We start from the raw sequence: 274,799 nt of genomic DNA on the forward strand, positions 1-274,799 counted from the left end.
TAAAAGAAAATATGACATTTGTAAAAATTAAAAAAAAAGGGTTTCACCTTTTTCTAATGTCTATAACATAAAAAACCATTAGGATAAAAATTAATAATTTTATTATGTTATTAATTTATTTAATTTCAATTTCGATTCATTATTGTAAAGAATAAAGTCATAAAGTGAGTAAGAAATAAATAAGAAAGAATAAATTCCAAAATAAAAATAAATAAAAAAAGAAAAAGAAAATCCGGAAAGTAGCTTTGTTACCACGCTGTCGTTCAGGGTGTGAGACTACATCGTCTAAAAAGACCAAAACACCCTTACACTACACGGACAATAACCGAAAGAATCGCGTATATCAGCGTCATTTTACACCTCCATACCCACTTCTTATATCTTTTCCCACCCCAATTTTAAACCTCTCTTCCAGGAGAGCGGAAAACCTAATAAACGGTGAAAAAAAACAGACCCCGAAAATTCTAAAATTAAAACAAAAGAAAAAAAGCGAAGAGATATTAGATAGAAAATCAAGTGAGCCACGGAGGATCTGAGGAAAAGATGATGAAATTTTTTGCTAGAGGAAAAGACTCCGCCGCTGATGTGTCCCCGCAATCGTTCGATCAATCGGTGTCTCCATCGTCGGCGTCGGGGCCTCCGGTGACCGGTCCCGCGAGGCCGATTAGGTTGTTGTACTGCGACGAGAAAGGTAAGTTCCGGATGGATCCGGAAGCGGTCGCGGCATTGCAGCTTGTTAAGGAACCAATTGGAGTCGTTTCGGTCTGTGGCCGGGCTCGTCAGGGCAAGAGCTTCATTTTAAATCAGGTATTTTTATTTCTTCGTTTATTTTACTTGTTTTGAAGATGAATTGGAGGAAATTTATGAATTTTTTTTTTGATGTTTTGGTAGGTGAAATAATGAATTCTAGGGTTTGTGACTTTAAGAATTGAAAATGTTGTAAATTTAGGGTTTTAGAGGGACCAAGTGTGTAAATTGTGATTAATTGGAGGGATTTTTGGTATAAATTTGCTGTTTTTAAAAGGCTTCATTTATTATAGCTGTAATCGGAAAGTAACAACATCAAATTTAAGTTTCTATAAATAAGCTCATTTGAGTTGAGATAAATAAAACTAACGAGGTTGACTAGTAATGTATGCTTTCTACAAAGAAAAACATAGGCAGAGATAATTATAGTTTTGAGTTTACGATAAGTGAGGATGAGTACAGAGAAACTTATTCATATGAAATGTGTCTAACCAGCCGTATATCCTTTTTCAGACACTGAGATTGAGCCGCATTAATTTTTCTTGTCTTCTTTTATTTTCAATCTTTGTAAAGCATCAATTATTGAGTTATTTGTGGTATCACCGTTAAATTTTATGTACTTGTAAGTGATTTTCTCCTATTGAAGCTTGTATGATATCTGTTTTTTATCAGCATTTGATATCTTTTTTTGTGCTATAGCTTCTTGGAAGGAGTAGTGGATTTCAAGTAGCGTCAACTCATCGACCATGTACAAAAGGGCTTTGGTTGTGGAGTGCACCATTGAAGAGAACTGCTCTTGATGGAACTGAGTACAATCTTTTGCTATTAGATTCTGAAGGAATAGATGCCTACGATCAAACGGTTAGTTTCCCCTTACTTTTAGTGGGAATGGATTGGTTTTTGATTGGTTTGGTTATTTTTACTTTGCTCTTATCTTGCAAACTTGACAGGGAACATACAGCACTCAGATATTTTCCTTAGCTGTCCTCTTATCTAGTATGTTCATCTACAACCAGGTTGGTACTTTTTTTTTTAATTTTTTATTGAGACTTTTATCCTTTTAATTGGCTTGTTAATAAGTTTTTTCCGCCCCACCCCCAAGTTTTGACTGTCTACTTCTGATATTTAGATGGGAGGTATAGATGAAGCTGCACTGGATCGTCTCTCTCTTGTCACTCAAATGACAAAACATATTCGAGTCAAAGCTGGAGGAAGAACAACCTCAGCTTCTGAACTTGGGCCGTTCTCCCCAATCTTTGTTTGGCTTCTTAGGGTAATATTTGATTACATACAGACACATATACAATCTGCCTAATTTTTGGTTGTCACATGTTTAGTTCTTGAATATGGATGTCATGAGCTTTCTTATGGTTGCAAAATATAAGTTTTCCTCTCTTTTGTAAATTATTCATCTTACTTGCAGGATTTTTATCTGGATTTGGTGGAGGATAATAGGAAAATCACTCCTCGTGACTACCTAGAGCTTGCTTTACGGCCAGTTCAAGGTAGTGGAAAAGATATAGCTGCCAAAAATGAGGTAATTCTTAACATGGATTTTAATTGGGGGAGTAAAAGAAATCAATAATAATTCTATGGAGGCATGACGAAAAGAAAGTGTCTTAATAATTAATATGCAAAATTTGTTGCATGGTTGTGGATGCAAGTTCTGTGATAGTCACTGATTATGCATGGTTAATTGTTGATAGATCCGGGACTCCATTCGAGCCCTATTTCCTGATAGAGAATGCTTTACCCTTGTGAGGCCTTTGAACAATGAAAATGATCTCCAAAGGCTTGATCAAATATCGGTTAGTATCTAACTGTTTCCATATATGCTATTCTTTCTCTGTTTTTCTATCATCCTTTTTGTCTCTTCTCCCTCCTCCCCTTTCTCAGTCGTGTCTGTGTCTTTTCTGTTTAGCATGCATCATATATTTTCTAAGACCTTGGTTTTTATATGTAGCTTGACAAGCTGAGACCTGAGTTTCGAGCTGGGCTTGATGCATTGACAAAGTTTGTTTTTGAGAGAACAAGGCCGAAGCAGGTTGGGGCTACTATACTGACAGGGCCTGTTCTCATTGGTATCACATCATCTTATCTGGATGCTTTGAATAATGGTGCAGTGCCCACAATATCTTCCTCGTGGCAGGTTAGTTACTATTGTCTGGAACTGCTACTGGATATATCATTAAATGGAACTAAAGAGTGTTAAATAAAAAGACCATGATGCTGAAAAAAGTTAAAGAAAGATTCCAAAGCATCAATAATGTAAGAATTTCCTCATTTTCCTTAGAAGGATTCTTATCAGTGTTATTTTCATTCAGAGTGTTGAAGAAGCTGAGTGTCGGAGGGCATATGATTCTGCTGCGGAGATTTATATGTCAAGTTTTGACCGTACAAAGCCACCTGAGGAAGTAAGTAATGCTTTTATCATAATTGTTTTGTGGTTGTTTTGATAAATCTTTCAACATTTCTAATCTTGATGGTCCTAGGTGGCATTGAGGGAAGCTCATGAAGAAGCAATTCAAAGAGCGCTGGCTGTATACAATGCTAGTGCTGTAGGGGTTGGTTCAATGAGGAAGAAATACGAGGAGCTTCTACAGAAATTCTTCAGAAAGGCGTTTGAGGTATGCAGTAAGTCAAAGGCTACATTTGTAGGTTGTTTTCTATGTTATCAAATACATGGTAAAGCTGAATTCTGGGATTGTTCATTTATGTAGGATTATAAAAGGAATGCATTTATGGAAGCAGATTTACGATGTTCAAATGCCATACAGAGCATGGAAAAGAGGTTGAGAGCAGCATGCCATGCTTCTGATGCAAGCATAGATAATGTTGTGAAGGTATGCGGTCATTATCTAGTTGCCCTTATTCTTCATGCAAATGACTTCAATCTAATTCCAGAACATTATTTCTCCTTATTAACTGCTGTCGTGCGATGATATTCCATATTTAGATTTTACATCACTAAATCTGTAAGGATGAATGCTAGTTAATCAACTAACCTGCGTGGAGTTATCTGTTTTTGACTTTCCTTTTCAGTCATAATTTATTACCTTTGTCTTGATCATATGAAAAGTTACTTTGGCAGTTTCCATAGGATGTCTTTCACTGGATTTGATTAGAATGTTATATTCAGGTTCTTGACGCTCTTCTATCTGAGTATGAAGCATCATGCCATGGCCCTGGAAAATGGCAGAAACTGGCCGTATTTTTACAGCAAAGGTTTGTATCTTTTTTTTTATTATTTTTTTCTTTAAGATGGTACTGGGGCTTTAGTCTCTACTTTAAGATGTTAACTTTCTTTGTCTATCAAATTAAACTCAGTATGGAGGGGCCAGTACTGGATTTCACCAAGAGACTCATAGATCAGATTGGATCAGAGAAGAGTTCCCTTGTTTTGAAATGCCGTTCAATTGAGGATAAAATGAAGTTACTCAACAAGCAGCTGGAAGATAGTGAGAAATATAAATCTGAATATCTGAAGCGTTATGATGATGCTATCAACGACAAGAAGAAGCTAGCTGAAGAATATGCTAACCGTATCAATAATTTGCAAGGTGATAACAGTTCACTAAAGGAGAGATGTTCTAGTTCAATGAAAGCACTGGATTCTGCCAAGCAAGAAACATTAGACTGGAGAAGAAAATATGATCAGGCGGTATCAAAGCAGAAAGCCAAAGAAGATCAGGCCACCTCAGAAATTGAAGTGCTCAAGTCCCGAAGCACTGCTGCTGAAGCAAGGTTGGCCGCTGCTAGGGAGCAATCTGAGTCTGCCCAAGAGGAGGCAGAGGAGTGGAAAAGGAAGTATGACTTTGCTGTTAGAGAGGCAAAAGCTGCTCTGGAGAAGGCAGCAATTGCGCAAGAGCGGACAAGCAAGGAAACTCAACTTAGGGAAGATACTCTAAGAGAAGAGTTTTCACATACATTGGCTGAGAAGGTGCTCTCCCTTTCTCTCCTCAAATTCACACATTCTTGTTCGCTCAATTATGTATTATGCAAATGTAAGATGCAGCCAGAAAATGTGATTCTTTTTTTTATATGCTGATGAATATTGCAGGAAGAGGAAATAAAGGAGAAGTCAGCAAAGATTGAGCATGCTGAGCAGTGCTTGAAAACTCTGAAGTTAGAGTTGAAGGTTAGCTTCTTGTAGATGTACATATATGATTACGCATTTGTGTCTATGTATTCTATTTGTAATGCATTGACATATGATTACTTGAAGAATTGTTAACTATGATTTACAATGATCATTCAATCCACCGGTGCATTTTAACATAACCCTAACTGGTTTAGTAGGCATACAATTTACATTCTTTACTGAGTGGCACAAGGTTAAATGCATTTTCAAAGGTTGCAGTATTTAACAATGGGAAATGCTATGCAGGCTGCTGAGTCAAAAATTAGGAGTTATGATGCAGAGATATCATCACTAAAGGTTGAAATCAGGGAGTTGGTTGATAAGGTAGAAAATGCTAATACCACGGCCCTGTCATATGAGAGAGAAGCTAAGATTTTGGAACAGGAGAAGATCCATTTGGAGCAGAAGTATTCATCCGAGTTCAGGAGGTTTGCAGAAGTTGAAGAAAGGTGTAGAGCAGCTGAGAAAGAAGCGAAGAAAGCAACAGAATTGGCTGATAAAGCACGAGCAGAATCAGTAGCTGCTCAAAAGGAGAAAAGTGAGATACAAAGGATGGCAATGGAAAGATTGGCTCAGATTGAGAGGGCCGAGAGACAAATTGAGAACTTGGAGAGACAGAAAACGGACTTGGAGGATGAACTACATAGAATACGTGTGTCAGAGATGGATGCGGTTTCAAAAGTTGCATTATTAGAGGGTAGAGTCGAAGAGAGAGAGAAAGAGATAGAGTCATTATTAAAAACAAACAATGAGCAGAGGGCTACTACAGTTAAAGCCCTCCAAGAACTTTTGGACTCTGAACGTGCAGCACATGCAGATGCAAGTGACAGGGCGGAAGCCCTCTCTCTTCAGCTACAAGCTGCACAGGCAAAACTTGATTCACTCCAGCAAGAGTTAACTTCCGTTCGTCTAAATGAAACAGCATTGGATAGTAAGCTCAAAACTGCTTCCCATGGAAAGCGATTGAGGGCAGATGATTATGAAATTGGGGTGGGATCTGTTCAAGATATAGACATGAGTGACAGAATTTTAAGAGCAAATAAGAAGTCCAGGAGCACAACTAGCCCCCTCAGGCATTCACAATCAGAAGATGGCGGATCAGTATTCAAAGGTGACGATGACAACCAGAACCAGCAAAACAATCAGGAGGATTATACGAAGTTCACCGTGCAAAAACTTAAGCAGGAACTCACGAAATATAACTTTGGGGCAGAGTTGCTTGCACTGAGGAATCCGAATAAGAAAGAAATCCTCGCTCTGTATGAGAAATGTGTTATGCAGAAATCATAACAGTTTTTTCTGTTGACTAACGACTTGTACATGGAGGGGCATGTATTCTAATTTTAGCTGATAGATTAATGAGTCTATGAGCCTAGGCTAGGAGAAGTTTAAAATCCTAGAAATTCTGACCAACGTTAGTCCAAAGTTTGGAATATCCCCTGGAGTGCAGCAACGATTCTTTTCTTTAATATTGATATAAACTGACATCAAGAGTTTTAGGATGAGGTTTGTTCGTCTTTCCTAAGTATGTTTATGTGAAGTTGATTGTTGTGGCCCGGTGAGCTCGGTAGAGGACTTGAATTATGTGACGGTGTGATTTTTGCAGTTCAGATTCTATCCTCGAAACCTCTTTGAAGGAACATTCAAGTTTGATTGTATTTGTCACCTGGCTAATGCTTATAGCCCGAAATATTTAAGATTGGGTATTGCTTTGCTTTTTCAGCAAGATAAGAACATTTGAGCTTATTTATTTATTTATTTATTTTTAATTTGATTTTTCAAAAAGAAAATTCTAGTTTGTACCTTTTGTTTTGGGTTGAATATATTGGGTATTTTTTATTTTTAAAAATTTAATTTAATAAATAATTATTTTTAAAATTTTAATTCGATAAATAAATTTATATCTTATGATAATAATGATAAATATTAATAATTTAATCTTGATTTTAGTATTAGTAAAATTTAATAACTTTTAATATAATTTTGATAACATTTAATATATTTTGATAATCTTTGTTAAAAATTTGATTATTTTTTTATAAAATTTTTATAAACTTCAATACAATTTTAATAACTTTTGATATTAATTTGATAATTTATGATAAGCATTAATAAAATTTGAGGTATCATATATCTAATAATAGATTTTAGTAATTTTAGTATAAGATAACTTTTTTTGTATAATAACATTATTATTTTATTTAAAATTTAAAATTCTTTTATTAATTTTTTTATTGAATAGATTTACAATACATTTTATCTTAATCTAAGTGAAAATTTTAGCTTTATTCTTACTATTAACGAAAATTAAATCCCTCAAATATATATATATATATATATATATCTATAAAGGAGATGATCTACTCCACCACTAAAAATCAGTGGAGATCTCCACTGTATTTTTTAATTATTAATCTAAGGTTAATAAGAATCCACGTCATCATTCTTAATTAAGAGCACCAAAACGCCTGGTTTTATTAAACTTAACGATGTCTACCAGCACCGTTTTCTTCAAGTTCTCTGGCCCTTTTTGCTATTTCCCTCCACTGGTAATCTTCAGAAGGCCATGTCAAGCGTTATGAACTTGAAAAAGCCATTCTAGCTTTATAATATACCATCACTTGCAGCCACTTAGTTCTATTTTGTTGCCACTTGTGGCTTGTGTTGGACTTCTCTATTTGAATTATAGTGTAATATGCTGAATGTCTGAAACTAAAAATATTAAACTCGTGTATATATGTTGCAGAGTGTTTCTTGGGCAATCCAATGTTGTATTTCCTTGTGTAAAGGATTATGACTATGTAGTGTCTGTTGAAATATCTCAATGAAATTTTAGCATAGTATTCTTATAAACTTTGTTCTATTTTGAGTTAGTTTGAGTCCTTGATCTATTTTCCTTTGCTCTACACCGTTTTAGTCTACATAATGATAAAAACATATACTGAAATTCAACTAGTTTTGTATTAAAATTTGATAATGATAATATGAAACATTTCATTCAATCTAAATTAACTTTCTTCTTCCTTTTCCACAACCCAAAATATAAAAAAGCAGTGGTTTGAAACATCTTGGCAAACTGCAACAAGCTAATGGGCATTATTCCTTTGTCTAAATTTACACACAATGACACAAATAAGGTTTAAAGTGTTTTTTTTTTTTTTTAAAGGAATTGCTGTTGTCAAAAATTTGGAAATTTTGCTCCCTTCATACAGAGTTGATATATACTCTTCTCTAGTGCTAATCCAAATAACATTTCTCCATATCCAATGCTCATAGGTATGCCTACTTATTCTTTCTTTTGTGCTTTTGCATGTCTCAATACAGGGCATCAAAATTTTGATTCTTCAATTTGCTTCTTCAACCCCACGCAATGTCAGTCTATATCAAATAGAAAACGATAAGAAAGATGGAAAGCAGGGTATAAAACGTTGTTATAAAACACAAACTGGGGTCATAGCAAATGACTCTGCAAAAATCAATATATTAAGGTAAAGGACCCTTTTGCATATTTGAATGATGATTCTCTTTCTTTTTTTTTTGAACAGAGAAATCTTGATGCTAGGTGTTTGCAAGCAAACAATACAGACTTGCTAAATAACTCCTCTCTCAACATTGAAATTGTGCCACCGAAAATGTTAAACGTCATTAAGTTTAATAAAACTATGCGTTTTGGTGCTATTAATTAAGAATGATGATGTGGATTACTATTGACCTTGGATTAATATTCAAAAAAACAGCGGAGATCTCCACTAATTTTTAGCGGTGGAGAGGATCCTCTCCCTAAAAGAAAAAAAAATATTGATAATTAAGTTATTATTGATTTCATGATATATTATTAACTTATCAATGATTTATTATTAAATTATCGATGATTTATTATGTAAGTTATAATTGATTCACTACTAATTTATTAATAATTAATTCAAACTTATTAATAATTAACTAATTTATTACTTAATTATAATTGATTTACAACTCAATTATTATTAATTTACAACAAATTATAGGTGATTTATAATTATATATTAATGACTTATTATTAAGTTATTAATAATTTATTACTAAATTATCATAAATTTATTATTAAATTATCCATTCTTGCTACCAAGTGATATATATTACTAAGATCTCACTAATTTATATTAAATTATATATGATTTTTAGTAAGTTATTACTAATTAACTATATATTAAGTTATAGATGATTTAATATATACTAAGTTATATTAATTTATTTTTAAAATTTTAATAATTAACTACTAAATTATTATTAGTTTACCTCTAAGTTATCTATTAATTACTACTAAATTTATCAATTAATTTCTATTAAATTGAAATTGATTTATTATTAAGATATCATTAATTTACTACTAAATTATCATTGATTTATTATTAAGATATCACTGATTAATTATTAAGTTATTAATTATTTTTTATTAAGCTATATTTGATTTACTAATATATTGTTATGCATTTACACTTATGAAATATGAAGTTTAAAAGTCCACTAATAATATAAGAGATATTTTTTTTATATAATATTTCATCCGTTCCCAAATAATTGTCTTTTATTGATTTTTCCTTTTTTTTTTATTTTATTTTGAAAACAACTCAACTTTCACCTCTTTTTTTTTTTTTAAATTATATTGAGTTAAAATTTTGAAAAACATGTTTTTAAATTTTTAAAACTTAAATTTCAAATCTTATTTTTTAAAAATTTTAATTCTATAATTTTATTAAAAATAATTATTAAAATTGAATTAATTTAACCAAAAAAATCAATAAGAGACAATGATTTGGGGACGGTGCAAAAACATTATTACTTCATTTGAATTTAAAATTTTTTACTAAATTTTTTTATAAAATCAATTTATGGTAGGTTTATTCTTAACTTTCAAGATGAAAGTTTTGTTTTTATTTTACTACTAATTAGGGTTCAAATCTTTGGCAGCTTTAAGAATTAAAAAGTTATATATATATATATATATAATCAACATCTTATAAAAGATGATAGTTATTGCATTGTTTGCTCTTGAGCTGCCTGACGCAAATTTCTTAACTTTGAGTCTTTCAGAGGACCACAGCAAAAAGTCTCCCTCGACGTACAATTTGATGTTGTATCTCTGGCCTCTTCTCAAGGACGGCCAGTAGGGTTTACCGTCCTATTATGCATTTGCTTCGTTTGCAAGGAAATGGAATGTTTGTGATTTTTAATCCCTAAAATCTCCTGCTTTTATACCAAAAAAATTTTAATTTAATATTTACTGGTAGAGGATTGAACATTTAATTTAAATAATTAAAATTCAATATATGATAACTTTAAATATATAAAAAAGAAATATCAACAATTAATTTCACAATTTTTTAGAATTTAAAAAAAAAAACAAAAAAAATTTAAATTAAATTAACAATTTCTTAGAAGTTTCTTCTTAAAACAAAAAAACTTGCATGATTTGAAAAGGTTTACTAACTTCCTTTGGTTACAAGTTTGGTGAATATTCTTCCATTTGTAGTGCTTCTGTGTTGAGAGCGCATTATCAATAGAATAATGGCTGCTAATGGTGGACTTTTCGACTTATTTTTAGCCTCCACGTACAGTAAAGATCCCATTTTCAAGTGGTTTCAAAGCGCTTAAAAAAAACTATAGATATTGAGATGCAAGTTGGTCATTATGCTATTCTTCTAGAACCTTCTACGGTAAATTAGTAACTATCATCGCATATTCATACAATTACGTGGTAGGGTATCCATGCCTTTCTTTGCGATTCTCCTTTTGATCAGCTCCTAATTTCATTTCCTTTGGACCACCAGAAGAACTCGCTTAAACACATTGTAGATTTCTCATTTATAAGTTAACTTCAATCTATAAAATCTCTTCCATAGTTGTATCAATGAATAATTTAAATGTTTATACCCTCGTGTAGCCTACTAATCAACAATCACTTGAACGGATGTTTAAATTAACTCAAATTTTGAATCTTGGATAAGAAAACAATGAGTTGCGTTGCAAATTAAGAAAATCATCTTCAAAACAAATGCACTTATTTTGGGTGCCAATAACACTTTTATCATATGAAGATTCTAATTATGCTATAAAACCAAAAGTTATTAAAAGAACAATATGTGGGTGTGTGTATATATATATGAGCAAGATAACCTTATATTAATATAAAATTATTTAATTATATATATTTTTTAACCGTTGATTTTAATAGATCCAAAAAATTAAAAAAAAATAAATCAATAAAAGAAAAAATGATTTACTTTTATCTCTTAGATCTATTAGTTAGAAAAATATAAAAAATTAAAAAGTTTTACAACGGTGTAATTTGGTCCATTCTCATGTATATTGTTGTATAAAATTTTTTTATATAAGTTGATCAGTTCCTTATATATATATATATATATATATATATATATATATATTCATCTAAAAAAGAAGATGTGAATAAATATATTCATCTAAAAAAGATGAGAAGAAACCTAGATGTATGATTGAAATTTACAAAAGCACAAAAGAATCCATGATAGAATTAGAAACAATTGTATTATTGCAGCCAGTAGTAATTTCTAACATGCTATATGATAAATGATAAAACTAATTAAAGCTGTAGAACTACTAGTAGAAAGTATATGGGAGTCATCTTTGTAGAATCCTACTACGAATGTCATCAAACCTTACAATAAATGGATAGAATATGGTAAAAAAAAAAAAATAGTATGTAAATATTATGCAAGTGGGTATATAGAATAGGCGGCACTAGCACCTTGTCTAGTCCTTTGCTCAAAGCATGGTCATGGGCAAATCTTCCAAAGCATCTGGCTCTTTATCTTTTAACAAAAGAAGACATTCACCTTATTTTTTTATTCCCTCCCTTAATTCCTCAGCAAAATCGCAATCTGATAATTTATTTGACTATTACGGAGCAACAGAAAGAGCAACAACACCAACCCAATAAGTCTTTGTCGTAGCTGCTCTACCAAATGCTGATCTTTCTTATTCCCTAGTTTCTTTCAAGTCTCCTTTTGCTTGTATCAGAGGCTAATCGAATAAACGAAGATCCATCACCTTGAACAACCATATTTGGAATTAGCTGAGGTGGGCTTTCCCTATTATGATGACTCCCAAGATCATATGAAACAAAAGGTGGATTGTAATACTCAACAAGAGCCGCGCTGCTAGTGCTATTTGCTATAGGACTTTGATGCCGGCTTCGTTTTTTCAACTTTCTATCAAGTGTTTCATTAACACTACTTGGACCGCATTGTCTAGGTTGAGTTTGGTAAAAAACTTTTGAAACCACTAACTCTCCATCTTTCTCTTCTTCATTGTCGCCAAGGTGATATTGGTGCATCACCCAGTTTGTCTTCTCAGGCTTCCTTTGCCTGCCATAGTTGGTGTAGAGTACTAAAATTTTTTTGAATCCCTTCACTGTCCCACCAACCGAAACAGCTCTGGTCTTGCCTGTTTTATGCCACCTTGTTTCGCTTCCATCTTCATCCGTGAGCACTTTTCTTCTCTTCCTAGTCCCAGTTGTGTATGCCTTGGAGGGCCGATGAAAGAAGTGTCGAATTTGGCCATCTTTGCTTACTCCTGCACCATTAAAATGTGAACAGATAAAAGGATTAATCAGTTCTATGCATGAAAATAATTACGTGAATAGCTTAAATGATTTAATCACTGACCACTTATTGCCTTTTAGACATGCAGTTAGGCCACTTAAAGCAACAGCTAGCAAACTTATATCTGGTGTTCATCCTAACTTTGACCATTCAGGAGTCATGAGGTTCGGCATCAGCACTACTTTCAAACTAACAACATATTATGAACATCATGAGATGATGAAAGATAATCCCTAGATCCTAGGTTAAGCTAGTTAGGGGCATATTGAAGCAATTCACATGTCTTTAATTAAGAAAATATGTTGCTTGAGTAGAACCAAAGGATCTTACGTAATTAGGCCACCCAAGAAACACTGCATACCAGCAATCCTTGGCAGTTAGTATTAGCCAACTTAGGTACTTTCCTTACAATATACTTAACTGTATTGTGAAAAATGCAGTAAGTTTTTACGTTTTCATCTAAAATTAATCTACCAACACAGATCATTGATAGTGGCGAATTGGCCATACAAAAAAAAAAACACAGATCATTGATATAGCCCTAAAAACAAAGTAGACAAATGATCAGCCAAAATTAAAAACTGATGTATTATTGAAGAGACAAGAAGTTGACGAAAACACCTAAAAGTTCAAAAAAGCTAAGTTCGGAGCTAAATTGATGGACATTCTTATAAAATTAAAGCGTCAAAGTAGTACCTGGCAGCCTCTCTGGATGAGTATAGCAAATCCCATTTTCTCCTTCGAGCGTTGGAATAAACTCATCAATCAAAGGATGAAGATTTCGCATATCAGATATTACCTTTGCCTCTAAATGCTCTAGAATTTCCTGGTCAGTTGGATCAAACTTCACTCCCGCTGGTAAACCGGGCAAATCATGAATTCCCGCCTAAATCCACATAAAAATCAATCAAACTGTATATAGAAAAGTTTCACCTAAGAATAAATTATGTTTATATATGGACCTGATCTTGGTAGGGTATGTTGTGGCCACATGAAGGGCAAATAATGGTTGGGATTTCATGGATTTTGGATTCTGAAACGGCTGCGGAGGCGGACGCGGCGACTGAGACGGTGGGATCTTCAGTAGCGGCTGCTGTAACTAATTGTAGAGCTCTATCGTCGCCAGGGTTATTGCACCATGTCATCTCTCTTGTTCTGCTGATCTTATTCCCATCACAAAGCTGAATTTTTCTTCTTCCTTCCCTCTTCCCCTACTTCTCCAACACGCAGACCAAATTCTAGCAAGATTGACACATAAAACAAAACCAAAACAAAAAATAAAAATAAAAAGAACAAGTAAAGCAAAACTTGTCTCTTTTAGAACACGTTTTCAGTTACCAACTTTTTCTTTCTTGATGTTTGGCAAAGGAATTTAATTCTTCCACGCTTTTTTATTCTTTTTTTTTTTTTTTTTGGAAAATTTTCTGCTTATGATCGAGGGTATAGCTGCTGCTGTGTGCTATATGCCCTTGCAAACACAGAGAGAATAAAAGAAAGGAAAGAATGGGATTTATTCAATTTTATTTCTTTTTTCAGAAACATTATAATATTAATAAATTTATAATAAATGTTGCTTGGACGTCAAGTTTGGCTATGTTAATGTGTATACGATTGTATGACAGAATAAATGCAGTCATTGGTCAAAAAAAGAAAACATGTATTTAAACAGAATTACTTAAAAGCTTAATGAGGAAAGTTAATCATAAATAACTGACTTTTAATAAAAAAAAAAAAAAAAGGAGTTGAGTGGAGTGGAGAGAAGGCAAACAGGTATTCTGTCCAGGACGTTTTAGTTTTACCTCTTGAGAAAAGGCTATTAGCTCCACTGTCAAACTGGAGTATTCCTAAAGCTATGAAAACAAAAATAAATAAATAATTAGTGAATTTTAGTATATTAATTCATTTCTTCACGTAGACTTCTCATGTTAAGCAAACAAATCACCAATTTTCTCTCTATCTCTTAGTTTTAGATGCGTATTTTAGGATGAATTGGCCAAAGTTTTCCATGCATTTTTGTTTTACAATTAATTTATTTGTTTGTCCTTTTAGTTTAGTGTTTCATTTATGGTTTTGACAATTCCTCCTACAGCCATAATTAAAAAAAATTTAGTATGATGTAGGGTTTTTTTTTTTTTTTTGGTGTAACATGAGCTGCACAAACTTTTTTTGACAATTAAATATTATATATATGGTATTTTATTTTGGAATTATTATGGAATAAATAAGAGAAAAGAAAGGGAAAAAAAAATTATAAAGGCCTTCAACATTTTCAACAAATTTAAAACATGGTACACCATTAAAAAACATTACAATTACTAAAGCAAATGTGCTGTTAATTATTTGGAGTTCGCAACTATGAAATTATCTACATATTTTTAATTAGAGATTATTATATTTAATAAAATTTTTTGAAATGCCAAACTTGCTTTTCATTAATTTTGGATAATGAAATCATATTAGTAGGCTGCACGTTTCTGAAAGCATATATTTTCATTAATTTCTCTCTCAAAAACAACATCACTGATCATCATCATGATTGTGTAGGTTTTGATCAAACGGCTGAGAGGAAAGCAATAGTAGGGGAGCTGAAAGGTACATGACCGTGCAAAAATCACAATCGTTCACGTAACAATTAACTTATATCATCACAGCCGGCATGACATGTTATGGATAATCTTAATGGGATTTTTTTCCTCTTCCTTGTTCTATATAGGTCTGAGAGCTTCTCTCGGAAGCCACGCAACAACGTGATCAAAACTTCTTCGTTAAGCTTTCAACTTTAACGTATGGCTAGGGTTTTTCTTTTTCTTTTTTTTTTTTTTTTGGACTTTGTCAATATGTGTGTCTTTTTGTTTCCCAGATACTGCCGCCATACAAATAATTGTCCCCCTGCTCATTTGGCATCGTCTGTCTGTTCATACAATTTCTGGCCAAAAAAAGCCCCTAATTTTCTTTTGGCTGATGAGAAATTAAATATCCAAGAAACTAAAAGATATGATGGGAAAGTACTTGAAATCAAACAAGAGAATGAATGTTTTTGTTTACCAAAGCTTAATTAGCAACCCAAGTTTGGGGTTAGGGAAGACATGGAAAATATAATTAAGATCATTTTCAAGCATTTGATCCCCACCCCGGAGTCAGGATTCACACTTTTATTTCCTGAAAGTGATAGGCCATTTCAAAGTCGTATTTTTATTGAGTCTCCAATGTCTTCTATTTTAAATGGGAATCAACGACTTCTTTGCAGCTTCTAACTTTTTCACAAATTGCATAACACTTACCATTAACACAGTTGGTAAAGGAGAGAAATTTTTTCTTCTCAATCAAATCATTGTATAATTATTTCAAAAATAAAATTTTCAACATTTCACCAATTAGATGCAAAGGAGTATATCTTTAAAATCATTTCAAAAAGATACTGTCAAACAAAATTTAAATATTTACATGATCCTTAAAAATATATTTGATAATTCGTATTATTATATTGTATAAAATATTATATTCGTATTATATTTTACATGCAATTACGGATCTAAGATTTTTAATCAATGAGAGCAAATATTTTAACTTAATTTATTAAAATTTTCATTGAAATATAAATTAATATAAAAACTTTCAAACAAAATTAACATGTATAACAAATTTTTATATCATATATAAATATAATGTTTGCATAACTAAAATTAACTATTTAATTATTGATAAATATAGCTTAAACATGGTAAACATATACAAACACATATAAATATGTATATATTAATTTAATAAAATTTTACATGCTTATAAAATTTTTAAAGATAGATGTAATATGTGAAAAAATAAAAATTAATATATCCAATTTTATCATCTATTTTCATTTCTTAATCATATGGAGAATAAAAAATACTTATATCCTTATACATAATGAAAATAATATTTTCTTAATATTCAATGAAAACAAGGAAGGCACATTAGTTCAAGATTTTTTTAAATTTTTTATTCTTATTAATTCACACTTTATATATTATCTATATGAATTCTAAAAGGTTTTTATTTGTTTTCCTACAAAATTACTATATGTTGTAATGAAAATGCTTACCACCTAAAGTATAAATGTTCAATAAAATTTTTTTAAAATAATATGTTCAATTAATAGATAAAAAATTTTCCTTTATGAGCCTCAATGTAATTGGAGCAAATATGATAGAAAAAAAAATTTAGTAGGGGCAAAGCCTAAGTTTTCTAAAATTTATAAGATTTTTTTTTATAATTAGCTTAAAAAATTTTAAGATCTTAGTGGAGGCAACTGCCCTCGCAACACCATATGTAGATTCATTTCTATTTATATGAAAATCGCATGTCACAATTCATGTTAATATAAAAATATAAAATATAATTTTTTAGTTTTGTTAAATCTATTTATGATTTTTTTAAAATTTTAAATTACGTTATCTATATACTCTTTATTCGTATCATTTTCGTGTTATGTTATTGTATCGTGTTTCAAATTATCAAGTCTCCTTAAATTCAAAATTAAGATAAATATTATCAGTTTAAAATTTTTGTTTAATGGGGGGAGCTTTGAAATGTTAAATGCCTCATTTGATTAATTACGATTGACAATAGAATGTCCCATGAATTAAACCCAATTTATTGAATGTAAAATCATGGTGAACGATGATGATGCCCTCAGGTTGATAACGATATGGTGATGACTACCTTATATATTTCAAGGGCAACACGTCTTGCCTATTTATGATATTAATATTGAAAAAAAAAATGAAATGAAGTATAATGGAAAGAGAGGTCAGCTTTTTAGATATTTCTTTCTGAAATGAGAATGTGTTTTGCATTTCCATTATGATGAAGAAATGATTTAGGAATTGAAGCAATCGAATTCAATGACAACCAAGAATCTATTCCATGATCTTTTTAATAATTCATTAATTTGAATGGAACTAATCATATGATGGATTACAACTTGTCTTTATCTGTTTTCATTAGACTTCTAATTAGATTATATAATTAATTAAAATGGCACAAATTCTTCGTAATTCAAAAACATTCAAACACTTCAGTATTTACTTTTTTTTTTTTTTTACTCTTAAATTGTAATCTTTTTTGTTATCAAAACATTATCAAAACATTATTCACAAATATCGAATTTTGGTAATTAAGGAAATTAATTCATATTCTTACGAATTGAATAATCAACATATTATATAAAATCAGGTAAATGAGTCCACTGATGCATATTCAATTAAAATATTTTACATAGAATTCAGAAGAATTCTCGTACTAAACAAATTAATGCAAAGTAAAATTAAAAATAAAAAATAAAACTTGAAAACTGAATCCGTGGAAACTATTTCAATCTCGTTGCTTATTTAAAGGGTATATGTTTTGAATAATGTAAACTAGGCATATTAGTTGGGCTGAATCTGGACCTCAATTTTCCAAACCCTTTCTGGAGACCGAAAGAGACCCAAAGTCATAGCAGCTTCGGGATTGACAAGAAATTACAACCACTATTTTTTTATTCGTCTTCAATAAAAACACACACACACACGTGTGTATATATATATATATATATATTACATTGTAAATTATTATTTAATCATTTTTTAAAAATTTAATATATTTATATTATTTTTAATATTATAAAAATCATTAAAATTTTAGGTAACCTACTAATAATTAAAATTAATTTTCATGATTTAAATGGGGTAGCTGCTTCTCATCTTGATCCATCCTTGAGCATATATATATATATATATATATATATTACATTGTAAATTATTATTATATTTAATTATTTTTTAAAATTTTAATATATTTATATTATTTTTAATATTATAAAAATCATTAAAATTTTAGGTAACCTACTAATAATTAAAATTAATTTTCATGATTTAAACGGGGTAGCTGCTTCTCATCTTGATCCATCCTTGAGCATATATATATATATATATAGTATTATATTAATAATTTAATCATAATAGTTAGATCCACTGCTTGCCATATTTTTCAACTTAAAATAGTAAGGAAATTAGGACTTAAAATGAATAATTATGACTGCCTAAACCGATTATTTTCAACGTTCAATGGCCTTATAATGTTACTATAACAGACAAAGCAAACAGAATCTAATGAAAATTAAAGATTTTTTTTTTATTTTTACATTTAAATGGGAACTAATGGATTTTTTGGACAAGAATAATTGGAGGGAGATATAATGGTCTCGATCAACATGACATGGGGTCCAAAAAAATAATTTTATAAACAAATTGTACAACTATTTTTTTTACTAAACACAAATTATTCGCTAATGATTTACAAAGTAGAACTTTTAGTCAAATGATGGAGCCATGACAAGACAAAAAGGATAACACAAAATAAGGAAGTGATTGAAAGAAAATCTACTGATAAAAGGAGGAAACGGGACCCTTTCACCACCAAAAAGATCCCCATTTCCACACGGAAACAAAGATTAACAATCACCGCCATTGAACCCCCTCGCCCCCCCCCCCCCCCATCTTTTTGATCTTTCCATTTCAATATTTCTGCACGAAGTTCTTCCTCATTGGCCAACTCTATCTTACACCCATTTTGTAGACACCCCACGTGTGTTCAATCTGATTTAGCTTTTTGATGATCAAAGTCAAAAGCTAACCCAATATTTCCAACTTAGACTCTCCCAAAAAGAACGGTAATACTTTAATGGCAGACCTCAGTTTCCAAATTATTCAAAATGGTTACCAGTTGAGAAATAGAAGGCCTGTCTTTTCTGTAATTACCAACACAAGCTGAAGCAACTTTAGCTAGTCTAACAAGAGGCTTTATGTCCGAAGGAATTACAAGTCTGGGGTCCAAAACTTGACTAAACTTTTTCTCCTTAATCAATGGCAACGCCCATCTAACAAGCAACCCTTCTTCACTTCTTCTCCCTGTCAAAATCTCTAACAAAACCACCCCAAAACCATAAACATCGTTTTCCTTGCAAGCACCGCCTCCTCTTTCGACCCAATACTCATCATCTACATACCCCACAAGCCCCCTCTTCTCTTTGGGTGCCAAAAATGATAGCCCATAATCACATAATTTAGCAACAAATTTCACATCTAATAATATGTTTGATGCCTTAATACATCCATGTATTATATTTGGTGCCAACCCTTCATGCAAATACTCGATTCCTCTAGCCACCCCTGCTGCAACCCTTAAACGCCGGTTCCAATCTAATAACGATGCACCATCGGAGTTTTCATGCAAATAAAAATCCAAATTAACCATACCAACAAACTCCATTACAATAATTCTCTCACCTGGTGCTTGTGAAAACCCTATAATGGGGACTATGTGAGGATGTTGAGCTAAAGAAAGTGTTTTGATTATTGAAGCAAATCCGAATCCAGCATTGCTTAAAACCAGCCGTGGATGTATCCTTTTCACCGCAACAAGCTCTCCTCTTGGTGATGTGGCTGCATAAACAGTACCTAAACGTCCTTTACCGATGATTCTTCTATGGTTAAAGCCATCTGTAGCGGCATCTATATCGGTTAATTGATATGAGATTGCGCAAAGCTTGATGGGAAGTTCTTGTTTTTGATCAGATTTTACTGGTTTCTTTATGCAGATGATGATCAGAACGATACCAAGAATGAAAAGAGAGATTGAGAGAAGAACCAATACCAAATCATAAGCAATATCCTCACCTTGGCTCATCTTTTTCTGTGCTAAAACTATGATCTTTAGCAAATTATGACTGATGAAATGGTTAGGAGAATTGGAGAAATTAAGAAGAAAAGGGTTTTGGCTTTGGCTGGATGGTCATACAGTACCGTGTTGATAAGGCTCACTCCTATATAAGGGATTGGACTTTGAAGTTTGAACAATTTGAAAAGCTATTCAAAGAGAAAAATGAAGGGGAAAAGGAGGGGTATCTCTGTTTGAGTAAGTGCACAGACTTGGAAAAAATGGGATACATTTGGTAAAAGAGTTGGTGTTCTACCCCCAGTCTAGTGATTTAATTGGTTCCTGGTTGGCCGCCAGTTGGACTTTTCAAATGCCAATTAAATTGTAATCAGATGAGCTCAATGGGGAAAATTCGTGAGACCCAACAAAAACATTTTTGGATAGCTTCTGAAGAAAATTGATATTGAATATTTTTCTGTCCTTTGCTTTGTCATCAGGCTCAGGTAGCAAGTTCTTAATTCATGATTTGGCCTTTCTTAAATTCTGCAAAAATAAAATTACTAATTTGTCAAGAATTGAGAATGTGAAATGGCAAAAAATACCTCATGCTGATTAAGATATATGGATAATGAAAGATTGGTAAGTTCAACGACTTCGCATCCAAGCTAAGGCATCTTCTATTAAAATTAATTGTGTTTCAAAAAACAAAATAAGGTTAAACTAATCAAAAGTTGAATGTAGCCGCAGCAACATGAAGTCGACTAATTAAATATCGGCTGTCTGCCTATCTTTAGCCTGGATTTAAGTTAAGCCAAAACACAATGATTAATCTTTTAGTAAAGCACAAGCAAACTACATTTTCTTTGTGATCATGGTATTTTCAGACTTTGTCTGGACCTCATTCTTTTCTTGATCTTAGGAACGCATCCTTCATATCACCTTAATGCATTTTCAAAATTTACTATTAAAATGTTGTTCACAAAAATCGAATCTTAATTGACAAGGAAAGACTTGTGAAATACATTTGAAATGCTGCTTTTGTAGTATCCCATATTTATAGTTACTTTTTCTTCGAACATTTAGACTTAAATATCACTCATCAAAATTTCTTTATTCTTTCCGGATTCATAAATTAATTGAAAAATTGAAGTCTCAATAATCTCAACGAAACACAGCGGTAATGTACCAATCATGTAAATCACAGTTTAGTTGCAACAAACGCAGGCACTATTTTGTCAAGCTGGAGCCTAAAAGTATGGCTGAAAGGGAGTCGTTTGAAGTTTGGTAGAAGAAGTAACTTGAGAGCATTTTGGAAACGTATAATTTAAATCAGCAATGTACCTAACATGAGATTTAAGTGCTTGTACTCATTATTTATGTAAGCAAATATTATAGATATGTGAAAATTTTGCACTCTGCTGCAGATTAATACCTATTACAAAGATTTTTATATAAAACCCGTGTATTAAATTTCGATTATTCTCCCCTTTTCAAAACAACATATAACATAACTTCAATGTTGTACATTAAATTTGTAGCTGGATTATTACAAATCGAACACTTTATCAATGAATTACATAATTATTGATTAAAATACAAAATTCAATTTTAATTAGCAAGTGTCACAAAAAATACTTTAATCTCTCTAAAGTAAAGAGATAAAATAATGATAATATATGTATTCGGATGGCTATTTTTTTCCGACTCTTTTAACATTTTCCTCTTTAAAAACAATAATAATATGGCTAAGCGTGAATTAAAAAAGATGTGTGATATTTAAAATAAATCGAGGAATAAGTTAGTAGAAATCAACAACGGGCTCTATCAAAGAGCAAGTTTATGAAACAGGCCCAATACTTTGGACAAGAATTTGGTTTCACTGTGGCCCAACAAAAAATCTTGGTTTAGCTGTTAGTAGGCCTTTGGGCTTCAATTTCTATGGGACCTAGTCCACCCATATGGGCTTAATGAGTGAGTGTTGCTTTGAGTTTTTTTTTTTTTTTTTTGTTAATTTTATGCTCGTAAAATAGGCGACTGCCGACAGCCAAGAATCAAGATAAAACTAAAACGAATTTGATTCCTCATCATAAAAAAAGGGGCTATATTCACGATAGTACTAGACCCGAAATGCTGTCATTTTTGTCCTTTCCCTGAGCATAAGGAAGCTTGATAGATAATTGGATTGAGAAGAGTTTCAAACTTAATACATTTCAATGAAAGAATTTTCTTATTAATAGACAATAGATATGGGGACCATTAAAAAAAAAAAAAAGAGGGGGAGATAGTTTTCCATAGATTTTGACGTTTCAAGTATGATGCCTCCCTTCCCAATTACCGAGGAACTGCATTCAATGTGTTTCAGTAGTGTTAGAGAGAGGGCATTTTCAGACCTTTAAGCCACTCGCGAACCGTTAACTACTTACAATTTTCCCAATTACTAAAAGGTACCTATCCATGCTTGGTATCTTTCCTCAATCCAAAAGATAAGGGTGAAACTGGAACTTAGATCTGGCTTTTATGGAAGAAAGTAAGGAGAGAACGACAAATCTGTGCTGCACTGGATCTACAAGTAGCAGCAGTTCTGGTGTTACTAACAAAAATTTTAAGCCAAGGCTAGAAGAGAGGATTTTTTTTTTTTTTGGTTTTATTGGATTAGCGTGGTTCATCTATAGCCTTTATTGCAACAAGATTTCTTTGCAGAGATGTTCCAAACCACCTTCTTGTCTTTGCTGCAGCCACACTGCTAACGGATTCCACGTACAGGAAATTTTATAACAGTAAAAATCTGTTTCCACATGACAACTAGCATATTATTTAGAAAGAGACAGTGAAACTAAAAATTATTCTTATCATGGGAATTATTCTTATCAACCCATGTTCCTTCTTTCGGTAACAAAATCATAGTGAATTAAGGAAAGAGAAGAAGAGGATGAGCTGCAAAGAAAAAGACCCAAAAATCTATCATGTCAAAGCAGTTGTTAATAGAAAGCAGAGCATATAGGACTTTCTAAATTATGTTGAAAGCAAAGCCTAGCCTAACTATGGAAGAAACAAAAAACCAGTGTATTATATAGTGGCCCATTATGTTGGAATTTTGGTTTATCTTGCTTGCAGGAAGTACACGAGTTTGGCTTTAGTGACCAGCATTTGAACTGTCGGATGCAGTGCTCGAAGCATTATGGATCACTGCAAAGCTGGCAGCAGCAGTGAAAGAAGGATGTTGGTGGTGGTTTAATGTCGTATTAAACTGTCAAATCCTCGGAAACGCTTTGTGCCTGCAATAAATTGGACGAACAGGTAAATTTAAAGAGGTTCAAACAACCAGCCAATGCAAAATGACAACCTACACACCTACGAGTCTTGTCCATCGTCACTTTCGAATTGATGTGTGGATTTTGAGTCTCGATAAGTAGAGCAATAATATGCAGCAGAAGCAAAGAGCGCCACTAGAATAAATGGCTTAGGGCCCATTGGAACCAACCTTACCTAACGACTTAACAGATTTTACGGCATATTAATGTTATTATATGCAGGTGATATGATTACCAAAGGGCTAAACCACAGTAAAATCTTGTCTCTAAGAGTAGTCAATCCTTTTTAACCTGGCAATAGCACAGGTTTAATGTGGATTTGGTGTCATGTTTTACACGGTTTATTCATTAAGGTGGTTGGTGACTCAAATGTCACTTGGCTGAGGTGCTAAACATAAAGTCTGCAAATCACTTTCATCAGTGTGAAAATCATTTTCAAGGGCCTTAAAATCTTAATGCAGTTGGTAAGTAGCCTTTTTTGTAGATAGTGGAATAAAACCTTCATTGTTAATAAATTTACAGAGTACATTAACTCCTTAATAAATCTACCTCCCACCCTTTTTCTCCCACCCTCTCTCTCTTAGTGTGATAATTTCAACCCCTACTGTCTCACCTCTCCGCTAAACCAACCTGTAAAGCAAACATCAAGTGGGTACAATGATTGAAAAGCAAAACTTGAGAGCAAGAAAAATTCACTCCTTCCAGTACCACACCCTTGTTTGTGGCCTAGTTTTTGCAACGAGCAAAATTTTTCTCAAGCTACACTTCCTTGATCAGAGGCATCTTCATAGTAATAAGGAGTCAATTTCCCATCCTTTTTAGTAGCCATCGGCTGGTTCTCAGCACCAGCTTCTTGCAACATCTTCACCACCCTTCTCATTGAAGGGCGGTTGATTGGGAGTGGACTTGTGCATTGGAGTCCAATGTTGAGGACCTTGCATATTTCTTCTTTGAAGCAAGGATCGAGTTTGGAATCAAGAACATGGTCCACTCCTTTCTGATCTAGAGTGGTGCAGACCCACTTTACCAGGTCCTTCTCCCCAAACTCCGGGTCAATTGGGAGTCTGCCTGTCACTAACTCAAGTATAACTACGCCGAAACTGTATATGTCACTCTTCTCATTCACTCTAAGAGTATATGCATACTCTGCACCAAAATTGTTCATAGAGAGATTCATTTAGATTGAGTGAAAAATAACATAAGAAGCTATTAAATATTTGCATTGAAGACAGTTAGAGAAGATTTATCAGGCAATGTATATAGAGATCAAAATTATTTGAGTATCAAAAAGCAGCAGGAGACATTAATGCAGTATCAAAGATTGCACTCTAGTTAAAAATTGTCCTAAACTCCACAAGGCTAGACATTAATACCAACTAATAAATGGACATCTATCTCTGTTGTTTGTTGCAGCTAATCTATTGTCTTGAAAATAGTTCTCTAAATATTACTGAGCATTTAAAGATATTAGTATAAACTATAGCAGCATACTACAGGAATAAATTTAAACATTCAATCACTAGCTAGAAGTCTAGAACAATGATATAAAGATTTCATCGACTAACCTGGAGCAATGTAACCACAAGACCCAGCAATAGCAGACATAGACTTAGCACCCTTTCCAGCAGCATCAACCACCTTAGCAACTCCAAAATCAGCCACTCTAGCGCCAAAATCCCCATCCAACAAGATATTATTGGACTTGACATCTCTATGCACAATTGGAGGTACACAATCATGATGCAAATAAGAAAGCCCCTCCGCTGCATCCACAATAATCTTGTACCTCGTCGGCCAATGCAGCAAACTGCCTTTACTACTATGCAACAAATCACCCAAGCTACCATTAGGCATGTATTCGTACACCAAAAGCTTGCAATCCCTGGTAGCACAAGAACACCATAACTTAACAATATTTTTGTGCCTAATCTTCCCCAAAGTCTCGACCTCAGCTTGAAACCCATTATCCAGAACCTGAGCCTGACCTTTCTCAAGATCTACACTCTCACAACCCTTTTTCACTCCTTCCCAAAGCTTCTTCACAGCAACAGCGTCTCCATTACTAAGCACAACCTTGTAAACTTTCCCTGAAGATCCTCTCCCTATCACATTATCCTCATCAAGACAATCCAATATCTCATATTCACTAAAACCCAACTTATGAAACGACATCAAAGTCCACTTAGACTTATCAATGGCCCTAGCTTTCTTATAACTCCTGTACTTGAAGTAAAACCAAACCACACCAACAACAAACACCAGAGCTGCCAAAACAAAAATGGATCTAAGCAACCAAACATAACCTTTATGCTTATCTCCATCCCTCACAACACACAAATCACTGAAATTTCCACACAAACCAGGATTTCCCAAGAAGCTGTTTTTATACATTTCTTTATCAAACAAAGGCGGTAGCTCACCGGATAACAAATTATTGGACAGGTTAAGCTGATTAAGCTTCAGATTCTGCAAACCGAACGGAATACTTCCCGTTAACTGATTATTAGACAAATCAAGGTAATTCAACACTGACAAACTCCCTATTCCATCAGGAATCTCCCCTGAAAACTTATTATTAGCTAAATTCAACTCGTTTAACTTCTTCAAAGACTCAATTCCACTAGGCAATTCCCCTTGCAATTCATTCCCATGAAGATCTAGAATCCCTAGTTCATCAAGCTTGACTATACTATTAGGCAACGACCCACTAAATTTATTGTCACTAGCAGAAAGTTGAACTAAATTATCAACTAAACCAATTTCTTCGGGCAATGATCCACTAAACTCGTTCCTAGATATAAACAAAAGCGATAAATTCGCTGCCTTTGCAATTGATTTCCCAATTGGTCCCGAGAACGAGTTATTAACAAGCTCGAGTAAATAAACGTGAGGGAGACTCCAGAACCCGGGGGGTATTTCACCGGATAATTTGTTGTAACCAAGTCGGACCCGGTACAGGCTCCCACATTCTGCTAAAGTGGACGGTATTTGACCCGTAAACGAGTTGTATATCATTAGAATCTCCTCTAGCTTCCCTTTCTCGCATAAACTCGGCGGTATAGGACCGGTAAATTGGTTGCTGGAGACGTCGAGCCATCTAAGCGCCGAGTTTTTGCCAAGGTTTTGGGGTAACTCTCCGCTGAGTTGGTTTTGAAAGATTCTGAGTTCGTATAGAGCTGGAGAGTCGGCGATACTCGGCGGTAATGTTCCTTCAAAGTTGTTCTGGTAAAGGTTGAGACTTTCGAGTGGCAGCTGAGTCAACTCGTCCGGAATATTTCCCGTTAATTGGTTCATCGACGCGTCGAGGAGTCTCAACTTGGTCAATTTCGAGAATCCGCGAGGTAACTCGCCAGTCAACGAGTTGTTGTACAGCTCAATCTGGACTACACTAACCAACTCAGTGAGCGAGCTAGGGATGTTCCCCACAAAATGATTAATGGCGAGGTCTAAATCAGTGAGTTTCTTGAGTCGACCCAGCGAGTCAGGAATCTCGCCGACTAAATTACACTCGGTGAGCCACAAAATCTCCAAGTTGGTTAAGTTGCCAAGCTCCGGTGGGATCCGACCCGGACTAAACGGGTTGTACGATAGATTAAGCATTTTTAGGGTACTAATGTTTCCCAAAAATGCGGGGATTGTACCATCTAGGAGGTTGTAAACGAGAGACAAAACCTCGAGTTTTTGGAACCGACCGAAGGACTCCGGAAAATCTCCCGATAAATTGTTACCAGTTAAATCGAGGTATTTAAGGTTAGGGAGGTCAGCCAAAGTGTGGGGGAGTTCACCGGTGATGAGGTTCTGGGAGAGATCAAGGTGGATGAGATTTTGACACGTGGAGATGTCAGTAGGGATCGTGGAATTGAAATTGTTGTAGTAGAAGTTAATGGAGGAAAGGTTTTGGAGACGGCAAAGGAGGGAAGGAAAGGGGCCGGCGAGGTTGGTGTTGGAGAGGTCAAGGGAGGTGACGGAGCCAGTGGTTGAGTCACAGGAAACGCCACGCCAGTTGCATGGGGTTGGGTCACGAGGGTTCCATGAAGAAAGGGTGGAGTCAGGGTCGTGAAGGGAGGCTTTGACTTGGAGAAGGTATAGGCCTTCTTGGTTGAGCGAAAGGGAAGGTGAAGGAAACGTTAGGAAGAGAAAGGAAAGGAAAAGGAGAAGCATTTTTGCATAAGGGGAAAGGGTGAGGAAGGAAGTGTAGAGTTTTGGTGTGAATATATTTGAGTCAGCAGAAGAAAGTTTTTGAGTAAGCTTCTACAATTAGACAGATGGTGTACTGTTTTCCCATTAGAGAGACAGGGACTGCATGAGAGAGAAGAAGAAGAGTGGGGAATGTTATGATGTGGGCATCCTTATGGTTGTCTATGGTGAGTTTTAAATAGAATCATGGAGGGAGAGAAAAACAAAATGCAATGTTATATTTTTTATTATTATTTTTGAACTTAAAACTGAAAACTGAAAAGGGTATAGTGTTAGCAAACTAAAAGCAAAGGAATTGCAGTAAAAATGGTTTTTTTTACTCAAAAGAATTTGTAATTTTGAAAGGCGAAGCAGAGAATCACCGACGTGCTTAAGACAAGGAAGAGGAAGCCAAGAAGTGCATCAAATCGGTCGCATCACTAGGAGGTGATGGGACGGAATGATCCCGATGAAGATGGAAAGCAGATAAACGGTGGACATTTTATTGTGGTTGCAAAGCCGCGGCACATAAAGAAACGGCAACCGTTTTGCATTTCCCAGTGTTGTTTTTGTATTAGCAGTCATGACTCTTGATGACGCGTGAAAGCCATTATTAGCGCGCAAGAGGAAACTGTTGCCTGACGGTTTTAATCTTTGAACAGAGTGATCAGTGAGCTCGCTTTCACGGGAAAATTCTCTTCTAAGGTCAAACAAATGCGACGTCATTTTGCAGGGTAGAGTCAAATTCCGGGACCAAAGATTGACACCTTTTCTTTGTCCCTTTGATGTTACTTTTTCTGTGGCAAAACTAGAGAAAGATTTTAAAAACGATTGGACCGTTGATCGCATGACTAACAAGTAAAAATAGAGTAAAAAAGTTTTTAAGTGTTCATTGTTACTACTTCATTAATTTGTTTCTTTAACTACTAGGGATGAGCAAATGTGAAAAATATGACGAAATAAAGAAGAATAAACAAATGGAATATGTTTTATTGAAGAGGTGAGAGTTACTAGCTAGCCCTCCAATATATATTGTAGTAGTAAATTTCATTAATAATTGGGTGTAACTTTATAGTATTAAAATTTGGAAGTTGGCATCAATAAGAATGAAAAGTTGGGGTTCCAGAAAAAAAAAAAAAAAGCCCTTGCACTTTTCATGAAATTTTTGACTCCTAAGACTGAGATGGTCAAACGGTCTATCTCCATTATTAATTGTAAGTTAAAGTTTCTAGAATGAAGATTGGAATCATAAAATCTCAAGTGGCATACATAACATTTAATAGTTTCAAATAAATTAAACATTTAAATTTATCTGATTTGAATTTAAAGCAAGTAACTATCTAATTTGTTTCAACTTCAAGTAAAAACATTTGGACTGTATATATAATTTTCAAGTTAACTTGAAGCATGAGTAAAGTAATTGAAATCTTTGACCAAATTTCATGCACTCATATATTTTACATTTTCCACCGAATTCGATGGTACAATGTAATATGCGATAGTCAACACTCTACGTGCTTAAAGTTTAAGAATAAGTAATCAATAACAGTAGCAGGGTCCCATTAATCCGCAATTATAAATAGATATTTAATTTTAAAAACCATAGATGAAAATGTAAAAACAATATATCTTAAAATTTTAATAAAACTTATATATAAATGTAATAAAAATAAAAAATATACTTTAATGTTAATTGGAATATAATATTTTTTATGTTTTACACTAAATGAACATAACACCAATACTATATTTATAAATATTTTAATTTTATTTTTATATAAAAATAATAAATACTGATTAGCATTATCCTCAATCAATAATACTGCATTTAACTTTAAGTTATTAAAAAATAAAATTGAATAAATATCCGTCAAAGTAATTGAAGGAAACGAAGAAATGATGTTGGTTATCTCTTCTCATCTACCGTCCAAGAGAATCATCAATTTTATTAATGGAAAAGAGAACGGAACATCAAAGAAGTGAAAACAAGTGGCTGTAAGCGGTCCAAGCATTTAGGTTGGGAGATGGGAACAAGCGCAGTCCATACAATTAAGAGCCAGACACCATGCCTTGGATCCAAGGGAAACTACTAAACTTTTCCATATTTCGAATTGTTACATTTACACAAAGTGGACCCAATATATTTTTTTTTTTTCTTTTCAATAACTTTACCTACCAAAAATTTAGCAAAAGTCTTTCTATTTTTATTTTAGATTAAAGGAAATGGAAATTGTATAGTAACATGAGAATCGTGATTCTATTTAATGGTTTTCTGAACTTATAACAGATCCAATTTCATCTTGGTAGACTAAATTTTTTTAATGACTAAAGTTTAGTCTTCATCAGTTGAGAATTGGGTCATTTGTTCTGAAAAAGGATTTGGAGGAATGGGCAAAAGTTTTGATATTGAAGGAAAACAGAAATATCTGGATCAGATCAATACAGTAACTGGAAAAGTCAATGAGAACAAAGATGTTGATTTGTTAGAAAATTTCTATTTTTTGACAAATTTCCTGGTTCACTATTCACACACGATTGCAGATTCTCTAGAACTCTTAACCCTAGATGGAAGGGCGAGTTTTTAAACCACAAAGCCTTGTATCGAGAGACTTGCCTTTAACCACGTGGTTAGGACACAGGATCAGGTTCTTGTTCGGTCTCAAAACTCTTTGAAAATGGACGATGGTGGGCTGTCTCTACAGTTTCTTTTGCCCCTGAAACACTATTTCTTGTCTGCTTCGTATGTGTTAAAAAGAAAAAACCTGATAAAACATCTACAGGTACACATGGTAATCCTACACCTTCATTTTTTATGTAAAAAAAAAAAAAAGAGGATTTAATCTATAAAAAAAGGTGAAAAATCAAATTTGAATGGACTTTCTCGTATGAAATGGAATAAACCGCAAATGCGCAGGTGACAATAGTACTTTCCCGTATGAAATGTCTGTTTGTGAATTATACGATCAAATATTGTATAAAAAAACAAGTAACTTGAAATGCAATTGAAAATTTTTTCATTTCCAAACTTTTAGGAAATTGCCTGAATCCCAGAAGTTAGAAGGAGGATAAAATTGATTAAAAAATTAAAAACTAAAAATTAATACTATTGAAAATAATATCTAATTTTGTTATTAATAAAACATTAAAATTTTAATTTTAATTATTAAAATTTAATTAATAATAACTTCAAATATAAAAAAAAAATTTCAATGAAAAAGGGTAGACACTGTCCAAAAGTCCTTGACGATAGTAATTTATCAAGTTGCTACAGTGCATTAAATCACTTACAAGGTAATTTTTTGTAAATTAACCTAAAAATGCAGTACAAATTAATAACATACTATAATATTAAATGTGCATTCTTTTAGTTGCTAAGATTTAAAATGACTTCCAACAACTGAATTTATGAAACCAGCTTCAAACTAGTATATATATTTATTCACCATTTCTGAGCCGAAGTTAAAATGTAAACCAGAGGTTGGTAGATTAAATAAGGATGAATATTAATCTTCGAGCTCCTCTTCTGAGTTGCATATATTGCTAGTATTATAAATGGTAGGTCCGACACATTCAAAATCATATTGACTGCTGTTACTATTGAAAGAAAATAATTTGTAGTTTTTGTACCCACATATTTTAAAAAGAAAATAATATCTGATTTTGTAAATATCTTCAAATTTATAAAATAATAAAGCTGTCATTGACTGGTTGAAGGGAATTTTCTTCTCATAGTTATCAATAAACGTTTACTTAAGTCAACAGTGCCTGGTGGATTGGGTTGGGTTGGCTACTCGAGTCACCTCGCTAGCCTGGGATTGGAGGAAAGATTTTTCTATGCTTTGTAAAAGTAACAAAACGATAACCTTTAGAGAAGAGTGGAACCCACCACGTACTGCTTAAGACATTGGGCAGGACTGTGTAAAAAAATTAAAAAGATTATGAGAATCTGACTGAATCCAAAAAACTTGTCAATGAGTCGTCGTGGTGCATATTTTTCCAGGATGGCGGCTGGCTCTGTCACTCACCTTGGCCTTGATGCATCACATAGCACATTTTCTTGTGTCTACCCACCAACACAGCTTTGGTCTTACTTGTTTGTATGCTAATTTTTCTAAGTGGCTGTGGAAGAACTTTTGAATCTAAAATATTTTGGAGATTAAAAGAAAAAAATATTTGTATGACTACTGAGAATTTGAAAGACATTTATGACCTTTGAAATAGAATATATTATTTATAATTATTATATTATAATTAAAATTTAAAATTTATTAAAATATTATGTGAAATTTATATTTATTACAGAATGAATTTTTAATTAATTCAAATGGAAAAAACGAAAAAAAAAAATTGAAATGGGGAATCCTGTTCAATTCAAATTTTACGAGTGCTGCAACAATGGGCTGCATATGCTTGAGGAAATCAAAGTGTCAAAAAAAAAAGATTAAATCAAGTGTCGGCCAAGACAGCTGCCTAAATGATTTAAACTTTTGAAACTTAGGTTTGCGGGGCGGCATTAAGTTTTGGAACAGAAATTAATTAGACAGCCTCGGGGATCCACTTCCTGTCACTTGCAAATCACATCTCTAAGAATTTCGAAAGACACTGCCATTCACTTCGTTTTGGAAAACTGTAAATATGACGAACATGTTTTTGTCAATAACTATTCTCCAACCAATAAGCAGCAGCGAAAGATTTATATGAAGAAAACGTGTAAAATTTAATAACTTTTTAATAAATTTGATATATTTTTTAGATAAATTTTTTAGGAAAAATATTTGCATAATTTTAAAATATCAATAAAATTTAAATAATTTTTTTTACTTATTATTAATTTTTACATTAAATTCTATCATTTATTTATTTGAATTTTTTGTTAAAATTTTTATTAAATTATTTTTCAAAAACCTTTTCTAAATTTCATTTAAAAAATTTTACATAAGTTTTGTCCTAAACATTTTTTTTTTCATTCTTATAATTAAAACTAAAAAAAATTATTTTTTTATATCATCCATGACGTTTTTAATTTCACAAACAACTTTAGAACATTGTTATATGTTTTTTATTTATCATATTAATATATTAGTTTTTAAATATATTTTTTAATGAGTATGAAAATTTTGCTGATGAAATTAAAAATTATTGATAATATATAAAATAATAATTTTAATTATAAATACACAACTTAATAGATATGTTAATAGAAGTAAAACTTACATTCAAATATTTTATTTAATCATTTACTTATGGAAGAATAAGATTTGAATTTATTATTTCTTTCATCCCTGAAATTTAATATGCAAATCATCAGATATCTTGATGAGGGAGAAAGAAAGGAATTAAGAGATCTACTACACGGACGAGTAGGATTGGCGTATGGTTTGAATCATGATCTGTAAGTGGGTCGAGCATGGACCTTCTAGTATCATTCAAGGGATGATCGGGGTCCCATGTGGGTGGTTCAAGGTTGTCTCATAGTTAAGATGCTACCACACATCAAGAACAAAGGGTCCCAATGCTTGGCTAGCCCACACATGCATGAAGACACCGCAAATTTTAGATCGTATTGTCCATGACTGATAGTAAATCACAATCATAAAATCAAGTCAGTATTTTTTTTCTAAACCCTTATTCTTTTGGGTCCCATTTCTAGAACAATACATTTCCTTAGAAAAATTTGGTTGGGAAATTAAGGAGAATATTAAGTAGCTTGGAGACTATTGAAAAGAAAAAGTTAGGTGGGACTATATATTAACGATGATGACAAGTCACCCCGCGTGGAAATAGGCATCAGAGTTACGGGGAAATGTGGGCTACAAAACCTTTTGCCAAAGCATGATTTTGATAACTTTGCATGCTTTTTTTTTTTTTTTTTTACCATGGGTTCTTTTAAGATAGACAATCAAATGTGTCTGCCCCGACCCTAGGCGATCATTCTTTTGTCACTCTAATGTTCGAGGATGATCCTGCAAAATCATGGCTTTGATTCTTTCAGTTATAGATTGTAGTTTCACTTAATTAAACTTAATCATCTTCTTATTTGATTTTAAGAATGAACTTTTCTGTGTCGATCTGGTATATTTAAAATGATAATGATTGATGAAAAACATCAAAATTGCAGCTATTTTGGAGCAATTTGGCAAGATCATAATTATGGCCAATTTTTAAATACTCATTTCGTTCTTTTTGCTTGAACAATGTTCAAACAAATACGCATGAGAAATGTTTGCTGAACTTTTATGAGACGATTAATTATGGTCGAATTGTACTCTAGTTTTGCTAAAAGATTTATGAACAACATCAGTGTCATTCAATGATCACTGATCATCTAGTTCATGCTCATAAATCTGCAAGTCTTTCAACAAGTTAAGACAATTTAATTTCAGTAGTTTTTGCTCAATAATGAAGTGCCTACTTTCTTACACATGAAGATCCAAATAATAATGACTTCCAATTCATTTGCTGTCACTGGTACGTGTTAGCTTTCACTTATGATATTTTAGCTACCAGATTTCTACGTTCTTCTTAAATTGCACGAGTTCTTAAATTTCACAAATGTTGAATTATTGTGTTCTTCCTGCAAATTAGTTATGTGTCAAAGTTGACATGTTCCAATAAAGGTAAAAATTTGTTCATGCTCTGTTGGAAGATAAGAGGGATAAGATCGGACATAAGCACATAACTTGTCGACAAGCCCTGTTAAATTTAGGAAAATTAGGCTTACAATAATTATGGTAAGGGAATTCTTTAGGGGAAAAAATGTGAAATTGCTATGATTCGGAAAAGGACTATCACAATTGGATTAGATCTCATATCTTATAAATCTCGTTGATTTATCTTAAAATTTAAATTCGAAACTTTCAAAATAAAATAGTAAGTTACATCCGATACGTCGTCTCTTTGATATGAATAGTGAGATTGCTATATAATTCAAGAAGGAATGGTTGTCAGGGAGACCCAAAAACAGGAGAGACAGTCCTCTTCCAAAGACTTGGCTGAATTCAATTATAAAGTACAAAGTCGTCACTTTGATGTGCTGCAACAATGAGAAAGCTGTGGTAGGAAAAGAAAGAAGCAATTGTTCCAAATGAAATGCTTGTCAACAACATTAATGGTTTTGAATGATTCATGGGCTAAAATTATTTTCTCGATTAAAGCAAATGGAAACATAGATGCCCCGGCATGTAAATTCTCAACAAAGGTTATGTCTAATCTAATGCATGTCAGCTCTCAATCAAATTCAGTGTGAAAATAGTACTATTGATATTAATTCAGAAGAATCAAAACTGGTTTATAAATTACAAGCAAAACATATTTTTCGACGGTTTTCGATTTCTCATAAGATTAAACAATATTCCATATCAATCAAGTAGCAAAAATTTTCTAGTTTTCCTATGAAACTAGAACTCCTTATAATTGAAGCAGCAAGAGAAACCTTTATAGAACCGGTGGTCCAATTAAAAACAAAATAAGCAGACTTTTAAGTCAATGAGATAATTTGAGCTTCATATTCCTGGTCTAAAAGATGAAACCATAGTGGTACAACCACGCAGTCTTGTTTGGGAATTAAAAATTATAAAAACAAAACAATTAGTGCAAAAAAGAAATACAAACCTATGCAAGAACTGTTGTAGCTAACCCCATGACAACCCACAACTGTTTTTAAAAGATTGGGGAACCATTTTCTTTTATGGAGCCATTGGCCAAGATTTGAGTGGGACCAAAGATCGAGTCCTTTTACAAACTTTGAGGGAAGTATATGCTTTGATTCATAATAATAAGGTTGATAAAAGATGCAAAAGATTAGTAAAAGGGGAATGGTGGCTCCAACCCATTTGAGTCTGTTCTTAAGCCATCATCATAATTGTCCTCTCATGCTTCAATTCTACACTTCTTCCATTCCCACCATCGCCCAACTTTTCTCACTTCCCTTTTTGTAGCAAAAAGAAGCTTTGCATCTTTTGTGCCAAAATTTTTTGCCATCTTCATTGTAACTTTCTCTTCTTTTGATACAAACTTGAAACTCCTTACTCTTATGAATGATTAGTGGGTGGTCTACTTGGAAAGATCAGAAAAAAATATTTTTTTGTTTGTTGTTCTTGTTCGTTTTTATTTCATCATAAGGGTATGGTTGAGGCATATTAGATCAATCAGTGAGGACCAAATATAAATTTTTCTTGATTCTTTTTCTTCAAAAGCAAGCTCTATTTCTGTACTGATTGGACAGAACATGTTATTTGCAACAAACTGTGTAAGCACTACTGCATATTTCTGCAAATTGTTGCCTACCCACTTTTGATTTTAATGAGAAAAAGGCTATACCCCTTTTTTTTTTCAACTGGCAAAAGAAACTTATTTAATTTTCCACTGCAGCACTGCTAATCAATCATATTCAGCACTTAAACATTTTTAGTCTGAAACCAACAGTAAATGACCAGTTTTTCTATTGCTAATGATGAATCTTGCATGTATTATTGATGAATTAAAAGTAAAAAGGTAGTCCAAACACATGATTTCTTTTGTAAATTGAATGAAAATTGGAGATCAAACTACTACAATACCTAATTAGATTGCTTGTTACTAAAGCAAGATTAACATTTGTTCAAAATCTCTCATTCAAGAAAAGAATAAATTAAGGATCATGGTTTCTAACAATCATGAACAGATCAAGTCTCTATATGAGATGTTCATGATTTCAAAACAACCAAAAGAATGGTATAATCATTCAGACGTAATCTCGCGAGGATCGATCTATTAAAGTACATAGCCTAATGTAATGAATTATAGATCTCATTCACCTATTGTTTATCACGTGAATTAGAAAAATGGAGAAACTTTTACTATTGATCTCCAGCAGAGGACCCCATGTCAACTAATTCCATTGAATTGTAAGAAAATTCCAAGAACATGGAGTCGTGTGTAAAAAGAACTTGCATTATCACCACTGCAATTTTGCTGATTATTTTATAAGCAAGCTCAACTAATCATCCAAAATCTATTCCCAATTCTGATTAAATAACACATTTTAATCCAAATTATTGTTCAAATTGAAGAGGACATCAAAATTAATTCGACTTGAGCATAACTTATTCAATTTTGCCTTATTCTTTGGTTCTTGTGAAAGCTTATAGTTAATAAAAAAGTTTAGTGGCAAAGAATTGGAGGGGGATTTTGATTTGGCCTATATATGCTTGTTTTTGTTCTTCTTTTCTTCTTTCTGAAGCAAAAGATATAGAATTTATAACAAGAGTAGTCAAAAAGAGCCAAAAGCTTTTTGTTTATAGATGGACAGTGACTAACGCATAGAAATTATTAGTATTTTCTTTTTTCTCGTTGGATTTTGTTGCTTGTGACTGCCTCTTTTCTCCTTCTTAACCGGCAACCATGTCCTGTGAAAGAATCATACAATGGAGAATATCTGCCAAAAAACAAGCCATGTTCTAGATTTGGGTGACTCAAACTCAGGGTTTTGGCCGTTTATACTACAAGCATGAAACAAAGAAGGATGGCTTTGAAAATGCAAGTCATGCACTCCTGGCCATTATTACTAATACAGTGCTTTTCCTCTTTTTGTTTCTACTTTCTGTAGTTTTCACATATGAGTATATTGCCTGGATATGATAGGCTAAAAAAACAGCTTGAAACTGTGAGCAAGAATTTAACCATACTGTTGAAATAGAGCTAGCTAGGCTGGCTAGAAAAGTAGGAATAATTGGTTTAAGATTGTACACAAGATAATACTGATACAATTGGTATGTGCAATATTGTGCAATACAATCATTCTAAGATTTTCTTATAGGAGAAATTATTTTCTAGCATTATATTTTTAGCATGTGACCCATTTTTTAAATCTATAAATTAATTACTCAAAATAATGCTATTAGATGTTGATAATTTAAAAATAAAAAAGGATTAAAAGAGTAAATCATAGTACTCAAAGAAAAGCAACTCTATTGTTGATAAGTTAGTATTTCAGCCTTTGTAAAAGTGAGGTCATGGCTAGATCATCATTGAGACTTTCCCAAGCAGATCACCTCAATTTGAGGGAAAAGTTCAGGTAGCTAATCAATTGGTATCAGAAACCGGAGAGGAAGGGGGGGAACCCAATGAAGAAAAGGTTCTAGCTTCAATTATTAGAGCCTGGTTGTTGTAAAGGAAATTCCTACACATAATTGTGAAGGGTCACACTCTTATATCACCTTGCTTGTTTGTGCCACTGGGCTACCACCATGAGCTGTTTGCAAAAGAGTGGCTCATTCTCATTTCAAATTGAGAAAGTTCATCATCAAAAATTAGCTACAGGCTTTTAAACTTTCTCCTTTCTCTCTCTCTCTCATGATTGGAGTAATTGAGAAGGAAAATATTTTGTGATGTTAGAACTTGGTTGAGCAAGAAAGAGAGATTCGAGGGTTACAATTAGACAAAATCAGTTAACTACTAATTTGTCTTTTATTTCTTTATATTTTTTGGTAGTAATGAAGTAATAATCAAGCATTATAGAGCAAAAACAACAGAACTTAGACATTGACAACTTCTCATGTAATTTCGCCCTAAAGCTTACAAGGAAACAAAGTTATAAATTTGGGTCCATTTTGATTGTGTTATTATTTGTGCATCTTGAAAACATAATTAGAAGTAACAACCAATGTTAGAAATCATGATTACTAATTTTCCCCCTCTTTAATTTCTAGATAATACTTGTTGGTGCAATAAACAGCCACATGATCAAAAGCAAAGTATAGTTGAGGTGGGCATGGAAGTTTTGCTAATTTAATGGACAATTTAAACTCAAATTTAAACTGAACTCAACATTAGAATGATTGCCTAATGGCCCTCACCAAATGACAACAGGCTTTTTCTTGATTTAATGGTAGTTATGATAGATTAATTTAATCCTGATTTCCTTGATTAAAATAGATTGTAGGCAATTACCGAGCCCTAGCTTGTAGACAGCTACCTACGCCTTTTGGACCAGATTCTGCATTCTAATTAATCTCTCAAGAATCCCCTTACTAAAAAGAATTTATTACACTGGGGAAAATGGATAAATATATATTTTTAGATAAAGAATCTTTGAACAATTTGTGATAGCCGCATTGCAGATATCCATTCCAAATTGCTTTTCTTTATCAAATTGTTTGTGTCATCTCTGGAAAGAAGTGTAATTTAAGACTTTTGATGCCACGAAACTGATCAAGTTGGCATCCTGCCTTCATCATCACTCATGGCCATGGGAAAGGCCATTCCATTGAATCTAATATACATTCATTTTAGGTTTCTTCATCTTCTTATTAATCTATTTAATGTACGGTGCTATATCCATAATAATTGAGATGACAAACCCTAAATAGTTATAAGTTATATTTTGTAGTAAGTATCAATATTAATTTGATGAAAGGTACCCAAAGCACGCAAGAAAAATGGCTTAATGGGTTTCTATCAAACACTTATATTTGCAATCATTTATGGCAGGATAATTTAAATTTCGCTGCATGGGAATGTGGACTGTTGACCATGGGGTGTGGACTACAATTAATGGTCTGCGGAAGTCGAGAATTCGCTATTTACGACAGCGTACAAAAACCCAGAAAAAAAAAAAAAAGAATTTGGTTACTTGTGCAACATCCAAGACTAAAACATCTATTAATTCGGCAACAATTTTAGCTAATATAAAATTCTTGGTAACAATCGAGGGCGGATAAATAAAATTAACCTTGTTGATGCAGCGGATCAATTGTTGATCCGTTGCATAAAAAATGAAGTCATATGTGGAAAATTATATCGTTTTTCAGCAAATGTACAATTTATAATTTTGATTTAAACGATTAGTGTTGAGAGAGAAACAATCCCACATCTAATACTAAAAAATTGGACTGTGATTTGTGGTTTTAATTATAAATAAAAGCCACCATCCCTGTATTGAAATGTCTTAGTTTAAAGAACAAAACCTTGATAACAAGGTTTTGGAAATTTTAAAGCAGATAATATCTTATAGCAAGCTCAATCCAACAACTTTTACATCAACAATGTTAACCTCTTGTCTTTGTCTACTTAATTAATTTAAGACGTATCGTTCTCAATCAATTTTTATTTTGAAAATTCAAACATGTATCTCTTTCCTATATAGTTTAACGTAATTATCACTATCCTAAAGTCCTTAAGAATTTTATAGTAATACGATTACAAATTGTGAGAATATAAAATATTAGGAATCTGTCACCTTTTTTAATTTACTAATTTGATGTTGAAATGCTTCTAGTTCTACAAGTTGGATAAACAGAATAAATTTGTAGTCAAGCTTGAGCACATCATCTAAACTTGACCTATTAGCCTACAGGTATGGTCAGTTTACTTACTAATTAATCAAATTATATAGTGTTCATTTACTTGCTTGACAACACCAATAATCTTTTCTATGCTTTTTGTCAAATAGAGGGAAATAAATCCTAGATAGATATGTAAGTTTTCACTTTTCAATTTAAAACTAGGATTATGTCTGCTCTGGTCCGAAAGACATCAATGTTGGGCTCAATGTAAACTTTTTGGTCTCAAACAGAGAAGGCCGAACCGGACAATGTCTGTTTAATTGGGCTTTCTCTTTGGACATGTTGGATCACAATAATGCCGAGCTACTAGTTGGGCTTTTTGGGTGCATGTTGCAACATGGGCTGAGTTATCGAAATTCTTAAATTATAGAATTGAAAAAAAAAAAAAAGCAAAGTGAAGCATGGCCTAAGGTAAATACGTAATATTTCATTATATTTTATAAGACTATCACAATATCCCAAGTTTTACTTAGGCTTAATATCTCTAGGGATGATTTTAAAAACACAGATTTTCATATCAGCCTGCTACGCGTTTTTGTAATTATATACTTTTTAGTCCCATTATAAACAAGTTTAATCTGACTGATAAACTAACTCTCCCTTGTATATGATTTTTGTTGTAGTAATTTTTTTTAATTAAAATGAGATTTGCTTAGTGTCGATCGTTCTCTTTCCCATGTGAACACTGAGATGGAAAATCATGTAGTTTCATTCCTGCTGGGTTGCTTCTTGTAAATGGGCCATCGGCCATCCCTTCTTCAGTTATTTTTCATTTATCTTTAGACTTCAACTGGAAGTAGATCGAGCAGGCCCTCTTTCATGTTAATCCATTAGATTGAATGAAATATTTGCTTATCGGCTAACTATTTATATATCCTTTAAAGCAATTGCTTACTTCAGAGCTTTGTTGCTTTGCTTAAAGCTTAACCAAAAAATAAAAAAGACTTAGATCTGCCTCCAATTCTCGAATACCAATCACATGAGAAAAATTGCAATAAATGGGAAGTTTCTTTTCGTTTTAAAGGCTTCTTGCAATTCAACAAAAATGTGTTTCAAAATGCCCTTGTTTTGGGAAAGAAAGGAAAAGAATTAAGGAAAAGAAGGAAAAAAAAAGGATTTGGGCCCTTGATATAAAGAAATAACAAAACATACTAGAAATGCTCTTATTTTCAGGGAATTAAGGTTGGTCAGCTGGCATCTTATAAAAGTTCTGGTGTACCCTTGGCAAACTTCATGCAGATATATCCGACCAAAACTTACTAATTATAGATAATCCTATGTTTAAGCAGAAACAATGCTGAAATATTTTCAGCTAATTATCAGATTATGTATTAGTTACACTTGCGCTAAGCAGGATTGGCGTCCACTCCAGATGGACACATCACGAATTCCCCATTGTTATGAAGTTATAACGTGCAAGCAATGGCTGTATTCATTTCCTTTTTCGCAAATAGAAGACGGAGCGGCTTGAAAGTGCAGAGAGAGTAGCCTCTAAAACAAGCATTAAAAAGAATAATTGATAAATGGGAAAATTCCCCAAATTCACATGTATCGCGTCTCATCAAAACAAATGACATATGCTGATTTACCGTAAGCACCAGATTCTCGTAGGCTGGTAACTTACTCGTTAAAGCTTTATTAATTGTAACCCCACAATCTCTCTTTTCTGGGTACAATATCTTGCAAGCTTGGTTTCGTATCGGTCATGATGAACATAGACATTAGGCACTCTTCTTTAACTTTATCCAAGTAAAATTTTGAGCTAACACATATGGAACCAAAACTCCCTTTCTGAAATGGTGCAAGATTGCTGATTTCTATATTTTGGTTTCTTTTCCTTGCAAGGCATCACTTCATTCTCTTCCCTCCCTTTACCTCCACTCAAAAATATGTCATTTCCACCTTTATAAATATAGTTGCTCAGCACAAAGCTCCGACCAAATGAGATCAACGTAAACAGGAAAAGAGAATTGAGAAGACTTCAGTTATGGAGATTAAGGTACAAGGTGAAGAATCTCATGAACATGGTGAACAAAAGGTACCCCTCCTGCAAGATTTGCCTGAATCTGAAACAGAAAAGAAAAGCCTCGCACAGAAGGCAATCAGTCAAACATTTCAAAGCACAGCACATTTGGCTAATCTATTACCCACAGGAACCGTTCTCGCTTTCCAACTTCTCTCGCCCATATTCACAAACCAAGGCAACTGTGACTCGGTCTGTCAGACCATGACAGCTGTCCTCATAGTGCTTTGTGGATTATCATGTTTCTTGACGAGCTTCACAGATAGTTTCAGAGACAAGAATGGCAACGTCTGTTATGGTTTTGCCACATTTTATGGGTTGTGGGTCATTGATGGTTCAGTCACTCCTCCACCAGAATTTGCCACAAAATACCAACTGCGTTTTATAGATTTCATGCATGCATTCATGTCAATACTAGTATTTGCAGCTGTGGCACTATTTGATCAGAATGTCGTGAGTTGCTTTTACCCAACTCCATCAGCTCAAGCTCAGGAAATCCTCACAGCACTGCCAGTTGGTATAGGCGTTTTCTGCAGTATGTTGTTTGTTGTCTTTCCTACCACACGTCATGGAATTGGCTTCCCCTTGTCTGTAAGTTAACATTTTCCCCTTTTGATATGAGATATAATAACCATATGTTTCCATAGTCAGTAAAACTCTTCTAATCCCAATGTAGCCATCATCCTTCACTCCTGATCTCTTCTAAAGTACAGATGATGAGACCACTTATTGTTATATCACTAAAATCTTAGTCACCTTTAACCTCTTCATGCACTTGAAGATCCAGTTGCTAAATAAACTAGAACTCTATGGGAATGATGCCTGTATTAGTTCCCAGTAAGGAAAGTAAGTAACAAACCATAATATATGATTCAGAATTCAGAGACATTGTCATTTGCATAAAAACTCAAAAGTAACTAAATAAGCAAGAAAACGAACGATTAAGTAAAATCCAACAGCAAACAAGAGTTGCTGAATTTTGCCATTGTAGGAAATGAGAAAAGCAGTGGTTTATTGCATAAGTAATTCAAGTGATTGAGGAGACAAATATATGTTAAAGTGCAAAGTAATCAAGCTATAGTAGAAGGTAAGGCTAAATCAGCAATACATATATAATTAGAATAATGGAAGTATAAGACCCATCCTTGCATGCCAAATCAAAAAGCTTCATCTTGAATTTCTATGTCAGGTTCAGCAAATTCACTTATCAGCTCAACCTGAAACAATTCAATAGATTCTTGGACCATTCTTTCATCCCAAAATGCACCTAGAAGCGTACTCCATGCTCCCTCTTCTGGAATACATCCATCAATCACCATTTCATCAACAACATGAACAGCTTTGTGCAGGTCTCCCTTCTTACAGAAAGATTTCATAAGAGTCTCAAAAGTCCCAGTCTCAACAGAGATGCCCCTAGTCCTCATGCTTAGATACAATTGGAAAGCTCGGCTTAAATCACACTTGGTACAAAGGCCTTGGACTACCATATTATAAATCCTAACATGAAGACTCCAAGTTAATCGGTTCACCGAGGTCCTGCCTAAGATCATCTCATCAAGGAAGTTTGCAGCCTCCTGAAACTTGTTAATATTACAGAAGCCACTTATGATCTTCCCATACAACCCTGCATCTGGTTGCAGGCCTTGCAGTTTCATCCTGTCAAGAATGTCCACAGCTTCTTGAAGCTTTCCTTCCTTACATAGTCCATGAATTAAGATACTATAAGTTATTGTGTTGGGTTTACAACTTTTGCTAACCATTGTCTCCAGTAGTTCCATGGCTTCTGAAGATCGCCCATCCTTGCAGAGACCATCCATTAAAGAACTGTAAGTGAAAACATTTGGCTCAATACCATTGCATTTCATCTCTTCAAGCAATCCTATTGCTTCATTTAGATTCTTTGACTGACATAAGCCATGTATCAAGGAAGAATATGTAACAACGGAAGGAGAACCATCTCTCATTTTCATCTCTTCAAATAACTCCTTTGCTTCAGTAATCTTTCCAAATCTACAAAACCCATTAATCAAAGTCCCATAAGTATAAGAATCCGGAGGACACCCACGATTAGGCATCTCATGAAAAATATGAAGAGCAGAATCCATGGTTCCACCATTCTTGCAGAGTGCTTTAATCAAAATATTGAGAGAGGCAACACTAGTTGGAACACCTACTTCTTTCATGTGCCTGTAAAACCTCAAAGCGATCTTTAACTGGTTCTCTTCAACCAGAATATCAAACACAGTAATATAAGATTTTTTACTTGGTTCACATTTGAATTCCCTCATCTTATCAAAGACCCTGATGGCATCAAATGGTCTATGAACCCTTCCATAGCCTCTACAAATAGAAAGGAATATATCTTCCCTTAAATCACACTTTTCTACCTTCATTCTATCAAGGAGATCTTCTGCCGGTCGAAATTTGTTCGCTGACACTAGTTTAGAGATCATAATACCAAAAGTGCTGTGATCATGACGAAAACCATTGGCGTATTCAGCTGTTGCCGAATCGAATATAGCAAGAGCCTTGTCTATATTCCTCTCTGCTTTTATTAAGTGCACCACTTGAGAAGTAGTGATTTTTTTCGACCATTTAAACACAACCTTGGTACCCATTCTAGCTAACTCTCTATGTTAACAGTACACCGCCCCAAACTCGAATAATGCCAATATCACAGGACATATTTCGATGCTAATTTGCAACTCATACACGCACCTACACGAGATTCAGATTCAGAAGTTACACAAACATCTACAAGGATAGTATATATTTATTTGAATTTAAACTAAATAAGGAATATATAACAGCAAATTTTGTCCTTAAATATAGCATCCCAATATAATCAAATGTGTCTCTAAAATTTATTGAAAACCCCAGAAAAGAGGACCAAACGATACATATGCTATATGCAATAAAGAACTGTTTATACATTGGATTGCTAGCGTGAGCATTTTATCGAACATTTGGTGGGTGGAAACTAGAAGATTGATTGGCAAAGATATTAAACTCATGAGAAACCAGATTACTAACAAATATAATAGGAAAAAAATAGAACAGTCGTCAAAAGCATATTTAAGAGAAAGAAGTAGCTTACAATTCGCTGTCGTGAAATGAAGCGAGTGATTCGAAAAGGTTTGGAAAATCGAACTGCTAGTGCGGTTCGTCATCGGTAATGAGCAAATGTTTTACGGCACTCCCACATAAACCAGGCTGATGCCATGCCGATGTGGCCCATTATTGTGGCCCATAAAGGGTTCCAAAAGGATTTGTAATAAGAAGCCCAACCGGCCAGTATTTTGGAAGCTGAAAAAGAAAAAGCCCGCTAGCTCATTGTGTCTTTGTTGGGCCTACTGCATATCCGCATAGCCAACCCAGGATGCCAAGTCTGCTTGTTAGTTGTTACCATTTATTAATTTTTTTTTTAAGTCTGAAATTCGGCTTATAATAATAAAATTAATGTTCCTCTCCAACAATGAAAGACAATATTTAGGATATTTCGGAAGAGGAGAACACCCAAAAAAAAAAAAACACGACGATGAGTTGAAAGAGGTGTCCTGTTTATTGGACAAACTTAAATGTAGTCACAAACTGTAACCCCAATTCAAAGGAAAGACACCTACATCAATCCCATTTTATGTATTATTTTATTATAGTATTTGATATTATTTTTAAGATTATTATAATAATTTAATTATTATAGTAATAAAATTATCAAGTGATTTAATTGTTAATAATTTTAGATTATTATATTTGATATGTTATTATAAATGATTTGTATTTTTAAATCAATATATTTGATATTATATGAAAAAATAAATCATAGAGTATAATATATCTAAAATAATCTTATAAAAAAGTAAAATATTTAATATTTATTAAATTAATAATTTATAAAATAATTAAATATTATTTTATAAAAACTGTAAAATATAATCAATTTTGATAAAAAAAATTAAAAAATTATTAAATAAATTTATAATTTTTTTAGTTGATATAAATTTATATCATAAAATATTTTGAAAATAAATGATTAAAAAACTGATTTTTAAAAATTTTTAGTGATTAACTTCTTGGGATAATATTAATTATATTTTTCATAAGAATAAACTAATAAAAAAATAATATTGAAATTTACTTTTTTTTATGATAAAATTTTTTTGTAATTAAGTTTGAAACTAATTTATTTTCTAAAATAGTAATTTTATCATTCTAACGAATAATCATTGTCGCATAATTTTTTAAATTATTATAATTTTTAAATGAATTATTTTGTGCCAAATATTCTCTAAACGAAATCGTTAAAATGTTAGAATTTCAATTTTAATGATCAAAACTTAATTTTAATTATAATAAAAAAGATCATTGTGAAAATTTCTACCTCGTGACAAAAGTTTTCGGTTTCACCACACAAGAAAATGGGAGATCGGAGACGATAAGGATTTTGGAAAATAGAGAGCAGAGGCCACTCACGATTGGACAAGATTTCACTTCCTTCACAAGCCTTTCACTGGCGATAAGATCTGGCCCCACCTCTCGGCTCTCTCCCCCAATATCCTCTCCCCCCTTAATTCTCAGCCACAATTAATCTCTCCACTCTATTACACCCAACTATATCCCCTCTTTTTATTCTGCACCATTAATCAGCTATCTCCCAGTTTCTGATCTTTATCCTACGTCATCAAGTCAGAGGACGCAGTATATTATCATGCATCTTGTTGCAGGGGATCAAAACGACGTAATTGTTTGAGAATCGAGAACCACTAAAATAGAAATTATTAATAATTTAAAAAAGCCAAAAAAAAAAAAAAAGAGAAAAGAAAAATCTGTTCATTCCCTCCCTCCATTAAGAGCTCACTCTAGCTACTATACACAAATTTCGTTCTCTCTTTCTCGATTTCTCGGGAGCAATGGAGTCGCGATTGTTGTCACGCGCTTCCACCATCACTGGCTTACCTCAGCTCAGGCCAAGGCTTTCGCGAGATAGCGTCAACATGTCGTTTGCTTCAGCTAAGCCGATCGGAGCCGTCGGAGAAGGGGGGAACGTGATATGGGGGAGGCAGCTAAGGCCGGCCCTGGTGCTCGAGAGCTCGCCGGTTAGTAAGCGGGACATTTTGAAGCCGGTTTTAGCCGCTTCATCGTCGCCAGCCGAGGGAGGAAGCGATTCCGCCGGGTGAGGTCCGTTTCCTCCGTTCTGACTCGGACAACTCATCCACACTTCAGTCTCTGACTGACTGACTCGGTTTTATTGCAGGGACGCAAAGATCGCTCCGGTTGGATTCTTCAAGAAGTATCCCGCTATTGTTACTGGCTTTTTCTTCTTCATGTGGTAAGTACAAAACCGGTCAACAAGTTTAACCGTCAAATGTTCGACACTTCGACGGGCCGGTCAACTGTGGTTAAGATTCGGTTTACTTCAGTTTTGTGAATTTACATGATCGTCCTTTTCTTTTCTTTTTTTTTTACAGGTACTTCTTGAATGTGATATTTAACATTCTCAACAAGAAGATTTACAATTACTTCCCTTATCCTTAGTGAGTAATTGATTTTTTATATATATATTTCTAAAGGTTTTCTCGTGATATGGTTTCATGAATGGTTAGTTTTGTTTTTAAGGTTATTTTCGTGGCATTTTGGCGCAGTTTTGTGTCGGTTATTCACTTGTTCGTTGGGGTGGTTTACTGTTTGATCAGCTGGGCCGTGGGCCTCCCTAAGCGGGCTGTAAGTGAACCTTCTAATCCCACCATCTCAATTTTACATTTTTTTATATATAAATCTTAAATTAGGTTTTTTTCGTAATTGTCGTCTTCTTTTTATAGTTTTTCATTTTAAAGCATTTGATTTTTTTTACATTGGAATTTGTGTGACTAAGCACTGCATGTGCCAACTTTATTGCCGTAGCATGAAACTTATTAAAGTGCTTATTGCGTAAGAAGCCCGTGGTTATGCTGGAAAGTGGGGTGATTCTTTTCATTGGTTATGCTTGTATACGGATGGCTAAGAAAGAGATTTACTTTGATACAATCACGTTCACTAATTGATGTCATATTAAGGTTATAATTTCAAAATGCTGTAGTAATTTACTTTCAGTAGAAAATGATACTCAGTATCTTACTAGCAATTTACATAGCATGGTGCCCTAAGATTGCAGCCTGCTTCCTCTTGAAAAAAACCAGGAGAATTTTGCAGATATTGTGCACTGATATGTAATTGTTGTATTTTTATATGTAGCCTATTGACTCTAACCTACTGAAGTTGTTGATCCCCGTTGCTGTATGCCATGCACTTGGCCATGTAACTAGCAATGTCTCCTTTGCAGCTGTTGCTGTCTCTTTCACCCACACAATCAAAGGTGATGGCATTACATGAATCTATTCTCTTGTGCACATATATATATATAGGGATGTTATTTACATATACATTCGATATTCTGTCACCAGGGTCAGTTCACTACTTCTGATCTGACTCATAAGTCATAACTTAATTATTTGTTTTTCAGCTCTTGAGCCTTTCTTCAATGCTGCTGCTTCTCAGTTTGTACTTGGACAATCCATACCACTTAATCTATGGCTGTCTCTTGCTCCTGTTGTTATTGGTAATTTCTCTGTTCTCTCTGTTTGATCACCTCACTCAAATCAGTTCAGGTGTAAAATATATTCTCCCTTAATGTGCCTTAGCTCTAATTGTGTAGATAAACTATAAACTCTCAACTATGTTGTTATATTGTCATAGTGCACTTGAATTGTTAACCTGCCAGCCACCATGTTTGGGTTTCCTTTAATTGCAAACAAAATGCAGGTGTATCCATGGCATCAATGACTGAGTTGTCATTCAATTGGACGGGTTTCATTAGCGCAATGATTTCCAACGTCTCCTTCACTTACAGGAGTATCTATTCCAAGAAAGCAATGGTGACTGTCTTTGAAACTTGAGTCTCGACCTTTCTTTTCAAAATAATGAAACAGAGCTCTTCCATCTCTTCCTCACATCCCTTTTCTTTTTCTTATCAGTTTGTGCAGAGCTCAGAATGTTTATTTGAAACCATATTTCCTAATAAACATTTTATAGTAATTGTCGTTTTATCATATGCAGACCGATATGGACAGTACAAATGTCTATGCTTATATTTCCATCATTGCTCTCTTCGTCTGTATTCCCCCAGCCATCATTGTAAGTAAAAATGTTTTTAGGGCAGCTGGACTGCTAGATATTTTTAAACAACTAAAACATTAAGCACAAAGTCCTTTAAACCTTCCATGTTTTCCCGCCTGCCTGTTGTAGTTAGAGGGTCCTCAACTAATCAAGCATGGGTTCAATGATGCTATTGCTAACGTGGGTATCACTAAATTCATCTCGGATCTCTTTTGGGTGGGAATGTTTTACCATCTCTATAATCAGGTACATTATTTTCTCCATTTTTAGTGTTTTAAGTTTGATCCTACTTGAAAGATTGACTAATGGGGCTTGACCAACAGTTGACTTATGCTTTGTCCAAGCAGGTAAGCATGGTGCCTACTCTCACCATTATATATATTGAACCTGATAAACCTTTTTTTTTTTTGTGGCATTCAGTTGGCTACCAACACTTTGGAGCGGGTGGCACCACTTACTCATGCAGTCGGGAATGTGCTGAAGCGTGTGTTTGTCATTGGCTTCACAATCCTGGTCTTTGGTAAGTTTAGAATTTTGCAGTCCATGATTTTTTTTTTCTTCATTTTATTATACAACTCTTTGGAGTACTGAATATCTAACAATCTACACTTCTTACAGGGAACAAGATTTCAACACAGACAGGTATAGGAACAGTCATAGCAATTGCTGGAGTGGCAGCCTACTCATTCATCAAGGCCAAGATGGAAGAAGAGAAACAAGTGAGTAAAACAACAATATTAGGACAAATACACGCATTATAACAAAAAATTAATTGGTTGTTCTTATAATTGGTCATTTAATTATTAATGCCACTGAAGCAGTTCTACAAATTTCTAATCACCGCATATTTTTGAATGAGGGCATTTTGAAACTGGTTAAAATGGGATAGTCTGTCTTGCGAACAAGAGATAGGCATATTATAGCTGCAATTATTGTAATAATTTTCCTGTAATCTTTCAAGAAGTGAAAAAGGGATCAATTATAATTTAAAATAATGCCAAATGGGGTTTCTTTTTGCAGCAAATGAAAGCAGCATGAGAAGAAAAAAGGCATGGAAATGGAGGAAGTCACGGGTGTAAAGTCATAATATGTCTTTCCTTATGGAGATAAAAGTTGACATTGAATTAATATCCTGCTGTTATTATTAAGTTTTTTCTTCTGTTCCATCAAAATTTCTTTAATTCAGAGCACAAACCATTGCTGATTTTCGATTTAGCCTTTGTTGACTGAAAATAATGTACTCTCACGTATTCTGTCTCTCGAATTAAGCTTTATTTCGGTAGAAGCTTTAAAAAGAGATTTGAGCAGAATAGGTGCCAAAAAATAAAAGATTGTGAATAGTCTTACATAATTCCCCCATGCACATATATACTTTGTTTTTAGAATTTGCGTATCTTACTGGCAAGGAATTAATGAGAAAGAAGACAGTATTATAATCATACAATATTGGAGGGATTTGCATAAAAAAAAATACTAAGAATATTACATGATTTAGAACATATACCCATCTATTAACAATTTTTTTGTCATTGCTGGAATCATATATATTGGTCATGGCATGCATTAGATATTGAAGGGTTTTAGGCATGAGATGTATGATAAGTATTAATTTGGAGCATGTCACACTATAAAATTTAACAATTGTGAACCTTAAAACTTATAATCTCTTCTTTTATTTTCATGCTGCCATATCATTTGTAATTGTGACAAAAATCAAAATAATTTATGAACACTTCTTATAACTTCATTTTTTTCGCCAAAACGTCCTATAACTTAATGGATTTCGTGTGCACTTGAACGTATGCATATGGTTGAATATACTTGCTACTAAATGGAAAATTGATCATAATTTTTCTTTTCACGGAAATTTAAAAGTACTTTAAGATTGCCTGTACTATTGTAATTCAAAGGCCACTGCAGCAGAAGGTGCGTTGGCATAGACTCTTCTGGTTTTCTTTTCATGTGCCAAAGTACTCTTTTCTCTCCTGGCGTGCTGTCGATTTGGAAGGCTATTCTTCAAATGTGTGAGATTTATAGACGAGTTGGGCTCATAAAATACTAGATAGGTAGCCCAAATTTTACAACCCGGTCTATCCGTCTAGCCCAATAAAGAAGGGGGGACAATAGGGCCCCACAACAACAACATAAACCAGAATACTCGGCTACATACAACTCGATTGCCTAACCGAAGAGATCCCCTCCACAGGCTCAGACCATCAACACAAAACTCAATAACCTAAAGCTACCACTTGCATCAAAATAACTCAGGGAACAGTGAATAAAGAAAAGAAAAACATCTTGTTAAAAAAGTTTCTTTCTTTTTAATTTTTTTTTTCCTTTTAAAAGCCCTCCACAATATTAACACATTGTTTTGACACGAACAACACATCAAATTCAATAAAAACAAAAGAAGAAAAAGATTAATTGGTCAGTACCAAAAAAAAAATGGAATTTGTAATTGGACTCAAGAAAAATCACTATTGTTGTTGTTTTTATTATTCTGCTCCTAATTACACTTTTTCTTTTCCCTATTTTCCTTTTGTTTTCTTTTTATTTTTATTATTCTTTCTTTTCGATCCCTTTTGAATTTTTTTTTCTTCTTTCTTCTAATTCATTGTTCTTCTTCGATAATAATTCTCATCTTTCCCTTTCTTGACTTTCACGATATTTCGTGTTTTTAGAGAGAGAGAGAAAGAGAAGCTCTTTTGGGTTTTTTTTTTTTTTTTGAAACCCTAAGGTTTCCTCTTTGATTTTGGATCTCCTTCAATGGAGCCTGGTTCGGAAGGAGAAACTAATCAGATCAAAATTCCAAATAAAAACAATAACAATTCCAATGAAGGTAACATTAAGCCTAAACGACAGATGAAGACTCCGTACCAACTCGAAGCTCTCGAGAAAGCCTATGCTTGTATGTTTGTTCATCTCTTTCTTAACTCGTTGAAAATTTTTTAATTTCATTTACTTTTTCGGAATTTCTGGTATTTTTTATTTTTTTTTTCTTAGTGGAGACGTATCCATCGGAAGCGACACGAGCGGGGTTGTCGGAGAAATTAGGATTAACAGATCGGCAGTTGCAGATGTGGTTTTGTCATCGGAGATTGAAAGAAAAGAAGGAAACTCCTTCAAAAACCCCTCGCAAAGGCGCCGCGTTACCGCCGGAATCTCCAATCGATGAGTTACGAGCCGTGCCGGAGCCGGACTACGGGTCTGGGTCTGGTTCGGGATCCAGTCCGTATATGGACTCAAGGAAGTTAGGGGGAAGCCCATCTCGGGGCATGATGGAGGATGTGCCGATGGTGATGAGGTATTATGAGTCGCAGCAGTCGATAATGGAGCTCAGAGCAATTGCTTGCGTGGAGGCACAGTTGGGGGAGCCATTGAGGGATGATGGGCCTATACTGGGAATGGAGTTTGATTCATTACCTCCCGATGCATTCGGAGGTATAAGTGACCTGATTTTGTGTTATTTGAAAGTTAGGTGGCTGTGTTGGTTTAAAGAATTTATATTTTTGCAAAATGTGAACTATATTTGTGCTGTATCATTCATGGATTTATAAATTTACATATTGTTTAGTGTAGTTTATAGTAGGCGTTGTAAGTGGAAATGCATGGATTTTATTTAATTTTTTTTCTTTCGTGAACAGCAATTCCCGAGCCAGATAAGAAGTCTGGACATCCTTATGAGAGCAAACTATATGAGCGACATGATGGCCGGTCAAGCAAAGTTGGTTTCTCAAATTTACATTTATTTTAACTGCCAGTATATTTAGAAATTAAAATGCTTTGTGTGGTTGAAGAAACGGTGATCTTGTAATGTAGTTGTGACAATTTCTGTGGTAGGTTCCATTTGGTTTTTACAATTATGTGACTTTAAATTTAGAGACCATATATATTGCCGAACACTTTCGTTTCTAGAATGCTACTTTTCCCTTCATTATGCATGTTTCTTTGGGACAGGTTAACTGGTTCTAGTATGTGGCCTCTTTGTTGCGGCAGCTGTTATGTAGTTGGTTTAGCAGTCTAGGATGTTTAAATTTATATGCTGCTGGGATTATTATCTTCTATCTTCTTTTCTTTTTTGAGTCACCAGTTATATTTTATTTAAATTTAAAATGCTTATTTGTTCTTGTTGTTTTGATGGGAATGAAAATTATATTACATAGTTTATATGGGTTGACTTATTATTATCATATGAACTATAATCCCAGGCTGCTGCAAGGACTTTTCATGAGTATCAGTTTCTTCCAGAGCATTCGAGTCTTAGATCTGATGCATATGGACAAGTTACTCAGTCTCATTTTCATGAATCCCCAGCCGATGGTGCAAGGGGTAGAGCTACATCATTTGTGCATGGAGAGGAACCATTGTCCAGGGTTCATGGTATCCAAGGTCATGGTTCTCGGGTTCGTGTGTTACCTCAACAAGACAAGACAGGAATTATTCCTTTGTCATCTCAAGTGGCTGATGATTCTCTTGCAGAAAGGGAGTCATTTACAAATGGCAGAATTAATGCTCAGTCTATTTCCCATTCAGTTTTGGGATCTGAAGATCCATATATGTTGTCTGCTGGGCAAACCTTTAATAATGATGCTGATCTACGAAACGATAGGAAGCGCAAGGTGCCTAGCTTGTTAGAGTATGTTTCATATATTCTCTATTTCCTTTCATTATTTCTAATTGTATATCATCTTTCTTGTAGAGTGATGAAAGTAGAATTGCAAGGGAAGTTGAAGCACATGAGAACAGGATTCGAAAAGAGATTGAGAAACTAGATAATAAAAGGCGAAAGGTTTTCTGATTATTAATTTTTCATCGATCATGAAATTGGCTTCTTGGGGAATCCTCTTTATTCACTCATATTATGAAAAATGTTTTTCTCAGAGTGAAGAAAGAATGAGGAAAGAAATGGAAAGACATGAACGTGAAAGAAGGAAGGAAGAAGAGAGGTTGATGCGTGAGAAGCAGCGGGAAGAAGAGAGATCGCAGCGTGAGCAAAGACGTGAAATGGAAAGAAGGCAAAAGTTTTTGCAGAAAGAATATTTAAGAGTAAGTTTGAGAACCCATTAATCTGAGTTACGTTATGGATAATGTTGTTACCTAATCATAAATGATGAGATCTCTCTCTCCTTCTAGTCATTGGTTTTAATTTGAGGTTTACCTTATAGGCTGAGAAAAAGAGACAAAAGGAAGAGCTTCGCAGAGAGAAAGAGGAAGAGAGACGTAGAGTTGCTAGGGAGAAGGCAACTGCACGAAAAATTGCTAAAGAGTCCATGGATCTTCTCGAAGATGAACAGCTAGAACTCATGGAGTTGGCTGCTGCTAGCAAGGGAATACCCTCAATTATTCATCTTGATCACGATAGTTTGCAAAATCTTGAGTTATTTAGAGGTAAATGTCATCTGAAATTTGTATTTGTCTTATTGCCTTTATTGAATTTATACTTTGATTGCTAAGCATTTTGAATAAGAGAAAAAACCCTAAAATTCTGACACAATTTTTTTTAAAAAAATAGTATGCTTTAACTGAAACTGATTTCTGATGCAATTTTTTTTTTGAAAATAATAGGCTCTAACTGAAACTGACTCACTGGTTATTGAGTGTGTTAAGTTACTTGCTTCACAGTTGAAAATAATATTTTTCAGATCCCCTTTCCCTTCAAAATTCAACCATTTGGATGAAAGTACTGAATGCCACTAACATAATGAATGTTTTCAATGTGGTTGGTTGGAATAATTTTATGGTCTCTTTAATGAATGATTAGAATTAATTCATGGTTAGGAGGATATGATGCTAGGTGTACTAATCCTATTTCTTTCACTTGGATTTGCAGAAAGATTGTTTTATATTCTCTCACTGTTTGTACTTATTTTTCAATAACCATTTAATTTTTCATTGTTTGGTGGGTCTTGTTCTTTTGCCATCTATTTTGACTCTTTAGAACCTTTGTGCTGATAATAACACTAGCATTTCTGTTTTAGATTCTTTAAGCCTGTTTCCCCCCAAGTCTGTGCAATTGAAAAGACCATTTACCATTCAACCATGGATCGATTCAGAGGAGAATGTTGGGAATCTTCTCATGGTATGACATATTTATTGCTTTGAGTCAACAAGTCTAATGATCTTTCTTATGCTTTTATATCTTTGCAGTTTGTTTACTTAGTGATTTAAGGTAGAATTATACATATAGCACCTTTAAGTTCTAAAGGTAAAAGGTCTAATGACACAGTTTCCTTTATCAGGCATGGAGATTTTTGATTACTTTTGCTGATGTTCTCAGACTATGGCCATTCACTCTTGATGAGTTTGTGCAAGGTTTTCATGACTATGTGAGTTTCTAATGGAATATTTTGTTTTCTAATATCCTTTTTTGATTTTGCTTCCTATTTGTGATATTGTTACCATTTTGCTATCAGGATTCAAGGTTGCTGGGCGAGATTCATGTTGCTCTTTTGAAATCAATAATAAAAGACATTGAAGATGTTGCTAGAACACCAGCGACTGGATTAGGGATGAATCAGTACTGTGCTGCCAACCCTGAGGGTGGACACCCTCAGATTGTTGAAGGGGTAAGTGCTGTTATAGGTTTGTCACGGTGCTTATTTTATTGTTGATGAACCCTTTTGCATTTGGTGTTTGCTAGGCATATTCTTGGGGTTTTGACATCCGCAATTGGCAGTATCACTTAAATCCATTGACATGGCCTGAAATTTTCCGGCAATTAGCAATATCTGCAGGCTTTGGACCACAGTTGAAGAAACAAACTGCTGGATGGACGTACATGGGTGATAATGATGAGGTTTAATCAACTTCTTTCTACCATAACAATATTTAGTGTGCGCATATGAGTGTGTGGATATGTTTGTTGGAACTCCCGTCTTTAGAATAAGTGTTGATGATTCCTGACAAATATCACTTCTGATAATTAGGATTGTGAAGATAAATGAGTACTAATAAGTGATACGATATGAAAGCCTCTCAGATGGCCTGTGTTATATTTGTAGCAATCATTCTTTTAGATGAAATTGAATTGCTTTTTTGCAGACCAATGGTATCTTCTACTGCTTTGTGTCAGATATATCTTAATGTACACCAATATGTTGAGACACTAATAGATTGCCTTATCATAATAGATTATAGTTCCCTGCTTATTGCTTTAAACTTGATTATGCTAGCGCATTGTCAAATGTTTAAGTTGGACAAATTTGAGGTTTTGTGTTATCATCTTTAAATAGTTATTTGCTTTAGTGATTTGTACCATCAGATGTTAAAAGGCTGATTAATATTGTCTTATTGTCTGAGTATATTATTGTTTCTGTACCTGCAGGGTAAAGGTTGTGAAGACGTAGTTTCTACTCTACGCAATGGTTCAGCAGCTGTGAATGCATTTGCAGTGATGCGAGAAAAAGGCCTGTTACTTCCAAGAAGATCGAGGCATCGTTTGACACCTGGAACTGTCAAATTTGCAGCTTTTCATGTTCTTTCACTTGAGGGAAGCAAAGGATTAACAGTGTTAGAACTTGCAGATAAGATTCAGGTGAGTTTGGATTGTGTTCCTATTAGGTGTCAAATTGGTTTGTATCTTTTACATGCCTTTTCCTAATTTATCTGTTTCCTACAAGAAATCTGGACTTCGGGATCTCACAACTAGTAAGACACCAGAGGCTTCTATTTCAGTTGCTTTGACAAGGGATGCAAAGCTTTTTGAAAGAATAGCTCCTTCAACTTATTGCGTACGACCTGCCTATAGGAAAGATCCTACTGATGCTGAGGCCATACTTGCAGTAGCAAGGAAAAAGATTCGTCAATTTGAAAATGGGTTTTTAGGTGGAGAAGATGCTGATGAGGTTGAAAGAGATGAGGTGGAAAGAGATGAGGTTGAAAGAGATGAAGACTCTGAATGTGATGTTGATGAGGATCCTGAAGTTGATGATATTGCTACTCCCTCAATTGCAAACAAAGATGCTGACTATCCTAAGGTTGAAGTAAACATTTGTTCAGGAAGTGAAAAAGTCAATGCCTCAACTGATGATGCACTAAATGTTCTGGGTGAATTTGATAAGGATTTTCCATCTTTCCCTTCAAATACTGTGAAGGATGCCAATGGTCCAAGTAACACTGGATTATATGTTGCTGGTGAGGAGAATGGAGCAGGCAGTCCTGATCAACAGAATATTGAAATCGATGAAAGTAAGTCTGGTGAGTCATGGATTCAGGGTCTTTCAGAAGGTGAATATTCTTATCTTAGCGTTGAGGAGCGCCTAAATGCCCTTGTTGCCTTAATTGGTATTGCAAATGAAGGGAACTCTATCCGCGCTGTGCTGGAGGTAATCTTTAACTACAGTTTTGTCTGATTGTGCTGTTGCTTTGATTGTAAAGGCACCTATCATTTTTCCTCTTTCTTATTGATTTATGAATTCACAGGATCGTTTGGAAGCAGCAAATGCTCTTAAAAAGCAGATGTGGGCTGAGGCTCAGCTGGATAAAAGTCGTCTGAAGGAAGAAACCATTATTAAAATGGATTTTCCATCTGTGATGGGAATCAAGGCTGAAGCTCAACTGCCTAATTCTGCCGTGGAGGGCAGCCAAAGCCCATTTCCTGCTGCCGATAATAAAAATGATGAGGCATCTCCAAGCATTCCAGAAGACCAAAAACCCTTTCTATGCTCACAAACTGTTCAGAATGACGTCAATAGTTATCCTGCTGAAAGGGCCTTGGTACTTCAAGAGGCCTCCATGGGTCCAGATAACTTCTCTGGTCAGCAGCATGGATATGCTTCCAAAAGATCACGCTCACAGTTAAAATCATACATTGCCCACAGAGCGGAAGAGATGTATGTATACAGGTCCTTACCTCTTGGCCAAGATCGTAGACGCAATAGATACTGGCAGTTTGTTGCTTCTGCTTCTAAAAATGATCCTTGTTCTGGCTGGATATTTGTTGAATTACGTGATGGAAATTGGAGGCTGATTGATTCTGAAGAGGTATGTTATACTACTTAGAAAGAGAACTTTGTAATGTATTGGGATGAATTACTAGAAATAGTGGAACAAACATGATTAACTTTTGTATCATACATCTGGTTATATTTTTCTTATGTTTTCAATCAATTTCTCTGTAGGCCTTCGATGCTCTTTTGGCATCTTTGGATGCACGAGGCATCAGGGAATCCCATTTACGGATAATGTTGCAAAAGATTGAATCTTCCTTCAAAGAAAATGTTCGCAGGAACTTGCAGTGTGCCAGAGGAAGTGGAAGCTCCACTGAAAATGAAGCTTCTGAAATAGATTCTAGCACTGACTTTCCTGCCAGTTTTGACAGTCCTTGTAATGCAAGTTGTAGATTGAACTCTGATGCATTAGAGATATTACCTTCTTTCAAAATTCAGCTTGGGATAAGCGAAAATGGGAAAAAGTCAGCCTTGAAAAGATACCAAGATTTCCAGAGGTGGATGTGGAAAGAATGTTATAATTCCTCAACTTTGTGTGCCTTGAAATATGGGAAGAAGAGATGTGTGCAGCTGTTGGTTGTTTGTGATATGTGCCTTGGCTCTCATATCCCAGAGGAGATGCACTGTGGGTACTGCCACCAGACATTTGGCTCCATTAACAATAGTTTTAATTTCTCAGAACATGAGATTCAGTGCAAAGAAAACAGGAAGTTAGACACCAAGGATACACATACTCTTGATTCTTCTCTTCCCTTGGGAATCAGTTTGCTAAAGTCCTTGTTTGCTGTAGTTGAGGTGAGCTAGCAACAACTCACAGATGAATTTCCCATATAAATTGGAATTTTTTTGGTCTTAGTTATGTCCTTATCTTTTTGTTTCAAAATTTCCCTTGGCAGGTATCTGTTCCACCAGAAGCCCTTGAATCAATTTGGACAGAAGGCCATCGAAAGATTTGGGGCAGGAAGCTGCATGCTACTTCTTCCACAGATGAACTCCTAAAGGTTGTCATTTATTTTAAGTAGGGCTAAATGCCCAAATTAGGATTGGGCATTTGCATAAATTTTCATTTGAGGGATTAACCTATTATTTTATTTTGATCACTTTGGGATCTTAACTCTTAGATTTGTTTAATAGAGGGAATTTGACAAAGAAGTTAGTGGTTATTGGTAATGGGGCTAACGACTGCCCTTAGTCTCATTAAGTAATCAGTAACTTTGTTATAACTTTTCCTTATTTAGACAAATCCAAGAAGTTAAGATTCCAAATAGATCAAAATAATTGATATATTCTCAAATGAAAATTTGTACAAAAGTTGAATCCTAACTTGAGCATTTAGTCTTTTAATAGTTTATGACATTTAGCTAACCATTCTGCCAGGTTCTTTGCTCATGTTTCTTGTTCAACGTATTTATATTATGCTGAGGTTCTCTTCTAGCAGAAGCTGTGGCCATTTTGCTTGTGCCTAATACTATGAGACATTTATTGCTGACTAATCACTGATATTACATTGCCTATCAGATGATTAAATATGTTTTATAGATACAGTTCTGATCTTGGTCTCACTAAAATGTCATTATGGTGTTGAAAAATTGTACAAACGTTGAATCCTAACTTGAGCATTTTGTCTTTTAACAGTTTATGACATTTAGCTAACCAATCTGCCAGGTTCTTTGCTCATGTTTCTTGTTCTACGTATTTGTATTATTGCTGAGGTTCTCTTCTAGCAGAAGCTTTTGCCATCTTGCATGTGCCTAATACAATGAGACATTTGTTGCTGAGTAATCACCGATATTACATTTCCTATCAAATGATTAAATATGTTTTATAGATACAGTTCTGATCTTGGTCTCACTCAAATGTCATGTTGGTGTTGCAGTTGTTGACTCACCTTGAGAGTGCCATAAAGAGAGATTATTTATCATCTAACTTTGAGACAACGAGGGAATTATTGGGTTCTAGTCTTCAGTCAGAGAGTGATTTTACTGATTCTGTGCTTCCATGGATACCCCAAACTACTGCAGCTGTAGCTTTAAGGCTTTTGGAGCTTGATACGTGCATCATGTACGTAAAGCAGGAGAAAGTTGAACCTGCTGAGAACAGGGAAGCTAGAGCATTTATAGTGAGTATTTTGATGCCTTTTATTCACCTCCTGGCTCCTTGAACCATTCATAGCATGTGGGTATATTTTAATGTGACCTATTAGTAGGCTAGTCGCTAGATGATTAAATGCTGTTGGTATTTTCTGGAGTTTGGCATTTTTTGAATGTGCCTAGAATCTAGCTAATCGGCTACTTTCTTTCAATTTTTTTCTCCAGTCATTATATCATGTTATTGCAGCTTACTGGATTTTGCCACTTTTAAAATGTAAACTAACCATTTTGTCAAATATGCAGAAGCTTCCGTCGAGAGCCTCTCTTTTCATCAAGAATAAAGAGCTTGAATTAAAAGAACTAGACCCAGATGAGCCTATGAGAGAAGAGAACTTTGCTGACCTGAGTAACACTAGGCGCAACAACTATAAACGGGGAAGAGGGGGTCGTGAACAAGGATCTGGTAGAAAATGGCAGAGGAGAGGTTCTGGTTTCAAATATGATACTGGCAAGCAAATTGCTAGAGAAACCAATAATTTAAGTCTCCACCTCAAACAACAGGTTCAAAGAACAAATGGTCGAAGTTCTGGACGTGGCCGTCGAACAGTTAGAAAGAGAGCAGAAAGGAGAGCTGCGGATAATACTCAGGCAGCTCGTATGGCTGATGTGGTTAAACCCAAGGCCAGTGCTGTATCTGTAAGAGACTTGGATGAAGATTGGAGGGCTGAGAAATTCAGGATGATGCAAATGGTAAAACCTCCTGATAGTAACAGTGTGGAAGAGGGGTCTGATGATAATGCCCAAGGTGAGGGATATGAGCAAGGTAACTGGGAGCTGGATTTTAATGGTGCCTCTAGTGGGTGGAATGGAGAACCAATGGAAGCTAGTGATGAAGATGATGATGCTTATGAAGATGATAATGGCGATGAACAGCTGGGAGAAGAAGAAGATTCGGATGGAGATTTGGAGATGAGTGATGCATCAGACGAAGTAGCGAAGAAAACTAGAAATGGCGATGGCTCGGACTCGGCAGTTTCTGAAGGTTATAGCGATTAAACTGTTGCATTCGAAAAAAAAATTCGGTGATGCATGAGCTGCGTTGTTTTTAAACTTGCAGCTTCAAAGGCGAGTGAATGAGGGCAGGGGGAACAAAATTAGCAGCTCGGCCCCTTCTCTCTAGACCGTGAGGGCTAAGTAATTATAGAAAACTAGAGATTAATGCAGATTTGAAATGCAAGTGATTACAAAAGGTTGCTGACATGAGAGCATTCTTTTCAGGAATCAATGGTTCGTCACTTCGTTGTATAGTAGGAATTTATTAATAAAGTTTTAAGTGATTTATATTTATCTACCATAAATGATTCCGCTGGTCCACATCGGAGGAAGCATAACAATTAAATGATGATTTCTAGGTTTAAGTTAGCAACTAAGATTAAGAAATTAATGGACCATCACCTTCCCCAGTTTAAACCATCTTTTGGAATTTGTGAGAATTGGATGACTTGAACAAGGATTTGCATCACTCAAAAAAATATATAGTAACAGCAAACAGTATGGTACTTGTTTATAAGGTACAAAATTGTTCTACATCACAACTTGGATTTCTCTGCAGTGCTAATAGACATTTTATTCTGGATGGCAAATGCGTTACATAACGAATAACGCAGCTTTGAACATAAGGGAAAGAGGAGAAGATATTCACAGGTTCCAACTCATGTTTTTCCTAATGATGATCAGAATCCACACCTATGGAGCCAATAACTTCTTGATTCCAGACTTCTGTTCTGCAGTTAACCTCGTTGGGAATTTAATATTGAACTTTATTCTCAGGTTACCTCTCTTCGACGGCTCTTTTGGTATTGGCATACCTTCCCTCGGGACAACCTCCTCATAGTTAGTATGAATCACATTGGTAATAGGGATAGTCAAGCTCCTTCCATCCAATGTTGTAAGACGGACAGTGTGGCCTGTTAATGCTTCAGCGAGCGATATCTTTTGCATGACAACCAGGTCATTGCCCTCGCGTGTAAATGTGCTGTGAGGTTTTTCATCAATTATGAAAACAAGATCTGCAGGGATTACATTCGGTTGTTCGTTTCCTTTCTCAGGGAAGGTAATCTTAGTTCTCTTTTTCCAACCAGGCTTGATATCAATGGTCAGGATTTCCTCCACTGGAAATGTCTTTCTGCAACAGAGTCAAATTTGTTAGGTCACCATGTTAGCAAACACAAAAAAAAAAAAAAAAAAAAAAAAAAAAAAAAAAAAAACAGCCACGAAACAGTTGGTATAATTAGTTCTGTTGGGATCTTTCCTCAGATTCGAATGTTTCTGAATAATGAGTATGATTCATTTGATTCAAAACCGATTCATTCTAGCATGCACAACATGATCAAGACAAACTCTTGCAGCTCCCCTTTACTGCTTAAGTAGACTAAAACAGATCACTTGGGAAGTTGTCCGCTCGTTTACACAAAGAAGCAAATGCATTTTCAATATTTCATTAATGTATGAATAGTTGTACCATTAATCCTGCAAACATAAAGAGTGTTCTAAACAGAGACCTTCATTTTACTTTTAAAAGATATCAACCAAATCAATTAGCTTTCAGCTAGTAAATAACAGTTATCAGCTACTAGTACAACAAAACAGACAAGCACAAGATATATATATATATATATATATATATGCAAATTAGAAGGAAAATTAAAAAAGGATACATACCCGCTAGCATCTGCTATTTCTCTTGAAATCTTCATCTTTTTTGTGGTTCCTTTATACAACTCCTCAAGGCTACAAGGCAACGTCCTTTCAATAGGAGGAGCTTTACGAGGAGCCTGATTCATTGGTACTCCTTCACCAAAGGAACTGAACATATCATCTCCAAACATGCCACCAAATGCCCTTGAACCACCTCTCATCCCACTGCCAGGACCAGCGCCCCCCATTCCCCCAAAGGGGCTAGAAAACCCAAAAAACTCAGCAAAAATGTCATTAGCATTTCTGGGGTTGAATCTAAACACATTTGGACCATCTCCGGTTTGGAAAAATGTTGCTCCACCAGGTCCACCAGCATCCGGAGGTGGCACTTGGCCTTTTAACCCTTCTTCACCATACTGATCATAGATAGCTCTCTTCTGTGGATCACTCAGAACCTGCAAACATCAAAGTTGGTCACCTTTTAGTATGAATTTAGACTTTGTATATGTAAAGATCAAATTTTGAATAGATGGACAATCTTAAGATTTGAATTCGGGAGACCCCATGATAAATATGTGATTTCAATACGAGAGTATCAGGAACCAAAGAAAAGAATTAAACATTATTGATGATCATGCTGATTCTAGACAAAGGAACCCAAATTTTTGTTATGAGTTTTAACAATCAATAAACAAAAGAGAAAAAAAAAGTAAAAGGAGATAGGCTAACCTCATAGGCTTCAGAGATTTGCTTGAATTTGGCCTCAGCTTCTTTTTTGTTATTTGGGTTCTTATCAGGGTGCCACTTCATGGCAAGCTTCCTATAAGCCTTCTTCAGATCATCATCTTTTGTATTCTTGTCAACTTGCAGAATCTTGTAATAATCTACACCCATCTTCTTTTATTCTTCTGCTTCTACTCCTTCACTTTGCTCTTATTTTTTATCTGATGCTCTTCTTTTGCCGCAAATCGTGTTTTGTCAAAGGAAATAAGATTTGGTGCGTTGCTGGAATGCAGGAAAATAAATGTCTACAAGGCAAATAAAAATGACCAGAAGCATTTAACAAAACAAGGAAAAAGGAAAAGACTAGAAGAGTGTGGAAGTTTCCAGATTGTGTGCGCAAGGACTAAGCAGCTCCACGAGTTCTCCCGATTTTTAGTTTCTAAAGCAAACATACCAGTCTCTCGTCTCGTCCGTCTAATACATAAATCCAACAATTTAATTTTGCTCATGTACATTGAAAGCCACGCGTCACCTCAGTCTTTCTTTTTTCTTTTTTTTTTTCTTTTTTAAAATTAAAAATATATTTTTTAAAATATTTTATTTTTATGTGTAAAATCCATTTATGTCCATTTTTTTTATTTTTTACCTTTTTTAAAATTTTTTAAAAAAAATATGTAACAAAGTTTTTTTTAGATTTTATTTTTTTTATACAAGATCTACTTAATACTAATGACATATCACGAGTATATTTATTTTTTTTTACTTTTTCATCATGTCTGGTGAGCGTGGATAGCCTCGCGTCGACTTCAAAATTTTCTCATCTTTTACTTTTTTAATTTGTTTTTTAACGTGTGGTGAGCATGGAAAGTCGCGTTTCAACCTAAAATCTTATGTCTTATCTCAAGTATATATATAAATTTTTTTAATTATTTATTTTATTTTATATTTATATTTAAATATTATATTAATAAAATTATTATTTAATAGTTTAATTTAATAAAATATTATATTTATATAAAATTGAGATATAACCTATTAATTTATCTATTTATTCATCTATCTAATATATAAATTTTACTTATTTTTATTTTTATTTGATTTTTATCAAAGATGTTGACATCCTTTTTTTTTTTTACTTTTTTGTCATTTTTTTGTTTTTAATTTAGATAAATTTATTAAAAAACTTCAATTGATATGTCTACACGGTACTCCAATTTAGTTTTTTTGTTTTATTTTTTATTTGTTTATTTATATAAATATTGTAATAAAAAGAACTAATATATATGGATAATAAAATAATTCATATCCGATGATTTTTAATCTAATTAAATCAAATAGGGAATAATTTTTTTTATTTTTTGCTTTTTATTTTTTTGTTTATTATTTTTTATTAGATAAATTTTATAAAAAAAAATATCAATGGAGGTGTTTACATAATACCTTCATTTTTTTTTTTTCGTTCATTTTTTACTTTTTTTTGTATATTTTAATTAAATCAATTTTATAATAAAATGAATCAATTGATAGGAATAATCAAAACAATCAATACTTCATAAATTTTTATCTATCTCTATTTGATGCTGAGTGTTTTTTATAAAAAAAAAATGCATATTGTCAAGTTCTAATCATTTTTTATAAATTAATGGAATTGATCAAAACCATATTTAAAGTGCTTTGTTCCAAGCCACCCTATGATATATATAAAAAAATATATATTATTAATTTAATTTTATATTTATATATATATATTACATTAATAAAATTATTATTTGATATATTAATTTAAAAAATTAATATTTTAAATTCAATAAGTTTGTCCACAGTTTTTGTGAGCTTTTTTATTTTTTATTTATTTTTGTTATTTTTGTCTTTTTTTATTTTTTGTTTTAGATTTTTTTTTATAAGATATATTTTGTGAGAAATAGAGATCAATTTAGGTGTTCACAAGTTATCTTCAATTTTTTCTTTTTGCCATTCAACTTTTTTACTTTTTTTAATTAAGAAAATTTTGTAAAAAAAAATGGTGAATAGGAATGGCAAATAAAAAAAAATTTAACCCTCGATAATGCATGGATATTCACCAAGTCCTAATGTAAATGCTAAAATTGCATTGCACGCTACACGTCAGCCTCCTCTTTTTGGCTTTTGCCTTCTTTTTTTTTTTTTACGTTGTTTCATTTTTTTATTTTTTAAATATTTAATAATTTCTTTTAAATTTATAAAAATATATTTTTTGAAGATTTTGCTTTGGGTGTGGAACTTATACCAACTTTTTTTGTTTTTTTACCCTTTTTAAAAATAGTTAATAAATATTTTTTTAGATTTTATATTTTTATGTACAACCCATTTAATATCAAATGTAAGCCACATGTTTTTTTTTTTTTATATTTAATAAATATTTTTTTAGATTTTAATTTTTTTGTGAGACTCGATTGACATCAAAGGAATACCATGTCAAGTCATTTGTTTCATTTTTTTCACTTTCACTTTCATTTTTATTTTTTTATTTATAAATTTTAAAATATTTAATTAATATTTTAAAAAATTTTAAATTTAAAATACGGGTTCATTTGATATTATTATTTTAAAATATTTTTTTCATTATTTTTTTTTAATTTGATAATTTTTAAAGAAATAGATATTAATAGAGGTGTCACTATCAAATCCGGACTTTTTCTCTTTTTATAGTCATTTTTTTAGTTTTTTATATCTTTTAAAATTCATATTATAAATTTTTCAAAAAAATTTAGCATTATTAATATCACATGACAACTCAACTTTTATTTTTTTTATCCCTTTTAAAATTTTTTTCTTCTTTTTTTTATTTGTTTTAAATTAGCTTATTTTAGAAAAAAAAAATGAATGTGTACATATAGCGCTTTATTTTTTTTTTATATACTTTTTTTTTACTTAAATAATTCTTGCACCAAAAGAAACTGATAAATAAAGTTTTGAATAAAAATGTCAATGAACATATGTATGCAAAATAACTCATATCTTATGGGTTTTGATTCTTCTGAATCCAATAGATGTGTTTTTTTAATTTAAGATTGGATCAAATTTTTTTTTTTTTTAAATTGAGATAAAGTTATACACAAGTTTAAGGTGTTTCATCTCACTCGAGTATATATAAATATATATTTTATTATTCATTTAAAATGAGAAATTAACTTACACAATGTAAAACTTTTTTTAGTGTTACATTTTTTTTAATTTTTGATTTTAATAAATCCACTAATCCAAATGATGAGAAAGACAGGTAAAGATATAAAAAAATGAGAATGACAAGTAAAAATATTAAAAAATGGTTTAATCTTATTCTTTTGATTTATTGAAATTAATTATTAAAAAATGTGTAAAAATATAATCTTTTACACTTAGTAAGTTAATCCATTCTCTTCATTTAATTATATATATATGTATTATATATATTAATAAAATTATTATTTGGTACTTTAATTTAATAAATTCACGTGCTATCTCCATTTGTCTTCCTTTTTTTTCAATCATTTATTTTATTTTTTTAAATCAAATTTTTAAAAATCAGATAAATTTATATATAAAAAAGCAATGGATGTAAGATGACAAAACATCTCATATCTAATAGCTTTCTATTCAGTCTTATATTCTAATATGTGTCTATTTTAAAAATATTTGGGATCGAATCAAGATTTTTTCTTTTTAAAAATTGAAATCAAGTCAGAATATGGATTTAAAGTATTTCATCTTACCCTGAATATATATACAACTATATTTTTAATTATTTATTTTATTTTATATTTGTATACTATCATATTAATAAAGTTATTATTTAATATCTTAATTTAATAAGAGTGTTTTATATACAACTATATTTTTAATTATTTATTTTATTTTATATTTATATACTATCATATTAATGAAGTTATTATTTAATATCTTAATTTAATAAAAATATTTTATTTATATATAATTAAGATGTAATTCATCCATCCGTTCATCCATCTTATTTTTTATTTTTTATTTTTTATTTTTTTGTCAAAATTTTTTGTTTTAATTTTTAATAATTTGGATAAGTTTGTTAAAAAATCCTAATGAAGTTGTTCATGTGGTAGCTCAATTTGATTTTTTTTTCTTTTTTTTTTATTTTTTTAATTACATAAATTTTGCAATGAAATAAGTCGATGAATAAAGATGATAAAATAATTGATATATGATAGATTTTAATCCAACTCGATTCAATATGAGGGGATTTTTTTCTCTTTTTTATTTTTTTGGTTTATTTTTATTAGATAAAATTTATAGGAAAATAATGTTAATGAAGGTGTCCACACATAGCATCTCATTTGTTTATCTCCTTTCATATTCTTTTTTTTTTATATATTTTTAAAATTAAATTAATATTACAACAAAATGAGTTAGCCAATAAAGATGACCAAATAATCTATATGACAAAATGAGTTGTTTTTTATATTTTTATTTTTTATTTGTCTCAATTAGATATGGATGTTTTTGTTAAAAATCAGTATTGAGTTAAGTTAGATTGATTCTTTTTTAAAAAATAAGCTTGGAAGGGTCAAAAGGAGATTTATGGTACTTTGTCTCAAGCCATCTGTAGTATATATAAAAAATATATATTTTATTATTTATTTAATTTTATATTTATATATGTATTATATTAATAAAGTTATTATTTTATAACTTAATTTAATATATTAACATTTTAAATTTGATTTTAATGTTATCATGGTGCCTCAATGATCTTAATTTTTTTTAATTTTATTGATTTTTTCTTCTTTTTTTTTTTCACTTTTGTAATTAATTAGGTTATTATTTAATACTTTAATTTAAAAATAGTACTTTAAACTCAATTATGATGTCCACATAATACTCTAATGAACTCTTTTATCCTTTTATCCTTTTTCTTTTTTGTTTTGTGTTTTTATTTTTTGTTTTTGCTTTTCTTTTTAATGGCTTTTTATTAAATTAATTTTGTTAAAAAAATGATGTTAATGGAGATTAGGAGATGTCCACGTAACATTTCCATTTGATTTTTTTCTCTTTAGCAATAGTTGGACATGTTAATAAGTTGGTTAGTAAAGGTGATATTATAGTCGAACACAAAATGATGGTTTTAAATGTATTAGTAATCTTCATCCTTTATATATGTCAATACAATATCCTTTGTTGTTTCTTTATAGGGAAGATGGTTATAGAATTGATATTGAATATAGATAAATTGGGCAATGAAAGAAAGTGAAAAAAGAATATGTTACATTGAGGGAATATTGTGCTTATTTATGTTCATCAACGTTTTTGTGAACATAACACATTGTTGAAAGGTGGTAGATTATTATTTCACCAATTTTTGTTGATGCCTTTGCTAGCATAGAAAGTGCAAGGTTGGATTTGTTATAAGGTTTGAACTTTATCAAGGAATTAGGGATGTAATGGCCAGAAGTGATATAAATGGAACTACATTGCGTAAATTTGTTATGTTGCTAGTAACTTTAACATGTGGACCGTTTTATATGTTCCAAAATTACTAGGATGTTATGGCTATTTGTGAGTATTATGGGTATCCAGATTTTTTTATTACTTTTACATGTAATCCAGGGTTGATGGAAATTGGAGAAGCATGTAACACATTACTTTGATGGATTGTGTCATGCAAGGCACGATATTATTTTTCATGTCAAGAAGGATCAAGTACAAACCATCAATAGTTTTTCAAATTTTTAATTATTTTTTAGGAAAATTCATCTATTAATTATTATTAAAAATAACACGAGGAAGATAAAAAAAAATAAAAAAAAATATAAAAGATACATAATTTACGTGGGGTTTGATAAAATACTTATATCCACTAAAAGAAATAATAAATCTACTAAATAAAATATTGAAATTACGATCTTAATATTAAAAAAAAAAAACACACACACACATATATAAAACATTATAAAGCACAAGATTATTATTCTATTTTTTATTCTTATTATATGATGATTCATTTATATAATATGTTATGTCTTGTGCGTTTATTTTGTATTGTTCATCCTATGGTAATTTATTTTATTAATTGAATTTGTATTTAACTTGAAATCTTAATTATTTCTATCATTTTATTTTTACTAATCACTAATTAAATATAATTTATCCATTAATAATTTAAATATTTAATAAGTAAATTTATTAATATAATTTTATGAGAAATTATCAAATACACTAACATTAAAATTTTTGAATTTCATAAGCGAGATTAATATAATGATACGTATTTCTTAAAGTATATTTAAAAAATAAAAAAACTAATTAAAAAATAGAACATCTATCATCTTATTAATTATGCTTGTAGAATTAAAAACTTTGCTTACATACAATGTATTAAATAAATTTTTTAATTTTATTTTATAAATTATCAATAAAATAACAAAAGTAAATATAATTTCAATGTAATATAAAAAAATAACTTAAATTTGTTAGAAGAATACAAATTCACCGATAACACTTTAATAATAATGGATAAATATGATATTATTAAATTTATATGTTATATTATATTAATTTATATATCACATGTTGATTTTAATTCTTAACGAATTATATTATATTAATTCATGTCGTATCATATATATATATATCAAAGAAAATTATATTTGTGTGTTCATTATTTTTGGTAACCGCGGGATCTATAAGCTTCGACTACCGACGGTTGCCACGTAGGTACCCACTATTTCTTCTTTGCAGAAAGAGGAAAGAAAGAGATTGTTAACAACGAGCAGCAATGGCGGCTTATCTGATTCTTCTTCCCGCCATTTTCATTTGTTTCTTCTTCTCTCTCACATCCCAAAATCAAATAACAACCACAATCTCTTGATCCCTGAATTGCATGATGGCAAGCTCAAGATCTCGCGTTTAGTTAAAATGTTCTTTCGCTTTCTTTGCTACTAATAAATAGTACATAGAATCTTGATTCCTTGCTGGCTGTAAATATGGATGCAGAAGCGGTTCTTGAGGAGACGATTCAAAACATAAATGCTAAAACCCTTTTTCTCCAGGAACGCGAGAAATTCCTGGAGGACATGGCCAACAAGGTTACTTATCTGCAGTCTGCTCTATCCAGTCTTAAGGTTCGATTCTTTACTAAGAAGCTTTGTTGATGTTTTTCACATTGTTGCATTTACTGAAATATGTTCAGGTTTATTTCGATTGAATGCTTTCTCCCAATTGATGTCTCTAGAGTAAAGTGTATTTAATTAGGGTTTATTCACCTAGGAGTCATCTTTTTGCATTATGTTAATTGCAGGATGGCTCATTACTTTCTGATGAAAGGCTTAAGGCTCTAAAAGAGGAGGTTCGTTTTAACTGCTCATATAAATGTAATCCTTATTTCCATTTTTTTCTCCTGTTGGATTCCTTCCCAGTTATTATTGGTGAGTGGCAAGAAATGTTTGCTTTGTTGCAATATCCGACTGACTTGAGCAGTAGCTTCATGTTCCTAGGTACGTCTGCTTTGGCCTCTTTCAAGAAAGAACAATTTAGAACTTCATGTTTTAGAATCAAAAGCACAGGACGCTGAGGATAGACTGGAAGTTGTTACTTCACAAGTTGAAAAGGTTAGGATTTACATTTATTAATTTTATTTGTGAAGAGACTCTGCTTGTGAATGTTGAAGGCTTCTTCTTGTTTGTTCTTCAGAGTTTGTCAAACATAGTGACCATGTAATGCTGAATGACTAAGCATTTCTACTTATTATATTCTTTAATGAACTTTAAGAATTTTCATCAATGACAGCAAAACACGCTTGAACTCTATCTTGTTGCTGTTCCAATTTTTGCAGTTTCGGTTCCCTCATATCATTTATCAGGCTTCTGCTTCATGTCACTGCTAAGCTGTTTTCTTTAAATAAACTAAAAAAGAAATATTTCCCCCTGGATATTCTTTTTAATTTGCTAATGGAAATGAACATGCTTTGTCAGAACTCATTCTTGGTTAATTTGGGCTTTCTTGTGAGAGTGATGTGCAGAAGACTAGGAAAAATGTCTATTCGCTTTGGTTTTGTTATCTCTTATATACCTGTTTTTGAAAAATGTCTATTCCCTTGCTTTTAGATGGCAGAAGTTGTTATGAAACTATGGATTCAAATTCAAAATTTTGAGCAGGCACTTCAAATTGCTTAAGTATTGTCTTCCTGAGACCCTAGTGATATTGGCTATATGTTAAATTCATAAGGAAATTTAAAAGAAAATTAAGGTTTTGCCTTTGTGACAAATCCTTTATTTGCATCATTGATTTTTGTCTTACAGATGAAGGTGTTGTAAGCTCAGAGGCAAAGGGATATGAGATGCACATTCTTGAAGGTACTATTAATAAGTTGACATAGTCTTTCAGACCTTGTTTTTCTCTTTCTCGGTCCATTTGAAATCTTTGTAAAGTTTTGATCTTTGTATATTAAAGCATCATCCTGAACTATAGCTTTAATAGATCCTTTTAATTAAAAGCAAAAATATTTTGCCATATGCTCATCTTTCATGTCAGTCTTAATAAAATCTAATCTTTTATGTGAATATAGTTCATAGGCGGCCTTTTTGGAAGGCATCTTCCAAAGATGTTTGGGGCATTGGATTCTTACTCTGTGGGTGATGGATCAACCATAAAATACTACATTTCTCAAGCTTTGTAACAATTGAGAAGATTTTGCTCGGTGATAATAAAGTATCACCATAAGGTATGTTTTGCAAATATGGGATTTTCAAGAAGTGATGTTTCTGAAGAATAATGATGTTACTCATGAAATCTTCACGTCATAGCTTACATGAAAGTTAACTTTGTAAAACTTTCCAACAATAAAAATCACTATTCCCCTTGCCTCTGTGTCAAGACCTCTTCCACCCTCCTAAGCTGTTTGAGCCAGAAGATTTTGAGATATGATGGCTGCAAGATTCCATGATCTCTTTATTCTACTAAATCAGTTGTCATTGAATCATGTATGCTGATCTATGGAAACTTTTGGTCTCTTCCACTCCAAAAATGACAACTGGTGACTTGCTCAGTTCTGCAAATAAGATTGTGGGTATTCATAGTTCTGTCAGTCTAGAAAAGTCTTTTTGGAATCATAGAGAGTGATACCTCAATGATTTAGAATTGTTATGAACCTTCATTGGCTCTTGATTAATTATCAAGGAACTGAGCCCATGTTGCCTTGAACAAGAAAAACCACATGCTAACATTAATTACCAAGGAACTGAGCTTGTTTGTGAGAAAAGGATAAAGAATTGTCTTGCACTTTCAACTTGGCGTCCTCCATGGACAACCATCTCTGTGGGATGTATGTGAACGTGGCTTGCTGAACTTCAAAATATTATTTAGTCTGTTTTTCTCCATATCATGGAACATGGCTTGCTGAACAAGTTGAGTTAAATTTACAAGGAATTTGTATTTTATCAGTCTGTCTGCTTCGTGTTTGTCACAATGATTTCTGTGGTTTATCAGAAAATACATATAAATAGATTCCAGTTTAGAAGTTAAAATGTATTTGTCCAGACAATATTGCCTAGGTCCAAAGAAGTATACCCTTTACTCGGAACCTTTGCCTTTGCAATAAATATTTTGTTTCTTGTCTGTTTGTTTGCTGTTACAAGGTTTCATCAAACAAGAAATGCGAACAAAATGAATTTACTGCTGCTTTTATCAATGATGAACTGGTATTCATTACGGTATGTTCTCGTTAACCTGCTGCCTTCTTCTGAACCTGAAGTTTTACTTGAATTGCTGGTGTAATTAATTTTGTGGTCTTTCAGGCTTCTGCTTTGATTACTTTACCGATACCGAGTGCTTGTATGGTGCTGTTATCGCAGTTCTGCTAGGTCAAGAAATCTTCCTTTCAAAAGTAGCAGCTTAAAGTGAAATATTGTCCTAGCTTCTGCAGTTTGTGTTCTCTTTTCTTTTAAATTTTGGTTTTGCAATTAAAAATTGAAAGAGAAGTTGGCACATGCGCACTCCATAGTAACCTGATCAATTGGTGTATAATCATCATGTCAGTGATTGCCAACGATGCGGATTCACATAGAAATGTTCCAGTGTCAGATCAATATATTACTATCAATGCCCCAGTGTCCAGATCAATTTCCAAATTTTGATTTGCAAGGCTTAGGCTATCGACATAAATTTGTAGCTTACTTACTGTTTGATTAGATTTTGTGTTCGGAGATAATATGGACCGATGCATGCCTTTTTGCCTTTGCACATTGGGAGTGTAGCACGCCTGTAATAGACTACTAGTTGGCATCAGCTTTGCTAGCTGGTAATTGGATTTGGTTTTACGCATTTTCATCACAATTAGTGCTACTGCAAAGTCATGATTCCAACACAATTATGCACAAATATTAGGTGTCGGACGAAGATCAAATCATGTGCGCATGCATTCCCGGCCAGCATATATCTTTGGTTGTGGCTATAGAGTATAAGTCCCCTACCAAGTTATTCTCATAATTATTACTTTGGACACTCGCCCTATCCATTTGCATGAAAATCTGACGTCTAACCATTTTGGATCAAGCAACTCCAATTTAAGAAACCAAGGAGCGCTGAAACATTCATGAATGATGATTAACTATTAAACAAAAACAAATAAGGAAAGTATAAGGTGGGATTCGCCGGTTTTGTCTGCTGTAGAAGTTCAAGAAAACGTAAATTCGTTCATCCTTTCCTTTAAAAATTTTTTCTTCTCTCTTTGGTTTTTTTTTTTGTTAATATCTATCCAAACCTAGCTTTATTCAACATGAATCACACAAAGGAAGGCAAATGGCAGAGACTGATTGGCGATAAGAAAATTTCTTGAAGGAGGATTTTCAAGCTTTCCAGTTACTTGTTGGTTGTACTAAATCCTTCGATTTTTGTCACCTTCCCAATCTAATCCATTATCCAGACTGAAAAACAATGGAAGACACGACATGGGAGCAAAAGCTCCAAGCTTTAACTCACATCCTTACAAGCCCCACAACCTCACCACCTCTCCACTCTCAATTCTTTATCTCCGCACAAATCCCATGTTACCTTAACTGGGACTACCCTCCAGTTCTCTGCAATAAACCCAACACGGACACTTTCCCTTCTCTTCACCTGAAATGGGGATTCTCAATTTTCCTCAAAAGGGTCTCAAGATTGGGTCTCCCTGAGACTTCCTGGAGGTCCAAGTGCCCTTACTATCAGCCCCCACCATTGATCCTGGCCAAGGGAGTGGAGGAGGCACAGTGGGGTGATGGGCAAAAGAGGGAGTATGCTAGGAAGAGGCTAAGAAGGAAACGCCTAGTGAGCAATGTCCATCCTTTGATTCCGGTTTTGGTTCCCGATCTTTTGTCGTTCTTTCTTCTGTTGGTCAATCCATTTCCTGTTAAAGATTCATGAGATATTTTGTTATCTCGAAATTCTTTAATAAGTACTAAATTCCTATGTATTTATCAATTCTCTTTTTAACCTCGGATTTTCTTGTTTATTTGGTCGCTTGGTGATTTCTGATATGTTTCTCAGTGACACTATTATTTGCCATATCAAATCTGAGTTAGCTTGATCAAAGCAAAAAAAAGAAAGAAGTAGAAAACAGGTGAAAAAGGGTTTAGATTGAGACCCCAAATGCCCAAATGATAATAAAAAATTCAAAACCAACAAAGGGTTCTAATTCACTTTGCTTAATCTAGAATTTACCAATGAGGGCCAATGTGAGATCATGCCTATTAAGTCCATGACCCACCTGTTTATGTTACTGCAACTACTACTTTATCCCAGCCAAATCACCATTGGTAATTTTGGTTGACGTATAAGTATGTCATTCCTTTGTTGTTTTTCAATGCTGCAATTGCAAAATTGAAATTTTAAATGGTGTTGGAGGTCTCAATTTTACTGAATCCAACAAAGGACTTTGAATTTATTTGATGTACAACTTACCCCATGAATTTTCTTGATATAAAACCCACCAAACGCCAACTGCACTAACTGAAAATCTACTTCGTAATTCAGATTAGTTGAATTCTGCAAGCAGCGACCCTTGACTTTACCACAATTTTGAGGGGCCATTGCATCAACTTCACTCAAGATGTTCAGATTTAGCATTCAAAAACAAGTGGTTTGGTTAAGATTCTTGTCTAATCTTAATCAACACCTTGTTTCTACACAGCTTCTGCTTCACTACAATCACTTTGGATACTGTCTTTTTCTTTCCTGTTCCTCTCTCTTTTTAATCTGTTTTGAGTTTGGCAAACTTTTTCAAACTTGGGTAGGAGTTGATTGCCAGATGGATACATGTTTTGTACGGTTGAAAGCTCCTCCTCCGATTATCACGCAACTAAACTTCACTTAATCCAAGGAAAAAAAAAGAAAGCAAAAGTAAAAGCCAAAACAAAAGAAAAAAAATATTTCATTTGATTGGTCAAACACTAATTCTATACCATTTTTTTAAATTCAAACCTTTCTTATTTGCAATGAATAGTCCATCAATTGTTCCCAAAACTCAAAAATGATAATGTGAAGTATGCATTCATATGTCGTGTCCAATCCTCTCATCGTGTAGTTCAAACTATGAACTTTCATGTCTTCATCAAGAGTTGGCCTAGACTAGACTTGAAGTCGTACTTTCGTGTTTTATCATGAAAAGAACTCCTAAAATTACATTTTTGTAAGAATTTAAACCAAAAATCAGGTTCCTTTTGAAAACAATCCTGTGGCAATCAGCTTTGGCTTCTTGTTTTTTTATTATATATGTTTATTTTCGTATTGGCAGAGTGATCAGCCATTGGTGCTTGAATCTTCAATGCATGAAGCACAAAGGCTAGTCAAGATGATCATTATGAAGAGAAGTTTCTTTTACTTTTACCTTCTTCCTTTTTTTTTTTTTTAAACCATTATTTTTAAAAATTTTTCTTTTGATATTTTAACCAATCATATTCCTAAAGTTCATTAAAAACATTTGGTGGCCAACATTCAATTACAATAAAGAAATATGGATGGACACATCAATATCTTCCAGCCCTCATTCATGATGATATATGTTGCAAGTTTTGCACTCTAACAATAACTATGAAGTTTTAAATTGATATATATTTATGAAAAAAAAATAGATGAAGAAGAACTACCAGTTTAGATGTATTTAAATTGGTATTTAAGGATATGTCTCTCTATTGGTTATGAAAGTCATTTAAATTGGTATTTAAGGATATGTCTCTCTATTGATTATGAAAGTTAAGTAATTTGTGTATGAAGCAAAATGAGGTAAAATCATATCATTTTTATATTTTAAATTGAAGAAATCATTAATTGATTTTTGTGTTACTAGAACGGATCTCAATATGATTCACATTATATCAATTAATCATGTAATTTTTTTTGTAAGTGTCTAATTAATGTGTCAAATGTTACATACAAAATTTTTTTTAATATAAAAAAGATTATAATTTAAAAAAAAAATTACAAGTGATGAAATTTAAGATAAATATCTATTAAATGCTATATTTTAAAAATGATTGCATAAATTAATCAAACTAAATTTCAAATTTATTTTCCTTTCTTTTCATGAATGCACCAAAATTGATTCAACTTTTTATATGAATAAATATTCATCTCAAGAAGATTTTGCAAATGTAGAAAATCATAGAAGTATACTAGTAAAGATACTTAATAAAATTCCACACAAAAAAAAAAAAAAGAGAAGTTAGCGAGGGGTATGGGTCCTTTGCAAATGAGGGTTGAAACGCTTATGGCACTTTTAGATAAGGGAAGCAGGTTGTTCAATCCACCGTGTAGAAAAAGGCTTTAGGCCTGTCCCTAATGTTAGACAAATAATAGAGGGGCAGCACATGCAGTGAGCAACTAAATGTCATTATTTTATGTCCCACCCCATTCCTCCTCAATCCTCGCATCATCAGCGGCCGCCCCCTTTCATCTCTATTTGATCCTCTTTCCCCGTACTACTTTTCACAATGCCTGTAGTTTCCATTAATACCATTTCCAGAAACATACTCTTTTCTTATAGTTAACTAAACGACTTCGAAAATACAAGGTAAGAAAAAGAACAAAAGAAAACTATGAAAGAAATTACTTTTCCTTTTGTTTTCATCTTTGATATAGAAGAGATGAAAAATGAAAGAAGAAATATAAAGTTGAAAGTAAAATTAGTAGTACTATATATTTTATACCGCCCTTATTGGCGACTATGCCTTATATTTATATTGCATTAAGGTCAATTATGCATGGTTTTGCTTAGAAGATACAAAATACTCAAGAGTTTTATACAAATTATAAGAATATATAGTACTAATAGTAAATTTAATAGGATTGTGAAGATTATGTGGGCAGGGAATCTTGAGAGAAATAGCTTAACCCATGTTTAACCTGTTTACCACAGTGGGGAAATGGGATCATAAAAAGTGCACCAAATTATAGTAACAAAGGAAATAAATATCATTAACAACTAACACAAAGGAAGGCCTCTTTTGATAAAGTTCTCCCTTGTGCAAGGGACCACAATCATTACCATCCTCCCCGTCCCATTTGCACCTAATTGAGTAGAAATTTTACAATAGAGTGAAAACAAAAGATTGGTCTTTCTATATAAAGATTTTGTATCATCACAATTTCTCATCAGTGTGTAGTACTACTACTCTCAGACACAAAGCATTTGCTACATTTGCCTTTTCCCTTGCCATGGCTTCCTCACCAAAACTCATCTCTATCCTCTTCCTCTTTGCTCTCTTCTCCATGCAAATTCATGCCAGGGAATTCTTCAGCAAAATCCCAAGTGTCAACAACAATGAGAAAGAGACAACAACCATCCCTGACACAAGAGAGCAACAGCATGAATCCTTCATACCTGCGACAACCCATAAGACTTCACTTCCCAACAGAGAGGAGCAGACTACTTTTGGGAAGCAAGAGCAAGAACCAAGGTTTATCCCCGAAACCCAAAATGGTTATGGCCTTTATGGGCACGAGTCAGGCCAGCTCCCTCCCAGCACCACCACTAAAGAAACCTATGAACCCTATGTTACCCCGGTCAGATACCACCCAGATGAACCCTACAACAGCATTCCTGCATCCAACAACAACAATAACAAAAACACTTACTATTACAACAAGAATGCCTACGAGAGCACTGAGCAGCAAAACTTGGGTGGGGCCAGGTTCACAGAGAAAGGATGGAGCACTAAGGAAAACCAGAACAACAACTACTACTACGGCAATAATGGGTACAACAATAACAAAAATACCTACTATTACAACAAGAATGCCTACGAGAGTACAGAGCAGCAAAACTTGGGTGAGGCCAGGTTCACAGAGAAAGGATGGAGCACCAAGGAAAACCAGAACAACAACTACTACTACGGCAACAATGGGTACAACAATGGTGAAAAACAAGGCATGAGCGACACTAGATACCTGGAGAATGGAAAGTACTACCATGATATTAAGAGTGAGAACAACTATTATCCAAACCAGTTTGAGAACTCCAGGGGAGGTGCTTCAAGGAACGAGTTCAACGAGAATCGTTACAATAACATGGGAAGGTACAACCAGAATCAAGAGGAGTTCGAAGAGAACGAGGAAGAGTTCGAACCATGAGCTTTGGTACCCTACAGTTGATTTGAAGAACATCAAGTAAAACAAGCACTGTTTTTAATTATTAGATGTTAAGTATGGTAATTAATTATCAAAAAGAGTAAAGAAGATAAAAATAATTTTTATTGGGTCTTTGCGGTTTATTTATCTTTGTATTTTCTGGTTTGCATAGACATAGTATCCCCTTGCTTTGAAATGCTAAAGGTATGAGAGTTATGTCTTTTTGTTTTCTTTTTTACTTATCAAACAATTTATTGAATAAAAATGTAAGTATATAGGCTTTTGTATTGAAACTGATGTTTCTTGATGCAAGGATAACATAGACAGCCTCATTAAAATTCTGACCTAAAATTTTAATATTTCATGATACAATAACAATCTGACATTATTAATGAATCTTTTGCACTTGTCTTCTAGTTGATGAACCCCACTTCACCAAACATAAAAGAGCCTAATAAATTAAAAAGTTAAATTCAAACTAGCTAGCGTCAGTGTTCGTGAAAACGTTGATCCAAGGATTGGTACATGGTTGTCTTCCGTTTTGTGCACAGCTAGCTTCAATGGATGATGAGTGGGAAATCCCCTAGTCGATCGTGATATGGATATAAACCAGTTTTCAACTCCCATTAATGAAGGAAATGTCTACCTGTGTAGCCCCTTCCATGTGATGATTTGGCCCCACGGCCTCCATCGCTATCTTTAGGGTGATAACATGCCTTTGGTCAACAGTTTAGCACTTGTAAAATTAATCACCATTTGCCAGTAGCAGTGTTTTGCGAGAGTCTTGGTAGTGCTTTCTTCGGTTCTCCACTCACTAGGGTAGATGCATGTGCCTTTAATAGGAAGGAAGCCACTTGGAACTGTTAATTTCTTTTCTCTTATCCATGCTTTCCTATTTCCACCGAAAGAAATAAATGTTGGGTCGAGGGATGGAGAGAAAGCAAACATCATCACTTTCCTTCTCAAACTCCTTCAATTTCCTTCATCATCCTTGGGCAAAGTGGTCCTAAATTAAACAATGAATTAATGAAAAAAGAGAATTTCAGGAAGCATGATGCCAAAAGGCTTTAATCACTTTTGATTATAAAAAAGTAGGAGTTTTTTTTTTTTAATTTCTCATCCATATTGAATTATTTATATGTAGTAGAATTACTAAATTTACATTTTTTTATCTTTTTTTTTTTAATATAAAGAAGATATAGTATTGAAATTTGAATTCGAAATTTATCAATTACACTTTTAAATATGATTATATGAACAAACCGAATTAATTCATTTTTGGTTGTCCTTTTAAATTCATGCTTCTCTCCCCAATCCCCATTTCGGTTTAGAGTTGTCAATTTATTATCAATATCATCACTTATCCAGGCTTGCACAATTTATGGTATTAATTAAGAAAGGTAATCCACCGAATTGACGGTCAAGAGTTAATTATGCTAGTTGGTAAACAACAAGCAAGGGAAAAATATGTAGGGTCACCTAAAATTTCATCATCATAAAAGTAAAAGTCGGAAAAAGAATAAAAGAAATATTTCATTTAAAACTCTAATTCAAAAGAGAAAAAAAAAAGAAAGAAAAATGAAAAATCATCCATTACAATTGGATTGTCTTCTCCGTGAATGACGGATAGATTGTTCTTTTTTTTCCTTTATTATTGTTCTCAAGCATTAGGGTCCTCTGTCTTTTTTGACTTCCTTATAAACTTATTGCAACCCAAAGACTAATGTTTGTCACTGTGGAATGTTTAGGGTAGTATAATTTTATAAGGGTTAGGTTCTGACCCATAATAAGATATTGATAAGAAGCACTTAAAGTCTAGGCTAACCCAAGTAATTATTTGGGACCATGGTGCCCTAGCAGAAAAGCTGTTCCTGAAATTTTTAGGTACAGTGTCTTTATGGATATGGCATCCAATTTCAACAAGGATTAATTTATTGACCTCCAGAAATAAGAGCATATAATTGTGGAACTACTCATGGTGCTGGGGATTGAATGGTTAAAATTGACAAAAGAAAAACTAAATGGGCCATTTGAAAGAGATATAATGGTAGTACTATAGTAAACAAATAATTACTCCCACCCACACATACTTTCTCAGTTCCTCTGTTCCTCCCACCATTGCTAGCTGCATCTCTATTTTTTTCATCATGCTTTTATTCCCAGAAATTTTCATCGTTTTTAATGCAATATTAACTAAGTTGTCGCTAAAAAAACAAATACTATATACATGTTGAGAAGCCCGCATTTTTTTAAGTAGGGAGGCAATAATTCAACTAGAGCAAGATATTAAATAATCAATGCAAGTTGGTGGCGCTGAAAAAAAGAACACTGCTAGTTCAGTATTTTCCTTTGCTTTTATGATGCTATTAAATGAAATTAAATTCTGATAGTTGATCTGCTTTGCTTTCATTGGAAGCTAAAGAAATTAGCTGATGAGACGGACTTAAACACAATGTGGATGTATCGGGATCAACTGTCTCTTATCTAATTCCTCGTCTTTGGGTACAAAGGGCATCAACCTGTTGCCAGGCTGGTGAGAAAGCAAGACTCTTGAGGAGAGGGACTGGATGGATCTGAGTTGGCCCGTAATGTTTGCATAAAATCAGGGTGATATTTGCAGGGTACATTGACTTATCATGCTGCATTGTTTGCATAGGTCAATATAGAAAGAAAAATCATATTCACAAGCTTAGTGATGACTAGCAATTTTCCTGAAGAAATTATTCTACAAAGCTTTTATTTCACATCAACATGTGTTTTATTTATCTAAATATGTTATATAATCAAATATAATTAAATGATAAATATTTATTTTAATAAATTAATTAATTATTTTGATAGCAAATAGTTGATTGTTTTCAATAATGCAAGTATTTATACGATTTGAATGAAATGAATGCATTCTAACATGAAATATCCATTTTATTAAATCCAGTTAAAATTTTTTTTTTACCTTTTTAGCATTGAACTTTATATTTTTAAAAATAAAAAAATAAAGGAAAAAAAAGGGAAAGAGAGTAAAGGGTAGGAAGTATGGTAAAAATGAAGGTATTTTGGAATATTAGAAGGAAAGGGTGAAAGAAAGTGCGAGTACCAATGCTCGACCCTTGCCACGTAAAGCGCATGGGGTCTCAAACTTTGAAACCACCGGACCATCGGAATGGCTGTCAACTTACGTTGGTGAAGATTCCACTTATGTGAGGTTACAGCCCTTACCACAAACGAACATGAACATGGAAAAATATTTCCTTCTTGTTGATCTTAAAGCGGTGTTTGTTTGTTTTATTACGTAAAGCAGATTCTTAATTTTAAAATATTATTATTGTAAGTTTCTCAATCTTCCATTTTCACTTAAATTTTCTTAGAATCAAGCAATTTTTCTTTGAAGAGCGTAGAATCTCAAAAAAAAAAAAAAAAAAGAAATCAAGAACCCTGGCATTTAGCATGGAGAGTGGGTTTTTTAGTATTTAACGGCGTTCATCCGAAATTAAACTGACCTTACAACTGTTAAGAGAGCGTTTTTATTTCTAAATGGCCATTACCATTTATTAATAAAATCCAAACCAATTGGATAAATACAATGAATGGCCCAAAGGGCAGCAGGGGTAAGCCTTTCCTTGGCCCATTACCCAGTAGCCTCATCCTGGGCCCTCTGGCTAGTGCATAACATTCGATACTAAAACAAACTTGTTGGGTTCTCTTCTCTCACCATTGCCAAAGACAACTATATTTCAACTTTCAAGGCTATTCCAACGATAAGTTACAACAATGTTCAAGACTTGAAAGCTATAATTAAGCACAAACGATTATTTACATATGATTTAAATGTTAAAACGACATTCAGTCGTAGAAAAACCTCTCACAGCACTATTATCAATATAAAATTAATTCAATACCTTTTTTTAATAATGAAGAGTCAAACCTCATTAGTACAAGTCAAATTCCAAGTCCAAACTAATGCAAATTTAAGTTTGGTTGATGAATGATAATCCAAAGCATATTATATTTCAAGTTGCATTGCTTTTAGGTGAAAATTAGACATTCATGATATCGGAGTTTGAATAATTTGTTCTTCCTTGATAATCTACATATCTTTTACATCATTCTAGGTAAACGAATAGCAAACCAATACTTAAGTAGAGTGCCGTGATGGCTAGGATCTGGGAAGTAAGAGCGTTTGTGGGCGTTGTTGGGGAGTTGGCCAGCTAACGACCAAAACCATATTTTTTTCAATTGTTCTAAGGAGTGCCACGTGTTTTTTTCTTGCTTTTTTATATATATAGATATATAGAAAAAGGCCCTTAAAGCTCTTCGGCGACGACCCACTTGGGCTTTCGGCTTGTTCAACCAAAACATTTCTTCTGACCTTTTCTATACGTTTTGTCTCGACGTGTCACTCTCGGATGACTCCAAGTCACCGTCTAACGACCCGCCTCGATACATTTTTTAATGACCCAAAGCCCGTCTTTGGTCAAAATGAAACTAAAATGCCTTAAATTTCTCATCCAGTTTGTTTTTTTGACTATTTTTAGGCCTCCTTTGAAAGCATTGTTCTTTCATGAACATTGAAGAAGTCTATGTTTTGATGTATTAAAATTTTCAGGATAACAAAGTAATGAAAGACAATAGACAGCCAGCTGAGTTCATTTCAGAATCAATCTTCGAACTTTTTTTTTTTTTGGGCAATCGGCTGTTGTTTTAGCAGTGCTTTTTCTATTATTAATGTCTGAAAATTCTGAGCTGAAATCTCAATAACGTGAAAGTTAAATTACAAAGAAAGAAAGTAGAGGGTGTGAAGTTAATGATTCTAACAACCCAAACATTGATTGATTTCAACTTTTTAACTCTACATTAATCCGAATAGTAATATTTTCAAGTTAGCTTAGCTAAAAAAAAATTACAATAAACTTTCCCCTGAAATATGAACCACTGCTTTTTGGTCCCGTATTCCTGTCATGACCTGCCTCTCTTTAAGTTTCACCTCACCTGTCAGCAATGCCTGCCAGTTACTTCAAATTAACAATCCGACCTGAAATTGAAGGAAATGAATCAATACCATACTTGAAAATTGGGTAAGAACTAATTATAGCTCCAAGGCTTCTTTTAGAAAATTTTGTTCTTAATGGCTTTGGCTCCTTTCAAAGTGCAGCTGTTCTTGTTTAAGGGCAAAGTTAATGCAGGTTTTATGGTGTGCAAGTGAAGTATGAATTACACGAGTCCAATTCCCTCTTCTCATTACCCCAACTTCTCAATTTTTGTAGATTATATTATACACATATACCAGTAATTGTCTTTTACCTAAAAATATTATACAAAAATTATATTGAACATTGATTTGCATCAAATAGAAAATGACTGTGATGTGAACTGACTAGCCAACAAGAAGCCTATTTTCTTTTGTTTTCCAGGCTTTTTTTTTTTTTTTGGCAATACTATTTTCAAGCCTGTTTGGATAATATGATTACTCCATTTACGTAAAACTCATGGAACATTGAAACAACCCATTTCTCTCCTCTTGAAAGAAATTAAGAAAAAAGAAAAAAAAAAAAAAGACACCATAACAAAATAGTGGGATAGGACATTAATGTTTATCTTCTTATTCTTCCTTGTTCCCTTACTAATTATGTAGGATTAACAGGAGTCCAACAGCTTTGATTTTCTTCAATACTCATTTTTTTCACTAATTACCTACCATAGCCAGGGTTCAGTTCACCTATTTCTTTAATTCCCCTGATCTTGCTATGAGGTGTCCTGTTTCTTTAATGCATGGGGAGGACTGTTGGCAAAATACTATTCACAAGACATACCATGGAGAAATTATTGAATAATTATTTTTGCTTTTTAAAATTAATTTAACAAATTAGACATATAGAATGAAATCTTAATTTAGTTAAAAAAGAGTTTAGACTTTAGATTTAAATTTTATTATATAGATTTGACTGTTTAATTATGTTATAATTTATTAACTAATTATTTAATAATTTAATTATGATACAATAATTAATTATATGAATATATTACTCAATTATAATTATAATTTTTTAAAAATTATTTAGTTAAGAAATTATTAGTATTAATATCAATTAAAAATATCCTTTTTGTGATTAATTTAAAATTTATCAGCTTGGGACGGCGGCTTGTGATCATTATCAGCCGTTGGTTTTGTCTTTCTTTGAAAGAATTTACAACCAATTCAATTAATATCTCATAGCTGGTCCAAAGGCCTAGATGAGATCTTTGAAATATGGCGTTAACCTGTTGTTTTAGTGTCTGAAAAGTAGTGATTATCTGACGTTGAGATAGTGAATGAGTGTAAAATTGAATTTATACATCTTCTCTCTCATGTGATTGACAAAGCTGAACACCCTTCCCCGGGACCCATCCCATTAATTGTTCCTTGTTTAAGGAAGAATCTCCCAGCTGACCCTCTCCATTAAACAATTTCTTATACTTAAGCAGTTTACAGGGAATTTGTTTTCCAGTGAATAACATTTTGTGATCATCATATTCATTTATTCACTGCTCATTGTAGTTCATTTGCGTCTTGCTATAGGAGCTCAAGCCATGGCTGCTGAGGTAATAATCAGTCTTGTTTTTTTCGTGCATATGGAAAGTTTCATGAATTTGTTTTCTGATTGTTTTGATCTTCTCGCAATTAGGAGTCAGTTTCTGGGTTTTTGTTACTTTAGCTTATCTGATATTCCTTTCTTTTCCTTGTTTTCTTGGTTTCTTGTATCTTTCTTTTGTGGTTGGAAATAGAAACTGAATGATTCTGGCCCCTGGTTATGCTGAATGTTACCGGTGTTGCAGTAATAGTAACTATGATAAATGGCTTAGTGGGGAGTTCAACTTTTGCTTTTTATAAAGAGAGGGACAGAAGAATTCTAACTCTGAAGCCTTTTTGAGTACTTTGTTTGGAGAGACTAAAGTGTTTTCAGGACTTTTTTCCCCATCATGATTCATGGGCGGTATTTGATTTCAATATTAGAGAAAGCCACATTTAGGCTTAAAGAGAATTTCAATCAGGACTTCATATCATTAGCTTTCTCTGGTTAGCACTAGAAAATTACTGATCTGTGATCCCACCGACAGTCTCCCAAAAGAGAAGACAAATAAATAAATAAATAAATAAATAAATAAATGAAAGTAGAGAGCTAGAAGTTTGTCATCAAAAGCAATTCATGGTTTCTGATATTCTTACACAACAGATGTAGTCTAAACAGGGAGAGTGGTGCTGTTAGATCACTCCGGACTTTGTCATTATTAGTAAGATAAAACCAGTGAGAAATCCTCATCGGATCTTAACTAGTAAGTTTCATTAGAAAGTTAAAATCCTAAGTAATGTCGATGCTTCTGTTTCATCAGAATGGATTGCAATCTCTTCTATGACATATAGGAAACGGGAAATTCACTACAGTTTTGGGCTTTTGGCTTGTGGTTGAAGTTGGAACTCACATTATTTGTGATAAGGAATTAGGCAGCAAAATGTCAAAGACTTGAGTTTTAGCTTATGCTAATGGCTTACCTGCCAATCTTGCCATCCCCACATGTTTTTGCCAAACTTCTTTATTCAATCTCTTCCTATGTTATCCACTGCCAGTAAAGGCATTTCCTCATTTTCACAAAAACTCAAATATCGCCAATGAGAATCAAAATTGCATTAAGTTCAATAACTTGTTTATTCATGTTTTCTTTTGAAATTGATTTGTTTGACTAAAGATTCTGAGCTGCTAATCAGTTACTATCAACATTAGCAAAGTTATGATTTGCTATATTTTGAGACATTTCACTGTTATATTTTTAATTGATGACTCTTCCCAGAATCATGAGACGTCCAATGGCTGGCCACTTGGGCTACAGATAATGAACATGAGACTTCGGTTGCAAGAAAGATTACAGGCTGCAGCTCCGGTGGTTGGACCATACTCTTTGCACATCCCATCAAGCAGTTTTTCCTCATTCTCCTCCTCCAACCTTGACACCGAGGTAATTCCAAGCAACCTTTTCTTTCTCCATTTTCACCAGTTACCCTTTATACATTCATGTCAATAAGTCTCATCAGCTTGTTCTCCACACTGAGCAGACAAAAGTTATAATTCATGCATCAACCAAAAGTACTTGTATTTAATATATTTTCTAAAATTGTTTCTTCCGTTGCGCGATTCGGGCAGTCCTCAGCATCATTTTTCCAAGATAACAGCGTTTCTCTAGGGAAGCTAATCGGATTTAGACAACACGACAGGGGATCAGTGTACTTGCAAAACACAATGCATACTGAGCAAAGCAATGGGCTAGCTGTATCAGGTGCCCGCAAGGATGTCTCGAGAGGACACAGCGCAGATATGACTCAGGGAATATGCATTCCTCTGATACTTGGTGCTCTAGTCAAGATCAGCAGAAACAGGAGCAAGTCAAAGACATTGGATGTTTGAGAATTGAGGGTATTGAAGAAGCCATTTAATTTTCTTCAATGGCATGTGGCCTGGCATACAAAAGAGAATAAAACTTTCGTTGACCTCTACCAAATTCTTTTCTGCTGTCCGTGTATTCAGAAATCAGCCATTAATTGTAACATTGGCAATGTTACTTTTATGGGACTTTTTTTTTATCACACAGCATTATCAACTTCCTTTTTTCCCTTTCTAGGAATTTTGATTATGGGGTTTTCATTATTCATGCCTTGGTTCTAAGGTATATTAAAGCCAAATAAATTGTTACAGTGAATTAATGGCGTTGGACTCAAGTATTCTGAAAACGAGAAAGATTATATACACATATAATTATACATATCACAATACAAGGACTAAATTGAAAAACAAAAAAAAAAAAGAAAAAAGTAGTATATGTGTACATTAACAGAATTTCCCACGATAATGGTATTACCAAAAAAATAAATAATCAACAATCAAGGGCTAAAGGCTGGAAAAATATGCCAGGTAAGATAGAGGTCCACGTGTCAGGATAGATGTCCAAGAACCAATGGCTTTACCATACGAGTATATACACAGTAAACACCACTACTAAATGCAAAACCCCCTCGAAAGCCTAAAACCCCCGCACCCAAAAACACAAAACCCTTCAAAATCTCCACCACCAAAAATGTCCGCTGCCAGATCCGTCCTCCGCTCCGCCGCTTCCCGAGTTACCGTGGCCACCAGGCTTGCCGCTGCACCCAAGCCCATGCCGCGACCGGCTTGCTCTCCCATTCGGATCTCAAAGCAAAACCCGCTCTCTTCTCGCATTTTCAGGTAAAGGATATTAATCCCTCTGTCTTAGTTGTTTAGGAGATAAACTAATGATACCAATTTATAGTTTTGAATTAATTTGAAAAAGGTCACCGGTGGAGCTGAGCTGCTGTGTGGAAACGATGCTGCCGTATCACACAGCTACGGCGTCGGCTTTGCTGACTTCGATGCTTTTCGTCTCTCACCGGAGCTTCGGTTGGAACCCTGAAGGTATTTCTATGCACTCTTTTTCCATCTTGATCTGTTTCATTTATTGGGTTTTCAAGCATTCAAAGTTTCTAACTTCTAAATGCGTAGAAAGTTTGCTTTTTTAATGATTCAATGAAAGTTGAATTAAGTGAGATATACTGAATGCTTCATCGAGGCATGGTTCCTACTGGGAAGTATTTGGGCCTGAGTTACTGAACCACAATCAAAGAAAACCATATTTGATCCTTACAATTAAAAGGGTGTCAATTCATGTGGGAAAATTCAATTTTTTTATGGTTCCTAAAACATAAACTTTATGGGTTTACCAAATGATAAGCTTATGTTCGTTCTTTATTACATGTCTTGTAACCAGAAAAGATGTTGGCAATTAAATACCAAGAAGGACAAAGATATACTCCTAAAGATGTATTAGAAGCTAGAATTTATGAGGGAAAGTAGGCTGTCTCTGCTAAGCATAACTGGCCCACAAGAAGTTTTGTAGATGAGCATCAAGCCATCAACCACTCAAAAGTAATAGCCAAGTGTTTTGTATTTTACTCCCTGTTCAAACTCCTTTTTTGGATAGGTAATCATCGCTCCTCTGTCTTGTAAATAAATGAAAGAATGTAAATTCTTTTATCCTTTTGTAGGGAAAGACAAGACTAGATGAAGGACAAGCACAAAGAGGGAGTGGCTTGTATTAGTTTTTCATTGTTAAATTTTTTGGAACTGCTACTGAATTTATCTTCAGTGCTTTAGTTGAGGAGATCATCTTTCTGACTTAATGTAAAAAGCAAGAGGTTGAATGCTATGTCTTGTAATTTCACGGTTTTAGAGATGACAGATGAAATCTTGTTCAAATATTTTTTAAATAAGTTAGCTAATTGTCCTGAAATTAGTTTTAAACTTCTGAAAAGTAGAACCAAGTTATGTAGTTTGTCGTTGTGTTTGTTTGTTTTTTGAATGTTTAGACTTGCTTAATCGTTGACATGCTTTATGGATGGGAAAGGGTAAAAGGCTCTCAATGATGCAATTTAGTTGTAATTGTAAAAAGAATAAATGCATGAAATCGACACTTTTTCTCAGTTGATAAGGGTTTTGCTTGTGCATTGAGAGGTGAGATTGTTATTTGGCTGTTAAAAAGTGTTCCAACTTAACATGAACTAAACGTTCTTTACTTTCATGTTCATGCCAATATAAGGATATAAGACCAATAATGATTTGTTGTTTCACTCAGATTGCAAAGATGATGTATGATGAATGTCGGAGAGTTCGGGCAAAGTTTTTGATAAATGCTCTCTAAGGCAAGGTGGTGGTATAAAGCTTTGTAGTAGGGTCTTTAGATGCTTTTTCCCTGTTCATAAATTTAACAAGGTGATGAGTAACATTTTATTAGTCAACAAAATGGAAGGAATTAAATAATAGACAGGTGCCCTTGAAGGTTTTGTAATTGAAACATAGGATATGATGATGATGTTTTGTTATTTTTACTAATGTTTGTTACTTTTAATTTGAACTACTCTTAAGATGCGGGGGTGTAAGGGAAGAAACAGTATTCATGGGAAATTTTGTCTCCGAAAAATTAAATTTCATGCTCATGTTGATATTTTGTAGTTTCCCGAGGAATTTTTATTTCCAGGATATTGAAGTTTTTGGAATGACATATGCTTCCACCCTTGTCCTGTTCTGAATCCTAGGTTTTGAACCTATAACCTTCCTAGTCTGCTATCTTCTGCTTCCATTGGTCATGTCCATTTTCTTATAACTTGGGCTATTTTGATTCGGGTTTATGATCAGCATACTTGTGGAGTATGCCTTAATAGGTTGTAGTTGTATTCTCTCTGTTCTAATTCTATCAATTTGTGTGTTGATAATAGATATGTGATTTGACCCTTTAACAAAATCCAGTCAAAATGAGAATAAAGCTTAATATTGTTGATGTTGTTTTGTTTGGATAAAATCGTTACGTGTTTCTAATACCATGCACCCATTTTCTTGTATTGTAGATGGATGATTGTGGTTGGGATGCGGTGAAATGTTCATCTCCATGAAAAATTCAACCGAACTTTGTAGGACTTGATGCATTTATTCTCCTTGGTTGAATGTGAAAATCCAATTTTATACAACATTTGTTCTGTGAGAATCTGGAAGTAGGTATCAGAAGGGACAGATCTTTTTTTATTCTGATAAGTCTAATACCAGTTATCACCAGGTTTAATTTCTGCTTCCTGCTTTTTCCCCTCAATAAATTGAAAAGTTCTGCATTTCCTTTGTGGCTTATCATAGTGGTTGCCATGGATAGCAAGCTTTAGACATGCATGTAATCTGGCTTTTCTCGAGTAATTGTCCCACAGGCTCTGAGCCTATTGGGTCATCTGGTATAATAAAACATTATCTTTCTCTTTTATAATGGGAGTTTCAGATTAAATTTTTTTTGGGAGTTTCAGATTAAATTTTTTTGTGGACTGCATGGGATGAAGTCGGATTGATTCAAATCTAGTGTTATTTTGCAGCTATCCGCCATTCTCAGTCCGCAGTCACTACCATGAAAAACATGACTATGTAAAAGTTCCATAACTCCGGCTGATATAGTCGTATATGTTTTCTTTTTCCTCACCAATGAAGTTTCTCTTTTCAAATAAAGTTTACTTAAAAAAGAAAAATTAGAATTCCTAATGCAACAGATCAACACTAACCAATCTGTTTTCTGAAACTGTAGTGGTAGAAATTAAAATTGTTATTTTCCTGTAAAAATTAACTTTGTCTTAAAACACAGAGGTAATGTATTATGCAGAGCATTGGGTCAGTAGTAAAGATCAATAGAGGGTGAGCTGGTAGCCTTAGGTTGTACCTTTCATACGGTCAATCTTTCTCACCGACAATATAAAAAAAATTCCATGAAACGCCTTTATCGTGTGTAATTTTTTCTAGGTTACTATAAACCTATTAAATACAATTTAGTTTTTTTTTTTATTATCACAACAAACTCATGGAATAACTTTCCTCTCATAAAACTCGTCCTCACGTTGAAGATAATCTCTCATATTTTCAATGATTTAAGAGTCACTTTATAGTTATAGAATTTTATAATTTAATCAACAAGTATTATTATTCATTAAGAACTCTTATCTATTAACTAAGCATAGTTATGCTTTAAATATACTTAACAAACAAGTACTTCTGAATCAATGGAATTTTATTGGGATCCAAAGTAGCATTGAAGTATAGAATTTATAGAGGGGACCTTAGAGTGAGAAAATCTCATTCTCAATTTAAAAGACTATAAAACTCTTTCGATTGCTTAGCAGAAAAGTTGAGACGGTAGCAATGGACTGTATACAATTCTTCTCCTTTCTCATTTCCATCCAACTATGCGCTCTCACATTTGTTCAGTCGGCAAAGCTGTTTCAGCTCTGTTCGGACAATAACACCTACGACAATAACCGCAATCATCTCTTTTCCACCATTACCACCGACACTGAAATAGAATATGGGTTTTATAACGTCTCTTATGCCAAGACTCTGATAAGGTTAATGCTATAGGTCAGTGTAGAGGAGATCTTAAGCCAGATAGTTTCCGCAATTGCATTAAGCATGCAACAAACGAGTTCACCTGCAATAACAGTAGGACAGCCATTGTTTGGTACGGTAAGTGTATGTTAAGGTACTCAGATGGTTCCATATTTGGCAAAATGGCATTCGAACCTTATTGTGCGCTGAGGGATGACAACATTGCCACCAACGTAAGTCAATTCTATCGGTTTTGTCAACCTTGTTGGATGACCTTATAACTCAAACGGCCTCTGGCGATTCCCTTCTCAAGTTTGCAACAGGAAATGCTACTGTTTCCAATTCGGAGATTATATATGCACTGGCCCAGTGCACTCCTGATTTGTCGCTGGTGGACTGTAAGGATTGCCTAAGTAATGCCACGGACGTACTCTCAAAGTTTTGTAGTGGGAGGCTAGGAGCCAGAGTTTTCACACCAAGCTGTAATGTTAGGTATGATAAAGGTATCTTTTTTGACCGTTTGCCTGTTTTGCCACTACCGCCGGTTGTTGCTGACGCGCCAGTATCACCTCCAGTTGATGCACCGTCACTATCACCTTCACCGTCAACGTCACTGTCACTTTCACCATCACCCTCACTTTCACCGTCACCGTCACCCTCACCCCCAGTGGCATTGGCTCCCCCGCAGCAACCTTATATTGAGATCGGAGAAAGTAAATCTCTCTCTTTAGATTACTTACCGAACTTTTAATGCTTTACGTTTTATTTTTCTTTGTTTATCTGTATTACTATATCAAGTCAGTAATTGAGCGAGGATTTAACAAGTTGAGAATTCAGTTACAAACTAATCTAAAAGATGAACAACCGTAGCAGTAAATTATGGCCGTAATTGATCATTTATTTTACATTTCAATTTTATTCTTATCCTCAATTTTCTCTTTCTGAAGATTGATTATTAAAATGTCATATTGTGGATTTGCCACTGATGGGGATTCTGGTTCCTACTTTCTTGACCAACCATCAATCAAATAAGTACATTTCTGGATTTTTTGCAGGGAACATGAACAGCGGATTTCAAGTTCTGGTTACAGTTGTTCCACTAATGATTTTGCAATACTTTGTATTTTGAAGTTAGTTAGCTATCAGATGTTTGATCTGATTTCTTGTTATTATGTCGCCTGTATTTTACAGTTTAGTACCACTAGTTTTTTTTTTTTTTTTTTGGAGTGGACATTTGATAAATGGAAGATTGATGATACTTTCATTTTAGGTCATTAAGTTTGACATCAATTTCAAGCAAGTACTTGAAAAACTAAAGGCATCTTATTAAGTATGTTCTTGCTCGGCAAAAAATCATCTTACACTATATTTGAATAAATATTAATAAAGGAAGAAAAAGAAAGAAAAAAAAAAAAGGAAAAGAGTTTTTTAAAGGAAAAAAAATTATATATGTAACCCTTAATTAAAATTAATAAAAAAAAATTCTAATAATCACTGTTTGGATAAAGAGTAAAAAAAAATAAAAATGATTCATTATAATAATTTTTTTTAATTATAACATTTCATTACTTGTAATTTTAAAGCATTCTTAAATCATAATATGTTTGCTATCTTGTTTGGTTTCACAATTGCTACTATATCAATAGTTTTTAATCAGAAAGATGTTTTACAAATATGCATTGATGAATTTTGAACTAACCTGACATATCATAAATCCAAAAAATATATCTATTTATATTCAACCATTTATCAAAATCAAATCATCAAAAAATTATAAAAAAAATTTATATTGGAAGATATATACCAAAAAATTATAAAAAATTTTTATATTAGAAGATATATACGAAACTTACTTGAAAAAAAAGATAACTTTGAAAAAATTATAAGATGATTGTGATCTGCTTAAGTTTTTTTATTTAGTTTTTAGTAAGTTTTTTTTATTTGATTTTTAGTATTAATAAAAAGATAAACATAATAATCTTTAGAAGATATATACGAAACTTACTTGAAAAAAAAGATGATTTTAAAAAAATTATAAGATGATTGTAATCTGCTTAGGTTTTTTTATTTAGTTTTTAGTAAGTTGTTTTTATTTGATTTTAGTATTAATAAAAAGATAAACATAATAATCTTTTTATAAAAAAAAAATTTTCAACTTTCTTTTCCATTGCTTTTCCTTCAAATTAGAGTATTAAAAAAATTAAATTTATAAAAAAAAATCAAAAAGTATTTAATTTTTCACCTTTTTTTATTTAAATTAAATATTTATCCAAACAAAAAAAAGATGAATTTTGTTTTTTTTATTTTCCTTTACTTTACTTTTCTTTCTTTTCTCTCCCATCAATCCAAACACACCCAAACACAGTGTTAATAATTTGTCCTGTTCCATGGACCCCTTAGGGAAGCTATGAGTTAAACTAATATGGACGGGTCAGTAGTCAAAGTCCACGGGTGCGGCCCCCCGATGACCAAAGTCCAGGCTGCTAGCCCGCCATGTTTAATGCAGCTGATAAAATCAAAAAGAAACCTGTCAGCTTTCATCCAAGTAGATTATTTTTTTGATAACCAGACTTACAAAGTCTTCGCAAAGAACCGTCCAAGCATTGCCACTGACGCGTATTAGAATTAATAAATATATTTGGATATATGGAATCAAGATTCGTAATCTGAAAGGAAGACGGTGTTTGGATTTTGCTCTTCGTTCTAGAAAGCAAGGGCTTCTTCAAGGGTCACCAACTTATTCGCTCTCATCTGTTTCAGTAAAAAAATCTGCTTCAAATCCGTATACGACACCACGAATAGCACCTACGGGGCTAACCTCAATCATCTCTTCTCAACTCTCTTATCCGGCTTTTACAATGTCTCTTACAGCCAAAACTCTGGTAAAGCCAGTGCAATGCCCTCTACAGAGATGATGTTAAGTCAGATAATTGCTGTGGTTTTATTATAACACTACACGTAAGCTTAAAGAGGGCTCATATCAACCCTTTTGGAGTCCAATCAGAACCCTTGTGGCCTCTTACCACATCAATCAAATGAATCTTCCATACATATATTGAAAGTAATTTCCCTTCCCAAAATTGATCTGAACTTTGCTTCTTTGGATAATTTCACTGTCAACCATAAACTGAGAACATCTCAATATATATGGCATATATATAGCAATGATCTCAGAGTACAGGTCCTGATTGTTCAGCCTCGTCAATTTCACCACTCAAATAAAGCCAGAATGCAAAAGTTACGCATCATGTATGGACATTTAAGAATTGAAAAACTTGCAAGGGTATCTTTCAACTTAATGTCATTAAGTTTGACATCACTTTGAAGCTAATATTTTGAAGGACAACCGAGACATAATAAAGTATTTAGAGCAACAAAGAACTAAAAACTCAATATAGAAGGATTTTACTATCAACACTTAAATATCCAGATGCAATTTGATCACGAGAAAGAAACAGTCTTCTACAAACTCAACTAGTACTAAACTAAACTATTAGATGTTAAAAGCACTAAGATAAAGCAGAAAGACCAACCATCAGCAAGATTTGTATACCAAACCCAACACTCACAATGAAAACTGTACCGTAATAGCATCTCACCAACATCATGAAGAGTAAACAAGAATAATCAGGCCACTTCATAAGAACTCCTTCAGTAGCTAATCACTGAGGTCCATGCAGTCTCTATCATTCTTCAACTATATTAACCAACTCATACTCGACAAGAGATAGATTGTTATCTTCTTTAACAGCAAACTTAGCAGGATCGGTGACCTCAATGCGGCCCCACTTGTCAACAGCCAACCTCATAGAACCCTTAAACATATCGATCTTTGCATTACGAAGAATTACAGTGTTACCTGGCTTCATCAAGTCAACTGAAAAATGATTCAAGTAACATCATCATCGAACTGCATGGGGTTTAGAATAGCATTTTCAGCAGGTCCACAGTTGTCTTAACCCACCACCCCATGAAAATTTGATCAGGTTGAAGTGTCTTTCTCTCAATAATTTGTTTATGCAAAAACAAAATAGAAAACCCAATATATGCACCCAAGACATCAATATGTAAAAACTATGTAGTTTCAAATGTTGTCAGACGTGTAACCTCTAGAAACCCAAAAACCAAAATAAAAATGAGTTCATAATTTTTGCAGCTGTGAGCAGATGACAATCTCACAGACGAGCCACCGATATTGACTATGATTAATAAATTAAGGATATGAACGGCAATTGCACCAATAAGTAGGTTCTTAATTGATTTACCATATATATTTGAGGGTTTTCATAACTTTCCAAATTGAGAAATAAAATAAATAAAATTCAACACAATGGCAAATCGATTCAATCACAACACATTAATAGAATAAGAAATTAATTCACTTTGCTAGAGGTTTATCTTACCAATCAAGGATAAATCAAGAAACTCAATTTGCAATCAAACCCCTTAATTGACATCTAAGATACTAGATTGTATCAAATTCACACTTGCAATAACAAAACAAAGAAAAAAGAAAAAGATTTCAAAATGCCACTGTATTTCATCTTTAAAACAGGCCAAAAAGAAAAAAAAAAAAAAAAAAGAAAGATCGAAGCTTTGGGCATCAAGGATGAAAGAAAATGTACCCTTTTGAGAGAAATTAAGATCAGATCAGTAAAGCATGAAACTTTTTAAGAAACAAAAAAAAAAGTTAAAAAATGGACCTTGATCATTACGAGCGGTGAATAGGATAGTGCCGGTCTCGTCTCCAAGAAGGCACTCAGCGATGCGGGTTTGGCGGTGATGTTGAAAAGCAGCTCGACCCTTTTGAAGGACCATGTTAAAGGACAAGACGTTGGCGATTAAGGTGTGGCCATTGGTCCCTGGTTTTAGCTGATCCACTTTCACAAACACAGGCTTTCTCTTCTCTGCTGTTTTCTTCTGTTCTTGTCCCTGTTGCTTTGGCTGCCCTGTCGTCGCCATTGATTCCAAAGTTATATAACCTCTTCTCCTTGTCGGAGTTTGTTGCGTTTTTCTTGCAGGAGAATAGAAATGGGCAAGCCCTAGAACAGAAATTGAAGCATTCTTATGGTCCTCTCATTAAAATGGAACTGCTATTAAACGGTGCCGTTTGCATTTTTGACTCATGAAAAATTGAAGCCAATCTTTTCCTCCAGGGGCTAGTCTTGCAGTCTTGAACAGTTGTTATATACTAAAACTTTTCATCACTTTCGGACATACATTGAACAAGTGCATTCTTAATTTTGGATAATACTAAGTAGTAATGTCTCTTGTAATAAGTTATGGACATTAATTAATTCTTGTTATAATCTTATGATTAAGGAAAATGCTTTTCTTTAATTTTGTCAGGGTGCCTCCTCTTTCTATCCATAGCATGTTCAATGCTCACTTTTAAAATGAACTTTCTATTGTTTTAAAAAACCAAAAACGTTTAAACTGATATTGAAAAACCTTATGTTTAAAGTTCATATGGGTGGATGAAATTTGAAAATTACTGTTTAAGGAGCATAAAACAACTTCAATTAATGCTTTTTAAAGAGTGGGTTTGTTAAAAAGTCATTATCAATATTGATGAAAAAGTCATTATAAATGGAATTATATGGTAGTCTATCTTCATTAACTGCTTCTCATTGGATTAGCAGTAGGATTCAACGACTTAGATACCAATTTGTAAGCTTTTAACAAAGCCCCCAATGAAGACGTTCAATAATTAAAGTTAAAATGAATGATTTTAAAAATAAGTTGTTATTCTTTCTATCTCATATTATTTATTATCACATTTTCATATATGTAGAAGTTTAATTAATGATTATCGATATTGATAAAAGATCTGACTGAATTTGATGTGTCAAAAACATCAATTCACTTTAAAATAATCAATGTAAATGTCATTTTTAATAAATTTTATTTTTTTAATTATTCACATATTCAATTAAAAAAAACTATCCAGTCGTTATGTAACTTCGTCTATCTTTCGCTTATTTTTCTCACTTTTTTTTTTAATTTTTTTAATATGTTTTCCTTCACTATCGTGTGGATGTGCCGTTATCTAATATATAAATACAGTGCCCGGCTGTCACGAAATTTAAAAATTACAAAAAAAAAAAAGCAAATTTAATCATAAGAAATATATAAAAATATAAGATGTAATCTTTTTTTTTTTTTTTACGTATGTAACTACATGCAAACAACCCATAACTTTATGCGCAAGTCTCTCCCCTAACCTATTTTTTTGCTCTCTTAATATATATATATATATATTGAAAAAGAAAAAGGCGGTAAATTTAGACCACTAGTTACTGAAAAAGAAGGAAAAAAATGTAGTATAAAATAAATTAAAAAAAAAAAAAAAGCAAAGAAAAAAACAGGAACATGAGTAAAAAACGAGGAGAAAAACCCGACATTTACTCTACGTCATCCCTTGTCCAGTAGTCTCCGTAGTCTTTACTCGCACCGCCTCTCAATTCAATCGTTATTTTTAAGAGTTTTTATTTTACAGTGAAAAGAAAGACAATTTTTTAATCATAAAACCATGGATCATCAATTATTAATGAACAATAACTTATCTTATCTCTCTTTCTGTTTTTCTCTTTAAGGTTGAAACCAAAGCCAAAGGTTTCTCAGCGACAAAGTCAAAGAAAACCCAGAAACATATAAAGTTTGAAGATAAAAGAAAACCATACCTTCAGCAGATGTTCATATAGTTTTCTTTGTTTTAAATATCATATATTATTAATATATAGCCAAGCTCAAGCTTTGGTCTTTCAATGGATTCCGATTTCTGGACATCTCGTCTTGCAGCTGCCAAACGCCAATATAATTTGCAGAACCATCATCAGAGTTCTCATTTGGGTTCGTTTTTATTTTATTTTTTAGTATTTGATCTGGGTTTTTTTCTTTTTATCTCATAATTTTTTTATGTTGGTGCTCCTGTATTCAAATTTAAACAATAAATAAATAAAGATCGTTTGAGCATCGATGACTTTGAGGTAGAGGACGAGGTACGACCCGATTTCCCATGTCCATACTGTTACGAGGATTTCGATATTGCGTCTCTGTGTTCGCATCTCGAAGATGAGCATCCTTGCGAGTCTAAGGTTACGGTAAGCAAGTTCTATTATTAAGAAAAAAAAGATTTTTTTTGGGGGGTTTAACGGATAGAGACTGAAGACCTTTCTGTTTCTGGTTTAGGTTATGTATGATATAGTCCGAGGTTATTCTTGAAAGTTTGACGTTTTCTTTCTAATTCAGGCAAGCTTAGTAGTAGCCTTTTTTTTTTGGTTTATTGGTGTTTTTTTCATGAAAAATTTTGAATTTTCCTTTTATAGAAGGGGAGTAAAACAGAAGAATTATTTCTATTTATGGTTGATAATTTCGCTTTCTTTTTTCCTTTTCATTTATATCACTGAAGAAGTGCTGGAGAAAGGATCTTACTTTGTTGGTTTAGGCAGAAAAACGAATGAATTTTGTTACTTGGTTTTCTATAGGGCATCTGTTTGCACGTTCAGAAGGAATAATAATTAAATAACAGTAGCTCCGACCAGGCAGTAGAATATCTCAAATTGTGTGGAACCTAGCGGAGTTGCTGCTATGGTTCTTTTCTTGTTAGGCAATTGTGTGACTATCTGAGTAAGCTTCATTCAAGGATTTTATTTTTTCTTTTGGTCTCCTTTTTCCTTCTATTGTTTTGCTGAATAAAATTACAAAGTGATGATCAGGCCATTTTTGTTGAATTAAATTTTGGAGAGTGATTGATGCTTCCTGAATATGATGAGAATATCACACACTGCTCATTTTAGAACATGGGGGCATGATAATATTAATGATAAAGTTGTTTTTTATAATGATTCCAAGATGCTTGATAATAATTTTAGGATCCATTCTTGTTTTGTGGTTTTGAAGGTTTGGTTATTATATTGGACACTTGATTTGGAAGAATAGAAATTTCGATTGCTTTAGCTCTATACACTTTCCATAGGGTTAAAGGTGCCTGAATTGTAAGATGATTGGGATTGAGAGGTCCTTTCTTGTTATTGCTTAATTGGGGGAAAGTAGTAGGTATAGTTTTGGTGCCTATGATAATGACCACTATTCTGCTATCAAGTGGACTTGCTTCTATCTGTTACTAGACAACCATAGTGACTCTTTGGCAATCAAAATGAGATAGTTGCTTTATCAGTCAAAACCTTAGCATGTGTTCAATCTTTATGCAGTTTAGTTGCTTTATCAGACAAAACCTTAGAATGTGTTCAATCTTTATGCAGTTTTTATTGGGTAGGGGAAGAAATGAAACTAAAATATTCAATTTAACTGGTGTTTTAATATAGCATCTGCTTACACACTTTATACATTTAACTTGAGGCCTTGTATAAGATAATCATTGGTCATTTAGGCAGCAGAAACTTATGTTGGAATTTGATAAGAATAACTGCTACTTATATGGAGGCTTGAGCACGATTGGCGATGTTATCTTCATGCTGGGAAAAGAATGCTATATTCAACAGATAAAGGTTGGAAGTGGACATACTTGCAAAGGGGCAATAGGTGTGACAGGTAGAGAATGCCATGCTTGAGAATGAGCATTTAGTATGTGCTATTGGTAATGGTGGAGGAATGAGCATTTGGTCTATGCCATGGATGATGGAGGTAGATTTGGATGCTAATCACTTCCTAGGTCTGAAAGCTAGTCTCACCCTTTCTTTTTTGGTCTATAGGAGAATTCAAGGTCAGGTCCATGGTACAACCACCAAAAGATTTTATCAACTAGCACCTCATACAAGTCTTACCATATTTCTTAGTTTTTGCCTTATCATTGTAATTGAGAGATTTTTTACTGGGATTCCATTCTTCAATCCTGCTTATGTGAATATCTTCTGTAATTTTTGTGTCCAAAATTGTGTAAATGCAAAATAATTATATCGAGGAACAAAAAATAACTAGTAAAGTCATGTTTATTACTCTTACTTGTTATACTTAACCTTAGGATTTATGGTAGAAAAAAGTTTCAATTGATTTTTTCATGATGAAAGAGTCTTATACTGCATCAACCTTTCTGTCGCAGATTTGTCCAGTTTGCTCTGTCAAAGTTGCAAGAGACATGCTAAGTCATATCATGCTGCAACATGGACATTTATTCAAGATATCCTTAATAATTGAACTTCTTATTACCTTATCTTTCTCTTCATATGACTTGGAAATTATGGGTGTATTTGATTCTGTATTTACTCGGAAAAAGTTGAATTGTTAGGCCAGTTTCCCTTAACAAAAGATTACTTGCAGAGACATCGCAGGTTACGTAGAGTTGCAATTCCTAACAGTCAGGCACTGTCTCTTTTGGGTCGGGATCTCCGTGAAGCTCATCTGCAAGTACTTCTAGGGGGTGGGGCATATAGATCAAGCAGTGCTAATGTGTCTAATGCAGCTAGTGATTCATTGCTTTCTTCACTCATTTTGAATTTCACTGCATCTGAAGCAGAAGAAATTTCTAAATCTGTTGTAACTAGTGCTGAAGACACTGCTGCAAAAAATGTGGTACAAACTCATATGTGGAAATCAAGGTAATGATTCAGATATATTCTACAGTAGAACATATTCAATAATGTTGTAACGTTTTCCTAGTCCTTTAAACTTTTAGTTAAGATGTATATGTTTGAGTTTGCAACTTTGATGCAAATCTAATAACCAATTGAAGGAGTCCCCTTTTACCTAGTGGAAATAATGTCTAATGCAGCTTTGGTATAACTTTTGCTGCTGTATGAGTTGTGGACTGCCTTGAACTCTTGAAAAAATCTCTGTTTTTTGTTAGGTAAAAAAAAAAGAAAGTTTGCTTCAAGTTTGGACCCGTCACTATAGTCACTAATAATTCTCGTTCCTCCTTTCTTTTTATAAATCACACCACTCTTACTTGTTTTCGTCATCTTCAATGATTCAATTATATTTATGCTGATATCCATTTCAAAATGTTCCTCCATCATCTATTCAGAGTATAGTCTGATGCCCTTTAAGAACTCTTTTACAGGCCAAGAAAACTTGATGAAAATTTCTCTTTATTTCAAAATGGAATACTTTCAGTGTTTCTTTTGACATATATTGGAGGGGACTTGTGCATTTTAAATGTCTTACTCTTTCTTTCTTAAAAGAGTTTTTTTTTTTTTTTTTGCATGTTGTATGAATTAAAGTAAACTCATGTTAGGATTGTTCTTGAGCTTTTTGTCTGATGGTCTGATTGGGCATTCAAAAATCATTGCTTAGAGAGAATGCAGTGTGGTTAAAACTTCAAAGTAAGGGGTTAGGTTAGGGATTCATATCCGTTTGATTATGTTGAAAAACCAATTCAAAACCTTTGACGTTGAGATATGAAGCATCTCTTACCTTTTAATATATCAATTATTTATAGAAACTGTCAAATATAATTCTAATTTGTCGTCATATTTTTACTTTTTTCTCTTGCAGTTTTGATCCTTCTTTGAGCAACGAAGAGCGTGAAAAAAGGATTCAGCTAGCCACAGGGAGAGCTGGTTTTGTCCAAGATCTGTTGTTGTCAACTCTTCTAATTGACTAATAAAACCAGTAAGTGAAATGAAAAATAATGTAGTTACCAAAATCTTTGTGGGAGCCATTTCTGGGTAGGATTCTAATGATTTTATAATGTTTGGCAACCTAAGGTTTGCCTAATCTGAATGTTGAAGCAACACCTGATTGCTTCATGATAAGATCCCAATCCTTTTATAGGTCCTTTTCAACCAGAATTGTACTATTTCTGGTGTAAGAATGATCTTTCTAGTTTATGGCTTAACTTTAATTTATGAGATACTTCTTACATTGAAAGATAAAGCTCTTTAACACAAGTTTCTAGCATGTCGCCCTTTTATACTGTGTTGTTTGTTCCAGCAGTAAGTGGATTGATCAAAGGGAAAATCCTGCAATTCTCTCTTCTGATGATTCACAATTCAAATATAGTTAGCTTCTTGTTGGAATGCTTGTATGGGGTAAACCAAATTTTGCTCTTCTGCCCCCTTTTCACCATTCCTTGTCCGATAATCATATGCTAACACAACAAGAAACATTCATTTTTCCTGTTGCATTGTTCAATTCCTAGTATAGGGCATAGAACCTAGGGACCTTTGTCTTGTCGTTAAATGGCTAAAACTTGGGAAAGAGATTCTTGACTGGCTTGCTTTGAATTCATTATACTTAAAGTAATTCACTCTCCTTAATTCATCATGCATCTATCAATGTAATTTCTTTTCTACATCAGTTTCTATTAAACAAAACATGGGTTTCTACTTTCTACTTCTGATACATTGGTCCATCAACAAAAATTCCTCCAAAACACTACGCATCTCCAGCTTTGGCAATCTGGCATCTTACCAGATGAACAACAGGTCAAATGTAAATAGTGGAAAAACTAGTAAAACGTCAGGAGATACTATTCATGGTCAGCTTGTTGAGTTGTGACATCAGGTCGATGCAACTAAACACAAACTAATGCAAACAAAAAAAAAGGGTCGGTTTGATGTGTAGCTGCGCCGATACACTTGCAGTGCAGTAACTATAAACCTCCCACTTTCTAATAAACGAATTAACTTAAGCGCAAACTTAATCATGTGTAATTTCTTCAAGAACCTCATCAGGAGACGTTAATTGCATCTTTAAATTTAATCTTTTTGCTTATATGAGCCATTGGCTTCACCCTGTGTTGTAATCAAGATAAGAACAACGGACCGATTGAGATCATGACCTGATAATTTTCTTATTGGAAAGTTCAATATTAAAACAAAAGACTTTGCCAAGTTCATCAGTCAATATTTTAACCCTGATCGAATTGATCATTGTTCAGAATATAAAAGAGAACCACGAGCAAAACAAAACCCCCAAAAAAGATAAAAAAAAAATCGCCAACTAGAACCCAGAAGAGCAACACCATTTGTTAGTGGTTGGTGGCGGCCAAAAAATCATAGGCTGTGGCTAAAAACGAAACCAATAAATGGCAGTTGGCAGACAGAAAAATCTAGTGGCCAAAAAATCATAGGGTTTAAAAAAAAAAAAAGACTTTGCAAGAGTCTTAGCTCCCAATCACGTCTAGTTTTGGTGTATTAAAAAAGGAAAAGTTAATGGAGGAATCTATACTGTTATCCATAAGAAAGAATACGAAACACTCGACATCCAAAACTCCATCAAATAATAATTTAATAATAACTATTAGTAATTAGATGATGATGATTTATTGATTAATCCTAAAATAGGTCGCTTTAAGAACAAGTCCAATTATAAGCAATTAGGGGGTGCTCCACTTTTTCTTATATTTAAAGAGTTTAACAGATACTATAGAAAAGAAAGTCTTTCTTTTTCGTGTCGGGTTTTTTCGTGTTCTGTTTTGTTTGGAGAGAAGTGAGAATGATGGTGGAGCTGTTTGTGTTGGGGTGTATGGGAATTGTGGTGTTCCTTCACGTAGCCAATTTCTTCTTCCATGTTCTTTCTCAACACCTAGCCTTTCGTTCTCTCAGGTTCGTTCATGTTTTAACGGTTTCTATCATTCTCAACTCCTAACTCTTTTCTTTTCTCTTTTTTTTTTTCGTTGATTTCCCTCTGCAATTTGATTGGATTAAGATTGTTTCTGATGTTCTCTGTCTTTTCTAAAAATCCCTGAAAGATTATATCTTCGGGTTGTATTGTGTCTCAAGTTGCCAGAGGTCAGGGTAAGATATATTTCACAGTAACTGATCTGGGAAAAAGAAATCTTCAGAGAAAAAGTTTTCCTTTGTATCTTAGTCCACAGTCAGACTACTTCTGCTGCTAAGCTTTTTCTTTTTGGGTCCTTTCCCCTTAATTTTGTTCTTAAAAGAGATTAAACTCAATACTCTTTCAGCGACTGCTTATTTCTCTTAATTGAGAACTTTTGGGATTAAAATTTCTTGTTATAAGCTTCGGCTGGTACAACTATATATTGAGTATTTGTCATAGCATTAACTGTTCTTCAGAATTAGATTTTGTTCATGCAATTCTGAATGTTATTAGTATTATTTCTGTGTTTGTCAATTCTAATGTTCTAACGTATGGCATTTTGTTTGGTTTTCAGTTTCCTGGGATTTGCTGGGTGGTAGACCAAAGAGAGAAAACAGATAAACTGATTCATTTTCTTCTTGCAAGTTGTAATGTGGGTCATGCTTGCACATGCCATCACGCTCTGTAAATATTTACTTAGAACTAGAATTTGAGTAGCATATTATATAATTATTATAATAATTATAACCTTGTATTCTTAAAACAAAAACTTTGAAGGAAACAAAAGGGAAGGTTTTACCCAAATTTAGCCAAATCATATTGTATACTGTAACTGTATTCTATGGCATTAAGGAATCCTTCAAGTTATGTTATTGCTCATGTTGAAAATGATGTCTGATCTTCAGTTTTGATGAAATTCTTACAAGATGAAAATGTTCTGTTAAAGTTCAGTCTCTGACCTCACAATACTGTAATAATACCCAAAAAACTGGAAATGTTGGTAGTAGTTAGAAGACAGTAGTTTATTAAAGAGCTCTTTCTGAGTAATATAATTGAAATTAGTTATTGTTGAAACTTGAATGGAGGAATAATTGGGGTTGTTTGGTGGAACAATTTTTTCATATATAGAGCGAAGAAAGAAGAAAAGAGAGCCATGGTATTGCTAGTGAAAAAATCCAAGTAACGAGGAGTGAGGGACAACTCAAACAAAGAGAGTTAGGCATGGCATGGCATGCTCCTAGAATTTATCCATTTCACCAATCAACATTTTCTGATTCAAAGGATTTAGCTTTCAAGTGCTGCTCAAAATGTCAGATCTTGTTTGAGATCATGTCATTCTCATTATGATGATGATGTTTTTACTTCTGGTTTGGTAACTAAATTTAATGGCTTCACTGGCCTAAATATCACAAATCCATGCTGAAGTTATTGCTCAAGTGAAAAATCTACTTCTAGCTAGTTTGAGAAAATTCCCGAGTTTCATAACAAAACGACTACGCATAAGGAATTGAACGTAGTTTATAACGTCTTGACCACCCAGAAGCAGGTTAATGAACAAATGGATCATGAAAATTCGTTACCTCAGTTCCGTCCATTTCCAAAAATCTCTTCTCCAACGACGTTACCCACGTTTTAAATCATTTACTTTCTCTTCTCAACATTTTCAAACCTCAGCTAAATCAACCCACGACTTAAAATCCTACCCTTGTTTAAGCTTAAACGAAGAGCTAAATCTTACACCCTTCTCTGTTCCATACTACTCTAAGCTCTTGTCAAAATGCAATGCCACCAAGACCCTATCTCCAGGCATGCAAATCCATGCCCATATGATCAAATTTGGGTCAAGCAAAGACCGCAAAAGTTGGAACTTTCTGACCAATTTGTATGCAAAATGTAAACTTTTTGGCTATGCCAGGAAACTGGTTGATGAAAGTCCTGAACCGGACTTGGTTTCTTGGTCTGCTTTGATTTCTGGGTATGCCCAAAATGGGTTTGGTAAAGAAGCCATTTTAGCCTTTCATGAGATGCATTTGTTGGGTGTTAAGTGCAACGAGTTCACTTTTCCAAGCGTTCTAAAAGCTTGTACTTTTGCAAAGGATTTGGAGTTAGGGAGACAGGTTCATGGAGTCGTGGTGGTTACCGGTTTCGAGTGTGATGAATATGTAGGTAACAGCTTGGTTGTCTTGTACGCAAAATGCGGGGAATTTGGTGATTCGAGGAGGCTTTTTGATGATTTACCTGAAAGGAGTGTTGTTTCATGGAATGCATTGTTTTCTTGTTATGTGCAGAGTGACTACTTTGGAGAAGCAGTGGAGTTGTTTCATGAAATGGTTTCAAATGGAATAAAACCTAATGAATTTAGTTTATCTAGCATGATAAACGCTTGCACAGGGTTGGAGGATAGTGGTGAAGGAAGGAAAATTCACGGGTCCTTGATAAAGCTTGGTTATAATTCAGATCCTTTCTCGAAGAATGCACTTGTGGACATGTATGCAAAGATAGGAAATCTTGAGGATGCTGTTTCCGTTTTTGAGGAGATTACAAAACCTGATATTGTTTCTTGGAATGCTGTCATCGCTGGTTGTGTTCTTCATCAGAACCATGATTGGGCTTTAGAGCTTTTTGGGCAAATAAGAAGGTCTGGAACACATCCAAATATGTTTACCTTGTCCAGTGCGCTAAAAGCTTGTGCTGAGACGGGGCTCAAGGAATTGGGCAGACAGTTGCACTGTAACTTGATAAAGCTAAATGTAGGATCAGATCCTTTTGTGGATGTTGGTCTTATTGATATGTATTCCAAAAGTGATTTGATGAATGATGCAAGAATGGTTTTTAATTGGATGCCAGACAAGGACATGATTGCATGGAATGCTGTTATCTCTGCGCATTCACAAAATGGGGAAGATATGGAAGCTGTATCACTGTTTCCTTTGATGTACAAGGAAGGAGTAGGATTTAATCAGTCAACTTTATCAACAGTCCTCAAATCCATTGCTCGCTTGCAGGCGAACAATGTTTGCAAACAATTTCATACACTCTCGGTGAAATCAGGATTTGAGTCTGACAATTATGTTGTAAACAGCCTTATCGATGCATATGGAAAATGTGCCCTTCTAGAAGATGCAAAAAGAATATTCAAAGAGCGCTTAATTGTTGATTTGGTGGGTTTCACATCTATGATCACAGCTTATTCTCAATCTGGAGAAGGTGAAGAAGCTCTTAAGCTGTATTTAGAAATGCTAGGTAGAGGGATAGAGCCGGATCCATATGTTTGTAGTTCACTCCTAAATGCATGTGCAAATTTATCAGCATATGAACAAGGGAAGCAAGTGCATGTTCACATCTTGAAATATGGATTTATGTCTGATATTTTTGCTGGAAATTCTCTCGTCAACATGTATGCCAAATGTGGAAGCATAGATGATGCAGAACGTGTGTTCTCTAAGATTCCTGAGAGAGGAATAGTCTCATGGTCCGCAATGATAGGAGGACTAGCTCAACATGGGCATGGGAAAGAAGCCCTCCGGGTATTTAATCAAATGCTTAAATATGGTGTTTCTCCCAATCAGATAACTTTGGTCAGCGTCCTGTGTGCTTGTAATCATGCTGGTTTGGTTACTGAAGCCAAAAAATACTTCGGATCAATGAGAGAGTTGTTTGGATTTGAACCTATGCAAGAGCATTACGCCTGCATGATTGACCTCCTTGGTCGAGCAGGGAGATTAGATGAGGCAATGCAACTCATAAATACGATACCTTTTCAAGCTGATGCCTCAGTTTGGGGGCCACTTCTTGGTGCTGCTAGAATCCACAAGAATGTTGAGCTTGGCCAACATGCAGCAGAGATGCTTTTTACACTTGAACCAGAGAAATCTGGTACCCATATTCTTCTAGCTAACATATATGCATCAGTTGGCATGTGGGATAATGTGGCAAAGATGAGAAGACTAATGAAAGACTGCAACGTGAAGAAAGAACCTGGGATTAGTTGGATTGAGGTCAAAGACCAGATACACACTTTCGTAGTGGGAGACAGAAGCCATGTTAGGAGTGAAGAAATCTATGCAAAGCTTGATGAGCTAAGTGACCGTTTGAACAAAGCTGGCTATGTTCCCAAGGTGGAGATTGATCTTCATGATGTGGAACGTGGTGAAAAGGAGAAGCTTCTATACCACCACAGTGAAAAACTTGCAGTAGCCTTTGGGTTGATTGCCACTCCGCCAGGAGCTCCAATTAGAGTGAAAAAGAATCTTAGAGTCTGCGTTGATTGCCATACCGCATTCAAATTCATTTGTAAAATTGTCTCCAGGGAAATTATTGTGAGAGACATCAACAGATACCACCATTTTAAAGATGGTTCATGCTCTTGTGGAGACTATTGGTGATACTTCAGGAAGAAACGCAAATCTCACACAGACAATATGTGCACTCCCCCCCCCCCCCCCCCAACCTTATCTTTACAATAACAAGCCAGCTGTCATAACCTCTTTCTTTCTCCTAACATTCAACGATATTCTTGTCCTTTTCTTTCTCTGTATCACATCAGGTGTGTTAGCTTAAATCTATTTTTTTGGATAAATGGAAAATTGGTTAATTTGATCCCATCAAGCTATGTCAGCTTAGCCTTTAAATTTGTTGCTTATTTCTTGGCTATTCAATTATGTTTAAGGGATCAAGTCTAGCTTCAGAGGGAAGGGCATGCATAGGGTTTGATCTATCCTCTTATGCATTGCGGAAAAAAAAAAAAAACTGCTATTTGTGCAGTATTCATAGACAAAGGGAAAATATGGTAAAAGGGTAAATTTTGCAATGTTCACGACAGCGAATGTGGATTGATCATTGAAGTACATGGCAGTCGGATGTGCAGATTCAGTTATAATTGGTTTAGGAGAGTGGTGCTCAGTCAGTCCCACATCCTACAGATGAGCTAGCAAGCATGAATCAGTGCTTAATTTCCCAGGCAAAAGTTAAGACGGCTAACGTCCTCACAGATACAACACAAACTACTTACTGTGAAAGGCAAGGACACTAAGGTCTGCTTGGTAGAAGTCGAAATTCTCTGCAAGAAACAAGAGGAGTTGGGAAACGGGACCCTTTGGTTCCCAAAACACAATTTAGAAGAACGGCCTTGTATTCAAGGTCATTTCAAATAAATGATGTACATGAAAACACTTACAGCGGTACAAATAATGCGTATTCCTCGTTTGATTTTCTCACATCAACATCATACTTTCTTCTGACATTATTGTTAACAAAGAATACTTAGCTTTGATAGAGATTCGGCCTCCTTCTACACAAAGTCTGGCTCCAGTAACCACCCAATATCCAGGTGTTTCCTCAGGTCCTCTAACCATCTCCTTTGTGTCTACAAAGTTTGTCATTTTTGGTGCTCTAGGAGGTGAAGGTGGACCTCCTGGAAAAACTGCTGAATTTAAATCCACTTTAGTTGGCTTCTCTCGGGGATTCAGTCCTGAACTGAACCTTGTGCTAATCAACATTGAGAAGACTCCGGATTTCCGCGACAAAGTTGAGGGCCCATCCCATTCTGATCTACGGATCCTAGCGAAGGCCACCATGGAGAACCCAAGCCTCAGGAACAGAACTTTCCTCATGCCAACAACCTTTACCTCAAACCAAGCCTTGGTCACTATAGAAGCAGTTTCATCAAAGCGGGTTCCATTGTACTGTACAGGGGCAGTGCATACGTGCGAGAATATGCTCCACTTGACAGGTTCAAAGTACCCACGTTCTGGCTCATTGATGGGCTCATAACTGTGATCATCTGAGAGCTGGAGGATTGTAGGAAGAGTTGAGAGATGCTGAAGATGGATTGCCAGATGGTCGCTCTTCTTGCCCTCCAGGTATAAGCGTATTCCTGTCACAGGTCGAGTTCCAGTATCAACCTGCAATTGGTGGATTAAAGGATTTTAGACCAGGTTGGAACTCGGGACTTAGTCAAATGAGAATGGTAATCACGTGCACGAGTTCTGGTGGAACAAGTTCAGCATTAATTGCACACTGGATACAAGCTACTTTTTAATCATGGCAAGCATCCTGCAACATTATGAAGGCAATATTTCCTAAAATAAGATGTGAAGAAGGTTCCACATTGTTTTCTAATGGACAACATTTTTTCTTAACATGGTTATTTGAGCCCCATTGTAATGTTACAGTTACTAAACAAGGAAAGCATTCTATCCGTATTACCAGTTCACAAAGCAAGCACTTTACCAGCATGGTCAAAAGTTTAGATGACAGGTTAAATAAAATGAGAAGTTAATTAACAATCTAACATAAATGATGCATCTAGAATAGTAAAGATTTTTAACCATAGCTAAGCAAACAGAGTAACTTTAATATGCGATGGAGTTTGTGTAGATTTGACAAGGAACATGGATAGATGCATTCATCAACTTGTAGACACTACCATTCCACATATCAACTATTAAGGATCTTCACTTAAGCAGCAAGCAACCAGAAATAACTCAAAATGTCAAAATAAATGGTGCAAGTATTATTGTGTGCAGCAATATAATACCCTCATGGTATTAACATAAAGCTTAGGCCCCATAAAAGTGAACTGAAGTGATGGGGATGCTTGTCTTCTACGCTTGAGACCGAGAGGCAGGTCACCATATACGGGAGCCCATTGTCTAGGCAATTGAAATTCTAGAAATACTTGGAGTTCCTCTATTGGTGGTTTATCTGCATATATTACCAATCAATAGAGGTCAAAATCAGTGCTCACATATACACCACACTAACAAAGAAGGATATGGTAATATGGTTTACAAACTTTACAATGATGTTTCATATACACAAGCATTCACTCAAAGGGAACACCCAAGCAATCAGTGTCCGCAAAAATTATATTATTACAATGTATTTAATTATTTATTATGTCCCATAAATCTGCCAAGAGTATAAACAATCCTATTTCCCATCACATTTATTGGAAATGTACCAAAGTATGAATAAATGGTAACTCAACATCAAATAATTGCATTTATCAAGTATAAATACGTGAATGAGCTAATTAATTTATCCAACTAACGGGGTAAAATTCCGGTTTACAAAGACTAAGTAGTATTCAAGGATATCGACTTGCTTTACTAGTAGGCTGTCTCCTTGCAATCACCGAATTGCCCCAATATAATACACATCTAGTCATTTAGACTTGGAAAGACCAAACTGACAGTATAAGAATTATGCAAACTCACATCGTAGGTACAAGTTCACTGCATGACTTAAGAATCCATTGCCCCGGGCACCACTCAATAGAGAAGTAATAGGCACAAAGGACATTGATATCACATTAGGTGACTGTGATATAGTTGAAAGCCACTGGCTATGACTTTGACCAAAATCAACACCTCCCCTTCGAATATAAATATTCACAATATCCTGCAAAATGGAAAATTACAAAAATCAAATGAAAGAGTCACCACTACTAGAAGCAGGTTGCCTTTTAGGGGATGCAGTTTTGAAACAGCTGCTAAAATAGACACCAAGAAACTTACATTATTCTTTGAGCGAGTAACAACAGGTGGCCTAATTGATGCAGCAAGCACCCCTTGAAGTTCCCAGGGCATATAAGGTTCTTCCTGCACCAATAAATACAAATAAAGTTGAACAAGAGTATTTCCCAAGCCTTGCTGACAAGGCTCTTTCATGAACTCATATATAGATAAGATTAAATAATAACCAATTTGAATTGCATCCTTCTATCATCTATATCACATTATCACTACCTCCCTTACTTCTTACCAAGGAAATCCTAAATATACAGTGCATAGTGAACATTACCCTGTAATTTATCTAAACACTGTAATTTCGCCTACCCTGTAACGTTTAAAAAAGAAATATGCATGTATAATTCATTAGATTTTTAAGATTAAATGTACCTTTGGTTGTTCTGAAAATTCAGGAGTTTTTCCATTTTCTGAAAACCTCTCATCAGCTAATTGCTTTAAAGTTTTCTGCACTTCATTGGGCTGAAGATTTGAATTTTGTAATTGCTTTATGTGTATAACGTCTTTACCCCCCATTTTAACCCCAACAATAACGTGAGTACCATATTTTTCAATAAACCTGGGAAAAAACATAATTGGCAATGATTTAGTAAACGAAATCAATACTAACACACGGTTAACCTCAATAGAAGCACTAAAGTCACAAGTGCAATTTTATAATCCGAATAAAAAGAAGCGCAATTTCATATGACAAAGTAAGAAACCATAATTCCAAGCAAGTCTTTTACCCCAAACCATTCCAAACTTGTGTTTATAGAACTTACTCGGCAAGACCAGCAGGGTCCCATGTAGTAGGCACCTCTTGTTTCACATGCTCAGACAAAGTTATGTGAGTTCTTTCCAACTCTACATTGTACAGTGTTATGAACCAACCATCCAAAGCAAGAGTTTTTGTGGCAGTGGCATCCTTCTGCCAGCAGCCCTTGAACTCAAACATGGCATTGAATAAGCCCGAAGGAATCTTGCCGGATAACGAGAAATCCTGATTGAACTGTTCTGACATCTAGCACAAAATTACCACAAGTTTAATTCAAAGAAAGCAACAAATCCATCAAGCAAAGACTCAAGAAAACACTCAGACTCCGAGGTCGTTTTCCGTTTCTATTATCAAAGCATATGCTTAGCATTCTATTATTTATTTATATACAGAAGCAACGTTTGTGGACAAATTAAATTTCAAAACAACTTCCAAAGAACAAAAATGCGCAAGAACCAGCAAAAAAGAGAAACAAGAGAACATAAACAAATAAGAGCTTCTTTAGAACAGTTTCGTAAGACCGCTAATGAAAAACTGTCTAAAATTCATCATAAAGAAACCAAGAAAAAAAAAGGGATTTTGCAACTTACCTGATTAAAAGAAAGAACATCAGAACTAAACCTAGTACGCTCGCCTTTATCGCATTTAATCGAATTGGGCACATTTTTAACAACCACCCCACCAGGGAAAACCAGGTCCCGACTCACTGTTGAGTCAAGTTCGATCAATCTCGACCCGGAAGGGCCCGCCCGGCAAGCCGATAGCCTGATATCCTTGGACAAGTCGTACCCGAACCCGATCACTGAAACCGCCTTTTCTGCTGCCGATTGCGGGTTCATTTGATAAAGATTGCCGGCCATGATTCCTGATCAGACGGAGGCTGGAGTTGCGTGAGGGTTTAGTGAAACTGAGTTCGGATTGGGGGGCTTTAGTCGGATGCAAAGGTAGGAGACGACCCATTGAAGTGGTCTTTGGTCCGAGTAATTTCTTTGAATTTTTTATTTGAAAAAAATAGTTGTGTTTGAGAGAGAAGTCATGAAAGAGACGCTGCACAGTCTGACGTTTGACTGCACACAGCGGCCAATGTAAGCTGGGAGATTTTACCAGGTGGACGGCGACTGTCTGAAAACTGCCCACTTGTCTGCCACGTAGCAACGTGTTTCTAACGGTTCATAGTTTTTTAACGCTTACAAATATACGTACTCTTAACGGTTTGGACTACGGAGTTTTTTTTTTTTTTTTTGGCAATTTTTTTCCAAAGCTTGGAAAAAGTTACGTATGCTTTTAGCTCTCACATGGTCACATGGAGGATGAGCATTCCTTCCTTTTTTCTTTTTTTTTTGTAGTTTCAAAATTGATTAAAAAGAAAAAGACTAGCGACGAAAAGTCAGACTACGATGAAGTCAAATTGTTTGAGCATTCTGGGTACTCTGCGTTAGAACGACTTTACGATGCTTCCGATGGCGCTTTCAATTACCCGTTCAGAAAACAAAGAAAAACGTTTTTAACACTGCCAATTTCAACTTGAAAAATAGCTTTGTCAACACTCAAAACACATTATAATGTTGCGAAGAAAACAGAAGTATAAACCACGTGCTGTTTTGTTTTTATCTTTCTTTGTTAAATGATAAAATTTGCTTACCATTTTCATTATTTAGTTTTATTGGTTATATAGCCTACTACAACTCTCCCAACATATCTAAAGCTCATTTGACACATTTCTTAATACATTGGATTAGGTTTGAATTCAAGTATTAAACTCAATAAGAGTTTTCGGTGGTGCCTTACCTTAGATTTTGACTCTCTTGCCTAATCAGTGATTGTTTTAAAAGTATCCAGTTTTTTTTTTCTTTTTCAAAGTATCTTAAAAATTTATTTGTAAACTTCATTAATGGGATTAGAAGGTTATTATTATATATTCTTTTTATGGTATACTAAAAAATACACAGCATAATTTTCTTAACAAATTTCATAAAAATGTAGGAAAGACGAACTCTTTAAACTTTATGTTTAAGAAGTGGGTTCGACTCCGTTTCTATAAATAAAGAATTAGGTTCGATTTTTAAATTACAAATTATAAAAGTTTCAAAAAAAGGGAATATATCATCTATAATTTTTTATTATAATCTTATAATTATCTAATTATAATAAAAAATTATGTAAAGATTTATCACTTATACATGCTAATTTATATAAATTTTTTATAAATTTCATATAATTTTAAATCAAAATAAATTAATTTTAATATATTTCTTATAAATTACATGTTTCAAAAAAATAGATATAATCAATAAATAATCCCTTTACAATTGAATGTCAATTTTAGAAAAGGCCCAAAAAGGAGTTTCCTTTTGGGTCAGGAAGGAGTTCGCCAGACCAAATCCAGAAACTGAAGCTTTTGGTCCATCTAACTGGAATTGTAAACCAGCGGCTAATGCTTAGCCCAAATGCTTTGAGTGGAACGGAGCAATCCTAGCCCAACTGCGTTATTGAACTGTCTCGCTCGTTGTTTGGACTAGGATCATCACTGTCCAACCAGCTGTTGAAGCCCCTGGTCACCCACGACTTGCCGACAATATTCGTGGATAATTTTGTTTTAGTAGGGTCAAACACTATTTTTAAATTTGTGGCATTCATTATTGTATTAAGGTTAAGACAAGACAGCCAACACTTTCAACGCCAAGAAATTTTCCAAGAAACTACCATAATTGTAAGAGCTTGGTGGTTTTAAGACTACATGCAAAAGTCAAAAAAGGCGGCTTTTTTGTTTCCTTGAAACGAAAGCAATGCAGGACAAGCAAAATTCCCGATCCAGCGTTGAGTCCGCGTATAACTTCTGTGGTCTGGATTTCAGTTCCAGCCAACGCTCGCATTTTGACTAAATTTACCTTCAAAGCCTGCTTTCGCCTTTGTTTTTTTTAACAAAAAGAACCCAACTTAAAGGTCGTATTCATCATTGGAATAACATTCTTTAAAAACATTAGCGGCCTAGTTTACGAAACTTCCCCCCCCCCTTTTATAAAATTTTTTTATTCATCAAATAATATTTAATTTATTTTAAAAAAATTTCAAATAAATTCCTTGCGAGATTTGAGTTTTTCCCGATACTAACAATTCGATGGGAGGTGCTTCTAGATCCTCAATCAATCACAACTGGAATGATAGCTCTGAAGATTTAACTTTATTCTAGCATTGGTTTGTTGACAATGGTATCATATTCTTTTGTTGACATATGCTAAAGCATCAAAATCTTGAGCAATTCTTCCATGGCACCGATTCTTTCCTTTGAAATATTTTCCTCATACAGCGAATAATGTCAAAGAGTTTGTCCTTTTTTCTTTTTTTTTTTTGAGTCCAAAGCAAAATTTAACATCTCAAAAACGCCAAAAAAAAAAAAAAGAAATTGATGGTCAACACGCAGAAATGGGGCATCATGAACCCAAATGCATGCAAATTTTATATTTGACTTTGTAAGTGATGGCTCAAAGCCGCGACCAGTTCTCACTTCCCATTCACACAAGCCTTCACATTTTATTGGCTTGGGAAATTTTGTCCTAAAAAAAAAAAAACAGATAAGATGTTTCATTGAAAATAATGGGAAAACATACACATTCACGTCCCCCGTCAATACCGTATGCTTGACTAATCTCTTATTAAAAAATAGTAATAATTATAGAAAAATATTAATATGATTTTTTAATAAATATTGATAATTATTAATGTGTATGATAATTTTATTATTAAAATTAAAATTTAAAAAGTTTTTCGATAAGTTATACAACTATTGATATTTAATAAAATTTTTTTTAATTATATTATTGTTATTATTATTATTATTATATGGATTTATCAAGATTACTCAAATACTTTAGTGAGCTCATTTAAAAAAAAATTAAATAAATATCTTCATTTAATGCAAAGATTTGAAAAAAAAAAAAAAAAGGTAGTGAATGGGCCATGTAAAGGAGACCAAAGGAGATGGCTGACTTGGAAGCGCAGTGCTGAAACAACGTAAAAGGCCACTTGTTCAGTCAACCTGATTAATGCATTTAATGCTGCAAAATATATATATATAATAAAACGTTGAATCAATTATACATGCCGTGTATGGATTTTACTAATTAACAAATAAAACTCAATGCAAAATTCAGACTGAAAATCAGAGATGTGTTACTATTAATTTTATATAGTCAGGCCATTTTTTTCAACAATTTGAACTGATCACCATTGTGGCAGATTTAAAAACATGGCATTAATTTCAAAGTCAATTAAGTCAATTTCGACGCGGGTGTACTTGTGGGCCCAAAATTTCTGCCGAACAGCCGGCAACAGAAATTTCGTGGCTGGTTTTGGGAGCGTGTTTGGAAATTTTGTGGGCAGCCATCACCCCAAAAATGAAAGGCTACTCTAATCTACGGTGGTTGTTTTTGGAAACACAACATTAACAAACAAATCTTTTATACGATTTATGTAAGATTTTTCTTTGTTGTCAGATTTGGATCTGTTCACTTATTATTTGATAGGATCATACAAACTCGTACGGTTTACCGACTAAAGCCTTGCACACCGTTGATAGATCAACTTGCCACAAGAAAATCCTTTGCCTTGTTACTTGCTAGCTAAGCCGCGTAGAGCTCGTAAATGCCGACAAAGTTCGGCGGATTTTAATTGAGAGAATTGGAATGTAACGCTGAGAAAAAAACTTTTCCCTACAGCTGTTTGGGCTAAAATCTATTCTCATCTATCGTAGCCCTCACCTTCCCTGTGCCTTAATTTTGCCTTTTTTTTTATTATTTTTGTAAATTAAAAATTTTCCAAACCAAATTCTCAAATGTAATTATTTATTCCCCACAAAATTTAATATTTAATTTAATTAATTTATATAATTAAAATTAAAATTTTAATTAATTTTTTTATATCAAATAAAACTTAGATACCTAAAAGTTAGGTCATAAACACAAAGTCACCAAGTTATTAACATGCTCAGTTTCCTAGCAGCTCCCTTGTTTGGTTTCGCCTTTAATGGCCTTAGTCCTGGGTAGTCAAATTATGTCTTTTAATTATATTAGCTTTAGAAATGCTTTTCAATAAATTTTTTTGTTTTAATATTAATAGCTATAACTCATAAAAATGAAAATTTTGTGTTAATATTTGAATTGATAGGAACAGATTTGATTTTAAACTTTCCTAATCAATAATAAATACTTCAATACATCTTTAATTTTATGCTTTTATAACACATAAGTGCTTCGTGGGTAAGAAAATATGGTGGTGCTGCTTAAACTTAGCATTTGATGATTTTAAATATCATAAAAAATATTAATAAATTCCTGTAAATACTAAACAGAGTTGTAAATTTATATAATCTCTTTTATTAATTTTATATTTAAAATTATTAATATTAAATTTAATCAGTAAAACTAAGATTTGAATAATTTATTAACAAATCATGTTGACTATAAATTTCGTTGTAAGATCAAGCTTGTGTGCCATTAAATGATGCATTTATAAAGGAACCTACCCCAGAAGACATGCCTCCACCCCTTAAAAGGGCAGTTTTATAATTTATAAAAGTTATTAACATTTCTAACATATGGCAACGTGTTTTGCGAGATTGTTAGACATTTAACTAAGAACCTAAATAACTGTTATAAAGCCCGGAAGGGGTCAGAGAGGGTAGTGGAGTAATATTCATAAAGAGGAGCGTGCGATTCACGGAGAGATTGAAGGGGGGGGTGAGGGAAGACAGCTGTCGGGTGAAATTGATACTAGTTGTCAGAAACTACTCATGTTGATGGCAGGCGTTGGAGTGACGAGCGTTTTTTTATGGATGTTGGGTGCCAATCAACACGCGTTAATAACAGAAGAAACGTGGCGAGATTTAATTGGATGTTGGATATAGGCTCGAGATTAGTTCTCGATTGCCTCCATCTTTACTCCTTTAATATTTATTTTCAAATTTAATTTAATATTTAAATATTTTTTATATTTAACTCAATTTATATATTCATAAATTATAATTAATTTGATTCAATTTAAATTTATTTTAATAAATTTAATTTAATATAATTTATAAAATATTATTTGTAATATATTATATAAAGATAATATTTTTATTAAATTAAAATATTAAATAATATTTTTATTAATATAATATAAAAATAATAAATAATAAAAATATATTTTTATATCCAAATGATGATGCCACGTAGAATCTAGTTTCCACTTAATCTTAATTTAAAAATTTTTTTTGATATTTTTTATTTAAATCAAAATAAATCAAAATATTTAGAGCATGAATTATTTTAACAGTCTAATAGTGGGTAACACCTGTGGTCCAAGCGAGCGGTTCGAAAGGGTACCAACTAAAACCGCCTAAAGGGCGTGGTTGGGGTTGTGCTAAAAAAAGCCCGTAAAGTTTGAACAAAATGAAAATTGAGAAATAAAAAGAGAAAAAGAAAAATTACGAAGAAGAGAGCAAAGCGGCAAAGCAAAGGCTAGCCAGTAGCCAGCCCCCTCTTTCCTTATTTGTCGTACTCCAAAATCAAATAGCCGATCCAATTCACGCGCCGTGTTAGCAGAACATGCCGACAACTAATTCAAACTTCCTATTGTCACTTCACATCAGTTACTTCACGCGCCCAATTATTAATTACTTCATTTAACAAAAAAAAATATTAGTAAAATAGAGCTCTCGTTGTTTAATGTTTACTTCTAATTCATGAAACTGTCAAACATTTTTATATTGTAATTTTTATTTCGCTTGCCTCAACAAAATATTTAGTTTCCGTATCCTTAAATCACTTTTAAAAAATAAAAACTTAAACCATTATTAAAGTAATAGTACTTTATAGAGCCATCCATAAATTTAGGCTCGTCAAATTTTACTTTAAAATTTTCAAAAAATTAAAATTATTTAATTATAAAAATATTTTTATAAAAAATTATTGATTTTAATTAGGAAAAAAAAGTGTGTGAGACGTGATCAAAGAGAGAGTGAGATGGAGCCTATACCACAGCACGCAATCAACAGTATTTAACAGCCGTCAGATAATGATAATGTGATATAGTATACTCTGAACCCACATGCCCCGTAATTGAGTTCCTAATTTACAAAACTACCACCACTCCTCACTCATTCTCTCAGCTGCCCTGTCAGTCAAATTGCTCATTGACTGTGCCTTCCCCTCTCCTTTAATTCCTCGCTAAATGCACCTTTACCTCTATAAAATCCTCGCTTCCCCCAGCCTTTTCTCACAACCCCACACCAATACCAGCTGTTTCGTTGAAAAAAAAAAAAAGAAGAGATAAAGCACTGTCTCACTCTCTTTTTTAAACGGAAAACGGAAAGTCTTTACCTTTTTGAATGGCGCCGAGGGAGAAAACGGCGGCCGTCAAGGGTAACGGCAACGGTAACGGGAATAGTAAGGAGTTTCATTTTAGAGGAGTGAGGAAGCGTCCGTGGGGCCGTTACGCTGCTGAGATTAGAGATCCGGGGAAGAAGAGCCGTGTTTGGCTAGGAACTTTTGATACGGCTGAGGAAGCCGCCAGAGCCTACGACGCCGCCGCTCGTGACTTTCGCGGCGCCAAGGCTAAGACTAATTTTCCTCTCCCCTTTGAAAATCTTAACAACGGTAATAACTGTAGCAATAATGGTACTAACAACAACCAGAGCCCCAGCCAGAGCAGTACCGTGGAGTCCTCGAGCCGTGAGCGGACGCCCTTGACGGATTCTTCCCCGTTGAATCTCAAACTCCGACACGGAACAGCAGTTAAGGGGTACGAGTCTTCCACTGTTAGGTTTCCTTTCCAGCAAGTTTCACCGGTTGCGGGCGTTTTTGCGGACGGCGTGCCGGCTATTGCGAGGCCTCAAATTTTTTACTTTGATGCGTTCGTCAGGCCTGGTTTACTCAAAGGACAGCAGTATCAACAGATGAGATTCGATCATCATGATTTTAACGCGACGTTCAACGGTGGAGTGCAAAGCGACTCCGATTCATCATCCGTGGTCGATTTGAACCACCACGAGGTCAAGCCCCGTCCGCTTCTAAATATCGATCTCAACCAACCTGCTCTTCCGGAAATCGCCTGATTTATTTTTTATATTCGCCGATCGTCAACCCGGAAAAGCACAAATTTTCAAATTTTGTTATTTGACTTTATTTCTTTACCTTTTAGTTCTCAAGGGAAAAAATGAAGTAGAATAGAGAAAATGAGACCAAAAAAAAAAAAAAAGTAAAAGAAAAATACAATCACAGCAAGAGTGGTGAGAAGTTGATGAGATCTATTGTGACAACCGTTCAATCATAATATCAACGGCGGTTAAGAGATGTGAATAGTTACTGATAATCTTCCCTTTTTGCAAGACAGAAACATGTCTTGCTGTTCCATAACTAGCTACCGCACTTTTTTTCAATGAAAATTATTTGGGTTATAATATTTGGTAATCTATAATTGTGGGATGATAAATATCATCGCCGGAATCTGAAAAACGAGTTATTTTATTTTTATTGATATTTCTTTAGATCTCTTTCGTTTATATTTAATCTGTTGGAATAAAAGATGTTTTGGATGTATAAATTTCCTCCAGCCCGCATTACTCAAACATCACATTTTTGTTTTGCTTTTTAATTATTTATCAAGTAAATTTAATAATTTTAAATAAAATACGAACATATAATTGTGATATAGTTCAAATTTTATGAAAAATTGTCTTAAAAATTTTTATAAAAAATTATATATAAAATTTAGTCAAAAAAATTATATATATATATTGAGTTTAATTTGTTAAAAAAGATTTTTCGTAAAGTCTTTATTTTTATTTTGCTAAATTGCTAATTCTAAATGAGGGAATATAGTTGAGATTTGTACCGTGAGGGGGCGAATTTTACTTACCAGTTATCTACATCTAAGTTTTTTTTTTTTTTTTTTCCTTTAAATTGGATGTATTTCTAACTTATATGATTTGTGCTCTTGGTGCATTGCTATTTTTTTGGTTCAGTTGGTTACTGAACTGATTTAATACCAACTTTCTTAATTTGCAAAATATTAATCATTCCAGTTCTAAGAAAACAAAGACGGATTTTGGTAATTGCCTTTTCTTAAAGACTTTTGAAAGGCATAGGCTAACTAACTTCCCACCAGAGATTTGTCAATATTATGCTCAACATCCAAGAATTAGAATCCAAAAACAGGGGTAAATAAAATAAAGAAGCGTTTTTGTTGAAGTAAAAACTTTACGAACGTAGGCTTTGTTGAACTGAAAGGATTTTCAACTTGCAGTGCAAGGAAAACTCCATCGCTTTTTTGTTCATTTTTCATTAAAAAAAAAAAAAGTGGAGAAATATTAAAAGGTAACGGGGGCAAAGCAGTAAATAAACGAGAGGTAAAAGATGCGAGTGATGGTGAGGGGGAACACAAGCTGCGCGTGAGGGGGATGAGAGGGCGGGTTTCTACGTAGGAGACCGAAAGGCGAAAGCTAATTCCATCGTGACTGGGAACCTCTCGAGATTCGTGTCTGAGCTGCACGTGTTATACGGCCGTCCGATCCTTGCGTGTGTTTCTGTCTTCCATTTTCAAGCTAATCATTATCGCAATTTTTTTGCTTTAAAAAAACTATTAACACGAAAAAGGAGGGGAAGGAGACAAGACCGGGACCCACGTGAACGCGGGCGCTGGAAGTGGGGATGCGCGGCTGCCGCTTTTGCTGGGCCCCGATCTTTGGTCGTCAATATCTATGCTCAAAGATTTCGCTTTCCCCCGTTTCTTCACAAATAATTCATTATATCATTAACCAATAACTTTTATTATTATTATTATTCGACTCGATTTTTTTAACTTTCTATCCGTCCAGTATATCCAAATCCAACAGCAACAGCGCTCACACCCAATGTCCTCACGCCGAGTAATTGCCTCCCCCAGGTATGGTGAAAATTGAAAATGCACGCAAAACAATTTAATGAATTAATTAATTAATTACAATTGGATGTATTGTTTTAACCAAAGTTGGTTGCGGTTCTGGCCCTTATTGGGATACCATGCATAGGAAACATGTCATGATACGAAAGGGACCATTTTTTTAAATTATTTTATTTATTAAAAATGAGATAATGAAAATAAAAAAAAATTATAAAATAGTGGGCTTTAGGGGTACGGCGCAGAGAAAGCCCAGAGGAAAGATGACGTGTCGGATTTGGACAGACAGTTACGCCGGCAGGTCGGCGTGTTTACGTTAAAGCTGTTTGCTTTATGGGACCATTTTTCTTTTATCCCTTCCGTTCCACCGCCTGATTTCGATAGACAAGACTGATGCCTCGTGATGCGCCACGTTTCACGCTCATGCTAAAGTCTAAAAAAATACTATTATCTGATTAAAAAAAAAACCTAAAAAAGATAATAAAAAAAGCACACCAAATAATAAGAATTAATAATATAGGAGAAGGGCGGGGTGGGGGCCGAAAAATGACAGTAATAAAAAAAATTATCAGAAAAACTGTTAAAATAAATTTTTTAATTTTATAAATATGATTAATAAAATAATATATATTTTGAAATAATTTAAAAAATAAAAAATATACTATATATCATCATATTAACTTTGTTTATAAATTTAAAAAATTTTGTACCAAATAATTTTTATTATAAAAAAAAATTGGATGGAGGGTGTGGGGCGGCTGGTTGTATTTTTTGCCTTACCCTCTCTTCTACTTTAAGTGGACTTTTGTTGCTGCTTGATGTGACACTTTTTAATTAATTAATTAATTTTTTCTTTTTAGATGCCCATCTTTATTTTTCTTTGGACCTAAAAACTGCGTCGGTGTTGGCTTTATAATTTCACTTGTTGTCATCCTTTGGGCTTGTCTAATTTTTGTTAGGTAGCTAAAAGAATAAACTTTTTGACTTAATTTCTTTCTTAATCGAGGAATTGAAATTTGTAGTCCGGGTTAACTTGACAAAAAAAAAAAAGATGTATCCCATCACTCATGCATATGTTGCCCATGTACTGTTTTATGTATGTGCCACATCCAATCTTTTGGATGAAAAGTTTTTAATTTGAATGTATAATGTTTTCTTTATAAAAATTTAGAAATTGTCAATTAATAATTAGATGGTAAATTGGCCAACCTCTTTCATGTTACAAGGTAAATGTCGACTGATATAATGTTTTATTCCTTATTTATTTTTACAAAAGAAAAAAATTATAATTGCGGGGGTTGGGCCAGCAAGTTTCAAGTAGGTTAACAATGATGACTTGTGGGTGTGAAATTTTTGAAAGCTTAGCAAAGCATGGAATGGAAGGGAAGAAATGAAAGCCATCGCCATTCGGCCTTGAAACCAGAGGAACTCCTTAAATTATAATAACATATTTTTTATTAAGCCGTCAGACACGGTGTAGTTAGAATCTGACAGCGTCACACGTGGCTACCAGTTGCCCAGCAAACATATTTTCATACTCTCGGGGACTTTGTCCTTTTTTTTTTTATCTGTACTTTAATATTATTTATATAAAATTTAATAATTTATAATATAATATTAATATAAATAAAAATATAAATATGATATAATTTAAATTTTTAATAATAATTTTATATAAATTATATAAAATTAATAAAATATATTTTATATTTTATATTAACATAAATTATATTATATAAGTTTTATAAAAAATATAAATATATATAATTTTTAATATTTTATATTAAAATATAACTACACAAATCATCAAAATTACTTATATTTTTGTAATGCTGAGTACCCTTATTTCTTCCGAGTCTAACCAATCTCCCGCCTGGCGCCTTAGAATATTCGTTTACTGCAATTACAATTTTTTTCCCATGTGAAGGTGATTGTTTAATCATATGATCAATCCAATTATTTATTGAAGAAATTATAACAATTACTTCTAAATCTTAAGATAACCTTTTTCTCTCTCTCTCTTTTTTTTTTTTAAGTAAAAAGAGAAGTCAAAAAATTAAATCACCAAAGAGAAAATTTGTAAATGTTGAGATAAGACCAATTTTATGAGAATTAGATTAGCTATTTTCTAAATTAAAAAAAATTGAGTGAATTATTTCATTTAAGTCCAAATTTATTTTATTTTCTTTTTATTTATGTGACACAATGCTAGCAAGTAAATATATTTTTTGAAATACAAAACGTTAGAAAATATTTACTTAAAAGAAAAACCCAAAATTATAGTAATGGATTAAAGTAAATTTTAAGGAAATATAATGGAACTTATTATGTTTTAAATATATATATTTATTTTCGTTTTAATAAATAAAAATATTTTTAATTGAGATTTTAGTTTATATGATAATTAAGAAAATACATTTGTCCGACTAGAAGACTCTAGTGGCCATAGGTTTTGCTTTCAAAGAAGATAAGAAGCCAAACTTGGAAGTTGGTGGACGCAAGTAGCCAAGTTTGTTCGGCGGTCATGTTCCCCACGAGTTGAACAATGAGTCGTGACCTAGCTAGTGCCATTCCCTTGACAATTGATAGCATCCTACTGTTGTTCCAAAACCACTATAAAGGCCCGCGATTTCTTTTCAACTTGTCATTATTCATCGAATCCTCGCCGTGGAATTTATTCCTTGGGCGAAGCTTGATCCACCGTATATTTCACTGGTTTCTGCCCATCTTTACCTTCGAATAGGAAATTCCAGGCGTCATAATTTGGACTTTTAATTATTTTATTTTTATTGGTTATGTATATATATAAGAAAAAAAATAAGATAATTTATTTTCAGTTCATCCAAATAAGATAATAAAATAAGTGTTTTGAAGCTTTCTTTTTTATTATTTTTTATTTTAATCTCTAAATGCGCTAGTCCTTAATTTATACCACAATATTGAAATTAATATTTCCTAACAAGGCATAAGGCTTCTCTCCTTTTTCTCGTTGGTCCATCAAATATTTCTATATAGAGTCAATCATCGTTAGTTTGTCCCGTGATCTATGTTTTCACTTTATTTTTTTCACTCTCTATCATAGGAGACATTGACCATTCTTCTCCACTATTCACTCTCTTATCATATATATTGAAAGCCTCCATTGAAAGACTGATAAAAAGCTTACTTTGATAAAAAAAAAAAAAAAGGAAAGTTGATTTCACAAACGCTTTTGTGCGTTCAAAATTAGACAACAATAAGCCGGAATCATCATTGTTTTAATATGAGTACACTTTAAACTTTTGTTGGGTCTCTACTTTCTTTCCCACTCCCCTATCTTTTCTTCCCCTTTCTTCCTTCTTGTTCAAAGGTATGAAATGAAGCATTTACTTTGGTCCATTACTTTTTCTTCCCTTTTTTCATGCCTTTCCCTTTTTTTCTCATAGGCAGCAACTGTTTCATCATACTCTGTCGCTTAAAAAAACATGGCAAAAAAGTTGTACAATCTCTAAAACATAAATAAAGGCATTGCAAAAACAAATGATGGAACCGTGGCCCTGCAAAGGCACCCTGGGCCAAATCCCTTGGCTCTGCAAGTTACCTATAAGAACAAGTAGTTGAGAAATTAAATTAATGGGGAAATGTTCGTTGACTGCGCTGGTAATCACCTTCATCGGTTTTCAGCATTAATAATTACTACTACTTGTAGACTGTTTGGTTTGCTTTAGTGTTTGTTGAATGATTGTTGTTAATTAGAATTGAAAATTTTTATGTCAAGTCCTTATCCCAATTAGTACATGTGTTAAATGTTTCAACCAGACAAAACAAACCCAACCTCAGTGGAATTTTTAAGCAAATATTAAAAACAGGGCAGAAATCTAAATAATTTAATGCGTTATACTGGATTTGATAAATCAAATTTGCAAGACAGGTTATGATCTTTGGACCACACTGTTCCTTTTCCCGTACATTACCAAGCCCTCAAGGCCATGCTTTATTTCGAAAGAAAAAGTAAAAGTCAAAGCTTAGCCGTGAGCCACTCCTCAATCCTCACCAATCAACAAAATTGTCCCCAAATTATTCCATCAAAAAGAAAAAAAAAACTAATAAGATTAGAAATTAATCAAATTATACTTTACTGCAACTATCTTTTGGGACCATATGTAATGTTTTTTTTTTTCTTTTCGTAAAAAATATAATAATAAAAAATAAATTTCATTTTCATGGGTCCCTCTTTATCCTCGCTCTGGATATCCATGGAATGATTGTATGCTCATTATATATATATAGGTTTTGTATTAAAATAATTAAAGATATTCCTTTGATAAGCTCCTTTTTTATTTTCTACAATTGAGCACAAGGAATTGGCGGACAGGATTTATCCACCGTCCAAACTTCCCTCATGTGATTTAACGACGTGTGGCTTCTTAACACTTGGTGGATGCAACACAAAATTCATATCATGCGAAACTTCAAAATCCCTTCCTCACCTTTTTACAAATCCATCATTAAAAAAAAAAAAAAAAACTAAATCTATATAAATATAAATTTGGCCCAAAAAAAAATTTTGCCCATTGTTTTACAACCAACCCCCCTCCATTTGTAGCGGTATTGGGAAAATTCCACCATATAATGAAACGTTTACATCAATTTCATTGTCATCCAGAATCTCGGCCTTTTATTCCTCGTTGTAATTTTTTAATGAGTTAAATTAGAAATTAAATGACAGGAAAATTAAAATAGAAAAATTTATAATTAAAATTAAGATCAACTCAAAGCCAATCGTCATACATCATCATCCATGATAATAAGGATAACGATGATGATCAAAGATGATGACACGTCAAATCTCGCACACTCATGCAAGATCCATCATTCATGGCTGCCAGGCAGGTAAATAAATAAACGTGGGAAGGGGAACGTAACTCGGAAAGAGGAAAACCAAAACTAACGGCGCCGTTAATAATCATGCGAAACACGAGGAAAGGGAACCTTTCGTGTGAACTATATATAAAAACTACGTTGAACCACCGCCGCCGTCGCCGACAGGATCACGGAGTTCGCTCCGTACGATAAAATTAAAAAACTAAAAAACCAAAACAAACAATTACAACCACTAGTACTTAATACTTTTTTCTTTTTTTGGGAGGTAGCCTTAAGAAAGCGGTGACGCCTTCGCTGCCGACAGATTCGTTGGCGGGAGGGGGCCATAAAGTTGTCAGATTGCCACGTGGCTTTCACAACAGGTCCACCTTAAGAAAAAAATTTGTAATGTTAGAAGAGAGGGAGGGGTGTGGGGACCACGAGAATAGGGGAGTTTTACAATGACGGCCGGCTGGGCGCAGCGGCAGCACTGCTGCTGATTAATGGCTTCAAGTTTACTGAGTGCTGACGCTAGGATTACGTGAAACTGTAAGAGAAAAAGAGAAAGGATCACAGAACGTTTACGTGTATGTTTTATTCAATTATTTATATTTGATGTTGTAGCGTATAAAATTTTATATATTTATTCTTAAATATTTTAAAATTAAATAAATTTATTTTATTTAAAACCTCACCAATAACTGCAATCAGGTACGAATGCTACAAATGAAAAGCATAAAGTTTGCTTTTTCTTTAGCTGAATAAATAATTTTGCGAAATATTTTTTTATACTTGAATTAATGTGTATGACTTCATCTGAAAACGGCATTTGGATGTGGGACATTAAGAATTCGGTTTCACAATTACTTGTAATTTTAATTTATTCTTGACGATAAAATAAGCAACACAAAGCCACCGTCCAACAAAAGGGCCCCACTAAAGAAAAACGTTGTCCAATGCTTCAAATCCAATCTCCCACTAAGCTTCCTCTTTCATTTTCAGTAGTCTTTTCCCTATTTAAAATGAGAGACCGTAATTTAAAATTAAAAAATTATAAATATCGATATTTAAATGATAAATTTATTAAATATTAATTTTTAAAAATTGATTATATAAATAAATAGATTAAATTAGAATTTTATTATTCTCATGTTTTAATATACGAATTTGAATTCCAATAAAAAAAAATAAAACTTTATGATAAAATTAGTATAATTTTAGAATTAATTAATTAATTAAGCTAATCCAAGACAAGGAGGGAGGCAATAAATACATTATGTTATAAAAAGCTCTTTCATCTGATTGTAATCTTTTTATGTTTATTTTATAGCCACCTCCTAAACTATAAGCCTATGGCTATGGTTTTATAATTGCGCCACGAAACAATGTATTAAGGGTGAGATATTGACAGGGTGTTTTGCCCAATTTCTTTAAAAAAAAAAAAAAAGGATAAGAAAAGACTTATTGGCGTAGGTTGTCCTACATGCGGTCTGCAAATTGCTTTGCTGACTAGAATTATCCTTTAATATTGCTGGCTTATAAAAAGCTGATCTAACATGAAGGCCAATATTAAAGTTTTTTTTTTATTGTTGACATTTAAAAATTTATTTAAATGAATATTAAGATTGATTTTAATATAATTAAAATAACAATAAAAATTATTATAATTATAATTAAAAAAATATTAAAAATTTTATAATGAATGAATTTCATTAAAATTTATATTTAAATTCAATTAATGCAAGTTCAATTACATTGTATCACAAGTACAATAAAATTCAAATCCCTTCTGAATCAATGGCTTCTCAAAATAGTCTATTTCAATAATGTTTTACATGTTTTGTACTTTTATTAAGTGAGAAATCAATCAAAGATTGGTTTAATTTGTAGTTTGATGAAGATAGATAATGACCGGTGTATGAAAAAGGCGATGTGTAGGAGAGGGAGTCGTCAAGGTGTTACAACTTGAAAATGGCATTGAAGAAAAATTGTTGGCTTGATTATATGCAAAGAACCTTAATAACACAACGAAATCCCTACGACTGAAAAAATTATCATTGTCGTTTACTAGTTGAAGCAGGCAAGTTACACGATTCATCGTGATGGAAAAACAAAAAAAAAGAAAAAACCGTAGTCAAAATGTTACATAATAGAAATTCCAAGAAAAGGAGCTTTGTTCGGGTTGATTATTAAATGAACTAAACGTGGTTTAAAGTTGGAAAAAGTTAGGTCAATTTTTTAGAAAAAAGAGTGCCGCCATTCATTGTTTTTCTCTTGGTATAATCTTGCCCAACCCTATAACCTCATGGCTCAAAGGTCGTCCCCTCTGTTTTCCCTAGGCCGCCCCAACCAATTATGTTGTGCCCTTTTTGTCAAATGCAAAATGGAATGGGAGTGTTTGCTAGAAACTAGTGAAAAAGAAAGGAAACCACTGGCTTGATTTGGGCTGTTGACAATTTTTTGTTTACAGTGAACAAATGACGGTGAATATTTTTTTGGGATTCCTTTTGAAATTGAATCATAAGGATCGAGTTTAATTAGGACTTGACTCAACTTTTGTGTAACACAACATGCTAAAGCCAAATAGTTCATTTAGTACAAAATAATTTAATATGTCAAATTAGAGTTGAGATTATAGTGAAAGCAAAGCCAGACAAGAGAGACCAATCCAATAGCATACTTTTACATCACACATTGACAGTGTAAATAATTAATAGGCGGCAAGCAAAAGATATAAATGGACGAGTCATTTGTGTGAAGAAGAAGCATGAAAGTGACAAAAAAAGCCGGCAGAACAACAAAGCCACCCCCATTTTTCTTAACAAGGTAAAACGACGTCCTCAAAATTTTCCAAATTTTCTTCCCATCTCTCTTATTACATGTTTTTATTTAAATTAAGGGGTAAAAAATAGAGAAAGAAAAGAAAAATCCACGCGCTTGAACGGGCGAGTTGGTCTATGCAGTAGGCTGCCACGTTTATCAGAACCAGATCTCTGGACTAGCAAACTAAAAAAAGAAATGCAAAAACCCACACGCTTGCTTCGCAGTTTCCCCCCGGTCCAACTGACTAATCCCCACTCTCATCTCACCGGCGCGTACTTCAACTTTTAAAATTTTTGTTTACGAAATATTCCTTCGTCTTAGAACAGAAAATCTGTATCTGTATGGTTCTTGGGAGGCAGCAGATTAGAATCAATTTCTCACCGTCCGATCAAGTGCCCAATGTGGTGCAAATCGACGAAGGAAAAATTTTCACCGATGATAATTTTTCTCGTATGAAAAAGATAAAAAATAATAATTGAAAAAAAAAACTGATAAGTACTTCATAGAAAATTAAGAAAAACATACATGTACACAAAGGTTCTTCACTTTATAAAATGTTCTGATGATTCTTCTTCTTGTTACTTACTCCCCCTACTCTCAAAATAGAGGATAATAAAAGAAAAACAGTAGCAAAGATACCTAACGAAAAAAGGGGAGACTAAAGGTGATCAACATAAAGAGGGTTAAGTTAAAAGGGAATAAAAAAAGAGCCGTAAAATGCCTAGAGAAACCTCATTCACAGTGAAAAGCTTGAAGCATTTTTTTTTCTTGTTGTTCACAGCCACAAAGGAGGGGGTTCATTCAAATCTATAGGCAAGCCACGTCGAACAATCCCGAGAAACGATGCTGTAGATCCATTCCCCGTCACCGGAGGACCGGTTGAGACGGCGACAACATTGGGTTTAGTTGAAGATGATGAGTCAGCGTCAGAGTTCATTTCTTTAAGAACCCTCCCAGTTGGGAGAAACTCACCAAGGACTAAACGGCGATGTTGATGAGCTGAAGCTGATGGCCAACGATGATGATGATGATGGGGGTTATCAGTTGGGAGATTGAGATCGAGAGAGAGACCAGCTGCGGAAGATGGAGCAGGAAAGTTGGTTTTAGCTTTGGCTCCACGGAGAGACCTAGCAGCTCCATCGTAAGCAAGTGCAGCTTCTTCTGGTGTGTCAAATGTACCCAACCAAACCCTTGTTTTTTTCCATGGATCACGTATTTCAGCTGCGTATCTTCCCCATGGCCTCTTCCTTACTCCCCTGTAGTGCCCTTCTCTTGAAGACGCCATGAAAGAAAAAAAAAAACCAAATCCAAAGCTTGAAACAAAGATTAATTAACAAAAGCTTTCAGCTTTGTGTCTATGGGACAGAGAAAACAGAAGCCCCTGAAGTTCTAAAGAAGAAACTGCTAAGAGAAGAGGGAAGAATGCGTTTGTTTGTGACTGTGAGTAGAAAAGTTAAAGAGGGGGACCCACTACAGTCACCCGTAATCGTCGGCTGGACGGCACGAGCAGTTCTTGTTTATTTAAAGAAATTGACAACTCTTTCCCTACCCTTTGATTTCATCATACAAGGGGTTTTCTTTTCATGCTGATCAACGGCGGCTATTCATTTATAAATTGTTTTATACAGTAACAACGTAGAGGAAAGAAGTAGGTGGGGCCTAGTTTATAAAAATAAAAAAAGGTTAAAAGGCCAAATTAGGAAGAGCCGCCGCCTGATTAGACGTGAGAGCAGAGGAGACTGTCATGTGACTACACTCGGCGCCGGTTCTTACGTATGCCCTACTCGTTTTGTACGGCGCTTCTCAGCGGGCGCCTGCCTTTAATTTTGAGTATAAAAAAATAAAATAAAATAAAAAGAAAAAGGAAAAAAATGTATATAAGACGATGATGATTATCATAACAGAGAATGGCAGAGAATCAAAGAGCCGGGGGTGGCGTGTCGGGTAGTGAGTGGAGGATGGTAGGAGACGGCAGGCGACCCCACGTGGAAGTACATGAGGAGGTGTCTGAGTTGCAGGAGACAGGACCGAGTTTGGGTTGGAAGGAGACTGAGTAAGTTTTTTTTTTTTTGGTTGGGGGTGGCGTGTTTGACTCGACTTTGAGGTGTGTGGTGGTGTAGTCAGGACAAAAGTGGTCCAGTGTGGGTTGGGTTGGGTTGAATGGAGTGGGGTGTGGGGGAAGGAGAAACCGAGAAAGAGGGGTAAAGTGGAAACTGGGAAAGTGTACGGTGAAAGGGTGATGTAGGTGAATGACTGCAGGTAACTGACACATGGTCACGTGAAGTTATTTTCATGGTTTTTGGATTGTGTTTTCTTTTTCTTTTATTTTTTTGACTGTCTTTTAGGGTTGTCTCATGACACGTGTTGGAATTAAATGCATGCGGCTGCAGGGGTACAGATTTTCAATATTTCTTTTTCTTTAACGGGTGTCTGTTAGTTTGGGATTTTGAATGGATGGCTTTGCTGCAAAGCCGAATTATCCATGCTAAATAGAAAGTTCAGATGCATCTTTGATCCCATTCCTATCCTACCCAAGCATAACGTCATTCCACACGGATTTGGTGTCATAATTCAAAATTTTAAGCATTATTTCTATATGTTACTACTGATTAATTATTATTACTCGACTCAGGAGTCAAAAACTAAAAACTAAAGATAGATCGTATGTATTAAACAATGTGCTGCAGGCCTTTCTAAATCAATCATATATAACCTTTCCTGTATAGATTTGTAGAAGAAAAACATAAGCAGTTGCACATACACATTCGCTAACACTCTAAACACGAGATTCTAGAAAAAAGAAGAAAAGACAGAAAATAAGAAATCTAAACATGTGAGAATCAATTATAATGAATTCAAACGACTAACATAAGCTTACAACTGAGAGAATCAGCTTTCCCCCTGTTTCCTTTCTGCCATGATCCGGACGAGCCAGTAGATACCGGTTTCCTCCCTGAATTCACATCAGAGAAGATAGGTGGAAACATGACTTTGTATATGCACTTGTTCTTCACTATGTTACAAGATTTCTTTTGCCAAAATTGATTGAAAATTAATAGAAGCAATGTACAAAGATAATTTAGTTTGCTGCATTTAGTGTCAATATTGGGGTATATGACCCCTTTAGAAGTAATTCTATAGGCTTTTTTTGAGATTTCTGAAAGGAAAGAGATTAGGCAGCATCATGAAGTAAAGAAACAGAGAGGGTCAAATCAACTAGGTTGTTTCTGCAATTCATGTTCCTGAACAAAGGAGAATCCGGCAACCCAAAGATGAAGCAGAGTTGGAACACTAAATTAATCACGATAGCAAGCTAGGTCCATTCTCAGCAGCTGTCCGAGCATTGCCATGATTATGTTGCCTTGACATCTGGATATCATGTGATAAATGGGTCCTTGCTTTTGCAAAGGGAGCACCTCTTGCTGCAGAGCAGAATGAACTATAAATATGCAATCAAAATAGGGGACGGATCTAGTTACACAAAAAAAGTTTTACACCTTTTTGCACTTTTTTTAACCATTGATTTCAATAAATCTAATGGATGAAAGAGAAGCCAAAAAAACAAAAAATTGTTTAATCTCATCCTTTGGATTTATTGAAATCAATGATTAGTAAAGAGTGTAAAAAGTTCTACACTAGTGTAAGTTGATTCCTTCCCATAAAATAAATCCAATAAATGTTGCTTGTGCAGTAGTGCTTTTGCTATGCTTTGCAAACTTTGATTCAATGTGCTTTTACATCCCATATTTTGCGAGAAAGCAGCAACTTTGCAGGCATTAATTGCCATAGGATGTCCCATGTTTATATCAGTCCAAGTAATCAAAACCAAACAATTTTAACATTCAAAACAGTTATGAAGCCAAATCAAGCTTTTTATATTTGTTATTATATTTATCCTGAAGGTACTAACCTGCAACCTGCTGCGCTCGAAGAATATTCTGCCGCCTTTTCCACCAACACAATGAACAGATAACTAGAAGTAAGAAAGATAAAGATGCGCCAAAGCCAATACCGACCTTTGCACCAGCAGAGAGGTGGGGTCCACATGTAGGTAGTCCAGGTATGCCGCAGAGACCAGCATTATCAGTAAAACTGCATGCAACTAGAGTAAGCATCTGGTATTTCATCTTATATATGTATTTCTTTACTTATCATTGTCAGGTGGCAAGTTCATCCTCATACAGAAACATTTCAGACCATTAGTAATGAGATTCTGAGAACATACTTGAAGCTAGCTCCATTCAAAAGCCTTCCTCCAAGTGCAGCTGGGACTCTTCCAGACAAAGAGTTGCCATTAAGATTCCTGCACAATGACACAACTTAAAATCAGACTCATCCTTTATATGTTCAGATTCCAAGGTTAATCAACCAGTTGAAAACTTACAGTCTGCGTAATGCAGTCAACTGTCCTAGGCTTTCAGGAATTGATCCATTGAGGGAATTGTAAGAGAGATCCCTACAATGTATTCAGACGTCATATTAATAAGACGAATTATAGATGCTGAAGTGAAATAGTCATGTGGTTCTCATAACCCAGACATTAGACTTAAAACTCAAATTTTCCTTTGGGGGAAGAATGTTAATATCTAGCATCCAGAGTTTAATGTCCTTTCAAGCATGATGGCTATTGAAAGAAGAATGTAACTAATAACTCCTGCATGCATCATTGATCTACAACACATCAGATATGATGATTTTAGAAATCCCCACATTGCATGTTTGTAAAGGGGTTATTTGGTGAGGTGACGAAGCGTTGCAATCAAGTAAAATGAAATGTGCAGAGAGATGCTAGAGAGGAAGACTAGAGCAGTCCCTGAAATATTGAGTGCAACGGCAGGTGGTGGTGGATGGTGAAACAGGGCTGAGTAGAAGAGAGAATAACATCGAGGAAAGGAACTTAAGAACAGGGAATTGTAGAGAGAGTTTGACAGAGTTGTGAGAAATCTGCCAAAAGTCCAAAAGTCCCCCAAATGAATTCTAAGAGCTCCTATATATATGTCTCCAAAATGAGAGTTACAAAACATAGGTATTAAGAATGGGAGTTATAAAACATGGGTATTAAGTAGGCATAATGATATAATTTGACAGTTACAAAAGTGTGAATGTTTTGTCCAATAATAGTTTTATCTTTTGGTGATAGTGAATAGTGAACATAAGAATCCACTTTCTGTTCTGAAGGAAGAGGAGAAACACTCATACTTCAGGGAAAGGTTAAGAGGAAACCTTTTAACTATCTTCATATCTGATCTACCAAGCAAAACTCTCCAGAACATCCTGATAGTAGAATTAACCTAAGAACCCTACCATATTCTGGGATTATTTTCACTTTTTCTTTTTGGTGAAATAAAATTAGGTGAAGCGTATATTGTAGAATCTCAGTAAAGAAACTTCAATGAAAGATCTTTCGGTAAAGGTGTTGGTGTTGTTCCTTGAAGAAGTTCCGTGAGCAGCTGATCTGTGAAGGTGGTGTTCCATGAAGTATTTATTCTGTGAACAGCTGTTCCTTGAATAGCTGTTCTGTGAACAGCTATTCCATGAAGGAACCATTCTGTGAATAGCTGTTCCAGGAGCAGCTGTTTGGTAAAATAACCTTCAGTGAAACAACCTTATTACCTGTTCTAACTTGACCTCCACTTTAGCAACTTTAGGGAAATTTAAAGGTATCAAATATTACTAGCCAAAATCAAGTATCTACAATGTTCATGCAGAAAAGTTCTAATCAATAGCATGTATACATTATGTTCCACATAACTTAGGAAATAAAAGTTCTAATGAAGAAAAGTTTTGGGTCCTTGCAAAAATGCCTCCCACAACTATTTTAGCGTGTATGAAAGGGCACAAACAAGTTAAACAAAATCTATCATGGAGAAAATAGACGAGTTGTTCTATATATGACAATGACATAGCAGGTCCTAACTATAAAAAGTATATTATTGCAAAGAGTTTTGTATGTAAAATAGAAGTTAATACAATCAAAAGTATCTTCAAGAAGGACAAGAAGTTATGCTACACTTACAATACTTCTAAGCTGGTTACTGTTGCAAGTGAGGATGGAATGGCCCCATGAATTGTGTTTCCACTCAAGTTTCTATAGAAGCCAAGTTAAACAAAAACAAGAGAAAACTGTTAGGCATATAGGAGGTTCATCTATTGTAAAATTAAGAATAAGCAAAACAATTGCAACAGTTTATGAAAGCAAATAAGTTCAAATAATTTTATGTCAATGCTACTATATTATCAAGGTCTATAACAACAGGCTGATAAGGCAGAAACAGAAACCAGTCCTTAGATCATGATTCATTCCCAACATAACAAATAAAAGCAACTATAATAAAAGTGATGGAGAACTATTTGTACTTACAAGCTCTGTAGGTGATGTAGCTTTGATATGTCATTAGGCAAGAAACCCCTTAGACCTTGGTTGTCAAGACCACTGATCATGCACAAATCAAAAGGCAATTACTTATAATATACCAATATAACTAATGAAGACACTGTATCATAAGCTTTACATGATAAGGTTTGCAATTAAAAATTTAAAACATTTATATTGTAGGAAATGCTTGCTATATGTATTCATGTGCACCCATGCATGGCCAGCAAACTTTAAATAAAAATAATGTGGTTCCCATCCCAAAAACTTACTGGTGCAATATAGTTATTCATGCATCCATAGCATTTAGAACTTCAGGAGTTACAAATGATGCAGGAATGAATAAAGTTCAGAAATTCAGGCTGAATGGGATAGGCAAAACAAAATGAAAGAGTAAAGTAAGGAAAGGAGATCAACAGAACCAGCTTCGCCTTATACTTTCTTCTCATATCTTACAAGAAGGGGTGTTAACAAACACGAATGCAAGAGATGGGAAAACATTTAGGAAACTCTGAGTATTCTTAATGGATAAGATTCATTCACTAGAAAATGGGAATAAAGGAAGTGGTTGAGTAATTAGGTAATAGAAGTCTACACAGGTGGTTGGAATGTACGTGTCTGTGTTTAGTATAGCACACATGTTCACAGTATTTATTTAACATGACACCAACAAGCTAGAATGATATTGTTTAAAACTTAAGAATGCAAACTCTACTGCATGATAGTAGAAAGCTGAAAGCAATTTATGGTTAACAGCTTCCTTAAAGTGGAAAATTTCATGCTCACTGGTAACGTTATTATCTATGTTAGAATTCTCTTTTTTTCATTGTTTTACAGGAAATTAAATATGAATGGAGGCTTTAGCATATCAAAAACAATGGAAGAGGCCATAGCATAAACATCAGTTTCCTAAACACAAATCTTAAAATCAACAGAAGCAAACTGAAAAGATGAGATAATATCAGCAGAAAACAATAATAAAGCTCAAAGATAAGGCAAAAAATCAAGAAAGTACAGGCCATCAATGAACCACTTGCTGCCAGATTTATCAAAATGACAATCTGCTCCACCCCATGGATGCTCCTTCGGAACACATGGGTCCCCATTCCAGCCAAAACGCTTAGGAAGCCCCATTGCTTTCTTTAAAGCCTGTAAAGCCCTAACTGGAATCAGGAATTATTAACAAGTTAGTAAATGCCTACCACCTTCCAGAAAGAACCATGCTCATCAGCAGTATTAAAGAATTTCCAATATTGGGTCCTATCATAAACAGCATAAATAGTCTGCTGAAGCAATAGAAGCAAAAGTATACTAGTAATATAAGAAAGTATTACCTTCTTCAGTTGAAGTTTTGGACTCAGCAGCTATAACTTGAAAGACTTCAATAGCGTTAAGGATAGCATGATTGCCTTTTTGAGGACGAAGAGTAATTGTCAGAGTCCTCCCACTAAGGGCAACAGTTGTGTTAAGCACAAGTGCAGTATAGCGGTCACCACTCATGTCCACAATATCTATGTCTTGAAATATAGTGTCACCATTTATCAAGACATCGAATACCCTTTGCCCTGCACCAGTGACTGAAGCATCTATCTCTGCAAAGTGTAACCATATCGAGTAGTTCTTATTGGGATCCACATCCATTGTATAAGCTAAATCTGGCTGACTGTCAGTACTAACAAGTGCACTTTGGTAAAGAGCTTCTGGATAGAAGTTTGGTGCATTTGAAGCTTGTTTAATGCTACTTTCAGTAGATATCGGTTTATCAGCATTTTGGCCAAAAGTTCTGATTGGGTTCCAAAATCTATCTCCACCCCAATGATCCCCACTATAATCTTCATCAAATCTTGGCCTTGATGTGCCACAAGTCAGTCTTGAAGTTGTTTTCAGGATTACACCTTTACCCCACTCTGGACCAAAATAGTATGCTTTCTCATCAACTTGAAGAATTTCAATAGAAATAATTGCTGGATCTCCATGACCAGTACTATGGAAGCAAATAGATACTGTGCCATCTAAAAGAAACACAAGGGCTTCAGCAAACACCTGGTTATCATGGCCAGTCCAACCTGATTTCAAAGAATGAATTAAGGTGCCTTCAACAGATACGTCAAATAGAGGTTCATTGTCAAACTCAGGCTCTGTGACTAATCCAAAGAAGATCCTCACAGAATAGTGTCCCTTTGGTACTCTATTAATGCTGTAGCAATTTTCTGGACCTTCGGATAGAGGGAAATAGCGAAGTGTTTTTAGTGGAGGAGTAATGGAACGTGGAAGTGTTGCATTAGCTGGAATTCCCCCCGTGTATGCAAAATCTTTATACCACCGTGTATAGGTTGGTGCGGTTTGGACATTTTGACGAGCCCCACAGCTTATTCGCATGGCAAAAGGTGCTGTAGTAAGAAAACATGACTAAGTTTAGCACCAAAAACTATCCAGATAAGAAGGAATTATTAGATAAAAACATGAAAAGCAGATACTCTCTTATCCACAAACTGTAAGCCACAATTCATTGATGCAAAATAGGCAAAGCACATATAATATGCTAGTCCACTTAAATTCTCCACATAACTCTTCTCTGTTTCCTTATTTCACAAGACAAAGTTCCATTGCAGATACACTTTCATTTGACAAACTTAACATTCTGTAAACAGCAATGACTCGCAGCAGCATGGGGCAGACAAGCATACCTACAGAATCCACCACCAATCCAGAAATTATTTATACCGTTCCCCTGTTTGGCTATCCAAGAGTTGTTCTACTTTTTTCTCCTTTGCTTCTTTTTTTTTTTTTAATTAATGTGTAGCTTAATTCCTTTATTACTTCCAGTCACATGTCATACAAAATATGACATGAAAAGCAGATGAAAAGCAGCTTATTCGCATAGTAAAAGGTGCTGTAGTAAGAAACCATGACTTAGTTTAGCACCAAAAACTAACCAGATAAAAAGGAATTATTAGATAAAAACATGAAAAGCAGTTACTCTTATCCGTAAACTGTAAGCTACAATTCATTGATGCCAAATAGGCAAAGCACATATAATATGCTAGTCCACTTAAATTCTCCACATTACTCTTCTCTGTTTCCCTATTTCACAAGACAAAGTTCCATTGCAGATACACTTTCATTTTACCAACTTAACATTCTGTAAACGGCAATAACTCGCAGCAGCATGGGGCAGACAAGCGAACCTACAGAATCCACCACCAATCCAGAAATTATTTATACCGTTCCCCTGTTTGGCTTTCCAAGAGTTGTTCTACTTTTTTTTCCTTTGCTTCTTCTTACATTTTTTTTTCTTTAATTAATGTGTAGCTTATTTCCTTTATTACTTCCAATCACATGTCATACAAAATATACCCAAAAAAAAAGTACAATTAAAGTTTTGCTTTCGATCATTTTCCTACATTTTCTCGCATCCAAATAGGATCCAAACCGATGAACCACCTCCATACTTTCATCCAGACACTATTAACTTAAAAATTTCCACAAAAAACACATTCATTTGCGTTACTTTTTACTCAATCTCGCAACTAATTAACGTAAATGCGAAACATGAAATTCAAAATTCAAAAACCAGCTAATCGACTAGATCACCAAAGTTAAAAAAGAACCGTAAACTGAATTATAAAAATAAGACTCGTTTATAAGAAGCTCAATCAAAATGCAAGTAATCTACAATTCAAATATGCCTAACCGAATCTCCAAGCAACCAAAAAAAATCCAAACAACAAACTTAAATCACAAATTATAAAAAAAAAATCCAGTAGTGGAAGCTAACCAGGCCGAGCTGAAGATGAGTAAAGAGATAAAAGGAAAACGAGAAGCCATAAAAGAGCAAATCTCAGCATCTTTAGCTTAGTTTAAGCTTCGTTTTGCTTCCTCTTTGCTTTGCTTTTCCTTTCTTTCGCTAGACCCTCATTTTCACATTCTCCCTATCTTTTTTTCTTGCTTTTTGGAGAGAGAGAAAGTGAGTGTCTATTTTCAGTCTGTGCTGGTACGTGTTTGCAACAAAAACAGTAAAGGATTTTTTTAATTTTCATTTTTCTTCGTTAAGTTGACTCGTGAAAGGGATTTGGTGATATTAAAGGTACAGGTGAGCTTCATCAACGGTAATAGACCTTTTAATCACCCGCGTTTAAAGATGATTAGCAAAATGTTCAGCCTAGTCGACATTGTTTCCGGTTTGATGGGCGGTGCAGATTTAATGGCGGGGCCAGCCTTTATGTGACTGGTGGTGACGTAAGGGAACTTTGAGGGGGCAGGTTAAGTCTAATTAGTAATAAGTTTTTGCTATTTCCACGTACGATATGCCTTTGTGGAACAGGCCACAAAAGCCACGTGACGAGTGCAGGTTGCAATAGTTCACGGGGATGGAAAGGAATGAAAAAAATTAGTTGAATTTACGTAAGTGACCTTACAGTTTATTTTTGACTCTTGATCGGACGGTTGAGGATGGTGGTCAGAGTGGAGTAGGTTTGTCACTTGTGACCTTAACTTAGGCACGATTGGTGCGTAGTCTGCGGAGTGATCTGGGCCGACGTCAATACTAGGCAACTTAACTGAGAAATCGGGTCAATTGCCGCATTCTCGTTTTATCAAATTTTTTTTTTTAACTTTAAAATTGAATTTAAAATTTTCAGCTTCAAATTTTAAAATTGGTTTCAATACCATCGATAATTAATTGATTTTTTTTTTTAATATAAAGGGTGGGGAATGGAGTGGCTTGAAACCGAACTTCGTATTATTTTATCAATGAGTAAAATGATTTTAGTAAGGAATGACGAAAATTAAGTCCATGTAAAATTTAAAGATATTTTTTAATATATTATTAAAAAATTATTAACGAATGCTTTCATTTTTAAAAATTATTATATAAAATAGTATCTTTAGTTATTACATTAAAAATTATGAATAAAATTCTAAGTTATTGTATTTAAAAAAATTTATTATTATATATTATATTAAAACATATAGATACTTGATAAGATTTATCATGTGTAGACAATTTGTTTAAAAGAGAGTATAATAACTTTTAAAATAGTATGATAACTATTTTTAATTACAAATTAGATAATTATAAATTTTTTTAAATAGTAAATTTATTTAAATCATAATTAAAAATTAAATCAATCTATATATTTTTTTTAATTAAAAATTAAAAATATAAATTTTATTTTCATAATAAATCATTTTCGTTATTTATCAAATAAACTGATTTAAGAATTTATTTAATTATCAAAATCTTTTAAAATTTACAAAAATTAAATTTATCTAAATTTTTTAACAATCTTTTTTATCTTTATTTTAATTAATAAAAAGTTGTCTTTTTGAAAATTTACATAAGACATTAAAAATTAATCTCAACATTAATTATCAAATTTATATTTTAAATATATGCAAAATTTTTTATTTAATCTTTATCACTTATTAAATCCCTTTTAAATTTAAAAAAGTTTAATTTGAAATTTATCTATTCAATCTTAAATTTTATTTGTTTCACGAAAATGATTTTTAAAAAATAAAATTTTCATTTTTTTAAGTATTTGTTTAGTAAAAAATTGATTGATTAATGAAAAATAACTTGCTAGTTAATAAAAATGAGATATTTCTTCTAAAAATTGTTATCATTTTTTCAAAATATAAAGATAATTTTATGAAAAAAGTTATTTACAAGTACAACTATTTATCAATATGTTTTAACATAATTTTATTCAAGTTAGACATTGTACATGATTTTTTAAGCTCAAAGTTAATTTCATCTGACTCAAAATATTATTATATTAATAAATAAAAATTTTATTTAATTTTACTTAAAAATTTTAAAATATTAATATTAAAAATATTTTAATATTTTAACTTTAAATATTTTTATAGTTATACTCAAGTAATATTTTAAACTCTTGATTCGAGTTGAAATATTATTATATTAATAAAAATATTTTATTTAAGTTTAATTAAAAAATTAAAAATATTAATATTAAAAGTCATTTGATATTTCAATTTTAAATATTTTTATTTTGTATATTATTAAACATAAATATTTTTAATATTTCAACAATAAATAGTGTTCTATTATTCTTTTAATTATAAATAATAACATACATAATAATATTTTTATTATTTTAATAATTAAAGTTATATAATATCATAATATGATTTTCTTAATATGAATATTTTTAATAATTTATTATTATTTTATAGTTTAAAATATATAATTTTATATTTTATTTATTTTGGAAATTTTATTACTATTTTAATAATAAATATAAATAAAAAAGATTTTTATTATGATTTAATAATAGATACTTTCAATATGAAATATAGATATTTTAATTACTATAAATATTTTAATAATAAATATCACTATTTTAATATTAATATATTTTAAGAATAATAATACTATTTTAAATATTTAAAATATTAATACAAAGAATAATAAATAATTTTATTTTAAGTTTTTTTATATTAATATAATGTTTTTATATTAAATATTATTATTAAAAATAATATTTATTGAATATTTATAATTTTAATAATAAATAATTTTAATATAATTTAATACTAAATAAATTTTAATATTTTAATAATTATATTAATATTATTTGAAAAATGAAACAGCTTTTTCAAAAAGTAATAAAACAATAAAAAATAAATTGTATTAACTCATCAAAACAATAAAAAATTATTACTTTTGCAAAACATATAAACAGTTTTCAAAAGTATTTTTTGAAAGTTAATTTATGTGAAACAATAGGAGTTTTAATTGCCATTAATAGTTTTTCTACAAATGTAAGATTATAAATGCAACGTGCTATATTAGTTTTTTATTTTTTCGGTCTGCAACTTTTTTCAATATGTATTTTATTGTTATTGTAATTTATTTTTTTGTTTACAGATTTTTTTAAAGACATATTTTATTATTATTACAGTTTTATTATTATGAAAAATAATATATATTTTTAATTTATTTATTTATTTTTACATATCTCCTAATATTTCTCTTACTTTAAACAGCAAATTGGTAAAAATTACAAAAGTAAAAGTATATCAATACTTCATTTATTATTTAATTCATCATATCCATATTAAATAAATAAAATTATTTCCTACATGATTCATAATCTAATTATAATATATATTAATTAACTTTAAAGAACACCTGAAAGCACTCTACAAGAAAGCCCTATTAATATCATAATTTCTACCAATATATTGATTTATAGAAAATGTTATGTCAGCATTGCAATTTTATTTTACTTAATTGCTTTACATTTAAAGGAAAAAAAAAAAAAAACAGAAGTTCTTAAATTGATCAACCAAAAAGCGAAGGTGTTTCTGCGTGGAATTCATTTGCTGTTGAAATAAGGTTACAGTGACATTCAATGTGTGTTAAATTTTTTTTTTCCTTTTTTTGGTAATTATGTTAAATTTAAGCCTACCAGTTCATTTATGGCCAACTTTGATTGTATTTATGACGTGTAACTGTGTTTGGACGGTTGGTTCATTTTCCTTTTTTTTAATCTTTGAATTATATAGTAAGAATATAATATTACTAGTAGTTTGAAGTGTCAAACTTTATAGTTGAATTTTGAATTATATTTTTGAATATTTTAAAAATGCAAAAAAAACGTATACCTCAAAATATATCCAAAAAGCAAAGTCCAAAACCATAACTATCAAGGCATTAACTATTTATAACGCTAAAACAGTAGACAGTTAGACCTTATTTAATTGGGCATTTATGGTAAGCAATATTTAATGATTAGCAGAAGAAAACAAGATACGGTTGCAGGAGTTGGTTTAATAACATTAATATATTATAAAATAAGAGATAAGCGTATGATGTATTAAATTCCAACAAATATTCATGTCAAAATTTTTTATAAATATTTTAATATTAAATTATTAATTTGAGAATCTATTAATAAACAATAATTTTATGGATTATTGTAAATCAGTTTGTAATAAAATAAACAAAAATTATGATCCCAATCTCTCGATCATTTTTTTGTTATATGGAATGAGAACGTTACGGATTTTGTTCTACTTGACTTAAAAAAAGTACCAACTCTTATCGATCTTCTGATCAGGTAGGCCTGGGGGTTTGGATGTGACACGTGATTGGCTTAACTATGACAGGTTTGCCTGCATGTGTAATTAAATTATATTTCAACATTTACTTATTAAAGTTCATTATGCTTGGTTGTGTTTCGTTGGACTTTGGTTGTTCTATTGAGTTCAAACACCTAACTCTTAATTACTTTATTCGGATTTGATCTCCTTGAATCTTTAATGTTGTAACAAACGCTTCTTTTTTTTTTTCCCAAAATTAAAAAAAACACTAAGGCTTGTGCATGAAGTTTAGTTCTACAGCCCAAACACAAACTATCGGTCCGTCAGAGCTATGTCCGAGCCTCCGAATGGTAGAGTAAGGAGGCTGCAGCTATGCATTTAATCAAACCCAAGGTTCACTTGGATCCTTACTAAGTTAGCTTTTCAAAACACTTTCAGCCCAACTCAGGACCAATATGGTGGCACTAGTGGCTGCGATTAGAGGTGAAAAATTATTAGAATCGGATTCCATTCGTTTTGATTTTTTTTGATAGTTTAAAACATTATAAAATCTTAAAATTGATTTAAATTTAAATCAAATTAAAATTATAAATTTAATTCAATTTATAGGTTTTTAAAATTAAATTTTTTATTTTTATATATTATTTTAACATAAAATTTTAATTTATTTAAATAGATTTTAAAATAAAATTATTATTTTTATTTTATAAAAATTTTAAAAATTTTAAATTTTTTTTTAAAAATATTATTCTGATCCGAATTTTTTTATTTTTTATATTTTAATCTAAAATTTAATTTAAATTTAATTTACATATTTAATATCTAAATTTGATTCAAATTAAATAAAAAAAAAAATCCAAACTAAGCTGCGGTGGCTGATTGCAAGTTTGCAACAGACAATAAGGGCACGGGTCAAAGTAAACAAGCCCCTACCTTCCAAGTCCAAGCAGCTTTCTTAGAGGAAATAAACTCCAATGAGGCAATAACTGCGTTGCTTCTATATCTGATGACCCAAAAAGAAAAAAAAATTCAAATTAGATGTAGAGAACAAAGATGGTCAGAGTGCTAGTTTTCCTCTGAGTTTTCCTAGTAAATTCTAGGAAATCCATGTGCTGATTAGTGATTACTTTCTACTTTGGGATTCTTAATTATCTACGAAAAACAAAGACCATTCATGCATCTAAAATTTCCAAATTGACTTTTATTACTTATATTTTTTTGCAAGGAATTCTCAAATGATCACGTGAAAGAATTACAAGAAAAAATTCCTACGCAAGTTCAATTTAATGATGAACAGAGTCATGGCTTTCATTATACGAGAAAATGTCAAGCCCTCCGGTAGGTATAAACAGAACCTGGTTCAGATATTTCCAGTTCGAAGAAAGCGAGGATTCCCCAAGCGAAGCAAGGAATGTTCTTCTTATAGTATTCACCCTAATCGCTACAGTAACATTTCAAGCTGGGGTCAGTCCTCCTGGTGGGGTCTGGCAAGATGACAAAAGTGGAACTGGAAGCCACCAAGCAGGAAGAGCCATATATGCATCTCATAAAGGACCTTTCTACGTTTTCTTGATTTCTAACACCATCGCTTTTTCGACGTCGCTATTTGTTATCATCTCCCTCACCCATCGCTTCCCTTTTCATTTAGAAATATGGGTTGCTGCTGCTTCCATGCTTGTAACTTATGCTTCGTCAATCTTTGCTATTAGCCCTGAGGAAGTGAGGTTCCGACTCGTTCTGATTGCAGTTGCTGCGCCGTTTGTACTTAGGTTTTCCATTCATATGTTGATCAAGTTCACAAAAAGAAAATACCACCATCAACATCCTTCTCAATTATCATAATTTGAAAATCCAAAATTGGAAATATCAAGTTCAAATAAATTTATGGAATAAAAAGTTATTTTTGTAATTCAAATTTCAATAATTCTTTATAGTTATTAGAGAAAAAAAAAGGCTAAGGAAGTTGTTAATTTTTTGTATGTAAAATTTTTGGCAAGGGGAATTTCATAGAACTTTTTGAATACATGCATGGGAAGGCATACATTAATTATTAACTTTTTGATTTTTTTTTAATTTGCAAGTTCTTTTGCAATATGAATAGAGGTGGGAAAATGGACGGTAACCCGTGGCACGACACGGTCCAACCCATTATGGCTTATGTCAATATGATCTATTTTATTATAGTACTCGTGTTGAGTTAGACCCAACTTTTTTTGTTGTGTTGTGCTGAGCTAAGTATTGGCTCATGGGCTAGGACGATATGAGCTCATGAGTGGCTTAGAGTTGGCCCACAACACAGACTCCAACATGGCACGACTCATATTTTTGTTGAGAAATATATATAATCAATTAATTTTTTTTAAAAAATTATTTATTTTTTAATAAAATATTTTAATTTGTTATGATAAGATAACAAGATCGAATTACAAATTGATTGATTTATTTAAAAAAAAAACTCATACAGTAATTGGTTGGATGTCAAATATCACTTATAAGAAAAAGTTATATTATTTGAGAAAAAAAACTTATAAAATTTATTTTTTAATTAATTAATTTTTGTAAAATTTATTTATTCATAGTAAAAAACTTTCAATTTTTTTCATGAACGTAGGCATTTTAAGATGAACTATGTCTCTAATTTTTTTATACTATGTCACTAAAATAATAATAATAATAATAAAAAAAATATATATATATATATATGAACAAATAATATTTTAAAAAATTTAATGAAAAAAAAAATTTGATGGCCATGGGCTAGCACAATACAACCTATATTATTTTCTACCATGCTGGGCTAAGGGTTTTTTTAAAAAAAAATCATCTAAGACATAATCTATATTTTTGTATGTTGGACCAAACCCACCAATTATAGTGCCATGCCAAATATAGGATTGTGCCTTGCCGATCTATTAGGCTCATTTTGCCACTTCTAAATACCAGACCATGGCCCATTAGGCTACTTAAAATCCAAAACTGATTCAAAATATTAAATCATGGCTCAAAGTCTTTGGAAGACTGGAGCAGAGCCCAACCTTCCAAGCACGCTCTAACAGAAGCGCGTGGAGAAGAAGTAAGTTGCGTCCCCATCCAGTTGATGATCGACATCCAGATGGCTAAAGATGAATTAAGACCACACTCTTTTGAGCGGGCAGCTCAGCATCACATTACGACTTCACCCAACCCCTCCCTCTCTTTCTATTTTGGTTACAACCTCCCTCCCTTTCACGACGCCGTTAAAAACACGGCACCCAGCCGCAATGCCTCTGTAAACTTCCGCCGCTGCCCCACGCGCCGAGAAGGACGATGAAAGACGTGCAGCCTCAACCACTTTGCGAGAAGTCAACAGCTCCGATATGGAAGTCGACGACGACGATGACAAAGAATGCAAAGAGGATTTGCAAGGCTTTTCGAATCGAAACGGTCAGTCAACTGTTTTTTGGTTGATTGATTGATTATTAGTAGATGACGACGACGACGATGATGATATTCTTGTTTGTTTGTTTATGACATTTGAGTTTAAAGTTATGATTTTTTTAGATTAATAATGAACGGCCTTAGAAGATTGTAGTGTTAGAGGAACAAAAAAATGAACTTTAAAATTCTGAAATTTTGATTTTGAGTATTCAACAACTAGATTGGCTTTCAATTGAGCCTAACTAATTGTCTTAGTATTCAAGGAACTTTGTACCCATTTTTGTGGTTTGCAATTAACTTTAACATGCTGTTATGCAGTGTTGCTGACCTCTTTCTATCTTAGGGCTTGTTTCTTAGGTGCTTGATGCTTGTAGTGTTAGCATCAGGTGAACTGGTCTGTCTTTTACTTTTCCTGCAGTACTGCAATGAAGCAGCAGTGCCGGTACCCGAATTTATTTTTCTTCCCTTTGTCTTGATAATTAAATGTTAGTCATCCAGATTATAAGAAAACAAAATGTAAAGACTTCATCTTTTATAGGATCTGATTAAGTACTATTTCATAGTGTGACTGGAAATGTTGGTTATTTCTTGTCATCTTGATTGAGTTTTTCTACCATGTAGATGGTAGTAATATGATGGAGTCGCAGGGCCATGATGGACGCCTGGAATCAGATTTTTCTACTCCCAAGTTTGAAACTAGAATACCATCTAAAACCCTTTATGTAGGAGAGAGTAGTGCTAATTTCAAATTTTCTAGTCTTCCAAATGAGCCATTTGCAACTCAAAGGGAGGATCTATGCATAAACTTTGAGGTTTCCAAGTATCCAATATCTGGAAAATGGCCTGCAAAGGAAAAGGCAACCCAAAAATATGTGGTTAGTAGAAAAGATGCCCAAGTAATTTCAGGAAGAAAAGCCCTTGAAGACCACTAAGAGCAGCATGCTAATAGCAAGAGTCATTTGGCTGTCAATGAGATTATGTATGAAACTGCTAATCTATCCGGTGTTGCTGGCAAAGAGGTTGCTGTCAATGAGATTGTTTCAATCCATGTCAGATATCACTTAGGAGGAGTTAATTGTCTAGGTTCTGAGGAAAAAAGTAAGCAAATGGACATGCAAACTGAGGATGACAAGAGAAGGATAAAATCAAGGTTTGGTGATACCCATATGCCTTCATAACATAGAATGTATCTAAGCGCTTCTTATTATGCCCTTTTTTCCCGTAATTTCTGCTTTCCCAAGATTATACATCCATTTATTTACTAATCAATAGGTTTTACTGATCTGCTGCTCTTCAGACTAGTACTGGAAGTCTGTCCCCTGGTGTTGACATTAGTAGTGGGAACAAACGCCCTGCGCTTACCTGTAACTTCTTTGCTAGAGGGTGGTGTATCAAAGGAAGTTCTTGTAGATTTCTTCACATAAAAGATGGCGTGAATAATCCTAGACAACAGCCTGAGGAAGATGTAGCCGCTGCAGATGGAAAAAGAGCTGCTCAACTTGATGAAGGTACAAAATATTTTCTCTATTATGGATGATCCAGAACCTTCTCTACAATGATATTTTAATAAGAACCTTATGCATCAGGTTTTACAAATGCTTCTGAGAGATCAAGATCACGTGGTTCTACTGATACACTGCCTTTATCAGTTGGAAATAAGACCGCATTATCTTCTTGTTTCTTTTCAGAAAGAATCTGCCCTTTGGGGCATGATGAAAACCTAGGTTTGCTTCCTTCTCATGAAATTAACAAGTTCCCTTTACTCCAGAGTAAGGATGGCAGTTCCCCAGCCTCTCAACTGTTTTCTGCATCTACAGGTGATTTGGGATCATCTAAGGATGCAAGACAAAATAGTATAGGTGAGAATTTGCCTGCTGATAATTATGCCAAGACTGCTTCACTGAGTGATAGAGGCAGTTCTACCTTTAGGAATAGGTTTCTTCCTGAGTACATATCTTCATTAAGTGGCTCAGTTACATCATTGGGCAATACATATAGTGAGAATCAAGCTTATCATGTCTCTACATGGCTAGCCTCTTTGCCTCTTACTTCTTCTTCAAGTGCATGCTCTAATGGTGCTCAAAAGGTGTTAGACAATGAGAGAGAGCGCCATACTTCCAGGCTGTCTTCTTTGCTGCAAGGCTCTTCCCCCTTCTCTAGTTCTGAACCAGAAAACTTTCCTGTAAATGATATTCCCATGGATTCATTGCACTTTGCTGAATATAGAATAAAAATTTCTTCAGATGATTGGGAACCATCAGTACCCTTTCGACCATCCTTTTTTGTCACTTCTGGCATATCATCCCCACAAAGCCAGTATGATCCTCATTGTGATAGCATTGATTTGTCCGATGCAGGAGAAAGGTCTCTTAAATTTTCTTTCTCCAGTCAAGGTCCATCCGTCCTGAATGTAGCATATCCACCAACATATGGTGATTCTACATCAAAGGGGCTGCTGGTCCCTGAATGTGATGGTGATAAAAGAACTGCATCTTGCCATAATAGATAGCATGATAATTTGGTCAAAAATAACTGCTACACTTCTGGAAAAGATTCATTTAAATGATGGGATTTCTGCAGCTGACATGCAAAATGGAACACTGGCTAAAGAAGATATTTCCTCGGTTGCTTCTCATGTCAAAGACATTTCAAAGACAAACAAAATTGATACTGATTGTGATGGTAGACATCGAAGAGATGGGTCTAGATGCAAAAAAGACTTAAAAGCAGATAGGGTTAGAGAAAAGAATGAAATAGATGTCAGGCATAAGGCAGATGGGGACATGCTCAAAGACTCGAAAGCAATGAGGCTTTTACATGCTGCTCTTGTAGATTTAATTAAAGAACTGTTGAAACCAACTTGGTGCGACGGTCATCTCAGTAAAGATGCTCATAACACTATAGCTAAAAACGCAGTTGACAAGGTTCTTGGCACCATACAACCTCACTAAATTCCAAATACCTTAGAATCAGTTAAGCAGTGTCTTTCTTTGTCCCAACCAAAAATAGCAACGCTTGTTCAGGTGAGAGTCTTTGATTTAAGAGGTAGTATATACTTGGCAAGATCTAGATAATAAATCCGCTGTTACTTGTATCAGCCCCCCTTCCTCCCTCCAACCAAAAAATATATTTTTTGAAGTGTGAATATTACTTTTCTCGATCAATTAACTATTTTTTAGTATTTGTATTTTCTTTAATTAAATTCATTCATCTGGACATTATTTTTTCTGTTTTGCAGGGATATGTCGATAAATATGGAAAATCTTGAGATTCTAGGTAGAGTGCTTATGTATTTGTACAGTTTGTGCACATTTTACTGATGAAGTCCTAAAAATTTTGTTTGAGGCTGTGTTCAACATATTAAACTGAGCATCATGGAAGTGTTCTGATTTTTCTCATGAAATCTTTTCATAATTTTTTTTGTTTCCTTTGTTAGCTGTATATATTCTACAATATATGTGGCTTACTAATAGTGGGTATAAGCCTAAGGGAGTATGTTAATTTTCTTAGATTGCATGCTGGGAAATCCGAGGGAGTTTAAGTTAAACTTTCTATTAGTCCAATGGAACAGTTAATTGCTAGTTTACTTGTATGCTGAGCTGATGGTTATTTAAGATCACTTAAAACTATTTCTGTAAATGGGACTCCCTTTTGGCCAGTCTTGAACTCGTGGCCTTTTCAACATGTTTTCTGAATACAAGGTATGAGTTGTAAAAAGTTTGAATTCATTCCATACTACGCTGCAGTTTTCCAATAAACTTTTAGTTAGTTGTAATGTCATGGTTATGATGATATTAATATTGATATTTATGGTCTCTTATACTTCAGGATTATGGTTAAAACTGGTGTAAAGTAAGTGGCAGTTTTTATGGAGTGTTACACCTGTTTGATGATCTTTTTGGTTTGTCTTGCTCTGTTAGCTATGGATATCAGATTTCTGTGTTTACTGGTAACATCTGCATATTGCTTCTCTACTTCGTTGTCACCCTTATAGAAGGAGATTTACGTGGTGAGGTACTTATCTCATTTCGCTTAAGGCTTATCTTTTCTTTAGTGATTTAATAGTAGATGTTCCTAAGCAGTTGCCTTTTATTTTTCTCATCCCCTCGATGATTTTGTGAGTATGTGTTGGTTTAGAATCATGTTGTGGCTTACATCATTATAGGCACTGTTAGACTGGCTTCATGATTCATAGCCATAGGTCAGTTTTTATGTGATTAAAAGAAAGAAAAAAGAATTGGTGAATAGACTATCATCAGGATTGAATGAGTACTAGATTATAGGCACTGCAATTTTTCCTTTTATTAAAGGCTGAATGAGTACTAGATTTGGTGAATAGACTATCATATGAAGTAATGGGTCGTAGTCTTATTATAAAACTTCACGTACAACTTAAAGCACATTCCATAAATGTGAAAGGTAGCTTCTCATAGAGGTATATGCTAAATTTAGAAAACCATGATAATCAGCATCTGGCAACTCTTAAGAAATTTAGCTGCAAATCATACTTAACAGCCCTTCTGGTTTTCTTTAGAATGCCATAATTTGACAGCCCTTATGGTTGCTTTAGAATGCCATAATTTATAGTGTTAAGTTGTTTAGATTTGTATATTAACGGAGTTGTTAGGATGTGGGAGCTTGGCAACTATAATGGTGAAGCCATCCAAAATAGTAAATTAATTGTGATACGGTGATCATTTAGTTCTACAACTATCGTTATAGTATTCTGTTTGAGAAAAGTAAAACCTCTGTCTGTAACTTTATTCAACTTTGTTAACTCTAAAAATTCTGGTTGATTTGACCAAATTCTTCTACCTCAAGCGGCATATTCAATTCTGAAAAAATGAAAAGAAAGAATAGACTTGCATTATGTAACTTGATACTTTCTTGTGGTGCAATATTTGGTTACATAGTTGGCCTGACAGCATGGCATTCCCCGTGTGGGGAAACAAATGATTGAAATAATTTCTGGCCAAACCAAGATCTTGAGGTAGTGTGCTCCTTTTTAACTTGATTTTTCACTTCTTGATTTGATTTATGAGAAACTGTTGTGTGATTGGCATGGTTGTCAATTGGCATTTTGCCACTATGGAGAGATGGTTGTCGTGACTGTTTGTAGCCTGGCTTGTTGGCAGCTTGAGATTGTGCTGATTTCAATAAGAATCCCTGTGGCAAGAGATGACTATCGGAGATTACCATGTCAGGATGGGATGTTTTCTTCAAGTGGTGAGGACTTGTACCGGGTATACCAGAAACAAACTCAAACTCTTGGTCATCTTTCCTGTTCTGGTACACTGTTGGTATGAGACTTTGATTGCTGATCTTGAATACATACAAGGCCAGCAAACGAAAGAGAGTCAAGTGAACTGCTATCAGCTGTAACATCCATGGAAATCTTGTTTTGCATGCGGGCTCCCATTGAATTTGTTATGAATTTGGCTCATGGTGTGCAAACCTTTTATACACCAGGTACCACGGGATATTTGAATGAACATATTTGTTATGATTTGTTTGTTTGACTAACGTGTTTCAACTAATTGTGAAATTCAGATATTCTCAAAATATTTTATAATTTGATTTAGGATTGGCGTTCTGATAAAAAGCAAACAAAGGATGCATTGTTTCACAGTTAAAACTTGGAAGGAATCTATCGGCTGTGAAGGGTAGGTTGTTTAATCTTTCTACAGCAGGTTACTGCATCCGTACATGTGAGTGCAACATCTGTTATTTTTTCTTTGGGGTGGATTTACCAATGAAGCAGGTGAAGTAAAATAATGAACTTTGTGTCTTACTTTTAGATCTTAGCGACTTCTAAATGATTTTGTTATGCTGTTATTTGATTCGGAGACATTCTTCATTCATTGCAGAGCCGCTGTTATCGACAGGGTTTCATATCAGTGACAGCCTTTGAAATGAGAAGAGCGGTATGTTGCTTTTTCCTATGCAATATTTTTGCCATATGTCATTGTCTTAATGAAATTGGTGGCTTTCGATGGTTGGATTCTCCAATACATTTTGGTGAGAAATCTTGTTTCCTTTGGACGGCATCAATCATGTGACGAACTGTGGGAACAAATTAATGGCTTGACAAAGTGTAATAAAAATTATCTGGTCTAAGGGGTTTCAGTTTTGCGGTTGTGGGCCTCATAGCTAACATATTCTAATGCACAATCATATGGGCAATTTTGCTTTTCACTTTGTTCTGTTTTGGGCCTCCAATTTCGAATCTTTGGGATCCTAATGTTGAAGATTTGTTTCTCGTCTATGGGCCTATGGAGCTAAGTGACATTTGGGCTTTGCAAATGAAAGTTTTTTTTGGTACTGCATATTATTCAAAAAAAAAAAAAATCAGCTTTTGCCATTGGCCAGATCGACCCGATTGGAATCCTTTTTCTTACATTTTTAAAAATGAATTTTAGAATTATTTTAATCTATGTAAATGACAACCACTAAGACAAAATTGCCTCCTAATGGCTGAATTCAACAAATACTGAAACTGACATCAAGAACATCGCTTAATATCTTAAAAATGCTACAATTAAAACACCGTTAATCAATCTTACAGTAACACTCTCCTATGACAAAATAACAACCCTATGGCTTTCATTGCACCAACATATATTTACTAAAATATATCAAATCATCAAATCAACATTAGTCAATCGGAATCAGAAAAAAAAAAAAAAAAACCCAACCCAACAAAAACGATAATGTCAGTATTACGCTAGCACCATATAGCCTGGCAAACATTATAATTAAAAGAGAAATTAGTGGAAATCCCGTGATCAAATTGATTGGGGCCCACGTGTCACTTTCTAAACAAATGACTACCATATTTTGTGGACCCCGGTTATCGCTCTGCAGAATAGAACAAACAATTGTCTATAAGTGTTACACTTGTGAATCAGAACCCCAACCTACTCTCGTTAGATTTAAAGAGTAGATATTGTTTTGCGGACCCCACTCCTTTACTGAGTCAGTCCTCATCCTTATCCTTGCGTTTGGATGTATGTCCACTCTTCCTTATTCTATTGGCAATATTAATTCAACATCAAAGTAATTAATTTTGTCCAAATAGCATAAGATTGGAAATAGCAAAAACCAATTTCATTGTAATAGGAGAACAGGGAGAGATATTTTGAGCTATATCTTCCTCTATATATGGCCAAATAGAGCCACCCACCAAAAACATTACAGAGAAGAGAAATCAGAAAAGAGATAATAATCAAGAAAAAAAGGAAAAAAATGGTTCTGCTAGAGAAACTGTGGGATGATGTAATAGCTGGGCCTCAACCCGAACGTGGTCTTGGCAGGCTTAGGAAGATCACCACCCAGCCCTTGGCCATCAAAGGTAAAGCCTAAACAATTAGCTTTTGCATGGATTTGTTGAAATTTAGTTTAATTTGTTACTCTGAATTAATCTTTCGGTTAGATGAAGGAGAGGGGAGCAAGTACCAGAGATCGCTGTCGATGAATGCGACTCCAGGGACTCCAGTGACACCTGTGACACCTACGACACCAACGACACCGGTGTCAGCTCGTAGGGAGAACGTATGGAGGAGCGTGTTCCATCCAGGTAGCAACCTTGCTACCAAAAGTATTGGTGCCGAGGTTTTCGACAAGCCACAGCCTAACTCTCCTACTGTCTATGACTGGTATGCACGTACAGTTTTTTTTTTTTATTGTTTCACAAACTTGCGTGCATGGATATGTCTGGCTCGTCATAACATGATCTAGTTTTTTAGACACTTGGTTTTGCTTTTTAGGCTGGTGATCCACCCTAACCCATCTATTTGGTTGCTGAGAAAATGAAACAAAATTAATAATAGCAAGGGTGACATCAACCGGATGTTGGTTCTTAATTTTTGAATATATAGTATAAGAATTTTTAAAACAGATTCCTCAAAAATTTTTCTATCTTTGTTTTTTTTCCAACATTTTCTCAGCAACCAAACGGAGACTCAGAGACAGAGCAGGAAGGAAAACTTGGCTATCTGTTTGGTAGCTGCGTGGAAATAATTCTTTTGATCAGTAATACACTCTTACACTCATTTGGTATAACACTATGCTGTAACATTACACTAATTTATTTATAAGCTTCTTTGTTTCTTCTTAATTTACTAATAATCAAGATTAGGGTAAGTTGCTTGGATCTAAATTCTGGGTATCAACTTATAAAATTGTATTAAGATGAAATTTGGTTTGGATGGGATGTGGTGACAGGCTTTACAGCGGGGAGACCAGGAGCAAGCATCATCGCTGATTGGGTTGTGACCGAGAGGCGGCTAGCAACCTTGCAGAAGGTTGCTCCGGTGAACCACATGTTGCATGTAAATAGCGTCTTTGCAATTGTCAATGTCCCATGTGTCTTTGTTTTGAGATATCTCAAGTAGATGTTAAAGAGCTGACTAAAACTTTAGTTAGCCCTTCTTTTTTATAAGTAATGATGCTGCTAAGGGTGTGGTGGAAGAATTTGCACTAAACGCTATAGCCTACGGTGGTTGACGATCCTTTTTCAATCAAGATCCGGCCGTGAGCGGCGGCGATATTAAATTAATAAATAAATGTAATGGTATTGTATGATGTGCATAAGTATGTAATTTTAATTTAATTTTGGGTTTATCGATCTATGTATTTTTTATTTTATTTTATTGTTTGCATTATTGAGGTGAGAGAAGTGGATAGGGTTTCACTTTCATGGTACGTGGACCTGCCTTTGATGGATAAGGAAGGGTTATGAAAACGGTGTGGTGGTGGGACCTGTTTGGTACCCATTGGACTGATAACTTAGAAAAATGGCAAAAGACATAAAAATCAATATGCGTGAGCTCACTTTTAAATCATAGATGTCACAGTAGACCAAGGCCCCCAACCTCTTTGCAAATGCAAGGCTGAGCATTTCCTTGTACCATCAAGATCAATACCATTTCCAAATGCAAGGAGATGTCAATAAGTGTACGGAACGTGTCGATAAAATATTGAATTCTTAATTAAGAATTAATTAATTTATGTGAATTGAGTTTATATGGGTTTTTTTTATTACATTAAAAGAGTAAAATTTTAATACAAGCAAAAAAAAAAAATGAAATTTGATTCGAAATTAGGTTTTTAATGATTTTTTAAGCGTTTTTAATTATTAAATAAAAGGTTTGAGTCAGTTTATATGGATTAATCATGTATACAATTATTGCATTCATTTTAACGTTTGATAAAAAAAATAAAGATTTATAGAATATTTTTATTCTAAGGAAAATGTTGGACAAAAATTAGGTAATAGCATAGTAAATAAATTTAATGGTTGCAATCATTAGTTTTCTACACATTGCTTCCAAAAATGCCACCAATACTTAGTGTACTCCTAAACTCCCCTTGTTTGTACGAGATAAACTAGTCTAGCGCAAGGTAACAGTCAAAACACAAATCCATTTCAGAGATTCCATATGTTCTGTAATGTATATAGAGTAATATACTTTGTAATAGCAATGGTGTAACATCTTGTTCTCACAGTTGGCAGTGAACTTTTCATTGTCAATTTGAATTCTCTTACTTTTTCTGATATGCCAGAAGCTGGAAAATAACACAAACCAAATGTAATAAATGTGGTAACCAAAGTAGGGGGTAAAGGAAGATTGTGTGCTTATGTATATGCAGTTATGTGCATATGTATTAGCAATAGCATACTTCTGGATGCAATGATCAAGGGATCAACATTTATTCCAGAGATGGAGCTTACCCAATGGCCATGACTGGAATTTTGCAGTCCAAGTCCTGCCAAAGTTTCCTCCTCTTTTAATACTTGCAACTTATCCCTGACTGATTCTGCTAAACCAGGCTTCGTAACCGTAAAGGTTGACATGTTGACAATAGAATAGAACTCTTTTACGAGGTATATTTCAATTTCGCTGGCTTGCAAATCAGTTTGCAGAGCTACATACTAGGCAAGGAGGTCAATTAAGAATTAATTTTTCAGTTGTCCAAGGTTTTGAAGTGTAACGGACTGTTATTAAATCAACGGTGAGGTTTCTGATGGAAGAATAATTACCTGGCACAGGTGTCTCACCAACAAAGTTGGCCTGCAACAAAGGTAAGGCCGCTGTAAATGGGGTATTCTTTGTTCATCAAGTGAGACAAGCATCAGGTGGATATCTAGCTGAAAGAAAATAGAGCAAATCAGTAATCCAAACATTTCAGCAAGTTCAAGTAACAACTCAAAACCAATGATAATCCAGAATAACATTAATGATCATCTCATGAACTTAGCAGATAAAGAGTGGCTTTATATGTCAATTGTAAAGTGGTTAAAGCAATATGTTTTGGACTCAGTGAGGTACACAGTTTGGCCCGACTGAATCCAAAAATGAGATGGATGATTCTCTACCATGGCAGACTACATAAGATCACCACCAAAAATTCAACTTTACCTCATCATCCTTCTCCTCTAGGTTCCGGAGACAATCCACCAACTTAGAGAGGCGGCTGTTTCGGGCATTCTTTCCATGTCCACCACTCAAACTGCCATGTCTTGTGTGACTGCGCATGCCACCTGCTCCCCAATGAAGCCTTCCAGAGAGGCCACTGAGGGCTGCAAACAAGCCCAAGGATTCTCTATTCACTTCAGAATCATTTTCGTCACCACTCAAACTGTCATGTGGTGTGTGACTGCGTATGCTGCCTGCTCCCAAGTGAAGCCTTCCTGAGGGGTCAACTGCAGCAGATACACCCAAGGATTCTCTATTCACTTCAGAATCATTTTCGTCACCAATCCCATCTGCATTAACAGCTGTAGAAGGCTGAGAAAACTGACCCTCCCATCTCTTTGATCTCTTTGGTTTGACCTCAGTAAGATCCTCATCGGCCAAAGATGAATCTGTGCTTCCATTTCCATTGGCATCCTCATTACTGTTAGACTCTTGAGGTTCAGAAGTTCGATATTTTCTCCTCCCTTGATGGCTACACTGCATTCTCCTTATAATTGCAGATTCAGTGGCTTTAACTGTTCGTTTCCTACCCAGAACTTCTGATTGCCTATGCAAAGTCTTGGCAATGGAAGCTTGGATCTGAAGTAAATTATCTCAGATTAGAATTTAATTAATTGCTTTTACTTATTTATTTGGTTTTAAGAAGGGGAGTACAGGACACATGAATGCATTTTGACTGCGAAGGATACTTCAAGGTAGCATATAGGCAAATAGACCAGAGTAAATTAGCAATCTGATGCCTCACCTGCTTATTCCGAGCTTTCTCCTCCTCATGAAAAGTCAATTCCTAAACCACATAGTTAGTGATGAATTATTGAGCTTTAACAATAGCAGAGAAAATCAGATTCCAATATGCACTGCAGAGATCAACCAAACTATACCTCTTCCTCATATTTGTCAATATCTGGATATAAGGCTGCAATTAGGGCATCATAGTTTGGATCATCTCTCAGAGAACGGCGACTAGCACAATGCGTGCGGCATGCAGGGCATTCATTGTTCCTGCCGTTAGATTCAAGAAACATTAACAAGAAGGAAAAGAATTTGCGCCTACAAGTCACTCTTAATTATGGATCTTAGTAAGATCATCCCAAACCAAACCAGGTCAGGTCAGGTCAGGAAATCTGATCCACATTTTAATGAACTAATGAGGAGATTGGAAATAGTTTGAACATACCCCATTCGCATAGATTTGTCAATGCATGCTCTACAGAAGCGATGTAAGCATTCCATTACAGTTCTTGTTTTGCGAATGATCCCTTAATTAAAAACAAGAGAAGATAATGAATATTTTCTCAGCAAAAGTTGATGCTTACATGCTATATACATTGATATTACTTCAACAAGAAAAAATGCAAAAACATAAGCTTACACCTTGTTCTGTGATTTCTTGTGAAAATTGATTCCACTTTTTCAGATATGTTGAGCAATCTAGTAATATGAACACCTCATATGATATTTTAGATAATTGGAAAGCTATACAAATAAATGTAACATAATCATATGGTGGGTGATTCAGAACCACATGTTCCAAAAAGTAGCAGAACAACAACAAAATATTCAAGCACCTAACCATTTGAGCTAGGACTTGATTCTGTGACAGTTGAAAACCGAATTCAAGACACTTGAAAGATTCAGGAATTGCAGCCAGTTCATGACTTAATATCAGAACTTTATCAGCACATGATATGCCAAAACGACATGCACTAATACTGAAGAATAAATTTTTTTTCTTTATAAACTGAAAGCTAAATCACATCAGAACTTTAAATGCAATTCAATACCTGTCACTAGCTATTTCCAGTAACTCACAAGGTAATTATATTGACATCATTTTTGTCAGCATACATGCAAAGAGTTTGGAACAAAGTACAACCATGTTAGAGCTATCTTATAAGATGAATTGTAATAGTTCAAAAAGGAAATGCTAATAAGTCCCTTACCACAACAAAACCAGGACCATAAAATTTAACATATTAAACAAAAAATTCTTAAAGAACATACCCAGGCAGATCGGGCATTGTACTTCTTTGCGTATGTCAGATAATTTTACTAGAACATACCTGCAATGAAACACAAGGGAAAAACTGCTAGCATATTATGCAGTTAACAAGCAATACATAGGCCACCATACTATTTCTCTTGTCTTATTCAATTACAGCTGTAAAACATTTTGCCAGATATGGGAACTGTAAATACTCTGGGCTAATTGATTGTACAACACACCTTTCAGAATTAAACCTTAGAGTTAAATCAATAGACATCCTCTAAAGTAATTATGTTTCATCCTTAAACCTGTTTAACTTGAATTCTATTTCACAAGGCTATGTATTCATGCAGTAATTAAACACGTCATAAATATCAAGGTTACTGCACTATTGCTCAGCAAATTCCAATGATCATCTATGCTCTTGTGAAAACTTTAAGCATTATGGCCACTACAGAAGCAAGGAAAAGTATGGGGAAAAAAATGAGAAAAGTAGCATTTATAGACAAATAATCCCTTTCACAAGTGAATATTACAACTACAAGGAATTAGCCCTAATTGTCTAAGGACATCATTTTTTGTCGTGACAGAAGCACCTCATATTGCAGATGAACCATTACCTTTGAAACAGTTGCTTGCTACAAAAATAAGAGTAAGAGGGAGGTTTATAACTTTGTCTAACATCATCTCAGGATGAGGTTCTTCCATTCAGTGTAACCAATCAAGGGTGTTCCATAATTTGGAGCTTCCGACAAGCACAATAAATTACATTAAATTCCTTGACAATTGAAATTCAAAAAAAGGCATTCTCCAGAAGGTTCATTTACCACTGTTTTTCAACAAGGAGGCAAATTTCAAAAATATATCAATGGGATAACATGGATAATTGGACATCTTCTGTGAAACTACATCAGAAATGACCAAAACATCATAACTTCTGACTATTAGAGAGAAAATGGAATCCCAACATTAAAGCATCCTAGCAGGCGACTGTCATATCAACAACACCTTAGTAAGTGTTTAGCAAAAGTATTCAATATATTGAACAATGACAACATTTTGACAAGATGATCAATAGTGACACCGAAAAATATTTGCAAATGTAACTGTTGTTGCAGCCAAAGTACTCCAACAGTATAGGATCATCATGCATTGGTCATATAGAGACCAAGAGAAAGATCAATCCTAAAACCAAGGAGAGACAGCCTGACCCAAGGTATACAGGCAAGCACCCATAAGCGGTAAAGCTTCCTAAAGTTGGTCAACAGCCTAAATGAAAGTTACAACCCTGAAAATGCCTAAACATTACAAATCGAAAAGAAGATCACAAACATGGAGAAACCAAAATCGCAGTCCTCAAACGTAGATGAGTATACGCAAATAATTGTGTGGAGGTGCAAATATTAAACAGTGAAACAAAGCTACAAGTATTAATACGACCTCGAAATTACTCTCATGCAAGCCAGAGTAAGAATAACTCAGAAAGACCCCAAATCAAAACTCCAAGCAGTTGTTTTTTTTTGAAAAAGAAGCGTACCCATTAAAACTAAAGCAAGGAAAAAGCAATCAATCGGACAAAGAAGAGAACGTAAGAAAGCTTAAGAATAGCCATGTAGAGGAAGTTTGAATGTTAGAAGCAAGTTAGCCCAGATGAACTAACTTTCTTTTTTATAGTGCAACAATGAAACCATGCAGATCGCAAAAAACAAAGCCCCCGCCATTGACGCGTTATTAAACAGTTACAATAAAAATAACGAATAAAACAGAGCAAATCGAAACAAAAGTAGTAAACGAAACTTACTCTTGTTTATGTTCGTTACAAGGAGAAGGGCTGCGATCAGATTCTGTGAAAACCCAAAGGAACACTTGAATCAAAACAACAAAAACTGGGTCGTATTCGTTATCAAAAATCATAGAGTTGGTTAGGTGTACCATCAGCAGCAGCATCTTCGGTTTCTTGCAAGTGTTGTTCATGGTCATTACTGTGGTCGAGAAGCAGAAGATCGTCGTCTTCTGGTATGGTGACGGCTTCGGAAGAACGCTTTTGTGCCGGCATTTGCTTCTTTGTTTTTTTTTTTTTTTTTTCCTCTCTCTATTTGTATTGGAATCGAAAGAAAAGGAAAGAAACAATCAACGCGAAAGAGCGGAAATGGGATTGGAAACGGAATTGTTGAAGTGAAGAAGAGGAAGGTGGTGGAAAGAAGAGGAATATCTGCTTGACTTTTCTTCCCTTCCCTTCCCTTCCCTTCCTTCCCTTGGCTTTTTCTTTGGGTTCGTTTTTTTTGTTGTTCAATATTTAACAAGGGCGGATGGGTAGAGAGAAAGAAAGAGACTTCTGCTACTCCCGGCTTTTACTGACTGTTTATAATAATTATATATACGTATTCGTTTTGTATAGTGTACGTATTTATACATGTATATATATATATATTACATAATAATATTTTCTTTCCATTTTCACCCAAAAATCCCATTATGTCTTCATTTCCAGCCAAAATATTTTAATATTTTATATTTTCTCTATAAAACGATATGCTTCTTGGTAATTTTTTTTTGTTCTTTTGTTATATATACTCTTTTAAGAGAATAATAAAGGGAATTATAATTAATGCTTTTAGCTATATAGTAAATACAAAATCTTGTTTTAGAGATTTTTTTTTTTTATATTTTGTTGAAATGAAGATTTGAGCTCAATTTCTCTTTTAGTAAATAATATAAAATTTTTTTTATTAAGTTATATGTTAGGATATATATTTTTTATTTTAATTTGATAATAAAAAATTATTGTGACAATCTCAGGTGAAAAATCATTTATGTTTGATAACATGTTAGATTTGGACATGAACCTAATAAAATGGTCAAAATTAATGAGAAGATGGGAAAGAGATAAGAGTGTTTGGTTAAAGAGAAAATGTATATTGCTTGATTATATATATATATATATATATAGTGTATTTGAAATGAGTTACATGACAAATACTGTTGCTAACTTGACGAGACTTGTATTAAAAACTTATAAATTGACATGCGCTAGTTACAGTGGATAATTCTCTTCATCCACTAATAAATTATTGATTTAATTTGTTAAAATTTATTTATTTTTATATAAAAATTTTAAATTTGATTATTATCTATAATTACTTATTGAAATTATTTAAAATATATAATTTACAATCATTTATTTTAAATTATCAGATATAATATATCTTATTTAATTTAAAAATTAAATAATTTATCAAAAAATTCCTCTTCATCCATATCAAGATTATGACACGTGGAATTTTATAAAAGATATTATTAATTATTATAAAATTTTTTGACACATTATAAATGAATTTTTAATTTTATAAATAAAAATTTAAAAAATAATACATATTATTTTTTAATTTTAATATATTTTAAAATATATATTATTTTATTAATTTTATTTATAAAATTAAAAATTTTACTATAAATATTTAATAGTTTTTATATTATTATTTATCTTTTCAGTAGTTAATGAAAAATTACTTATAAGTTTTGACTTTTTTATGTTTTTATTGAAAAAGTGAATCCTTCGTAAATAAATTTTGAAAGCGTATATACTACAAGAAAATTATTACTCTGTCCCAATAACCTTGTAATTGACTTTGTTTTATTAAATAAGTTTCAATTTTGACCTTTATTGTTTTAGATATTTTAATTAATTAAAATTTACAAATTATATATTTAAAAATACTTCATTTAAAGTTTTTTTAAAAATTTGTTCCAAATAAAAAAATTAAAAAAAATCATACTTTATCAATTATAAAAATAAAACAAAAGGATTATTTGAATTTTAAAAATACTCATTATTTTTTATGAAATTAAAAGTAAAAAATCTAAGGTTAAAATTTTTTATCAATAAAAATTTAATAAAAAATAATTGTATTGATAGGAGTACTTATCTCACCTTTAATAAGGCTGTAAGTTGATTACCTTTCATGAATCATGATTCACACATTAAAAGCCTTTTTTACTTAATGCAAGTGAGGTGATGGATCTAAATTGGCTAGGTAAATTTTAATAGTTTTTTTTTTTCTTTTTAGATTAGGTTGATAACTTAAATTCAAAGTTCAATGGAAGAAATTGTGATTTAGTCACGATTATCTAAGGTTAATTTTGTCATTTGGTGAAGGGCCATTTAGTGATAGGTAAACCCTTATTCAAACAAAGTATATTATGGTAACCTTGAATCGATAAAATATTTTGAAATGATAAAAAAAAATTGCTAAATTTAAATTCAAATGATTGAAATTTAACATAAATATTTTTTTGATTTTTTATCTAACCAAAAATATGTTTAATTCATCTGACAATGTTTAAAAGCAAAATTGAGCAAAATAGCATAGAAGGGATTAATTCTCTTTCGAGGGGATTGATTATTTTTTTGGTCAGAAAGAAGTTTTGTGCAAATTTTATGAAAATCAATCGATCCCCTCATTGTATGGATTGATTAGTTTTAAGTTTTTAAAGATAAGATCGATCCCTTTATGAAGGGTTTGATTGGTTTTTTATATAGATTAAAAATTTGGTTTCAGATTTTGAAAAAGGATCGATTACCTAAAAAAAAGATTGATTGCTTACATGTATGGATCAATTAGTTATGCCTTTTCAAGCATGAAACTATTTGAATTTTAATTGATCCAATCGATCTCCCATATGAGAGGATCGATCCCCTCGTGCCTAAAATGCTTGCAATAGCTATTTGAAATTTTACAAAGGCTTAAAACAATTAATGCAAGCAATGATTATCTTCAACTCTCAACATATAAATAAAGGTCTTCCACTACATTTGAAGGTATTTAGAGTCAAGAAAACTTATTACTTCCATCTATCATTTTTTCTCAGTAATAAAGAGCATCTTAGTGTGAGAAAAATAGAAAATTTCTTGTTGTATATGATTTTCTTTTAATATTTTTCTTAATCTTGATTTGTACTTCAAATTAGCAAACACCTAACCTTAGAGAGGTTATTTGAGTTTGCAAAATACTTCAAAAACTTATATTGTGAGGTTATGAGTTTAAGGGAGAGGATAACCCTTAACAAATTATGTTGTTGATTGTATAAAGCTTTGAAGAGCTAAGTTGTAACATTCAACACATAGTAGATTGAACTTTTTGGCAAGTAAGACTAAATGAGAAGACGTATTGTAGACACCAATTTTGTTCAGGTTGATAGTTTTATGTTCTAAATAATTCAATTTTTGAATTTATTTTTAATTTTTATCAAATTGATTTAATATTATTATAAAAATATAATAATTAAATTTAAAAAAAAAGAAGAAGAAAAAAAAAATAGAAGACTGGGGTGGCAATGATGCTTTGCACGGCACCACTGGCCACCCACCCCTCTGGCCACACCTATTCCTTGCCAGCACCATGCCCAGACCCTCAACCACCCACCCTTCCGACCCGACCATACCTTGTATTATCAGAACCCTTACCCTGCCATACTAACCATCACGTGCTCCCCTTTTGAAACTCCTAAAAACCCATAAAGCTTAAAACATTGATCCTTTCTTGCTTCAATTGGCTCGACCCCCCGAAGTCTCTGCGTTCTACCCTCAACCATCGATCACCCTCATTCCTTCATTCGTGGAAAAAAACAGCTTCGGTTACCCAAAAACCCAACTCTCAAACCCCCCAGAAACCTCAAATCTTCCATACCCTAAAAAATCATAACCCTAGCCTCTTCATCCTTCTCTTATCAAAAAACTAAAAACCTAAAACAAATCCATAAAAAAAAAAACTCAATCTTCTCTGTAGGGAGGAACCTAGCGCCAAGCCACCTGTAAAAAAATAAAAAATTTTGTCAGTTTTGTTTAAAAAAAAAAAGGGAGACCGAAAGCTTCAAGCTCCTATCTACGTTGATCGGGGCTGTTTCTAGCAAAACAAACACCAGATCTGAAAAAGATCACGTCGAGGTGAACGTTTGAAAGTTTTTTATGTTTTTAGACCGCAGCAGTGGCCCATTGACGATGGTAGGTGTAGCGGCCAGCACGACGATAGGGACGCCGACGATCGAACGTCAGCAGAGCCCTTAGAGCTCTTCTAGAGCTCTGACTTTTTTTTTTTTGGCTGAAGGGTGAGAATGAAGTAAAAAAATGGTTTTATATAGAATAGCAAAACCAAAAATGACGTCATTTTGGACTAAGGGGATTCGGATATCAACCCGGATCTGACCTGGGATCCGCATAACCTGACCTATGACCCGCTTCAGCTAGTTTGAATCGGTCCAGACGAACCGTCAGTGAATCGATTGAACCAGTTTGAACCACTGGACCACTTGAATCGCTGATTAAATTGTCGAACGATCAGATTGGTCCAGACCAGCGTTGACCGGATCGTTGATTGGTCTGGTTCAAGTATTTTTTTATTTTATTTTTTTGAATTTTCTAAAAATTTTTTATATTATTATTTTTTTTATTTTGAGTTTTATTTTTAATATTTATGCATGATAAATTTTTAAATTTGTTAGAATATATATTTGTTTATTTTTATTGATAATAAAATGAAATAAAATAGGATAATAACTAAAAAAAAACTAAAAATGCTAAAATAATAATAATAATAATAATAATAATAGAATATTTTTATTTTTTCTGTCTAGATGTTGGAGGGAATAAAAAAATATAATTTCGCTTAGATGTTAGAGAATTATATAATAATAATAATAATAATAATAATAATAATAATAACAAAAATAAAATTTCATAAAAAGGGAAATATATGAAAAATTTTTAATTAATGTTTAAAATTATGAAAATTGAACTTGCTTTGAAAATTTGTCTAGATGTTGAAGATTTTTAAAGATATTCGCGTTTTCTTTAAATCTTAAAATCCAAACCCTAAATTTCAAAACCTAAAAATTGAAATCCTAAAAATTAAACCCCAAACCTCCAAATTTTAAAATTAAACCCTAAACCTTCTGAACCCTAAAATTAAACCTTAAAACCCTTTGAACCCTAAAAACGAAACCTTAAACCTTCAAAACCTTAAAATCAAAACCTTAAACCTCCTAAACCCTAAAATTCAAGCCTAAAACCAAACCATAAAACCCTTAAAACTTAAACCAAAACCCTAAAATCCGAATCTTCAAAATCTTGAAACCCTAACTTTTAAAACCTCGATCCAAGCCCTTACTCAAAACCATTCTGAAACTCTAAGGATACGTGTGAAAATCTCAAGTGGAGTAATTTATTTTCGAATGTCGTCTAGATGCTGGGGTATTTAGAAAACTTTATTCCATTAAGTTTTTCAAACGGGTCCTTAATTCACTTTAACAATGGGGTTAATAACTGATTAATAAAAAGGTATACTAATAAAATGGGATTTAAATATAAATAGTCACACCTAAGCTCTGCCTAGATGTTGGAGAGTCAAGGTGGTTTCATTATATTTAAGAATTTAATTTCAAAATTGCATTTCATTATTATGAATAACATCTATTAATGCATAAATTTATTATTAATTTAACTCAATTCCCATGTTTGTGCTTTTTCTTATCATTTGTTGTCTAATAATACCATCATTGGCATTTTCGCAAAAAAAAATGTGTTTAATTTAAAAATGTGAAATAAAATAAAAATAACATCTCGAGGAAAATAATTCTTGATATTCTGCATAGATATTGGAAAGTTATCAACAATTATCTTTCCCAAAGAATGTTGTTTTCATTTTCAAAGGACGTCATGGTAAATATTAGTCAAAAGAATTATTTTTAAAGTTCTGCCTAGATGTTAAAAAATTTTAAAATAATTCTTTAACTTAGAGATTTTCTTGATACTCTTAAATAAAGAATTTTGATAAAATTAATTTTTAAAAAAATAAAAGGGAATTTATATTATTAAATATCAAAACAAAACTATTTCATCCAACATTGAAAGTAGTGCATAATTAACTAGTAGCAATTTATGGGCATTATGGGGGTGCTAATCCTTCTTCATAAGTAACTGACTCCCGAGCCTAATATGATTTTTCATAAATTGAAATTTATCTTTTTGATAAACTTTAAACCCATTTTTATAGCTTTGTTAAAAAGATAAACTTTTGGGTGGCTAATCATACCTTAACAAAGATTGGTGGCAACTCTCCTTTTATTTTTCCCGATTTTAAAATTCTTTACATGGTGGCAACTCTCCTTTTATTTTTTTCAACTTTAAAATTCTTTACATCTGGCAGTCCTAAAATTGTTAGGACAGCTTGGCAACTCCACTGGAGACCTTGAGAGTCAGGCCAAAATTTTAATTATGCACTATTAATAGTTGTTCGATTTAATTAGTTTTATCTAATATTTAATTCAATTCCCTTTATTTTAATTTTTCAAAATATATATGCATACAAGTTAATAAATAAAATAATTATATGTTATTTATTACTTTATTTTGATTCTGTGTTTATGATTTATTTATGTTATTTTGATTAATACTTCGCTTTGCACACTTTTGCATATACATGCATGAGCTCTATACCCGACCTCTATCCCTTTTAAGAGGAAGTGAAGTAGTTACGCTCTCGTGAGGTGATAACCTCCGTATTTGTAAGCGAAACACTTTCACTCAAATTGAACTCTTTTCATTCATAACCTGTAATGAGTGAAGATCGGGATGCCTTACTAATCCAACGTGGACATCAGTGAGGAACAATTTGGGAACCTTTAGATGAACAAATTCTCACTCAGCATATAGTGAATCTTAGGGGACCTCTCTTCGATAGAGCATTACCCTTTTGTAAAAATAAGAGAAAAGCATTTTCTTGAAGTTTTTTTTTCCCTTTTGACATGTATTTCATTCATTTGGTAGTTATACAAAATTTGCATCTTCATAAAATATTTTTGAATTTTCATAAAATATTTTTGAATTATTTTTAGCATATCCAACAAGCAAAAAGTGATTTTTTTTAAATTCTTTATTTATTGGCTAAATAAAAATTAATTTTTTTAGTCCTAGTTATTCTATGTGAAAAAAATGTTTTTCCTTTTAGAAAAAAAAGATTTTTTATCTTTCTTTTTTTGAATGATGTTTCATTTTTTCCATTTTCATTTGATTTTTAATGTATCCTATCACATGCGCATCATAATAGGATAATGGGAGCATTTCATCCCATCCATATCAATGGATAGTATATACATCTCATGTTATGCACATATTGATAAATGATACATGCCTTTCATAAGCATCTTAATAGGTAGTGCGTATACTCTATTTCATTACATATTTAAAGGTAGTGTCAATTTCACTAGGTTGACATAACACAAGCATTGTATTTCATGTAACGTGCACTTGATAGGTTCATGCATTTCATATAAGTATGTTGCATTAGTCATAGGTATACATCTCATCATTCATGTAAGTATGTCATTGCATCTCATGCATATGAATTCATGAATAGTCAGATTTTATGAAACATACATTACATTTCATGTCCCACCATCCCTGTATCATAACATTGCATTCTTTGCATACACATTCATGGTTGACGAAAATTTTTATTTGAGTTTTTGTACATATAAAAATCTATTGTCATAAGTATATATGCATTTCATGACATTCTCATATTTATGTATTCGTAAACATACTTTGTGTGTCATATAAGTTAGAAATTATTTTTGTGGCATTCATTCAATAAGGGTAGTAATCTAGGACTTTTGGTCTAAGTCCCGAAATAAAATGTCTGTCTTGGTAGAAATTAGAATGACAAAAATGAGAGATCAATTGAAAGCAATGATTAGTGCTTTGGAGTTGAATCAAGAAGAATTATGGCTCGAGCTTAGGGAGATGAAATAATAGATGGCTCAATTGATAGAAATGGTTAAAAGTAACGGTATGATTGAGTTTATTGCTTCTCAAAGATCGTGTCACTTTCATTAAGTTAAGATCAATTGGTTCTTATTAGTTCCAGTACTTTTTCAGAGTAAGCTAAAGCATTAGCTGATTTGAATAGTGACCAAGGTTTGGGCGACTCAAAAGAGAAATGGGTGAACTGGCCAAGTAGATGACTAAGCTTAAAATTTTAATTTCCAAGAAATAGTCACTTGGCTTCAAACAATCATCACCAACTATTTCGAGTCTAAACTTGTACTCAAATCCTTCTTATGACCACTTTCAACCTTCTTTCCAAGCACCTAGGATTGAGCCCCTAAATTTTATCTAACCTTCAAGAATTTCACACTTGAATCCACTTTCACGACTTCATATTTCATAATCGCTTGTTCAGCATGCTATCCCATCACCACTTTCATAGTTTAATTTTTGATCTAGAGTTTTTTAATTCATCTAAAGACTAACTATACCACCATCTTTTCAACAAAGCAAACTAACTATAAGACAGAAGAACTCTGATAACACCAAAGAAAAAACCCCTTATTGATTTAATACCTATGTCTTACAGAGAGTTATACCCATTGCACTTAAAGAATTACCTTATCGCCCCTATCCTTGTTGAACCTCGCAAACCACATTTTTCTAAATGGTATAACCTTAATGCCCAATGTAAATACCATTTTGGTATCGTGGGTCATTCTCTGAAAGACTACACAGCTTTAAAACATAGAGTACAGAGATTGATGAAAGTCAGATATCTGAGTTTTGACGTTAAAATAAAACCAATTATGCATAAAAACCTTTTATTGATCCATGCTGAGATAGCAGGTAGTGTTATAGGCAATAGTAAGGTTAGCTAGAATGATAAATAAAAAGCTTTTAAAGCAAAAGGTTATCCTTCCCAACAATCATAATCAAGTATTTTTAGATTTCTTAGGTGAAACAAAAGAGAGTGAGAGTAAGTTTAGCACTTTTTAACCATAGCCTTAGAATGGTTCATGATGTGTAAATTTGATACTTTTGAGAATGAATGGACACTTCTTTTGACTTGAATTTTTTATGAATTGATGCCTTTGTCCATTTTTAATAATTGTATGTCTAAAAAAGCCTATGAAAAAGTGATGGTTGTGAGTAAGTCTTCACCAAATTTTTGAGGTGGAAAAAATGTCTACAAAAGGGAATTTGAGCTTGTTTTTAACAATAATAAAATTGGACTTGCACATTATGCATCATCTGTTTGAATTCATTATTTTTCATGCTAGCTAAAGATAAAAGATGATGATTGTGAATATACTTTTGTTAAACCTTCAAAGTCAAAAGATTTTTGATAATAAAATTCATGTCATGCATTTCTGACTTTTGATCATTAATAAAAAGTTCAAGGATAGCTATCATAGAAAATGAGATCAATTAAGTCTGCACATTTATAGCACTCAAGTTAGTACCAGAATCATGAAAAATGAAGATGCAAGTCGAATAGATAAAGTAGAAAAGGCCCAATGAGAGATCATGAAAATAGTTATGGAAATGCAACAAAACGTGAACAGACAACTGGCATAATTAAAACAGATGTTAGCAGAGTTGACAAAAGAAAAAAAAATTGTTGAAACACACAATGTAAGAGAGGAAATAGCTGTTAAGACGCTATTGTATCCATCTAGGTCCATATATGTTCAAGACCCCTATATGCCATAAACATTTTTAACAACTCATCAACCTTTTACTGATATTTCTGTCGAGTTGCCTTCAGTTCAGATAAATGTCAACCTCAGGCGTACTTTTCATGACTCCATTGCTATGTCTGATGTGGATGATCCTAAAAAATAAAAAAAATTTAAAAAGAGTGTCAGATCAATCAAGAGATACGATGATAAAAGATAAATTTGATCTGTTAGAAGAGAGATTGAAAGTGATTGAAAGCTATGATGAGTACAGAAATATTGATACCAATGAACTTAGTCTAGTGCCTGATCTAGTTATTCCATCAAAATTCAAAGTCTTAAAATTTAAAAAGTATGATGGAACGAAATACTCTTTAACACACATCACCATGTACTGTAAAAAATTGATAGTTTACACTCATGATGGTAAGTTGTTGATCCATTGCTTTCAAGATAGTCTCACTGGACCTGCAGTAAGATGGTATGTTTAGTTAGACTGAAGTAAGATTTGCTCTTGAAATGACTTGGCTAGGACCTTTCTAGCATAATACAAGTATGTTGAAGAAATGGTGCCAGATAGGTTATCTTTGTAGAACATGAAGAAAAAGTTAATTAAAACTTTCAAAAAATATGCACACAGATGAAGAGACATAATAGTTCAAGTACAATCACCCTTGTCAGAGAAAGAAATTATTATTCTATTTGTCAATTCCTTAAGCATTCCCTATTATGAAATAATGATTGAGAATGCTCTAAAAACTTTTTGGACATGATGATTTCAGGTGAAATTATAGAAAATGCAATCAAGAGTGGTAGGATTAAATTAAAAGATATGATAGATGTTGAAAAAAGAAGTACATAAAAAAAAAATAAAGAAAAAGTGCAAGCAGTCACAATGAAGGGACATCTACCCAATAGCTTTTTCTGGTATAATCTATATCTTTTTCATCAACCTCATTGCTTTGTCACATGTAATATCTCTCAAAACCCATATCCTTGCCAACCAAGCCAGCATTTAAGCTTTTTAGTAAATTTTTATCCTTAAATGGTCACTCATGATCTTGTCCATATACCTTAACCTACCACTCGACCAATAAAGAATCGAAAGAGACCAAGAAATGATCAAGAAAAATTATCCATCCCTATTTTTTACCTTTTACCTTTACTAATAGAATGTCTATATCTCACTCATGTGTCTCTAAAGACAACATCAAATCCATCGATAATGAGTTATGATCCCAATGACAAGTGTGATTATCATATGGAGTTAATTGATCACTCAACTAAAAAATACAGAAAACTGAAAGAAAAGATTGAAGATCTTATCAAGAGGGGTATTTTGACTCTAAAAGTGATAGAACAATGAAAGTTGACTTCATCCAATTATCAAATGTGAAAAGTTGAGATGAAAATGAAGGTCTCGAGTTTTAAAAATCAAGATAGGATGATTTTTTTTGAATCTTTTTACTGTGTCTGTATGACATGTGCATTATGTCTCTAGGAGTTATCTAACTTATTTTGGAAGAATTGACTGCTTTGGATTTTTTTTTTATGAAATTTCTCTTTATACATTTGTTTGAATAAAAAGTTTCACATAAGTAACTTTCAAGATAAAAAGATAAAAAAAATAAAATAATAAAAAAGAGAAAAAAAGTTTTCTTCTATAATAAAGATGAAAAGGATTCTTGAAAGAAATGGTAATTACTATTAGGAAAAATTTTATCGAATACCTCAATACCTTTTGAATACTTTCATGCTCTTAATCACTCAAGTGATTTGACTCATCAACCATAATCCCTCAAGAAATATGAGTTTGAATTCATACTTTAAAATACCAATAATCTTTTCTTGGGCAAAGAATAAAAGAGGTTAATTTTGAAAGTTCATTTTGAATTTCAAAAATCAAATACTCTTTCAAATTTTTAATTGATAATTCAATATGTGTCAAAATTTTGCTATAACCATAGACACAAAAATGCCTGAATTTTTTTTTCTCTTAAGTAATTTGTGTTTCATGTCTTAAGGCACATTGATTTACAAAAAAAAAATCTCTTTTTACCTAAGACAATTTGTTTCATACCTTTATACCTTTTTTTTTTCTTTCACAAAAAAAATGCCAAAAAAATTTTGGATTCCAAAAAGCTTTTTTGAACTATGCGATCGATCCTATACGACTTGATCATCATTAAAACTTTGAGTGAAAAAAATACGATAAGGCATCACAAGATAAAAAAATAAAAAAAAAACAAAAAAAAAACAAAAAAAAGCAAAAAAGCAAAAAGATAAAAAAGATAAAAGAAAGCAAACAAAAAAATAAAAAAGACATCTTCAATGATTTGGTTTTTTAACCAAGTGATCATGTTTGAAATGATGAATGACCATATTTTTTTATCATTTTTACACATAAAAATTATCCATTTGCTACCTATTTGAGCCTTTAAGTTTTTTGTTCTAAAATGAACCCCGGTCAAGGATCATTTTCTACATTGAGGGTAAAATAAAGATAAATTCAAGAGACCAACTTCAATGAAAGTGTTTGAAGATAAGAGTCTGGGGTAAAAAGTGAATAAAGCGTCAATTAGAATCTCAAGAATTCAAGAGAGTGAACAGGTAAAGATAAAGTTAGGCATTTTTAAGGAAGAGCAAAAAAACCTTGGAGATAAGAATCTAAAGCTTCAATTAAAATTAAAAAAAAATTAAAAAAATGTACGTTAAAAATGAGAATTCAGGGAAAAAAAAGGTGAATAAAGTTACTGAAATTAACGCCAAATGTTTTAGAACAAAAAAAAAATCAAACAATGCTCATCAGGATCTTTGGCCTAATTACCCTGAATAATATATTTTGAGCCTATTTATCCATTCTTTCAAAACCTCTAACCTTGGCCTACATTACACACTTTGAAAAATCTATTTTGATCAAATATGGACACTTGGATTGAAGAACAATGTTCTTGAATTTGTATATACTTGTTCATTGATAGAAAATATATCTCTAAGGTGAAAATCCCAAGAGGGCAATTCAGAGCTAAAGTCATTTTTGAGGCCCCAAAATAAATTTTAGAGTTTCAATGTTCTATCCAGAATAAAAAACTTGATGCAAAATTTTTTGGAAGATCAATACCCATTAAAGACTTTGCATTTTAAAAAGAAAGCCAACCTTGTCATTTTCCCAAACCTTGTTCAAAAAGTAATGGCTAGTTTTAACACATTGAAGTATCATGTTTTTGATAAAAAAAAAGTGTTTTAAAAAATTATCTCTTTTGTGAGCCCAAGAAGAACACTTGAACCTTTATCGAGCTTTCCATAAGATATGCCCACTAGTGAAAAGAATTGAATTGTCAATTACTCTATCCGTAAGTATTTCAAATAGTAATCATTAATTCTTAAGAGATTCGAAAGTCATGAGTTTTAACTTTTTCATTTGATTGGAAAGATATTTTATGTGAGGTAATTTTATGATTAGTTGAGCATTTTGTACATAATACTGGAATCATTTTTGGTGAAAATGAAACATTAAAAATTTGAATAGAGATTTTTCAAAAAAAAAGAGGGGAAAAAAGAGTTTTTGCATTTGCATCGCTTGCATCATAAAAAAAACATTTGACCTAACAAAAAAAAAAGACATTCATAGTTGCATCACTTACCTGTGCATCATTAAAAAAATATTTACCTTTGCATCACTGGCATCTGCATCATAAAAATGACATTTGCATTTACACCATTAGAAAAATCTGTATTTACAACATGGCATCTGTACCCTAAAAAAATGTATGTGTAAAGGCATTTACATGAAAAGAACATTATCATTTGCACTATAAAAAAGTCAAATGTATTTGCATCAAGCATTCGTATTCTTGTATTTGCATCGACATTTACATTCGCATTGACATTTCCATTAGCATCATTTAATGAGAACGGACATTTGTATCATGATTGCATATTAGCAAAAAAAAGAAAAATATAAAAAGAGAGAGAGAAAAAAAAAAGATTTTAAAGTTTCAAAGCTTCTGTTTAAGAGGAACCATTTTGAATGAAGATTTTAAAGCTTCTATTTAGGAGGAACCTTCCTCAAACAAGACCTTTAAAGTCTCAAAAATCTCTGATCATACGAAAGCCATTTTAAAAAAGATTTTTAAATTTTTAAAGTTTTATTGCCTTTGATTAGGAGAAGCATTCAAAGATTTTTGAGACTTGTAAGACCTTCGGGTATAATCTCTAATACTTTTGGACACAACTTTTAAGACATCTAAGTAAAATATTTTTAAAATTTAAAGTTTTATCGCCTCTGATTATGAGAAGCATTCAAAAATTTTGAGATTTGTAAGACCTCCGGGCGTAATCTCTAAAGCCTTTAGGCACAACTTTCAAGATTTTTGAGTAAAAAATTTTTAAATTTTCAAAGTTCACAGACCTCTAATTAGAGGAACATTCAAAGATGTTAATTTTTAAAGCCTTCGGGCATAATTTTGATTCGTAATATTATCTTGATCGATTTTTAATTTTGATTTATGATGTTATCTCGATCGATTTTGTAAGACCTCCAGACATGATTTCTAAGACCTCTGGATATAATTTTGATTTATGATGTTATCCCGATCGATTCTTTATTTTTCAACTACGGTATTATTTTAATCGATTTTATAAAACCTTTGGGCATAATCTTTAAGACCTCCGAGTATAATTTTAATTTGCGATATTGTCCCAATCGATTATTTATTTTTTGACTTATAGTGTTATCTTGATCGATTTTATAAGACCTTCGGGTATGATTTTTAAGATCTTCGGGCATAATCTTTATGGCCTCCAAGCATAATTTCGATTCACGATGTTGTCCTGATCAATTTTTAATTTTTTAACTTACGGTGTTATTCTGATCGATTCTGTAAGACCTTCGAACATGATTTTTAAGACCTTCGGGCATAATTTCTAAGATCTTTGGGTAAAAATTTGATTCACGATGTTGTCCCAATCGATTCTTTATTTTTTGACTTGCGATGTTGTCCCGGTTGATTCTGTAAGACCTCCGGGCATAATCTGTAAGACCTTCAAACATAATTTTAATTTACGATATTGTTTTAATCGATTTTTTATTTTTTGACTTACGATGTTATCTCGATCGATTCTATAAGATCTCTGGACATGATTTCCAAGACCTTCAGACATAATCTTTAAGATCTTCGGATATAATTTTGATTTACGATATTATCTCAATCGATTTTGTAAGACCTTTGGGCACAATCTTTAAGACTTTCGAACATAATTTTAATTTATGGTATTGTCTTGATCGATTCTTTATTTTTTGACTTACGATATTATCTCGATCAATTTTATAAGATCTCCAGACATGATTTTTAAGACCTTTGGGCATGATTTCTAAGACCTCTAAGCATAATCTTTAAGATTTCTGGGTATAATTTTGATTTATAATTTATCCCGATCGATTCTATAAGACCTTTGAGCATAATTTCTAAGACCTTCAGGCAAATTTTGATTTACGATATTGTCCTGATCGATTTTTTATTTTTTGACTACGGTGTTATCTCAGTTGATTCTATAAGACCTCCAGACATAATTTTGATTTGTGGTGTTATCTCGATTGATTTTTTATTTTTTGACTTGTGATGTTATCTCAGTCGATTTTGTAAGACCTTCGAACATGATTTCTAAGACCTTCGAGCATAATTTTGATTTACGATGTTGTCCCGATCGATTTTTTATTTTTTGACTTACAGTGTTATTCATATCGATTCTATAAGACCTCTAGGCACGATTTTTAAAACCTCTGGGCATAATTTTGATTTGTAATGTTGTCCCGATCGATTCTTTATTTTTTGACTTACGATATTATCCTAGTCGATTCTGTAAGATCTCTAGGCATAATTTTGATTCACGATTTTATCCTGATCGATTTTTTATTTTTTGACTTGAAGTGTTATCCGAGTCGATTTTGTAAGATCTTTGAGCATGATTTCTAAGATCTCTGGGCACAATCTTTAAGACCTCCAGGCATAATTTTGATTCGCGGTGTTGTCCAGATCGATTCTTTAACTTCGACTCGCGATGTTGTCCCTGATCGATTATTTATTTCTCGACTTGCAGTGTTGTCCTGGTCGATCCTTTATTTTTTAACTCGCGGTGTCGTCTCGATCATTTCCTTTATCATTTGACTTGTGGTCTAAAAAAAAAAAACAAAAACAACAAAAAAAATCCTCGATTTGTTTTCGAACAAAATTGTTGTCTTTGTCTTTGCCCTATTCTTGATTCTCAGTAATGTACAAAGAAGAGTAGTTATAGACACCAATTTTATCTAGGTTGATAGTTTTGTGTTCTAAATAATTCAATTTTTGGATTTATTTTTAATTTTTATCAAATTGATTTAATATTATTATAAAAAATATAATAATTAAATTAAAAAAAAAGAAAAAAAAATAGAAGACGCATGATAAATTTTTAATATTTATGCATGATAAATTTTTAAATTTGTTAGAACATATATTTGATTATTTTTATTGATAATAAAATGAAATAAAATAGGATAATAACTAAAAAAAAAACTAAAAATGTTAAAATAATAATAATAATAATAGAATATTTTTATTTTTCCTATCTAGATGTTGGAGAAAAGAAAAAATATATAATTCCACCTAGATATTGAAAAATTATATATAAAATTTTTTTTAATAATAAAAATAAAAATAAATTTTCATAAAAAGGGAAATATATGAAAACTTTTTAATTAATGTTTAAAAATTATGAAAATCGAACTTGCTTCGAAAATCTGCCTAGATGTTGAGGATTTTTAGAGATGTTCGAGTTTTTTTTAAATCCTAAAATCCAAACCCTAAATTTCAAAACCTAAAAATTGAAACCCTAAAAATTAAACCCCAAACCTCCAAATCTTAAAATTAAACCCTAAACCCTCTGAACTTTAAAATTAAACCTTAAACCCTTTGAACCCTAAAAACGAAACCTTAAACCCTCAAAACCCTAAAATCAAAACCCCAAACCTCAAACTTTAAAACCAAAACTCTAAAATCTTCAAACCCTAAAATCAAAACCCTAAACCCCTCAAACCCTAAAATTCAAGCCCTAAGACCAAACATTAAAACCCTTAAAACTCAAACCAAAACCCTAAAATCTGAATTTTCAAAATCTTGAAACTTTAACTTTTAAAACCTCGACCCAAGCCCTTACTCAAAACCATTCTGAAACTCTAAGGATACGTGTGAAAATCTCAAGTGGAGTAATTTATTCTCGAATACCGTTTAGATGATGAGGTATTTAAGAAATTTTATTCCATTAAGTTTTTCAAACGGGTCCTTAATTCGCTTTAACAATGGGGTTAATAACTGACTAATAAAAAGGTATAATAATAAAATGGGATCTTAAATATAAATAGTCGTATCTAAGTTTTGTATAGATGTTGGAGAGTCAAGGTGATCTCATTATATTTAAGAATCTAATTTCAAAATTACATTTCATCATTACGCATAACATCTATTAATGCATCTATTTATTATTAATTTAACTCAATTCCCATGTTTATGCTTTTACTTATCATTTGTTGTCTAATAATACCATCGTTGGCATTTTCGCATAAAAAATGTGTTTAATTTAAAAATGTGAAATAAAACAAAAATAACATCTCAAGGGGAATAATTCTTGATACTCTGCCTAGATGTTGAAGAATTATCAACAATTATCTTTCCTAAAGAATGTTGTTTTCATTTTCAAAGGATGTCGTGGTAAATATCAATAAAAATAATTATTTTTAAAGTTTTGTCTAGATATTAGAGAATTTTAAAATAATTCTTTAACTTAGAGATTTTTTCGATACTCCTAAATAAATAATTTTGATAAAATTAATTTAAAAAAAAATAAAAAGGAATTTATAGTATTAAATATCAAAACAAAACCATTTCATCTAACATTGAAAGTAGCGCATAATTAAATGGTACCAATTTATGAGCATTGTGAGGGTGCTAATCTTTCTCCATATGTAATCGACTCTCGAGCCTAATTTGATGTTTCGTAGATCAAAATTTATCTTTTTGATAAACTTTAAACATGTTTTTATAGTTTTGTTAAAAAAATAAATTTTTGGGTGACCAATCACACCCTAACAAAGATTAGTGATGACTCTTCTTTTATTTTTCTCGACTTTAAAATTCTTTACGTCTGGTTGTCCCAAAACTATTACGACACGTACATGCATAAAAGAAGGTCAAACTTTTATAAATTTTATTGTTTGATTTTTTATCTCTATCTTTTACTTTTAGGATTATTAGTACTGATATTTGTTGTGTTTATTTGCTTAGAAAATCTAATTTATGAATTTTGTACTTATTAAATATTGAATTTGCAAAAATTTAATATCAATTAGTTCATCATCTCTTGGTTTAATTCAAGCCTTTGAGTTAATAATTGGTATCAAAACTGGTACTTCATTTCGTAGGTCAAACAACCTAGGAGTGATCCTAAAAATAGCTTAAAGAAATATGATGATCAATGTGGGGTAACCATCTTCAAGCTATTACAAATATGATGGGCAGCAAGAAATGTGTCTTATGGCAAATAAAATGGTTGCTACATATCTTGGAGGTAAAAGCCATTCCACTATAAGATCTTCTCTTTTTGTTAGTGATAACTATTTATATTGAAAGACTAGGGTGACATTGTTTATTCAAGCCAGTGATTATGAAGTTTGGAGAGTTATTATAAATAATCCTCAAATTCTAATGAAGATAGTGGATGGTAGAGAGGTAGTCAAGCAAAAAAGTAAATGGGATGCCAATAATATAAAAATGGCTCAACTTAATGCCAAGGCAATACATACATTCTTTTGTGCATTAGGGCATAATGAATACAATAGAGTTTTTTTGTGTAAAAAAGTAAAGAAAATTTGAGACAAGTTAACCATCACTCATGAAAGTATTAATCAAGTGAAAGAGACCATAATTGGCATGTTTACTCATGATTATGATCTATTCAAAATGAAATAAAAAAAACCATTAGTGAAATGTCAAACTGCTTCAACCACATCATTAATGGTTTGAAGGCTCTTGGAAAGATTTACTTAAATATGAAGATAGTGAAAAAAATTTTAAAGAGTCTATTAAATAGTTGGGAAGCTAAGATAATAGCTATTGAAGAGTTCAAAGATCCTCATATACTTTCTTTGGATGAACTCATAGGTTCTCACCTTACCTATGAGATGAAGCTCAAAAGAAAATAATAACCAATCAAGAAAGATGATATTACTCTCAAATCAATCTTTTAAAAATATTAAAAAAAGTCTAAACAAGATAACGTTGATGAAGATAAAGAAATGACTATGTTTGCAAAAAGATTTAAAAGGTTCATAAAGATGAACAAAATCTCAAATAAAAGAAAACCACAAAATGAAATGATCAAAAGAGAATCAAGTAAAAGAGAAAATGATCAAATTATTTACTATGAATGCAGGTCATATCAAATTTGATTATCCTTTATGGAAAAAGTAAAACACAATGAAGCTAAAGAAGAAAGCAACGATTGTAACATAGTGATAGTGTCTTGTTCGATGATGAATCAAATGAGAAGGAAGTAACCAACCTATATCTCATGGCTTTTGATAAGCGTAAGGTAATTTTTAATCCAAATGATTTAAGTTCATACATATTTGATGAATTACAAGATGCTTTTGATGAATTGGCTATAGAATTTGAAAGCATGAACATTAAGTATAGAAAAATGATTTCTAAATTGAAAGTAAAAAATGAGCTCTTGACTAAAGCAAATAATGACTTAGAAAAAGAAATTAAGTTTTTAAAATTGAATATTGATGATTTGACTAAGAAAAATAAGAATTTGCATAACTCATTTTTTAGATTTTATATGGGACATCGAAAACTCAATAACATGCGTGAAACGTAAATAGCATTCTTTGATAACGATGGATTAGGCTATAATGATGGTGACAAAGAAACTCATTTGAAAAATTTTTTTGTTAAGTCAAATGATTCATTTAGCACGTATACATATTATCATAAAAATAGGTCATTCTATACAATATTATTTCTTGAAAAAAGCTACTTATAGAGGTAAACTCATTAGGAGTGTGTGAATTTCAAAAAAAGTTGGCACATCTCAAGATGAGATTATTAGGATAAAGTGGATTTCAAAAGGTACAAGAATTATGAGTACTAATGCTCAAGAACCCAAAAAAGTTTGGATACCTAAAACAAAATTTTGATTATGTTCTTGTATATGGATTAGCATTGCTATAAGGCAAATTCAAGCAAAAACAATCTATGGTGCCTTGATAGTGGATGCTCAAAACATATGACTAGGGACAAGGCTCAATTTAAAGATTTAAAAGCTAAAAGTGGAGAAAATGTTATATTTAAGACAACTTCAAAAGCCAATTTGAAGGGATTGGCTGTATAGGTAACAACTTTTTACTACTATTAAAAATATTTTACTTGTGAAAGAACTCAAGCATAATTTACTTAGTATTAGTCAATTGTATGATAAAGGACTTAAAGTTGTGTTTGAATCCATGTGTTGTCAAGTGATTGATATCAAGACTAATAAACTTCTTTTTACTGGACATTATCAAAGAAATGTTTATGTGGTGCATTTTGATGATCTATTTTCTAAAAATATTTGTTTTATGGCTCAAAAAGAAAATAAAAAGTTAGATTTGGCATAGAAAACTTGGACATGCAAGTATGCATATTATTTCAAACTTTTTCAAAATGAGTTGGTTGTAGGTCTACCAAAATTTAAATTTGAAAATGATAAAGTTTGCGATGCATGTGCTCAAAGAAACCATAAAAAAATCTCTTTCAAACTTAAAGAAATTTTATTTCAACTACTAAACATCTTCAACTTCTTCATATTGATATTTTGGTCTTACTAGGACAATAAGCTTTGGTGAAAAATAATATGGGTTTGTTATTATTGATAATTTTACTAAATATACATGGGTTCTCTTCTTGCTTTCAAAAAATGAAACTTTGGAAAAATTCATTACTTTAAGCAAACAAATACAAAATGAAAAGGGTTATTCAATATCTTGTATTAAAAGTGATTATGAAAAAGAATTTAAAAATCTTGGCTTTAATGTATTTTGTAATGAAAATAGTGTTAGCTATAGTTTTTCTGTTACTAGAACTCTTCAACAAAATGAGGTAGTAGAAAGGAGAAATAAAACTTTAAAAGAAATAGCTAGAACCATAGTTTGTAAAAATAATTTACCTAGATATTTTTGGACAAAAGCCATAAATACTTCTTGCTACGTTATAAATAGAGCTATGATTAGATCAATCTTGAAGAAAACTCTCTATGAATTTTTTAAAGGAAAAAGTCCTAACATAAGTTATTTTCATCATTTTGGTTGCAAATTTTTGTTTTGAACAATAAAAATGATAATCTTAAAAAAATTGATGCAAAAAGTGATGAAAGTATTTTTTCAAGATACTTTTTGAATTTAAAAGCCTATAAAATATTTAATAAAATAAAATTAGTTGTTAAAGAGTCTATATATATTATCTTTGATGAATCTAATCTACCTCCGAGAAAGGTATCTTTTGATAATGATGATATAGGTATACTTCAAAAAAATATTAATGATGCATCACATGACATTGAAGAGAACATTCAAAAGAAAGATGATGAGTTTCTAGAGGAACCACAATAAATAGAGGAAGAACCAAATCATCATAGAGAAAGGAGATATGTCAAATATAGTAATATTATTTGTGATCCAACTCAAGGGATAAGAACTAAATTTTCTTATAATGTGTATAATTATATTACTTTTCTCTCTCATATTGAGCTTAAAAATATAGATGAAACCATAAGAGATGATCATTAGATGTTAGCTATGCAAGAAGAATTTAACCAATTTGAAAAAAGCAAATATGGAATCTTGTACCTAGACCTAGTGATCATTCTAATATAGGCACCAAATGAGTTTTTAGATATAAAATGGATGAACATAGCAATATTATTAGAAACAAAGTTAGGTTAGTGGCTTAAGGGTATAGTCAAGAAGAAGGATTTTATTATGATGAAAACTATGCCCCCGGTTGCAAGGTTAGAAGCCATTAGGATGTTGCTTGCATTTGCATGTTTCAAAGATTTCAAGCTTTTTCAAATGGATGTCAAGGGTGCATTTTTAAATTATTTTATAAATGAAGAGGTGTATATAAAATAACCTCTCGATTTTGAAAATCTTTGATTTCCAAATCATGTTTATAAGTTGACAAAAATTTTATATGGTTTAAAACAAGCTCTTAGAGCTTGGTATGAAAGATTGCTAAAGTTTTTAATTGAAAATGATTTCAATAGAGGGAAGGTTGATACTATATTTTTTTATTAAAACAAAAGAAAAGAACATCTTATTGTGTAAGTTTATATTAATGATATTATATTTAGTGCTACTACTAAAGCTTTTTATTAAGAATTTGCTAAACTATGCAAGGTGAATTTAAAATAAGTATGATAATAGAGCTTACATTTTTCTTGTGATTACAAGTAAAGCAAACAAAATATAATACGTTCATTAATTAAGCCAAATACATCAAAGACTTGCTTATAAGGTTTGGATTGGAAGAATAAAAGCCTTACATAACACTTATGAGTACTTTAATAAAACTTGACAAGGATGAAAGAGGTAAATATATTGATTCTAAATTATATAGGTCTATGATTAGTTCATTGTTATATCTTATTGTAAGTAGACCGAATATAATGTTTAGTGTATGCTTATGTCTTAGATTTCAATAATCATCTAGAGAATCACATTTACTTGCTGTCAAAAGAATTTTTATATACCTTAAAGACATTCTTAACTTAAGATTATGGTATCCAAATGGTTCATCTTTTACTTTGTATACTTATTTTGATGTGCATTTTGGTGGTTGTAAAATTAATAGAAAGAACACTTTCGATACTTGTCAATTGTTTGAGAATATGCTCATATCATGGTTTTTCAAGAAACAAAATAATGTTACTCAATCCACAACCAAAGCTGAATATGTAGCGGTCGGTAATTGTTGTGCTCAAATTTTGTAGTTTAAACAACAATTAAAATTATCATGGATCACATTCTCATTAAATGTGATAATACCAGTTTCATTAATCTTACCAAAAATTTAATTCAACATTCAAGAACTAAGCATACTAAAATTAGGCATCATTTCATTGGGGATTATGTTCAAAAAGGTGATATTGTGCTTGGATATATTGATATCTTACAACAATTAGTTGCTATTTTTACAAAACTTCTTGATAGAGATAGATTTTATACAATTAAAGTTGAACTTAGTATAATGAATGCTTTTTGAAATGAAATTCTTGATAAATTGATATATTTATGTCTTGTTTGACCAAATGTGTGTTTATCTTGATATACTTTTGAAATCGTATCTATGATTATATTTGTAATTATATGATGCATATTTGAATAGTTGTATTACATGCATATTAAAAAAAAATCTTAAAATTTTTTTTTGCTTTGCTATAAATGAATTTATCGATCCTAGAAAAACTGGATCGATTGATTTTTCCTCCAGTAGTCAAATTGAAATTGGAAACACAAAGGCCCAATCGATCCCTTTAAACCTAATTGATTTGTCCATGGCTTGTTCAGGAGTGTCACAAAGTACTTACTTGATCAATCCCCTTGCTACATAATCTATCGGGTCATGAATGGTCTCCCTAATGTGAATCGTTTTGACCTCTTAAAAATTTAGACCTTTTTTATTCTTCCTTGGCCGACCATAGTTTCTCTTTCTTCTCAAAAATTTTCTCCTAAAACCCTAGTTATTCATGTTTCATATTCTCTCAAAATTAGTCACTTTCAACTAAAATATTTTGCCAATTACTTTATATCTATTTGATTTTTTGCAAACTCTTCTTAAAAATTCTTCAAATCACATAAAAAACTTCACTCATGTTTCTTTATCTAAAAATTTGATCCCCTTTTGTGCCTCAATTGAAACTACCTTATTCACTCAATTTTTTTATCTCTGTCATACATATAATACACTTGTCGCCTACATTCACAAATTTTTTCATCAATTTCTCATAAGCCTATCTATTTTCATTATTTCATTTTTTTTCATGGCACCTAAAATAAGACCCTCTCTTACCGTAAGGAGAAATCCACTAAGGAAAGCCTCTAATTCATCAATCAAGTCATCTTTCAACCAAAATTTTGACAATCCTAAAGTAAATGAGAGATATGAGACTCATTTTGCTCATAAAGAAGTCAAGCAAGTAAGGGTAATCAATCTTAATTTCCTCCAATCCATTGAATTTTCATACTTACACGTTTGTAAGAATTTTGGTTGGATGAACTATTTTAGTTTGGATGGTATTATCTTTGAGAATCTGGTAAGGGTATTTTAAAGTAATACAACCTGTATTGAAGTTGATGGACATGGAAATAGGTATTATACTGATAAATTTAAGACATTTGTGATGGGTAAAGAAATAATTGTGGACAAGAACTTATTGACTGAAACTTTTATGTTAAAAGATAATAGAGACACAAACACTAGATGTGATATGTTTATATTGGTCCAAGATATTTTTTAGAATGATGATTTAAGGGTTGTTCAAACTCAGGCTTTTAAATTGAATATGCATGATAAATTGCTTTATTTCATTGTCACACATGTGTTAGTACCATTTGAAATCCAATACTTCACTATTAAGAAGCAAAGTTATTGGTGGATGTATAAAATCAAACATGAAAAAAAATTCAATCTTTTGCACTTTATTTTTACTGATATGATGAGGTTGTTCAAAATAAGGACTGTACTTTAGTAATGGAATAGCCATTAGCAATTTACTTTGAATGTTTGGTATCAATACTAGAAGTGATAGAGAAAATGTGTTCGATTCTGCTAATATTATTGGAGTTTATACACTTTATAGTATGTGATACACTTAAAATGTTACTGGGCTATGGATTAAGAAAAGTGAACTTGAAATTGAACATGAAGAAGAGCATAAGGTTCACGACATTCCACAAGAAATTTCACAAGATATTCTCCAAGAAAATCCTTTTAGTCCACCATTTGATATCCAAGGAACTTTTGTAAATTTTTATGACTTAAATGAACAATTTACACTCATTGGTTAAGGATATGAACTCTAGATTGAAAAACATTGAATTAACTTAAAATGAGATGGTTTCACAAGTTCAACAAGTTAGGACTCATATTGGACAAATCCATACTACACGAGCAAATGGAGTAACATTTTCATTATTTTCCTCATTCACCTTGATCTATCGTTTTAGCCAAGCCTAAATGTTTTTTCTACATTTTTTTTATCTTTTTAAGTTTTAATTTTTTTAAGATAATTTATTGTAGTATCAACTTTTGTACTTTGCATATAATGGAATGAACTTTAATGGCATGAATTTTTCTTTGCTTGCTTGTATGGTTTTGAGATTCAAAGTTTATTGTACATGAGTATGTTGCTATGAAAATGCTATTGTGATTATTTTCATTCTTGATATTATGATGCTATGTTGAGCTATAGTATTGAGACTCAATGATATTAGCCTTATGTTGATTATAGTATTGTTGCCTTGAATTGATTGAGCAAGTTGATCTTATATTGTTAATAGTATTATTGCTTTGTTGTTGGATTTTTTTTGTTATGATAAAAAAGGGAAAAAGTTAGTTTGTTTATTGTGAAAATTTGCTAGTGAAAAGATGTTGCTAAATTAGTTTGCTAGTGAAAAGATGTTGCTAAATTAGTTTGCTAGTGAAAAGTTGTTGCTAAATTGTTATGTTGCTTAAGAGATCTCTACCTTGTATATTTGTTTCGTCTATAATGAAAAATGACCCTTTAATTTTGTTGATCTTGCTTAAATTTAGGGGAGTTTATTTTTTAAAAGAGAAAAATATTTTCAAAGCTAATTTTAACTATTGGTTTTATCATATCAAAAAGAGGAGAGATTGTTAGCTTTGAATTGATAAAATATTTTGAAATTACAAAACAAAAATTTGTTAAAATTGAATTAAAATGATTTGAACTTAATTTGAATTTTTTTCAGCTTTTTATCTAGTAAAAAATATGTTTAATTCATTTGGCATGGTTTAAAAGCAAAATTGGGCAAAGTAGCATAAAAGGGATTGATCTCCCCTCAAGGGGATTGATTGATTTTTTGGCTAGAAAAGAGTTTCGTGACAATTTCATGAAAACCAATTGATCCCCTCTTTGTATGGATCGATTGGTTCTAGGATTTTAAAGACAAGATCGATTCCTTCATGAATGGATCAATTAGATTTTTACACAAATTAAAATTTTGGTTCCAACCTTCAATAAGAATGATCACCCAGACTACGAGATCGATTACCTGAAAAAAGGATCGATTGGTTTACATGCATGAAACTATTTGAATTTTAACTAACCTAATCGATCCCCCCATATGAGGGGATTGTTCCCTTTTTGCCTAGAATGCTTGCAACAGCTATTTTTATTTAAAATTTTGCAGAAGCTTTAAACAATTAATGTAGGCAACAATCATCTTCCACTTTCAACATATAAATGAAGGTCTTTCACCATATTTAAAGGTATTTAGAGCCAAGAAAATTTATTACTTCCATTTACCATCTTTTTCAAGCATTAAAGAGCATTTTAATGTGAAAAAAGTACATAAATTCTTGTTGTAGATGATTTTCTTTTAATATTTTTTTTTGTATATGATTTTCTTTTAATATTTTTCTTAATCTTAATTTGTATTTCAAAGTAACAAACACCAAATCTTAGAAAGGTTTTCTGAGTTTGCAAAATACTTTAAAAATTTGTATTATGAGGTTATGAGCTTAAGAAAGATAATAACCCTTAAAAGATTTTGTTGTTGATTGTATAGAGCTTTAAAGAGTTACGTTGTAATATTCAACACATAATAGATTAAACTTTTTGACAAGTAAGACTAAGAGAAATGACGTAAGTACCTAAAAAAAAGATCGAACCTTTATAAATTTCAGTGTTTAATTTTTTTATTTTTATCTTTTGCTTGTAAGATTATTAATACTCATATTTGTTGTGTTTATTTGTTTAAAAAAATTGATTTGTGAATTTTGTGCTTATTAATATTAAAATTGTAAAAATTTATTATCAACCAATTCATCCCCTCTTAATTTAATTCAAGTCTTTGAATTAATACATTAAGACACCTATATATACACCTTTTTCATTTTTATGAAATTAGAAATAAAAAAATCATTATAATCAAACATCATGTCTACATACAAAGTCATTAAATTAAATCAAATAAATAATTAATATATAAGTAAAAAAATTTAATATAAAATTAAATTAAACATATAAGTGAGACTTTAATTTGAAATTTAAAGATTTCATAGTATCCCTTTTTTACCAAACCTAAGCCCTATTAACACTATATATATATATATATATATATATATATATATATATATATACACATGATTCTTTAAAATTTGTGAAGTGATAAGTAATTTTTATGGAAAATGATGAATTAATTACAAGAGGAAATAAACTTATTTGCCTACACAAAGGCATTTTCTTTTTAATATTACCCGAAAGCATTTTTTAGTTTCTTGAACTTAAAACAAAAACTGATTACATTAAAATTTAAATGAATTTATAAATAGACATCAAATTATCCTTTGGTTATAAATTAAGCTCAATTATCACTTTTTTCATTATTATCAAAGTAATTATAAATATTAGTTATTTCAATACTAATACAAAGAAAAGGAAAAATTAAAACATAATTGTAAAATTTTTCTATACTCTGATATGTTTCTGTATTTCCTTTTTTTAAATGCTTTGAAAAGAAAAAAAAAAAGAAAAAAAGAAACATTTACTAACCATTGATACAGTAAAAACCAAAAACACGAATCAGCCGTCCACGTAAGCAAGTGAGAATGATCGGGCCCAGCAATAGATCCCACGGCCATGGTTTACAAGATAGAACAGCCCGCGCTTTAACGGTCACATCTTATCTACCCACTCGTAAAGCGTAAAGCTGGGAAAGTCAAAAATATCCCGAGCTAGTTTCTGTTTCGGTGTTTTTCATCATCCCTGCACGCTTCATCCCAACGAAAACCTTAGAAAATAAAAAAGAAGAAAGAAAGAATCCAAGATTCCCAAAACCCTTTTATTTATATCTCTAGGAATTCATCTGATTAATTATTTTAAAATTTTTATCCAAATGGGTCTCCCTGAAACAGTCGATTTTGCCCGGAATTTCTCTGTTTTGGTCAGAGTCCAAGGCCCTGTAAGCCCATTTACCTTTGCAACCGTGTTTTTTTTTTTTTTTTTTTTGGGATGTTTATTAAATTTATTTTTGCTTTTCAAAAATTTGTGTAGGATCCAAAGGGGCTGAAGATGAGGAAACATGCCTTTCACCAATACCAGTGAGTTAAAATTTGTTTCCAATTTCATTATATTTTTGTTTTTCCTTTCAATTTGTTGAGTCAATTTTTTTTCTTCCGTTTTTGGGTATTGTAGTTCTGGCAAAACGACACTGTCAGCTTCAGGCATGCTATTACCTGACATCCTTTACAACACTGAGGTGGCTAAGTGCATTTGGGACAGTGATAGTGGTCAGAATTTGATGCTAGTTATGTCAGTTGCTTCTGTGGTTGAGCCTTTTCTTACAATTCAACATAGAGAAAACCTTGCCCAGGTAGTAACGTTGACTTTTTTTTTTTTGGTATAATTGCTTACTTTATTGGGATTTTGAGTTTATATTGTGCTCCTTGTTTTCATTTAGGGTCTCCCTGAATTGATTCCCGGTGCTCAGATCGATATTATGGTTGAGGTATAAGATATGCAATGGCTGTTGATTAAGTTGGAATGATAATTTTTTGAAGTAAATTTTTTTAGTTCAGTTCAATGGGATAGTGTTTTTTTTTTTTTTTTTTGGTAGGAAAATATGGGCGTGAATTTGGATAAAGGAACTTGTCATTGGTGTACAGCACGGCTACTGAAAATGGTGAGCATTTATAAATTGTTAATATGCCTACTTATGGACTTAAAAGCTGTAAGAACACTTTAATGCACAGTAATACTAGGTTATAATTTTGTTGCACTTGATAATTTGAATGCATATATTTCTGATATCGACTAATCAGTGGATTTTGAAGGTTGATGTTCCTATATCATCCCTTGCTCTTCAATCCCTTGTTGAAGCTTCTTCAGGCTCACAAGAGCATGGATGGGAGGTCGGTTGGTCATTGGCTTCAACTCATCAGCCTTCAATGAACAATACTCAGACGCAGGCAAGTATGAAGCGAACTTCTTTTTTACTGTATTTCTTTGGTCAGACTTGCCTCATAGCAGCTTTGTGGAACTTTTATGTGAACTAAATGTTACTCTCTCTATTTAAAACTTGTTGAGCTATATTACTAGAGACCATTAGAAGTGTTACAGTATTTTGAGTGGCTATTTTTTGGTGTTTTGAGAAATTCTGGACACTGAAGCGTTGTATTCTTTAGAAGCGTGAATTTCTTTTCATTGCGTTTATCAGGGATCAGTTGTATACAAGTAAAACTTTTATGAAGAGAAATATTTACTTGAATTAAAATAATCAATAAAATGTTGTTAGTTTGCCTTTGCCATAGATCCTGGATTCCTTTTATGCTCATGTTTGAGGAAGCATTTTTTCCTTTTGCCCCTTGTTGAGATCAAATAAGATCTGACGTTTTAGCTTAATTTCAGATTGAGTATGATAGCAAACTTTTAATGGAGCGCCAGACGCTAGTGGAGGGGAAATTGAGCAATCCTAGTCTTATGGCCAGATCAACAACTAGAATTGCTATACTTGGAGTTAACTTGCATTTAAATGTAAACATTTCTTTCACTTATTACTCTTTCCTTTTTGTTAATATATACTGTTCAATAGCAACCGGAGTAGCAAATGAAAATGTTTCGAGATGTTCTGGCTGGTATGATTATTTTGCATGCTTTAGCCCTTAAACCTTAATGTTGTGGATTATTATGAATCAGGGTCTACCTAAAATTGGGATATCACCTCTGAATAAAAGGGGAGAATTTCTTCTGGCAATGGGATCTCCTTTTGGCATCCTCTCTCCTGTGCACTTCTTTAACAGGTAATGCTTCTTCTCTACGTAAATATCTTTTACCTTTTAATAAGTTAACATTGATAACAGCCAACTTGTTTGCCAAATTAGTTTTCATCAGTCCAAATACTGAGATCACTGATCCTTGTGGAACATGAAATAGAACTAATCTTTTTTGTGTATATAACTTTTGCAATCAATGAATCAAACTATCACTAATTCTCTATCTTTCTCTCAACATGGTATATTATTTTGCTTGCTTATGTTCTCTCTGGAGTTCTACTGTTTAATTAATGTAGTCACTTGAAGCAGCATCTCAGTGGGATCTGTTGCCAACTGCTATCCACCTAAATCATGTGACAGAGCATTGCTGTTGGCTGACATTCGATGTCTCCCTGGTGAAGATATTTCCATATTTTATTAACTATGCATTTTTATACCACAGAGCCCTAATTATGATTTTGCATCAAATTTGCCAGGAATGGAGGGTGGTCCAGTTTTTGGTGATCAAAACACACTAGTTGGTATCTTGATTAGACCCTTGAGGCAAAAGAACAGTGATGCTGAGATTCAGGTAACTTGCAAATATTTCTCATATTCATATTCTTTAAGCTTTCTCATAGTTAATGCATCACAAAAAATTGTAGCCTTGGGTAACAGCTAGTGATTCCGTGGGAAGCCATTGCAAGTGCTTGCAGTGACTTGCTGCTGAAGGAGCCACAAATTGCAGAAAAGGGGATTCATATTAACAAGGGAAACTTAAATGCTGTAGGGAATGGATTATTGTCTAACAGAAATGGTTCAAATGGACTCTGCTGTTACAATTATGATCATCCTAACTCATGTTGCCCTGCACTATTATTGATTGAGAAGGCAATGGCTTCTATATGTCTTATTACCATTGACGATGGTGTATGGGCATCAGGTGTTGTGCTCAATGATCAAGGCCTAATACTCACAAATGCTCACCTATTGGAACCATGGCGATTTGGGACAACTGTAAGAAGTGGGACTAAAAACGGGGTGACATTCTTCCCACCTGAAGAATCTGCATCTCCTGATGGTGAAGGATTTGACAGGTACCAGAAAAATAGCATGCAACCATTTCCACTGAAGATTGTCAATTCTTCTGTGGCTGATGAGCAGAAAAGATACAAGCTGGAGTCACTTTACCATGGCCATAGAAGTGTACATGTTCGACTTGATCATCTGGAGCCTTGGATTTGGTGTGAGGCAAAGGTATTATATATTTGCAAGGGACCTCTGGATGTTGCACTGCTCCAACTGGATTGTATTCCTGATAAACTTAGCCCCATTATGGTGGATTTTGCTCAACCATCCTTAGGATCAAATGCATATGTTATTGGACATGGACTACTGGCACCAAGATGTGGTAAAGCTGTTGTCCATTTTTGATGCATTTGGAATGAGATAATTCTGCTGTGTTTGCACAACATGAGCTTTTTTCATTTTATGTCTTGGACTTTTTTAGTGTTTATGTTGAACTTTAACATCTGAAGTTTCCAATCATGCCATCAAAAGTATCCATGGTTTAGTTTTAAAGAAAGTCAATCTTATCTCTGTTTGTTAGAGCACTTAAAACTACTCATTTACCAAAATAAAGTCAAGTACACCCTTTCACGTATGTGTCAGCTTACATTGCCCAGTGATCCTGTATCTCCTGAAAATTTCTTACCTATCTGATCAACTGCGTTATTAATGTGATGCATATAGGAGCATGGAATTTTCTTAATGCAATGATGTTGAAGGACTGAGTCCCCTGGGATTGTTTTGTGTGTACTTTCAACTGAATAAACAATTTATCAATACTTTTCATAATCTGTTGAGTTTCAAACTTAAAATCTGTTTTCATGTTGAATATTTCAGGCTTCTCCCCTTCTGTTTGCTCTGGAGTGGTAGCAAAAGTAGTGAAAGCAGAGACTCCCTTATATTATAAATCTGCTCTACCAGGGTTATCACAATTTCCAGCAATGCTTGAAACAACTGCTGCTGTTCATCCTGGTGGAAGTGGTGGTGCTGTTGTCAATTCTGATGGTCGTTTGATTGGACTTGTTACAAGGTATGGTGGATAACAATTGCGCAAAAATGAGTTATCTCTTAGTGCTATTCAGTTGTTGTGCATTTCTCATATGTGTGTCATATTACTTTGACATCATATTGGTTAGTCAAAAATGTTCCTTCGCATATTCTTGTTGCTATTGTTGTTGTGGCCTTGTGGGTGAAGTAATGCTTCTTATTATACAGGATTGTGACAGCATTTTTACTTTGTTTTTGTTTGACTAATCCTTGTTTTTTTGTTGTTTTATTCTCTTGTCGGTTATTAAGCTCTTTGGTGCTCGCTGATTAAACGGTTTTTAATGAGATATGTTCTTGATACAGCAATGCCAGGCATGGTGGAGGGACAGTTATACCCCATTTGAACTTTAGCATTCCAAGTGCAGTTTTGATGCCTATCTTTCAGTTTGCAAGAGGTTAGTTAGTTATGATAGTGATGATTACTATCTTAAGTATCAAGAAATTTCATTTTTTTCCTCCTTATTTGGCTGCAAAATTTGGTATTGATTATGTAAATCCTTCTGTGCTTTCTGCTCTGTTTAGATCTATATTTTTGCTTGTTTGTGGTACTGAGCATCAAAAGGAGAGAATTTGGAGTTTCTCTAGATAAATTTCTATATTACTTTTGTTTTTCTTCAACAGACATGAAAGACTTTTCGCCTCTGCAAAATCTTGACCTTCCAAATGAACACCTTTCTTCAGTATGGGCATTGATGCCTCCATTATCTCCCAAGCCAGGGCCTCTGCCTAATCTTCCACAGCCGCTACCAGAAGATAACAACAACAAAGAGGGGAAGGGTTCTCGGTTTGCTAAATTCATAGCTGAAAGGAGCAAATTGTTGAAGAGTTCAGCTCAATCTGGCAAAGTGGAAAGACTCCCCAATGAGATTCTTCCTAGTAAGTTATGACCTTTGGCATTTTTCTTGTGCTGTATCAAAAAAAGATTATCCCCCAGAATATGCAGCATCAAGTTCCAAACACCCATGTTATGATGACTCCCGTTTGCCTGAATTGGCTTTGTGGATCATATAAACAATGGGTTTTGGGGGAAGTACCGAGAAATCCACTCATTTGTAAATTACATTTGTCAATGTTATTAAAATAAAATTAAGTAAAATAGTTGTGTTTATTAAGGGTCTTTTCGAATTTCATTTCTTCCTGTAAAGTTTGGATTAACAGCATTCGACATGGAATAATATTAAGCCATGTTTGTCTGACCCAACAAAGTAATAAGATTTGTATTTTCTTTCAGATTTCAATTGAATCTTTGGTTAGTGATGTTGCTAAGCTTGAACTTGAACATTAACATTTACCAGTTCATTGAACAGTGTTTGCTAGAGACAGCGAATCTATTTACGGGTTGCTTTGATTTGAGGTTGTTAGGCTCATCATGCCCGTGAAGCCTAATTTATCTCTTCTGAAGAAAATGAGGACTGGCAGACAGACAGACATGTGGGTGAAGGTGATTAGTTGAGGTGGAAGTTAAAATTAGAAAGTGCACAATTTGGCATATTGTTAACAACTTACTTTTATTAAATTAGAAAAAGATTCGTCAAGTATTACATTAAAATAAAAAAAAAATAAAAGGAGAAAAGATTCGCAAAACATTTAAAATTAAAATTCATAAATAATTCCTCGTTCACTACTCAATTGTTTTTGTACAAGAGCTCGATGATCAGTAAATATGTATAAATCATAATTACAAATTATTCAATTTTCATTTAATGGTTGATGAAAATTTTTTTATCAAATTATTACGTCGTTTTAAAATTAAATTTTTATTCATATGAAACTTCAGTTAGCACTCAATAGTCAGTGTTATTAGTATTTTTTAAAAAATAAATATTTTAAAAGAAAAAATTTCCAAATTTGAGGGTTTTTTTTCAATGTAAAAACCTAAAAATAAAAGCCTTAATTAATTAATTTTTTTGAACAACAAAGGAAGAAAAAAAAAAGTGATACCATTTAGTTACTAATTCCTACTAGTTAAGTAGTCCTAGTCCAAGATTCCTGGTACTTGTACAGAGATTGCGGGGGAGGTGTAAGTAACAACTCCCTGTCTTTCTCGCAATCAACGATCCGGCACGGATTGGACCAATCTCTCTCCCATGTTCCTTTTACTTTCAAACTAAAAAAGGGGCTTTAGAGAGATGGGAGAGTCTTCCACCAAACCTTCCGGTTACAAAGAGTACGTTGCGGGCTTGCTCGCTGGTGTTGCCACCGTCGTAATCGGTCACCCCTTCGATACTGTCAAGGTATAACTTCTTGCCTTCTTCTTTTTTTTTGCTTTTGTTTGATGAAAAGATAAAGCATTTTTAGATATGGGTCTGGACAAGTTTCGAGGAATTATGCTTGTTGAGTTTACCAATGATTTTGTTCAATCTCCCAGTAAAGATATGCTTTTGATAATTTAAATGGGTGGTTGGGATTTCTAGGAATGTGGGTCAATTGTTTAACTGAAAGCTTGGGAAAAAGATTTTAAGTAACTTTTGGAATCATTTGAGTGTAGATTAGATTCTTTTAAGGGTTTTCTTGTCAATGCTGCACTAGTAAATGTCGTTTTTATCTGTCGTTCCTTGGTCAGGTGAAGTTGCAGAAACACAATACTGAAGTGCAAGGGATTAAATACAGGAATGGCTTGCATTGCACTGCTAGGATACTTGCAACTGAAGGGGTATGCTTCTTGAGCCTTTCTTTTCTATCCCCTATCAAGAACCCTATTCATTTAAAGTTATCCTTTAGACATCTAAAGAAATTCATGTGATGGAATGTGGTCATGTTATTTGTTTCTAGTTTTTGGTTTTTCTTGAACTTTAATTCCCATAGTGGATATTGTCTGCTGATCTCCTAAAATCTAAAACTGTTGATAATCATTGGAGGCAAATATTGAACAAAGTTTTTGAATTTATCCAGGAATTTGTGAAGATAGAAAGAATTTGCAAGATTTTATCTGTCCAATATGGAAAAGAAATAAATAAAAGTTCTTAAGAGCGTTGCAGTATCTATAGGTGCAATTCTAAAACCAAGATTTTGGCCTAGTACATAAAGTGAGAGGATAATTCAGACCATACAATGTAGTTTGGGTAATATAAAAACCATGGATTCATTTTTTGCGGCAGTCAACTCCTGTAACAATCCATAAATCTTAGCATCTCTTATGCATGGTTGTTCCCTTTCCCTTACTCTTGACATATTGATATTTCTAGAGAACTCACAGTTAGCTTTGGCAGGTTAGAGGACTTTATACAGGGGCAACATCATCTTTTGTTGGAATGGCTTTTGAAAGTTCGCTTCTTTTTGGCGTTTATTCACAAACAAAACAGTTACTGCAGGTTCGTATTAAAGGAAATTGGAGGTGATCATACCTTATCCATGAAACTACTACTGCCAATACAAGATTGGAAACCAGTAGCTTTAATAACATTGTAGGCACGTTTCTTTCAACATGCCATGTTTCTAATACAGGCTAACATTTCTAATTAATTTTTAATTCTTTTGGCTAATGAAGGGAGGAGTTCAGAGTAGTGGGCCGCAGCCCCAAGTAATAATTCCTTCTGCTGCTTTTGGTGGAGCTATTATCAGTTTTGTTCTATGTCCATCAGAGTTAGTGAAGGCAAGGGATTAGTTTTTACATTGTGCTATTATTTGCTCTATGATCACTTTTTTTTTCCCCAAAGCATGCTTGTGACATTGGGCTTCTCCAGTGTAGGATGCAAGTCCAAGGTACTGATTCCTTGGTCCCAAAGTCCAGTAGCTACAGTAGTCCTCTTGATTGTGCACTTAAAACCATAAAAAGTGATGGGGTGAGACATATACTGCTTTCTGGCAACTTAATACATCATGAGTTTAAGCTAATCTAATACCTTTCAGGTTACAGGCATCTTTCGTGGGGGCTCTACAACATTGTTAAGAGAATCTCTTGGAAATGCTGTCTTTTTTAGTGTATATGAATATGTCCGCTATTATATGCACTTAAACACTGGTTCATCTTACCATAGCCACTTGACTGATATGGGAATTGGAATTTTGAGTGGTGGTCTGGGTGGTGTAGCTGTAAGTGTTCTGACATCCTTGCATTTCTAATTTTTAATTTGGGTTACCATATGGTCTTTTCAAAATTACTTCTATTCTCTTGTTTTTTCTTCAGTTCTGGTCAGCTGTTTTACCTTTGGATGTTGCAAAAACCATTATTCAGACTGCTCCATATAAAAGCTCTCCAACACATCCTTTTCAAGTTTTAAATTCGGTAAGACTATCTGATTCCCTCATATATTATGGTAGTGGAATTACCCTTTCCTGGAACTAGAAGATGGATGGCAGCATAGTGGAGGTTCTGTAAAGCTCAAAATGATATTGAAAGAAAATGAGGGTAGTCTAATTATTCCTTGCTTCACAGATTTACAGGAGGGCTGGACTTAGAGGATGCTATGCAGGCCTGGGTCCTACAATAGTGAGAGCTTTTCCTGCTAATGCAGCTGCAATAGTCACCTGGGAGCTAGCCATGAAGCTTCTCGGAATCAAGAACGACTAAGGAAGTTAATTAATTCATCTAATTGGCTTCTAACTTGATGTTATATTTACCTTGGTAGCTGATCTTTACTGCCAACATCTAAGCATACGCTGATCCTTGGGTTTTATTGATATGATCTTGAAGCTTGAGTTTTAGAAGAAAGGGTGCTTTCACTTGTTTATGCAATAATGCAATATTTGAGAGGCTGAAACAATGGAGGCCTTTCATTAAGTTATCCCAATTCTTTTCCTTGTGGGTTCTTCTTGTCTTTCTATTAGCAGTGTAGCAAGGATTTCACAAGTGTATTGTTGTCTGGTTGAGGATGCTCCTTAATCCAAACCAAGGAACTGATGGTTAAACCTTAAAATTTATAAACTCTGTAGAATGATCATTGGACAAATTTGTGTTAGGGAGTGCTATATGTTTTACTTTTATTGATTGGCTACTGCCGTCTGGTGGCCATTGAATTGCTTAAGGTTGTACACTGTTCCTGATACCAACCTCACCTTCTCCACTTGTTCTCTACCTTCTGTCCTCCCTTACCTCTGTGACAGAAGTTTTTGAGACTCTGAGTTCTGCTGTGCATTGATACAGGAAAAATAAATGTGAATATATAGGTAGTGTCCATCATCCAATGGTTCCAAATTTAATTTTGTTCATTCCATTTGGTCTTGAGCTAGATAAAGAATAACTAGTTTAGCCAGTCAAATCTTGTGGTTTCGATGTTAGAGCAGTTGAGGCCGAGTTTTTCCTTCCTTTCAGGTAGAAGGGCCGGTGTTTATATGGAGGTTGAAGGAAACCAAAAAAAAAAAAAAAAAATGAAAAGGAATTGGAATTCTACAAAATTTGCTAAAATACAGAATTGTGAAAACAAGATTCAGTACCTATGTTAGTTTCTTTTTTGTCTTTATAGTTTTCAGTTCTAGTAAATGGATTTGTCTGGATATTCAAGTGATTATGGGATCTCACATCTCATATTTCTCACGATGAAAAAATCCAACAAATCCTTATTGAGGTTATTAAAGCGAGTTCCTAAATTTAATAAAAAACGTGTAAAACTTTGGCACATGGCACTGGGAAAGCAACTTGAATCAACACGTCAGAAAAGACAAATTGCAGCGACGATGTTGGCAAACAAAGTGCTTTTTGATGAATAATTAAACTTGTTTGACGGTTAAGGTTGAATAAAATGAATATTAATCCAATATAACAAAAAAAAAAAAAAAAACTCAGTTTTCATGCGTGGCTTTTGGGGCTTGGGAATCGTTTCTTCTATCCAGATTTGTTGCCAAACTCTCTCGATTCAGCCAATAAAGATCAACCGTAATGTCATGTTCTCATAGAAATATGAACGAACGGCCATTTTAGAAATGCATGGATTATAAATCGAAACAAGAAGCATATAAACAAAGCTATGTAGATAAAGATAGATTCACTTTCATGCAGATAATAGGAGGTAGAGCATGAAGCAGTTAATGATTTAGGGGTTAAGATTGACAGAAGAGAGAGAGCATGCTTAGGATCCATATTGTTACATCTAAATTGATTTTTCATGAGAATTGGAAAAAGGCCTTCTATATATAGCATAATTGGAGAGTTAAGATGACTTTTTTTTTTTTAAATATATCTTCCGCTTGGCTTCTAGCTGGTTAATAATTTGAGCCTTCTCCATGATATTCAGATGAGCTTTTCCGGCGCCGCTCATTGTGTCCAGCCAATCGCCTTCGACAACTCCTTTTTCCTTCATCGAACTCTGATAACTCATGAAACCTGCATATCATCCATCATCATCATCATTTTAAAGAGATGAAAATGAAGTCTCAAAAAGAAATGAAATGCAATTCTCCCTTTTTTTCCTGGTCTAAACTCTTAAGATTAAGTTATTTTCAAGTAGCATCATGAATTCAAGTACGGCCACTGGCCATGCAGGCATGTAAAGTCTAACCTTTTTGATATAGCCATCTGTAAATAGCACAAGAATAAAGTCCAAGGCTTTGAGAAGGGTTGGGTGGGGGGGGGGGGGGGGGGGGGTGCCTGCAGTTAATACTTGGCAAGTAAAAGTGTGCAGAAAATAATCCTGGACGAACCAAGGAAATTAAACATCTTCCTTCAATGGCATTTCAAGGCACATGATTTGTACAGGGTAAGGACTATTGAGAGGTTTTTGTAATCTACATCTTCAGCTTACCATGAGTCTGCTATGATGAATCAGTGATCTTGATTGGTGTTTCATCAAAATTATGAGGGAGACCCTCTGAGAAACAAAACGTACCAATCAATATTTAATGGATTCATTGGGCACTGCTAACAGTACTACTAATTAAAAAGGATGGATCACTTTTATCAATATTCAATATGAAATTTAAAAACCCTCAGTTCACCCTCTTTCCATTTAGACATTAATCCGAAATGTTCCTTAATGATTCTATGGTAGTTGTCCTAAGTGGATCACTATACGAGGATTAATGTCTATATGATAAACACTTGAGATAACATTATTACTTTTGCTTTTTTGAAGAAGATAACATTATTACTATATAGTACTAATAATGAAATTAGAAGTGGGGTTCTTGGTATACCCCTTGTGATGTATGATGTATCTATAATGTTTCACAATAATTGCATGATATCCAGCTCATTTCTCTATTTTTTGGTAATTGTTTATCATGCGACTTCGCCTGTATAACGTTAATTTTGAAAAAAAAAAAAAAAAAGATTGGAAATAGAAAAAACACAAATTTGAATTTAATCTGATATGTGGAAACTAATAGCATTTCATATTTGTTCAAGTTCAAATTTCTTTTTTATTATATATATATATATATATATTTGAGGTTATGGGAATTTGATAAAAGTTCAAGACAATATTAACAGGAAGTCATAGATTCAAACGTCAATAAAAGAAGACACAAATGTTTGTAAAATATGGAAGGAAAAATTAGGGTTTAAGAAGTCAAACCTGCTACATTGTTGGCAGAAGCGTTGATGGAGTCCAGCGACTGGAACCATCGCAGCCTTGGCATGGATCTCACAGACCTTGTGGCGCCTGTGGTACCTCTTGGCATCGGTCATATCAGCAGTGCAATTCTGGACCTGACAACCAGGCAGTGTTCTCACCGCACTAGATTCTCTCTTGCCTTTCTTCTTCTTTTCATCATCTCCAAACCCTATAGCACCAGTACTATCTTCATCCTCATCCTCTTCTTCATCCTCCGTCATTTCCTTCAGGCTCCTCTTCCCATCAGCTTTGCTTGTTGCCATTTTTTGGTTTGGTCAGAAAACAAGAGAAAACAATTAAGGAGATGAATGAAATGAAGAGGTTTCAACAACAAAGAAGAAGAATAAAAAAGACCCAGAGATAAGGAGAAAAAAAGAAAGGAGAATCATGTGTGTGGAGTGAGGACCACAAAGTTCCATTTCTATCCCTGTCAGCATAAGCTCAACAGTGAAAGGATGAAAGCTAAAAAAAAATTTAGCTCCCAAGGGCTTAAAATCATAGCTGTTCAGACCAAAAAAAAATTTACAGAACTTCACTCACAATCAAGATTATATGGTACCACCCCCTCTCCATTTTTTCTTTACCTTTTAATGCAGAAACATACTACTTTGCTACACGATAAAATATTGTCACATGAGTGAAAAACATCATCCTCATTGAACCAAAGAAAAAGAAATAAAGAGAAAACTATAAAATTTTCTTCATATTTTCCAAGGCGGCTGGTTTCTGCTCCAATCACAGAGCTAGAAATTCAGCTGGTTTCCAAATCCATTAGTGACAAAAACTGTGGCAAAGACAGATATATCCATCTAAATTTTTGTTCTTGACTTGTTCTCCACTGCATATGCCTAAAGTTTTTTTTTTTTCCCAGGATGAAATTGAAGTTTCTCTTTATTAAATGACAGTCCTTTTTCCTGAAAGGGGGATAGTTTGCTGGCATACATCTAAAAGTTGTATTATTGTAATTAAAGGTGAAAGGGTGAAAAGGTTAAAACCGCCGTACATGGTCCAATGAGTTAAGATTAGAGGGAACCCATTAAGCTTCAACGCCTATTGGACGACCCCCCTCGACTATCATATGTCCTTAGCATCCTATATATTCTTCCCTCTCTTTTTCCAATTGTTTTCGCATTGCATTTTGGTGTTAGCCAACGGGTTCGCAGCTTAGTGGGAACCTAGCCCTCATGCCCCTGTGACTACTTCCATCATAAAAAAAAATAGGACCACATTTCGTACGTTATCGTGAAGATTGGTCCCCATTGTCCAATTGTACGAGGTCATAGTCAGCTGCTTCTGCTGTTTCAGCATCAAGTTCACAGTTCAGCCAATTCAATTCAAGAAACCATACGCAGCTGGGTTCACATATTGTCAGCTTTGGTACTAAAAGGACCCGCAAAGCATTCAATACAGATGGTTGGCTAATAGCCTATCTAGTTTCGATTTAAAATTAATGAATGAACGAACCACTTTTATTTTGAATACACTCAACTCAAGTATCTGTTCTTTCTATGGTGACTTGAAGGTTAAGTTTAAGCCTGATCATGAGGTAACTTGTTTCCATATTAAGTCTCCTATTTGTTGGGGATTAAAAACTTATCTTGCAAAGCAAAAGTTAATATCTGTAAAGAATATTGTATAGAAACACCAAAAATTTATAATAGTTCACCTTTAATATGAGAGTTATGTTCACTTTTAAAACCATTGCAAAAATTTTAATATGACGAATATGAAAAATTACAAAGGAGAAGAACTATATTACAAAGGAGAAGAACTATCTTTTACTTTTTATATTTTGCACTAGCTCTCTAACTTTATCTCTTCTTTCTCTTAATTCTCATTTCCTCATTTGATACTTACACACTACTACACAAGCCAAAGCCTTTTTTTATATATGGAGTTTCAACCCTCTATTAATTACAACTTCTATCAATCAACCTTCACTTAACTCTTACTAATAATTTATAATTAATAGTAAGAGTTATAACAAATAATTTTCATCTCTAATAATAAATGAAAGTTGAATTTATCTTAACATTTTCTAAAAATCTTTCACTTAGAGACTAATTCTTTATCAATTCTCTCTTCTGCAATGGTCACAACTTCTCATTCTTTAGAAAAGAAGTTTAACTAAAGTTGCATACAATTTCAGTTTCTTGGTTGTTACAGTCTTTGTTAATATATCAATTGAATTTTGATTCCCTTGAATCTTCTTAAGTACTAAGACACCATTTTTTAAAGTTGATCTTGTGAAGTGATATCAAACCTATATCTGCTTTGTCCTAGCATGATAGATAGGATTTTTTGCCAAATGAATGGCACTCTGACTATTACAATGCAATACATTTCTATCAAACTTGTGACCAAGTTCATCCAAGAAAGATTGCAACCATATCATTTCTTTACTAGCCTCGATCATTGCAACATATTCTGCTTTAGTAGTAGAACATGTAACTATATTTTGCAACTTTGAAACCTAACTCATTATTGTATCACCCAATGTGTAAACATAACTAGTGGTACTCTTTCTATTTTCTATATCGTTAGTCATGTCAATATCAACATAACAATTCAATTCCAAGTCTGATTTATTGAAACACAAAGCTAGATTTGTTATACCTTTTAGGAATCTAAGAATCCACTTAATTGCCTCATAATGTTGCTTTTTTGGATTACTCATATATCTGCTCACAACTCTCACAGCATGTGCTATATTTGATCTGGTACACACCATAACATACATAAGACTACCAATAGCAAAGGCATAAGGCACTTTGGCCATGTAGGCTTTTTCTTGCTCTTTTGTGATGTGACTGATTTTTGGACAATTTGAAATGACTAGCTAGAGAAGTGCTTAGAGGTTTTGCTTCATCCATGTTGAATCTATAAAGCACCTTATTTATATATTCTTCCTGTGATAGCTTAAGGATTTATCTATTTGTTTGTGATTCTTATTCCAAGGATTTGTTTTACAAAGCCTAAATCCTTCATTGAAAATTTCTCTAAGAGCTTATTTTTCAACTTTTTAATTTCTTGTATGCTTGGTCTAGCAATCAACATATAATCGACATACAACAAAAGTATAATGTAAAAGTCATCAAACTTTTTGATATAAAAACAATGATATGCTTGACATCTCAAAAAACCATTGTTGCACATAAAGTTGTCAACTTCTTATATCATTGTATGGGAGCTTGTTTTAGATCATATAAGCTTTTCGAAAGCTTGAACACCTTTTTATTTTTCTTTGAATCTCAAAACCTTGTGGTTGCTGCATGTAGATCTCTTTTTCTAGGTCACCATAAAGAAAAGCTATTTTTACGTCCATCTATCGTAAATGCATATCTTCTTTTGCCACTAGCCTAAGCATAATTTTGATTATGGTTAATATAACCACTAAAGAGAAAATCTTGGTGTAATCAATACCTTTGTTTTGTTGAAAGCTTTTTATCACTAGCATTGCTTTATATTTGCTACAATCTTGTTTTTCTTTTATATGGTAAACCCATTTATTCTATAATGCTTTCTTTCCTGCTGGAAGTTCTACTAACTATCATGTTTGGTTCGACTTCAATGAATCCATCTCATCTTTTATGGTTAGCTCCTATTTCATTAAATCATTAACTTATATTGCTTCTTCATAACATCCCGATTTACCTTTATTAGTTAAAAAAATGTAATTTAACAAGGAAAAAAATCTCTCTAGTGACCTGGTTGTCTTTGTAGATATTTTGAGTTCTAATACTAGAATGGATTTATTGACATCTATGATTATATTTTCATGTTCTTCTACAGGTGTGTCTGCTTGAGTTTCTCGTGCATTTTACTATAAATTATTCATTGGAAAGCTTTTCGAATGAATTACCTTTGGCTTTTTCATTTCGGAATCTATAATTTAGGAAATCTTACTTATGAATGTTACATTATGTCCTTCATCATTAAGCTGTCCTACCAAGATCAGGTAACGTATCAACTTTAATAAATGTCTCATTTTTTAAATCTCCAACATAGACCCGTTCAGCATCTTTAAACGAATGTCACCTATACCAACAATATCCAAAAGTTCTTCGTTAGCTAGATAAACCTTTTCATAGTTTCCAACAACATAATTTTTCATCATGTTGTGGTAAGTAGTGATATGAAAAGATGTTCCAAAGTCTAAAACCCAAGAGTCAACTGGGCTATCAATAGATAAAAGCAATATGTCATTCATCTTTTCAATGACAGCATTTGTAACATTTCTTTTGTTTTTTTTTTTTGGCCTAACATTATTTTTTTATGTGACCTATTTTTTCACAATTCTAATATTCCATATTTCGTTCAACTTTAGAATTACTTTTTCTATTTTTGGACTTTGATCTTCCTCTATTTCGGTTAGAATTTTTACTATTTGTTCTACCTCTATTCTCAAGATTTAAGGCAGAACCTGATGTTGTCACTTTACTCGAGTCATTTATGTGAATTTTTTTAGTAAGAATTCAATCTTTGACATCATTGAATTTTAATTTTGTAATACCAATAGAATTACTAACTATTGCCCTAATGGGTTCCAAATTGTTTAGTAAGGATGTCAAAATAATTAGAGAACAAATCTCATTAGTAAAATCAATTTCAATGAAAGTCAATTAATTAACAATTATATTGAACTTATTGAGATGTAATGCCTCTGAAGCACCTTCTGCCATTTTCAAATGGAATAGTTTTTTCATAAGAAAAACCTTATTGTTTACAATAGGTTTTTCATACATATTAGAGAACACCTTCATCAAATCAACTGTCAATGTCTCTTTGGCTATATTGTGAGCTACGTTCTTTGATAATTTTAGTTGAATAACTCCTAATACTAGTTTGTCAATGAATTTTCAATATTCGTCTAATATATTTTTTAGTTTCGTACCTAGAAATGGTAATTGCAACTTTTTACCGAATAGATAATCTTTCATTTGCATTCTTAAAAAAAAAAGTCTATTTTTATCAAATTTGCTGATTTCATGTGCTACACCTCTTTTGCTGGCCATTGCTTTTAAATCACGAAATTACGGATTGTAAAGTATATGAAATATAGTCTCTTGTGAATAATACTCTCACTAGATAGGTTCTTAGGAAATATTAAAGGGGTCACAATTGGTCCTACTTAAAACTGAATCTTCCTAGATAAAACTTCTAGAATCTTATTTATCCATACCATTAAATTTTTGTAAATGTGAACAATACCATATACATGGATAGTGTCTTATACTTTAATAGTATCACCTGTGACAAAACTTCAGCCTTGTAGCTTTGATACTAGTTGTTGAATATTAAAAATTTATCCCGTAAACCAAAAGTGATAATATATACAAAGAATATTGCATAAAAACACTAAGGTGACGTTTGATTCAAGAGAATCCATAAATTTTTTATTAGAATCTTACTAGTAGATATTTGATTCCAACATTTGGTTCAGAGTAATCAAATTATGGGAGAAAGTGATAAATTTTCAATAGTACCCAAAGTTTCAAATCAAAAACCTATCTTTCCCAGTGGTATTCTAGGATTTCGGGAGAAAAAGTAACATTTTTTCTAAATTTGACCTAAATAAAAAATTATGAAATAGCCGTTACCTTTTTTAAAAATTTATTTGAAAGTGACTACATCTCAGTTGAAGGTTTTGCTGCTAAATTTTTTTATTACAATTAATGGTGTTTTGCATGAAAAAATACCTTAAATAATCATCTTCAAAAACATTAAAATGTATTATTTAAAGCGTTTTTAGTCTAGAAACATTTTAAATAACTTTCTTCAAAAAACATTAAAATGCTGGAGAGAAAGATCAAACCTATAACCTTATAATTAATAGCTATATGCTTAATTGACTGAGCTACTTCAAATTTTTTATATATTTTTTCTTAAATCTTATAAGTAATGAAATTGATTATCTAAGATGTTTTTTTGTCAAAAACGTCTTAAATAATCTCTTTAAAAAAATATTAAAACATTAGAAGGAGGGGTCAAACCAATGACCTTATGGTTAATAGCCATATACTCTAATTGATTAAGTTACTCTAATTTTTTTATATTTTATATTTTAAATCTTTTAAGTAATGAAAGTGATTATTTAAGATATTTTAAGTCAAAAATACCTTAAATAATATCCTTCAAAAAATTGAAAAGTATTATTTAAGGCATTTTTTGTCAAAAATGCTTTAAATAATACCTTTCAAAAAATTGAAAAAGATTATTTAAGACGTTTCTAAATAAAAAATGTCTTAAATAATCTCCTGATATATTTTAAAAAAGATTATTTAAAGTATTTTTGGATAAAAAATACCTCAAATAATTTTTTCATATTTTTTAAAGGGCATTATTTAATGAGTTTTTGGGTCAAAAACATATTAAATAATCCCTTTTTTAAAAAATTAAAAATATTATTTAAAGTATTTTTTAACTAAAAACGTCTTAAATAATCTTCAATATTTTTTATTGATGATATTTTATAAATAAAAATAGTAATCAAATAAAATATTTATCTTATTTTACTGCTAAAGGCATCATTTTTCATTTGGATATTTATTATTAATAAAAACTAACAAAAAGCTATCATTATATATATCAAAGAGATTATAGTAATTATTTAAAAATTAATATATATGTATTTTCTTGAACCAAATAAGTAAATCTAAACATAGAATACCCTAAAATTAAAAAAAAAAATAGATATGTACTTTTTTTATAATCACACTTTCTTTTAAAATTTAAGATTTCGTAAACCAAACACCCCTTAAAAATTGATGATAGTTTACCCTTAATATGATAATTGTATTCACTTTTAAAATTGCTGTAGAAATTTTATTATAATGAAACAAGAAATAACAACGTAGAAGAATTGTCTTTTACTTTCTATATTTTGCACCAACTCTCTTACTCTCTCCATTTCTTCTTTCTTTTACTTCTTACTTGATACTTACATACTAAAACATAAGCCAATGTCTTTTTTACATATGAAATTCAAGCTGACTATTAATTATAATTTTTATCAATCAATCTTCACCTAACTCTTACTAATAATTTATAATTAATGATGATAGTTACAATAATCAATTTTTATTTTCAATAATAAATAAAAGTTGAATTGATTTTCATATCTTGTAACATTATATATATATATGATAATATTAAAGATAAATATATGTTTTGAAAACTAGCATTCGCTTTCAATTTATTGACAACTTTCAAAATATTATTTATTTTAATTCAATTGCCTTACAATTTTATCAAAATATTACTATATATATATATATAGAGAGAGAGAGAGGGAGAGAGAGAGAGAGAGAGAGTTTTTCCAGAAACGTTTGGTTGAAACTTAGTGGCAAGAAGTAAAAAAAGAAAGAAAGTAATAGTCTATCAGGTTGTTTGCTTTTTACTCCTTTCAAATCAATTGAGAGTTGTCAAAAACCTGGATTCCAAAAGGGACCTTGTCAGACAAGACAACGTGGATCATTACTTCCAAACTACGTTAAGACTTATTTTAATAGTGCTGTTGCTAATGTTATTAAAAAAATTTTGGATTAAAAAAATACATTTAAAAAGTTAATAAAAAATTATAATTAAAAATTTTAAATATTTAATATTATTGTAAAAGAATTATATGAGTAATAAAATATATAAAAAATATGCTTAAAATAATAATTTATTAAAAAATAAGATAATATAGTAATTTTTTATCTCAAAATATTTTTTCATAATAAAAATATCTATTGAGTAAATTTTTTTTATTTGAGTTACAAAATCAAAGTTTTAAAATAAAAAATTATATTTTTTAGTATTTAGCATTGAAATTAAATAAAAGATATTTTTTCAACACAAAAGCTACTTCAATAACGATATTAAACTAGACCTAATAAGTATAAATCAACACAACATTAACAGCAGGAGAAACATATACTACCAGTTAATAATTTCTTGTGAACGATATTCATTTAGGTTTTTCAATTACCAAACTTAGAGGTTTGAAAAAAAAAAAGAGACAGATCAGAATGTTAATCTAATTAGGGTTTTCAATTTTGATAACTTTGAAGCTGTTACACCCCGAATCTTTTGCACAAGGATGTAATGTACCTTATAATTTTCCATACCTTCATCTTTTTCTCTTTTGCCGTTTCTGGCTCATTAGGAAGCATCTGGTCACTCTCAGCCTTTTTGGATAAGAATAAAGGCAGCATAATTAGAATTTTAATCGAAATTCATCATAAAATGGTTCGATTTACAAAACTATCAAAGTTTTATGCATTATAGTACATAATCTGCAATTTTCATTTACTTTTTTTATTATTTTTTTCTTTCATCTTTATCCATCTTCACAATAGTTTGCCATTATTAAATAAAACACACTATATATTGATAATGATTTGATGAAACAATCAGTTTTCTTTTCCTGATTGATCAGGACAAAATTAATTAGTTGAACATTATTATAAAGACAATGACCCATTATAGTAAATACTGTCAAAAATGATAATATCCATTTGTTGCCATGGAAAACAACTCTTTTTGTGCATGGCTGAAGGAAATGACCGATTGAACTTCAATTTGAAATCAGATTCCACGCTTAAAGACCAACTCATGGTAAACCAGACTTGAACCTGTAATAAACTGTTAAAAATGCAGTGGAGTAATGGAGCTATTTCATAATTTTTGTTGAGTTATAGCCTTATAGGCCTCCTAGGGCAAATCTAAGTTCCCTGGGCTTATGATTGAGCCAGGGCCCAAAAGTTTTTTAATATCCTTGAAAAACGAAAAAAGGGAGTGCCAATATTGTTGGCCCTATCTTCGGGAAGACCAAGAAATATATTGGGCTGATGTGGTCCAAAATTCTAGGTGTCCTTTGAACGTAACGTTGTTCTCATCATGCCTTTGTTCGTGCCTGCAAGGGCTCATGACAACAACAAAAATCAAAGCTTGTTTGGGCTGTACTCGAGAATTAAATCATAGCCATGGCCCATTGAATAGGAATTGAAGTGCTGTATCTAGTGATGCCTTCGAAATGATTGATTTTTCATGTTTGAATCCCTTTAATCAAGAGAGAAAAAGAAATTAGTTAAAGTGACAGGTTAGATGAAATAATAATGGCTTGGGGAAATTTTCAGCTTTTTGATGATTTTAGTGACCCAAACCAACCAAAATATATTACGTATTTATGAATCAAGCAATAAATAAAATAATAAAAAGAGTGGACTAAGATTATGAAGGTTTTTATTGACTTTGGATGTCCAAAATCCCTAACCTAATCCAGCTATATTGTCGTATGTCAATCATATGTATTTGAGGGACCACGGATCCACTACCACAATGTCCCATCAACATTATATAACAAAACAAATAACAGTGGCTTTCATACTGTGATCTGATCCGTAATTAATTTCGCTTCTCTTCCATGAGAAAAATAATTTTACAAAACACAATATAATTCACCTACTTGCCTAGATCTGGGATTTGGGATTTGGCATTTCTGTTATGTAAATTAATATAAAATTAAATTTAAAGTTTAATTAAATTAGCTTATACAATCAATTCAATTTTACTGAAATTGAAATCCAAATTTGAAATTAGGTGCTTGCATTTTGTAATATATACATTGAAGTCAAGCTATGATTTGCATGACTAAATATTCATGACAAGTGACAAATTAAAGATAATGATGAAATAGGTGTAGAAAAAGAACAAAAAGAAATTATTAGTCCCTTTCGTCACAGCCAAACTAATTTTATCTAACCGTACCAAGCAAAGCAAATAAAATACAGTATATACCACAATTTGAGATGCAAAACATAAAGCAAGAACGGTGCACATTTATTAATATTTGATCAAAATTTGTGAAAGAGAATTCTATCTTTTGCTTCACTGCTTTTGTTAGCCCTTGAAAATAAATTTGGTAATATAAAATATAATATAATAATATTATAAAAATATAATATAAAAAAATAAAAGTGATAGGATTTAAAATTTTAATAATAATTATATAAGTTTAATAAAATTAAAAAATATATTTTATATTTTTATGTCAACATGAACTATAACACATAATTTTATATAAAATATTATATAATTATATAAATTTTAATAATTTATACCATATAAATACATAAATCATCAAATATTCTTGAATCCCATAACCAAGACAAAGATGACAAATGCATCCAGCCATCAAGATCAAGGAAGGGCTATCCTTTGGTTCACATGACCAAAACTTGAAGAAAAAAAAGTTCAATGATTTGCAGGCTTTCAAATTACAATTTAGCAATGGCCAATTTTTAAAAGATTTTTTTAATCACAAATTACTAACCGGAATGAATTTTTTTATTGATTTAGTAAAGTGGGAGAATCTCAACATCACTCTCGAATCAATCTTCTTCTGTACCAAACAATTTGGCCTATCTCAGAGGAAAAAAAAAAGATAAATTTGTTCATGAAGTTGTAATTAATAAAACAAAGTATAGAGCTGTCCCCTCCCCACAACATTCCCTGAGGCCCCACGGGAACCGGTGGCACTTGAAACTTCCATGAGCATAACTGACCAGAGTTTCTTGTTTCTTTAAAAGAAAAAAAAAAAAAGAAAAGAGAGATTGGAATTTGGAATGAAATATTCTTTTTAAAGACCCATGAATGACCAGGAAACCTGGCCTCACTGGAATTTTCCATGCACTGAGGACCCAATTCCCAGGTTTGACTCTCTCCAGTAATTTCTTCTCACTCTTCCCTACTTTAGGTCAAGTGGCCCATGGTATTAATACCATATGGATATAAAATATATAATCTCTTCCTATTTATATATTATTGGTAGATGTGTGTTATATTAATATCTATATCAATTTAATTTGGTTTCAACTTAAGATCAAATTATTAAGGATAAGACTCCAAAGAAAAAAAAAAAGGATGGAGAAATTGTGTAAATTGGATAGGGCAAAATTATCATAACGAGTGCTGTTTTTGTTTGTTTTGTTGAGTAAAGTTTCATGAAATCATGATCATTCTGATTTCATGTGATTTTGCCTCTTTGATTCATGGGTGGATATAAAAGTCTAAAACAGTATTATATGAATTTTTCTTGATTAAGCAACCTTTTCTCGATGCAAGGGACTGTAATAAACTGTGATTAACTCATTTTAGAGTCCTATATCTCTTTAGTTTATGACAAAAATCTCAAAGCCAAGTTGGGCCATCATGAACCATGCCATAGCATGTGCTCGCTTGTTCCCACATGCATGACCTAATAATATCAAGCTTTTGAACAGTCATCACCGTCCACACAAAAAAAAAATTACAAATTTTGCAAATGCAAGTACAGGAGGGTACATGATAGATAAGTCATCAATTGGAATATATGGTCTTGGAAAGAATCCATTCACGTTCTCCCTTGGGCATCATAATCTTTACATATACTACTACTTTTTATATATACATTTTTTCTCTAATAATTAACAACATAAATGCTGAAAATAAAATTAAAAAAAAAAACTCAGTTGGACACCCCAAGAGTTTTATAAACCTAGCTCTCGGTCATCTAAAAGATCATATTTACCACTGTTTAATGGAATAATTCATGTTTATTGAGAGGGAAAATGGGTACTTTTGTTCATCATTGAACTCAAAGTTAGTGGTGTGCCCAAATAAGTGAATAATACGATATATTAAAAAAAAAAAAAAACTAAAATAGAGAGTGAGATATTTGTCTGCACATTGTTTGGTGTGCATAGTTGGCTCGGATTTGATGCTTTGGTCCCCCAAACCCTCTCTCTCTCTCTCTCTCTCTCTCTCTCTCTCTCTCTCTCTTGTTCTCATCACTCAATGCTCAAATGCAGACTACCCTCTAACGTGCGCGTTGCGTTACTTTCATGTTTGCCAATTTGGAATCTCTTGTCCAGACGTGGTGGAATAGTGACCGACTGGAGTGTGGGTGGCTAGTAGGACCCAATTCCCCCGATTCCCATATTTATTTCTACCCCACCGCTAACGGCTGTAGCTCCCTCTCTCTTTCTTATTTCTCCACGTTATATATATAATAGTCTTCCAAAGACAAAAATATCAGCCGATTAAGGCACCCAATGGCCATCTTAATCGAAAAGAAGAGCCAACGACAAATAAATAAGATTTTCATTTCAAATAATAAAGTCCATGTAATTTTGTGGCAAGTAAACAAGAAACGTCAGAGATGCATGGAGATCATTGGTGCGCTGTTCAGGATAACCAGTGGGTGGGTTAAATTGGGGATGTGTCACATCCTTGCCCGCCCCTCATTTTTTTCCAAGTTGACAATTCATTAATTTTTTGTTAGTATATATTAATACTACATGGAATTTTTCAATATATAACTTGTTTAAGATTGTCTTCTGTGATTGTTTTTTCTTTGCCCTTTTCTGTTTGTTTTTCATCCAAGTAAGATTTCCCTAGTTCATCAGTTATTGTTATGTTCTCATTTTGTTCAAACGTATACAAATCTGCTTGAACCGATTTGAAAATAAAATATATTAAACAAAACTCAAGATCACTTTATCACTTAAAAAAAACCCTCTTTCTATATACGTCACAACATTTTGATCCAGGTCAAATAGATACTTATCCCAAAAACTTAACGAATTATATCATATCATTACCTAACTAATTATTATAATTGATAGATTGATTATCACATCAAATTAATTAAAGAGCATGTTTGGAGAATAAGGTTTTCTCTTGTATGGTAATGAGAGTGAGATCCAAGCTTAATTAAGACCTCTCAAATAGGTACATGAGTTATGATTATATACCAAATTAAGGAATCCCCAAAATTAATTAACTACTTTTCCAATGAGAAAATATATATGAAAGGGATGAGATCATTCTTATACCAATATTTTTATGTTTACTTGGGTAATATTAGGTTTTATCTTATTGTATGCAAACAGTCTTGTCTTCAATAAGTTTGAATTAATGTAATATTTTAATGACTAGATATCTTTCTTCCAATTCTCTTTGATGAAATGATTTTTGCGATAAAGTATAAATTTATCGATCTATTTAAGAGTAGTTTAAATTTATTGTTAATTTTTAAATTGATGTGATGTTATCACTATACTTTAAATTAAAAATATTATCATTATATTTAAATTTTAAAATATTATAAATATTGAGTAAAATTTTGCAAAAAAAAAAAAAAAAACACAAAAAAAGTACTCATAATTTACATATGTTATTTTCCAATAGTAACATGGCTAGCAGACAGTTTCAGCTCATAATTAAGTTGTAAATTTTAGTACTTAATTAATCAATATAAAAAAAAATATTTTATTTGATAAAGGAACAGAACCTTACAATTAGAGAAGGGGAGAGGTTGGGGTTGAACCCCAACCTTAGTGTGTTCTTAAGGCTTGGTTGGCCACTAAACCAAGAAGCTAAAGACCCAAAAAAAAGTTTTTGTAAATAGTAAAATGGCAGTAATGTAACATTTACCATAGATCAAAGTTTTTTCTTTAAGAAAAGGGAGACTGCGCAAGAATAATGATGGGGTGTTAGGGAGATGAGAAGATCCCTTGAAATGCTAGAAAATCCAATTGTTCCCTAAGCTTATACTTTGCCTTTTCTTTTATTTTTTCTTCCTTTATACTTATAATTAAGCTGAGCTGCCCACCACATGGCCCTGCTACTCTTGTTTACTCTGACACCATTAGCGGTTTCCTTTTTCTCTTAAAAAACCAACAAAAAGGAAGAAGAATGGAAGTGTTGTGGAACACAGCAAAGAAAGAGCCATCGAGAATAAAGCGTTTTTGAGTCTGAGATCGATATAACAAATTGTTAGAGACTTTCCTTCTTTCCTTCCTTCCTTCCACATGGACCTCCTCTCGTCGCTTTCTCTTGGAATTTTCAAATTCTCTTTAACAATTTGCTTCTATTCCTTTCACTACACACACATACACACACACATATATATATATATATATATCTCTACACAACTCTTTGCTACCACCAAGAGTCATACATTCATCACTAATTGACCGATTGATCGTATATTAATTAAGGTGTAATGATAGTAAAATTTTTGGGGTTTAATTTACTTATGGCCCTCAAATGGAGGAGTAGATTTTTTATTCAACTTTTAACGCCAAACCTAATTGGCGTCATCGATGGCCACATTGTGCATATAATGATGTCCCATCAAAGAGCAAAGACTGCATTGATTTGCGCCATTGGATCAGGGTACAGATTTCTTGTTGATCAAAGTCACCGTACAAAACATAATAATAAATTTTCTCTTTCCTATATGTTTTCAAACTTCATTTTTTTCTTGCCGTAGGTGCATGAAATTTTTATACCTTATTATAGTATACAAAATAATGAAAATATTAATTGGTACTATATATAATAATGATGAAATAAAGTAAAAGAAGTGGGATTTGCTGCTCTATTGGGGAATGGGGCACTAGGGATTCCCTCTCCCTATATACAAAGGAATGTTACGAATAGTGATGTGGAATAGCCTCATGTTCTTTCTTTTCTTGAACTTCTCAAGATTCATTTCTTCTGCTGCTTTACCTCTCTGTCTCTTCTTGGATTTTGAAAATTTGACCTCCATGCATATATTCTCTTTCCTTTTTTTTTTGTAATTTTTTTTTATTTTTAAATTATAGACCAAACCCATCACGTGAAAATTTGATTAACAAATCAAAAATTGTAATGCTAATCACATATACTCTGTATGTCATAGTAGTACTATTTGAACCCCATCAAACAAAGATTCACGTCGTCACCTGCTCTTTGTCTGTTTACCCTTTGTTTCAACGAGTCCTTTGGGAGAAGAAATGTTGAGTAACTGTGAGAAGATGGTTGTCATCTCTTCAACTACTAACGAATGGCCTCAGGTTTTTCACACACACACACACATTCTCTCTCTTTCTTTCTCTCTCTCTCAATCAATTATTAGACCAAACGTGACCCCATTTTTGTTGCTTTGCTTTTGGAAAAGAATATTTATGTTGTGTTGTTATTTTACCCTAAGAACACCTCATTCAACTCTTTCTTTTCGTTTCTTCCTTTTTTTTGTGCCCTTTCGCTGGTTGCAGAATCATATAGATGAGAAAGACTTGATGGCGTCAACAGGTAGGCTTGTGGAGAAACCAAGACAAGAACAACAACCACAACAACATCAACAGCATCAAGCCCTAAAGTGTCCTCGCTGTGATTCTTCAAACACTAAGTTCTGCTACTACAACAACTACAGTTTATCACAGCCAAGACATTTTTGCAAGGCTTGCAAGCGTTATTGGACTAAAGGGGGCACTTTAAGGAATGTTCCTGTGGGTGGTGGATGTCGGAAGAACAAGCGTGTCAAGAGACCTGCTTCAGCTATTGATGGAGCTTCTCCAACTTGTGGTGCAAATCCTAACTCTCCATCTCAGCCTCAAATCGATGTCTCTTCAACCTCAAGTCATCATATCAACCCTTTGTTTTATGGGTTAGCTAATAACCCTTCTGATATTAATCTTCCATTTCCTCGTTTTAATTCAAGAGTTTCAGGTGTCGAAACTGTCACAGGCTATGATCTCCAGCCTCAATTGAATGCTCTTGGATTAGGGTTTTCTTCTGGGACTGTGTCTAGTGATACTGGGGATAGTGATTATCGAAATGGTTTTAATGCAAACCCAACAAATCCACTCCTTTCAAGCTATTCCAATATCTTTGGATCCTCATCTTATAGCACCACCACTACACCGACCATTGCTTCTTTGTTAGCTTCTACTCTTCACCAACACAAATTCATGAATGGATGTACTAAAAATACTCAAGCGCCTAACCATTTCCAAGCCTTAGCACCTTTTCAAGGTCTGCACATGACTGGTAATAGTGAAAATGGGTTAACGATGAAAGATATCAAAGCTGAAGAAGCACAAAGCAGAATGGATTGGATCAATGTACCAAACCATAATCAGCTCGAGCAAATTGGTTTGTCTGATCCTGCGGTTTATTGGAATACAACAAGTGTCGGTGCCTGGCATGATCCAGCAAACATTGGGTCCTCAGTGACTTCTCTGATCTAGCAAAACTAGACTTCTTATTCTTCAAATTATCTCCCTCTTTCTTGGTCTTTTCCTTTTCTAGCTACTTAGTTTCGGTTGATTACTACTGTCGGTAGTGGACTCTATAGTCATAGTAGGGTGGGATTGAAAAGAGGCAAAAAAAAAAAAAAAAGATCTCTAATAAATTAAAGTTGAGTGTCGAAGCATGGATGGGAGAAGATTGGATCGGAGCGATCATGTCAGCTGCAAGAATTCAGCCTATAGTTTTATTATCAAAGGTTGAGAATCCCTATTTGCGCTGAGAGGAACCTCGGATCCTCTTCATCCTCATCGCTGCAGGTATCATCTTTTTCATCAGTCATCAGTCATCATCACCATCTGAAGCTGTGTTGAAGAGAGAGACTTAGCTCCTTTTGCAGCAACTTTTTAGTCCAGTAAGTTTGGCTTCTATTTTGTATGTATATATATTGCATGACATGTTCTCTTTTTTCCCCTAATGTCTTGCTATTATTAGGTTGGGTTTTTGGGGTATATGTTGCAGTCCTCAGTAAAAGATCATGAGAAACTAATTATTTTTTTCCTTTTTTATTTTTATTTTTTACATTTGTTTTTCATTTTGTGGTTTTGGGGGGTTGGGTTAATTGGGTATAATTAATGGTATAGAAGAGAGGGAGATTTGTACCTGCAAACTGCAATGTGCCCACTTATTTACTGTGATTTGTCTGTTTTACAATTTATTGTTCTTGGTGTCACTGCCTCACTAATTTGGTTGCCTTTTGAAATCAAGAAAACTTTCATTACATTTTTAAACCTTAAAGCTGCTGAGCCAATACTGATATCCACAAATTCAGAATATATAGTATATACTAAACAATATATACAGGAATTATATATCAGTTGTATAGGTAATGTATGTACATATATGTTTAATGTAAGACCTGATGAATTTGTCAACCCAAACTAGGAATAGATTGGCTGTTTGTAGTTTTAGGGATATTGGATTTTAGTACCCTGGCTTTAGTGCATGCGCTGCTCATCCCTTGCTGGTTTAGGGAGTACATTCGAGAGAGTAAAGACTGAAAGAAAGAGCTACAGACATTGAGAAACAGTTGAGTTATGGCAGGGATTTTTAGATAAGAGATTTAGGTCCACCCTTGGATTTTAGCAGCTTGGCCTCATCCAAAGAAAATGCCAATTCCCTTGCCACTTTCTCTCTCGGTGTTTGTGTGTTGTTTTGACTACATGTGTTTTGTGTCTGTGAATTTGTGTTAAAAAGGGAAAAGGAAATATCAAAGAATATGGGGACCTATATGTCTCAGAATTAATTAATACTTCCAATAATAATAAAGTAAATGTTAGATTATTTACTCGTAATTACCATGTATTAGCCATTTTTTATTTGTTTTGATATTTGAGGTTGTTAGAAGTTGAAATTTGATCAGTAAAACTAAGAAGTCAGCATGCTATCAACATTTACACATTTGTTACCTTGCATTAACCATATTCGTTTTCCTATCTACATACACACCACTGTAATCTTTTCTAGATTAAAAAAAAATTACTTCCAATTAATGTATTCAATATATTCACAACTAATGCATTTAATGCTAAAATATTTCTTGAATAGCAGTTAGCAAATGCCTCTCTCTCAATTAATTAAAAATCTAAGAAATCATCCCCAGGGAAAAAAAATCCAAGAAATGAGATGTTAAGGTGAACATAGTAGAAGTACACAAAGCAAACTTGAAGTATCATGGAAAGAACTATGCATCATATTCTTGGACTCTAAACCCTACTTTGGTGGTGATATACACTTTAAAAGCTGCAACAAAATCAATACTATAAGATTCTCAACACCTTTTCATAGGAGTACTGCTAATATACTGATTTGCATGCCAAAGAAATTAATGAAATGATAATAGTTGACCTAATGACTTCATTATTAGTATGATTTTTAAATATTTTAAGGTTGTAACGGAATTATGAAAGCATAATTGCATCACAATATCAGTATTAGAAGTTCGTTATTCTGAATTATTAATTACATGCTTTAGATAATCACATCAGCTGAGGGCTTTTCTGGTCACAAAGCCTTGCCTTTTTGTATCTATCTAATAAGACTATGGCTAAATCCTCGGGGAAAAAGTTCAATTACTCCCAAAGAGATACAGATATAAGAATCCTCTTGAAGATAATATGCAAGTGGTTGCTAGTATTACCCAAAAAACTAGGTTTATGTGAATGTTGTGTAGCTGACAAACACTTGATGCATGTATGTCTTAATGCAATTTCAACTAAACTATGGCTCCATTCCCCAATGCCCTAGCTAATTGCCATCTTTATGTATTTGTACTGAAAATAAAGAAATTAAAAAAAGAAAAGATATTAATAGGGCAAAGTACTTAACTTGCTTTGCCGTGTGTGGTATATATATATATATTAGACACAGATTGTGAAAGAAATTTTTTTTCTATATGGAGTAATATAGTACTATCTTTTATACTAAATCAACACGTTTTATTTTCGAGCTAGAGTTTTGATTCTGCTCTTGCACTATCCAACTGACTATTGTCCTGGCCTGGTACAAGTTCAAGGTTTTTAACCCTTAATTCTCTATTGTTCTCGCATATTATAAAAAAAATAGAATGTATTTACTCTATTAAACCATTAAGAAGGGAGAGGTAAATAGATATATATTGTGTGACAGTGGTAGAGGTGATGGAGAAACCATGCACCTGTGGCTAGTAACATGTTCAATTCAATTATAAAGGAAGTGGCCAAACGACAGCAAAAGATCCTGAAGGTGACGGAGAGGAAGCCATTGGCGGGCCCTAATTGGCTTAACTTGGGAATTTTGTAGTGCCCTTGACAAGATGAGAGTTAATTAAATTATGGAACTAGACCCTCCTTACAAAGGGTAACAAGCAATTAGTAAATTGTTGTTTCGAGTCTGGTACTCTGGTCTGTTTAGTAAAAACTTACCATGAGTTTAGCAAAATCTTTCAGAAAACATTGATTGTGCTTTGCGGCAAATGTGAAAGTAACTACTGATCGATGCATGGTGAAATAATAGTCCGCCAAATGAGGAAAAAAGGGAAACATTCCAACATCAGATTTCTTGCGTTAAATGACCTTCAGCACCATACGTACTCTTCACCCACCGTGCGATCACATTAACGGTTTAAATACATGCAACTTCATAAATACTGCATTTATGTCGCATTTGTATCGCACAAAATTGACGAGCAATTTGAAAGCACAATGAAGATCAAGCATAAATATATGCATAAAATATAGATCAAGATTACGTGAAGCAAAAACAACATTTGAGTATATGTAATTTCATAAATAGCCTAACAACCCTTGATTTTCAACAATTAAGATTGAGTAATTTCTTACACAAAAGTGTAGTTTGTCCAAATTAACTTGAAAAAAAAAAGTGGGACTGCTACCAAATTATTTCTCTGTTTTTAGCAAGGGCAGATTATTGAAAAGACAAATGCGTCGGAATCAAGTTAGCATGATTCGAAGTACTCAATGATCTCCCATTTGATGTAACTCCCAAAAGAGGCTTATCCAATTTGATGTACGGTACAAATTAGAACGGTGCGTCAAGTAATAAAAAGCCTAAGAAATTCATCAGAATCATTTTTATCTACCATACTATATAGTCGGCTGAGCCATTGCCTATAGACTGATGTAGGCTCTGGGAAAGAATGAGCGGGAGTGCTGCTGCTGCTGCTGGCGGGCTGGGCGTCCCAATTGTCCAATTGCTTTCATTGATAACTTGTAGCATACGTTAGGTGTACTGAGTGTCCAGAGCTTGTCCGGGGGGACCAAGTTCGTCTTTTACTACTCCTATCAGCTTAAATTTATTTCAGTTTTATATTTACTTATTACATGTTTCAGAATCCTCAAACTGACAAAACCCCGATCAATAATCCATGAAAAAGCAGCTGACTGTTCGTGGTTGAGCCCATCTTTGCATTAATTCCATGTTACCATACCTCGGCTCTCGAGTTGTAACTTGTAACCCAGTATTTAAAGCTTGAAAGAATGATTAATATATGAAGGGTGAAATGAAGGGAAACAGTAGCAAAGACGAAACGCAAAATATGCCCAAACTTTTATCATATTGGGTCATGCAATTTGGGCTTTTCTTAAACTATAATCTACTGTAGGCTTAGTAATGGCCGAATCTTGAATCAAACAAATACACCCTCATCTCAATTGAGTCTCTTAAGATGAAAACTTATGCGAAAAAAAAAAAAAATGAGTTTCTTCTTTTTGACCATTAAACAGTTGGTCTCAAAACCTTTTCCTTAAATAATCTTTTCCATGGCTCAATAGTTTGCAACAAATAATTTCCTTTGTGTTGCTATCACACACGCTTTACCATCTGACATAATTAGGAGACAATTAGACAAAGGATCTCACTCAATTACGCCAAGTTTGGCATTGACAATGAGAGTTCACAAATTTTATTACTAAAGAATTAAAAAAATCCAAATCAGTCTCAATTAAAAGGTTCTAAAATCCACCAACTACATTACCATATAGTAATAATTTAATTTAATTTTATCGAATATTGTATTGCAAGCCTGACCAAATCATTCTTTTGGAAGCCATAGGGAAGAGGACAAGTAGCCCAATACTAGGAAAATTATGGGCAGGACATGAGCAGTAGTTGGGGAATGAATTTAATTATGAGAGAAACTGTGCTCTCATACTCGTCTCCACGCAACTTGAGAGAATATATAACGACTAAGGCAAGAATGCGTGTGGGGAGAGTCGAAAATTTTGGGTCGTAATATTATGGCGTCAACCCTTCATTTCCAAGCAAACCCCAAATATTGAAAAGGATTTATGAAATTTCTTGTTGAATTTCAGTCAACCTTACATTCAAAAACATCAACAAGGATTATGGATTTTGTTATCTTACACAATATCACAGCTTTTGCCAAAAGTAAGGAGGGCTATCAATCCTTTTTATTTTTGGGTACAAAAAGGGTATATTATATTTCACATGTCACTCTTAATATATCATGATTATGAGAGCATTTCAATTACAATTTTTTTATTATAATATTATAGTTATTCAATTATAATTAAAAATTATGTGAGAGATTATTTATAAGAATAGATTTCACATAATATTTTGATAGAACATTTGTAACTCCAAATTTTAATTAGTTAATTGTAATATAATTATTATATCTAATATGCTTCATATAAAACCCACTACAATATATTATCTATTTTAAAATCTATCCTGCAATTATAAAAACAGAATAATAAAAGATAAATACACTTATAAATCACAATTCAAATTTTGTTATTAACGATGTGGGATCCTTTTCCCCTAAATAGAAACACTAATGAAATAAAGTTTTGACAAGAATGTGTCTGCTTCAACAATTTATATCCAAAAAGAAAAAGAGAAGTCATGACAAAGGCAAAGAAAAATTGTCTTTAGAGATACGTTTGAGTTTGACTGTTTAATTTGTAGACTTAGAAATGAAAATGGAGTGTATATGTATAAGATGAGAATAAGTGAGGGGAATATTTTTCAACAAAGAAAATATTTCGATTTTTTACAGTACTTTTGGTCAAATAATTACTTGCTGGTTGGCATCGCTGTATTGGAGCACTAGAAAAGTTTGTAACCCAATCCTAACATATTTCTGTCTATGATTGAGCAATTTCCAGCAAAATCACAATATATATATATATATATATATATATAGAAAGTTCTCTGACCTACATGTTTGAACTTTTTTATTTTTTTTTTTTCAAAATAAGAAAAAAATTCCAGCCGTGGGAGTTTTAAGAAAATTTGACCCATTGAATTCTTGAAGTACTATATCTTAACTAAGTTCTAATTTATGACTATTAATTTGTAAGTCAACTATTTAGTAAAAATGGCTTCCACAAATGGCGAAAAGGAAAAGCTTGGGGGTAATGTTTCTAGAACCAAAATTTATTGTGCAAATGTTCTAGCTAGGATGGATAGGGAGGGGACCAAACCCAAGGGCCTTAATTTATTGGCGCATGTTTGTGACTTGGGGGGTGTAAAGCAATTACCCATTGATTTGATTTACGCGGGACGGAGGGTACATGCATGAACCAGCATTAACCTAATTTGCCAAACTGATCGAACAAGTTGTCTGCTGATCAGCCTCGGGCCAGGCCACAGTGTCTCTTCTCTTTAGTACCCTTCATTGGTAAGTTATCCTTCTCGATTCTTCATTTAAGGAAAAAGCCTTAGCTTCAACCTAAAGACAAGAAAATGTAACGCTTTCTTTTAAACTTCATATGCAAAGAATGTAATTTAATTACACAATAGGTGATAGTGTTTTTGTTTCTCATTGATCTCAAAATATTCTTTCCTAAAGTTTAACTTTGAAATGGAAAGTAATACTTAGTGATATACTTTGACCTTATTAAGTTATTCTCAATTGAAAGTAACCTTTCTATCTTTTAGGCATTTACACCATTATCTCCATTTTTATCATTTATGTATGTAAAGTAGACTTAGTAATTGTGAAATATATTTCTACTATTATAATGTAACATCGATCTAAAAATAAAATGGGGGTATATGTATGAATATGAAGAAAATGTTGTCTGTGAAAGTGCTTGTGACATTGGCCTGTCTTCCTTTCTTTTATCAGTAAAGATAGCCACAACTATGACATAGCACAGCAAGCTGTTTGCTGACCAAAATGATCATAATTCACAGGGAAAAGGCTAGTCCACTAAGACTTTTTGTCCTTGAAGTTGAACAACAAAACCGACTGACCAAATGATGGGGGAATGGGGCCTTTGAGTCCCATACCGACGGGATGTTTGATATGAAGTGGAGAAACCCACTAATGCAGGGTAATAATATATTTGTTTTTCAAAAAAATAAAAGGTGAAAAGAAATTGGGGCCCTAAAGGGCCAGATGAAGTACTCGACATCATGGAAATGTTGATGTGGTGTTAAAGCTGGACACTGGATCGTTCCTTCATGCATTTGTCACCAAAAACCCCTTTTAAAAGGGATTCGGCAAAACAACAAAGAAAGATGAGTGAAAAAAGATGATCCCCTCTATCTTTCATCTCTGCGCCCATGCCATGAAATGCTTTTGTCATCGAATGAACTGCAAAGTTAGCCGCCCAATGCCCACCATAGACAGTTTCTTAGAAACCTCCTATGACCTCGACGTGAAATGTCTGCTAGGAAAAATACCATATCTTTATTATTATTATTATTCACCGAGGAACTGTATGTACGTCTTGAACAATTTCTTAACATGAATTTGAGTTTATGGTCTCATCATATTTTTAATAAAAATATTTGATAAAATGTATAGTATATGGACAAATTGGTGCAAATTAAAGATGTTGTCTAGCTTCTAATAGTACCTTATACCTAAATTAGTTATAAAAGTGCATTGGATTTTTTTTTTTATTGTAAGTTTTAATTTTTAATAATTTACGAGAGAGAACTTCTTGCATACATAATATACTATTTTTATTTCACATAAAAATTTTAAAATTTAAATTTTAATACTTATAAATTTTATTTTAAATTATGATCTATTTTATGAAAAAAATTATGATTACAAGTGTTAAAATTTTAATTATTTAGTAGTAATATAAATTACAGATCAAGTAAAAGTTGATTACCCGCAACGGAGAAAAGGAGAAGAACAAAAAGAGCACTTTCACACGTACACCTTGCCACTACTCACGTTCACTAACTAAATTGCACATTATGAAGAGTTATCACCACTATAAAAATAAAAAATAAAAAAATCAATCCTAATTATTACTTTGACTTTCAAAACGAGATAACGCTTCAACCAGAAACTCCATGGACAAGTGTAATGATGTCACATGGACTACATGTTGGTCGAGGCTGATCCGTTACAAGAAATTATAGGATCTAAATTTTGAAAAGTAAAAGAAATTAAAAAAAAAAAAGTTAATCATAAATCAGTTCCTGAGTAATGTATTTGAGCCCGGAGCTGGTCACATTATGGTTTGAATAATCTACAAGTTATTTGTCAACAAATTGGTTTGAATATGAGTCCTTTTCGGCTTCTCGCCATTGATCTTTGCTACTTTATTAATTACTTTAATATAAGAACTAAATTTCTTAATTAATTATTAATATAAATTATTAAAATTAATTTAAGCTAATAGGAAAAGCATTTACTTTTCTCTTGTTTATGCTTCAAGGAATCGTTAAGAAATGTGATATTGCAATGACATAAAAAGTTCAACTACCACCTATTTCTCGTCCTAATATTGAATGATAGCAACTAGCTATAGAGTCTTAGAGATGACAATCTTTGCACCAATTATGTCCAATTTCAATGAAAATGGGGTCAGATTAGAGGTGAGCCACTGAGCCGTGGAACTTTAAATTATAAATATAAACATGAGAGCAATTATTCTTCTTATTTCTTCATATATATATATATATATATATATAGCTTAGTGGGATTAAAAATCTTGTTCAGGATTGTCAAGTTGGGCAATACTAGCTATAATTTCATTGATATTTATTTCTAGTAATTGATCAGATTATCAAATACATTTGCATTTGTTAACCAAAAATTTACATTAATTCGGACGAATGTACTCGACTCTTTTGTACATCGTAATTTAATCCGGCTTATTTAATTATTTTTGCTACTAAGATTTAAGTACGGCTTAATTCAGTTACAATAGGCCCAAAATGGTTGTCAAATCAACGTACAATTTTCATTTCTAAAATTGGCCGAACAAAACAATATTGGAAGGGTAGTGTGGTGGAGAATTTAATATAATGGATTAGTAATGGGGTGAGGTAACCTAGCTTTAGCTCCCCGTGGTGAATGGTGATGCAATCTCTTTCTAATAATTTTTTTTTAAGGTGTGGTGTACGGCAAATAAGCTATGGGGTACCCCAAAGAGGTCTCCACTGCTTATATTCTCTGGACAGAGATCTCACTATGGCAGACCAAAGATTTGCTTTACTTGGAAACCACAATACCCAATGCCACGCCGCCCACACCAATCTATTTGTTGATCATCAGCTTCAAATCTTATTCCATCTTCTAGATTGAATAAACTAATCACACATTCTTAAAGCTAACAGTACTCGAATTAAACCCTTTCTTGGGGAAGGTCCAAGCGCTGACAGGGCAATAACCTTTTTTTTTTTTTAATGATTTCTCTGCCTATTTTCGAGATATTTAGTGCATTAGATGTTGCTGCGGTACCTTCCCACCAAATCCAATATGACTGGTGACGAGATCAAATTGACAATTTCAACCCCCATACATATATTTTTTTTAAGTTGATGAAACAAAATCATCTGCAGGCGCTTGCATAATTATCAGGTCCGATTTATCCTCAGACGCACATTCAAGTTCAACTGAGATTTCTTTCTATCAACAGTTTTAGAGAAAGAATCCAAGTCATATTTGTAGTCTGTGGATCTGTCCGAGTTTACCGACTAGCTAGGAATGCAATCAGAGATGGAGATAGAGAGGGTAAAGTGAATGGTGACAATGGGCAATTGGAATTGCGAAGTGATGGACCAAAGCATTTACAAATAGTCGGTCAGCCACATGCACAAGTCGAAGCCAACTTGACAAACAAGATCAGCTCCGTTATCCATGCACTCAGTGCCTATTCTTTCTATCTTCTCTATGATCTTTTTAGACTTTGTACTCTTTGCAAAACCCTACTTAACTACAAAGTAAAGTCACTCGCTTTTTGTTTTTTTGAATTGGAACTAATTGGATCTTTTTACGCACCAACAAAGCAGAAGTAAAACGATCAAACAAAAGCTCAAACAAGAAATTTATAGTCCCCTTAAAATATCAAAAATTCAAAAACAACCCAAACCCAGCTCAGAATATGTCTCTATAAGATAAAAACAAATGGCTATTTGCCGCTATTCTTCCATTTACACGAACGAACACCCACATTCCAAAATTTTCCTCGAGTTAAAACGAAACACAACAGCAACAGCAGCTTAACAGACAATAATTAGGTATGTCATATGTGAGGTTCAATGGCTTTTTGTATACAATAGGCAAAAAAATTTCCTTTTAGAGTTATTAAGCTTTCTACCTTTAGGCTTTTTCTTTTTGAAGGGGATGTACTGAAGAAAAAAAACACTATGGAGCACCATAACCTCGAAGATCAGGCCATTGATTCGGATTCAAAGAACCACCTGTGGTGTTGCTGATGTTAGTGTTGCCAGCGGTGCTTGTGCTGCTGTTGTTGTTGATACTCCATAAAGCTGCTTCAGAGACTGTAGGGTTACTATTATTGACGAAACTTTGATGCCAATTCTGCTGAGAAGAATTGCCTCCAGCAGACCTGCTAGACTGAATCAAGCCCTCTTGATCAGATGGGTACATATTTACAGTCTTTTGATCTCTATTACCCGTTTGAAAGAATCGGGTTTGCTGAATTGGCCGATGCTGTTGTGACCCAAACGAAGAAGGGACACTATACCCCTGCAAAAGACCCAAAGTTGAAGAACCAACCAAGTCACCGGCAATACTTAGAGCCTGACTGAGAGGTTGATTAAAAGGTTGCGGTTGGTTCATTGACTGAATTGCCGCCAAAGAAGACAAGAACCCACCACCAGGATAAAACGATCCCACTGAAGAAATAGCAGATGATGAAGCAAAACTACCAGACTCTTTGGTTCTCAAAGCAGAACTTACGTTGATCATTGGATTAGAAGAGAACATAGTTTGTGGTGATGTCAGGTTTTGTTGCTGAGGTATTTGTGGCTGAGACCTTGAATTTTCACCAGAAGAAATCCTTGTGCGCTTCCCTTTCCTGCATCCACCTCCCACAGGCACGTTCCTTAGGGTTCCACCTTGAGTCCAGTACCTTCTACAAGACTTGCAGAAATAACGAGGCTGTGAGAGACTGTAATTGTTGTAGTAACAAAACTTTGTATTAAGCGACTCACAACGAGGACAATTTTGAGGTGGGTGCTGTTGTTGCTGCTGCGGCTGTTGATTCTCACCCGTCAACGGCTTCAATCTTCGATCTTGCTGTTGGTTCTGCTTCATGTCTTGATCACACCCTCCTCTATCTTGCTGCATCAGTATACCTATAGAGTCTTCTTTCAGATGTTGGTGCTGTTACTGATTTATTAATTATTTTTTTTGTTAATCTGATATGCAATCAGGATTTTGGGTTTGCTTTGGTTTTGGTGTTGGGTTTGGTACATGCAGGCTTTGGAATGAGACCTGAGAGATGGAGGAGAGGCGTTTCAGATATAGAGCTGTGTGATAACTCTACTACGTGTCAGCCTCTGGCTCTAGAGAATCTCCACTGTACAAAAAAAACCACGGCGATCGTTACCTTGTATGCATGCCTATATCTTTACCTACCAACCCACCTCACGAAAACCATGGCTTTTCCCTAAATATTTAACTTTTTTTAGCATATAAACAAATGGTAATCAAGAACCTAAATTATGAAAATATCCCTTAAAACCCAACAAAATCTCCCCAGATTTCCATTTCCACAAAGAGGAGAGAAATCACATACTAATTATTTACATATACATATATATATATATATATACATACTTATCCAGATATCGCAGAAATTGATGTGAATGAGTAGAAAGCAAGGGAGTGACTGACCTGCTTTACGAGAAGGAGAAAGAAGAGATGTACAAGTGTCGGGCGTGGACAACGTCCACTAAGGAAAGGTCTCAATCTGGAGTGAAGAGAGATAGAAGAGAAGAGAAAGAGAAAGAGATTTTTAACAGGTAAAGAAGAAAAGAGAACTGGGAGGTTCGTTGGTTCAGTGACAGTACAGTCGATTATAGAGAAATGGGTCTGTTCAGGTTCGGTCCCATCTCACACACTCACACCAATCCAGGAAGAAAACATAAAACAAAAGAAAAGGACAAGTGAAAACCCCAAGTTGCTTCACCTGATTCATCATCAGGCCAGGGTCATCAGAATTGCGTGAAATAGCAGATAAAACCAATACGCAGCAGATTAATGGCCAAAGAAACCCACCCAAAACCTTGATTCTGTACTCTTTAATGTGGGTTTTGTGACAGCCAAAGAAATTGTGGTGGCCTAATAAGACCAGCAAAATATACAGTCAAAAGGGATCGTAAAAGAGAGGGAACAAGGAATTTAAGTAAGTGATATGTAGCTAGGCTATCGAGGAGAGACAAATATAATAGGGAATGGCCCAGTAAGCAGTGCGCAGATAGGCGGCGCTGCCAAAGAAAGGGTGGCGTGGCGGTCGGAAATGGGGTGATGGGCTGCGTCAGACCTCAGTTAACTATACTGTTTTCTTTTCTTTGCTTTCTCCTTCCCCTTTCCTATGTCTTCCTCACTCATTCCAATTTCATATTCTTTGTCTGAACAATATCTCTTTCTCTCCTGACTCTTCTATTCTCTATTAATATTATTTTATTGATATTGATATTTTTCATTTTTTAAATTCCTGTTTTCAGTTTCATGCCATCGGAGGATTATGTTGATAGATGATATAATTGATAATCTTGAAGAAAGACTATCATGCCCTCGTTAACCATTGTGTTTTGCTACGATGGTTGGTAGCATTGTTCCAACTTAAAAGTAAAAAGATTTTATATTTAGTATATAATGGTATATAAATTTTATATATTATTAATAAATTAATGATATTATTTTATTAATAAATAAATATTAATTTTTAAAATAAATATATAAAAATTAATTTTTTTAAAAAATTATTTATTAATGAAATGATATTATTTAATTTATTTTATTAATAAAATTATATTATATTATTAATTGATATTATATAAAATTTATACATTAATAATATATTAAATATAAATTTAAAATAAAATATTCATATGATTTTTAGTCATATCATACATGGAGTTTATAGTTTATATTTTATAGAATATTATAAACGTTTTGATGAATTATAACTCATTATTTAGTAATTTCTTTTTTAAAAAAAATTAATGGTTTAATATTAAAAACTCTTTTCTCTTTTTCATTGGGAGAAAAGGATAAAGGATTAATGTTTATTAACAAATCAAATTATAATTTCAAATTTTCATTTATTGTATGTTTTTCTATGTAAATATTACTACCTTCTTAAAAATCTTGAATTGCTTAAAAATTTTTGAAGTCATTAAAATTTTTCAACACAAAAGTATTCTATTTTCCGAAGTTAAAAGCTTATTTTTTTATAGTGATAATAAAACATATTTCGTAGATTTACTTTTTATTTTAAAAGTACTAAGTTTTTATGAATTATAATAAATTTTATGTTATGTATTTTAGATTAATGTATATAAACTTTTTCTTTGAATTTGGTTTTGGTCAGACTAAAAACACTACATTAGTGTAGACGCCCCTTCAGACGTGGTCCCTTGCCTCAGCCTTGTAGGTGTTGGCTTGCTGTTCATGATTTGTGGTCCCCATCTTAACCTTTCCTATTGTTTGTTAGACTTGAAAATGGGATTGTACGGGCCAATGTCTTTCTTTTGGGCTTTTGGATTACCACCATTAGTTTTTTTTCTAAAAGCTGGGCTTATTTCGGCCACTTAGTGCAAAGCTTGAAAAGTGAAAACAGGGGAAAGAGACAAATGGGCTGGTTTGGTTGTAACCACGAGATTTGAACGTATTCATTGATTGGGCTTGATCCCTTTGCCATAAATATTCATGGGCATCAGCTGGACACTGGCTTCTTTTTTAACTAGAAGTTCATTTAAACCAAATACTCTCAATATCATACTTGGCAAATTTTATTGGACAAATTTTAAATGATATTATTAAATTATCATTGCCATGATAAACCAACTCATTTGTTAAAATTCATTCTCCATTCAAGATTTTAACTCATCTTATTTCTTAACTTTTAAGTCTTTTAAAAGATTATATAATTTAATTTCAACCCATCACTTGAACTACATTCTGAAATTTGAAATTAGAACTTAATTCAACTAGAGCCTAGATTTATTAAAATTATTATTTAGATTTTATTAACTAAATTTGATTACTAACAATTACTAACACTTTCATGATCTAATAATACCAAATTACTAACAATTAATCTGATGATAAGATTCGATTAATCTGATGCTAGACTTTCATGCTCTGATAATAAGTAAATTACCAATAGTTAATCTGGTGATAAAATACTAAAGTACTAAATTGGTGATAGAATACTAAAATCTCATGATCTAATTACAAATAGCTCATTTGGTGATAAAAATATTAAACTCTCATTCATGATCTATTAATAGTAATACTCTAATGATCTAATGATAGTAACAATGATAAAATTCTGAACTTTTAGTTTCAATAATTTTAAAATCCATCGTTAAAATCTTGATAAGATCTAAGTATATATAAAAAAAAAGTAGGCAAATTTCCTATAACTAATTTCCCCTGAACTTCCAAATTTCCAATTCCTAATTTCTCCAAAACTTTCAAATTTCCAATCCCTACTTTCCCCTGAACTTCGATTTCCTTGGGGTTACCCTTTATATTCAACTGCCTTACATATTCAACCGTTCAAATACAAAATCCTATTAAGCAAAAGTTTTGCAAATAAAATATGACAAAAATATTAACTTTCCATGGTTACATATAAAAACTATGATAACCATTAGGCGACCACTAACTTATTTGCATTATAAAATAGAGCCATTAAAATAAAAATAATAAAAAAAACCAACAAATTAACTCCTGTTTTTTCAAAACTTCCTCTCATCATCGTCTCTTCGGCCGGTACGCCTCCTCAACTCCACAACATTGTCATCCATCCTTTTCACCTCCACTTCCTCCTCACTCTTCCCAACCACAGTCTCCTTGATCTTTTGCGTCGTCCCCTTGGCAGCGTTCCAAGCTCCCTGAACCGTCTGCTTTGCCTTCTCTCCCACACTTTGCATCATCTCTGATGCCTTACTAGCCATAGAATCAGCAATCTCCTCAGTCTTCTCTTTCGCGCCGTGTGCTTTTTCTTCACCTTTATCCTTCGGTTCGTATGCAGTTTGTGAAGCTTTCTCCGTTCCTTCTTTTGCCTTCTCTTTTGCGCTTATGGATGTCTTGGATGCTTTCTGTGTTCCCTCTTGTGCCATCTCCTTGGTGTCGTCTCCATACTCTTTAGCTTTTTGTTTCGATTTCTCTTTGGCTCTTTGGGCTGTCTCCGCCGCTCTGTTTGTTACTTCTTTTGCTTTCTCAGCCTCCGATTCCGTGGTTTCTTTTGTTTTCTCCTTGGTTTTGTGTGCGTATTCCTCTGCTTTCTCCTTTGCTGCCCGTGCTTGTTCTTTTGCTCCTTCTATGGTATCTTCGGAGGCATCTTCCAGGACATAGGTCATCTCAGCTTCTTCATCGGATGAGGTATCCTTGTACCTGTAGGCCATGTCGGCTTTTGGGTTTCTTTCTTCATACGCATTTCTGCCCTGAAATTTCATAAAAACCAACTCCATAAAAAGTGTTAAGCAATGGAATATTCATCACCGAAAACTCCATAAAAGACGTTCAAAGTGAAGAAAAAAAAATGCAAAAGACTCAGCTAGGTTAATGATTTTACCTCAGGGTGTTTGGAGGCGGTGGTAGTGAAGCAGACTCGTGAGACTTAGCGGGAGGATCTAGTGGAAGAAAGAGTTTGGGGGAACGCTTTCGAAAGCTGGAACATCGCACTCTTGGATATGAACATGGCTGCCATCGTTGAGGATCTTTACGTTCTCCCAGCGAACTCTGTCTTCTTGAGTATAGTTTCTTAGTTCTTCCTTTCGCTTATCTTAGCCATGCAAATTGCAAACTATATGGAGGCAGAGAACGAGAAAGTGGCTGCCTAATTGATTGACAGTTTTAGCATTAATGCCATTTTGAAGGTAACGGTGGGTTCATCAAGTCAACACATGTTGCTCTCCTTTTCCCTCGTGTACATTAGTTGGTTAGAAAATACAAAAAAAAAAAAAAGGGGAAAAAAAATACGAATACCCTCCAGTTCCGAAGGTCCAGCTTCCCCTCGCTAAACCGACCCAGTCCTGAAAAGTTACGTGTAGGTTCACATATATTGACCCAAGGGATTGAGCTTTGTCGGTCCATGTCAGTATATAATAGCCCATTAGGCTATTACACTTCTCCAGTCGTTTCACTCTTTTTCCGAGGCCCATGAGGTAGCTACTTGTGACTAGACCATGGCACCGGCCTCAGTCTGAACTCAACTTCATTGGAGATCAAAGCTTGAACTGACCCAAATTGCTCACAACGATGTGAAGCCGGCCCTTTGAACAATTGTAACGGTTCAATGGTATTCAACACAAGGGCAGAGAAAAAGGTTTAATGGCATTCAACACGAGGCAGAGAAAAGGGGTGACTATATAAATATATATTTCAAATGGTCAAATGCTCGCATATCACAGCTGTTCTATTCAGCCAATGAGCGTAAGAATACGGTTAGAGAAAGCACATGGTCAGCCACTTTCAGCTAGGTGGTAAAAACAAACAGGTTCCAAGCCGTTATTTATTTCACCTTTTTCTTCCCTTTAGTTTGAAGGGAATATCCCCTATTAGAGACCAATGTTAACTTCATTTGAATCAATTATGACTGTTACTTTCACTTTAAGTTCTTTATTAAAGATTTCTTTTGATTTGGGACAAGGGAATTTGAACCTAAGTTTACTTGGGATCGTGAACCAACCAATGCGTTTAAACACTCGGATGCAAAGTCATCTAGTTCGAAATATGAAGTACTTTGCTAAGATAAGGTGTTCAGTTTTTGCTGAAGGAATTGGTGTGAGAGTGTAAACCATGGCTAAGTTCTGTAACTTTTAGTCTGAAATTGACGAATCACACCACACATATTATATATCAGCCTATGTAATAATTTAATACCGTGATAAATGTAACTATGATTTGTTCCAAAAGCGGCGCAAATCTTATGTTAGGACAGTTATGGCAGTTTCAACGAGAAAAGATTACTAGGATGTTACAATCCAATTGTCAAATAACACCACTTATCCAGATGCTAAGCCTCTACAAATAAAGCTTTAGAAGCTGGTTCTCGGTCCTGAACCAGTCGATAATAAGCTTTTTCAGTATAGGAAGGCTTCTAATGTGGCCTTAGATAAACTATTTGAACAGAAATTTGATTGTTTTAGAGGTTAATGAGATGCTGGGAATAGAGCTCCACCTTTGATCATAATTTAACTTTTGTTTATTAATGCCCTCTTGCACTTTTAGCCTCCTTTGTAAGTTAGAGTTTCTCAATATCTTTCTCCTTGCTCTATGCTTCTAAAGGACTGTCGAATCTATAACCATTTTTTACATATCTTTTTGTCATCTTAAATTGTAACGCTACCTTGCAGTTCTAGTTTATTGTACCAATTCCCTTGCATAGGCATTAGCACACGATGATATGTGTTAGCACCGCCTGTTATTGGCTTCAATGGTAGGACATGCTTGTCAATATATATTTTTGAGCTATTATTTTGTAAATTTATTCCAAAAATGTACAAATAAGGAAGTGGACATGATTAATAAAATGATCCCATCTTGCCTAATATTGTCTTTGTGGAGTGAAAATAATGGTACTCATTCTACTTGTTTAGCGTTACGTTCTAGATGTTGACAGCTATCGGTATCTTGGGCAGGTGTTGCTACCTGGGCTTCTTTGGCTGCATGAAGCTCCGTCTCCCAGTCTATATAGTTCAAAGTTCTGCCTGTATTGCCTTAAAGCTCATTGATCTTCACTCTCTCCTGAGAAACTCCTTGTCTGTTACCATTACCAAATTTGCTTCTCTTGTTTCAAAATCCTCAAAGCACTTGAAGTTTATAAGTTGTAGAACCAGTAATTTCATATATGTGAGGGATACAGGTCTTTCCCGCTGACATGGGGACTTTTCTCCATCATTTCTGCAAACAGAGAATTCTGACTTGCTCTGTAAGTAAGTGGAGAAATTCTGCATGATCGGGCTAGTGTTTGCTATGTCAGCTCTTAATCAAAACGCATTCTTATTTCTTCGTCAAAACTGTATATCCTGTTTTACTTTTTCTAAGGTTGCTTGTTCTCATTTTCACCTAAGATTTTAGAATTTGCAGCCTTTGTTTGCATTTATATCTTTATCTGCCATAATTTTGGATCACCTATGTGCATACTCATTACCGTCAATAGAGTCAATACCTACCAAAAGCGCTTCATTTCTTCTGGTATTTAGGTTGATATTACCTTATACTTTCCCTTGACACCTTATTATAATATCTGTATATTCATACACATGGATGACGTGCGGCGGTGAGAATTAGGAACTCTAAATGGAAACGGCTTGGAAGAAAAAGGAAATACATAGAAATCAAAATTTGCTTCTTTCTTTAAATGCAAGATCTAAATGTGAAAAAATTACTAAAATTCAAGTTACGACTGCATACGTTATATATGTATCGATATGTAATTTCACGTTTTAGCAAAAGTACATCCAAGTCTTGGACTTCATGCTCATCATAAGATTTTGCTGTTGAACTGAGGATTTCTTAAGAGCTTATTGGTAGAAACAAGATTTAACATTGTTTAGATGCATTCTAGTTCACGATTCCTGATAAGCATATGCATATGCTGCAGTTTTTTGCTTTTATGGATAAGCTGTACTGAGTGCCTACTTTGTGACAATGGACAGAAATCCATGTTTATAATCAGCCTAGCAACAGAGAGTAAATTATGCAGAGTATGAAATTCACAATGCTTGTCTGCTATAGTTTACTACGTGTTCACATAAAGGATTTTATGCTCACTCTAATATCATAATCTTTCATAAAGAAAAAGGATTCAACTGTTCATTTTTTTATTCCATTAATCTAGCAGGGTTCATGAGGATCAAATTTATTTTAACTATAATTAAGCAGGAAGCATCTTCATGCATTTGTTTGGCAGCCTTTTGTTGCAGTTAAGATGACACTATAGTTTCTTAGCATTTAGTATCATGGTTTTAGCATTTAGTATCTTGCACAATATCTGCCTGTTATGGTGTTACTTTACAGGTTTTAGATTGATATAACCATAAGTATCATATCTTGTTTTGATACCCTCACGTCGAATGGCTTTCTTGATCCTTCACATTTTTATAATAGGAATACGGTCTTGCCATGGTCCCTAATTGCTGTTTTTTCCAACTCCCACCTCAACTTTCCAACTTCAAAGGCATATGATAACTGATTAGTGTTTTAAACAATTTTACCGTGCATTGATCACCAATAACATGGAATGTTAGCGTCTTTTTCAGTTCATTTTCTCTATTCTTCACCTCCTGAGCAGGATCGTAACAAAGAACAACCTTTTATGTTAGATTACCCATTTGGCAGTAACATATCATGAATGATAACGTATATGATGAATTGAAAAGGAAATTTCTTCAATGCAGAGAGTTAGAATATTGTCTTGTATGAGTTAGCACTGGCCTAAATCCTGGACTTCAAGGTTAAGTAAGCATTCTGTATATGTTGGTGATATGATTTGTTTACATGAAGCAATAGAAGATTTTCCCAAATCGTAAAACTGACAATGTGTTTATTCTAGCTATTATTTGCCTATGTCGTTCCATTTTAGCTCTTTAATTTGTCAAACTTGTACCAAATAAGAAATTTTCTCTTTTCCTGGACGGCAGGTTTTGATCCTTCAAGCAGATGACAAGCAAGCTGGATATGGGAACGGATAATGGATACTTTGAAGTTAAACAAACAACTGATATAACCCTCATGGAAGCAACTATTCATTCTTCAGTTTCAGCCACACTACCTCATCACTCGCTTTGAACCAAACCTTTCTACGATCTTTTACTCACGGTAGAGGCATTACCTAAACCCAGTTTCGAAAAAACAAAAGCTAGAGAACGCAGCTTATCTCCCTATGAGTTTAAGATTATCAACCTCAAACCCTGCAAACTACACTTTTAACCGAGAACATAATTGTTAGAACAACTTATTATATCTTTAAGAAATATAGATTAGAGAGTCCGAAGTAGTATGCTTTGCTATTTTTGGAGATGGCTTTTAATCTTATGCAAGATTGTGGGACAACACGCTACTTAAGAGGAAGCCATCTACAATGAAATAGCAATGCTATCATATCAGGCACCTTTTCTCTTATAAAGTTTAAGACTAAGATTCCAAACCCACCAACCACATAGTTCAATACAGATGGTTGTTTTTGGAGAGAGAGAGAGATAGCAGAATTAATAAGAGGCCATGAATATCTGAGTTAGCCAAGGATGCATGGTGTTTTGTGCAGGACGAGCCCAAGACTACTGCTACATTTAAACCAAAGGTGGCGCCAACTCGCTCTCAAGCTCTCTCAGTGGTCAGATGGGTATCCCCAAACCACCTTTCGCCGGCCACCTGTCACCCACCCCACCCCATTGGCAACCTCTCATCGCTTCACTCTCTTTACTTTCTCTGCCTCTCTCTCTATATGTTATTTCGTGGCCTTTTCTCTCTCCACACCGACCCCTCTGCACCACTTGACGCGTTTCTCATACTTTTTTCACACCTGGACTCACCCTACTGGCAGCACCTTACATCCCCACGACCTTCTTGAACCAGACTTTGTACTCACTACAAACACAAAACCAGCAAACATACAAAGTACAGTCTCATCAACTCTCTCTGATCACCACCAGCATTACAATCCCCTAGACTCATCATCACATTACACCTTTATCCTGATGGATAACTCTTACATACCTTTTTCCCCCACCACCACCACAACCACCAATACCACCCTGAGGCAACCAAACATGGGTTGGTCTCAGAATTTAGAGTTTTCCATCTATGAACCAATGAATTCAAAAAACTTCAGTTCAACACCCTTAACAACAGCATCAAACTCTCAGTTTCATCATCCACCACAGTTTATGGCACCTTACCAAAGCCTGCAACCCCCATACAGACATCCCATAGAGCAGGCTGGTCAGTCTTTACCATATCCTGTGTATCCTTTCTTTATGGGAAGGAATGGGATTGAATTTGGGGTATGCAGTTCTAATCATGCGAGTAATGGGGTGCAAGGATCATGTTTCATACAAACAGACGGGCTATCAAAGGAGCAAGAGAGAAGGATCCTTGATCCTTATAGAACAAAGGTTGCAAGGATTAAGAGAAAGCTGGCACGGCAGAGAAGCCTTAGTTTGCAAAGAAATGCTTCTTCAGAGGCTTCAACCCAGGTGGATGCAAGGAGACTGACCAACTCTGGTGCCGACACTAAGGTGAAGAACAACAATGATACCAAAAGGGATCTGTACAAGTTTTGCACAACAGAAAACAAGGTGCATTTTGACAAAGAGTTCATCTTTGATTTTAGATTTTTTTTCCTTGTCAATTAGTGATGTTGGGCTTATTGTTTTCATAATCTCAACTAATGAGTACTGAGATTGTTTAACTTGGGATGTAGAGACTGAGAGTGTTGCTGAGTAAGGAGTTAAAGAACAGTGATGTTGGGTCCCTTGGGAGAATTGTCCTTCCAAAGGTGAGGTTTTACTTGATCCATGAGGGTATTCTCAAGGCCTGTTCTTCCGCCTCTGATCCTGCTTGTTTGGTTTGCGGCCCTAAATATCCTTTTTTTTACCCCCACTCTAAAGATAAATGTTTGAAAGAAGAGAAAGAAGCACAAAAGAGCCAACCATTAACTATTCCTTCATTCGCTCTCATTGACTACTGTAACATTGTTGTCTTCTAGACTACTGTAACTAATCAATCCTTTCTTGACTTCTCGATTCTTGCACAAAAAAATACAGTATAAGAGAAAAAAAAAAGAGTTCCTACTCTTGTTAAGCATTATCTTGTAATGCTACTATTTGGCAAGCACAATTATCATTATGTTGCATGTTGCTTGTTTATATTTCTAGACTTTTGCTTCATTTAACGCGTCTACCTGCAATTTAATTCAGAGAGAGGCAGAGATAAATCTTCCAACCCTCTCTGATAAAGAAGGCATCCAATTAATGATCAAAGATGTATATTCTAACCAAGTGTGGACTCTCAAATACAAGTAAGTACTGCTGATTTTGAATCTCGGTTTGTCTTTAATTACTCTTTATTTCCTTTGAAAATGGTGATTAAAAGATGTTGAGCCCACATAGAAATGTTTTTGTTCATTGATGTCACAGGTTCTGGACCAATAATAAGAGTAGAATGTATGTGCTTGAAAACACTGGTAAAACCTTCAAGCCAAATGACTTTCAGTTCATTCCAAACCCTTGCCTTTTGTTATTACTCACTTTTGATTATGTTCATAATCTCATTTTTTCAATTCACCAGGGGATTTTGTAAAGCAAAATGGACTGGAGATTGGAGATTCCCTTACCCTTTATGAGGATGAAAGCAAGAATCTCGTGAGTATTTCTTCCTTATTACTATGATACTAGTAATTTTGTTGAACATGGATAGGGTAAAAAGGTTTTAGCTTAGCTGGATGACAGTAATGCCCTTGACCTTTTCTTATATTGATGATAATATTATATCCCTTTAGAAGGATGTGAAGGGAAAAAGGACAAAAAGGAAAGGGTTAGAATGGACAAAATTGCATAGCTTTAATTGACACGTATCAGATGATCTGTTGGCAGTAGACTCGCCTTTTGAAAGACAGCTAGGACTAGGCACTTGCGTCGCACAAGTGCTTCAGCTTTGTGGGGCTGAGCAACGGTTCCCTTGTAGCTGAGATGGCCTATACTAGGACATTCTCTTAGCATAACAATCGTACATATCTGCATTAGTTTGTCTTATATCAGCACGTTCCTTTTGACAGGAATACTCATATATAGACAAAATCTGTTGCATTCTTATCCCTCCCCACCCCACAAAAGAAAACAAGAGAATTGAATTGGAATCTGTTTTCTTGTTAAACTTTCGAAGAAAATGAGGAAATGGTTCCCTTTAGTGTTCCTGTTCTAACTTCTGATTACGTAAGAGATCTCAATTCTCCCCATATTGATCAGAAAAAAAAAAATCCAATTATTAAAATCCAAAAATAGCATAGTTTAAGGTTCTCATAATAATTTATTACGTCTTAATTGCATGAAGTATAGATGTAGATTAGCTGCTTATACTTCTTTGTTATACTTGGCCCTGCATGTGCCGGGGCACTGAAACTCATCTAAAATGCATTAACAAATGTTCTCGGCTGATTATATTGCTTGACTGTATCGCTTGTAAGCATTGATGATAAAATCTTTCTTTTTTTCACCCGATGGAGCAGTATTTCTCGATATTAAAGGTGGAAAGGGTTTCTGTTGAGCCTTCAAAAGGTCAACACAGTGACAATGAAAACAACAACCATATGTATGTGCCATTTACATGCCAATCTAGAGATGAAGAAGACACATCTTTAGAATTACTTATAGAACAACTCAAACACAAGGAACAAGAAGCACCTAACGACCTTATGACTTTGCCTATGGATGCTGCTTATTCGCATAGACTGCCTGAGGAGGCCAGACATCTTCTATCTGACAGCATTGTAGCTGGCAGAGAAACCTACAGCCGAATAACTACAACACCACTACAAAACTCTTCAACATTGTTACAAGGTAAGGCAAGAAGTGTAGATGATATTGAGATCAACTTTGACGACTGCTATGGCGGTCTTGATATGCTACCTGATGTCAATCATTACAATTTTTCACTTTGAGCATGTCAATAGCAACCTTCATGGGCTCAAAAGAATTTATAGTCAAGTAGCAATTTCTCTTATTGCTTTTCTTTTACAGATACATCATTGTTTCTGGGATTGGGAAGGGTATAGGAAGGACATTTTTTTCTTGAAACTAGGCATTAGGATAGAGAACATTAAACCTTTCTCTTGTTCAGCTGTGCAGGTGCTTAATTTTTTCCTTCAATGTAAATGATCTCCCAATTGGGGTAAAATGAATAAAAGAAATCAATTATACAGAGGCTTCTCTGTCATTTTCTCTGTTTTAACCGTAATTGATGTTCATGAACATGGGTGTTGTTTCATGTTTGATGATGATACCATCAATTATGAGGTTGAGTTGTGAAAATAAACTTGGGTGACGATGTTACTGAGCTTCTAATATGGTGGAACAAAAGTTGATTTTCACAAGATTATGACAAAACTAAACAAATGTATGATATTCTCCCAAACTCAGCAGAGAACCCTCTTGATTTCAAACATGCTACCTGATAATCAAAAGCTCATTGTCAAGTTTTTCAATATCATACTTCATTGAATATATACAAAAGAAATACTCATAAAATGCTAACATGAACGTCCAAATTAATTTAAAATTTTATTTAAATGCGAATCCTGTTGTTGAGAGTCTCAAGATTAAATCTTCATCTTTCCTATGTAGTTATTCAGTTATTCTTGAAACCAAACACATCTATACATGTTTAGTATATCAAATTATAAATGAATTTTATTATAGTTACCTTTTACAAGTTATTGAAATTCATTAAGAACATAATTAAAATTGATAAATAAAAAATTTTGAAAAAGAGTTTCCTGAAAAGCGATAAAAATATATATATTTTTAAATGAAAAATTTATTTACAACAAATCTTAAATATTTTTTAGTAATTGCAACTAAACCATAAGTAAACACAGTTCTTAAATATTACTAAAAAAGAATAAGGTGTTAATTTATCATTGTATTTATGTGAATAGTTTTAATTTATCATTAATCTTTTAATTGGTGCAATTTTACGACCATTATTTTTATTTTGGAGTAAATTTATCATTTTATTTCAAATTTTGAAGCAATTAAATATTATTTAATAAAATTTTCTGTTAAAAACTGTTTTATAATTCAAAAAATAATTTTGAAAATGATATAATAAGGAAAAAAAATCATGAGCTAAAATGTGAAATTTTTATTTATTTATTTTCTTTTGTTATGATATTTTTTAGTAAATATAATATCACGTAATAAAAAATTTTCCTTTTACTTTATTTTATTCTGTTTGATCATGACATTTTTTACTACATGTAATATAATATCATACTTTTTCAATTTGTTTTAATTTTTTCCTGTCTTGATTTGTTTCAAAATATTATTTTAATTATAAATAGTTTCTAATATATATTTTTTAATTATTCTAAAATTTGGAATATAATAACAAATTTAATTTAAGTTAAAAATATAATAATAAAATGACGTCAGTTAAAAGATTTATGATAAATTTAAATCACTAATATAATGATAAATTTGTACCTTAGAAAAACATTCTAGATTTTGTTTTTGGTTTTTGTAATTTTCGTTTTTCTTGCCAACGTGGAAATTTGAACCTTAGAAAAAACTCCTGCACTTTTACATTGTCTCCGACCCGTTTCAGACACTGTTGTTGGTTTTTTGGGATAAGCCTCGATTCGTTTGCACTCTGTTCACTCATCCATGGCAATAACCACGGCATCAGCAGCAGCCCCAAGTCTCTATTATCTCTCTTTTCTCACCCGTCGCAATACCACTCCTTCCTTTTCCTTCCTCTTCCCTAAACCCACCAAACCCTTTTCTCTCTCCCATTCATTCCACTCCCTTTCCCTCACACCCCAAGCCAAAGCCTCCGACATCGACATCCCCTTCTTCGACGACCTCAACCCCGAAGAAGACGTCGTCTTTGACCCACCACCGCCCCCTGAAGGGTTCATCCCACCACCTTATTTCGACGATGGCCCCGAGGAAACCGAAGATGAAATCGCCGCTGCCTATGAGGAACTATACGGCCCAGCCTACAGTGGGGTCTCCGTTTTAGGCAACGATATTTATGTGATGGACTCTAAAGTGAAAAAAACAAGTGCGTTTGGGAAAGTTAAGAGAGAAAAGGTAAGGGATGGGTTTGAGGAAAGAGTTGTTCAAGTTAGGAGAGTTACCAAAGTGGTTAAAGGAGGGAAAAATTTGCAATTTAGAGTTATTGTTGTGGTTGGTGACAAGCAAGGGCAAGTGGGTGTTGGAGTTGGGAAAGCTAAGGAAGTTATTGCTGCTGTTCAGAAATCGGCTTTGAACGCTAGGAGGAATATTGTTACTATTCCTATGACAAAGTATTTGACTTTTCCACACCGGTAAGGAGTTTCATTCTTGCTTTGGTTAATTGGCGCATGACATTTTCTTGGAAAAATTGTGTCTTTTTTTGTCTGTTTAAATGATGTAATTGGCCTTTTTTTTTTTGGTGTTGTTTTGGCGAAAGAGTAAATGTTCTGTCTTGGGGTATAAAAAAAGATTTCTTTTTTATGTTCAATTGAGGTTCCCTGAGTATTTTTTGCTCATTAATTGGATAGGTTAGTAGTGCTTTTCAGTTTAATGTAGTTTTTACTTGTAGTTGTTTATGCTAATTTTTACATAACTCAGTGATTCCCTGTTTTTAGGTTGATTATTGTTTTTCCATTTTGCAAAGATTATGGATAATCTTAGTTTGTTGTATGTAACACCTTTTCAAAATGTTTATGCAGTGAATTTGTTTTAATTTTCAATAGCGGTCTCTTAAACTCTTCCTGTATGCTAATTATGTGCTGTGATCTGTGGATTATATGCATTTTGGTCTTAAGCTCTCTGCTGGACCTGAAAAGCCCTAATTGACAGTTAATACAGCAAATATATCTGAATGATGGTGCTGTAATTCTTGTAATTTCTATGAATCATCTGAGACTTGATAGATTATCAAGGCTTAGGAATTTGTTGAAGCATGTATTGCCTACAATTCTTTTGCAGTTGCTAGAAGTTAGACATTGGGGGCATTCATAATGTTGAAATGTAGGCAAAGATTTCCTTTGGGAAAACCCATCATCTCTATTACAGATCACTCATTAGGATAATATGTATACTTTTCTATAGGAGCTGACTCAATTTAGCCTAGTATAACGGTAGAAGAAGCGATGCCAATATGCTTTTTATTAATGTCATTGGAAAATGGCTGCAGATCTGAGGGTGATTATGGGGCAGCAAAGGTGATGCTTAGACCTGCTGCACCTGGTACTGGAGTGATTGCAGGAGGTGCTGTCCGAATTGTTCTTGAAATGGCAGGTGTTGAGAACGCATTGGGTAAACAACTTAGAAGCAAAAATGCCCTTAACAATGCCAGAGCTACAGTTGTTGCAGTGCAGAAAATGAAGCATTTCCGTCAGGTTGCTCAAGAGCGGGGGATCCCAATGGAAGAGCTGTGGAAATGATGGTACTGGAAGCGTGCTTCACCTATTCCCTCATCCTCTTTTGGCAATGTAGATTCTGTACACGAGGCTTTGGTATGTAAGCCAACCAACTACAAGATTCAAATATTTCTTTTGTTGATTATGATTGATGCTTTGCCTTCTAATTTTTTAAAAAATTGCTTCCAATGAATGTTACTCTGAGCTTCAATTAGAATTTTTCCTTTTCAGTTTCATATATTCTCTGATGTCTGTCATACTCAATTGCTTGAGCACTTGCCATTTATCTTGATATTGGCCCACATTCTTGGCATTGATTACTTAAAAATGATATTTTGAGAGTTAAAAGTGCCTTGAATATCAGTTTATTGAGTGTAGTCTACAAATCCTGATATGCAAAGACGTGCCAGTAAAATGTAAGCATGAGCCAGCCTAACCACTGACTCAGAATCTTGTCCTACACAACCTAATGCTAAAAGTTAAGATTAACACTGCAGTCTTAATTCAATGATAAAACCGGAAGCCATTAGCTGAAGTGTAGCCACCATGACCGTGTCTTAGATGAATTCTTCATTAGCAGAAGCATAGCTACCTAGATCAATTCTTCCTTAAAACAATAGAAAGCAGCAATTGTGAGACTGTCTGCCTCTGCACTTTCATGAAAGGACTCTTGTTAAAGGACCCTTTGTTTTGAATTTATGTGAAATTGCATTCAAAGGTATCTTATACTGTATAGCTGCTGCTGAGCTTATCACATCTTATACTTGAGAGCTGAAACATGGACATTTTTTCCTTCTTGGCTTCTTATTTCTAAATCTCTTATATTGTATGGAATGTTCTCTTCATTTTCATATATTCTCTCTAGTGTTCATTGTCAAACAAACTTAAATCTCTACAACACTTGCAATTTATGTTGACTTGCCGATCGGATTCTTTTGCATTCACAGCCACTGCCATGAAAGAATCTTAAAACTCGTAAATTAAAACTATTGAGATTAGCCTTCTGGATTTATTCTGCATTGAACATAAAACTATTAAGGGAGTGGGACAGTGTCAGGTGCCTGCTCAAGGATTGTTTAAGTTTACAGCCATGTAAAAATTTAGCCGTTCTGTGGGCAATGAAACAAAGTAAACGTAAGAAATATTGCAAATATGTTTTAAGAAACCGCAGCAGAAGGACCTTAAGGTATTAGTTATATCAAGGAGCTTTCTGTTTCAAAATCTGTCCTAACGGTATCATACTTGGTCGACTCATCTAGTTTTGCAGCCTCGTTTGATCAAACAAGCAAAAAAAAGGGTAATTGTTTCTCTGCTCTGAAAACAAGGGAAAAGATGGTCAAAACTGAAATTGGAATGAATATGAGGGCTAAGATGTTATACATCATGACTGAAGTGACCGCTGCCGTCACTTATCTCTGGCATTCTTCCATCTAATGGTCAAAGTAGAAGTAGGTTGGCTGCCATCATCACGGGGCTTCTCCATTGCAGCACTAAGAACAGCAGTTAGATAAATCGTTAACAATGCAGAACCCTTGAATGCCGCATTCAGAAGGATATCTGCCCCTGCACCTTTATAAAAGGATACAACGCCCTCAGTTTTGAAAATTTGTGCAAACGCGTTCAGTGAACTCTTATACTTGACAGCTTCTCCGGAGGTCATCATCATCCTTCTGCTCACTGTATCCATTGGGTAAAAAATCAGCTTGCGACTAGTATTAAACCCAAATTCTACCATAGCCCTGGCCAAATTATTGTCCTGCAAAAAACAAGCATTTTCTAACTATATCATTTATCATATTATTCCTGTAACCACAAACCAGATAGCATTGCCTAATGAAAATATAAGTTCATTTGTTGTTGGGAATAGTCAGCTTTGACAAAAAGAATCAATGACAACATTCAGCATCTTTTGGGAAATGACATTTTGGTAGCGTTTTAGATAATAGTGAGAGACAACAATAAATTGAAACTGCAGTTTAATGACCTCGCTGCCGGTTTTTAAGATCTCATATAATCCACTGACCTGCAAAAGAAGCAACCATAGCCGTTGCCATGGTTTTACAGCAACAGATAGCGCTGCCATCATACCAATTTTAGCAAGTAAAATATTATACCCACGGTACAGTCCAGCAATGCCGTCTGATTTCAGAGTTCTTCTGTAGACATCGAATATACCATTAAACTGCCTTTTGCCCAAGTTGCAGGTAGTTTTGACATCGTTTGCCAGGCGTGTTCCAGCATAAAAAAATGGATAAACAAGAAACAGATTTGCAGTTGCAACAAGGACACCTGCCACTAACATCCGAATATAAGTCCACTGGATATCTTCACGACTTTCAATGTATTGGAAGATAGTAAAAGGTATGGCCTGTAGCACATAAAGGTGTATGGGTTTAACAAATCAAGCAGATTAATGATACAAAATTTCTAACTCCTGAGAATAGAACAGCAACCTATAGGATAACTTGGTGGAAGTTACCTTGTTAAAAACATGTCCCATGGCATTTGCAGTGTTGCCTCTCCAAAGGGAAAAGATACCTTCATTTCTGATCGTTCGAGCAAAGCAGTCAAATATTCCGTTATATGGTTGGCGCAGCCGACCTGACTTGATCATCGCGTTCTGGTTTTGCATCAAGAGCTGCACTCGCTCAAATGGAGCAACTGTTGTCTTCAGAACACCTAACATAGCCAATTTAACTAGAACAGAAGCTTTATTGTTCTCCAGTGGGGCTCCTACAAAAGCTGGCTGCGGCACAGGTTTTACAACAGTTGACGCACAGCCCTGGAATGCTGGAAGGAGTGGACTTAGCGATCTCCAGTTCACTAAGGCACCAGCCCCATGAATATTTTGCATTCTTGGAGTGTAAGAATGCCTGAATGAGAGGTCAGGGTGCCAGTGTATCTTTTGAGATATAGGTGGATGCATTGGCTCATGTTCCATTCTGCAGTTCAATCTTTTAGTCTGCAAAGAAATAATCAAACAGATGTGATTTTTTATTTTAAAACCCCAAAGATATATAGAAAAAATAAAGTTTGAGAAGCGTGACACAAAAATGAATATGAAGCCTCAAAAGGTTTATGGCCCAACTTATTTCCTTGTTCTGTTTACTATAGAGAAAGAGAAAAGGAAAAAATTTAAAGTAGAAAAAAAAAAATGAAGCTCAATACTCATAGCATATTCATCTCCCGCTATAGAAAGAAAACTCTAAAAAAAAATTAGAAATGAAGGCTTCTTACAATCAGTTGCACAGCCAACGTCGAAACAGAGAATAGGAAAATGAAAATGTTCAAGATTTGCTCATCAACAACCCTTTAAAGTACCATTCTAAATCAATGTGACTAGAGCCAATCAAGAATACTAGTATTTTCCTACAAAGCAGCCCATTAACATTCTAAAACTTCTCCTCCTAGGCTAAAATTTTTAGATTAGCTATCTAATAAAGCAAGAAATGAAAGAACAAAAAAGAATTGTGACTTGCATATATAGAATCAATGCAGGCATTTACCAGAAACCATAAAAATGAAGAGAATCCAATAAATTTTATGTCAAGAATCATGAATGACATAACACAACATTTTTTTTCCTACCCAAGGAAGAAATTTTCACGTTCAAAAGACAATGGTGCCCCAAGAAAAATAAAGTTAAAAACCAACAATGAGTTTTCACATAAGATTCAAGTTCAAGAATGTAGTAAAGTAATCTAGTAGTTACATAATCTGGTTATGGAGAAAAGTAGAAGAGAAATTTTTCGATGGAAGTTCTAGATTATTTTCCATTTAAGAACCAAAGAAGAAAATGAAGTGACGAGCAAATATGAAAAAAATACGAGAACCAGTTATCATAGAAGAAGTTGAGCAAGAAAAGTAAAAGAAAGAAAGGAGAGATTACCCAGTTTTCCATCTCCAGGAAAAAGCTCTGTTGCGGTTGTGGTTGGAAATGTAAGGAGAAAGGAAATGGTGTACTTTGCATGAAATGAGAAGTAGCTAAGGGAAAAACCGTTTTTAAGGATACCCCAATACCGCTAAGTTCAACGAATTGCCATTTAACTATAGTAATTAAAAAAAAAACACATTAGAAGAGCAATATAGTATTTTTTTCAAGGAAAAACTTAAAAACATAAAACATTATGCATGGATATGTTACTATTGAATTTGGTCATGGGAGTTATACATGTTTTTGCAGTTTCTAGAAGTTAAAAATTGAATTTAAAAGGATTCATGAAATTGAATTGTAGACAATGCATTTTTTGTAGTCAAGAAATTCTATAGAGTGTTGAATTTTTAATTTTAATAATTAAAGTTTAATTATGATAATTTTAATATTCAAATATTAAAGAGAAAATTCAATATTTGCAAATCTCAAACAATTCAAATTACACATAATTTCCAATTAAGGTGATGGTCTCTTTAATTTCATGTCCATGTTTTCTCGTGTCAAGTAAACTTCAGGTGAATTTTAGAGTGCTTTCCATTTCTATTTAAATTTGATTTAATTCCTTTCCAGTTTCCACCATACATATACCAGATTCAATTTTCTAACAGTAACGCAAGTGATAATGTGGTGTCTAGACTTCCACAGCAATTGTGAAACATAAATCTGGGTTAAACCTTAACCCATGTGTCATATAGCTTACTGAAGAACAACCTATTCTAATGTCAAGCGGTTAAGCTCCATGAATGTAACTCACTTAAACGTCATTAAAATAAAAATTAAGATGCAAAAAGGACGTGCAGTAGACCCAATAAGACCATTTCAAGATTCTCATATGGATCCTATACTAAACCCCAAAGAGAGAATCTATAATCCAACCTTGGTTAAGGATATACCCTTCAAAGTTCAAACCCATTATTTTAAGTTTTTTTTTTTTTTTTAAATACAGTAATCCTGGATGAATTACTAAAAAGTATGCAATGAGGTAACCATCTTTTCTAATTTTATCAAGGCAATATCCTGCATCTTCTGGTTGGCAAAGAGTGCCAATTGTAAGCCTCTTTGGGGTGAACCAGTTTCCCAGAGTTCAAAGCCAACTATGAGATTCGGTCTACACGCAACATTGCCAGTTACAGGCTTGAAGCTGCTTATTCCTTGCCAAAACATAAAGCGTTTTTTTCCCAAGGAAAAGAACAAACAAGCATGACGCTTTTATTCTTATGAAAAAAGAAAGTAGTAAGATGATCCGCACAAAGAAGCATGAGACATCCAATTGCTACGAATTTGTCATTGACAAGTTAGGCATCTTCTTATCAATAACAAGGAGAAATAGTAATAGCATCCAAGGACAGAAATGAATATGAGAATAAATTAATCAAAAAAAATAAATAAATAAAACTGAGGATGGAGCTCTATATAGGTCTCAGTTTTTGCAAATGAATCATCAGTACATGAAATATGAAGTTTTCGCTTCAGCTCCCATGCTGCTCATGCTTCTGCTTCACCAAGAGCAAGAAGAGCAAACAAAAGGAGAAGGAAAAGAAGAGCGACTAATGAGGGCATCTCTGATGTGATTCCATGGAAAGAGAAGGAAGAACCATGATTTGCTCATGCTTCCCTAGTTCCCTTCAACCTTTTCTTCCCATTTCCTCTGTAGGGATGCATCTCATATTGTATCCTCTTATCATCCACCCCTCCTTTGTCAATGACATCTTCTCTTGTAATGCCATTTAAATGTTAATGAAAATGAAAATCATTCTGTTTAATTGCTTCTTATTGTTTATCTCTGACGATCATTTGGTATCAAGTCCATCTCTTGCATTTGACATTCAACGGAAACCAAACCAGTCTGTCAAGAAACCTGCATAAGAAATGCAATCAACCTAATTCAAGGTGTCAGTAAAATAACAATTTCCAACTAGAGAAGATAAGAGATTCAATTTTGTAGCTCCAAATCATGTTCCAATAACAAAGGCCAAACTCCTATGCATCCAATGACTTGCTTGCATAGAGATCGTCATAAGAAAAACCAATCATCCTTGCCTTCTCTTCCCCACCTTGTAAATGCATATTGAATTTGGCCTTTGCATAGAGATCATCATAAGAAAAACCAATCACCTTAGCTTCAAACAGGATGAATATTGTAGCTTGCATAGAGATCATTATAAGAAAAACCAAAGCATCCATACAGCAATTGACATTTTAGAAGACGATTTAAACAGAATTCAGTGCTCCCAACTTAATTACCCTTGCTATCTAAACCATTCTAGAATGCTATGTGTCATAAAGCAGGCAGTGATGCTGATGCAAGCAATTGCAGGTGTATAATCCTAACTGCTAAGTGTTACCCAATGTCAGAGCATATATTACAAGAGCATGCCTTACTGGCTTCAACTACAGAGGACATTATAAATGCTGTAAGCTATAATATTCATCCTTTTTGTGACAAAACACCAAAAGTTTCACTAAGGTGACACCGTTAATATTGCAGAAGCTAGGTTACAAAACCAGTTCCTCTTAAGAGCACAAAAGGAAAACAATTAAAAGAAGAAAAAAAAGTCAGAAAAGCCTGCCTCTGTTTCTCTAGGTATTCAAGTGCTAAAATGCCAAACCATTGAAGTCTGAGGGAATCATGATAATGATGATAAAAACACCTTTGACAATCCAACATAGCTTAATAAGTATACACTGGTCCAATGAGAACATTCAAGCAATAGATAATGCATATATGCAGCCAGCTCAAGATGAAACAATACACATATTAGCAAGGTTTTCTAATGATTATACACAATCCCATAGTTTTCATTAAATAAACGATCAAAACAATAATAACACAAAGCAACCCAAAATCAATGAAGTTAGAAAACAAAAATGCATGTTCAACTAAACAAAAAAAATGAAAATATGGGGATTTAGCATAAAATTAAGAAATAGTACCAGTTAAGAAGGAAGATGAGCGTGATGGTGATGAGAACAAGGAAAGGAACATGAAGCATCAAGGAAGAGTCACTAGACGAGAATGCTAAACCCAACATAACAGCAAGGCAAAGACCCACCATTAAAAATGTTGATTTCAGTGTATTCCATGTGGGACCCTGAAACCAAACAAACAAAAAATCCAAACCTTTTATTAGTAACTACATGAATATACCTGCAAATATATATATACATGTACATGTACACAGAAAAATAAAAGCAGAAACTTTGAGAAGGAAATTGAACCAACGTTGACACCAGGAGCTAAACCTCCATGTAAAACTGCTTTGGCTGATGATAAATCGCCTCCTGCTTACTGTTTCCCTTCCATTTGAGTTTAGTCTAGTGTATCTTTAGATATTGAGTTAGAGACTCAGGCAGCAAAAGTCACCGAATGCCTTAGGCCTACATTAGTACTTGTTTTTACGTTTTTGTCGTCCAGTGGCTGGGATGTTTGCCTTTCACCCAGTGGACCTGGATTCAATCCCCGGCAACAGAAATGTTATTATTTTTTTTAAATCAATGTTATTCATGCAATGTGCATTTTTTTATTTTAAAAATCAATGTTATTCATGCTTATTCATGCAGTGTAGCATAAGAAAAGGTAATTGCCATTTTCAGCTTGAGTTGAGTTGAGCCACCTCATTAGATGGGGATTCTGGATTTTTTTTTTGACTACAAATGACATCCGGCAAAGTATATTTGGAGGAAAAAATATTTCTGGTCAATGAGAGAACATTATATTTATATTATATTGTATTATATATAACAATCCTAAATCTGTAACATTGTGGAGAGAAACTCGACATTTCTTCACACTCAAACACCTCTTTGCAGACAAGGCATCTGGCTGAAACATACATATTGTCAACTTCTTTAGATATGTACATCCATGAACAATTATAAACTTGTTTAAACTGACACCCAAGTCCTAGGGGAAATGTTGTATTTTGGTCCAAAGACAGCTTTTATCAACAGTTTGAGTTGCAACTTTTAATTTCCCATGTAAGTAGGACTTCTCAGGGTTGGATCCTGCTGGAGTAGCCATTCTTTCTCCTTTAGATACTGCAAGAGTGGCTGTGGTTCGTCCCTAAGTTCAGTCATGGCACCACAGCCGTAAGGGCTTGGTCTTTGATAACCAGGAAACAGCTTTTCTCTTCTTGGTTCCTCCATGCCGTAAACAAGGGGAAATCCTGAATGCAATATTGAACTCTCTGTAAACATTGTTGGATTTGAAACAGGAGGAACTCCAAATTGATCAAAAAGACCATAGCGGGAAGCATCAGGAGTTGGAAAGTTCCTGGAGTTCCCGGGAGCATAATAGTTGATAGGCAGTGCATGCCCATTTCCTTGATCAAGATTGCAACTTTCTCTGTATTTACGAAGCCACTCAGAAGAAGTCATCCCGCTAAATGGAGGGTATTTATCCACGAAACCTGGAATAGCAGAACCATAATTAAGTTGGCCATAAGGAGACCAATTGGGGTAGCCACTTATCCTTGATGCATCATAGAAATTCTCTGGTTTATTACTGTACCCTGAGCCCTTCACCTCAGAAAAACTAGATTGAGTACCATGAAACCAAGCAGCAGCATCTTCAGGCAGAAAAGGGGCAGAAGGAGCAGGAGCTGAATATGGAGTAGGTGAGTAATGGTTGGTTGAAACTTCAGATCTTGAAGAAGTGGCAGAATCCTCGGTTTCATGGATGGAGAGATCATTCATGGATGAAGTAGCTATTTCCTCAATAGGGCTTAAGCCCCGTCTATGAACATCACTTCTCCCCTTTTCAGTAATGCTTAAACTTCCTCTGTCTAAAACCCAAGCACTAAGAGAGGGAGGACCAGCAGAGATGGGGACTTCTGAAAACGAGAATGCTGTAGCCTCTTTTACAAAAGGCTCCTGCTGCTTGAAGGCCTTGCTAAGCTTGAAATTAGAGATGTCAGAATGAAAATCTGAGGTATCACCATGGGCTTGGTTTTGGGCTATAAGTAGTGATGTAGCACGGCGCAAACATTCATCAGAAGGAACTGTTTCCTCCTTTTCGTTTGGCGATGCAGGGTCTTTAGCATTACTAATTATCCCATAGAGCGGGGCTGAATTATATCTTGTAAGAGGCTTGAAGAGAATAACTTCTTCCTCTTCCATGGCAACAGATTTCTCATCCACAGCAATGGTGCTTAGATTTTCACTTGCAATCTGTGTCTCACATTCTTTTGTAGCTTCATAAATATGCCAGTGCAGCCCTTTGACATTTACATCAGAATTGGTGGACTCAACTTTTTCTGATTCTCGCCTCTGAGGCATTAAATTTGCATCTTCAGCATAGAATTTCCTTCCCAAACTATCATAGGTAATCCATTTACGGGAACCATTTGATCTGTTTGCAATCTTCAGTGCAGCATTGATTATACGCTTAAGACGGCATTCAGTCCCACTTTCATAACTGTCTATCTGATCCCAGTTAGTTGAGAAATCTAATGAAACAAGTATTTGAGCTAATGGTGCAAAGCCCCTCAACTCATAGTCTTCCCACAATGCAGCTCTTACATGGGACAAAACTTCAACCCCAATATTGAACTGCTTCAAAAGGTCAATAAAAGCAGTAAAAAAAAAAGAAATAGAGCTTTTTGTTTTCTCATCCACCCCATAAGCTTCGACTACATCAAGAATGCTCACCAGCCACTCCACAAAAACAAGAACAGTGGGTAGAAGGGGACAAGAGTCCAAAGGATTTGCCTTCAAACATCTATAAACAAAACGTCCCATGAAAATGAAAGTAGCAGTCAATGCAAATTGTATCAACTCAAGATGTTGCTTATTCTTTCCATCTTTTGACCCTTCCATTTCCGGGCTATTAATTAGATTATGGAAGACAAAGATGAAAATGGAAACAGCTTGAAGAGCACGGAAAGGGCCTGTTCTAGCTGAATCCATAGGTTGATAGGACTCCAAAATGGCTCTTAGTTTTTTATCATCTAAAGCCATCATCATATCCAACACCCTCATGGTAGATGCAAAAGCACAAGGGAAGTCCTCCAAACTGCCTCACATCATAAAGAAGCTAAGAACATGAGAACTTAATTAAAAGTGGAATATAAACACCAAAAAGCTTATATCTTATCCTTAAAATATATTACCGATGGCATCCTAGTTAAGGTAAGAGAAGCAGAAGTCATAAGACATAATGACACTTCCCATCTCTGACTTAACTTAGCAACATGAAGCAAGTTGATAAGCTAACTACATTAAGTTGAGTAAAATTTGCAACGTTGTAATTATAGAAAGAAACCATCAGAAAAAATCTAGCAGTGCTGCTTTATGAGATACCTTATGTTCTAGGGTCATCGAATGTACATGTTTGGAACTTGAAAGTTAATTCTTCATACCCTCTATATGCTTATGCACTAAGGTGGATTTATGCACATGAAAAGCACAGACACGATACTGAATGAAACAAACAAGCATATGGAGCCTTTTAAAACATATTTACATCTGAAATGATCTGTTCAATTTATAGTTACAAGGGTTACCTGGATTCTAAGAAGAAGAAACTTAATGTTCTGATAAGAAGTGGCCAGAAGTTTGTTTCTGCAGAGTGATCAAGTTCACCCTTCAAAGGACAGCCATCTGAAATATTCCTACTTGATTGTGATTTGACCCAGGCATCACTTCTTTCAGAAGGTTTTAAGAAATCAAAGTGGACCTCACTTGAAAGAGAATGTAAATGACATGACCTGTTCTGCAAAATCACAACAACATTTGGAAATCAGAAGTAGGTACGAATACCTAGAGGATAAAATTATTTGCAAGGCATAAGCAAACGGTACAAGTGTTACCCTTTCAAATAGTAAAATGAGATTGTTCCAGGCATCAGGGAAAGGTTCTTTTACAGCTAAACTTCTTACACAGTGGTATAGAGCAAGAAACTCATCACCCACATATGTTGCCAACACTGCCAACTAAAAGTGAACATGATAGATTATATACATAGAAATCAGGAATTCAAATGTTACAAATGCAACTGGGTTCTATATAATTGGCACAGATACCTTGTTCATCAAGATATATCAATAGAGAAAATAAGAAAATACATAAAATACCTGATTTTGGGGGTTTCCACTATCTGGCCAAATTATTGCAGCTTCCAAGTAGTAGGTGGCTGCAACTGACCAGTTATGCTTCTGGACACTAGATTTTTCAAATTGTTCCATATATCTAGCAAGATCCCCAAGACAAACTAAAAAGCGATGACATAAAAAGTGACATTTCTGCAATTTCGTTGGTTCAACAGAAGCAATGTTGCCACCCCTTTTAAACAAGGAAGATTCTTCTGGAAGCCCATAATGCCTTCTGACTTTCACAATCAATTTTTTGTAAAATTCAGTAGCTTTTACAAGAAATGACTTAAACCCTTCTATATGTTTGTCATCAGAACCACTTGGGGGCATTGCAGATGTTGTACCTTCTGAATTAGCAGAGCTTCTTTTTATTCTTTTACGAAACTCATCAATGTGCTTATAGTGTAGCTTCCACAGTGAATATTCAACATCTTGAAGTTCTGTCAGTTCATGATCATTCAAAATGAAACTCTCATAACTTAAACAGACTTTATGGTATAAATCCCGAACATCAGAGTGCAATAAACCTTTTGAGTGGATTAATGCCCACAACTGCTTTTCTATGCTAGCAATCTGAGACCAACACGATTTCAAGAGTCAAAAACTAATTGAAACAAGGGAGAGACTAATAGGAATAGATGATCACATGAAATTGTAGCTCCAAAGATGTACCTCAAGAAGGAAATTGGCTTTTTCTTTCTGATCTTTCAGGGGAACAACCAAAGTATTATTCATGATTATAGCCAGGATCCTTCTTCAATATATTTTTATCTCATCAACTGGACACGCAAATACTTATAGCACATTTGACCTGTCAGTTAATAATGTAGTTCATTAGAAATGAAAAGGAAGAGAAAGAAGGAGAAGATACGATAACAACAACATATGGGCTTCTTTAAAGATAAAATAAAGAATACACATAGGCATCTTTAAAGAGAAAATAAAGAATACAAACTTACATTTTTTATGATATCACCAAAATTTGCATGTAAACTTTAATTATTAGTCCAAACAGGAAGTATGATAATGTATAATTCAAGCTTTGGGAGTCTAGACCGTAATTTTGCAAATATTTAACTAGCATGATCAGTTCTAAATTCCAAACTAGGTTAATACCAGCAAAATGTCTGCTGAAAACTAGATCCGAAAGAATAAGAAGAATGTGGACCTCCAGTAATCTCTATTGCTTGAATGGAACTCAAAACAATAAGGTTTTTAGATTTCACTCCAATCCATGAATCATTTTCCAAATTGTTGTTTATGAAACCCCACACAGAGGTTTTTATTTCTCAAATTCATCCACCAAGCATATCTCAAATCCATAGATACATTGAACCTTTCCCAATTTCAGTACATTTTCTAAATCCATCCTACTACTCATAAGTCATAACAAATCAAATTCACATCTGGAATCACAAATTCTTCTCCCCAAATGAGCCATAAATGGCGCGAAACAACTCTTTGGGATAATGCTTCTTACAGTGGAAAACTTTCTATTTGTAAAATATTGGACTCCTTAGACTAAGAGACCTTCCAAGATTTGAAGTTACTGGGACTTTGAGAGCATATTCTTCTTTTCGGAAATGCTAATATACCTGTCAGAAAGTAAACTGATGTTGAAAGAAATTATTTGCCTCTTTGCCCCCTCATATGTTCAACTACAAACTCACTTACTTGAAATGCAAATAAAGGACTTCATCTACAAAACCATCAAAGTTTCCTTGACATGCATGAGAGAAGACTTCAGATTCAAATAGTACTTCGAGTGAATTTGACACTTCAAGCAGAAATTTGAGAAAAAAATCATCCTAATAGAATGATCTTGGTTCCACAAAAGAATACCACATCCAAAAGCACTAATGCCTCTAAAATTCAACCAAGTTTCCCAGTCACTATCATCAGTGGGGAAAAAAAAAGAAAGAAAGAAAAAGGCAACAATTAACTTGTTTCAACGTGATTATGAATCCAGAAAATTACCATCATCATCACCATGAAAAAAGTATTATAGGTTCTGAAGTGAGAATTGCCCAATAAATGCCCCGAGGTTTTCAACTTTATAAGCAATTATTCTATTAAGCATAAAACTTCTTGTTTACTGGCCATACGGAAAGAAAACAATTAACTACAAGAGAATTTACAGAAATTGCTTAAAAATTTAAGAAGAAAAACCCACATGAAATGAAATTGAGAAACTTCACATCTGCAGAGAGAGCAAAGTCACACCTTTACCGTACAAAACATGAAGTATTAGCAGAAAACAAGAAGGGGAGCAAGACCAGCAACAGTACAAGAAACCACATCAAAGTAAGCAACCAAGAGATAATCAAAGCAAAAGAGCTGAGATCTTTTTTAAGGACTAGAAACCTAAGAATACCATACCTGGAAATGAGAAACCAGAACCAGGAAACCAAAAAAAAAAAAAAAAAGACAGACAGACAAAAGAAAAAAGCATCAACAACAAAACCCCATGAAAGATAGTAACTTACTGCCAATTTTTGGAGAAGAAACTATGAACAAACTAACCAAACAAAAGTACCCATATGGAAGGCAAAGCAAAAGACACAGAGAGAGAGAGAGAAGTTGCGGGGATTGGCAGAGGAAAGAAGAGATTTAGCCACTGTAATGCCCAGTTGTGAAACAGACAAAGTAAAAGGTGGCTGATGATGAGACTCAGGGAAAGACCACTCTAACCCCAGCATTTATGTTTATTGGTTTTTTTAGATAAAAATTTCGTTGGTTTTTTTTTTTTTTTAACATTTCAATTCTCACTAGGAGTATCCGGTCATAGAATAAAAAACCTTTAGAGATAGGAATAAAAAAAAAGTGATTCATACCATCATTATCGATTTTTATTGATTAAATGGAGTATCCCTTGCAATCCAAGCTAACTCCATCTTTTTTCTTGTCTCAGAATTTCCGTTAGACTTTATAAGAATAACAGCATCATCATAATTTCAGTAGATGATTATTGCAAGGTTTATCCCATTACTAGATTGATTAGATTAAGCCTTGGATTAGCATTTGTTTGGTGCTTTTTTTCCTTAAATTAATGATATGGGGCAGTAGCCGCACAACTGCTCATGGTGAAGTGGCTGGTGGGTGGTTGGGGGGTCTCTCGTGTAACTTTCAAATGCAAACAAAGTCGCTGAATGTGACGTTCCTTCGGACAAATATGAATAAATCCTTACAAAAGAAAAAACCAATCTTCAACTAGCCCATTGAGAAATATGCCAACTCAGGTATGAACAAAAATAAATTTGGAAAAAAGCATAAATATAAATTTTGACAAAGAGGACATCACCTTTGACAAAATATTATCCCCAAACAAAAATGCAGAGATTCTAAAGTTTTTCCACAGGAGAGACAATTCCTTGAAAAGTCAAATTTGATAGCCTAATGTATTAATTAACAGTTTTAGAAGAACTGGGGCTTTGTTTTATGGGCAGGTGGAGTTGGGTTTGCCTGCATCAGTCATGGCTGTGAAACCAATAGCAGTATAAAATAAATGTGCTTTAAATAGTTGGTCAAGGTCTACTCTGCAATGTTCAAATCTTCGTGAATAAAGAAGAAGCTTCCTCCTATGTGAATGTCGTGCACGCGTTGGTCTTCTGCAGGCTCATATGTCGTGCTGACATGACATGACCAATGACCAAATTATGCCATTGATCATCTCCATGGAAATATCTTAACCGTTCGATTAATTAAAAGTATTCAAACAACTCTCATGGTGAAACTTGCGATTAAAGATTAAAAAAAAAAGTGCAATGGGTCTAATGATTCACGAATGAACGTCGACTTGGGCTGCTGGTTTGTAAGCTTTCAACCCACATTCAAAATCAAAGCTCATTGATTTATCCATGTCAAGAAAAATCCATTTCCAGTGTGTCTCATCCGTAGTAGGAAAATTAGATTGATTTTGTAAGTCCCCCTTTTGTTTAGGATAAGAAACTGCCAACGAGAAGATTGATTGTGATCTGATGGCGATCATTATAGACGTTTTTGCTAGTAAACGTGTGGACTATATCCATGTTCCTGATTTACAAAACTTCACTATTCCCATTTTACAGATATTTACGTTTCTTATATTACTACTCTTCTGAATTGTTACAAATTATTACTTCCCTAACGTGGAAACTAAATTACTCAAGATATTTTTTGAATATACAATGTCTAATTGCTAGGTGTCTTTGACTGATTTGCTTTGAGGTCCCATCTCAATTAATTTCAATTGGAGGAGAAAGATAAGGCTTTGAATTTTGAAATGAAAGATTCTGGGATTGAGCTTTGCCTTGATGCCATAGCTATGAAGCCATTGCAAGCCAACAGATTTTAGGCTATAAGTTTATCGGAGTTTTTGTATTCGTCTGACAAACAAAAAATTGATACTAAATATTCTGGTAGGAAAAAAAATAGTAAAAATATTTTAAAAATTTAGCTTTACGAAGTGAATAATATTTTTTTAAAGATAATTATGTTTTTAAAATATAATAAAATCTCAAATTTTTTAATCAAACATAGTAAAAATGATTATACTGAGAGATTTGTTTATGATAAACAAATAGATATAAATTTTTATTCAAATAATTTTGATTATGATATTTTATATAATTATAATCTTTATAAATAATATTATATTTATATTCAAATAGTTATGATAATTTATCATATAATAATTATTTATGTTCAAATATAATTATTTAAAATATGAATAAAATTATTACAAAAATTAATTTTATTCATCAATAATTTAATCTTTTTATCCAATATGAAATACATCACATTCTAAACTATCAACAATCTCTCACTAATTTAGAATGTTGGTGCTTAATCTTTAACTTTTTACATAAATAAATATTTTAAATATAAAAATATATCTTTCGATTTAAACATTCAATTAGCGTATATATATTAGAATTTTAACGAAGTTAATGATATCCGCAGATTAAACCTCAACTTTTAGTATTATAATTGAAAATATAACACACATAATATTTATTTATTCTTCTATCGAAAGCAAGGATTTAAATAGCAGTTGCGGTCACGTTTTTAGTAACGTTGTGTTTATCACATTTTCGAATATAACGAAGATCATTGAGCTCATCACAATCATTGTAGTCGTGAATTTTTTTTAATTTTACACAATTTGTTATAAAAATATAATAATTATAATTATAATAATAAAATTCTTATTTAATTATTTTAAAAATAATTTATGATACTTTATGTTTTTTATTTTCTAAAAAAATTATTCATAATTTTATTTAAATTATAATAAAACATTTATATTTAGCTTAGCAACAAAATTTTTACTTTAGCTAAGTTCATAATCAATATTAATTCTAGGCAAATCAAATATTAACAAAATATAATATGTTAAATACCAAGCATCTATATTTAATAAAATTATAAACATAAAAATATAATAATTTCAAATTTCATCAACTATAATTATTGATTTCAAAAATTATCAAATGATAGAATGATGAAAATGATAAAAATTTTTATCTTCACTTTGAACCAAGTTAACTCCATCCTTATCCATATGGCATTTGTTTTTTATACATTTGAGGTGGATGTATATTTGAGGATGATACATTTATGGTAAATAATACATTTGAAGTGGAGAATTAAGGATGGTAGCCCAACCTATCTTCGGCATATTTTAACCTTACTTGACCTTTTAAGGTTAATTTTTTTTTTTTTTTGAAAAATCAAGTTTCAGGTCGGATCAAGTCGAGTAATAGTAAAACAAAGTCTGAGTCTAGTTTTAGGCAAACCTACCATGCTCCAAGCTTATATATATAAAAAATTATTTGTTAATTATTTATTTAATTTTATATTTACATTAAAAAATAATATTTTATATTTTAAAAATAACATTTTATTAATTTCGAATCAAGTTTAGTTTTATATAATATCGGGTCGAGTTCAGGTATAAAAAGAAATATATCAGGTCAGGTTCAGGGTAAGCAAATACCCACTCCAACCTAACTCGTTGCCATCTTTATAGAGGATATGTTTGTGGTGGATAATAACCATATAAATGTGGCTAACTGTGAAAATGTTAAAAAAATAAGTTGTTCTGGTGGATAGTAACGTCATTGAGTACTAATAGATGATTCATTATATTTAAAGTTACTAAAATTTAGTCTCTTACCAAAAGATAAAGAATCTCTAGAAATATCATAGTAGTGCTTCTTGGCTTTCCTTTTGATCAAGCTGTATGTGCCCATTGACCCCATTAGATTCAGTTTATGGATTTACTCTGCATTCTACCATGTTAATAAAAAGTCCACCAATAACAGTAAGCCTAAGTTCTCTTTCGAGTGGGCTGTAAGATCGATTTGCATCCATATTACCATCAAAATTCGAACCGTCACTATTATCATCATTTTGACTTAAACCTCTATCATCATCACTCTAACTTGGTGTTAAACTTGAATTTGAATGAGATACATTTCTTTCTTGAGATTGATATCACTGTTCAACATTCATTTCATTATCAAAATTATCTGTAGGCAACAAATAAGAGTTTTGACCGTCTAACAAAAGATATTCTTTCTCTTGCAGCCATTTTTGTTAGTGGATCATCATCTTAAAAAATATGATCAAGGCTAATAGAACTAAAACTTTTATTTATCTCATCAATACTCATTTTTTTCTAATGTCTCATCCTTAGTCTCATGTTGTAATAGGTATATACAAGTTTCTAAAGTCTTTCAAACTTCAATCTATTTCTTGCTTTGGTGTGAATATAGTTAAATGTGCTTTAATTATGTTCATAATTTAATGTAGATGTTGTTTGACTAAGCTCTTTGATTGTTAATTTTTATAATTTAGGAACATAAGTACCATATATCATCCACTATTCAGCTGTATAAAATTATTTAAATTAAATTTGAATGTGCTATACAATTAAATAACATAAATAAATTATAATTATTTAATTTACTATTTACTTAGATTCATTTGCGTCCAAACTTTTAGTGCCTATGGAATACTAAATGTTTCATACTTATTCGAAATAATAGCAACTACATCGATTGAAAATATAATAATAAATGAATAAATAACAAAATGATTCTATTTTTAATACATAAAATAAATATAAAAGTTATAAACTTGATTAATCATTTTTATTTGAGTATCTATAAAAATATTTCTTTAAATATATTTGCAGAATGCTCTACTTCAAATTGAAATTATAGATTTAGATAGTAACTTAAACATAATTCATAATAATATTATATTAAAGTAACAAAAACATAAATATATAAGCAATTTAAGCACAAAATATAAACATATTTTTTAAATACAATCTATATTCTTAGTTTACTTACCAGCTGAATGTAAATCAAAATATATGAAACTTCATATATTATCAACAATCTTTTCATATTCAACAAAATAGCGATAATTTTGCTAAATTACTTGTTTAACTCTATCCACAGCTTCGTAAACAAAACCCATTGTTGGTTTTTCATTACTATCTACAAGATGCAACACTTTTACTAAAAGCTCATAAACTTTTATTATGTTGTTTGCTTTTTTTCAAAAATCTTTTCCCAAAATGATTTTTTGGCTTCATAAGTAAGCCGCAATTTTTGTTATCCCCATTTTAATTCTTTAAATTCCTATATATTCATCAATAAATTTTTAGAGTAATATATTTTAAATTAATATTTTAAACAATGATATCATAAAAAGATGTTAGATTTAAATAGTTGTACTAATTACTAAATACTAACCTTTGAATTAAAGGTGATAATGGTTCGGTTCGAATTGAATTAAGTTCAATTTTTTTAGATATTACATAATATTATGAAACTTTAAAATCCAATCCAAATTCGAATCGAACTTTCATTCGATCCGGACTGAATTAAACTGAATTTTTCTAGTTTAGTTTGGTTCGATTTATCAGTTTTTAATTTTTAATTTTTATATATTATTTTAATATATAAAATATTTTAAAATATATATATTAAATTAAAAAAAAGTAAATAAAAAAATAAATGACTTGAGATGCTATATACTTTTAATATATAAAAAATTTATATATTATTTTAATATATTTAAATAAGTTTTGATATAAATTTATTATTTTTATTGTATAAAAATTTAAAATATATATAAAAACTAATAAAAATATATAATTTAGTTTGGTACAAATTTTTTCAGTTTTTCACCTCTCAATCCAAAATCTAATCCAAATCTAATATATATATTTAATATTCGAACTTGATCCAAATCGAATAAGAAAAAAACTAATCCAAACCAAACCAAATACTATGATTTCGAATTAGTTTTCGGATTTCTTAGTTTTTTTTCTCACCTCTACTTTGAATTGAACATCTCTCCTGAATCTGGCTTTTGCCTTGTTATTTTTTTAAATGTATGAAATAAGTGACAAATCAAGTAAAAAAAAGACGAAGTACTTGCTTCCCTAATGTATATTTCTTTATCAAATTAACAATCTAAATGTAATTGTATATAAAACAAGTCACTTCTTTGCATCATCAAAAATATTTACCATATTTTTTTTCTTGACAATATCCTCAAGGCACAAGTCTAAACAATGAGCTAAATATGTATCCAATACAAATGTTGTCTCTTCTCTATTAGTCTTTTTCCTAAAATATTAAATGTTGCCTCATTATCAGTAACTATTTAAACAATGTATTTTTTCAAATTTCTTCCACAGCTTTATTCAATAATCTGTAGTAAAAGTTTGCATATTTACTATGAACACTTAAGACATCTATAGATTTTTAAAAAATGCTCTATTTATTACAGTAAACAAGAAAATTAATTATATGCATTTGATTTAAATTGTTAGTCCAACCATCACAAATCAAAGTGGCACTCAATTCATTCTAATGAGTTTTTAATCCACTAACACATTCATGAATTCATTGATACTCAAACTCTAACTATACATTTGAGACCTCATAAGGTGCTGAAAGTTTTATATGTTGGTTAATTTTTGTTGTCATAGAAATCAAATTATACAAACATAGAAAGTTTGCTAACTGAAAAGGAAGTTGATCATATATAAAAAAAATTTATATTGATTCACCCATTTTCCTTCTTAATGTCTTAAAAAATGAATCATTTATTTTTGTAGCTTTAAACTATTACTTCTAACCAATTCAGGTATAGTTCCCTTTAATGAAAATTTAAACTCATTTAGAGTTGATTTTCTTTTTTTTTTTTCAAAATATTCGCAATTGAGTCATAAAAGCTTTGTCCCTCTTCATATATATTACTCCAACCACTAATTTTTTTTTTGAATTCTTATATTCTATGCCACTCATATTGTGATTAGATATTATCTCGCATTGTTTGTCTATTAACGGTGTCTTCATAAATAAATCCTTCATAATCATACTCTTCGCTTTTTAATTATGATAAGAAGTTATCCTTTCTATTTTTGTTCTCAATTTTCTTTGATTTGTTTTCTTGAAGAGTTTCATCATACTTTCTCTTACTATACCTATTAATAATATAGTTAAGAAAAAAGAAAAAAATTAGTTGTACATGCTTATATAATTTTATAATTTTTACTGAGAAATTAACAATAATATTTTTTAAAAAAATTATAAAAACATAACATGCCAGTAACATTGGGCATAGTACAACATTGTCAAATTTATAAGCAATGTGTTCTTTGAAACGTGTTATTCCTCCTTTTACAATTTTACCACAAAGTTTACATACAACATTTCCTTTTTTATTTGGCAGGTGTTCCAAAAAGTCAACATATATCATCATTTGGCATGCCTTGTACTCTTTTACTTAGGTTTTCTTTATGTGGTGGTATGTTTGCTATTTTATATAAAAATAAAATAATTTTATATTTAAAAATATTAATATTACTTATTCTATCATTAAAAATTGAATTTATGTTAAATTTTTTAATTTTTTGTTTTTAATATTAAGAGCAATAACTCGTAAAACACTAAATTTATTAAGTAATTTAATCTTTTTGATACACTAATTGATGTAAAAAAATTTTATCACAAATTAATTTCAATATATTATATATATAATAAATAGAATCTTCAATAATTACACAAAAATAATAATAATAAATAATAATTAATCTAATTGCAAAATAACTAACAACAATATAAATACCAAATCAACAAAAAATTTATTAAATTTCAAATTCAAAATCATAAATTAATAAATAACAAAATTTAAATATAATATTTAATTTAAATTATTTTTTATCTAACTTATACAAAAAAAATTATTAAAATTTTTCATCTAAAATCCCTATATATCATATTAAATTACTAATCCCTTAATTTTTTCAAGTATAAATAATCAATCCCTCTAACTATATTTTATCTAAAAAATTTTCAAAAATTAAAAATTTTCAAACTTATATTTTAATAAAATTAATTACAAAATTAAATAAAAAAACCCACCCACCTACCTCACCCACCCCACCCATTTATCCCACTCTAGTAACCCACCCCCAAATTTCTCCTAAATTTTGGTTACCAAATTCCCTCATCCTCAAATCTTTTTCGCAACTTCAAGCCTCTTCAAGTCAATCTTGTTCAAGTTTTCTTCTTCTCTCCTTTTTCTCTGCATCTCTTACTCTCTTTCACGTACCCTCGTCAATGTCACTACCTACAGAATACCTCGACCTTATCTCTCTTAGATTCTAAAAAATATTGATATTATTCTATAAAAATTTTGTAAAAAAAAAAGATAATTTAACTTTCTCTTATATTCTTTGATCTTGATTGTTGATTGAGAACTTAAGGCTGATTTAAATTTGGGTAATTCACAGATTGAGTTAGGGTTGCTGCCAATTGAATGGTTGATAAATGATTTGATATTGTTTTTTTACCTCTTTTTTAAAACTGATTTTAAAACTCAGACTGAGTTATCTTTTTGCTTTTGCTTTTGCTTTTATAGTCTTTTTAGTTGTTTTATCTAATTTTTGGCAGATTATGTTGAAATTTTGTTTTTTTTTTTTTTTAACTTGAACTAGTGACAAGGAAAATAGGGATAGTGGCAATAACATACTATTATTGCCGTTATTCCCCATTATGTCATTTTTCAACGGTCACTACCCATTATTTCAAGTGTGATTGAATTTTCTAACTGCATTTTTCCCGTTAATGGTGGCAGATGGTGGTGCTACCCTAATTTTACAGTCACTATTAAGCTATAGAACCACTATTTAATTTCCTGGTCAGGGGTTTATAACCACTTTTAGCACTATTATGGCCATATGTTTATCTTTTTCATTAACATTTACAAGAGAAACCCTAATTCTTCATGTTGAATCAATACCATTTTTATGTTTATATATGGCCATGTGTTCATCCTTCCTTCGCAATGGATCACACTAATTTTTGAAATTTGAATGAATTTTATTAGTACTTAGCAGACACATAACAATAACTTATTTTTACCCATTAAACTTTGTAATTAAAGGTTACTAATTCAAAGTCAAGTTTTCGTTATTGGTATCTAATAGTAAAGGTTTAAATCCATTCTACTTATAATACTACTAACCAAATATTTTGGAATTCAGTTTTTTTTTATGATAGTTACCCTCAATTAAGACTGAATCTCTTCAAGCTAATATGTCCAAACTTTTCATTTTGCATATCATTTATATGCTTTAAATATTATTGCCTTATTCTTGTTATTTTAAAAAATAATTGGTATTGGTTGTTGATAGCACCAAATTATATATAGATTTTACATGTCAAAATGGTACTAAAAATTTAATTTTTGAATGATTTTTTGTGCTTTTCATGTTATTTTCATAACTTAAGGTTTTTCAGGCTCAAAATGCATTTTCATGCAAGCCATGCATATAGTCATGCAAAGCTCACATTTGACCCACTTAGTCATGCATAATGTTGCCTACATTTGGTCTATATTCAAGCATGCACAAACCCAATTAGATCTCAATCCATTCTGCAAAGGTGAATTTGCAAGATAAACATGAAGAGGTTCACTCCACCAAGGACACCAACCCATTCGACCACTTCAAAAATTAAGAGAGGATAATCCAAGATCTCATGAAAACTACATCATTCAACTAAAAAGAGTTCATAGCCAATCATGATACTTTTGCTTAGCTTTGAAGAGTTTAGATTTGAGTAGGACTCTATCACCTTGAAGATTAGGAGTTTGAATAAAATACAACTTATCTTCTTGTGAAATCTTATCTTAATTAAACCTAGGAAGGAAGATTGATCAAGATTGTATCACATGAAGATCAAAGGCCAAGATCATCATATTTGGCTAAAGCATTCCAAGAGTAAAGAGTTTGATTTTTATATGCAACATTGAAAATTAAGATAAAAGCTTATAAAACCTACCCATTTAGCTGAACCTATGGCTATAAATAGACAAGGCAATTCATTTGTTTCTTCATCCCATATCATCCCACTCATATTCTCTTTGTAGTTTCTTTAGTTTTTAGTTCTTTATTTCTTTTTAGTAAGGTATTGGCTTAGATGACAGATTTGTCAATTACCAAGCTTTTGTTATTTAATTCTTTTTCAATCAAAAAGTATTTTTATTCAAAGATCTTTTTTCTTGTTTTCTTGTTTACAAAATCTTGTTCTTGTTTCTTTAAATTTCAACACAATCATTCCATTTAAATTTCAAGATTTAAGTTTTTTGTTTTTTTTACAAGTTTGGCCTACTCTTTTCTTACATGTTATTTAATTTTTTTCATGCAATCTTCATTCACTTTAAAGGCAATTTGATAATCTTGATTTCTTATTTTACAATCCTTACTTATTGTTTAAATTAGTCTCTAGCTTTAGTCTTGTACTTTCCAAGTAACAATTGGTGAGGTCAAGATCCCTACCATATATCACCTTTAATCTTTACTTAATCCATGTCTACTTAAACCCTGTAACCTTAAAACCTTACAAATTAATTTGGTTAGATATAGGTTCTCAGCCTTTTACCTTTCATACTTGTTAACTACCCAACATTACATTCTATAATCCTTGATGAAAGAATACTTGAAATACTCCATTTTATTACTTGACCTGTATACTTGCAAGCTCTATACAAAAAGCAACAAATCAGTTGTGACCATAACTTTATAGTGATCATAAATTTCAACCATTTTGTTTCTATATTTTTATACATCTTTAATACAATTATACTTCTAGTACAATTTGATAAACTCAATGAATAAACCAAACCATTTTAGTCCTTTTAAGATATGTAAAGACTTTTTTATGATTTTACTTTCATAAGTGTACTAAACTTATTAACTTATATAATTTGCTCATAGAATTATACTAAAATCTTATAGCATTATGGAGGTAATTTTTATTTCTTTTAATTCTTATCACATCCACCATGTGCAAGTATGCATTCTTTTATTAAAAAATATTTAATTCAATTATTAAGATATCATATATACTTAATCAAGTTGTCATTTCATTTATCTTTTCACTATTTAGTGATTTTTTTTAAGTATGAGGCCTCAAATCTACTCTTAATGAAAGATAACTAGCAAATATTATATATCTTAATATGTCTTTTTCATAAAAGTTTCAAAACTTTTATATTTTAACTCAATATAAGAGTTTATATTAATAAGTAGATTTCAAATATAATCATGCTTCTATAATCTTTGTTTTAATACTTTTTATACCAATCCATAAATATTTATATAAATCTATTTCATTATAGACATTATTAATAATTTTTAATACCATGAACAAAACCATTTTCATCACCTAAATGGACCAAATAGCATTCCTTATACTATTATAAAAGTTTTCATATTCACAAAATTTTTTAAATCACTCATGACTTCCAAAATAAATATACTTTAAAATTTTCACTATATTTTAAAACTTTTAATAAAACAATAAATGATAAATCATTTATATAGTCCATGAATTAGACTATATATATAACAAAGAATTACCACAACGTGATCATTGTGGCATCAATTTTGGCTTATGGCTATTCTAAGCGAACCATAATAATATACATCATACCTACAAATCATGTAAATTTGGCTGTTGAAATTATCTCATTTATAATGATAGCTTTTAGTGAAAACTAACTATCTCAAATGTTATCATGAGTTTCCAATGCATATATTAATTGTCCAATGGCAAATTTCAAGTTCATGACTATTGAAACCTTTAAACATGATTTCAAAATTTTATGAGAACTTTATATTATGTAGCTAAGCATATATCACTATTATTGATCATTTTTAATTGGTCATAACATTTTCGTATATATAATAAATTCAAACTTTACTTATAAAACTAATATGCTTATGTACAATAAGAGTTCATAATATGTTTAACTTTAATTTCATATACTTTTACAATAATTTTGTGATCAATATATTCATATCTAGATCATCATGCCAAAACAAGTCATGAAACATGATTCCAAAGAATTATTTTGCATAAAATAGCATCATTTGGTTTAAACATATTTCAATATAAAATTTTATTTTATTTATTTTTTTTAAAACTAGGGGTTAAATTGATTAGGATGTAACTAATATTTTGATATAGCAATTTAACGAAAGTATCTATTGCATCGAGTCAACTTTATTTTTATTTTTTTTCAAACAAGACAATCCTAATCCATTACTTTTGTACTATTGCCCACCAGAATTCCAATTCCATTTCAATTGAACTTTTAGAATTATCAATTAATAAATTTTATGCCAAGCAATGTAAAAATAATTAAGAAATTGAATTCATGCAACATGATAAACAATAAATTAGTTGCATACCTAAACATCAACATATTTGCAACACTTTTGAATTTTCCTTTAATGCCAAATGAAAATATAAAATCATTTGCATATTTGAAACTTTTTTTACATATTTCAAAAATCAATTTTGCCAATTTCTTTTTCTTATACATTCCTTGTGCGAAATATAGATTTCATATAATTACCTTTAAATTATTAAAAAAATAAATAAGAGAATAGAAATTAAAAAAAAAAAATTAGCTTTGAGGCATGTAGAATATTTTCTTAAAGATAATTATACATTTAGAATATAAAAAAACTTCAAACTCTCCAATCAAAAATAATAAAAATAATTATATTAAAATATCTATTTATAATAAATGAACAGATATAAATTTTTATTCTAATGATTATGAATTTTTATATAATTATAACTTTTATGAATAATATATATTTATATTCAAATAATTATAACAATTTATTATATAATAATTATTTATGTCTAAACATAATTGTTAAAAATATAAATAAAATTATTATAAAAATTAATTTTATTCATCAATAATTAATTTTTTTTATCTAATATAAAATACATCACATTTTAAACTACCAACATATTTATCAGCCAAAAAGATACGCACAAATAGTTTCTCCTTTGCTGTTGATGGCCCTTCATAAAACTGTAGAAAGGTTACGGGTTTTCAAGTCTCAAAAGCAAACTTTGCGTAGAGGTAACTTTTTTACAGATGTCTTAACAGATATTGGTCAGGTAGTGGCTCCAAGCGTCATAGTTCTTAGACAATCCTTGCAGCAAACTACAAATTTTTATGTCAATAGATTGGTTTTTCCCTGCCAAAGTGGGAGAGGAGACTGCGGTTGAGGCAGGTTCTGTGAGACTGTCATTGCCAAAATACTGTGCTCAGCTCAAGGAAACCTTAGTTTTAGGTTGGCCGTTAGGGCAGCAATTGTTAGCTCACAAGAAAACCCAATTACTACCACCGTGATGGGATTCGTGCCTTGCCAAACCTGCAGCCCAGTATTATCTCTTGGGCTATGAATTCTTAGCAACAGACTTTTACCACTAGTAACTTGACCCAATAGGCTATTAGATTAGGTCAAACTTGGACCAAATTCAAATGTACAAATATGTCATGCCACTCGCATATGTTTATACAAAAACCAGACCACGTTAGTTTCCTTTCTTGTTGATAAAAGTGACAGCGGTTTAATTTTTTTATATAATGTATAAAATTATAATTTTTAAAATTTGATTTGAAATTGAACTGAATTTTCATATGATTTGATTCAATCCGAATTTAATTTTATTATTTTAGTTTGGTTCATAAGTTTTTTAAATTTTTTATATATTATTTTAATATAAATTTTAATATATTTAAATAAATTTAGATATAAAATAATTATTTGTATCTTATAAAAATTTAAAATATATATATAAATTAATAAAAATATATAATTTGGTTAAATTTGATTTAATTTTTTTGAGATTTTCATTTTGTAATTCAAATTTTGATCCAAAGTTAATATATATTTAATTTTTAAATTTAATTCAAATCAAATGAAAAACTAATCATCCGAATATCATACTGTCGAATCATTTTTCAATTTTCTTTTTCCACCCTTAATCATCAAGTTTTCAGACTGTGTTGCTTATAAACCTAAAATTTTAAGCATGTATCATATTCACTGGAAATCCAGAAAGTACTGTAATAAATAGATCGATGCAAATAACCTTATAATATAAAAGATTTGTCAACCATTTCTACAGTGTCTCTACCTCCAATCCATTCATTTTATTTATTTTTTTTCTCGTCAGCCGTGGATTGATGTTAGCCAATTAGGAAGCTTGAATAACTAATACCGTATTACTTGTTTTGCTCTCAAATTTTCTAATTTATCTAATTAAAAAAAATATGAAAGATAAAAAAAATATGGGTGATACGTGAATCCTTAATTTAACCACGTATTCTCACAAAATTATCTAATAGAAACATATAAATTTAAAACAAAAGAAATCGAAAAAAAATAAAGAAAAAAAAGTTCATAGAAACTGTCACATGGACATATATCCATATTTAGTTTAAAATATTATTTTTTAAAATTAAAATATCAAAAAGTAATTTTATTAAAATAACACATATATAAATAAAAACTAAATAATAAAAGATATTCTTTTTATATACATTAAAATGAATTTGGACAAAATAGCCTAAATATTCTTCTACTCTAATTTTGTATCTTATAAAAAAAAAAATCAATTGATCCAATTCTATTTCAATTTTAAAAAATTTGTTTCTTATAAAATTTAAATGAATCGAAACTCATTAAATATAAATTATTTTGATATCTTTATCAATGATCATTATTATTGTAAAATTTATTTAATTAATGAACACAAAAAAGACAATAGATGAAAAAAGTCAAGTGGGATACTACACTGACATCTCTATTGGTCTCAAATTTTTATCAAAATTAATTTAATTAAAAAAGTATAAAAAACACGAATTGAAAAAATTTTGAAAACAAATTTAAATATGAGCTCAATAGGGTACTGTGTAGATATCCAACTTGTGTTTAAATTTTTAATTTTTTAAATTAAATTATTAAATAATAATTTTATTAATAAAAAAAAATGTATTGTGAAACGATGTAGACATTCTTGAGTTTAAAATATTAATATTTTAAATTAAAATATAAAATAAAAATTTTAGCAATATAACACATATATATAATTAAATAAATAATAAAATATATACTTTTATACATATCACGAGATTACTTGAGGTAAAATATCATAAATCCATTTTTGATTCGTGACTTGACTTTGTTTTTTATTAAAAAAATATAACAACATGACCTGACTCGAACTAATGTTTTACATAAAACTCCTGTAACTAAACAAGATGAATAAAAATTTATTGGATACTAATTATTTTATCATCTTTATCGGTTGACTTATTTTGTTATAAAATTAATTTAATTAAAAAATATATAAAATATAAAAGGAATTAAACAAATTGGAGTATTATGTGAACACCTCCACTAACATGATTTTCTTACAAAATTATTTTATTAATAAATAAATAAAAAAGAAAAAAAAATCCTTTATTAGATTGAGTTAGATTGAAATCCATGGGATATAAATTATTTTACGATCCCTATTGATCGGCTTTTATTGTTGAAAATTTTGTGTGAGTAAAAAAAGAAAAATAAATAAATAAATTGGGGTGCCGAAAGAACATTTCAACTGGATTTTTTTAACAAATTTATTTAAATTAAAAATAAAAAATTTGACATAAAAGAAAAAGAAGAAAAAATTAAAAAAACTATAAGATATCACGATGACAAATAAAATGAAGGTCAAATAAAAATTAAAATAAAATATATAATCAATAGACAAATAAATGAATAAATTACATCTTAATTATATATATAAATAAAGCATTTTTATTAAATTAATAAATTAAAAAATAATATTATTAATATAATAATATATAAATACAAAATGAAATAAATAATTAAAGATTTAATTATATATATACTCAGGACGAAATGAAAGACCTTAAACATGTTTTCGACTTTACCTCGATTTTGAAAAAAAAAAAAAACAATCTCAAATATTTTCAAAAACCAATATATATTGAATTGGGCAAAATAAAAACCCATCGAATATTGGTTATTTTATTTCCTCCTACATCCATAAACTTTTTTCTTATAATATTTATCTAATTTTAAAAAGTTAAAAATAAAAAAATGGTGAAAAAAAAGAAAAAAATGGAAGCCATAAGGGGATGGCAATCAGATTTATTAACTTATGATATTAAATAATAAATTTATTACTATA

The 274,799-nt window shown here is 32.8% G+C and overlaps 30 protein-coding genes, 1 long non-coding RNA gene and 7 pseudogenes across 68 annotated transcripts; 22 read left to right on the forward strand and 16 right to left on the reverse strand.

The window, feature by feature from the left end:
• The first annotated feature begins 413 nt into the window (after window positions 1-413).
• LOC111275014 (uncharacterized) lies at window positions 414-6,657 on the forward strand. 2 transcript variants are annotated; one of them, XM_022860086.2, is made up of 14 exons: window positions 414-807; window positions 1,447-1,608; window positions 1,698-1,763; window positions 1,877-2,020; window positions 2,171-2,284; window positions 2,454-2,555; window positions 2,711-2,896; window positions 3,072-3,161; window positions 3,240-3,374; window positions 3,468-3,590; window positions 3,887-3,972; window positions 4,075-4,687; window positions 4,808-4,885; window positions 5,135-6,657. In XM_022860086.2, the coding sequence occupies exons 1-14, from the start codon at window positions 544-546 to the stop codon at window positions 6,176-6,178; spliced, it is 3,207 nt and encodes a 1,068-aa protein (XP_022715821.2). In that variant the 5' UTR covers window positions 414-543; the 3' UTR covers window positions 6,179-6,657. The 2 variants fall into 2 exon arrangements, with proteins under 2 accessions (XP_022715821.2, XP_022715822.2); XM_022860087.2 differs by lacking the exons at window positions 1,877-2,020; window positions 2,171-2,284; window positions 2,454-2,555.
• Window positions 6,658-11,412: 4,755 nt separating this feature from the next.
• On the reverse strand, window positions 11,413-14,039 carry LOC111275015 (NAC domain-containing protein 73-like). Of its 2 annotated transcripts, XM_089754985.1 has the most exons (4): window positions 13,853-14,039; window positions 13,473-13,748; window positions 13,207-13,396; window positions 11,413-12,481 (listed from the first exon to the last, which is right to left on the reverse strand). In XM_089754985.1, exons 2-4 carry the CDS (start codon window positions 13,653-13,655, stop codon window positions 11,892-11,894), a joined length of 963 nt encoding a protein of 320 aa, XP_089611111.1. In that variant the 5' UTR covers window positions 13,656-13,748; window positions 13,853-14,039; the 3' UTR covers window positions 11,413-11,891. The 2 variants fall into 2 exon arrangements, with proteins under 2 accessions (XP_089611111.1, XP_022715823.2); XM_022860088.2 differs by lacking the exon at window positions 13,853-14,039 and having other exon boundaries at window positions 13,473-13,777.
• A 63-nt stretch (window positions 14,040-14,102) lies between these two features.
• Window positions 14,103-16,593, forward strand: LOC149511326 (uncharacterized). The gene is made up of 3 exons (XR_016333956.1): window positions 14,103-15,102; window positions 15,224-15,294; window positions 15,371-16,593. It is a non-coding gene; the product is annotated as an uncharacterized LOC149511326 (long non-coding RNA).
• A 2,154-nt stretch (window positions 16,594-18,747) lies between these two features.
• Window positions 18,748-20,671, reverse strand: LOC111318725 (Protein kinase superfamily protein). Its single transcript, XM_022921600.2, has one exon. It carries the CDS (start codon window positions 20,212-20,214, stop codon window positions 19,207-19,209), a length of 1,008 nt encoding a protein of 335 aa, XP_022777335.1. The 5' UTR covers window positions 20,215-20,671; the 3' UTR covers window positions 18,748-19,206.
• A 1,797-nt stretch (window positions 20,672-22,468) lies between these two features.
• LOC111275017 (receptor-like protein kinase HSL1) lies at window positions 22,469-27,840 on the reverse strand. Of its 2 annotated transcripts, none has more exons than XM_022860090.2 (2): window positions 25,061-27,840; window positions 22,469-23,459 (listed from the first exon to the last, which is right to left on the reverse strand). In XM_022860090.2, exons 1-2 carry the CDS (start codon window positions 27,654-27,656, stop codon window positions 23,416-23,418), a joined length of 2,640 nt encoding a protein of 879 aa, XP_022715825.1. In that variant the 5' UTR covers window positions 27,657-27,840; the 3' UTR covers window positions 22,469-23,415. The 2 variants fall into 2 exon arrangements, with proteins under 2 accessions (XP_022715825.1, XP_022715824.1); XM_022860089.2 differs by lacking the exon at window positions 22,469-23,459 and adding an exon at window positions 23,908-24,641.
• Window positions 27,841-41,461: 13,621 nt separating this feature from the next.
• LOC111275019 (protein DMP4-like) lies at window positions 41,462-43,747 on the forward strand. 3 transcript variants are annotated; one of them, XM_022860094.2, is made up of 2 exons: window positions 41,462-42,608; window positions 43,207-43,747. In XM_022860094.2, exons 1-2 carry the CDS (start codon window positions 41,982-41,984, stop codon window positions 43,249-43,251), a joined length of 672 nt encoding a protein of 223 aa, XP_022715829.2. In that variant the 5' UTR covers window positions 41,462-41,981; the 3' UTR covers window positions 43,252-43,747. The 3 variants fall into 3 exon arrangements, with proteins under 3 accessions (XP_022715829.2, XP_089611639.1, XP_089611640.1); XM_089755513.1 differs by having other exon boundaries at window positions 41,466-42,608; window positions 43,357-43,747; XM_089755514.1 differs by lacking the exon at window positions 43,207-43,747 and having other exon boundaries at window positions 41,473-42,779.
• LOC111275018 (uncharacterized) lies at window positions 43,013-45,218 on the reverse strand. The gene is made up of 2 exons (XM_022860091.2): window positions 45,115-45,218; window positions 43,013-44,735 (listed from the first exon to the last, which is right to left on the reverse strand). Exon 2 carries the CDS (start codon window positions 44,633-44,635, stop codon window positions 43,175-43,177), a length of 1,461 nt encoding a protein of 486 aa, XP_022715826.1. The 5' UTR covers window positions 44,636-44,735; window positions 45,115-45,218; the 3' UTR covers window positions 43,013-43,174.
• A 1,608-nt stretch (window positions 45,219-46,826) lies between these two features.
• On the forward strand, window positions 46,827-50,520 carry LOC111275021 (triose phosphate/phosphate translocator, chloroplastic-like). The gene is made up of 12 exons (XM_022860097.2): window positions 46,827-47,190; window positions 47,272-47,346; window positions 47,486-47,551; window positions 47,660-47,738; window positions 48,249-48,369; window positions 48,517-48,612; window positions 48,816-48,928; window positions 49,110-49,187; window positions 49,299-49,415; window positions 49,590-49,689; window positions 49,788-49,888; window positions 50,190-50,520. The coding sequence occupies exons 1-12, from the start codon at window positions 46,928-46,930 to the stop codon at window positions 50,205-50,207; spliced, it is 1,227 nt and encodes a 408-aa protein (XP_022715832.2). The 5' UTR covers window positions 46,827-46,927; the 3' UTR covers window positions 50,208-50,520.
• Window positions 50,521-51,344: 824 nt separating this feature from the next.
• Window positions 51,345-61,554, forward strand: LOC111275020 (homeobox-DDT domain protein RLT1-like). 2 transcript variants are annotated; one of them, XM_022860095.2, is made up of 18 exons: window positions 51,357-52,077; window positions 52,173-52,610; window positions 52,814-52,893; window positions 53,378-53,788; window positions 53,869-53,958; window positions 54,051-54,215; window positions 54,335-54,557; window positions 55,148-55,248; window positions 55,409-55,495; window positions 55,583-55,735; window positions 55,810-55,965; window positions 56,494-56,703; window positions 56,789-57,493; window positions 57,591-58,151; window positions 58,289-58,912; window positions 59,014-59,118; window positions 59,994-60,236; window positions 60,511-61,554. In XM_022860095.2, the coding sequence occupies exons 1-18, from the start codon at window positions 51,936-51,938 to the stop codon at window positions 61,261-61,263; spliced, it is 5,247 nt and encodes a 1,748-aa protein (XP_022715830.2). In that variant the 5' UTR covers window positions 51,357-51,935; the 3' UTR covers window positions 61,264-61,554. The 2 variants fall into 2 exon arrangements, with proteins under 2 accessions (XP_089611477.1, XP_022715830.2); XM_089755351.1 differs by lacking the exon at window positions 52,814-52,893 and having other exon boundaries at window positions 51,345-52,077.
• Window positions 61,555-61,705: 151 nt separating this feature from the next.
• Window positions 61,706-63,941, reverse strand: LOC111275022 (uncharacterized). Its single transcript, XM_022860098.2, has 3 exons — window positions 63,634-63,941; window positions 62,929-63,359; window positions 61,706-62,392 (listed from the first exon to the last, which is right to left on the reverse strand). Exons 1-3 carry the CDS (start codon window positions 63,796-63,798, stop codon window positions 61,954-61,956), a joined length of 1,035 nt encoding a protein of 344 aa, XP_022715833.2. The 5' UTR covers window positions 63,799-63,941; the 3' UTR covers window positions 61,706-61,953.
• Window positions 63,942-70,266: 6,325 nt separating this feature from the next.
• LOC111275023 (uncharacterized) lies at window positions 70,267-73,947 on the forward strand (annotated as a pseudogene). Its single transcript, XR_016334267.1, has 8 exons — window positions 70,267-70,736; window positions 70,913-70,960; window positions 71,109-71,222; window positions 71,718-71,786; window positions 71,913-71,966; window positions 72,179-72,334; window positions 73,248-73,322; window positions 73,464-73,947. The product of XR_016334267.1 is annotated as an uncharacterized LOC111275023 (transcript).
• A 140-nt stretch (window positions 73,948-74,087) lies between these two features.
• On the forward strand, window positions 74,088-75,119 carry LOC111275024 (uncharacterized). Its single transcript, XM_022860099.2, has one exon. It carries the CDS (start codon window positions 74,545-74,547, stop codon window positions 75,010-75,012), a length of 468 nt encoding a protein of 155 aa, XP_022715834.2. The 5' UTR covers window positions 74,088-74,544; the 3' UTR covers window positions 75,013-75,119.
• A 2,993-nt stretch (window positions 75,120-78,112) lies between these two features.
• LOC111318727 (protein E6-like) lies at window positions 78,113-79,505 on the forward strand. The gene has a single exon (XM_022921601.2). It carries the CDS (start codon window positions 78,301-78,303, stop codon window positions 79,213-79,215), a length of 915 nt encoding a protein of 304 aa, XP_022777336.2. The 5' UTR covers window positions 78,113-78,300; the 3' UTR covers window positions 79,216-79,505.
• A 5,984-nt stretch (window positions 79,506-85,489) lies between these two features.
• LOC111318728 (uncharacterized) lies at window positions 85,490-87,851 on the forward strand. The gene is made up of 3 exons (XM_022921602.2): window positions 85,490-85,788; window positions 87,034-87,198; window positions 87,384-87,851. Exons 1-3 carry the CDS (start codon window positions 85,777-85,779, stop codon window positions 87,642-87,644), a joined length of 438 nt encoding a protein of 145 aa, XP_022777337.2. The 5' UTR covers window positions 85,490-85,776; the 3' UTR covers window positions 87,645-87,851.
• A 370-nt stretch (window positions 87,852-88,221) lies between these two features.
• On the forward strand, window positions 88,222-90,926 carry LOC111318729 (protein NUCLEAR FUSION DEFECTIVE 6, mitochondrial-like). Of its 9 annotated transcripts, XR_016334261.1 has the most exons (5): window positions 88,222-88,460; window positions 88,546-88,667; window positions 89,020-89,232; window positions 89,884-89,955; window positions 90,653-90,926. XR_016334261.1 is itself a non-coding variant. In XM_089755691.1 (4 exons), exons 1-3 carry the CDS (start codon window positions 88,237-88,239, stop codon window positions 89,901-89,903), a joined length of 366 nt encoding a protein of 121 aa, XP_089611817.1. In that variant the 5' UTR covers window positions 88,222-88,236; the 3' UTR covers window positions 89,904-89,950; window positions 90,653-90,926. The 9 variants fall into 9 exon arrangements, 4 of the variants coding, with proteins under 4 accessions (XP_089611817.1, XP_022777340.2, XP_022777339.2 ...); XR_016334260.1 differs by lacking the exon at window positions 90,653-90,926 and having other exon boundaries at window positions 89,884-90,585; XR_016334262.1 differs by lacking the exons at window positions 89,884-89,955; window positions 90,653-90,926 and adding an exon at window positions 89,297-89,488 and having other exon boundaries at window positions 89,020-89,177.
• Window positions 90,927-92,152: 1,226 nt separating this feature from the next.
• Window positions 92,153-93,428, forward strand: LOC111318730 (cysteine-rich receptor-like protein kinase 25; the record flags this gene model as incomplete). Its single annotated transcript, XM_089755150.1, has 3 exons — window positions 92,153-92,389; window positions 92,470-92,869; window positions 93,212-93,428. Coding segments are annotated over 3 exons (711 nt in total), but the record flags the coding sequence as incomplete, so codon positions are not given.
• Window positions 93,429-95,538: 2,110 nt separating this feature from the next.
• Window positions 95,539-97,208, reverse strand: LOC111275028 (uncharacterized protein At4g28440-like). Its single transcript, XM_022860102.2, has 2 exons — window positions 96,860-97,208; window positions 95,539-96,033 (listed from the first exon to the last, which is right to left on the reverse strand). Exons 1-2 carry the CDS (start codon window positions 97,116-97,118, stop codon window positions 95,843-95,845), a joined length of 450 nt encoding a protein of 149 aa, XP_022715837.1. The 5' UTR covers window positions 97,119-97,208; the 3' UTR covers window positions 95,539-95,842.
• A 1,459-nt stretch (window positions 97,209-98,667) lies between these two features.
• LOC111275029 (protein DEHYDRATION-INDUCED 19 homolog 4-like) lies at window positions 98,668-105,539 on the forward strand. Of its 3 annotated transcripts, XM_089755812.1 has the most exons (6): window positions 98,669-99,008; window positions 99,120-99,259; window positions 101,218-101,295; window positions 101,430-101,713; window positions 102,609-102,725; window positions 105,235-105,539. In XM_089755812.1, exons 1-5 carry the CDS (start codon window positions 98,924-98,926, stop codon window positions 102,715-102,717), a joined length of 696 nt encoding a protein of 231 aa, XP_089611938.1. In that variant the 5' UTR covers window positions 98,669-98,923; the 3' UTR covers window positions 102,718-102,725; window positions 105,235-105,539. The 3 variants fall into 3 exon arrangements, with proteins under 3 accessions (XP_089611939.1, XP_089611938.1, XP_089611937.1); XM_089755811.1 differs by lacking the exon at window positions 105,235-105,539 and having other exon boundaries at window positions 98,671-99,008; window positions 102,609-103,003; XM_089755813.1 differs by lacking the exons at window positions 101,218-101,295; window positions 105,235-105,539 and having other exon boundaries at window positions 98,668-99,008; window positions 101,436-101,713; window positions 102,609-103,003.
• An 83-nt stretch (window positions 105,540-105,622) lies between these two features.
• On the forward strand, window positions 105,623-109,264 carry LOC111275026 (pentatricopeptide repeat-containing protein At3g12770 pseudogene; annotated as a pseudogene). Its single transcript, XR_016334336.1, has one exon. The product of XR_016334336.1 is annotated as a pentatricopeptide repeat-containing protein At3g12770 pseudogene (transcript).
• A 319-nt stretch (window positions 109,265-109,583) lies between these two features.
• Window positions 109,584-114,256, reverse strand: NSL1 (MAC/Perforin domain-containing protein). The gene is made up of 7 exons (XM_022860101.2): window positions 113,540-114,256; window positions 112,957-113,195; window positions 112,565-112,751; window positions 112,181-112,264; window positions 111,881-112,064; window positions 111,199-111,365; window positions 109,584-110,563 (listed from the first exon to the last, which is right to left on the reverse strand). The coding sequence occupies exons 1-7, from the start codon at window positions 113,807-113,809 to the stop codon at window positions 109,874-109,876; spliced, it is 1,821 nt and encodes a 606-aa protein (XP_022715836.1). The 5' UTR covers window positions 113,810-114,256; the 3' UTR covers window positions 109,584-109,873.
• Window positions 114,257-120,164: 5,908 nt separating this feature from the next.
• LOC111275030 (ethylene-responsive transcription factor 11 pseudogene) lies at window positions 120,165-121,388 on the forward strand (annotated as a pseudogene). The gene has a single exon (XR_016334157.1). The product of XR_016334157.1 is annotated as an ethylene-responsive transcription factor 11 pseudogene (transcript).
• Window positions 121,389-131,008: 9,620 nt separating this feature from the next.
• Window positions 131,009-132,650, reverse strand: LOC111318731 (ethylene-responsive transcription factor 12 pseudogene; annotated as a pseudogene). Its single transcript, XR_016334122.1, has one exon. The product of XR_016334122.1 is annotated as an ethylene-responsive transcription factor 12 pseudogene (transcript).
• A 584-nt stretch (window positions 132,651-133,234) lies between these two features.
• LOC111275031 (receptor-like protein 4) lies at window positions 133,235-140,953 on the reverse strand. Its single transcript, XM_022860106.2, has 9 exons — window positions 140,681-140,953; window positions 138,237-139,292; window positions 137,918-138,065; window positions 136,891-136,962; window positions 136,546-136,617; window positions 134,914-134,985; window positions 134,755-134,832; window positions 134,440-134,621; window positions 133,235-133,951 (listed from the first exon to the last, which is right to left on the reverse strand). Exons 1-9 carry the CDS (start codon window positions 140,748-140,750, stop codon window positions 133,830-133,832), a joined length of 1,872 nt encoding a protein of 623 aa, XP_022715841.1. The 5' UTR covers window positions 140,751-140,953; the 3' UTR covers window positions 133,235-133,829.
• Window positions 140,954-146,159: 5,206 nt separating this feature from the next.
• LOC149511327 (uncharacterized) lies at window positions 146,160-146,877 on the forward strand. Its single transcript, XM_089755420.1, has one exon. It carries the CDS (start codon window positions 146,299-146,301, stop codon window positions 146,815-146,817), a length of 519 nt encoding a protein of 172 aa, XP_089611546.1. The 5' UTR covers window positions 146,160-146,298; the 3' UTR covers window positions 146,818-146,877.
• A 1,358-nt stretch (window positions 146,878-148,235) lies between these two features.
• Window positions 148,236-154,587, forward strand: LOC111275032 (protein FRIGIDA-ESSENTIAL 1-like; annotated as a pseudogene). Its single transcript, XR_016334162.1, has 7 exons — window positions 148,236-148,398; window positions 149,014-149,542; window positions 149,665-149,900; window positions 149,979-151,415; window positions 151,631-153,861; window positions 153,975-154,055; window positions 154,260-154,587. The product of XR_016334162.1 is annotated as a protein FRIGIDA-ESSENTIAL 1-like (transcript).
• Window positions 154,588-155,582: 995 nt separating this feature from the next.
• Window positions 155,583-157,020, forward strand: LOC111275033 (auxin-repressed 12.5 kDa protein-like). Of its 3 annotated transcripts, none has more exons than XM_022860107.2 (4): window positions 155,583-155,743; window positions 155,825-156,047; window positions 156,339-156,447; window positions 156,616-157,020. In XM_022860107.2, the coding sequence occupies exons 1-3, from the start codon at window positions 155,638-155,640 to the stop codon at window positions 156,409-156,411; spliced, it is 402 nt and encodes a 133-aa protein (XP_022715842.2). In that variant the 5' UTR covers window positions 155,583-155,637; the 3' UTR covers window positions 156,412-156,447; window positions 156,616-157,020. The 3 variants fall into 3 exon arrangements, with proteins under 3 accessions (XP_022715842.2, XP_022715843.2, XP_022715844.2); XM_022860108.2 differs by having other exon boundaries at window positions 156,339-156,423; XM_022860109.2 differs by lacking the exon at window positions 156,339-156,447.
• A 638-nt stretch (window positions 157,021-157,658) lies between these two features.
• Window positions 157,659-163,194, reverse strand: LOC111275035 (putative E3 ubiquitin-protein ligase RING1a). 8 transcript variants are annotated; one of them, XM_089755416.1, is made up of 11 exons: window positions 162,790-163,189; window positions 162,659-162,701; window positions 160,875-160,933; window positions 160,048-160,129; window positions 159,752-159,872; window positions 159,616-159,657; window positions 159,197-159,449; window positions 158,814-159,097; window positions 158,435-158,542; window positions 158,126-158,326; window positions 157,659-157,959 (listed from the first exon to the last, which is right to left on the reverse strand). In XM_089755416.1, the coding sequence occupies exons 1-11, from the start codon at window positions 162,911-162,913 to the stop codon at window positions 157,936-157,938; spliced, it is 1,341 nt and encodes a 446-aa protein (XP_089611542.1). In that variant the 5' UTR covers window positions 162,914-163,189; the 3' UTR covers window positions 157,659-157,935. The 8 variants fall into 8 exon arrangements, 5 of the variants coding, with proteins under 5 accessions (XP_089611542.1, XP_089611541.1, XP_089611543.1 ...); XR_016334160.1 differs by having other exon boundaries at window positions 158,435-158,538; window positions 158,814-159,449; window positions 162,790-163,194; XR_016334159.1 differs by having other exon boundaries at window positions 158,126-158,319; window positions 158,814-159,449; window positions 162,790-163,192.
• Window positions 163,195-190,386: 27,192 nt separating this feature from the next.
• On the forward strand, window positions 190,387-195,778 carry DEG15 (protease-like protein). Its single transcript, XM_022860117.2, has 14 exons — window positions 190,387-190,636; window positions 190,729-190,775; window positions 190,870-191,047; window positions 191,135-191,182; window positions 191,291-191,356; window positions 191,508-191,642; window positions 192,082-192,207; window positions 192,370-192,473; window positions 192,756-192,841; window positions 192,923-193,017; window positions 193,104-193,836; window positions 194,331-194,523; window positions 194,844-194,935; window positions 195,162-195,778. Exons 1-14 carry the CDS (start codon window positions 190,571-190,573, stop codon window positions 195,425-195,427), a joined length of 2,235 nt encoding a protein of 744 aa, XP_022715852.2. The 5' UTR covers window positions 190,387-190,570; the 3' UTR covers window positions 195,428-195,778.
• Window positions 195,779-196,329: 551 nt separating this feature from the next.
• MBAC1 (Mitochondrial substrate carrier family protein) lies at window positions 196,330-199,438 on the forward strand. Its single transcript, XM_022921608.2, has 8 exons — window positions 196,330-196,774; window positions 197,104-197,193; window positions 197,750-197,851; window positions 198,028-198,132; window positions 198,224-198,322; window positions 198,390-198,572; window positions 198,667-198,765; window positions 198,916-199,438. Exons 1-8 carry the CDS (start codon window positions 196,670-196,672, stop codon window positions 199,048-199,050), a joined length of 918 nt encoding a protein of 305 aa, XP_022777343.2. The 5' UTR covers window positions 196,330-196,669; the 3' UTR covers window positions 199,051-199,438.
• Window positions 199,439-200,447: 1,009 nt separating this feature from the next.
• LOC111318733 (squamosa promoter-binding-like protein 3) lies at window positions 200,448-202,852 on the reverse strand. The gene is made up of 2 exons (XM_022921609.2): window positions 201,989-202,852; window positions 200,448-200,799 (listed from the first exon to the last, which is right to left on the reverse strand). The coding sequence occupies exons 1-2, from the start codon at window positions 202,288-202,290 to the stop codon at window positions 200,679-200,681; spliced, it is 423 nt and encodes a 140-aa protein (XP_022777344.2). The 5' UTR covers window positions 202,291-202,852; the 3' UTR covers window positions 200,448-200,678.
• Window positions 202,853-216,508: 13,656 nt separating this feature from the next.
• On the forward strand, window positions 216,509-221,043 carry LOC111318734 (dof zinc finger protein DOF1.4-like). Of its 3 annotated transcripts, XR_016334253.1 has the most exons (3): window positions 216,768-216,894; window positions 217,096-218,483; window positions 220,757-221,043. XR_016334253.1 is itself a non-coding variant. In XM_089755650.1 (2 exons), the coding sequence occupies exons 1-2, from the start codon at window positions 216,835-216,837 to the stop codon at window positions 218,068-218,070; spliced, it is 1,035 nt and encodes a 344-aa protein (XP_089611776.1). In that variant the 5' UTR covers window positions 216,509-216,834; the 3' UTR covers window positions 218,071-218,782. The 3 variants fall into 3 exon arrangements, 1 of the variants encoding a protein (XP_089611776.1); XM_089755650.1 differs by lacking the exon at window positions 220,757-221,043 and having other exon boundaries at window positions 216,509-216,894; window positions 217,096-218,782; XR_016334252.1 differs by lacking the exon at window positions 216,768-216,894 and having other exon boundaries at window positions 216,961-218,483.
• A 6,840-nt stretch (window positions 221,044-227,883) lies between these two features.
• LOC111318736 (uncharacterized) lies at window positions 227,884-230,520 on the reverse strand. Its single transcript, XM_022921611.2, has 2 exons — window positions 229,710-230,520; window positions 227,884-229,392 (listed from the first exon to the last, which is right to left on the reverse strand). Exon 2 carries the CDS (start codon window positions 229,158-229,160, stop codon window positions 228,213-228,215), a length of 948 nt encoding a protein of 315 aa, XP_022777346.1. The 5' UTR covers window positions 229,161-229,392; window positions 229,710-230,520; the 3' UTR covers window positions 227,884-228,212.
• Window positions 230,521-232,637: 2,117 nt separating this feature from the next.
• On the reverse strand, window positions 232,638-234,158 carry LOC111274242 (uncharacterized; annotated as a pseudogene).
• A 1,616-nt stretch (window positions 234,159-235,774) lies between these two features.
• On the forward strand, window positions 235,775-241,987 carry LOC111318737 (B3 domain-containing transcription factor LEC2-like). The gene is made up of 7 exons (XM_022921612.2): window positions 235,775-235,987; window positions 237,698-239,353; window positions 239,479-239,553; window positions 239,975-240,075; window positions 240,194-240,240; window positions 240,345-240,418; window positions 241,282-241,987. Exons 2-7 carry the CDS (start codon window positions 238,301-238,303, stop codon window positions 241,711-241,713), a joined length of 1,782 nt encoding a protein of 593 aa, XP_022777347.2. The 5' UTR covers window positions 235,775-235,987; window positions 237,698-238,300; the 3' UTR covers window positions 241,714-241,987.
• A 1,283-nt stretch (window positions 241,988-243,270) lies between these two features.
• LOC111275038 (small ribosomal subunit protein uS5c) lies at window positions 243,271-245,417 on the forward strand. Its single transcript, XM_022860120.2, has 2 exons — window positions 243,271-244,101; window positions 244,956-245,417. The coding sequence occupies exons 1-2, from the start codon at window positions 243,437-243,439 to the stop codon at window positions 245,203-245,205; spliced, it is 915 nt and encodes a 304-aa protein (XP_022715855.2). The 5' UTR covers window positions 243,271-243,436; the 3' UTR covers window positions 245,206-245,417.
• Window positions 245,418-246,586: 1,169 nt separating this feature from the next.
• Window positions 246,587-249,286, reverse strand: LOC111275037 (ADP/ATP translocase-like). Its single transcript, XM_022860118.2, has 4 exons — window positions 249,071-249,286; window positions 247,661-248,143; window positions 247,205-247,549; window positions 246,587-246,937 (listed from the first exon to the last, which is right to left on the reverse strand). Exons 1-4 carry the CDS (start codon window positions 249,149-249,151, stop codon window positions 246,587-246,589), a joined length of 1,260 nt encoding a protein of 419 aa, XP_022715853.2. The 5' UTR covers window positions 249,152-249,286.
• A 1,075-nt stretch (window positions 249,287-250,361) lies between these two features.
• On the reverse strand, window positions 250,362-252,554 carry LOC149511328 (uncharacterized; annotated as a pseudogene). The gene is made up of 3 exons (XR_016334069.1): window positions 252,339-252,554; window positions 252,050-252,207; window positions 250,362-250,995 (listed from the first exon to the last, which is right to left on the reverse strand). The product of XR_016334069.1 is annotated as an uncharacterized LOC149511328 (transcript).
• Window positions 252,555-252,805: 251 nt separating this feature from the next.
• On the reverse strand, window positions 252,806-259,524 carry LOC111275040 (Telomerase activating protein Est1). 5 transcript variants are annotated; one of them, XM_022860125.2, is made up of 7 exons: window positions 258,693-258,827; window positions 258,380-258,429; window positions 256,879-257,017; window positions 256,189-256,779; window positions 255,925-256,047; window positions 255,619-255,827; window positions 252,806-255,128 (listed from the first exon to the last, which is right to left on the reverse strand). In XM_022860125.2, the coding sequence occupies exons 3-7, from the start codon at window positions 256,939-256,941 to the stop codon at window positions 253,082-253,084; spliced, it is 3,033 nt and encodes a 1,010-aa protein (XP_022715860.2). In that variant the 5' UTR covers window positions 256,942-257,017; window positions 258,380-258,429; window positions 258,693-258,827; the 3' UTR covers window positions 252,806-253,081. The 5 variants fall into 5 exon arrangements, with proteins under 5 accessions (XP_022715860.2, XP_022715861.2, XP_022715863.2 ...); XM_022860126.2 differs by lacking the exons at window positions 258,380-258,429; window positions 258,693-258,827 and adding an exon at window positions 259,508-259,524; XM_022860128.2 differs by lacking the exons at window positions 258,380-258,429; window positions 258,693-258,827 and adding an exon at window positions 259,041-259,075.
• Between the last annotated feature and the right edge of the window lie 15,275 nt (window positions 259,525-274,799).

This window comes from Durio zibethinus, chromosome 26, assembly GCF_047325235.1.
Source record: "Durio zibethinus cultivar Kanyao isolate XHJ-2024 chromosome 26, ASM4732523v1, whole genome shotgun sequence".
Classification (NCBI taxonomy): Eukaryota; Viridiplantae; Streptophyta; class Magnoliopsida; order Malvales; family Malvaceae; genus Durio; species Durio zibethinus.

What these genes read in the sequence shown, in the direction of transcription:
- LOC111275014 (XM_022860086.2), top strand. Translation starts at nt 544, where the DNA reads ATGATGAAATTTTTTGCTAGAGGAAAAGACTCCGCCGCTGATGTGTCC. An exon ending in CAATATCTTCCTCGTGGCAG is followed by an intron (nt 2,897 to 3,071) that starts GTTAGTTACTAT and finishes ATTTTCATTCAG; the next exon opens with AGTGTTGAAGAAGCTGAGTG. An exon ending in CTCTGAAGTTAGAGTTGAAG is followed by an intron (nt 4,886 to 5,134) that starts GTTAGCTTCTTG and finishes AATGCTATGCAG; the next exon opens with GCTGCTGAGTCAAAAATTAG.
- LOC111275015 (XM_089754985.1), bottom strand. Translation starts at nt 13,655, where the DNA reads ATGACATGGTGCAATAACCCTGGCGACGATAGAGCTCTACAATTAGTT. An exon ending in ACATACCCTACCAAGATCAG is followed by an intron (nt 13,397 to 13,472) that starts GTCCATATATAA and finishes ATGTGGATTTAG; the next exon opens with GCGGGAATTCATGATTTGCC. An exon ending in TCATCCAGAGAGGCTGCCAG is followed by an intron (nt 12,482 to 13,206) that starts GTACTACTTTGA and finishes TTAATGGTGCAG; the next exon opens with GAGTAAGCAAAGATGGCCAA.
- LOC111318725 (XM_022921600.2), bottom strand. Translation starts at nt 20,214, where the DNA reads ATGAGCCAAGGTGAGGATATTGCTTATGATTTGGTATTGGTTCTTCTC.
- LOC111275017 (XM_022860089.2), bottom strand. Translation starts at nt 27,656, where the DNA reads ATGCTTCTCCTTTTCCTTTCCTTTCTCTTCCTAACGTTTCCTTCACCT. An exon ending in TTGTGGTTACATTGCTCCAG is followed by an intron (nt 24,642 to 25,060) that starts GTTAGTCGATGA and finishes ATTTTGGTGCAG; the next exon opens with AGTATGCATATACTCTTAGA.
- LOC111275019 (XM_022860094.2), top strand. Translation starts at nt 41,982, where the DNA reads ATGGAGATTAAGGTACAAGGTGAAGAATCTCATGAACATGGTGAACAA. An exon ending in GAATTGGCTTCCCCTTGTCT is followed by an intron (nt 42,609 to 43,206) that starts GTAAGTTAACAT and finishes TTTCTATGTCAG; the next exon opens with GTTCAGCAAATTCACTTATC.
- LOC111275018 (XM_022860091.2), bottom strand. Translation starts at nt 44,635, where the DNA reads ATGGGTACCAAGGTTGTGTTTAAATGGTCGAAAAAAATCACTACTTCT.
- LOC111275021 (XM_022860097.2), top strand. Translation starts at nt 46,928, where the DNA reads ATGGAGTCGCGATTGTTGTCACGCGCTTCCACCATCACTGGCTTACCT. An exon ending in TCTTGCTCCTGTTGTTATTG is followed by an intron (nt 48,613 to 48,815) that starts GTAATTTCTCTG and finishes AACAAAATGCAG; the next exon opens with GTGTATCCATGGCATCAATG. An exon ending in GTATTCCCCCAGCCATCATT is followed by an intron (nt 49,188 to 49,298) that starts GTAAGTAAAAAT and finishes TGCCTGTTGTAG; the next exon opens with TTAGAGGGTCCTCAACTAAT.
- LOC111275020 (XM_022860095.2), top strand. Translation starts at nt 51,936, where the DNA reads ATGGAGCCTGGTTCGGAAGGAGAAACTAATCAGATCAAAATTCCAAAT. An exon ending in ATGATGGCCGGTCAAGCAAA is followed by an intron (nt 52,894 to 53,377) that starts GTTGGTTTCTCA and finishes CTATAATCCCAG; the next exon opens with GCTGCTGCAAGGACTTTTCA. An exon ending in ATGTTGGGAATCTTCTCATG is followed by an intron (nt 55,249 to 55,408) that starts GTATGACATATT and finishes TTCCTTTATCAG; the next exon opens with GCATGGAGATTTTTGATTAC.
- LOC111275022 (XM_022860098.2), bottom strand. Translation starts at nt 63,798, where the DNA reads ATGGGTGTAGATTATTACAAGATTCTGCAAGTTGACAAGAATACAAAA. An exon ending in AAATCTCTGAAGCCTATGAG is followed by an intron (nt 63,360 to 63,633) that starts GTTAGCCTATCT and finishes TGATGTTTGCAG; the next exon opens with GTTCTGAGTGATCCACAGAA. An exon ending in GAAATAGCAGATGCTAGCGG is followed by an intron (nt 62,393 to 62,928) that starts GTATGTATCCTT and finishes ACTCTGTTGCAG; the next exon opens with AAAGACATTTCCAGTGGAGG.
- LOC111275024 (XM_022860099.2), top strand. Translation starts at nt 74,545, where the DNA reads ATGGAAGACACGACATGGGAGCAAAAGCTCCAAGCTTTAACTCACATC.
- LOC111318727 (XM_022921601.2), top strand. Translation starts at nt 78,301, where the DNA reads ATGGCTTCCTCACCAAAACTCATCTCTATCCTCTTCCTCTTTGCTCTC.
- LOC111318728 (XM_022921602.2), top strand. An exon ending in CCTCCAACCTTGACACCGAG is followed by an intron (nt 87,199 to 87,383) that starts GTAATTCCAAGC and finishes CGATTCGGGCAG; the next exon opens with TCCTCAGCATCATTTTTCCA.
- LOC111318729 (XM_089755691.1), top strand. Translation starts at nt 88,237, where the DNA reads ATGCAAAACCCCCTCGAAAGCCTAAAACCCCCGCACCCAAAAACACAA. An exon ending in CTCTCTTCTCGCATTTTCAG is followed by an intron (nt 88,461 to 88,545) that starts GTAAAGGATATT and finishes AATTTGAAAAAG; the next exon opens with GTCACCGGTGGAGCTGAGCT. An exon ending in CTTCGGTTGGAACCCTGAAG is followed by an intron (nt 88,668 to 89,883) that starts GTATTTCTATGC and finishes TGTTTCACTCAG; the next exon opens with ATTGCAAAGATGATGTATGA.
- LOC111275028 (XM_022860102.2), bottom strand. Translation starts at nt 97,118, where the DNA reads ATGGCGACGACAGGGCAGCCAAAGCAACAGGGACAAGAACAGAAGAAA. An exon ending in CACCGCTCGTAATGATCAAG is followed by an intron (nt 96,034 to 96,859) that starts GTCCATTTTTTA and finishes ATCATTTTTCAG; the next exon opens with TTGACTTGATGAAGCCAGGT.
- LOC111275029 (XM_089755812.1), top strand. Translation starts at nt 98,924, where the DNA reads ATGGATTCCGATTTCTGGACATCTCGTCTTGCAGCTGCCAAACGCCAA. An exon ending in TCATCAGAGTTCTCATTTGG is followed by an intron (nt 99,009 to 99,119) that starts GTTCGTTTTTAT and finishes AAATAAATAAAG; the next exon opens with ATCGTTTGAGCATCGATGAC. An exon ending in AACATGGACATTTATTCAAG is followed by an intron (nt 101,296 to 101,429) that starts ATATCCTTAATA and finishes ACAAAAGATTAC; the next exon opens with TTGCAGAGACATCGCAGGTT.
- NSL1 (XM_022860101.2), bottom strand. Translation starts at nt 113,809, where the DNA reads ATGGCCGGCAATCTTTATCAAATGAACCCGCAATCGGCAGCAGAAAAG. An exon ending in ATGTTCTTTCTTTTAATCAG is followed by an intron (nt 113,196 to 113,539) that starts GTAAGTTGCAAA and finishes ATTTTGTGCTAG; the next exon opens with ATGTCAGAACAGTTCAATCA. An exon ending in GACCCTGCTGGTCTTGCCGA is followed by an intron (nt 112,752 to 112,956) that starts GTAAGTTCTATA and finishes GTTTTTTCCCAG; the next exon opens with GTTTATTGAAAAATATGGTA.
- LOC111275031 (XM_022860106.2), bottom strand. Translation starts at nt 140,750, where the DNA reads ATGCTGAGATTTGCTCTTTTATGGCTTCTCGTTTTCCTTTTATCTCTT. An exon ending in CTCATCTTCAGCTCGGCCTG is followed by an intron (nt 139,293 to 140,680) that starts GTTAGCTTCCAC and finishes TTCTTACTACAG; the next exon opens with CACCTTTTGCCATGCGAATA. An exon ending in TTGACTGCATTACGCAGACT is followed by an intron (nt 134,833 to 134,913) that starts GTAAGTTTTCAA and finishes GTCATTGTGCAG; the next exon opens with GAATCTTAATGGCAACTCTT.
- LOC149511327 (XM_089755420.1), top strand. Translation starts at nt 146,299, where the DNA reads ATGTCAAGCCCTCCGGTAGGTATAAACAGAACCTGGTTCAGATATTTC.
- LOC111275033 (XM_022860107.2), top strand. Translation starts at nt 155,638, where the DNA reads ATGGTTCTGCTAGAGAAACTGTGGGATGATGTAATAGCTGGGCCTCAA. An exon ending in CCAGCCCTTGGCCATCAAAG is followed by an intron (nt 155,744 to 155,824) that starts GTAAAGCCTAAA and finishes TCTTTCGGTTAG; the next exon opens with ATGAAGGAGAGGGGAGCAAG. An exon ending in TCTCCTACTGTCTATGACTG is followed by an intron (nt 156,048 to 156,338) that starts GTATGCACGTAC and finishes ACATTTTCTCAG; the next exon opens with CAACCAAACGGAGACTCAGA.
- LOC111275035 (XM_089755415.1), bottom strand. Translation starts at nt 162,913, where the DNA reads ATGCCGGCACAAAAGCGTTCTTCCGAAGCCGTCACCATACCAGAAGAC. An exon ending in ACAATGCCCGATCTGCCTGG is followed by an intron (nt 160,130 to 160,874) that starts GTATGTTCTTTA and finishes TTTTTAATTAAG; the next exon opens with GGATCATTCGCAAAACAAGA. An exon ending in TAGAGGAGAAGGATGATGAG is followed by an intron (nt 158,543 to 158,813) that starts GTAAAGTTGAAT and finishes ATTTTCTTTCAG; the next exon opens with CTAGATATCCACCTGATGCT.
- DEG15 (XM_022860117.2), top strand. Translation starts at nt 190,571, where the DNA reads ATGGGTCTCCCTGAAACAGTCGATTTTGCCCGGAATTTCTCTGTTTTG. An exon ending in CATGCCTTTCACCAATACCA is followed by an intron (nt 190,776 to 190,869) that starts GTGAGTTAAAAT and finishes TGGGTATTGTAG; the next exon opens with TTCTGGCAAAACGACACTGT. An exon ending in ATAGAGAAAACCTTGCCCAG is followed by an intron (nt 191,048 to 191,134) that starts GTAGTAACGTTG and finishes GTTTTCATTTAG; the next exon opens with GGTCTCCCTGAATTGATTCC.
- MBAC1 (XM_022921608.2), top strand. Translation starts at nt 196,670, where the DNA reads ATGGGAGAGTCTTCCACCAAACCTTCCGGTTACAAAGAGTACGTTGCG. An exon ending in AAACAAAACAGTTACTGCAG is followed by an intron (nt 197,852 to 198,027) that starts GTTCGTATTAAA and finishes TGGCTAATGAAG; the next exon opens with GGAGGAGTTCAGAGTAGTGG. An exon ending in AAACCATAAAAAGTGATGGG is followed by an intron (nt 198,323 to 198,389) that starts GTGAGACATATA and finishes AATACCTTTCAG; the next exon opens with GTTACAGGCATCTTTCGTGG.
- LOC111318733 (XM_022921609.2), bottom strand. Translation starts at nt 202,290, where the DNA reads ATGGCAACAAGCAAAGCTGATGGGAAGAGGAGCCTGAAGGAAATGACG. An exon ending in TTCTGCCAACAATGTAGCAG is followed by an intron (nt 200,800 to 201,988) that starts GTTTGACTTCTT and finishes GATGATATGCAG; the next exon opens with GTTTCATGAGTTATCAGAGT.
- LOC111318734 (XM_089755650.1), top strand. Translation starts at nt 216,835, where the DNA reads ATGTTGAGTAACTGTGAGAAGATGGTTGTCATCTCTTCAACTACTAAC. An exon ending in CTACTAACGAATGGCCTCAG is followed by an intron (nt 216,895 to 217,095) that starts GTTTTTCACACA and finishes CGCTGGTTGCAG; the next exon opens with AATCATATAGATGAGAAAGA.
- LOC111318736 (XM_022921611.2), bottom strand. Translation starts at nt 229,160, where the DNA reads ATGCAGCAAGATAGAGGAGGGTGTGATCAAGACATGAAGCAGAACCAA.
- LOC111318737 (XM_022921612.2), top strand. Translation starts at nt 238,301, where the DNA reads ATGCATGGTGTTTTGTGCAGGACGAGCCCAAGACTACTGCTACATTTA. An exon ending in TTTGCACAACAGAAAACAAG is followed by an intron (nt 239,354 to 239,478) that starts GTGCATTTTGAC and finishes CTTGGGATGTAG; the next exon opens with AGACTGAGAGTGTTGCTGAG. An exon ending in GGAGAATTGTCCTTCCAAAG is followed by an intron (nt 239,554 to 239,974) that starts GTGAGGTTTTAC and finishes AATTTAATTCAG; the next exon opens with AGAGAGGCAGAGATAAATCT.
- LOC111275038 (XM_022860120.2), top strand. Translation starts at nt 243,437, where the DNA reads ATGGCAATAACCACGGCATCAGCAGCAGCCCCAAGTCTCTATTATCTC. An exon ending in TATTTGACTTTTCCACACCG is followed by an intron (nt 244,102 to 244,955) that starts GTAAGGAGTTTC and finishes AAATGGCTGCAG; the next exon opens with ATCTGAGGGTGATTATGGGG.
- LOC111275037 (XM_022860118.2), bottom strand. Translation starts at nt 249,151, where the DNA reads ATGCAAAGTACACCATTTCCTTTCTCCTTACATTTCCAACCACAACCG. An exon ending in TGGGACATGTTTTTAACAAG is followed by an intron (nt 247,550 to 247,660) that starts GTAACTTCCACC and finishes TATGTGCTACAG; the next exon opens with GCCATACCTTTTACTATCTT. An exon ending in TATGGTTGCTTCTTTTGCAG is followed by an intron (nt 246,938 to 247,204) that starts GTCAGTGGATTA and finishes TGTTTTTTGCAG; the next exon opens with GACAATAATTTGGCCAGGGC.
- LOC111275040 (XM_022860126.2), bottom strand. Translation starts at nt 256,941, where the DNA reads ATGAATAATACTTTGGTTGTTCCCCTGAAAGATCAGAAAGAAAAAGCC. An exon ending in GTGGAAACCCCCAAAATCAG is followed by an intron (nt 256,048 to 256,188) that starts GTATTTTATGTA and finishes GTTCACTTTTAG; the next exon opens with TTGGCAGTGTTGGCAACATA. An exon ending in TCATTTTACTATTTGAAAGG is followed by an intron (nt 255,828 to 255,924) that starts GTAACACTTGTA and finishes GTGATTTTGCAG; the next exon opens with AACAGGTCATGTCATTTACA.